Source organism: Canis lupus, chromosome 5, assembly GCF_003254725.2.
Source record: "Canis lupus dingo isolate Sandy chromosome 5, ASM325472v2, whole genome shotgun sequence".
NCBI lineage: Eukaryota > Metazoa > Chordata > Mammalia > Carnivora > Canidae > Canis > Canis lupus.
Window position 1 is genome coordinate 68187526 of NC_064247.1, and position 261806 is coordinate 68449331.

The 261806-nt window shown below is 50.5% G+C and overlaps 8 protein-coding genes and 3 long non-coding RNA genes across 29 annotated transcripts; 6 read left to right on the forward strand and 5 right to left on the reverse strand.

Moving 5' to 3' along the window:
• The first annotated feature begins 14036 nt into the window (after positions 1-14036).
• Positions 14037-16096, forward strand: LOC112646750 (uncharacterized). The gene is made up of 3 exons (XR_003127853.3): positions 14037-14486; positions 15006-15068; positions 15605-16096. It is a non-coding gene; the product is annotated as an uncharacterized LOC112646750 (long non-coding RNA).
• A 3351-nt stretch (positions 16097-19447) lies between these two features.
• Positions 19448-47423, reverse strand: WFDC1 (WAP four-disulfide core domain 1). 8 transcript variants are annotated; one of them, XR_004815714.2, is made up of 10 exons: positions 47200-47345; positions 46602-46791; positions 32559-32742; positions 28115-28198; positions 27027-27167; positions 25486-25611; positions 24049-24170; positions 22607-22648; positions 21340-21411; positions 19448-19854 (listed from the first exon to the last, which is right to left on the reverse strand). XR_004815714.2 is itself a non-coding variant. In XM_049110626.1 (9 exons), exons 1-8 carry the CDS (start codon positions 46972-46974, stop codon positions 21353-21355), a joined length of 858 nt encoding a protein of 285 aa, XP_048966583.1. In that variant the 5' UTR covers positions 46975-47140; the 3' UTR covers positions 19448-19854; positions 21340-21352. The 8 variants fall into 8 exon arrangements, 3 of the variants coding, with proteins under 3 accessions (XP_048966583.1, XP_048966585.1, XP_048966582.1); XR_004815716.2 differs by lacking the exon at positions 47200-47345 and adding an exon at positions 46943-47155; XR_007410938.1 differs by lacking the exon at positions 47200-47345 and adding an exon at positions 46972-47151.
• Positions 47424-87454: 40031 nt separating this feature from the next.
• On the forward strand, positions 87455-108174 carry KCNG4 (potassium voltage-gated channel modifier subfamily G member 4). The gene is made up of 4 exons (XM_049110629.1): positions 87455-88121; positions 88575-88781; positions 89762-90524; positions 101171-108174. The coding sequence occupies exons 3-4, from the start codon at positions 89775-89777 to the stop codon at positions 101939-101941; spliced, it is 1521 nt and encodes a 506-aa protein (XP_048966586.1). The 5' UTR covers positions 87455-88121; positions 88575-88781; positions 89762-89774; the 3' UTR covers positions 101942-108174.
• A 6435-nt stretch (positions 108175-114609) lies between these two features.
• On the reverse strand, positions 114610-121230 carry ADAD2 (adenosine deaminase domain containing 2). 3 transcript variants are annotated; one of them, XM_049110631.1, is made up of 11 exons: positions 121005-121230; positions 120753-120896; positions 117127-117273; positions 116771-116878; positions 116557-116682; positions 116299-116449; positions 116034-116201; positions 115681-115910; positions 115333-115576; positions 114965-115106; positions 114610-114857 (listed from the first exon to the last, which is right to left on the reverse strand). In XM_049110631.1, exons 1-11 carry the CDS (start codon positions 121213-121215, stop codon positions 114753-114755), a joined length of 1776 nt encoding a protein of 591 aa, XP_048966588.1. In that variant the 5' UTR covers positions 121216-121230; the 3' UTR covers positions 114610-114752. The 3 variants fall into 3 exon arrangements, with proteins under 3 accessions (XP_048966588.1, XP_048966587.1, XP_048966589.1); XM_049110630.1 differs by having other exon boundaries at positions 114617-114857; positions 116771-116881; XM_049110632.1 differs by having other exon boundaries at positions 114623-114857; positions 114965-115085; positions 116771-116881.
• Positions 121231-126532: 5302 nt separating this feature from the next.
• TAF1C (TATA-box binding protein associated factor, RNA polymerase I subunit C) lies at positions 126533-135485 on the forward strand. Of its 3 annotated transcripts, XM_025427001.3 has the most exons (15): positions 126533-126654; positions 128656-128782; positions 130087-130168; positions 130351-130448; positions 130521-130610; positions 130704-130777; positions 131371-131609; positions 131753-131869; positions 131957-132074; positions 132157-132228; positions 132407-132542; positions 132675-132818; positions 133561-133735; positions 133808-133945; positions 134042-135485. In XM_025427001.3, the coding sequence occupies exons 2-15, from the start codon at positions 128657-128659 to the stop codon at positions 135001-135003; spliced, it is 2571 nt and encodes an 856-aa protein (XP_025282786.1). In that variant the 5' UTR covers positions 126533-126654; position 128656; the 3' UTR covers positions 135004-135485. The 3 variants fall into 3 exon arrangements, with proteins under 3 accessions (XP_025282786.1, XP_048966590.1, XP_035572105.1); XM_049110633.1 differs by lacking the exons at positions 126533-126654; positions 128656-128782; positions 130087-130168; positions 130704-130777 and having other exon boundaries at positions 130399-130448; XM_035716212.2 differs by lacking the exons at positions 126533-126654; positions 128656-128782; positions 130087-130168; positions 130351-130448; positions 130521-130610 and having other exon boundaries at positions 130716-130788.
• A 264-nt stretch (positions 135486-135749) lies between these two features.
• Positions 135750-156864, reverse strand: DNAAF1 (dynein axonemal assembly factor 1). Of its 3 annotated transcripts, none has more exons than XM_049110636.1 (12): positions 156742-156864; positions 154291-154426; positions 153465-153556; positions 150835-151056; positions 150555-150721; positions 147586-147707; positions 144539-144705; positions 142942-143208; positions 139655-139749; positions 137977-138033; positions 136739-137105; positions 135750-136106 (listed from the first exon to the last, which is right to left on the reverse strand). In XM_049110636.1, exons 3-12 carry the CDS (start codon positions 153553-153555, stop codon positions 136009-136011), a joined length of 1653 nt encoding a protein of 550 aa, XP_048966593.1. In that variant the 5' UTR covers position 153556; positions 154291-154426; positions 156742-156864; the 3' UTR covers positions 135750-136008. The 3 variants fall into 3 exon arrangements, with proteins under 3 accessions (XP_048966593.1, XP_048966592.1, XP_048966594.1); XM_049110635.1 differs by lacking the exon at positions 156742-156864 and adding an exon at positions 156595-156735; XM_049110637.1 differs by lacking the exon at positions 156742-156864 and adding an exon at positions 155915-155979.
• A 96-nt stretch (positions 156865-156960) lies between these two features.
• Positions 156961-177726, forward strand: HSDL1 (hydroxysteroid dehydrogenase like 1). 3 transcript variants are annotated; one of them, XM_049110638.1, is made up of 6 exons: positions 156961-157080; positions 164561-164617; positions 168183-168408; positions 169078-169523; positions 169730-169957; positions 177094-177726. In XM_049110638.1, exons 3-6 carry the CDS (start codon positions 168189-168191, stop codon positions 177106-177108), a joined length of 909 nt encoding a protein of 302 aa, XP_048966595.1. In that variant the 5' UTR covers positions 156961-157080; positions 164561-164617; positions 168183-168188; the 3' UTR covers positions 177109-177726. The 3 variants fall into 3 exon arrangements, with proteins under 3 accessions (XP_048966595.1, XP_025282790.1, XP_025282791.1); XM_025427005.3 differs by having other exon boundaries at positions 156963-157080; positions 175517-177726; XM_025427006.3 differs by lacking the exon at positions 156961-157080 and adding an exon at positions 157788-157943 and having other exon boundaries at positions 175517-177726.
• A 1804-nt stretch (positions 177727-179530) lies between these two features.
• Positions 179531-232205, forward strand: MBTPS1 (membrane bound transcription factor peptidase, site 1). Of its 4 annotated transcripts, XM_035716045.2 has the most exons (24): positions 179566-179685; positions 187464-187620; positions 192843-193333; positions 194024-194281; positions 197075-197278; positions 198881-198991; positions 199423-199532; positions 201034-201150; positions 201607-201674; positions 204425-204527; positions 205791-205942; positions 208440-208601; positions 212931-213075; positions 216689-216871; positions 217380-217552; positions 218851-218966; positions 219537-219693; positions 220387-220511; positions 221161-221238; positions 223848-223988; positions 225797-225928; positions 226973-227099; positions 229908-230038; positions 231346-232205. In XM_035716045.2, the coding sequence occupies exons 3-24, from the start codon at positions 193171-193173 to the stop codon at positions 231540-231542; spliced, it is 3153 nt and encodes a 1050-aa protein (XP_035571938.2). In that variant the 5' UTR covers positions 179566-179685; positions 187464-187620; positions 192843-193170; the 3' UTR covers positions 231543-232205. The 4 variants fall into 4 exon arrangements, with proteins under 4 accessions (XP_025282782.3, XP_048966597.1, XP_025282783.3 ...); XM_025426997.3 differs by lacking the exon at positions 187464-187620 and having other exon boundaries at positions 179531-179685; XM_025426998.3 differs by lacking the exon at positions 187464-187620 and having other exon boundaries at positions 179540-179685; positions 192902-193333.
• LOC112646742 (uncharacterized) lies at positions 219234-232505 on the reverse strand. The gene is made up of 5 exons (XR_007410941.1): positions 232453-232505; positions 231559-232280; positions 228750-228811; positions 221491-221565; positions 219234-219956 (listed from the first exon to the last, which is right to left on the reverse strand). It is a non-coding gene; the product is annotated as an uncharacterized LOC112646742 (long non-coding RNA).
• On the reverse strand, positions 224518-226977 carry LOC125755161 (uncharacterized). The gene is made up of 2 exons (XR_007410942.1): positions 226155-226977; positions 224518-226022 (listed from the first exon to the last, which is right to left on the reverse strand). It is a non-coding gene; the product is annotated as an uncharacterized LOC125755161 (long non-coding RNA).
• Positions 232506-240885: 8380 nt separating the features above from the next.
• On the forward strand, positions 240886-260553 carry SLC38A8 (solute carrier family 38 member 8). The gene is made up of 11 exons (XM_049110641.1): positions 240886-241119; positions 241414-241604; positions 245172-245370; positions 248608-248749; positions 249616-249717; positions 251808-251865; positions 254483-254597; positions 256051-256198; positions 256569-256777; positions 257954-258005; positions 259381-260553. The coding sequence occupies exons 1-11, from the start codon at positions 241080-241082 to the stop codon at positions 259472-259474; spliced, it is 1350 nt and encodes a 449-aa protein (XP_048966598.1). The 5' UTR covers positions 240886-241079; the 3' UTR covers positions 259475-260553.
• Positions 260554-261806: the final 1253 nt, after the last annotated feature.

Here is a 261806-nt window from a genome sequence, read left to right on the forward strand (position 1 = left end):
TTGAAACTCTGTGTCTTGTTTGTATGCAATTTTTGTAAATATTTCAGTGGCACTAGTAAAGTTGGTGTATTCTTTCTAAGGGTATTGGTAAGCTGCACTCTTCTTTTCAAATCAGTTCCGTATCTATTCACTCTGTTTAGTGATGTTGTTCCTGTTCTTACTTTTGACTACTTGATCTGACATAAAAAAATAATGAAGAGTTTAAAATCTCCCAGTGTAATTGCTTTCCTGCCCATTTGTTTCCTTGTATGTCTCAATTTCTGCTTTTTGTATCATGCTTCCCTGTTAGTGCATATTTTTTACCTGTTCATGTTTACTTGTAATTGTTTAATGCCTCTTGTATCTCATTAAAACATATCCCTTAAATCCCACTTTGGAGTTAGTTACCACTGTTTCTTCTCTGTGGTTTAAGTCTGCATGATATAAACTTGCTATCTTATTTTTAGTTGTCTTGTTTCATTTCTCTCTAGAATCTAAACTTTGTGAAAGCAGGGAACTATTACATCTTCATCATTGTGTGTCTGCTCAGTGTCTGCCACGGTAGATAATGGTCTTGCAACACGGCAAATGCCCCTCAAATATTTAGTTGGCATGTGTCTCTCTCATAAACTGTACCTCATTGAAATTTATTCTTAATCTGAGATTATTTGCTTTATAATGGGGAATTGTATTATGTCTACACTGTTATAGTTGTTACCATTAGACTGACTTCCATCATCTTCATTCATGTTTTAATTCCATGCCTTCTGAGGCAAATTCTCTGCTATTTGCTGTCATCTTCTACTTTGATTTCAGAATAAACAACCTACTGAAAATTCTATCAGGAATCTGAAAGCATATCAGAAATAGAGACCTATTTATACCATTTCTCTCTCTCTTTTTACAATGTAAAGGAGTTCTTTCATTTTCACTTTTCTCTTTCTAATCTTTGCTTTTGTCCCATAATCTTAGCAATTTAATCTGGTTATATAAACGTTATTTTTTTTTAGTCTTTTTGTTGTTGTTTTATGTTCTCCACTTTCCCCCAGAATCACACCTGCTGTTTATATTTGTTTTTAAACATCCTTTCTGGGATCCCTGGGTGGCGCAGCGGTTTGGCGCCTGCCTTTGGCCCAGGGCGTGATCCTGGAGATGCGGGATCGAATCCCACGTCGGGCTACCGGTGCATGGAGCCTGCTTCTCCCTCTGCCTGTGTCTCTGCCTCTCTCTCTCTCACTGTGTGCCTATCATAAATAAATAAAAATTAAAAAAAAAAAAAAAAAAATAAACATCCTTTCTTAGCTCTGTCACTTTGTTTGGATTCCAAGATCATCACCACTGACTTCAAGATTGTTTCCTTCAAGAGTTTTCTTTTGCCTTCAGCTGGCCAAATTCTGGAGTCCACTCAATCAAGTCAGGCAAGATGGTTTGCTGGGGACTTACTGAGTTTGTAGCTCTGACAGTGATGCCCATGCTTTGGCTGGTATTGAGAGTCAAGGGCGGGACTCAGCCAAAAGCATCCAGCCTTTCCTGAAATATCTGCTCTGGGCACCTTGAACAATGAGGTCACACTCTTCAACTCTCATTGACTATATGAAAGTAGTGTCATTTCATTTCCATAAATTATCTCCCAACAATACATCCTACTAGAAAGATGTGATGTAATCCCAAGGTACCTGACACTTATTTGGTAATAAACCTCACTCACAAATTATAAGGTTGGCATTTTGAAGCCATCTTTTTTCAAAAGGGTATGCTATACAAAGGGTGTTGTATGGCACATGTGTGTGCATTTAATTTTAAGAATTAGTTTGAAGGGGCAGCCCCAGTGGCGCAGTGGTTTAGCGCCGCCTGCAGCCCAGGGTGTGATCCTGGAGACCTGGGATTGAGTCCCACGTCGGGCTCCCTGCATGGAGCCTGCTTCTCCCTCTGCCTGTGTCTCTGCCTCTCTCTCTGTGTCTCTCATGAATAAATAAATAAAATCTTAAAAAAAAAAAAAGAATTAGTTTGAAGTTATGGCTCTTTATGTAAACCCTCAATTCTTTTTGTGTTTTTAATGGCCATGCACACAGACAATGATATAATCAGTTTTTAGATGAAGAAACTGGAATTAGGGAGGGAAAGTTACTTTCATTCATTTAGCAGATAGTTTTAAGCATCTGTTATGTGACACTGGACCCCTGAACACAAGACTATTCCCGCACTTTTGTATTTTCTTTCCTAGTAGATATGATAGGCTGCAAATAAATCCATGTGTAATGTAGTGTAAGGTAACGAATATACTGGGTTGAGTAATGGCTACCCCAAAGCATATGTCACATCCTAACCCACAGAAACTATGCATGTAGCCTTATATGGAAAAACAATCTTTGAAGACATCATTAAGTTAAAGATCTCAAGATTATTGGGTGTGCTGTAAGTCCAATGACTGTCCTTCCTTATAAGAGACAGAGGAGGAGGGGGTGCCTGGGTGGCTCAGTTGGTAGACAGTATACCTCTTGATCTCAGGGTCATGAGATTGAGCCCCCCTTTAGGTATAGAGATTACTTAAAAATAATTTTTAAAAAATCTTTTAAAAAGAGAGAGAGAGAGAAGAGGAAGGACACAGATACAGGGAGGCCACATGGAGCTGGGGACAGAGATGGGAGGCTTGGTCATTTGTTGTAGTCAGGGTAGGGCTGGAGAGTGAGTGGGGCTCTCGTTGCCAGAGCAGTCAGGAGAGATGATGCTTGATCAGAGGCCTGAATATGGTGAGAAGTGAATATGGGGGACAGTATTCTATGCAGAGAGAAGGCAAAGAGCCAAGGCCTGGGGTGAAAATGTGCTCCACTGTGTTACCACAATCAGACTTGCTTATGTGAAACAAGTTTGCACCGAAACTGTGGTCACACACACATACATACACACACCACACAGCCCATTTCTGGGCACTGTTCATGTCATACTCTCCTTGTTACTTTTTCCATAGTCTTTGGCCATAATGAGGGAGAACACTGGCTGAGCACATCCTACAGCTGCGGGCATTTACGGGCTTCCAAGGGACTTCATTCCAGCAGGAGAGAGCAGGCACAGCCCCATGGAACAGGACACCAGGTGCTAAATGAATGTGCCCTGGGACTTGTTTAATCCCAGGAGGTAAATAAGTAGCACAAATGCCACAGCGCCTCCTCCTACACACCCATGGCAGATGTTGCCACTCATTCATGGGGTGACACCTCCTTATTGGCTGGGACAGGCATGGGAACTCTTGTCCCTATCACTTTCCTCACCTGCAATTGTTCGGACCTAACACATGAATAAAGCTATTTACCAAAAGATTTCCTGAAGAGGAAGGAATGATCTTGGGCAGGGAACTTCTAGAAGGTTCCATATGTGTGGTATGGCTGAAAGAGAAGATTCCTGTGCGTCAAGTCCATAACTTACACTAGGCTTCCCTCTTGGTGGTGTATGTTCTGTGGGTCTTGACAAACATGGAATGTCATGAGTCCACCATCATATCATACAGATGGTTTCACTGCCCTAAATACTCTCCTGTGCTCTACTTTCCCTTACCCCAAACCCCTGTCAACTACTGATCCTTTCACCATCTATTCACCATCTCTATAGTTTTGCTTTTTCAGACTGTCTTATAGTTGGAAATTTGACTCTTTCAAAACCTACTCTCATTTAAAAAATAAAAAGCAGAGCACCTGGGTGGCTTAGTCAGTTAAGCTGTGGACTCTTGATTTCAGCTCAAGTCATGATTTGGAGGTTGTGGGAATGAGTCAGGTGTCTGGCTCTGTGCTTAATGGGGAGTCTGCTTGAGATTCTCTCTCCCTCTCCTTCTGCCCTCCCCCTGATCCCTTTCTCTAAAATAAATCTTTAAAACAAAAATTCAAAAGCACCCAGATCTGTCAGCCAGAGTCAGAGTTTCAGTCCAAGTCAAAATCGCCCAAGGCCTTACATATCTCTGCTCACCACCTTCTGCTCCCCATGGTGATGGAGGGTGATGATAATATTCTGGAATAAAGTAGAAGGGATGGTCACCAGACTTTGTGACTATACTACAACCCACTGATTTTCACACATTAAAATGGCCAAAATGGTGAATCTGATGTTACATGAATTTCATCTCAATAGAGATGTATTTTAAAAGGACACCCTGTGGGATCCCTGGGTGGCTCAGCTGTTGAGCATCCCTGCCTCCAGCTCGAGGTAGTGATCCCAGGGTCCGGGATCAAGTCCCACATCAGGCCCTTGTGGGGAGCCTGCTTCTCCCTCTGCTTGTGCTTCTGCCTCTCTGTCTCTGTGTCTCTCATAAATAAATAAAATCTTTAAAAAATAAAAAATATAAAAAAATAAAAGGACACCCTATATATGTATTTACTGAATGAAAATGGATGAGTTTATATGTAAACTGGGAAACCTAATCAGAAGTTAAATGAACAATTTTTAAGGGATTTTTGATATTAAAAAAAAAAAAGCATTCAAAGTCCCCAGGGACTCCCTGTGAAAACTCCTAGGGGGGCAGCCCCAGTGGCACAGTGGTTTAGTGCTGCCTGCAGCCCAGGGCCTGATCCTGGAGACCCAGGATCGAGTCCCACGTCGGGCTCCCTGCGTGGAGCCTGCTTCTCCTTCTGCCTGTGTCTCTGCCTCTCTCTCTCTCTCTCTCTGTGTCTCTCATGAATAAATAAATAAAATCTTAAAAAAAAAAAAAAAAGAAAACTCCTAGGGCCCTGGGTTCCCAAGTGAGGTTGTGCCTGAAGGGGGAGTTTTTCAGTGAAGTGGCTGCAGGAATGGGATGGAACCTTCCTTTCCCTGGTTTGGTGCAATCTGGCCTGGTGCAGCCTAGCTTGGGCTCATTCCCTGAGAGAACTTCAGGAGGAGCGCAGAATCCCTCGAGCCAGGGAACAGAAAGGTGTGGCTTTCCTACCCCCATTCTGACTTCCTCTGCACTCAGTTCTTTGTGCAACAGTCTGAGTGACCCTGCAAAAACCAACCAACCAACCAACCAACCAACAACCAACCAACCAACCAACCAATGTCAGAGTGTGCCTCTCCCCTACTCCAAGCCCTCCCAGCTCCAACATAGCAGAGCAGGTGCTGTGGGCACTTACTTCTGAGTAAAGGGTTGGATTTTGGCACCCTGGGCCAGAAATATGGTGTTCATGCCCGGGGCTGCATAGAACCCTGAGGATTATTCTGGGGTTTCCCAGGACCCTCCCAAAGGATCAGCTGCTTACAGAGGTGCATAAACCAATTACACACCCTTTGTCTGCTTTCCCTGCCTCTTCTTCCCAGTCCCCTACTTCTGTTTCCTAGGGGGTGACCTCCAGAAACCTTGAGACTTCACCTTAGGGCCCTGGGAGCCCTCACAAGAACATCAGACTTCTCATACTGGCTTCTGCCTGCAGCCCCCCAGCCCCACCCTGCCTCCTGGATCTTGGGGTCCCTCCCCAGACCCGCTCTCCCTCCAGCTACCCACAGGGACTCCTGTTTCTTCCATTGGGGCTCTGGCTTGAGCCCCTCCCCAGGAAGCCTGCCCCTTGTCCCCAGCACCTCATTAAAGTGTTCCTCACGCTGCCCTGCTGCCTGTTCACTTTGTAATCGTTCATTGAGCACTTTGTGTACTTTTCTGTAGGTAAATTTTGCTTCAATAAAAATTCTGTTAAAATTTAAACAAAAGCAGATGAAGGCTTAATGAGAAACACGATATTTACACAGTCTTACAGTATGTCTTCACAGATGCTTATGAATTACAGAGGGGAAAACAGCCTCATTATAGTGGAAGAAGCTGCCAGACCACAGCTTTACTGAGGGATCAGTATTACCAGGACCAGTGACAGGACAGATGACACAGCGTGACCCTGGGTATGATGCACCAAGGAAAGTGCACCTTGCTTCTGGGTATTCCTGCTGAAATGCTTCATGTGAATCCTATCATGAGGAAATATCATACCCAGAGTGACGAGGATCTGAGGAAATCGCTGACTTGTAGTCTTCAAAAATGTCAATGTCGGAAAAAGATAAAAGAAAGGCCATGGAACATTCCAGATCAAGGGACACCAAGGACATTTGATTTTACACCAATCAAATGCCACTATGATTCTGGATCAGATCCTGGCCTAGGAAAAAGAAAGTTTTTATCTCTTGGTCTAACGGACATTAGCTGGAACAATCATTTGAAGCAGGTCTGTAGATAATGGTATTATAATGATGTGAATTTCCTGGTGTTGCACTCTAGTTATGCAAGAGAATGGCCCTTTTTGGAAGTGTGCCCTGAAGTTGTTAGAGGCGAAGGAAGAAGGGAGGCAGAGAGAGGTGAGTGGGAGAGCACAGGTACAGACCCAGAGAGTCTGGTGACGAATACATGCAAATCTGAAAAAAAAATGACAGGTTATACAATTCGGCTTCTAGAACATTTTGGACAGCACGGTGTCACAGAGATGGAGAGCCGCTGAGTGGTGGCAGGAAGAGGACAGAGTGACTGTGAGGGTAGGACAAGGAGTCTCTTTGGGGGAGGAACAGGTCTGTATCTTGACGGAGGTGGTGCTCGCAGGAATCTAGGCATGGGATCAAATGGCTAAAACCTCCTACCCACAGCCAGTTTCCTGGCTCTGATGTGATGCCAAAGTTACCAGCTACCTAAGATGTCACCACATGAGATGCAGCCGCTGAGGGATCCTAAGTTAGAGGTACACACAAGGCTTCTCTGGACAATCCTATGAATCTGTAATCATTTCAAAATAAAACACTCAAAGCGTAAAAGAAATGGTGCCCCACCTTTGTCACCGGCATTGCCTGTCCTGGTTTGTCCTCCCACAGCTTCTATTCACTGGCTTCACTGCTTCGGTCCCATGCCCCCCTGGTGGACGGTCAGCTCTGTGAGGGCAAGCAGGGAACGCAGATCATCCCTGCTTTATTCCTAACTTCTACTGTAGTGCCTGACACAAAGGTGCCCACAATTTGGCTGAACTGATAAACGAGAAAGCTGGAGACACAGGCCCCAGAGGGCCTCGGTCATGGTGACACGGAGGGGAGGCCAGGCCCAGGGACAATGGCCGTGTCCCTCTGGAAGACAGGATGCTCCCAGGAGTGGGACAGATGCTGTGGAGACACCCACAACACCCGTTTGTACCTGCCAACCCGGCCACAGAGACTTCTGAGAACCAGCCCGAGGAAGAAGGGGCAGGCGTTGGGTACCTGGTTAACCAGGAGGAAAGCCGGTTTGTTCATCAGACAAATAGTGAGGGTCTGCCGAGGAGGAGAGAGGCCACCCACAGTGGGGTAGCAGCAACACCAGCCAGCAGTTCCGCCCATTTGTCCTGGGTCCACACTCACTCAGGTTTCTGCCCTCAGGCAATCCTCATAACCACGTACCTTCTCCCGCACCCTCATGCCATGGAAGAGGGAACTCTAGCTGATGATGTGGCCCTCCACCCAGATCCCTTTGGGATCCGTTTGGGGCTCTGTCCCTCAGTATTGGTGGCTTCCCCTCCCAAAATTCATTACCTTCAGATATTTGTCAGCTGGAGGGCACAGAGTGGTTGAGTCATCTGACCATAGCCACACAGCTATGAGAAGATGGAAAGACAGAATCTGTGTCCCCATGTAAGCATCATGCTACCCTCCCTCCGCGCAGAGACTCCACTCACAGCTGTGTTCCGTCTGGCCCCTGCTGCTGGGCATGAAGCCAAGGATGGCACACAGGATGCTCAGAAGCTTCCTCCACAGAACCCTGCAGCCTATTTAGGAAGGCAGACATCCTCATCCATTTGATCAGTCACTGATTCAACAATCCCACACTGAGGACCTACTATGTGCCTGCACCATGCTAGATGTTGGGAGGGACATGGGTTACACAGAGTGCTTGCCTTCCAGAAGCTCCGGATTTGGTGGAGGAGCAAACCACATGGCACGTGCCACACTGTTCCCACATGCAGGACCCCATGGGAACACCAAGGGGCACGGGACAGTCTAGCGGGGAGCTCAGGGAAGACTCCCAAGGAGGTAGTGCAGAGAAGTTTGACTGGGGGGAGGGTGACAGATGCATAGTTCAGGAGAAGGGCAGTTGCACAACAGTCAGGGCTCCCGGCTGACACATAATCACAGCAATCATGCTCTTGGCCTGGCCCAGGAGGAAACGCCTCCAGAGGTGATCCTCCACTGTTTGTGGGCAGGGTCTTGCGTCATACCATCCTGTAGGAAGCCTGTAGCATGGCACGAACACCCAGGCCCCAGTCTGATGGCTTCTCTACTTCTTTGGGGCCTTGGGCCTTGTATCTTATCCTCTGAGCCTTGGCCTCTCTCATCTTTAAAAGCAAGAAAATTATACACACCTTGTAGGTGGTCATGAAGAATGACCAGATTACATGAGAGTTACCTGGCTCTGAGTATGCCCGGGATGGAACCCAGCAAGGCTGCCAGGTAGGCTCAGGCAGGCTGCAGAGGCTAGGGGGCACCAGTCACACCATTATAGATTTGTAGATGCTCCTGGCAGAGGATGGGACCTGCACCTGTCTGTCTACCAAAAAGCTATACACAGCAGAGGTTGTGTGGGGAGCTGGGAATGGGGTGGTACCAGTCTGGGGCAGAAGCTGACAGGTAAACAGCCACAGGCACTGTCTATACCCGGGTGTTTGCGATTACCCGTCTCCTCCTACCTCATTGGATCTTCTCTTAGTGACTTGCTGTGGGTTTCCCCAGAAGCAAACCTTGGGACAAGGGTTTGAGGGCAAGTGGTCTTTCTGGGAGGTGACTCCCTGGAAACCCCAGGAGAAGGAGCAAGGAAATGAAGCAGGGGAGGGAAGGACCCAAGAAAGGAGGCCTAACCCCATGCTGGGCACCTGGAGCATGGTCTCACCAGGGAACCTGCAGAGAGAGCACAGGACAGCTCTCCCTACCACAGGGAGTGGGCACTGAGTCTTCCAGGTCTGCACGCAGACCATTTTCATAACTGGGTTCCACTCGTTGGCAAGTCTGCTCTGCCCCACTCCTGGGCATGATGTGAGTCCAAGCTCTGCAGATCTGTTTTCCTTTTCTCTCTGTACCATTGCTGTGCTGCAGGCAAAAGAAACCTCAGCAAGATCGGGGAGGGAGGATACCCATCTTCTGTGGCTGCAGATGAAGTCTGATGCTACACCACAAAGCCATCTTCACAAATATTATTATGGTTACCTTGTTAAATATAAAATGAAAGTCTTAAGAAACCACGTGAAACAAAGGTGTGGCTTAATGAATGATTATCAGGTGAGCCCCTTGAAGCCACCAGCCAGCTGGGACAGAGCGTGGGACACAAACACCCTCCCCAGGAGCTCATCCATGAGCCCTCCTCTGATAACAGCAGCCCCTTGCCCCACAGACATGCCCGTTCTCCTGACTTTCATGTTCATGTGTTCATGGCTTCCTTACATGCCACTCTAGTTCAGTCTCATGCATTTTGCTAACCTGCTGTGGCCTTTGAATTTCTTTCACTGACAGGTTTCCCATCTGCATTCATTTCTCATCACCATGGTAAAAAGACGATGACAAGCTTAGTGGCCTAATTGATTCCTCACAGTTGTGGAGGTCAGGTGTCTGAAATAGTTCCACTGGACTGAAATCCCAGTGTTGGTGGGGCAGCATTCCTTCCAGAAGCTCAGGGGACGATACATTCTCTTATCTCTTCCAGCTTTTAGAAGCCACTGCATTCCTCTGCTCATGAGGCCTCCCTCCATCCTCAAAACCAGAAATGGCTGGTTGAGTCTTGCGCATGCTGCTTCACCTCCCTTTTGACTCTCCTGCCTCCATTTTATGAGGATCTTTCGATTGTCCTTGACCCTTTGGACTATCTCCCTCTCTCAAGATCCTTAACTTACACACACCTGCAAAATCCCTTTTGCCATATGAGGCCATATGTTCATAAGTTCTGGGGATTAGGACATGGACATTTTTAGGGGCCATTTTTCTGCCTGCCACTCCATCTACCTCCCCCACCCCTTATAATTTACCTGCTGAGGAACCCAGGCCATGTGGGTTGGGTTTCCCACTGTCTGCATTTGGCAGATTGCACACTCCAAGAGCAGTGCTGCACGTTCCTCTGTCCTCTGAACTTCCTGCAAACTGGCAATGTGATTGTGATCCGGAGGCTGGATTGGCTCAGGCACCATACCTCTGGCTCCTAATGTTTGGTTGTCTCTTTTTGTGATGTTGGCACGCATTGGCTCTCAACGTCTAGATTCACTAATTCATTAGGCAAAACTAATTTTCTAATCCCATCATTTCCTTCAAAGTGTCAATTGTAATACTTTCCTAAAGAGATGCTTTCCTTTGACTCCACTGGGGTTACTCATTTAGAACAGGAAAGACAGAGCCACTGCTTGATCCCTTCCCTTTACCAGTTTTCAAGATAACATGTTGATTCCTCATCATCCTCTGAAGGAGATCCACTAGATTTTAAAACATATTTTTGTGAACTCATGAATTTTAACATAGATTTCAATGGATAGGTTCATAGATTTTTTATAGCAAATATAAATGTATTTTTTTCAAAGAAATAAAAATAAACAAGTGGGAGTAAATCAAACTAAAAAGTTTTTACACAGTGAAAGAAACCATCAACAAAACAAAAAGGCAGCCTACTGAATGGCAGGAAATAGTTGCGTATTGCATGAGGGGTTAGTATCCAAATATATAAAGAACTCCTGTAACGCTACCAAAAAACAATCTGATTTTTAAAACAGGCAGAGGACCTGAATAGACATTTCTCCAAAGAAGATACCCAGATGACAGACACATGAGAAGATGTTCCACATCACTGATCATCAGGGAAGTGCAAATCAAAACCACACGGAGATATCACCCCACACCTGTCAGGATGGCTGGTATCAAAAAGACAAGAAGTGTTGGCGAGGTTGTGGAGAAAAGGCGAACTGTTGGTGGAAATGCAAACTGGTGCAGCCACTGTGAAAAACTGTATGGAGGTTGTCCCAAAAACTAAAACATGAATTTGAAAAGATACACGCACCTCTGTTTATTAGAGCATTGTCTGCTGAAGTCATGATATGGGAGCAACTGTGTCCATTGGTAGATGAATGGATAAAGAGCACGTGGTGCACATAGAGAATGGAATCTTACACAGCTGTAAGAAGGACATCCTGCCATTGGCAACAGCATGGATGGGTCTCCAGGACTTATGTCAGAGAAAGACAAATACCATATGATTTCACTCATATGTAGAACCAAAATATCCAAACAAACCCCAAACAAGCAAACAACAAAAAGAAACTCATAAGCATAAAGAACAAACTAGCAGCCTCCAGAGGGCAGGGGAGCAGAGGATCAGCAAAACAGGTGAACGGTTAATAATGAAATCCCTGGTGAGCTCACACTGTGAACCTCGGTTTACTGTGAACCTCGGTTTTCTTACCTCAAAGCTTGTCCTGATTGTACCACTGGATTGGCATCTCCCTCCTCTTAGAGATTAAATCCCGTGACTCTTCTCTCACATGCACAGACAGGGAAACGAGATTTCTAGCACTCTGTTAAATTTCTCATTTAAATGAAGGGTCTGAGAGTCTGCCCTATTTAAATTACCAATACGTAACTCCTGTTTCCAAGCCTCGGGGACAACCATACCCATGGCGACTGTCCTCGGTGTTTGCTCTGAACCCAGCACAGGCCTCCTGGCCCCCAGCCTTCGTGGAGTCCAGGCTCCCCCTTGCTCCTTGATTGTTTCTCTGTTTCCCAGCTGGGCCCTGGAAGATCGGAGAACCTTCCTGGGGCTCCCAGGGGCAGCTCTTACAGCTGAGCGGGCCCCTCCGGTACCCTCTCTGGGACTTTGGGAAGCCCATCACCCTGGGCAACCGTGAGCTCTTCCCTCTCCATCTCTTGCCACGTCACTGCCTTGCAGGCTCCCTGCCCCGGGGGGGGGTCCTAGCTTTTCCCAGCAGCCCCCCAGCCTCCTTCACACCTCCCCAGAGGCCCACCCGCACCCTGCCTCTGAAAATCAGGCTCCTCCTCATACTACCCCAGCCTTGATGCCCACGTTTGGTAAGAACAGCTGGTCCTTTCATAACACTTGCTATGCACTGGGAATCATTCTAACTGTTTCCTGTACTTTACCTATCGTCCTTCTTACAGCCAGCCCAGGACACACATGCTGTTAGGTGCACATTTTATGGATGAGGAGGCTTTGGCTCAGGGTCACCCAGGATGTGAGGGGAGGAGCCAGATCTCACCCACTAATCACCAGTCTCCAGAGTTGCCAATTCAAACTGGAAGACAATATCACTTATGACCAGCCCCTCAGCATCCTTTGGAGAAGGAGTTAGAACCAGCAAAAATAATAAACCGACTAAATGCAAGTACGGAATCAACTCCATGGGCTGTCTGTCTTTCTCCAGAGCAGAAATTCTTGAGCTTGAGCTGCCATCAGAATCCTGGGGGGATGTGTTAAAACAGATTGCTTGGCCCAGCTTCAGAGTTTCTGACTGAGTCATTCTGGGATGGGCCTGAGAATCTGCATTTCTAGGGACTTCTCTAGTGATGCTGCTGCTGTAGTGATCTTGCCCACCTTGGAAGAACAGGACTTGCCTGGGACTGTCTGCCTCCTCCCAGGACACATGGAATGATGGTTCCAATGTGAACTTTCCCAACCAGTGGTCTTGTGACAATGAGCATATGGTTATGTGCAAAAAAAAAAAAAAAAAAAAAAAAAAAAAGAAATTCCTCATCTGTTAGAGATGCATTTTGGAACCTTCATAGGTGATGTACAGGCTTTCCAGAATTTACTTTAAAATACTCCAGTGCCTCTGCCCTTGCAAAAAAGTTTAAGGTATAGATGAAACAATGAATGGCAGTTGGCTGGTGAGTCCAAAGAGGTTCCTTATACCACTTTCCTACGCCTTGTTTCTATTTCAAAGTGTTAATGATAAACCTTGCTGATTTCATATTAGAGAAAAAAAAAAAAGCTCTGGCTCCCACATGTAGTCACTGGATAACCTTGAGCAAGAAGCTAGCAATATCTGAGCTTCAATTTGTTCTGCTATCAGCGTGGATGGCATCCTTCCAACCTGGTGGCTGAGGAGGTGACGGATGTGAGGCATTCATCTTGGCATGTAACTTGGGAAATTATGACAGTCCCAACGTACTCCCCTCTCACACATTCTCCAGCCTAGGCCTGGTCGGGAGTCTCCCACCTTAAGGCACCTGTTAAACAAGTTCCTGGGCTGAATGTGGAACTTGCCAGAAGCCTGCCCATCTGAAGCAGGAGGTGTGGGTGTGGGTGTGGGCGTGGAATGTGGGGCAGCAGATCACATGCCCGCTCCTTGGGAGGTGAGGTCTCGGCGGGTCAAGGCAGGATGGCCTCCCAGGAGCCTCGGCAGCTGCCCCCTCAGTACCGCTTGGGCTGGTTTCTTGACATAGTAACCAAGTCTGGGGCAGGAATTTCCTGGCGTCCAGTTCGAAGGCCGTTTCAGTGGATTCCAAGGGGGCTTCAAGTTGCCAAAATGTCCCAGTCAAGGTGTTTGCTGTTCTGGCTGTTTTGTTTGGGTTTGGTTTTGATGGCAAATATCAGAGACTCATCTATGCTAGCCTAGGCCAGGCTCGGAGCGGCCAGGGCAGGGCGTCTTTCCAGGGACCTCTGTACAGGGAGGGCAGCCAAGTCTCTTATCAGTTGGACTCAAGTCCTGGAACGCTGTCAAGGGCCTGTGGTCTCTCTCTCCCTGTCTGGCTCCTTCTCCGTCTTCCTCTCCTCCTCACACGCGAGGCAGCAGTGGCCTCCGCACAGCCCGAGTCCCGTCCCCCTTTGTTCATGGCGCCCGTCTGGCCAGGGTTTCCCGCGTGCCAGGCCTCGGGCAAAACGCTTCACCACCGGGCTTTCACGTTATCCCACTGGAGCCACGGAAGAAAGTGCTATTTTCATTTCTCTCACTTCCAGAGAAGGAAACTGGCGCGAAGAGAGGCTCAAGAAGCTTCATGAGGACGCAGAGCCGGGAACGGGGGGAACCTATGGCGGCTGAGCCAGGCGCCTCGTCACCCCTCCCGCGTCGGGAAGACTCAGGCGCACAGAGGGATGGGAGATTCTGATTGGCCCCTCCTGAGTCAGGTGGTCCAGGCTGGACCAATCAGCTGTGGCCAGGGCGGGGTCTCAGCCTACCAACATGGCGCCCCCCCCAGGCCCAGCGTCGGAAAACCACTCTCAGTGAGGGCGGTGGGCAAATGGCATCAGCTCTTTGAGCCACAGTGTTTTCAGCTGTAAATGAGGATCAGCTTACTGGCCTCTCAGAGATGCGGGGACAGTCAAGTGACATAATAACCCAGGCCCACCCTTCTGTGGCTTCCCGTTGCTGTCGTGGCCAAGTTCGAGCTCTGGCTGTGAGCTGGCCGGCACCTGCCCGACGACATACCCCCCGTCCTCCCCCTCCCAGAGACCCCCTTTTGAGAACCATGCCCAACTGCTTGCAGTTCCTTGAACTTCTCTGGTCCGTGCCTTTGCACGTACTGCTCCCCTCTGCCTGAGCTGCCTTTCCTCTACTTCCCCAATCGAGGTTAGCTAACTTGGGCCCTAGAGTTGATCTAATCGTGCCCCCCTCCTCCCATCCAACCAGAGGTATCCACTGCACCCCCTAATCCCTGGAACTCTGGAACCTGCGTATGTGGCCTTAGTTGGAAATAGGGCAAATGTACTTAAAGTATGGATGTTGAGACGAGGTCATCGTTGATTCCGAGTGGGCCCCAAATCCACTGAAAGGTGTCCTCATAGGAAAGGAGAGGGGAACTTGGGACACAGAGGGACAATGCCGTGTGAAGACAGAGCAGAGAGGGGCGCCCGGGGGGTTCAGCCCATGAAGCGTCTGCCTTCGGCTCAGGTCATGATCCCACATCCAGCTCCCTGGTTGGCCGGGAAGTCTGCTTCTTCCTCTCCCCTCTGCTCCTCCTCCTGCTTGTGATGTCTCTCTGTCATAAACAGCAGAGATCACATTATAATGGTGGGATTTTAGGCAACTGACTACAAGGGGTCGTAGGAAATCTGTTTTGATCTGGGTACCTCTCACCTTTTCATCCAGGGGCCTACTCACCTCTTCTCAGGTGAAACCATGAGGACACCTTTCCTGGGATTCTAAGAAAGGGTATGTCCTATACTGCCTTCACCCTAAGGGCCCCAGTTTCCTTCTTTGTAGACAACCCCGATGATCTCCATGTGAATGTTCTTCTAGAAAAAGACTTGGGGTGGGGGGAGTTAGGTAATCCTGGCCGCTCAGACGGAATATGGACCCAGGAAAGACTATGGGTAAATTGACTAACCTAAGGAGAAAGGGGATTATTGAACGATATTTGTTCTTATGGAAGAGCCTTCTCAGTGGATGAGGTCCCTGGCCAGCCCTGCCCTCAGCCAGGTGCCCCCCACTGGGTCTAGCCACTTTTCAGGGGTCTTGTAGGAGGCTCTTTGTCTCCATCAGGCAGGGCTGGAACAGTGCCTGGGCTTGCTCACTGTTTCCCAGCTCCCTGGTGCCCTACCTCTAGCCCCTGCTGCGAGGCCCTGTTGGCTGTCAGGAGGGACTCAGCCCTCTCAGAGACTAGGCCACCCCTACCCATCCCTTCATGGCTGTGGACTGGACCCCAGACAGCCACCAAGGTGGCCTCTATTGCCTCTTCAATATGGCAGGAGAGAAAAACCTCAGACTGGATTCGGAGAAATGGAGCTGGCCTCCTGCAGTTCTGGAAGAAGGAAAATGAGAGGTGGGGTTCCTGATCAGCCAGTTCGAAGCTGAGAGGCCTTGGGCGAATTGGCTTCACCCTATGGGACTGGAGCAGAGCCCAGAAGCCCTGCGGAGGCTCCAGTGCCAGCTTCCTGGTGGCACTGGTGTGCTGCTTATGCAAGCTGTCACCACAGGCCAGATGGATTCCCTGTATGTCTCTTTGCATGTCCTGTATATGTACCATTATTTCAAAGAAAACATGTTTAAAAATCATTTTTAAAAAAGAAAAACAGGTAGACAACCTTAGCATAAAGTGTAATCTGACTTTGACAATTAACCGTGGGGGTGGAGAGACCGAATGTGTTCTTTCCTTTCTACAATCTTTTCCAGAAAGGCTTCCTGTAATTCATGCTTCCTAGGAGAACAATAATAAATGTGTAATATCTTTCTGCTTTGAATGACTGTAGGTAGGGGAATGTCATAATCAAGTCAAATATTTTATTCAAAACTCAGTACCTATGTGTGTTCATGAAACTACACAAATTACAGGCTTATTCTCTTCGATAAAGAAAAAAAAAATCCCTACCTCCCAAAGACTAGAATCAGATTACTTAAGCCGGAATCCTTACCCTGCCATTCACTAGCTGTGTGACACTTGCTAAATGACTTTATTTCTGTGTGCCTCAGTTTCCCTAATCTGTAAAATGGGTGTTCATAGTGTCTTCCTCATGCTTGGGATAGTTCAAGTGAGTTGCTTGTTTCTATAGAGGGCTCCCAGAGTTACCTACAACGTAGTAAGTGCTCAGAAGGAGCTGGCTACTGTGCTAAGGTTTGCCATGAAGAGTAATGTAATAATGTAGGGCAAGGGTTAGGAACAGAAGGAGTTTCTCATGAGGCTCAATTGCCCACCTATCACTGTCTGGCTGTGTCTGACCTTGGGGAAGTCATGAAACATTCTGGGGTCTGCTGTCCTCCTTTGTAAAATGAGGAGTGGACATTGGGGAGATTGTCTGCCCGCCCCTGACGTGTGCATTTTCCTGGGACTCCCTCCTAGTGCACCACTACCCTCATTGCCACTGCTGATGGGAGACCTGCCAGTTCTTTCTTTAGCCTTCCCTTGACCTCGGTTGATGGGCCCAGAAATGGGTGCCTTCCCCAGGGTGCTGGAGGGGCAGCAGGCCGGGGGGCAGGTGGGCGAGATGGAGTCTGGAGTTGCCGAAGCCACATCTCACATCATGAGGAAAATGGTCACTCTACCCAGAGAAGACAGAACTGAATCCCCCATCCCTGGTTCCTGCCACCCCTGAAGCCCAAGTGAGGCCCTGTATTCCCAAGTGGGGAACATCAGATCTTCCTTAGAAGCAATCATAGTAACAATAATAGCAGGGAGCACTTACGCATACATGCTATGAGCCAGGCACTGTTCTGAGAGCTGCATATGTACTAACACTTTTATTCCTCCTGACAGTATCAAGAGGTATCTTTACCCCCTTTTATAGATGGGAAAACTGAGACACAATGAATGACCTGTGCCAGGTCACACAGCCAGCAAGTGTCAGGGCTGTCATGTACCATTCTTAAGCACACCTCATAAAGGAAATGTAAGTGAAATGGACGGAATAAGGTATTTCCTAGAAGGTCATTGCGTATGGATCCAGCTCTTTCAAATTGCTTTTCCACTCTGGTTTGCCTGTGTCCAAGTCTTTCTGCCAAAATGGTCCTCTGCATCCCCAAGAGCTCTGATGATGCAGAATTTCCCAGAAGGCTGTTCCTCTGTTGTTCCTGGAAGTTTCCACCAAGCTTGCTTATGCCCAATCTGCATGTTTCAACAAAATGATATGTGGGCAATGATGCGTGCCACCTGGTGGCCATGACTCTGACACATCCCAACTTCAGGGGAAGTGTGTCTTGGATTCACCAAGTGAGTGTGCTTAGTGCTTGGTAAATATTTCTTGCCAGAATGGATGTGTGAATGAGTGAATGAATGAGGAACAAGCAAGTGGGGAAGTTGGTGGATTGCCCTGCACCCGAGGGGCAGCGCACCAGTGGAATTTACAGAGGGAGGAAGTGACACAAATTAGACTCCAATTATGTGGGCCATACCAGAGTCCACAGTGGGGCTGGGGGTGGGGAGCAGCTGTGCCTCCCAGGGACCACGGTGCCAGGCTGATAATAAGGACTTACAGCCAGACCCACCGACACTTGCTGTACATCATCTCCCATATGCCTCCCCAGAGAGTCTGATAGACAGCACTCTTACCATGCCCACCCCACGGAGGAAGAAACGGAGGCCCAGACAAGGTAAGTGCCTCGCAGGTCTCTGCTGGTTGTACCCATTTGCTTCCACCATGTGTGGCCAGCATGGAATGGACAATCCCTCAGCCCTGTGCCCTCAACCCTGATCCGTCTGGCTGTTCAGGGTACCCTACCCCCACCCCCAGAAGCTTTAGCCAACCTCAGGCCCAGGTCCAGTGAGATCAACCCTCCAGGTCAGGGGGGCAAGTGCGGATTTCATTGGTGACCCAAGCTACGACCCTTGAAATCATGTGCATCAGTTTCACAAAGTGGCTTATGCCTGAAACAGACAGACATGAATCTCACTTCCCAAAATGGAAACCGGATCTGTCTCTTGTCAGACTTGCCATTCTTAGGAAAAAAAAAAAAAATCTTTCTATTCTATCAATGTGAAGGTCAAAACCTACACCCACTCCCTTCTTCACAGTGTGACAAAGGCATGCTTCATACAGCTTGTATATGAATTTCTTGACTGTTTGTCTTTCATGTTCCACACACAAAACCAAAACAATACCCCCCAAAAAACCCAAAAATAGTTATTTAGCAATGTGGATATACTGAGGCCCGCCAGGCACCTGTCTTCGCTTTAAAGCGGGCTTGGAATGTTTTCTAAGAGTGTGGATTTTATGGGAGAAAGCGTGCTTGGTCAGGGAGGTGCAGAGGGCCAGGGTTGGAGGGTGGGCAGGGAGGAGAGCTGCTTGTTTTTAAAATATGGGAATTTGGGTGTTGTCTTCACACAAGCCTATTTTAGAATTCCAAAGGTCGAGCCCTCCAAGGGACTGATTAGTACCGATCACCTTGGGGCTGTTTTTGAAAGAGATGAGTTGTTGGTAAGTGGACCCATTTCTCTCCACAAGCCTACACATGTGTGTGGCCCTATCGTGCAGCCACTGTTGAAATGTGTTTAACAGATGCTCCCAGGGCTCTGCCCACAGCGCCTGGAAGTGGCCACCCCTCCCCTAGGGGCAGCCCTTAACCTTGTCACTGAAGGCGCCAGGAGCCTTATACAGATTTGGCTCCCATGCTTCCCAGTGGGGCCACTTCCACACCTACACTATTTGCAAAATTAGCACATGACACCCCCCCTCACACTCCCCCCTTCAACAATTGTTAAGAATTTAATTCAGGCAAATATGGGCCCCTCTGAGCAACTGCCCCCGGAGCTCACCTTGAGGGATCTCACCGAAGTCACCCTTTGTGGGACCCTGATACTTCACCTGACTTCCTCCTCCTCCCTCCCCGCCCCACTTCCCTCCCCTCCCCCCAGGAAAGTTAGGAACTTTCCTAAGAAAGTACTTTCAACAAAGCCTCCTTCCAGGGTCTGCCTCAGAGGGATCGACCCAGAGCAGTGAGCATGTAGCCAGGTGTTCCAGCGTTCCAGAAGCAGACCTGAGCGGATACCCCATCCCAGCATCCCCCACCCCGGCCCACCCCCAGGGTTCTAGGGCTTCAGCACCTGTAATTTTAAAATCATGGGGATTAAAAGTATGAATTAGCCACCTGAGTAGAGTAGGTAAGTTCATTTCCATTTTGTAAGGAGAGATTTATTTTGAGAACATTTGGGATAGGTACGTGCCTTCCAGAGTCAAATCTGGAAGAAATGTGATGCTGAACTCTGTCTTAGAATGGGGCTTCATACAGCTCCCAAAGACGGTGACCTCTTCCCGAGGCCTGTGGGATCGCCAGGTCAGACGTGCTGGATCTTCAGGATAATAAAACAGGGATCCGGTGCTGGCAAGGGGCTCCCACAAAGTCACCCAGCCAGGCGGGTCATGCTGACATTGGGAGCCACGTGTCTTGTCTCTAAGTATCTCTGGGGTCATGCTCTGTGGAGCTGAGCATGACCTCTGGGGGTCAGATCATGTTTTATCCAACTGTTTCCAAGACTTAGCAGAAAGTGGAGAAATGTTCTTGCAATTGGCTGGAAGAGAAACAGAGAAGAGAGCAACATGAGCCGCCGCTGGGGCAGAACACGAGGTCACAGTCCGCGTCATCTACTTCCTTGCACCCCTCCCCCCCACATACACCAGTAAGATGCCTGTTTCCTTAAGACTGAATTCTTAACTTCCTTCAACTTTCAATCTCTCTAGGTATCGTCTTGTTTAGTTCCTAACACATCCCTCCCCATCATTCCCATTCTATAGATAAGGAAACTGGGACATGCAGAGTTGAAGGCATTTGCCTGAAGTCATATGTGGTGGGTCAAGAATTTAAGCCCAGTTGGGGCCACCTGGCTGCTCCCAGAAGCCACTGCAAACGGCCCCCAGCGCTTCTCTGTGGAAGGTCACTGTCCTCAGGGGATCAGGCCCACTCCAAGGACCATTCCTGTCATCAGCAGGTAATAGACATGTTGGCACCAATCCCCAAGGGCTCAAGAATTTCCTGGGGGATTTGCACTAGAATATTCTGGAATCTGAAACCCAATGTTTGCCTTTCAAGGACATTCTGGGGAAATAGGCTGCTTTCAAGGGCTTTTGCTTACCGTGTGTGGATATTCAGCTTTTACAAGGGTGAGGTGGGCATTTGGGTCTTACTAGCAGAGATGCTCCCAGTCTTTGGCATCCACAGGCATGCATCTCACCTTGGAGAGTGTCTGAGAGCAGGGCCTGTGACTTCCTTAGGAGCCCTCTCTGGTGCCATCCTCACCGCTATCATTCTCTTCCTACCCCACTGGCCTCCCTGTGGCTCCTTGAAACCAAGATCTCTCCTGCCTGGGGACTTATGCTCTTCCAGCAACTTCTGCCCATGGACACCTGTTCCCCAGGTCTTCCCAAGGCAGCTGCTTCTCCTCAAAGATCTTGGCTCAGATATGACCTTCTCACAGCCCCTCTCAACCTGGCTACTCTGCCTCATGACCCTGTTCATTGTCTTCACAACACTTATTGCAGGCTGATTTCTCTGTTGATTTATCTAGTGTCCCCTTGGGTGCGGGAACCCTGGTCCTTCACTGCAACAGCCCCAGTGCAATGCCAGACACCATGCAGATAGCCACCCATGGCTGCTGGGGAACTGAGTGCTGCGCATGTGCCTGTAGAGGAGTTGGCACTTGAGGCTATCATGTGACAGAGGGAGGGAGAGGCAGAAGGATAGACTTCAGGGAACAACAGAGGACTCATCTGCTGTTCATGGAGGCATTAAGACAAGGAATGGAAAGGAAAGTTGCAACCTAGTCTAGTGTTCGGATTTAGGTCCAGATGGTATAGAAACTTCCACCTCTGGCTACATACCAAGTTCTCGTATGTTTACTTTGATATTGAGAATTTTAAAGTTCTACCCCCAGGTAAAGCCCCACTCTCCCCTCCCACTGGTCAGTTTGGTGATTCAAGCTCCCAGGACACCTGGTTGCACAAAACTTTCCCCCCTCCCCCCCCCCCCCCCGCCATTGGCCACCATCCCCCCCACTTACCAGCACTGCTGCCTTATTGAAAGTGCCTCTGGGGTCCTTTCCCAGGCTCCGCCACATTTTTGGAGTCACCTTCTGCAAAAAGACTAGGGCTCTGTCAGGGCAGTGTCCTGTGTGCTGTGGTCCTGCCTGCATTTCTGGCCCAATCTACTGCCATTCCCTCTTTGCTCACTGTACACCAGCTGCAGTGATGGCCAACTTGTTTCCAAACTCAGGATTCACACTGGCTCTTTTTCTGTGCACTATTTCTTATTCTCTAAGCTGAGCTTAAATGTCCCCTCCTCAGTAAGCCTTCCTTGACATCTGTCTAATATCTTGTCATACTGTCCTGTATGTGACCTCAATCACCCTAATCACTATTATTATTAAATAACTACTTGGGGCTATTAATGTTTGTATTTCCTGCTTGATATTAACTGCATGATGGCAGAGATTGAGTCTACCATGATCACAAATGTAGTCCCAACTTCTGGCACAGAATAGAGTGGTGCTTGAAAAATATGTGCTATGACTTCTTAATAAAGATATGATGAATGGAAGGAAGGATGGATGGATGGATGAAGTATGGATGGATGAATGGAAGATGGAAAGATGGATGGAAGAATGGAATATTGGAAGGATGGATGGAAGGAAGGAAGAATTGGTGGATAGATGGATGGAAGGAAAGATGGATGAAAGAATGGATAGATGGAAGATTAGGAGACTGGATGGAAGGATCAATGAATGACTAGATAGAAAAATAGCATCCGCGTATTTTCAGTCCCCTAAATGATAGTAGGAAGGACTCAAGCATATCTAGTCCCGAGTTCTAACATTTAACACGAAGCCACTTTTCTTCTATGAATGCCTCTTTAGCTTTCACCTCCTCTGCATACCATCATCTACTTTATTTTCCAATCCTAGTTCTCATTTTGTCCCCAGTGAGACATCCCTAAGCTGATGCCTCAGTCCCAGGCTGCACCCTAGAATGGCTCCTGCTCATGTCAGATGCTACCTGGAAGGCTGCTCAGGATGGAGGAGAGATTTTCACACCAGAAGCATCTTGGTGTGAAATGCCAAGATTTCCAATGTTGGCACCACCACATTACCTCCAAAGGGCCATCTAATGGCAGAAAGGCAACTGGGAAAAGTATGGGCATTTCTCTTCACAGCAGCTTCAGACTACAGTTCTTAAAACAACCAATGGAATCCTATTTTTTCTTTTTCACTCAAGAAATTCTCATCGCTCCTTTAAGTTTCCTATGCTAAGGAAGAGTGTTTCTTTTCTTACCTGGGTATTCTTTGTAAAATTTGTGTCGGAGGAATCGCCCATCTGGAAAACAGCAAGAGGATTAAACTCCTTCCAGTGAGTTCATAAGGCCAAAACTACTTCATAAGAACACCAAGGAATTATTTGTGTTTTCACTACCATCCCCTCCTCCCAAGTGCACATGGAGTTTCTAGAAGCTGCACGATGGCGACGTCACAACCAATAGAATGCAGAAGCAGACGTGAGAATCTAATTCTCTTCACACACATATTAGAAAGAACTGCAAAAATGTAAACCAATACCAGTCTTCTGTTTTTGTGTGTGTTGGGAAGCATAGTTACTTGTAAAGAAATGTTATTTCTGTTTAATGCATGAGTTTATCATTGTCATTCTTAAAGGAATTAACACATAAATATTTTTAATGCCTTGGCTTTAGTTTAGTCAAGTAATTACCCACAGCCCCACAAAGGAGATCTCTATGGGATTCTCAATGTTTTTCGTGTGTGAGGGGATCCCGAGGCCATAAAGCTTAGGAACCGCTGTCTGAACAGATGAACCAGAAACAGAATTTCAACATTTATTCAGCAAGTGTGATTACAAGCTATATAATTCACATGGGGAACACATGGTACTTTGAGTCTAAGTTCTTACTGCATGTGGCAAAGTAATGAGTTTCACTAATCCTCTCTGGGCCTCAGTTTACTCACCTGAAATGGGCATAAAAATTAGCACTTTCTGGGGCACCTGGGTGGCTCAGTTGGTTAAGGGTCTGACTCTTGGTTTCAGCTCAGGTCAGAGTCTCAGGGTCCTGGGATCAAGCCCTGTGTTGTCCAGCTCTGTGCTCAGTGGGGAGTCTGCTTGAGATTCTTTCTCCCTCTCCCTCTGCCCCTCCCCCCACTCATGTTCTCGCTCTCTCTTAAATAAATAGATAAACAAATAAATAAATGAATATTTAAAAACTAGCACCTCATTATTGTGAGGATGAAAGTAAATAATTTCATTTATATCATCAATATGCAAATCATAGGAGAAACCACACGAAACTGCCATTTTTGTACATGAAAAGTGGTCAATTTTTGGGAACGTCATACACCTGTAATTACTAAGGATTCTCGCTGTCAGTTGTCATCGACCCCACTACCCTCCTGCCCCCAGCCTATCACGGCAGTGAAACATTTCTGCCTGAGAAGTCTGGCCAGGTCACGCAGAAGTTTCTCTGAACAACACTGCCAGGAATGAGCTCACCCCTCCATCTCGGCACATCAGCTTTGTCAACAAAGCCCGTTTATGCTAATATAATGTTATGTGTCAATGATGTCTCAGTTTTAAAGATCACATTTATACAATAGCTAGACATTTTGTTTCCTTTTGTTTTGTGGCCATCCTAAAAAGCATCAGGGTGCTTAGAGCCCCACTGACATTTATAGTACAAGGTGACAGAAGCCAGCAGAGCGGATCCATACCCTCAGGCTGATAACTTATCAGCAATGAGGGCCACAGCTATTTTCTGAAGCAAATGGCTGGGTTTGTCCAGGCTGGCGGCGATGAAGCATTCCTGGGCCTTCCTTCTCCTTGGGGATGAACACTGGGGAAGGAGACAGAGGGATATGTGGAGCTGGACATCCTCTTCACACATATATCTTTACCAAACATGATTACATGTCATTTTTACGAAATAGATTTCCCCTGCTCAAGGCTGAGTGATCCTCTGTTCTGCTCATTCGGCATTAGCAATATTGCTCTGTCAGGGGCAAGCCTAGGAGACACAAGACCCTCAGCTTCTGAGTGACCTCAAACCCATTTGGAGACATGCACTGACTCCCTGGACCCTGCTCTCCCAAGAGTCAGATTTATTGCCTGTGTCAACATTTGTTTTCCTCTTGAGAAAGACATGAACCCTTCCAATATTGGGTTCCAAGCTGATGGGCTGTAAAACCTGAAAAATCACTGGATAGGAGCTGGCTCTCAGAGGGGACTTGTATCTTAGGTGTGGGCATGAGATCTGAAACTTATTCTCAAATAGTTCCCAAAATAAATATGCAGATTTATATGGCGAGACAGTGGGGACTGGGGAGAGGAAGAGAGAATGGTAAAGACCATATTTTAACAACTGACAGATCATCGGGGTGGAGGGTTCAAGGTACGATTCTTGCAACTTTTCCGAAGCCTGAAATTATTTCTTTGAAAAAAATTTTTTTAAAGACTATTTATTTATTTGACAGAGAGAGAGAGAGAGAGAGAGAGAGGGAGAGAGGGAGAGAGAGCAAGTGCACAAGCAGAAGAAGAGGCAGAGAGAGGGGGAGAAGCAGGCTCCCCACTCATGGGGAGCCTGACACAGGGCTTGACCCCAAGACCCTGAGATCATGATTTGAGCTGAAGGCAGATGCTTAACCAACTGAGCCACCCAGACACCCTGAAGTCTGAAATTATTTCAAATATGTAGTTAAAAAAGATAAAACTTAAATAAAAGGCTTCTTTTTGGTTAACCTGGGATGAGTGCCCCTGTTCCTCCCCGAGGCTGTTGTCCTGAGGGAAGTTGTTGGACATCAAGGCATTTCCAAACTCCCATATAATTACCAACAATTGTTGCTCACTGGCAGCCTCTGGGAACAAGGCTAGGAGGAATTTCACTTACATTTCCAGCTGGAAGGCTCCCATCGTTCCTGAGGGAGGGGAGAACACACACACACACACACACACACACACACACACACTCACACACCCCATGGGCTCTGCGGCCCATAGATTGGCTCAGAACTCCCCCTCTGCTCCTCGTTAGCTGTGTATACTGTAGGCAAGTTCCTCTTCCATAAGACAGAGGATGGCGTGAAGTAGATGAACTATTATTAGCCCATTTTACAGATAAGGAAAATGAAGGCCAAGAAGGTTAGGCTACTTACCATACGCAGCAGTGAGGAGCCAAGTGGCCACTGGAGCCCAGGCCGTTTGGTGGGAGAACGTGCTCATAACCCCAAACAGCAGGCGGAATGTAGGAGAAACCACAAAGATGCCTACTATGGGCAATTCTTTTTTGAGAGAGAGAGAGAGAAAGCTCAAGTGGGGAAGGGGCAGAGGGAGAGGGAGAGAGAGAGAGAGAGAGAGAGAATCGACGTGGGGCTCGATCTCCCCACCCAGAGATCATGACCTGAGCTGAAATCAAGAGTTGGATGCTTACCCACTGTGCCACCCAGATGGCCCCTTTTATGGGCAACTTTTTCAAAGCTCGAGACAGTTCTAAGGTCTCACAATCAGGCTATTTGCAGTGATGATGATGCTAACTGCATAGCACTAAATGTGTCCTTCTTGAAACACTTCAGGAAAATACGTCGTCAAATCAAGAAAAGAAGTGCTTTGGCAGATCACGTACCCTGCCGTGTTCTTCCGGCCTCGGTGTTGACCGAGGGTGCCATCCACAGCTCTTAGGGCTGAGAGATGCAGAAGTGGGGACTGGGCCCTGAGTCTGGGCTCTCAGAGTCCCAGGGAGCTCATCTGTGACAAGACCAACCTGCATCTCCCTGAAATTCCAGATTCTTCGCTTGCCACGCATTTCTTCCAAGTCCTGTGGACCTTACGCCTCGTGTGAGGCTCCAGGTATCACCGGCGGCACCTGCTCTGCGGTCCTGGCTCTCCTTGGGAAAATCGTGCAAACTGAAGCAATGCTATTCGTGCCCTTTCCCGGTTGATTTATTATTTACTATTCACCTCCAGGGAAAAAAAGGAGTTAAGTCATACTGAATGCTCTTAGCAGACACCCTGGGAAGTCAAGGGTTCTCAGACAATTTTAAAAAAAGATAGAAAGAGGCCAGCCTGGGTGGCTCAGCAGTTTAGTGCCAGCTTCAGTCCAGGGCCTGATCCTGGAGTCCCGGGATCGAGTTCCACATCAGGCTCCCTGCATGGAGCCTGCTTCTCCCTCTGCCTGTGTTTCTGCCTCTGTGTGTGTGTGTGTGTGTGTGTGTGTGTGTGTGTGTGTCATGAATAAATAAATAAAAATCTTTAAAAAAAAATAAAGATGGATATAAAATATCTGATGTTTACTGAGCACCTATTATTCCTTGGCTCTGCTCTGAGGCTTTACACATATGATTTAAATGAATTTCCAAAAAACAAACAAACAAACAAACAAAAAATAAAATAAATGAATTTCCAGAACACCATACAGTGGCCCCATTTCACAGATGAGAAAATGCAGGCTCAGAGGCTTGAAGCAACTGATCCCAGCTAGGAGGTGGCAGGGCTCAAAGACCTGGGTCCTATGCAGGTGAGGCAGGGAAAGGGTGGAAGACTCAAAGTGGGAGGCACAGAAGTAGGAGGACAGGAGGAGCTCTCGGCCAGGTTTGGGGAGTGCTGGCAGTTTTCTCTGGGACTGGTGTCCCTCTGGGGTGTTCTAGGGAAAGTGGGGCAGGGGCAGGGGCCAGGAGCATGGCACGGGGCCCACACTCACCTGCCTGCCGGCGCTGCTTGACACACTGCCCGCGGTTGGGGATGCCCTCGGCCACATCACCAGGGCTCAGGATGTGGCACTCATAGCCTGAGGGGCAGAGGAGAGGCTCCGCCCCGTCCTCCGTGGTGCTGCAGGCCTCGGCTGTGGGAGGGACACATGCCCGGGGCTTGGGTGGGAGCAGGGAACCAGAGGGTCTGCCTCCCACTGCACCCCATGTTCCAGGCTGTGCCTTGGCTCTCGCTCACAGTGGCGTGTTCATGCACATGCACATATGCATACACTTACCAACACACAGGGACAGTCCAAAGTCATATGATCCCAAACACCCTCATGCACATAGTGACATATACACACACGTGCACCTACACACATGCTCACACTTATAGTCATGTGTGTTCATGCACAAAAGCCTGATGCATACACAGATATGTGCATGTTCACACATACAAATCCTGTGCCTGTATCCACGAATCCTGACACACACGCATGCACTCACATCTACAGCCACAGGCGTACACACACATTCATACACAAATCCTGACACAAACACATTTTTGCCACCGTGGCTCTTAATACACACACACACCTACAATCACACACATTTGCCTGCACACAAATGCACAAACATTCACACAGCATAAGAACAGCTGCACACACTCACAGATGCAGGTGTGCACACAGATGTGTGCAGAGTCATGGGCAGAGTCACATATGCACAAGTGCACACACCCGTACCCTCCAGTTCTCTAGATCCCAGGGCTGCTGCCTGCTGTCCACCCACCTAGAGAAGGCCTCACTCTCAGGAAGTAGTGAACCCTTTATTATGATTTTAGGAGTTTGAAAGCCAACTCCAGCCCCCCCCCCTCAGGTCTCCCTCCCACCCCCCACCCCTGGCAGAGGGAACGTCAAGCCCTATACTGTTCTGGGGATTCTGAGAGCCTGGCCAAGCCCCAGCCACCACCCTTTACATCGGGTGGGGAGTACTGAGTATCTGAGCACGTGACAGCTGACAGCCTGCTGGAGCAGAGGCAGCCTGAGATGGAGGGACCCTAGCTCAGATGTCAGGTTGGGCTTCATCCTGTAGGCACCTTGCAACACCTCCTCAGGGCCATCCAGAAGCCAGCCGTTGCCACCGAGCCATCGAGGTTTCGGCTGCACTAGCCAGTCTAAAACTGACAAAACAATGAATGGTTAAATTAAGCCCCCTCAACCACCCCCCCCCCCCACCGCTCCTCAGGCAGCTGAGAAACGCCCCAGCCTCTGGGAGTGTGGGAGCCTACACTTCATGAGAAACAGAGAGGCTCCCTGCCGTACATTGCCCCAGACTTTCAGTAGCAGAACTTTGAGTTTCCTCTACTGGGTGGCCAAGTGGGAGACTACATTTCCCAGCCTTCCTTGCTGGTATGGCCTCATGACTGAGTTCTAGCAAATGGAATGCAAGCAGAAGTGATAACATGACTTCCTGCCTTGTCCCTGCACTGATGCCTCTTTGCTCTCCACCCTCTGGCTTTCCCTCTTCCTGCAGCTGGGAACACTTTGATCATGTAGAGCAACAACATGGAAGGAACCTGGGTACCTGGATGACTGGAGTGGGGCCACCTACCTGCCATGGGCCACGGGCTACTCTGGCCTATTAAGCAACAGAGGATTAAATGCCTAATAGGTTGGGACTCCTGGCTTTATGGGTCTTTTTGTTATAGCAGCATAGCTGGCTCTGTGGACACTACGTTTTTATTTTTATTTTTTTAAAAGATTTTATTTACTCATGAGAGAGAGAGAGAGAGAGAGAGAGAGAGAGGCAGAGACACAGGCAGAGGGAGGAGCAGGCTCCATGCAGGGAGCTTGATGTGGGACTCGATCCCTGGAGGCCAGGATCATGCCCTAGTCTGAAGGCAGGCGCTAAACCACTGAGCCACCCAGGCATCCTGCCACTACGTTTTTAACAAGATCAATCCACATGGTAGACTGTAAAGTGTTCAAAATCCCAGAGCAGGGGTGGAGAGCCCAAATGCTTGCAGAGAGCAGGTAGGTGACATGAATAAGAAAATCCATGGTGAACTGGAGGCAGTCCCGGCCTCAGTGGGTCAGCTGCTGGTCAGCGCTGGCCAGCGATTCCCCATGTTCCTAGGGCCTGTGAGTCTGTTTTTTTTTTAAACCTTGTAGATATTATTTAAAATATAAACTCCTGGTTTTTAAATGTTGGCAATTAATTTTTTTTTTTAATTTAGGCACTTAGGGATGCCTGGGTGGCTCAGTTGGTTAAGTGTCTGATTCTTAATTTTGGCTCAGGTCATGATCTCAGGGTGGTGAGATCAAGCCCCATGTCGAGCTCCATGCTGAGTATGGAGCCTGTTTGGGATGCTCTCTTTCACTGTCCCTCTGTCCCTCCCCACACCCCGGGCACCCCCTACTCTCTCTCTCTTAAAAAAAATTTTTATGTATTATGGAGAGCAAATAAAACTGGTCTGGGATCACATTTATTTATGACCTCTGTTTTTGTTGGACTCCAAAATGTGACAAAGAGGTTGATGTGCTGTCTAGTGCCTTTTAAGGTACCTAGTTGGATATTGGTAAAAATGCTGCTTAGTCTTTTCTTGAAAGGAACACAAGATGATCGTTAGTTGCTCACAGGGTGCAGACTGGAACAGAAGAGCAAACCAGTGGTTTGCAACTTCCTACTGGAGAGATGACATGAGGAGGTTCTGCAGGCATGATTTCCAGTCTTCTGCTTCTCCCCTCCTCCATCCTACCACCTCGGACCACATGATAGAAAATGTTTTCAATGCTAGTTTTTACCAAATAGGAGAAAGTATTACTATTTCCTATTTGTATGTTTTGCCTTGGTCAAAGGCTTCTGAGTAGTGGGAAATGTACATACACAGTTTGCTGCATTTTTTGAAACTGAAACTTGGTCAAGGTCTCCCATTAACTTGCAGACCCTTAAAGGCCTGGGGGCACAGGGTGTCCCCTCTCTGTGCTTCAGTAAAACTTCTTGGGACCACTTGCTAAGTGAATTTCCTGCACCCAAGTCCTTATCTCCAGGTCTGCTTCGGAGGGAACCTACCCAAAGATTGCTACGAAGTGTGTAAGATGCTTAGAACAGGGCCTGGTGCATTTCAGGTCATCTGCTCATGTTAGATCAGTGGTTCTCAAAGTGGAGTGATTTTGTCCTCATGGGACATACAGTAAAGTTTAGAGATGCTTTGTGTTGAAACAATGTGGGGTGGGGGTACTACTGGCATCTCATGGTGGAGGTCCAGAGATGCTATTCCACATGTGCCCAGGTCAGCCCCCCACCCCACCCCAAACTAGAATTATCCAACCCCATATGTCCAGGGTGCCAAGGGTGAGAAACTCTGTGTTAGATGTTGTTTTTTAAAGATTTATTTTTTATTTATTTATGATAGACATGGAGAGAGAGAGAGAGAGAGAGAGTCAGAGACACAGGCAGAGGGAGAAGCAGGCTCCACGCTGGGAGCCCGACGCGGGACTCGATCCCGGGACTCCAGGATTGCGCCCTGGGCTAAAGGCAGGCGCCAAACCGCTGCGCCACCCAGGGATCCCCAAGATGTTGTTATTATAATTATTACTATGACTAATAAACAGCTGGACTGCTCTGCCTGGCCAGCGGAAAACTAGTCATTCACCGATTCGCTAGTTCATTCAATATTCACTGAGTACTTTTCAGGTGCCCAGAGATGAGTTCAAATGGTGGGCATTCAGCTGTGAATTAAACAGACCAAACTCTGCAGTCTGGGACTGACCATCCAATGGGGGAGAACAGTCAATGCACAAATAAAACACAAAGTTCTAGATTGTGCTATAAAGAAAAATTAAGCAGGGAAAGGTGGGTAAGAAATGGCTACAGGAGGGTTTGCCATTTAGAGAGGGAAATCTTCCCCAAAAAGTGATCATCACTTCAGGACAAAGATCTGAAAAGGGTAAGGAAGTGAGCAATGTGGGTGTCTGGGAGAAGGATGTATCAGGCACTGAGGGATCCCCACATATGGGTCCCGATCCTGGAGTAGGAGTCCCGCGTCCCTGCAGTCAGGGCCTAAAGCAGTGGATGCTTCTTCAGAGTCGGAAGACTGGATTGAAACACCAGCTTTGCCTGTTGTGTGATCTTGGGCAAGCAACTCAGCTTCTGTGAGCTTCTGTGTCTTCAGCTGTAAAATAGGGATGGTAACGGTCTCTCCACACCATAGGGCTGTGTGAGCATTAAATGAGATGATGTATGGAAAGGCTATTGGGAAAGTCATGAACAGTTGTATAGTTTGTGCACTGCTCAAAAGCTCCTGGCGTAGGCGGCAAGTGGGGCTAGAATCCCTGTGCGCTGTCACACTCCCAAGGAAAGGAAACCTTTTTTGACTTAACCACTCAGAGGAAAGGATCTTTCTGTGCTTCTTCCACCAGCAGGGGGTGCCATGTTGTCTTTTTAAATAAAGGAGCCCTCCCAGCCTGCCTAGTCCCTTGACAAGAGGCTGTGCTCAAATGCAGGGTAGACTGTAATTATGAGCATTATTGAGGGTGCTGAGTACCTTGTCACTGCTGTGACCTCACCCCAAAGAAAACAAAGAGGGGCCATTCTTGCTTTGGCCTTGGGAGGAGGGGGTGGGCCTGCCTTCTCAAGCCACCTCCATCAATTTAGGCCCAGGGCACCTAGAGGCCTCTCCCTGACAGGTGCAGTCCAAGCAGGCTATTGTCATGTAAAGGCTCAGCTCCAAGCAGAACTGAGAGGGGAGGACACTTTACTTCCCCTTTCCTATCCACTCAGGGGCATCTTTTCTCCGCCCTGGTTGACACACTGCCCACCTTCCCCCAGTATCCCCACAGGCTCCCTTCCAGCCCCTCCCAAGCCTCTCCAGAAGGGGTCTAAAATCTTCCCTTCAAAGATGAATGATTCCCTGAGGGCTGTTTCTCCCAAAGAAATTGTCATTAAGATTCAACAAACATCTTGATTATCTGCTCCCTGCCGGCATAGCCATAGCGCATGTTCAGAGTCCTCCAGGAGCTGCACTTACTTCAGTCCTGTTGTGCAGCTGGGGGCATCTCAAGGGGTGACCAGCTAACCGGTGGACTTGAAGCCAGGAGCCTGCATCCCCCCTGCCTCTCCCAGGTACACCCCACCTGGCCAGGGGAGGTCCGACTCCGTCTCAAATACACCCAGGGCCAGAATGGTGTGGGAAGTGGGCCTTGTGGGGTGGGGTCTGGGGTGGGGTGGGGGGACTGGAGGACCCGCTGCCATCTAGGGGCCCCTGGGGTCCCGGCGGATGGTGGCACAGAGAATGTGGTCCAGGATTTCTAAGAAAAGCTGGAGATCTGGATTTTTTAAAAATGAGAAATCTCCCCATCTTCTAAGGAGGGGGCATCTTCCCGGAATGGGCCTCTCCCCGGGGCCATGCGCGCCCCCAGGACGGTGGCGGACCGGCAGGTGGCTGGATGCCTGCTCCGCGGGCCCCGCTGGCACACGGCACCTCCCCCCCAGGTCCCCTGGGCGCCCCCCGCCCCCCACCCCGGGGCCCGGGGGCCTACCTGGAGGGGGCGGCACGGCCTCCAGGCAGGCGTAGGCACAGCCGTTGTAGCAGCAGCGCCGGTGCCGCGGGCACTCGGAGTCCGCCTGGCATCGCGCAGCCTGGCAGGCGCCGGGGGGCAGCGAACGCGGCGGCGGGGGGCAGCGGTCGGCGCGGGGTTGCCGGGGACCCGCCGCCTCCTCGGCCTGAGGGGACAGCGCGTCAGCGGCAGGGACCCGGTCCCGGGGTGGGGGGGGGTGCTGCCCCGGGCCGCTTGCACCTGTTGCGCCCGTCCGCCCCGCGTCCCTCTTGCTGCAGAGGGCACGCTCGGGTATGCGTGTGCGCAGCGCTGCGTGCACACACACACACACACACACACACTCCTCTGTGTATCTCTTACAGTCCGTATGTTTGTGCAGAGCTTTGAGAATTTCCAAATCACACAGAGGATGGATAAATTCACACAACTTGGGTAAATCTCACAGAATACTCAGCGAGAGAAAAAAGAAAGGCCAGCTCGAAAGAGAACACACTGCGCCATTCCACTTAGACTTAGTTCAGACACAGGCAAAGGTGCTGTCTGTTGTGAGAAGTCAGAGGGGTGAGTCACCCGGTGGATGGCACAGGACCAGGAGGGGGCACGGGGGTCCCTGGGGGCCGGCCCCGTTCTGCTTCCTGACCTGGGTGTCGGTTACACGGTGTTGGGGGCAGCTAGACATGTGATTTTCCCACTTTTTGGTATTAGGTTTCAATAAAAAGTTAAAAATAAGATACAGTATTTAACATACAGGAATTATGGGCACATGAGCAATAAAATAAGCATTTTATTTTTAAAGATTTTATTTATTTATTCATGAGAGACACGGGGTGGGGGGAGAGAGGCAGAGACACAGGCAGAGGGAGAAACAGAGGGAGAAGCAGGTTCCATGCAGGGAGCCTGATGTGGAACTCGATCCGGGGACTCCAGGGTCATACCCTGCGCTGAAGGCAGCACTAAATCACTGCACCACTGGGGCTGCCCATAAAATAAGCATTTTAGAGGTGAGTTTGGGGAACTCTGTCAAACCAGGCAACCCATACTGGGTCCCTCTTCTACGAGGCCCCATACTTGCTGGGGACATTGTTCTGTTTCTGGATTTGAAAACCGGCTGTGTGGAGGGCAGGCCTTCCACATCCCTACACACACGCGCGTGCACACACACACATACACACAGATAGAATAGGTTCATTAGGAGAAAAACACCCTGGCCTGCCCCGCCTCCCGGCCTGTGCCTAACCTGCTCCTGTCACCTAAACCCCTATCTACCCCCTGCCCCTGCCCCCCTGCAAATGTTTCCATATTTCAAAATCCTGCCCTCCTGTACAAGTAAATGATGCTTCTCTGCAGACTGGAATACTGTGCAGCCATACAAACCTGCTCTTGGCCCGCTTATGAAAGATTACCAGGATACAGTGATGGGTTAGGAATATTAAGGTGCAGAACAGCTTGTATGCTATGCACCTAACGATGTTTTAAAACGAGCATATGCACACTCACGTAATATATATAGGGTTTGCCTAGAACATTTTTGGAAGGATGCACTAGAATACACAAGAAACTGTTATCACAGATTGCCCTTAGAGAGGAGCATTCAGTTCTGAAGCCAAGGGGCATTTCTCTTCACTGTGTATTCATTTGCCCCACTTCAATATTATGTTTGCCCTGCACAGGTGGCTCAGCGGTTGAGCACCTGCCTTCTGCCCAGGGCATGATCCTGGAGCCCCGGGATCGAGTTCCATGTTGGGCTCCCTGCATGGAGCCTGCTTCTCCCTCTACCTGTGTCTGTGTGTCTCTCTCTCTCTGTCTGTCTCTCATGAATAAAAAAATAAAATCTTTAAAAAAAAAAAGAATAATTAACACGCCCTGCACATACTATTTTTTTTCAATTTAAAGAAGGCAATCAAAAAGAGAAGTATTAGGAAGAATTTTTAATGACAAGAAAAATACTTGTGTTAGTTTAAAAAAAAAAAAAGAGCAAGGAACACAATGGCATATGCCCTCTGACCTCAGTGGAGTAAAAAGAAGGAAGGTCAAAGATGTGTCTACATCCTCCCCCAGCTCTAACGTGGCTGCAAAGTCCATGCACTGCCCGCAGTGCCCTGCAGGGGGCGTCGAGTCTCCGAGGACGGGTACCGACCAGGTGCCTCTTGGAACTGGTGCAAGTCCAAGGGCCCCCGGTTTTCAAACTACCTTGCAGGGAGGGAGGGCAAGAGAAGGAAGAACCAGTGACCTAGTGGGGCAGGGGCAGCCTGGGGAGGATGGCGCTCATGGCCCCACTCCAGCTTCACTCAGAAAATGCATCTTTTTTTCCCACTGATATGTGTCATTTCATTTGTGAAATGTAAAAATGAACACAAAGCCAACCTTTGGCATAAAAGGAAACGAAGGGTTCAGGAGATTCGTGCTTCTACCCCCAAACAAAGGGGAGACCAGAGCATGGATTTTCAAACTGGCTCAGCCTTTTCACCACCCCCTGCTCAGGTCGGTCCCCATAATTCCTGTATCATTGTGAATAATTCTCAAGCTGCAAGCAGAGGACATAATCCCACACCATTAGCTCTTAGTTCATTTTCTTCGGAATTAACAAAATTGGACCCATGTTGGGGCCCGGCCATTGTAATCTTAATCGAACCTGACAGCTGCCCCGGCCTCCTTGGGAGGGTACATGGTCAGGAGGCTGTTCGTATGCGAGGCCTCATTTACAGAACTGCCTGGAACCTGCAGATCAGAGGTCAAACACAGTCACTCCCCTCTCCCCGCACTTCCCCCTCCAGCCTCCCAGTCCAGCTTCCCAGTTCCGGGGACACTAGGAGGTCCCACCAGGGGGTGTGTGGAGAGATCAATTTTAGATGTGCCATGCTCTCCTCTCAGAGGAGAATTCAAATGTCGTCTCCCAGAATTTGGAGAGAACAAAAGAGATAAGCGTCTTAGAAGTCAAATCTCCTGAGTTATTTACGGTGCAGCCCAAACAACAGATGGTCATGGGTGATAAAGGACTGATTTCACGGAGGGGCCCAGATTAAAGGATTAAATGTTTTGGAAAATATTTCATGTCATGCAAGGTGACGCTCAAAGAGGGTCCTAAAAACATTGTTTCCCCGGAGTTCTGAGAAAGAACTGGCTTTTATCAGAGAGATAAATAGATTGCCCCCCGACCACCTGGCCCCGGCCCAGTCCCCCAGGGTGTCCCAGCCCCTGGAGGACAAAGAGTTAAAGGTCAGATGAAGCTGGCTGGTCCCCCTGCCCTCAGCCCCTGCACTCACCCTCTCCCTTGCTCATTCCTGTTCAGCACTCTTGGCCTCTCTGAGGTCCCTGGAACGGTGCCACCCTGGGCCTTTGCACAGGCTGTGTCTCCTGCCTGAGATAGCAGCCTGGCTCCGCCCTCACTTCCCCTGGGGTTTCTACTAACACACGCCCTCCCCGTGCTTTACCTAGCTTTGTATCTCTGCCCGTGTGGGAACACTGCGGACCCACCCACTCATCGGAGTTGGTTTCCCCATTCTCCACTGTGCTCTCCTTACGCACTGGGTTTGGTTCCCACCTGTGTCCGGGGCCCCCACAGCAGTGCCTGGTGTGGAGCAGGTGCTCAGCACACATTTGCCGTGGGTGAAAGCTGCCATGGTGATGTTGCCAAAGTCGAGCCGACACTTGCTGGCAGTTCGCCAGTCATCTCCCTAAGGGCTTCTGTCTTGGGACTGTGTGGTTGGCACTGCTGTCCAGGAGGCCTTCACTGATGGCTGCTGTCCCTTTGTATCCGATCCATGGCGCACCTCTTGCCGAGCATCGGCACCCTCCTCTGGTGGGTGGCCAGCAGGGGAAGTCCTATTACTACCCACACTACAGATGAGGCCCCTGAGGCCTGGAGAATGAAAGGCTTGCCCAAGGCCACAGGTGGGGAAGGGTCATGAGCCCAAGTACTCCATCCCTCTCTCCCCAAGCCCAAGGAATGAATCCCAACTATACATCTAGAATCAGGCCTCAATTTCTGAAGGTTTGCTCAGACTCCTTACTCCTCCTGGCCTTGAGGCCTTCCACGCACTATGCCCTCCGCTTAACTCTCCCCGGCTGCCTCCCCTTCCTTTGGGGCAAGAACTTAGGAGCTGCATCTGACCTGCGAGTCTACCAAGATGGATGGGGCTAAGGTCTGCGGCCTCATCAACACTACAGCTGAGTTCAGCAGGGATCTAACTCAGGCTTAGGAACTAGACAAGTCTGGGCTTATTTGGGATTTTTTTGTTTTTTAAATTTTTTATTTAAATTCAATTTAGTTAACATATAGTGTATTATTAGTTTCAGAGGCAGAATTCAGTGACTCATCAGTTGCATGTAACACCCCAGTGTCTTTCCATCACAGGTCCTCCTGAATGCCCATCCCCCAGTTACCCCTCCCCCTCCTCCTCCCCTCCAGCAACTCTCCGTTTGTTTCCTACAGTTAAGAGTCTCTTATGGTTTGTCTCCCTCTCTGCCTCGGTCTTATTTGATTTTTCCTTCCCTTCCCCTCTGTTTTGTTTCTTAAATTCCACATATGAGTGAGATCATATGGTAGTTGTCTCTCTCTGATGGACTTAGCATAATACCCTCGAGCTCCACCCGCATCATTACAAATGGTGAGATTTCATTCTTTTTGAAGGCTGAGTAATATCCCATTGTGTATATACCACTGCTTCTTCATCCATTTATCTGTCGATGGATGTCTGGGCTCTTTCTGTAGTTTGGGCTCTTTCTTGTGGATATGGCTGCTATAAACATCGAGGGGCAGGTGCCCCTTTAAATCACTATGTTTGTATCCTTTGAATAAATACCCAGTAGTGCAATTGCTGGGTGGTAGGGTAGCTCTATTTTTAACTTCTTGAGGAACGTCCACACCGTTTTCCACAGCAGCTGCACCAGCTTGCATTGCCACCAACGGTACACGAGGGTTCCCCTTTCTCCAAGTCCTCATGAACACCCGTTGTTTCCTGTGTTGTTAGTTTTAGCCATTCTGACCGGTGTGAGGTGGTCTCTCATACAAGTCTGGGTTTGAACTCCGTAGCTCCGTGATCATACAGGAAGACCACTGATTATCTGAGCCTCTGTTTTCCTCATCTGCAAAATGGGCACAAGAGCTGTCCCTGCTGCCGGTGATTGTGGTGGGAGCCGATGAGCTCGCAACTGAGCCACGGGCAACACCAATTGTTGGAATTATGCTTACTTTTCTTATTGTCGACTTGGCAGCCTTCGAAGCCTCTTGTCTCACAGCCAGGAGTTTGTCAGTTCAGGGTAGCTTCTCCAGGTCTTCGCCTCTCCAGGTCTTCCTTTCTTCCTGCCCCCTTCCTGCCCTCTATCACTCACAGGACGGTTTGGGGTTGAGGCTGCGGCAGGTGCTTAAGAAACCTGAGAGCTTGTCCCTGCCCCCAAGGAGGCTGGATCTAGCTGGGGACGGAAGACGCACCCACAAGGAGACGCTCAAGCAACAGTGCCATGTGGCACTTGGCAGCCTCACTATGTCTAGTCAGACGAGGCAAACAACTGTCAGAATTCCTAAAAGGAAGGGAGCACCTGGAAACAGCCATGCCCAGCCCAAAGGATGCCCTGAAGTAGCATCTACCCCACCTTGTGGTCACCATTGCTGCCCCCATCATACAAGTGGGGGGACCGAGGCACATAGTCACTGCCCTGGGAGGTCTCATCCATAATAACAGCAGGGCAGGCAGCATTTATGAAGCTCCTACTGTGTGCCAGCGCTGAGCTAGGTCCTCACATACTGAGTCTCACTGAATCCTCTCACATAAGCCTCTGGGGCTGCTGCTGTTGACAGATGAAGAAATGGAGGCACAGAAAACATGAGGGGCCCTTGCCCAAGGCCAAGCGGCTGGTGAGCAGCAGAGGCAGGAGTCGCCCCTGGGTCTGTCTGAATCTGGCGCTTTCTTGTGCTGGGAGTCTGGATCCAAGGAGCGGCTTCCCCTCCCTTGCCTGTGAGTTTCCCTGCTGCTTGGTCAGCTCCAGGAGGTGGGGGGGGGGGTCCTCACATGCCCCTGCCACCTGCCTGCCCGTGGGTCAGCCCCAGCTCAGGACACAGTCCTAGAACCACCTGCCCCAGGGACACATTCTACGAAGAATACACCTGGCCCCCATCCTCTGCAAGCCCATCAACCCTGCCCTACGTGACCACTCAGGCAAAACTCGTCCCTCAGACAAATGAGGGGACCCACACCAGACTGACAACATCCTTCACAAAAATCCCAGGGCAACCTGTGATTTCCATCTCTTGTTTTCATTCCTGCTCAGGGAGTGTATCACAAGTCCATGTCCGAACAGCTGCCGAACACACATTGATGGTACAGTGTAGACAGTTCTGCATGCCTTCCTCCCATAAAGACGACCCCCTTGAGGCTCCCCACCCCGCCTCCGGTGGCTCTGTTTTTTCACTCCTCAGGGAGCTGGTTCTGGAGACCTCAGTGGATCTGCAGAGCCATTGTGCTGCCAATACCCTCAGAGAGCAGGTCAAGGGAACGCCAGGTCTGGACTCTTTCGGTGGAAAGTCCAATTCTAAGGGTTCAAGTCTGGCTCCTACACAACCAAGCAGCCTGGTATCCAACCAAAGGAGGCTGGATACAGAAATAATTGCCCATCTGTACTGGGGGACACCATAGAAGCCTTTGAAAAGAGGACACAGAGCTACTGTATCAACATTTTCACCATATACTGTTCAATGAAAAACGCAAGGTAGGAAATCATGTGAAGAAGCCAGACACAAACTCCACGAAGCATAGGATTGCATTGACACGAACTCTCCAGAACAGGCAAATCCGTAGAGATGAAGAGACACGTGGGGACGGAGAAGGGGGAGCCACTGTTAGCAGAGTTGGGGCTTCCTTTGGGGAGTGCTTTGGCACTAGGTAGAGGTGGTGGTTGTGCAACATTGTCAATGAGCTCAGTGTCACAGAATTGTATGCTTTAAAATGGTTAATTTTACGTTATGTGAATTTCAGCTTCTTAATAAAAAAATTGGGGGGGACGCCTGGGTGGCTCAGTAATTGAGTGTCTCTGCCTTTGGCTCAGGTCATGATTCCAGGGTCCTGGATTGAATCCTGCATCAGGCTCCCCGCAGGGACCCTGCTTCTCCCTCTGCCTCTCTCTGTGTCTCTCATGAATAAATAAATAAATTTTTCTTTAAAAAATAAAAAAAATTAAACAATAGAAATAAATGAAAACAATATGTATGAGTGTAGCCATTTCACGGAATAGTTTAGGCACACACACACACACAAACCCCAAAATGTCAACAGTGCTTATGTCTTAGAGGAAGAATTTAGATCTTTTTTACATTAGTTATAACTTTCTGGATTGTCTGACTTTCTTTTACGGTAAACGTTATTTTTCTAACCAGGAAACATTTTTGAGTCATTTCCATTTAAGGAGAAAGAATCCAATCTCCAAAACTGCCCTAGTATACCGGTTTCCCTTCCTCTGTGCTCTCCACCCCCTTCATCCTGCGTGTAAGAGCTTTACCCTTCTTTGGAATGTTCCAGCGACTTAACGGCCAGACCAATAAAAGTGCACCCCAGGACTGATTTGTTTGGTGCCGGAAGAAAGCCAATTTTCTTCTAAGCATTACTTGCTCTTCCTCTGGAATTTGTACGTCAAAGATCTAAAAATATGCCTCTCTTTGGAACAGAGTCTTCGTGTTCAGTGGGCCTTGATGAATGCCATTTCCTGACGCCCTGGGACCTCCGCACTGGGCTTTGGGAGTGGAACTGGGTGCACGGCTAGGGGACTTCCTCAGACAGGTACTCAAAAACCCGGATCTCGCCCCAGGCACAACCCCATCTCAGTGCATGACGACAGCACGCTGGCATCCACGAGCACTGCTTTGCACAGGAAGTCTTCTGGAACATTCCATCCTCTTTTATCCTGTTCTAGAAGGCTTAAACGTAATCTATTCATTCATTTAATGGCACATTCATAGTTCGCAGGCTGACTACATGCCAGGCACTGGAATGACTCCGAGGAAGCTGAGCTTAACCAGAAGATATCCCTGTCTTTACGTGGCTCAGTTCCAGGACAAGTGACAAACCTCAAACCAGACTTCACACAGATAAAACAAATGAATTGCTTTATTTATTTATTTTTTGTCATCCGCAAAAGTAATTAATGAAAAACTAAAGCCACAATAAAAAACATTATCCTGCAGATAATAGTCATGGAGCTAAATGCATTGAAGAGGTCGGGATGATATGAAAATGTTTAAGGGAACAGTCTTCTGAGGAGACCAACTACGATATAAGTGTGTCTGAAGCAAGCACTGGGCATGCCTCCCTGGGGTGCTGGGGACAGAGGGGGCCACCGTCCAGTGTCCTGGTCACATGGATCCCATGGACCTTCAGAATCCCTAAGATGTACCTTAGGTTTCCACTGTCACCCTTTTGAAAAAATTAATGCGGTAAAATATACATAATATAAAATTTGCCACTTTAACCATGTTTAAAGTATATGATTCAGTGGCATTAAATTCACAATATTGTGCCACTGGAGTGTCTATTTCTGAAATGTTTACATCACACGCACAGAAATTCTGTTCTCATCAAGCAGTTCCTCCTCATTCCCTCCCCCGGCACCTCTATTCTGCTGTCTCTATGGATTTGCCCCTTCTGGACATTTCGTACAGATAGATCATATGGTACGTGGCCTTTAGTGACTGGCTTCTTTGATGTAGTATATGTTTTCAGGGCTCATCTGTCCTGTAGCAGGTGTTAATTCTCATTTTTATGGCTGAATAATATTCCACCGCATGGAGAGGTCATATTTCTGTTTTTCATTTTGAGCTTCTGGACCTTTGGGCTGTTTCCAGCTTTGGCTACCTCAACTAGTGCTGCTTGGATGCACTAATGATGCACTAATCATGCACTTCCTCTCTGCTTGCCTGCCCGCCCCCCCCCACCACATGCACGCCCCAGATTAGAGCCCCACGGGGTCCCGGATGCTCTTCCCTTGCTCATTTCTACCTGGAATTAATTTCAGGACTGGAACCTCAGATGGGGAAGCCGGGTCCAGAGAGGAGAAAGTGATTTGCCCAAGGTCACCCCCCAAATCAAGCTACCCATTTACTTTTCCTTCCTTCCTTGATCTATCCAACCATCCAGCCAGCTCAATCCGACCCCATTCTTAAAATGTTTCTGCATGCTCGTGATGTACCAGGCTCTGAGCTGGACACAAGTCTATGGCCAAGCCTACAGAAGGGTTGTCTCACCTCAGCATGCCACTTCCTCTCCTCCTCCCCCTTGGGGAGCCACGAACACCTCAAGGGCCAGGAGCTGCCCCTGCTCCTCTAGAGGGAGGCATCTTAGAGGTCCTGATGATGGGATCCTGCAGGGGTGTGAGCTCATATCTTTCATCAAGGATGCTGGTTGCCGGCTCCAGAAGCTGACTCTGTTGGTTCCCAGAAGCAGACCGTATCCCAGGGCTGCTCTAACAAAATACCATGAGCTGGGGGCTTGAAGCAATAGCAATGTGCACTCGCACAGCTCTGGAAGCCAGAAGTCAGAAATCAAGGTGTTGACAAGGTTGGTCTCTTCCGGAAGCTCTGTGGGAGAATCTGTGTCTGCTAGCTTCTGGTGGCTCCTGGCCATCTGACATCCCTTGGCCTGTGGAGACATGCCTCCAGTCTCTGCCTCTGTCTTCCCCTGGCCTTCCCCCTGTGTGTCTGCTTCTGTTATCTCTTCTTGTCTCTTCTCACCAGCCATATCGGATTAAGGGAGGGCCCACCTTACCCCCAGATGTCCTCATCTTAATTAATTACATCTACAACAACCCTATTTCCAAAGAAGTTCCGATTTACAGGTACCAGGGGTTAGGATTTGAGCCTTTTTTTTAAAGATTTTATTTCTTTATTCATGAGAGATGCACAGAGAGGCAGAGACACAGGCAGAGGGAGAAGCAGGCTCCCTGCAGGGAGCCCATTGAGGGACTCCATCCCAGGATCCTGGGATCACGCCCTGAGCCTGAGGCAGACACTCAACCACCGAGCCACCCAGGTGCCCCTAAGTCTTTTTTGAGGGACACAGTTAAACCCACCAACACAGACCTGAGACCAGGATTCTAGTGCAGGGCACATGTTTGGGAGGGGTCCCAGGAAGCTCCAGCAGGCATCCATGGAGCCCATCCAGGGAGTGTTAATGCACAGGAGACTGGAGCTCAGACCCAAAGGGGACCTCTGAGAAACTGTACAGACCACTCTTCAGAGGTGGTCATCCCGCCCAGGGATGAGGAGCCGGGGCCTGGCCTTTGGTTCCATTTGTTCCCATGGTGTAAACGCCCCAGCACCTTGGCCTGTCCTGGGTGCCAGCTGGGCATGCCCCCCACCAGAGAGATCCAGGCTTCCAGTGATGAGAGCAGATGGGAGGTCTGCACAGCTCCAGACCTCTGCCTCTCCCCCTCTTGCTAACTTGGCAAAAGAATAAGAGATGCAATAGAAGGCTCTGGAGCTCGCAGAAATCACAAGGGGAAGGAAAACCAACTTGGGGAGACTGAGGAAGCTAGGTCACAGGGCCGGGGCTTGTTGCCAGCTTCTACAGGGCCAAGAGCCATCCGCACGAAAGCGGGGCAGCATGTATCAAGGAGGGGCACCCCTGCCCTCACGGCTGCAGCCCCTCACTGCCCACCCTGTTAGGCAGGCACCCCCGGGCACGGTGCAAACTGCCCAACCATCTCTAGCTGCCTTGGGCAGGCACTTGGGGGACGAAACAGATGGCCATAGCGACATGCGGAGACCATTGGGAAACCCAGCCCCTGGGCCGACATGACACGGTGGCTGCAATGGGCCCCACGTGGTAAAGTTTGTTGAGAGGCTTCTAGGAGTTAATGTGTAGTGAACGCTTGTCCCGACACACAGCAAGTGCTCAGTGAAGAACTGTTTCACTAAGTGCCAGGAAAGAAAAGTTCCCCGCAAAAGGCCACTGGGCTATTCCCAAACATTCTGTTCTCTTTTATCCGGCCTGGCAGATATTTGGTTCTGTGCGTTTGTCTGCTCTGGTTTTATTTTCAATAGTGCACACATAGAGGGGGGTGCTCTGTGCCAGGCACGGGGCACACAACTCCCCGAGGTCTCTTCCCTGGGGGACCGCAGCCAGGCTGCCTTTCCCACGCTGCAGACCAGGAGGCCGAGGCTCAGAGACAGGAGCCCCCTTTCTCATGACAAGTGTCCCCCGATGGCCTCCTTGGGGACAGAGGAATTGCCTCCCTCTCTGGCGTGTCTCTAAGTCCTCAGGCAGTAAAAGGGACACAGTGTTTGGGAAGAGCCCTGGACCCACTCTGCCCACAGCCACCACCCCTGCCCCCGCCTGCAGAAAGGGGGAAGGGGCACCCGGTGCCAGGTGGGCTGGATGACCAGCCTTGCCATCTCGCCGTGGTGAGTAGGCCCCCCATGATTGTGGGCGCTAGGCCAGGAGCTGGACAGGGTCGAGTGGCAGCCCCTCCACGCATGGTGTCTCCCCACCCAGACACCACTAATAACCACAAGAGCAGAGAGAATTAATTGTAAGATGGAGTGAAATCATTAGCAAGTGACACAGTTCTTATAGGGAGCATCTACTTCCTTTTTAACATAAATTATATAATTACAGGCTTATAGGATTCAATTTTAATAAGGGCACTGTTTAACTCTCCAGAGTGAGTACGAGCTGGCTGCGGCACACTTCCCGACACCCGCCCCACAGCGCTCCAGGGGCCGGGGCTGCAGACCTGACTCAGTCTGGGGCGGGGGTGGTAGGTGCCCCGTGAGGGGAAGTCATGCTTCTGAGCGTGTGGGAGCTGTTGCTATATTCCTAATTTCCCTGTTGGGCGTTTGCAAGGGCCCTGGAGGCCATCTGGGCCTCGGCCTTCATTTCCCAGGTAATGACCAGAGGGGTAGTGAGTGGCCCGAGGCTACGCAGCTCACTGGAGGTGCCACTGAGGTGAATCCCTGGGCCTGGTGCCCACAAGTCAACAGTCTGTACCCTTCCCCAGCTGCTTTCTCTGAGGCCGGTTCTTGGCATGAACCTCTCCAGTGTCCAAGCACTGGGGAGGGATGATGATGCCTGCTGATAACCAGGGAGAACTCCAATCCCGGGGCGCAAACTCAAAGCACTTGCCTTCTGGCAGATGGAGGCTAAAAGCAATCTGGTTTCTGAAGCTCACCTGCCCAGGCCCCATGCACATCGTCCCCAACCACCCCGCCTCTCCATTCCTCCTACTGAGATGCCACGGCACTTGCTCCTATGACACTCTGGGACAGAGTGGGGATCAGACCAGATCACGCATTGGAAATCTCTTTGTTATCCTAGAACCAAAGTGCTAACTACTTTGGAGGACTGAATCGTCCTGTTGGGCCAGCAAAGAGCATGGAGGTGTCAAACCTCCCTCCTTGCACCAACCAACCCTCTCCCTTAGTGAGGGCTGCCCCCTCAGATGCACCATTTTTGCCTCAGTATACCTCTGCCCATATTGAATCTTCTTCCAGGAATATCCTTCCTCTTCCTAATTCTTAATAGTTCTTCAAGATCTGGCCAGGGTCTCACCTCCTCCAGGAAGACTTCTACGAATACATTGTCTCATATGAGCTCTCCTTTCTCTAAACATCTACCATCATTTCACTTGCTACGATTCTGTTCCACTCCTAGCGGCCTCCTGCTTGACCTGAAGAATGTGAGCCCATGAGGCTAGGATTAGCCTCAATATAGTTTCATGCATCTCATCATGGCAAGAGTCATTAAACATTCCCCTTTCCCACTTATTTATCTGACAAACTCCTATTCATCTTTCAAAGCCCAATGGTGAATGTCCCCAGCCCTGGAAAACCCTCCCTGACCCTTCCAGGGTAGAGCTGAACACATTCTTCATTCTTCTGTGCTTCCAATGCATTTGCTCATAAATTACCCATAAGAATGTACCGAGTGCCAAGTTAATGGCAGGCGCCTGGCGTGGCACAGGAACACTGTACTGAATGAGACAACATCAGGTCTCACGCTGAGGAGCTGCATACCCCCCAGGGAGGCAAGCACCAACCAATTTCACAGTAATTTAATGAAGTCACCAAGATGCACTGAGCACTTGCTTTGTGTTAACCACTGCATGCATAGCAACCGTTTCACCCCGAGAGAGCTTTGAACCTACCCTGCCTTATGCTCCTCATGTGGGAAGGAAGGGCACTAAAATGACACCCTTCCACCCCCCACTCTGTCTCCTAGTCCCCTCCCAGCTTTATTTCTCTCCTTGCCACTTGTCACCAAACACACTATGTTTTCCTTATTTCTTACTTACTCTCTGCCTCTCTCACAAAACTGTGAATTCCCCGAAACAGGGATCTGATGTCTGTATGCCCACAGCCCAGGACAGTGCCAGGTCAACAGTGGTGATCAAACACATTTGTCAAAAGGAATGCATCACTCTTTCTTTTTCTGATGAGCTCACTGGCGCTCAGAGATGTCAAATAAATTGCCCAAAGTCACACAGCTGGTGAGCCGCAGAAGCTGGATTCCAACCCAGACACCTGGCTCTAAGGCGCATGCCTCCTGCCGTTTGCAAGGTTGTACCACCCCTTTGTAGTGCCGCCACATGTCACCGGACTGCCTTCCCTACTCAACTATGTCCCCCTCGAGGGTGGGAGCTGCTGTCTCCATCCTGCAGCCACAGGACCGCACACAGTGCCTGGCCCTGAGCAGCTTCCACGGACTGTTTACTGAATGAGTAAATAGCTGCATGAATGTCTAATTATATTTTATAAACATCTGGCTATTGATTGTTGAGACAAAACACTCAGTTTTAAGTCCCTGGAGTCTTCAATCGGGTGCTGCCTGTCAGGAGAAAGTATACCGTGGTAGCCAAAGGCATGTCACAATCCCCCTGCACATTTTTGGGGTGTCCCTCTGCTGCTTTCCCGACAGACAAGGAGCCTTGTGAGGGCGGTGAGTTCATCTGCCCACCTCCCGACCCTGGCACACTCAGATAAAGATGCTGCCCTGCCCGAGTTTGGGGGGATCGCCTCCCAGCCTCCCTCTCCCCGGCACTTACGCGGGGCTTCTCGGCCAGCCTGGGGTGCAATGCCCGTTTCCAGAGATTCTTGGCAGAACCGGCTTCCAGGAGAAGCAGCAGGAAGCACAGAGCCCAGATGACCTTCCTTCTGCCGCTGCCCATCCTGCGGCTGGAAAAAGGCATTTCCTCCCACATGTTCAGAGTCGAGGGGCCCTCTGGCTGGGGGGGCCTACAAGTAGGGAGCAGAAGTGTGCACGGTCTGCCGGCCTCTTAGCTCGGCTCAGCCGGGTCCCTCGGATCATGTGTCCGCGCCCAGCACGTGCCCCCACCCCTACCCCACCCCCAATGGTGGCCAGCCCGCCCGGTTATTTTTAGCTTGCCCTATAACATCTGGCCCCAGAGGCTCCACCATAGATGTCTGCAGCCCAGGCAGTTCAGATGGTGGAGGCAGGAGGAGGGGGCACCGGGCTTGCTTGGAGACGTGGCCGGGAGTGGCCCTGTCCCACTGGGATAATGAGCACTTCCTTGCGGGCTGGGGCAGTCTCTCCTCCCAGAGGAGCTGTGCTGGCTCCCGGGCTGGGGGGCGGGCACACAGGGGACCAGCCCGGCACGGTGGGTGGCGGTTCACAGCGGCTACCTCATCCAAGTTTTGAGCTGAGCTGACAAACGGCGGCGTGTAGGAGCTTCTTTGGAGGATGGTGCGGATGGGGACCGGCTGAGCACGTGGCCGTGGGAAGAGGACTCACCCTCCTCAAACCCTGGTGTCCTCCTCCTCAGTGTGGGCTTGCCAGCACTTACGTCGTGCGTTCCTTGGGAAGGCTCAGTGACCTCTTGACTGTGACCCATGCCACGCGGGTCCTGGGCCGTGTCAGCCTGTGTGTGTTCTGTACAGGCGCATAAAGTGCTGTGCTCAGTATCTGACAAACATTGTGCCGCCTGCTTGCAGCAACCCCTACCGTGATGGCTGTTTCTCAGACGGGGAAACAGAGGTACAAATACTACACATACTTGCCTGAGCTCAGGCAGCAGGCAGCAGAGCTGGGGCTCGGCCCCAGGCCCGTCTGACCACTGTGACCCACCGCCAGGAAAGGGACCCCGGCCCCAGATACAGACGGGCTGCATCGCAGCTCAGCCATGTCTGTGGGGTGCTGGGAAAGCCTCCCCTGCTGCTCCTAGTTCTTTCATCTGTGATGCTAAGTTTGCGGTCCTAGCGACAGCGACAGTAGGAGCTTGGACACCCCCGAGTGCGTTATCAGCTCTGCAAGGCCAAGTATCTCTTACTGTCTGTGCAGGGCCTAGCTTGCATCTGCCCTCAGCAAGTCCAGGCTCGGGGCTTGGAATAAGTTGAGCCATCACGACGGCTCTACGGCAAAGTATGTCTAGTCCACAGACGAGAGATAGTGGGTAAAAGTTGGGCATGTTTCTTGAAGTCCCAGGACATGGCACAGGCTGGCACACAGTAGGTGCTCAATACATGTTCTTCAGCTGAGCAATCAGCTCTGCAGCAGTATTCAGATCACAGGGACCCAGGGCACCAACGTGGGACCTGTCAGTTAATTTCTTGCAAGGACTAACTTATAAAAACGACCCTCTGAAGTCTTTAAGACGGGGACGAGGGCTGTGTGTGTGTGTGTGTGTGTGTGTGTGTGTGTGTGTGACAATCCAGGGACCCGGGCATTACAGGTTTTCTGTGGAAGGAGAAAGGCTTTAGGAGAGAAGTAAACATGGAACAAATCTGCCTGGGAAACCAGCCGCTCTCCTTTGATCAGATTCGAGGCGGGATCCTGGCCTGACAGCCAGGCTGGACATCCCGGCAGGCGCCGACGACGCCGGCCAGGGCCTGGGGCCTGCCGTGACTGCCCGGCCGCCAGCTCCTCCACGGCGCCTGCCAGGCCTCAGAACTTAATGTTCCAAGCGGCGGAGATCTTTCTAGTTTGTCTGAGCTCTGGAGACCTGGATATGATCCCAAGTTCGTGGGCTGTCCTCCCAGGACTCATCGACCCATGAGAATGACTTCCTACAGATCCGGGGGCGGGGAGGTTTCCTCTGGGAAAGCCTCCGGGCTGGCGAGGCCTTTTATCAAGCCGGTTATCAAGTCTGCTCTGAGTGAGGGGCCCACTGGGGCCTGACGGTGGCGGCTGCCTGCCAAGGGCTTCTCACCCTCTGAAAAAAGAGGAAACTGTCTCCTTTTAGAGGTACAGAGAGCACAAGTGCTTAGCGGCCTCCCTCTCCGGAGCAGAGGATGGGGCTCACAGTTACGGGGTCTAGGGAGAAGTCCTGTCCCTCCACCCCTGCTAAATTCCCCCACCTGATCACTGAGGCTTTACAAGCCTTCCCTGGAAGGCAGGACATGTTTTCCATGGTGATCAGATCAAGCAAATTAAGTGCTCGAGGAAAGGGGCCAAGAGGGCATTCATCCATATGTCATACTAAAGTGTGAATGACTTGCTGCAGAAAGAAACATACTGGCACAGGAAAGAGGACCAGGGACATTCATTCATCTGTTCAAACATTTGAGTACCTACCATGCACCTGGCCTGGGGGTACCAGGGACAGTAAAACCAAATGTTCACTTTCAGAGCCTGTTTCAAAATCACTGCATCACGTGCTCATGGGGGATCCCAGTGGCACATGGGGTGAAGGGGGTGCTAGACAAAGGAGACCTCACAGGGCTCCCTGGGGACGTGCTCCCAGGGCACACACCTGAGCGCTGGCTGGACACACAGGCTCAGTGAGAGCACACTACCAAGGGGCCCGCAGCGATTTTGCCTTCCCAGGCCTGTCCTATCTGCAATCAATCAATCAATCAATCAATCACAAAAATCTATTACAACAGCAATGATGAAAAGACAAATATAACCCAAGTTGGAACGTACTCTTTTTGTTCTGATTTTAAGAGAAATTTAAGACACTTTCCTGAGTACCTAAGATTCTTGGGGGCCCTAGACAGTGTGCCTGAAGATGGCTCTGGGCCCAAGCAGTGCTGTGTGACCGGGAGCAGGCCTCTGCACATACTGAGCCAGGAGCTGGGAGGATCAAGTGGATCATGTAGACGAGCCCACAGGGCGCTCAGAAGGTGCCCAGTTCTTGCCGGTACCCCCTCACCATGTCCTCTGCAAGAACAGGGTGAACTCGAGTGGAAGTGGCCCTCAAGCTGGCAGCTGGCTTTAAGAACTGCCCCGCCCAGCTCTGCTCCAGGCTGTGAATGTCCCCTGGGCCGCTTGTTCTTGGACAGCCAGACCCTGACCTCAGCTCACCCCACTGCCCTGTTACTGACCTCCACTCATGTCTGTCTCCCCCTTAACTCACAGCGGATGCCCTCCCCGTTAGGGAACTCCCAGCTTCTGTCCCCACCCCTGCAAGTCTCCTCGCCTACTCCCCTTGCCCCTGAGTGGCCTCTGCCTCAGGGCCAGACCTCCCAGGAACTGACCCCTTGGCTCTGGCCGATGGGACCTCCTGCTTCCTTCCCATTCAGCATTGCTGCAGAAAAGCGTCCCCTTTCAGGCAGTAGGAAGCCCTGAAGCCAATTCACGCCAGTCAAAAGGTCAGGTTGGAAGGCTGGCCTGGCTCTCTGCACCCTTGTCTTCCAGCTGATGCACTGGTCCTATCAGTGCCTCTCTAGCTGCTGGGCCAGGCTTTTCCCAGGCTTTTCTTGCTTCTTTTCCATGTGACTGAGTCACTTGTTTTTGTTTCTCCCTCAAACACAAATCTGACTGTGAAACCCCTCCATGCCGCATCTCCTAGACCCAAAACCTGCCATGGCCCTATTAGGACAAGGATAAAATGTGCAACCCCACAGGCCTTGCAGGTCTAACCTGGGCTCTCTCAACCTGGCTGCATGTTAGTATCTCCTGTCAGAGGGGGTTTCAACCAGCCCGACACCCAGGTCAAGCTCAGACCATAGAAGTCAGAACTCAGATCAGGGAGATCGGAACCTCTCATTTCCAGAGGTCCCTGGCCCGTTCTAGTGAGCAGCCAGGGCCAGGAGGCCTGATGCATCTGGCCTCTCCGGATGGGTCCCCAGCCTCAACCTTATGCTCCTTCCTCCCCCCCTCATCCCCTCACCCTCCGCTGCGGCAGCCTGGCCTCCTCCACGGATACGCACTTGCCCCTTTGCTCTAGGGCCTCTGCATACGCTGCTCCCTCTCCCTGACACCATTCCCTGGTTTCTTTGCTGAGGAAACTAATTCTGGCTTCCCCATATCTCCACTCTTAGCAAAACACTGGGCTGCTTCCTCCCAGAAACACTCCCCGATCTCCAGGCCAGCTGGGTTCCCCGAGAACAGGCTTTCATGGACCGTGTGGGCAGGATGCAGGCGACAAGACAGTGGAAGTGATGGTTCTTGTGACAATGCCCGTCTCTCCCAATAGATGGTAAATACTCTAAGGGTAAGGATCATCTCTTCATGGTTTGGGGTATTTTTCTTTCTCACCTGTAGCACATAGTAGGAGTTTAGGGAACATTCACTGAGTGGCTAAATGGATGCTCCCACGCCCCACCCAGGACTCCTGCCCAGATGCCTTTGCTGGGACTTCCTAACGGCAGTCAGGGACCCTAGAGCCCCCAAAGCCTGGCACCAAAGTCCCCTGACCTGATTGGACGGACGTGAACACTTCCAGCCACACCTGCCCCCAAGGTGGCATCATTCCACAGCCACAACTTGCGCTCGACAGTGTCCTAGAAGCCGGGAACACACCTGCCCCTGTCTGCCAGCTGTGCCACAAGGCTTATCAGCATCCTCTGTCAGGGGACTGCCCTGTGCAGTGGAGGACACTTGTCCTTTACCCACTAGATGCCAGTAGTAGTCTCCCACCATCCCCCACCAGTTGTGACAACCAAAAATGTCTCCAGATGCTACCAAACACCCCCTGGCCTGGGGATACAATCCACTCCTAGCTGAGAATGCCTGCATTGCTGGAGCTGACCACAGTTAAACAGAGTGTAGTCAGGACGTCAGCGTATAGTTACTGCCAAACTGTGTATGTATGTATGTATAATTCACACACACACACACACTCATGCTCACACTCACAATTAAGAGAAAAAACAAAAAGCAGCACCCAGTAGTAATAAACTCTGCCAGAAGCATGGGCGGAGGTTACGGGCTCTGAAGTCTGCCTGAGGTCCTGCTCCTGCTGTGCCCGGTGACCACAGCAAGACACTGTCTTCCCCAGGCCTCTGCTCCTTGTCCACAGTGGAGACCACTGCCGCCCCCTTGTCCCTGGGTTACTGGGCTCACAGTGGGGTGCAAGTATGACTTAGCACTACTGCCACCAGCATTCCTCCAACATCCAGTTCTGAATGTGTACTAGTTATGGAGACGTGTGCCATTCAAGCAGAGCAGATGACAACACAAATGGGGCTAGATGAAGGCAGTTGGTGGATTTGGGTGAAGGGTGTGGAGACGTTTCCTGTAGTATTTTCAAACTATACTTCTTGGTTTGAGTGACGTCAAGATAAAGAGGTCTCAAAAATTAAAAGGGAAGAATATATAAAGAGTTCTTGCAACTCAACAAGAAGATAATTTAAGCCCAATTTTTAAAAATGGCCAAAGGACTTGAACAGATGTGTCTCCCAAGAACATGCACAGATGGTAATAGGCATAATAAAAGATGCTCGGTATCCTTAGTCACCAGAGGAGTACAAATCAAAGCCACAGGGAGACATCCCCTCTCACCTACTGGAACTACATATGTGCTACATATGCACACACATGCATGCACGCACATGCATGCATGCACACATGCAGAAAATAGCAAGTCTTGGGTGAGGACATGGAAAAACAGAACCTGTGTATATTGCTGGTACATGGAACATCCTCTGTGCAGACATCTGGCTGTTCTTCAAAAAGGTAAACACAGAATTACCATATGACTCCCAAATTCCACTCCTAGGTAAACACCCAAAACAACTGAAAACAGGTGTTCAAATAAGAATGTGTAAGCAAATATTCCTAGCAGCACTATTTGCAATGGCCAAAAAGTAGAAGTTCAGCTATAAAAAAAAAAAAAAAAAAAAAATGAAGTACTGATTCACGCCACAGCAGGGATGAGCCTTGAGAACATGATGCCAAGTGAAAGAAGCCAGACCTGTATGGAATATCCAGGATGGACAAATTTACAGAAAGAGAGCAGATTGGTTGTTCCCGGGGGGTGGAGGGAGGAGCATGGGGAGGGACTGCTAGTGGGGATGGGGTCCCCTTTGGGGTGAGGAAAATGTTTAGGAAGTACATGGAGATGCTGGTTGCATAATGATGTGAATGTGCTAAATGCCACTGAATCAAACAATTTAAAATGGTTAAAAAAATTTTTTTTGAGAGAGAGAGAGAGAGAGAGAGCATGAGTGGGGGGGAAGGGCAGAGAGAGAGGGAGAGAGAGAATCTTAAGCAGACTTTATGCTCAGTGTGGAGCCTGAATGGGGCTCGATCTCACAACCCTGAGATCATGACCAGAACTGAAATCAAGAGTCAGACACTTAACTGACTGAGCCACCCAGGAGCCCCTAAAATGGTTAATTCTTAAATGTAAATTTTACCACAATAAAAGTAAAGTGGAAACAAAACTAAAAATGACCAGATGAGCAGAAACGGATTGGAGCTCTCCATGCCCAGTACCCTGCATCAGGGCAGGGGAGCCCAATGGCCAACATGCCCGTGTATGGCTGTTTCTTCTGGCTGGCCACTCGACCCTGTGCTTAGGGGCCCACCCCTCACCCCCAGGGTCTAGGTGGTCTAGGTGGGGGCTCAAGGTCAACTTGATGGATGGGGTCAAGGTCAGACAACCCCCAGGAAATGCTGATGTTGGCTCCACCAAAACTGGGCCAGGCTAAGCCATCCAAGATGGCTTATTTCCTAAGGATGTCCTTAAACAAACAAACAAACAAACAAAAAAACAAAAAAACCACAAAAGCATAAAAACCTCTGCCTTCAGACCAGTTGGGTGTCAGAACATCCCCCCTCCACTGATAGGATACGTGGCCTAGAGGTGAGCTAGAGATTTCGCAGCCCTTCTGCAGAGGAAACTCTTAAACTTCCAGGGAACTAAACATTCCCCCGTTCCTGCACAGCAGCCTCATCTTGTGTTTTCCAGAGATACTCTGGAACACGAGCCCCCTGGTGATGGTGGGACCTGGATAAGACATGAGACACATCCCCTCCGTTAGCAAGGAGATGATCCAGGGAGAAGACACAGAATGAGAAAAAAGACAAATTGTGCTAAATGCTCTAAGGACTCAGAAGCCTGAGAGAGACACAGTAGGTGCCGTGCCAGGTGGGGAACCGCCTTTAGAGAGGGCGGAAAGGAGGAGCATGCTAAGGGTGACATCTAAACCCAGAGAATGAGCCCAACAAGTTGAGGGGGAGAGTGTGGTGGGAAGAATCTTCCAGGAAGCGGCCACCGGCCTCTGGTCCCAAGTCTGCCACACTGTAAACTCATGGGGGTGTGAGGGGAAGAGGAGGCTCTCACTGTATCCAGGGATTAGCAGAGGAAGTGGACAAAGGGGTGCTGGGAGCAGGATTGCAAGGGGAAGTCATCTAGAGGTGAGGGTGCAAGTCCCCCATGGGCGTGAGCCAATCACATATCCCACCCACCCACTTCCTGGTGGTCAGTTCAGGAGTGGGTCGGCCCTCTGGTCTGGACCAATGAAGTGCAAGGGGATGTCAGGTGCGATACTTCTGGGAAGGTGGTCCTCACACGTGATGGACATGCAGGAAAGTGAGGCTTCCTCTGTGCATCCGGACTTGACCCAGCTGGGATGCGATGCCAGGATCTTCAGCAGCCACTTTGCCGCCACAAGGAGACAAGAGGGAGGCCAACCCTAAAATGACAGTGTGGGGAATCATCAAGTCCTTGCTGACTTTGCTGAACTGCTGAGTTTGGCCAACCCCAGAACCATCCTACCTGGGCTTCATGCTACATGGGACAAACTCATCTGGCCTAGGGTTAAGCTGACTGAGTTGGAACTTTTTGTTACTGGCTGCCAAATACATCCTGACTGATACCAAGTTCACATCCAGCCTGGTGGGTAAGCATCCATGAAAACAGAAGCTACAGGAGAAAAGGTAGAGGAATGTGGTATTTCTTGAGCACCTACTATGTGCCACACTTTGTACCAGGCACATTACATAGGTCTCTCCTTAATCTTCAGACCGGCCCCTTGAGGCAGCTACCACCAAATTATCCCTACTTACCAGAAAAGGGAATAGGCTGAAAGGTGAAGACACTTGCCTGACTCCAAGAGGCAGGACGAGGACATAAACCAGGTCTGCCTCGGCACATGGCCAACCTCTCTCCAGATGTGTGACAGCGCTGCCCCAGCAGGGGAGGGGCCTCAGCTTGAGCTAAACACCATTTCTGCCAACATCGCTCATCACCTAGGAGGATGCTGGTCTGCCCAACGGCCAGCAGCCCCCAGAGCCAGGAGCCCACCAAGAGAGACGGGGAACTTGACTGGGTCCCATCGGACTATGGAGGCACCATTGTCACAACCCACGTAATTCCACACAAAGCTTTCCTTCTTCCTTCTTCCTCCCTGGGGTCAACGAGTCAGGCCACTTGGCCAGGAGTGGTCAATGGGGCAGCAGGACACTCTGAGCTGCTTCTTCTTAAAAATTAATTAATTAAGGGATGCCTGGGTGGCTCAGCAGTCGAGGGTCTGTCTTCGGCCCCGGGCGTGATCCTGGGGCTCTGGGATCGAGTCCCACATCAGGCTCCCTGCATGGAGCCTGCTTCTCCCTCTGCGTGTATCTCCACCTCTCTCTGTGTCTCTCATGAATAAATAAATAAAATATTTTAAAAATTTAATTAATTAATTTGGGAGAGAGAGAGAGCTCACATGTGTGTGAATGAATCAAGGAAGGAGCAGAGGGCAAGAATCTCGAGCAGACTCCCCACTGAGCAGAGAGCCCAAGGCAGGGCTCGATCTCACAACCCTGAGATTGTGACCTGAGCCAAAATCAAGAGTCAGACACTTCACAAACTGAGCCACCCAGGCACCCCAGGACACCCTGAGCTTCTTGCTGCCCCTCCTGGCAGGGACTGTGGAGAACGCTTTAGTTTGGCAGGAGTTTGGGAAAAGAAGAGAAAGCAAGAATCTTTGACTCTTATTACTCAGTGTCTGGTGCAAATAAATCTATCATTTGGCAAAAACAAGCTGTCCTGCCATAAGTCACTGTGTGACAGCCACATAAATTCAGAAGGTGATTTCCACCTGGCTGAGCATGCAGGGCCCCAGGCCTGGCAGGCGGGTGGGAGAGGTGACAGCCCGCCGCCACCCGGGCCCACTGTCCTACCCTCCTCTCCATCTATTCCTTGAGAATCAGCTGCCAACTGCTTTCCTAACTTTTTTTCTCTCATCTGTCATGGTTCAAAGGTGCAGGGGAAAAGTGGAAACAACAGTGGGTCTTTAAAACAGAGGGATTTGCACAGGAATCTGTAACTTTGTTGCAGAGTACAGAAGGCCGCTCAATAACAAGATGCCACTGTCCCCAACCCCAGGGTGGGGAGGAGGGGGAGGGTGTTTCTCCCGCCCACGACCTGGGGTCACCCCAAAGAAGCTGAAGCGCAGGACTGGCTGCCTGGTGATGCTGGAGCCACAGAGGAGACACAGCCACTGCCCAAGGCCCATCTAATGCCCAGGGAGAGGACAGAAACAGCCTGGCTTCCCCCTTCCTTCTGCCCTCTGGCCTCCCATCCGGACCTCCCACCGGCTTAGCCCAGGGATGCAAGAGCAGGGGACATGCTGCCTGAGGAGCCAGTCCCCTGGAAACGGCCCCTAAAGTGGGAGAGGAGGGTGGATCCAGGGGCAAAGAGGCCCAGGCCTGGCACAAGTGGTCACAGTAAAACAGCCCCCTGCCCTGCCACCCAGCCACACACACAGGGGATTGCATTTTCTCCCTTCCCTTCCCTCCTCTTTTCCTTCCTCTCACGAGATCAAAAGCTGAAAGAACCCACAGGGATGGCGGAAACCAGTCAACTTGTTAAACAGTTATTCACCGAGCATCTACTAGGTGCTAGATGTTCTTCGAGGCCGTGGGATCTGGAGAGCTTGCATTCTAATTGGGGGAGTGGAGAGTGACATACTACAAACAAGAAGCCAGTGAAAGAACAAGATAATCTCAGAGCTGTGAGCCCAGTAAAGAAACTAACACGGTGATAAGCAGGGAGAATGAGCGGGCTAGGGTGAGCAGGAGACATCCCTGAGCCGGTGGCATCCTGGTCAAGACCGGAGTGATGAGAAATCACCTGTACAGAGAAAAGGCCAAGGCATATTCCAGGTAGGGGGGTACAGCAGGTGCAAAGGCCCTGAGGCGAACACTAGATTGGCTCGTTGCAAGACTCATAATGTAATCCACAGTGTGGGAGGGTCTGAACTTAATGGTGCATAAACAAGAAACAGCTTCTCAATGGTGTCATGTGGACTCTCCTTGCTCCACATGGTCCAATATCAAGACACTTTGATATAAAATCCTACCCAGGCCTGTGCAAACTCCACATTCACATCTAGCTCAGGGGTCTCCTGGAGAGGAGGCTGGGTTTGAGCCTCGAGGGAGACCACACACCAGGCTCGTTCCTCCAAGCGCTCAGGCCCTTTGTCCTCTGGGGGCAGTTCTTCCTTCCAGAGACTCTTGTCTCTCTTCTTTCAACCAAAATAGCAAAGCCTTCTCAATGACATTAACAAATGCAAATGGATAATGGGGGGGGGGGGGGTTGAGAGTTGTGGTGTTAGGGAGCACCCAGCTTCAGCGACCAGAACCACCTGTGACACATCAAGTGGGCAGGAAGCAGGCCCAAGCCAGGGTTCACAGTGGATATCATTGGTACCCTTGGATCTCCCATCAGACATGTTCACGGTGACCTTTTCTGGATGGTAGAACTGAGGGGAATTGAATCTTATCTAGAGTTTCTCACTTGTCTACAATGGACCACATATTACTAAGAAAATGCATGGCCATGGGTTCAAATCCCAGCTCTGCCCACTTTCCAGAAATGTCCCCTGAGCTCTGAGCTCATCTCCCGCTCCAGCAAATGGCACAAGGATGGCACCTGCCCCATAAGGCTGCTATGCGAAATAAAACCGAAAACCCATGCAAGTCCTCTACGTAGGACACGGCACATGGTACTTTTGTTGGTAAACCATGGTAATCTCATCACAGGAAGCTCTAAAGTGAGTCTACGTAACTGACTTTCATGCTGCTGCTTGTGATTTGGGGGCGCACAGTGACTCATTGAGGACGCTGGAAAGACAAAAGGCTGAGGAGTGATCTCATGCCTGCACATCAGTCACGAGGAACAGGCATCAGGTGGGGGTGAGTGACAAACACGTCTGGGGCAAAGGGATGTGTGTGTCAACATTAGAGGTAGCAGCCAGCAACGCTGAAAGCTTTGACACCGACAACTGAGCAGAGAGTGCCTGACCCTCACCCCTACAAGGAGGGCAGGTGGCAGGTGGGGCTCCAGGGGCCACCGGGCTGATAGAAAAAGTGAGAAGTCCCCACCTACCTCTTGTTCCTCTAAAGGGAGGTTGTGAATTCTGTGTCTATGGGGCCTGGGGCCAGGGCAGAGGAGGTGGAGGATTATAATAATAATTAATTCTAGTCATAAAAATAATAACACACTTAGTCTTTTTCTAAGCCGAGAACTTCCCACACTCACTTAATCCACAGGAAAACTCTTAAGAGGCAGGCACTGCTATTATCCACATTTCACTGATGGAGAAACTGAGGCTCAGAGGTGTCTTGCCCAAGGTCATTCATTTGCTTAAAGACTGAGCTGGCTCCGTTATCACCAGAATCCCTCTGTCACCTGGGGGTTCTCGCTGTCATTTGCTGCCCTCACATCTCACCTTGGAGAGAGCCTCAAGTCACCTGATGGCCCAAGATCACCTGGGCCCCAGACTCCCTGAAACAAGGACTCCATTCCAACACAACTGCCCAAGCCCCGTACCCTTTCAATCTCTCGGAGGCTGGCAGAAGGGCCCACATCCCGCTCTGCTCTCCGAGGATGGCAGGGGAGCCTCCCCAAGCATCTTCATGGTGAAGTCTCAGTGTGTGCCACGAGTCTGGTACCCACATGGCCCGGCACACTCCCGGCATCTTGCTTTTGCTGGTGCCCTTCCCTAGTCCCTAAATGCCTTTCCCTGTTCCTCACTCAATCCTACTCCCCATTGTCAGGGCCCAGACACTCTTAGGGGTGGGGAAATGATGTGTCCGCTCCTGGAGGACAAGCAGGTGAGGCTCTCAGCCCCACCATGAACCGTGAACCCCCTTTCCAGAGCAGCTCTGCAATCACCTGCCGCCAGTGTCACCTGCTCACTAAGCAAGGACCCTGCCCAGCAAGCACTGAGCCACCTGCACCCAGCACTGCCCCTTTACACGTCCTCTCTAGGTTCCTTCTTCCCACACCTGGAGAAAATTTGGGGGTTCTCATAACTTTGGGGGGACAGAATTAGTAATTAAGAAACAGCCTCATGGATTTTTAAATAGTACTTCCACATGTGAGCCACTGTTCGAGGCATTTACATGTATTAGCTTATTTAGTTCACCATGTATGTGTTTCAAAGTCCCCCAGCGATCAAGGAGCAACATATCTGATTCCTGATAAATGTGTCTAACAGAAGCCTGGGAAAATTGGTCCAAGATGGGTAGAGTAAGTGAGCACAGTTGAATTTGCAGAAGGAATAAGAGAAAGAAAAAAAAAAAGAAGGGAGGAAGGGAGGAGGGACATTTATCTGAACTGGAGTTGCCAATAGATACCGAGAAAGTTAATCGCCCCAGGTCATACCCAGTGGGGACTGGAACCGACCATTAATTATGAAGCTGGTGGCAGGTGTCAAGGCCTGATGCGGGGTTGGCTCACGACACCACCTGCTGGAAGCCACAAGCCACTGCTGCAGAAAGCAGTGAGTATTCACAGTAACGGCCGGTTAACGCTGGTTCCCAGCTACAGGGCCTGGTTACCTAATTTCTACCTTGTTAAAATGAAATTTGTCGTAACTTGGCTAGAGCTGGTCTGCCTTTTACCTGTCACCTCCATGTGATCTGTGAAGCAAAATAACAACAGAGACAACCACAGGGAAAGATGACGTGCTCAAGGACGCTCACCACTGCACAGTATATAACAGTGAGATGGGGGGTGGGGGGCAGGAAGGACAAATGTCCTAGTGTAAGAGAATTGCTTAAGGGAATTAGATGTATTAAGGCAGTGGAGTTCCATGCCTCTACCAAGGTGGTGCATACCTCCATGGAGTTGGGAAAATGTTCATAATATATTGCTAAGAGATTTAAAAGGAATTCTACAACACGATATATAGCACATTTCAGCTTTTGCCAAAAAAGTGTATTTTTATGCATGTGTGCATAGACAAATGTGGAAGATGTCTCTGAACAGGTAACATCATAGTCAAGATGGGAGTGATGAAAAAGAATCACCTGTGCAGAGAGAAGGTCAAGGCATGTTCCAGGCCAGATGCAAGTGCAAAGGCCGTGAGGTGAACACCAGTTTGGCTTACTGTAATTGACGTGTCAAAGGGTCCTCAGCCTTGGCTCCACCCTCCTCCAGTCCATCATCTTCCCAGCCTCACTGGCCTTATCCCTCCAACAACCAAATGCATTTCTGGACCAATCGCTTTCACTTACCATTCCCTTCACCCAGAATGTTCTTCCTCCCCTACCAAAAAAAGTGTTTGCCTCTTTGACCCCTTATTATTTAAGCTTCGGTTCAAATGTCACCCCTACAGAGAGAGAGGAGTTCCTGCTTACCCTAGTGAAAACAGCCACCCAGTCACTTTCACTGCCATATTTTAATTCTCCTGCCACATCTATCACTCACACATTTTCTTGCTTATTTTATGTGTTGCATGTCTCCTGCTCAAGAAGGCTAGCTGCATGAGAGAAGACTTTGTCTATCTAGCACATTGATAGCTAGAAAAGAACTTAGAATACAGTAGGCATCCCTATATTGATGGCTGGAGAGATGGATGGATGGATGGATGGATGGATGGATGGATGGAAGGAAGGAAGGAAGGATGGATAGATGGGGAGATGGATGGATGGAAGAATGGAGAGATGTAAGCATGGGTAGATAGTTGAATTGAAGGATAGGTAGGTGGATGATGGATGGATGAATGGATGGATGGATGGATGGATGAGATCTGGGTAGAAGGATGGATGGGCAGAAAACTAGTGGATGGAAGGAAAGATGAAAGAGTGGATAGGTCATTTGACGGGTAAATGGAGAATGGGTAAATGGATGGAAGGAGGGGAGATGTAAAATCCCCTAAAAGGGAGCTACCAGACTGAGCTGATTTTGTTGATGCTAAACACCTTCCATCTCTTTTGAAGGGGCCTGGCTGCTCGATACCTTTCTGATGAGGACTTTTGTTGTCAAATGACAGAAGCTAACAGGCTGTTTGTACCCCTAATCCTCTGAATCAGACTCCATAATCATCTTAACTCATCAGCAAATATCTAAATTTAATGAGCTCCCCACCTGATGCCTGGCTCCCCACACCCAGCTATTGATTTTAGCTACTTTATCACAGGGCTTGATAATCCCAGTTCAAAGCATTAGCATTTTCCCACTACCAGCAGGGTCCCTCTGAGCTCTGGCCTTCTTCCAAAACAAAAACAAAAATCCTGCTCACATCACTTCTCTGCTTGTAACCCTAAGGAACATCTGGGGCTCACAGAACGGGTGCAAATTCCAGGGCACTTGAAATCCTTCACATCCTGGCCCTCGCCTGCCTCCCCAGCCTCATTTCTCAGTTGCCACCATATGAGATTCCTCTCTTTTGAGAACAGACCCTGCTGCCTCAGGCCTCCAAGCACCTATACAGAGTGTTCTCTCAAGCTAGCACACTATTATCCCTTTTCTTCAGCTTGGCAATGGCCCTCATTCTTGACACTCAAGTGTCATGGCATGGCAGCTCCAATGGTCTCTCAAAGACAGTATCTTCACAACAGGAGCCACTGTCACCCCCTGCCCAAACCTAGTCCTTCTGTACTGCCCACGTCCTGGAAGGATCCACCCCCAAACCAGAGACCCAGGAGGAATCCACACCAGCCTTTCCTTCATCTTCCTTATCCCATCTAATGCCAAGGGTCAGCTGCCCCTGCACCACTGGAGCCCTCACAGGCTCCCACCTCTCTGACACCACCAGGTCCCTTCTCTCTGACACAGATGAGGCAAAGGCCCCCACACAAACTGCCGCATCCCCATCCTGGCCCTGTCCACTCCGCCCTACGGCAGCCAGCCAGCCAGAACTCAGCAAAACCTACACCTGGTCCCAGCAGCCCACTGCTACCCTTAGGACCAAATCCCTAAACCTTCCCTTGCCTTGCAAGGGCTTTCTGGCCTACCCTCTTCCGGCCCCTCCAGCATGTGACCACCATCCCCCTGAAACTCTGCCTGTTGCTACATCGGCTTCATTTTCATTTCTTCTAGGCTTCAGGTTCTCCCCACTCCTGGGTTTAGCAGAGGCTATTCCCTCCCCTCAGAACACTCTTTCCTACCCATCTTAGCTTGGATAATCCTTCTCCACATCATCATCGTCATGTTAACAACAAAATAGTGATGGCAGCAACACTTGAGAACTTCTCTGCACCAGACACAGTGCTAAATGCTCTACAGGCATATCCTGCTGGGTCCTTAGAGCAACTCTGTGAAGCAGGGATGATTGTTCTCCCCATTTTACAGTGAGGAAACTGAGGCAGAGAGTTCAAGTGACTGGCTTGAGCTCTTGGCAACAGAAATTGGGATTGGAACCCAACAAAGAGTCTGAGCCCAGAGCCCCCCTACCCTTAGCTCTTTGACTCTAGAACCACCCCAGAGGAGGCCCTACCTCCTCAGGAAATCCCTCGCTACCTACCCGAGTTTATTGCCTCCGTGGCTGAGCCCCCATACAGCTGGTATTCATTCTGAACACAGCCTCTAACATCTGCATCGTAAATCCCATGTGGAAGAGTCCCTCCAAATGTGGCCAGCCACGGTTCTTCCCAACCCTACATGCACACACCTTTCCTGGCACCATGTATTTCCTCTCCCCTTGGGTTGGTTTGTGACTTGGTTTGACAAATAGCATGCAGTGAGAAGTAGAAGATCGGAAGGTCTCATCTCCTCTCTCGGAGCCCGGCTGCCAAGCCGTGAGGACATCATCCAGGCTGGACCACCTGATGAGGAGGGGCCCAGTGGAGAGATGCCCTGAAGAACAGCCACCTTGGATATTCCAGCCCCTGCTGAGCTCTGGACCAAGCTCCCATCTGCAGCAAGACCAGCAGAACCATCCAGCTCAACCCCAGCTGACCCCTCAAATTGTGGGAAAATCATGATTTTCTCCAAGACTGAGGCTGAGGCTGACCTCAGCTTCCCTATCTGGGAAATGGGGATACTGATAGCTACTTCTGGGGTGTGCTATGAGGATTAAATGAAAGTCCCTCACAAATGAAGATGGTCCGTTGTTGCTTGCCAGCTTTTAGTTTTGGATCAGCCAAGAGAACAACTTTCCTTCTAACCCAAGTCCTGGCTACTCTTATGTCCCCAAATTGTCCGATGCACAACTTTCTGCTCCCTTCCCTGCCTCGTCTTTCTGCGTCCTGCCTGGTGCTGGGCTGCCCCGGCCAGGCACATTGAGAAGAGGACAGACATCTTCCACTCATCCAGAGCAGCGGGCCCTGGGGGCTCAGTGAAGGAGTCCAGAGAAATGACTCCATCCAGATGCTTATCCACTGTCCAGGGAAAGCCACAGCTGGGGTGCAGGGGACTGATCCACTTCAGCATCTAGCTCTGAAATGTATCCCCACTGGACTAAATTAAAAGGATGATTTGACCCAGACCTGCTCCCACGCAGGAGAAATGAGAAACAAGGGATATTCCTACTAGAAAACACTCTCAAGATCATCTATTCCCAAAGTCACGGTTTGGAATGCCTACAGGGCCAGGCGGGTGATTGATCATACATCACGGCCAAGTGCATGACACAGAGGCTAGGGGTGTAGTGCAATGCCTGCCACTTGCCCTATGGTTATTTCAGTACCTTGTACATTTAAATTTACCCTACATACACGCATCAGAAGTATATATAACTCACACAGTAGATTAGTGATCACCCGGGGGGGGGGGCCGGGGGGGGGGGTAAACGGGGAGTGACTACTAGCAGGTACCTGTGTTCTTTCTGGGATGATGAAAATGTTCCCGAACTGGATGTGGTGATGGTTGCCCAACCCTGCGAATACATTCAAACCCACTGAGTCTTACACTTTAAGTGGGTAGATTTTATAGCATGTGAGTTACATCTCAATAAAGCTGTTTGAAAAATGAAAGTGATAGAGAAGAAAAAGGACAGAGCTCGATGAATTTTCACACAGTAAGTGCATCCTGTACTCACCACTCAGATTATAGCAGAACCCTGCCAGGTCCCAAGTCATCCCCTGATGCCCCAGCTCATTTTTTGCACTCTCCCCCTATTCTTAAAAGGAAATCCCAATCCTGACCTTGAACAGTATACCAGTTTTGCCTGTTCCAGTCCTTCCTACAAATGAGATCCTTCAGTGTGTGCTCTGTCCTGTCCGGCTTCTTTCACTCCGTGTTGGTGAGGTTCACCCGCGCTGGTATCTGGCTGCAGAGAATTCCATTGTATGAACACACACCAGTCCATTGATCCGCGTTGATGGGCATTTGGGCACTTCTGTGTTTGAGCCACTCCCAGTAGAGCTGCCATTGACATTCTTCTGGGACGTGTCTTTGGTGAGAGTGTCCACTCTGTTGAGTAAGGAGGTGGGAGTGGAATCACAGAGTCACAGGGTGGGCGTACGCTCTGCTTGGTAGATGCTGCCAAATAGGTGTTCAAGATGGTCATTCCAAATCCCACTTTATTCACATTGCATTTTAATAACAACGTGAGGGCCAACCCAAAACACTCCTGCAGGCCATCCTCCAGCTGGGCGCTGCCAGGGACCGCGTCTGACTACAACTACACCTTCATAGCCAAGGGGGAAGTCCAGCAAGGAGCTATGCCAGGTCACAGAGCAACAGACTAGCAAACTATCTGTTCACCAGCACATTGTTGGACCCTCCAAACCTCAATGTACCCATCTGTAAGATATGGCAATAATAACTCCTCTCACACTGAGCTGTTGGAGGATCCAGTGGAATGCTGTCTGGTAAGCACCTGCCACAGTGCGTGGCTCCAGAGCACTCCCTAGATGGGATCTGCCATTGCCGCTGCTGCCAGTCAGGACTTCTTACCCTGAATCCGTCCCCTTTCATCTAAACCCATGCACGCTGGTAAACGAAGAGTGCTAAAGATGAACACTGATGAGCACTGCCAGCTTCTCACTGAAGAGCTCACAGAGCTAAGTCACAATATAAACCCATGGAAGGTCAGGCACCACCATGTCCTTCCGAACCCCAAGAAAGTGCATGTAAATGGCTGTGTTCTGGGAGAGCACATCAGATACACAACAGTGACATGAATAATGTGTTCTGTCTTGAAACTGTCTGAATCACACGTGTGTTGTTTCAACTTGTCATTTTCCAATTTTACTAAAGTCAAACCAATAACAAAAGTTTAAAAGCTTGGGATTTATGCTAAAAGCAAAAAAAAAAAAAAGTATAAGTCTTTAACTTTATTAAAGCCAGGTTTACATTAAAAGACAAAAACAGAAAGACAACAAAGGCATTCCCCCTGGAGCTTCAGAAACCTGCAAAGCCCCGAGTCCTCCCCATAGTGTCCTTCTGCAGAAGGTTAACATGGGAAATGTCTCTCTAGTTATGTTTTGAGATGGTTTCATGCGCCATTAACCACTTTGTAGAGGCATGAATTTTCCCAGGGCACCATTTTTGCCACAGGGACTGATGGCCTGCGAAGGGAGATGGGAGGCTGGAGGCTGCGACGTCCCATAAAACACCGGTTTCATGAACACGGAGAAGATTAAGTTCCCATGTGCCTCATTGTTCATCTCAAGTGGGCTCCGGGGATTGCCTTTTAATCTCCAGGTGAAAGCTGCTGATTCGAAGTAAGCAATCCTGCTCCAAATGGTCTAGAAAGGAAACCCAGCCTGTCCCGATGGCTTGTCCTTTTTTTTTTTTTTTTTTAATTCTCTCTTATTGGAGGCATCTGATGAGGACTTAGTATAATTAAAGTGGTGGCAAGGGCCGGAAGATAAAACAGCTATTGGAGGGAATTTGTCCAGCTGAGCTTAAAGGATCAATTAAATCCCTGGGCTGAGATATCAAATCATTAGCACCTTCCTAATCCAAAGGTGGCTCAACCCTGCCAGGGAGCATGGAGAAGGGGCATGAAGACCGTAGGGCTGGTGCTACCCAGGGAGCCAAGTCTGGGAGTACAAATGGGGCAGGTTGACCCCTAGGGTCAAGGTCCTGATGTACCTATTTCTGCCCTAGTGAATTCTCAGTGCCGGATCCACTGAACACGCTTACTGAGCCAAATGCTCTGAGACCATTGATCCTTTCCCCATTTTTCCTGAGTGACAAGCGTCACCTGACTGCACAAATCTCAGATGGTCTCAGACCCCAAATCCTATCCCACTGCTTTCTGACAGGGTGGTTGCATAAATGCCTGAGTTCACTTACCAGCTCCGAAATCCTGAGAGTGGTACCAATCCCCTTGGTCGCTGCTTCCTCATCTGTAAAATGAAAGCAAATAATAAATCCCCATCCCAGGACAGCTATGGGAACTGAGTGAGTGCCCTAGCAAAGCACCTGGCCTGGTCTAAGATGGAGCTCATCAGGCTTCATCACCCCCTCTTCATCTTTCATCTGAATGGTGGCTGTATTTTATTTCTTTAAACCCACAGCAGGGGGAAGGCTCAGAGGTCAAAGGAGACTGGCTCTGCAGACTCAATCTTCCAAACCTTCCCAACCTGAGCAATGTCTACTCTCTCTACTCAAGCTGACATGTGGCCCATGCATACCAGAATGACCGTACAGGTGATGAGAGTTTTGAAATCTTTCCATATCAATTAGCAAACAGCCCATCTCCCTCCATCCCTGAGTGCTCCCCACTCCGGCCTCCAAGATCCCACTCCTCGGGTTCCCCATGGAAACAGAAAGGCTCACCCTGGACACAAGGAGCCCCTGGCACCCTGTGGCCCACCAGATCCACTCTGATTGGTGGGCTCACCAATACTCCCAACAGGGATGTGGGCTTGACCATCTCTCATTCATAGAGTGGAAGTAACTGGGGTGCCCAGAGGGGAGGTAACCAGCTCAAAGTCAATCTTCCAGTGGGCAGCAGAGCCAGGACCTGAATACAGGAGATGCTTGACTCCTGGACATGAAGTGGGAATGTGCAGGGTGTTTGGGGAACATGTTGCATGCATCTCTTCCCTTGCTCATGATGCACACCAACCTTCACCAGGTTTGAATCTTGACTCTGCCATTTACAAACTATGTCACCAAAGGCAAGTGACTTCAGCCCTTTGGCTTTAATTTCCTTATATGTAACAAAACAAAAACCAGTACTACTGGCATTAATTCTTATGGTATAAGCTGTGCTGTGCATCCTAGGACATTTAGCAGCTCCTTGGCCTCCACCCACTAGAAATCAATAGCACACACCTCACCCCACAGTCAGGACCATAGAAACTGACTCCAGACATTGCCTAATGTTCCCTTGGCAGCAAAATCATCCCCAGTTGACAATCCTTACTTTATTAAGATTATTCTGAGTGTTGATGGTTTATAGAGAGGGCCCGATATATAGTAAGCTCTGTCCCTACCTTGTTCATCAGTGAGGACTGGATTTGCCTGCAGATAACAGTGGGTTGAACCAGACAGCAGCTTGGTTTTCTTGTTCATAAAGGACCAAATGTTAGCAATTCAGGGTTGTGTGGTGGCTCTGCTCTACTTCTCCATCCTTAACCTTTGACCTTGTCTTCAGGGACCAAGGTGACAGCTGCAGACAACAGTACTGGGAAAGGGCTAACAGAGAAAGGGAGAGGCAAAGGACAGTAGCCTGCAGCCATCCCTTAAAATAGATCCCCAGGGGGATCCCTGGGTGGCGCAGCGGTTTAGCGCCTGTCTTTGGCCCAGGGCGCGATCCTGGAGACCCGGGATCGAATCCCACATCGGGCTCCCGGTGCATGGAGCCTGTTTCTCCCTCTGCCTATGTCTCTGCCTCTCTCTCTCTCTCTCTGTGTGACTATCATAAATAAATAAATAAATAATCCCCAGGTGCCCCTCTACAGACAACCCATTGGCCAAAACTTGGTCACATGGACACATGTAGCAGCAGGGGAGGCTGGGAAAAGTAGTCTTTTTTTAAAAAAGGATTTTATTTACCTCTTCATGAGAGACATAGAGAGAGGCAGAGACACAGGCAGAGGGAGAAGCAGGCTCCCCGCAGAGAGCCTGGTGGGGGACTCGATCCCAGGACTCCAGGATCATGACCCGAGCCAAAGGCAGCTGCTCAACCACTGAGCCATCCAGGTGCCCCAGAAATGTAGTCTTTATTCTGCATGGCCATGTGCCCAGTGGACATCAGGGAACTGCCTAAGAAGAGAGAATGGGCTGCATGAGGTCATGAAATCTCGTGGGCCTGCGGCAGTCAGGAAGCTGATTAAAGCCAAAGGCTGTCAGAGCCACCAGGCCATGAGGGCTATATAATCCTTGGAACATCTGGTCCATTACATTTAATAAACCGCCAGACAAGAAATATTAGCACAGCACTCAGGAAATCAACACACAGGCTACTCATCTTTAGAAAGAGATCTTGAGGAATGCCTTGGAGCCTGTCCCCTTTGTAACCTGCTTCCTCCCCTCACCACCTCCACTTCCTGTGCAAGCTTGTGGTGAAAGGGAGGGAACATGGCACACTGGCCCTGGGAATCTGGGGACTCTACTGTCTATTCTGCTACTCAGAGGTGGCATGACTGACATCAATCTCCAAGCCATCCGGGCCTCAGTTTGCTCACCTATAAACAGGGCCAATACTGGAGTTTCAAGCATCAAAATGAGATATTTGCATGTATGCATTTTGTAAATTTCATAGCAGCACTGTCCAACAAAACCTTCTGTGATGATGGAATGTTCTAGATCTGCACTGTCCAATATGGCAGCCACCAGCTCCCCCCATTACCATGTGGCCACTGAGCACTTGAAATGTGTTGGTATCATCGAGGAACTGGATTTTTAGTGGCATTTATTGGACAGCACAGCTCTGCAGCACTTGCTGCATATGACCAAGTGGTTTATGCTGCTTCCTCTCAGGGGCTTCTTCACGGAAGGCTCTCCAAGGTCCTTCATGTTTTCTCCCTCTTCCCCTTATTTTGAGCCTTAAAAAAAGGTACCCCATTACACTCATTAGTTTTTACAAAAATGAAAAACGGAAACAAAGAAGTGCTGGTGAGCATGCGGAGAAATCGGCATCCTGTGCATCGTGGGAAATAATGTCAAACGGGGCAGCTGCTATGGAAAACAGTAGGGAAGTTCCTCAAAAAATTAAGAATAGAACTACTCTATGATTCAGGAATCTCTCTTCTAGGTTTTTCTCCAAAAGACCTGAAAGCAGGAGCATGCACAAATGTTTGCACACCCATGTTCATAGCCACATTACTTACAACAGCCAAAAGGTTGAAGCAACCCAAAGTGTCTAGCGATAGAAGAATGGTTAAATAGAATGTGGTCTATACATACAGTGAGATATTATTCAGCCTAGAAAAGGCAGAAAATTCTGACACCAGCTACAACATAGATAAACCTTGAGGACATGATGCCAAGTGAAATAAGCCAGTCACAAAAAGACAGATACTGTATACTTCCACTCATAGAGGTCCCTAGAATCATCATATTTATAAAGACAGTTGGTGGCTGCCAGGAGCTAGGGGAAGGGGAGGTGGGAAGTATTCAATGGGGACAGAGTTTCAGTTTTGCAAGTGAAAAAGTCAGGAGATGGGTGGGGGTGATGGTTGCACAATAGTGTGAATGTTCTTAATGCCAAAGAACCATACACTTAAAAATGGTTAAAATTGTAAATTTTATGTTATGCATATTTTAACTATATAGTTTGTAAATACTTATTGATAAATATATTTATACATATATATATTTTTAATTAATTTATTTTTTATTGGTGCTCAATTTACCAACATACAGAATAACACCCAGTGCTCATCCCGTCAAGTGACCCCTCAGTGCCCGTCACCCATTCACCCTCACCCCCCGCCCTCCTCCCCTTCCACCACCCCTAGTTCATTTCCCAGAGTTAGGAGTCTTCATGTTCTGTCTCCCTTTCTGATATTTCCCACACATTTCTTCTCCCTTCCCTTATATTCCCTTTCACTATTATTTATATTCCCCAAAAATGAGAACATATAATGTTTGTCCTTCTCCGATTGACTTATTTCACTCAGCATAATACCCTCCAGTTCCATCCACGTCAAAGCAAATGGTGGGTATTTGTCGTTTCTAATGGCTGAGGAATATTCCATTGTATACAGAGACCACATCTTTTTTATCCATTCATCGTTCGATGGACACCGAGGCTCCTTCCACAGTTTGGCTATTGTGGACATTGCTGCTATAAACATTGGGGTGCAGGTGTCCCGGCGTTTCATTGCATCTGAATCTTTGGGGTTAATCCCCAGCAGTGCAATTGCTGGGTCTTAGGGCAGGTCTATTTTTAACTCTTTGAGGACCCTCCACACAGTTTTCCAGAGCGGCTGCACCAGTTCACATTCCCAACAGTGTAAGAGGGTTCCCTTTTCTCCGCATCCTCTCCAACATTTGTGGTTTCCTGCCTTGTTAATTTTCCCCGTTCTCACTGGTGTGAGGTGGTATCTCATTGTGGTTTTGATTTGTATTTCCCTGATGGCAAGTGATGCAGAGCATTTTCTCATACATATATATTTTTAAAGCACCCCCAAAGGACTCTGAAACTCATCACTAAAGCAAAATGTCTGGAAGGTAACAGACTGAGGCAGGAGACCCTGCCTGGATCCAGGAGGTTGGAGGCTCCAGCACAAACAGTGAAAATCAGGTATTTGGGAAGATTTAGGGGCACCAGGACCTTTCAGCTTCCCTCAAACACTTTGCGTAGAAGAGCAGCCCTGCAGGATGATGTCATCAACCATGCTGAGCCCAGGAGCTAAAAACAGATGAACCGTTTCTAGAGCAGGGACCTTTTTTGTCTCCCCCTTGGTGCTAGTAAGGCTACAATGTGAGTCCTAATGTTAAAGTAAAACAGTGGTGGAATAAAAGATCTTCCAGTCCTCAGGGTGATCTTGCCAGGACATGATGCTGGCCTGGAGATGTGGGTGCTTCAGAGGCTACAGATTCAGGCTGATTCCAAATTGGATGTGCAGACACTTTTGTTTGGGAAGGCAGGCCTTTAAATCTGCTTTTGAATTAGCTGCCAGCATTTTAAAATGCACAATTTTACATAAAAATCTGTATTTCCAGTTCTCTTGAATGCACAAGAAACTCTGTAGAGCCTGCTGTTCCATGTGGCAGCACCAGCTACTCTTGAGTAGTGGTGACCTGTTCAAATGGGATTTGCCCTCCTCAGTTGACCATAATCCCCACCCCTCCCTATTGTCTCCCTGTCTTCCCACAGAGCCCATCTGTGTTTGTGACCAGCTCCTTCCCCACTGGTGAGCTTTTGCCAACTCTATGACATGGAACGAGAATGACAGATTCTTTTTTTTTTTTTGAGAATGACAGATTCTAAGAACGTCTTACATAGACAGGAAACTTACCAAGAATCTCAATTAAATCCATTTTACAGATGGGGAAATTGGCACCCAAAGAAGGTAAACGAGGTGCCCAGGATTTCAGAGTCATTGATGAGCTGCACTGAAATGCAAATCAGGTCTCTGGGATCCCATTCCTTATCTCTAGCTGTTTTCATGGCCTTAAAACACACACGTGTCACGCATGTGTGCACGCAACTCAGTGCCCTTGGCAACAGTAGCAGTGGTTGAGTGTTTACTAATCACTTGCTATGAACCCAGGAGGTCCCATCAGCTCCCCGTCTACAACACTACTACTATCCCGAGGCGAGGCCCGGGTGATGGAGGCTTAGCCCAGAAGTGAAACATCCTGCCTGAAGCCACACTTCCCAGAGGAGGCTCCGCTGAGGTTTCTGTGTGGGTCTATCCAATTATCCAGTGCTTAACCACACTTGCAAATTCTACCCCATTAAGAGACATTTACCATCTCACCCTCTAAAAATTACATCAACCCCAGGCGTTTAATAGCTTCGAGGCTAGAAGACAATTGGGCTTGATGATTCTGAGTCAGATGGAAATCTGGCTTCTCCACGTGCCCAGGATCAGAATTGGGCTGTGGGAAACCATTCAGTCATCTCCTTATGGTGCTGTTATCATCAGTTGACTCCATGGCTGATAACCCACATTCTGCCCAAAGCAATAGTAAGTGTTCCGTGCACATCCTGATAGCTTAAGTGTCCCCATTGACATCATGGGATTTATTTTTCTTTCTAAATACATTTGCAAGTGGTTGTTTCCCAATCACAAATCATTATATCATGAATGGGAAAAGCCAGAGTCACAGAGACCCTCACGGAACGCTGTCTGCAGTAATGAATGTATTCTTGTATTGAATTGGCCTCAGAGGAACAGTGGACCTTTGAACTTGGGTTCCGATTTTTCTAATCTGGACTTTTGAAGCTGTGTGACCCAGGGGGAGGTACTCAACCTCTCTGGGCCTGGGCATCCTTGGCTGTCAGATTGGAGGGCTACAACCGTATCAGAGACCTTCCAAATCAAATAAGACTGAAACACATCGTCCAAGTTTGTAAATTAGAACACGTTATGCGGATGTCTGCTGCTACTCATCTTTTGTCAAGCATGAAGAGCACGCTGCCAGTGTTTGACAATGTGGACCTCCTGGTTTTTAAGCTAGGTTTATTCTGTCTCCCTTTGCAGTGCTTTTCCTTAAATAATTAATTTCCCTTCATACTTTAATCTTCAAAGCCCTCAGCACCTGCCGTCGGAGTAAGGCGGTGCAATTTAACACAATCCCACCCTCACAGCTTGGGAAATAGCATCTGAAGGTATCAGAATGATTACTGACCCTCTGGAAGGGAGCTCCATCCAAATGCCCGAGAGGACGGGCTGACCTGGGGCTCAAAACTTAAGGAAAGCGACTCCTCTGCCGTTTAACCTCCTCTGCCTGTGCGCCCAGGTGAGCCAGCGCCCTGCAGCACCTGGGCCGGCTGAGGGCAGGGCCCGGACATTCCTCCTGAGCCCAGGCAGCAAGGGGCTGAGCCAGAAGCTTCTATTCCTTCTTCCCTGCTAGCCTGCTTGACCACCGGAGAGGGCCCACTCAAGGGCACTCTGTGACCTCATGTGCCTTTTGGTTGGAGGGGCTGCAGAGTACATACTAGGAGCAAAGGGGGGCCTGGAGAGAGTTACTCTGACATGTGAGTCAGAGGTGACAAAGGACAGCCTGTGTGCCAGGGACACAGCAGGGTGTCGTAGAGGTGGCCAACCTGGTCTTCCCAGCCCCAAAGACCCACCAGTATGTTTATTTCTGTGCTTTCTGTGTTTTCCACAGTGATCATAAAAGTCTTGTTCCAGAGTGTTCTAGAAGGCCCCTCTGGGCAGGTTGTCTCACCACTGCCATTTTCAGCCACAAGAAAAGAAGTCATCAAGTCCTCTGCATCTATCAGCTGGCTCTAATCGTCACCTTTACTTGCAAATACTAAACAGAAGGAAGCAAATGAACAAATTCAACTTTTAAAACAGCAAAAAGGGGTGCCGCATAGGGTGGCCCAGTGGTTAAGCATCTGCTTTTGACTCCGGTCTTGATCCCAGGGTCCTGGGATTGAGTTCCACATCGGGCTCCCCTCATGGAGCCTGCTTCTCCCTCTGCTTATGTTTCTGCCTCTCTCTGTGTCTCTCATGAATAAGTAAATAAAACCTTTAAAAAAAAACAGGAAAAAATATATTTGCAAATTAATTTTGCTGTATTATGTTTACAAGGATGGAGCAGTACAGCAGGATATTTAAGGGCAAGGACTTAGGTGTCAGACCCACCACCAACACCACTGTGTGACTTCAAACAGGTTGCTTAACCTCTCTGAGCTTGTTTCCTCATGAGTCAGAAGATCATACCTTGCAGTTGTTAGGAGGGCTGAGGGCATGAAGAAAGGCATGCAGCAAGCCCTCAAGGCTTTACTACGAAGGAAGTGTGTCCACACAGGTCTGGAGATATGCATGACAAAATGGGAAAGGATTCTTTTTTGAGAAGAATATGCATTTGAATTTTTTTACATAGACACATTTTCGCAAATATATGAAAACAACATCTGCTCATTTTAGAAAATTCTGAAAGTGTGGAAAATTATTTGGAAGAAAATAAATGTTATTTCTTGTAACCCCCACCACCATCTTTCCAAGAGATGGTGGGTCATTATAAATATCCTTATCGTTAGCTAGGGAAACCCTACATAGGATGCAGAAAAATGAACAGAAGGTGTCCTCTCTTTTGGGTCCTGGTCCTAGCATCTAAGCACGATCCCCTGGAGATGGAGGTCAAGAAAGTTTCCCCACACTCCACTTAATTCCTCTGCATATCCATCCATATCCATTCAGGGCTTACTGAATCCCATCCCATGTCAGCCCCATGCCGAGGCCATAACGGGCAGACTTCCAGCTCTGGCCCAACTGGACACTCTGCAACAGAGCTTGGTTTGAGGCAGCCTCCTAAGACCCAGGCCAGCCCGGGGCTCCCTGACCCAGGGCTGCCAGGTTCTCCGTCTTCCCTCTTCCTGGCTGAGGGGACCATCGCCCTACTTCTGCACCACTGTTTGCTTGTCCAGACTTGCGCTAAATAAGCAACTGATCATGCTGTCTGTCCCTCCTATTTATTTAGCCATGAAGGGTGTTGAATGCAAGAGCCAAAATTTCTGCTGACAGCAAAGCAAGTCAAAGAAACGTCTCCTTTTAGGGTAACAAATGTTTCTGTGTTCCAGCAGAGAACAAAGCTTTTGCACTTTAAAAAAAAAATCAGGTCAATTATTCTATTGCTTTTAGCTTCTCAATCTTGTCTGATTGAGTACTTACTCTAGAATACTGAGGATTCGTAGGACAACTCGCTTTCCTGGTGACCTTCTCCCTCCCTTCTAAGGAAAATCACTGCCCTAGATTTTTCAAAATCTTCATGAAAGCAGAATGTCTGGAGCAAACAACCCTTAAAAGATGTGAAAGCAAATTATGAGATTTTTCCAGCAATAAGATGGGGTTTATGCTTCTGATAAAACACATTTAGACAAAATGCTGTTGTCAGGACATTAGAAACAAGTAAGCCTCTGTTCTCTTTCTACTTTTAAAGGATTCTGGGTAATTCTATGGTTTGTTTGCCTTTACTTTTCTTGTATAACCTTTGAGACGCCTGGGTGGCTCAGTTGGTTAAGCGTCTGCCTTCGGCTCAGTTCGTGATCTCAGGGTCGTGGAATCGAGTTCCGCATCAGGCTCTCTGCTCAGCTGGGAGTCTGCTTCTCCCTCTCCCCCTGCTCGTGCACTCTCTCTCTCTCTCTTGCTTGCTCACTGTCTCTCTCAAATAAATAAATAAATCTTTTTAAAAAATTGTACAACCTGGGGATCCCTGGGTGGCTCAGCGGTTTAGTGCCTGCCTTTGGCCCAGGGTGCGATCCTGGAGTCCCGGGATCGAGTCCCGCGTCGGGCTCCCGGCATGGAGCCTGCTTCTCCCTCCTCCTGTGTCTCTGCCTCTCTCTCTCTCTATGTCTATCATAAATAAATAAATAAATAAATCTTAAAAAAATTGTACAACCTTTGATCAGTTATCTCTTTAAAAAGTTATTAGTAGTAATAGCACAAGAATAATCCCTAACCCTGGCTGCTCCCTTTCTGCTGGACACTGTTAAGTGCTCTACATGCATGGTCTCACATAGTCCTTACAGTAATCCTCACTTTGAGGTAGGTACTGTTGGTCTATCATTTTACAGCCCCATTTAACAGATGAGGAAACTGAGTTTCAGAGAGTCAAAGTAACTCTCCCAAGGTTACAAAGTTATGAATGGAAAGAACTGATCCGTGAGCCCTAGCACTCAGGCCCTAGAGCCCCAAACTTAATCCCCATGTGGTACTTGAGCTCTGCATAAAAAAGGAAGAATTATATATGTAGCAGCAAAACAGAATTCGTGTCTAAAGCTTCCATTCAGAGATAACCATTTGGCACGTCAATATTCTTCCATTTTAGTTTTCCTTAGTTTTCTTCACTTACCAAATGCAGCATGAGCTTTCTCTCACGTCAATAGGCATGTTGGCTGCTGCGTGTTGAGTTCCACGGGCAGACGTTACTGGAAGCTCCACACCCCCACCCCCAATATTGGAGGAGACAAGAAAAAAAGGGTAACGTGATTATATAAAAACCCCAAGGACAACAGTCGGAACTGGAAGCAAAGATTGGATGTGGAGGTCTGCTCTTCCCTTGGCTTCTGTGGGTGGTTAGAACTCATCGGAAATGACCAAAGAGGAAGGAAATCGTAAAGGAGCCATAGCAGCTTTGACAGGACCACAAATTCTTTGACACTCCTCCCACGGCCGGGGGGGCTGTGGCCCCTCCCTTGGTGTGCAGACAGGCTTCTGGCTACGTTGACAAGAGAGTACAGCAGACGGGACACCCTGTGACTTCTGCGGTTGGGTCATAAAAGACTTTGGAGCTCCCGGTTGGCTCACAGGACCACTGAGGCTACCATGCTGGAGAGACCAGCTGGAGGTGCTCTGGCCAACTGCCCGAGCTGAGCCCAGCCTTCCGCCAACCCCACCATCTTGGAAGTGGCTCCTCCAGCCCCAGATGTTGGAGTCACCCCAGCCTTCCGGTCTTCCAGCAGAGGCCCTAGACATCATGGAGCGGACCAAGCCCTTCTTGCACCCTGCCCAAATATCTGTCCCACGGAATCCATGATTCTTTTTTCCATCCATAATGAGTGCTCATTATTTTATGCCATTAGGCTCAGGATAGTTTGTTTAACCGCAATCCATTCCTGGACCAGAATTTGGTACCTGGAAATGAGGACTGACCTGAGCGAACTCTGAGCTGCATTCAGGGATTGCTCTGCTTGACTCTTGAGGCATCACAAACATCAGGAGGCCAACCCCCCCTAAAAATACCAACAGCTCCATTGACCTTCCCTAACTGGGTCTTCAGGAGCAGGTTTGGCTAGGAAAGGATATCAAAATGTAATTTTTTTAAAGTTTCTTTTTGTTTTTGTTTGTTTAGTCTTTCATGGGGCACCTGGATGGCTCAACTGGTTAGGCACCCGCCTTTGGCTCAGGTCATGGCCCTGGGGTCCTGGGATGGAACCCCACATCAGGATCCCTGCTTGGTGGCGAGCCTGCTTCTCCCTCTCCTTCTGCTAATAAACATATAAAATCTTTTTAAAAAATAATAAAAATGTTAAAAGTCTCTCACACCAGTATGGAATAAACACGTGCCCAAAACCTCCTGTGCTCATCACTTTGGAAGCAGGCATGGTGGGAGCTGGTCAAGCAGCACCTGAGGCCCCCCTGCCTGCGGGCACCCAGGAATGGTGGAGAAGGGGCTGAGAAAGATAGACCTGGCGAGGGTCCTGCAGGGCAGCAGAAGCACAGCCTCTGGTTTTCTTTGCTAACGGACAGAAGTCATGGTCACCTGTGCCAGACACAAGTTTGCAAGTGAACGTGTTCACTTTGGAATCAGGGACCCTAATGAATAGTAAGAGGAGCCGAACAAAGGCACGATTCCTTAGAGGATGAAATATAAATAACTCCCCGCCGGCCTGCTCGTGGGGCTAGTGTCACATTGAAAGGACGAGCCGGCATCCATTCGCCTGATTTTCAAGTTTCTCCTCACTTTCCTGTTGAGGATCCTGGCAGCAGAGCCCTGGCCACCTTGTCCGCACACTGCCAGTTGGACCCGGACCTAACACATCCCGATCTTGGGCGGGCGCCCCTGCCTCCTCGCTGCGACCCTGGGCCCAGAGATGCGGGCTCTCAGCCCCTCCTGGGTCCCTGGGACCCCCCGTTCGCCCCTGCCTCTCCTCCCTGCATTTGGGCCCCTTTAGGCCCCTTTAGGCCCCAGGACCCTCACGCTTCTCAGAGGCCTAGGGAAAGATGGATGATTCTGGAGACAAAGCATCCAAATCAGGAGGAAATAGCCAACTGCTATTAATAGGGTTAACATATCCATTTGCTCCTTGGCCAATTCCACAGCCAAAATATTTCATTACATTTAAAAACACTGTGTCGCTTTATCATCTCATTTTGAAGAGGCCTGTCCGGAGCAGGTACAGAGTGTGGGGAGGAGGAGCCTCACCAATCATAAATTAAATGAGCTCCTTGCAGCGAATGATTTCAAAAGCACAATAACAGGCACGTCGCCGCATCTTTGCAAAGCAAAGCAGTTGGCTGTGGGGTGAGGGTGTGTGCAAGAGGCTGGGTGTCCCGTAAGAGGAGGCCTCCAAAGGCAAGACCGCCTGGCGATGGGGCGTCTCTCCCTCCCCGTGCCCACCCTGGAGCCTCCCAATGCCAAGAACGCAGGCTTCAGGCCTCCACAGTCCCATTTCCCACCATGTGACATTTTCACGTCCTGCCACCTTCACCCCGGGACAGACCCTGCTCCTGCAGAACAGCACTGGGAAATCCACCTGCCACCATGCCACTGCTCTGCTGATATTCCAGTCATTCCCCTGTGCAGGGCTCGGGTGCTGCCCAGTGATCCTTCCAGGGACCCAGTGAAGTCCAGCATGTCCCAGGCATCTGCCTCCACCACCACCCTCCACCCCAGTGACAGAGATCAGAGAGGGGCCTGTCCCAGAGGGGGCATCCAGGAAGCAGGAAAGGAGTACCAATGAACAGGCTGTGGCCAACCGGCCGACCTTGGTCTAGAAGAGGTATTTGGCACATCAGCTTGTTTGTGGGGCTGAGCAGGTCCCCCAGGGAGACTGTACTTGACCCACTTACCCTGAACGGACCTGGAATCATACTCTTGTCTTTAGAGGCCTTGTGCCCAGGGTCATCAGACCACAGGCCACTGAGGACAGCTGTGTGAGCACAAATGGTTCCTGGGCTGGGGGAATGGGAAATGAAGGGGGTGTGGAGGAAGGAACCCTCTAAGACCCCTTTCACCCTTTACAGGAAATAATTCATGATCTGAAAGGTGCCGTAACTCTGCAGGGGTTTCATTTGTTGGTCCACAGACTTTCAGCCAGGCTGCTCTTGAGAGTCCCTGGGAAACCCTACTAGGGCCACAGGGTTCTCTTCATGGCAGAGGACCCCGCCTGGCCCGCCCCCCCATGACTCAGAATGAGTTCTGCACCATCCCATGGGGGACACTCCGAGATCAGCCCACTTCCACGCCCTTCAGGCCCAAACCCGGCTCACCTCTGCTTCTCAGCCTCTCCCTCAAATGCCCTCCAGGCCCCCAGCACATAGAGGAGCGCTGGCCTCCTTCCCCACGGGACCCCAGGACCCCAAGGGAAGTCTATGCTTTCCACACAATCTGCTTCTGGGTCACCCACTTGCCCCCACTCTGCAGACACAGCTCTTGGGGTGACGCCCCCTCCCTGGAAGGGTACTGAGGACACTCCTGTTTGTACTTCCAGCCCAAGCTCTTCTCTGGGCTCTGGATTCAAATTCCCAAACATCTGCAGCAGGGTGCTCTTAACCTGATAAGTTCAAGGCTTTCCCCCAGACATCCCCTCCTTCATTGCTTCCCTTCTGCTTCACTGAGCAGACTGGAAATCTTGGGGTCACTGTCACCTCCTCCCACTCCCTCACACCCTGCACCCCACCCTCCACCCAGTTTGCACATGCGCCCCCTTCAGCAATGCTCCTGAGAACCATGCCCACTTTCCTCCCACTGCCTCTCTCCTGCCCATCCTTACCTCCCCCCTCACACACTCCTTCCCTGGTCTCCCAGACTCTCATCCCACCCACCATGTACCTGTCCTAGGGTACATCACACCTGAGCAAATTCTTCCAGAGTTCTTTGGATGACTCTGTAATGTCTTCAGAATAAGATCCAGTGGCCAAACCATCATTCAAACCCACTGATCCCGATTTCTTGTTCTAACCTAATCTCTGGCTGTCCTTCCTGGCTGAGCACATACCCCACTGCCTGGACATGTCTCCCCTGTACACTTCAGCCCTCGATCCAGCACTCCCCTCAGCCCCCAGAGGGTCAGGGTCAGTGTCATTGCTCAAACTCCTACTCATACTTCCACATCCAGCTCCAATGCCCCTGTGGTGCAAAAGTCTTCCTTGGATTCTCTCAATTAGAATCAACCTCAAATTTCCTTGTACTCTCAAAACTCCACAGCTACACCTCATTAAAATTTCTCTATATTTGTCTTTGTTATAGTAAATCGTGTCCGTCTCCCTGACATGCAGTCCTTAAGGCCACAGCTATGCCTTTTTCTGTCCACCTCCCATCCCCAAGCCCCCACCCCTCGCATCCCTCAGCTTCCACCTGGGGCAGAACTCAACAGGGCGTGGACCTCCGCCAGGATCTGAGCACCTGAACAAGATGTGTGAGGGCATCTCTCCAACAGGCCCGGTGCACTAACCACCTGTCCTGACCACGAAATCATTCATGAGACCATCACTTCCTTATAGTCACCAATATTGGTTGTTTCGGGTCACGATTATCATAGGGAGGTTTCCAGATGATACACGAAGATTGGAAATGGGTTGAGTGAACAGTAAAATGCAGGATCTGATAACCTTACAGTTACCAGACACAGGTTAACGTTCACCTGGTCTCACCTCACGTTTCTTTCTCAACCTTGAGCCCCTCTCCTGGCCTCTGCCTTTCTGTGGCCGGGGCGTAGCCCCAGAAAGCTAGTCGTGGTGAAGCTTGAAATGAAGGTGAGGTGGAGCAGAGCAGTTTACAGCAGGCACGGCAGGTGAGGCGTCCTGGATGCTGAGGGCAGGTGCCGTAACTTCCAGCCTCAGTTTTTCCATCTCTGAACTAGGAGAATAACTGGATCCACCTCTGATCCCTGGGCTGTTGGAAGGGTGAGAATGTGTATTTGGTTCAGGGTGGGGGACACAGAAAGAGTTCAGGGATGTGTGTGCCGGCCATTCTCTGTGCCCCCAGCCTGGCCCCGGAAGGAGAAACCACTAGATGTGCTGTCTCTTGGCTGTGAAAATTGTGTCTGCGAGTGTGAGTGTGAGCACTCATCTGGGGGAGTGAGCAGCAGGGCCCCTCACCGGTCCTCCCATACCATTCCTCTGAGTTCCCGGATCCTCTCTGCCACGGGACCAAAGAATAAAGTGTTTAGATCCAAACATCACCCCCAAATACTGGCTGATCACAGAAGGAAAGTGTTCCTTTACAACGGACAACATCTGCTGCGGCCACCCTAACCCTGGGCGTCACTTCGGCATTAACCACAGAGGACAGCCAAGGTCCTGGGCTCTCAACGACCCCACCTAGGAAGCATTCTTTTTTTGTTTTGTTTTGTTTTTTGTTTTTTTGTTTTTGTTTTTCCTAGGAAGCATTCTGGCTCAAACTATGTAACCTGAGTGTGATCAATACATTGGATCTAATTTCCAGAAATAGAAGGGAAAGGTTGCCTCTTGGGAACAGTCTATAGGACAACCTGGCCTGATCTTTTTCAAAAGTCGGTGTCACGGGGGCAGGGGTGGAAGGTGGCGGAGAAAGTTCTGGGCGGGGGGGCACCAGAGGACTGTTGGAGATTAAAGAGTAAAGGAACACAAATGTCTTATGTCACCATTCATTGGATCTTGGTCCTTGGAAAACTAGTAGACTGTAAAAGACATTTTAGAAACACAGAAAGTTGATTATGGGCAGGTTATCAGATGATACAATTAGGAAATTGTTAATTATTATTAATCACACTTGATGTGATAAAATAATGGTTTTGTGGTTACACAGGACATTATCTTTTTTTTTCTGGATGTCTAAGTGGAAGAATTCAGGGTGAAATGCCACAGTGTCTAGTTTACTTCGAAATGCTTCAGAAAAAGAAAAAGCAGACATTCATATGTAAAGCCAACATGACAAAATGCAATTCTGAGCATTTTGACTAGTACTAGGCAGTACTAGTCTTATAATTTTTCCACCTGTTTGAAGAACGTCATAACGAAAAGCTACAAGCACCTTGGCGGGAATGGAGGGCTGAGGCCCCAGCACGGGTTCTGCTCTGGAGACTTAAAATCAGAATATGCTGGGGATCCCTGGGTGCCTCAGCAGTTTGGCGCCAGCCTTCGGCCCAGGGCGTGATCCTGGAGACCCGGAATCCAGGTCCACGTCGGGCTCCCTGCATGGAGCCTGCTTCTCCCTCTGCCTGTGTCTCTGCCTCTCTCTCTGTGTTTCTCATAAATAAATAAATAAAATCTTAAAAAAAAATAATCAGAATATACTAATGTTCTGTCTCCTGGGGTGAGTGTGGGGAGGACCTCTCCTCCAGCAGGAAGACCTCAACTGCCAGAGCTCAGCTGCCCGGAATGCAAGTCCCTCTGTAGCAACAGTCTACAACTTCCACAAACTGCCCGAGGTCTTGCATCTTTCACTGGGGACAATTACATCTTGAGCAATATATTTTTTTAAAGATTTATTTATTTATTTATTCATGAGAGACACAGAGAGAGGCAGAGACACAGGCAGAGGGAGAAGCAGGCTCCCTGCAGGTGACCTGATGCGGGACTCGATCCCAGCATCCCTTCCACAAAAGGGAGAAGGAGGTGGAAGGTGGTAGAGGGGACCTTCACCCACTGACTTTTTTCTATGCTCAGGATCTCAGGATCCAGGACGGAGGGAGGGAGGGAGGAAGGGAGGGAGGGAGGGACAACGGGCGGGACAGTCCAGGTAAAGACACAGAGCTGGGGGTACCTGCAGCCTTCAGTGGCTCTAGGGCTGCAGCCCAGCCACTTCAATCTGTGACAACCTGGTGCTAACAGGGAGCCCCAGGCTGAATCTAGCCTGTCCATAAGTCTTACTGGGCCCTCCAGAGCTGTGGGTGCTCAAAACAAAAATTAAACCACTTTTTCCATTTAAACACAACGCACCTACTAAAGTTCACACATCTCTTGCACAAATGCAACACAATGTGTACTCAGCCCCCGAGGGAAACCGATCGTGTGACCTGACCGGCCCTCAGAACCCGCTATGCACCCCCAACTGTAATTGCGCTGACCTTAATGGCCATAGATTAGTTCTGCCCATTTTTAAATTTTCCGTCAATGGAGCCATGCTGTATCTGCTCTTTCTGTGTCTTTCACTCAACATGAGGACTTTGAGATTCTTCAAGTTGTTGCAAAGGATTGTAGTGTGTGCATTCTTGTGCTCTGGTATTTTCTCCCTGGGGTGGGCATTCCAACCTGGGCCTGCTGCAGCAGTGCCGTGACCAGCCTGCCAACCTGCTATGCCTTTTGGTGAGCAGGCGCGCAGTTTCCTCGTGGGTATCCACCTAGGATTGGAATTGCTGGATCATCAGCCAGGCACATGTTCAGCTGCGTGGCACTTTATCAGCTTCTGAGTCAGCTGGCAACATTTGGAATTTGAGAGATTTAGCATAAAAAATCAGGGTTACAGCTCTTCTTTCAAAAGGTAAAGATTCTCAGCACTGGACCCACATTCCACCTTCATGAGCTGGACGTTTGTGCGTCGCCACAGCACCCAGCCAGCCCATCTTGTGTCATCCACACGGCTCCCAGGGGCACCTTCACTCCTCGGCTACAAAAAAATCTGACTGTGCTTTTACTTCAAGTCCATAATGAATATATTGAGCTACCTTGGTTTCCCCAGCGAGGTGATGCTGAATGACCTTAGTGGCCTGGAGACAGTGATCAGGCCATTCCGGGGGGGTCCGTGGCCTTGGTCGCTAACCAAATCTCCTTGGTGGGTTATGGCTGAGGCTGAGACAGCTGCCAGCAGGGTAGGGCCCACCACAGGCCATCCATCCAGCACCTTCTGTGTGGCTTCTCCTGTCTATTCCCACTACTCTCCTGGCCTCCCACTTCTCCAGCCCCATAGCCACTGCCTCATTCATGCCCCTATCTCCTCCTGCCAGGTCTGATAGATGATCTCCTCCTGGCTGGCTCCTCTCTCCTACTGGTACCAGGATGCCTTTTAATTTAAGTTAAAAAAAATGGGGGGCACTTAGGTGGCTCAGTGGTTGAGCATCTGCCTTTGGCTCAGGGCATGATCCTGGGGTCTTGGGATCAAGTACCTCATTAGGCTCCCTGTGGGGACCCTGCTTCTCCCTCTGCCTGTGTCTCTGCCTCTCTCTCTGTGTGTGTGTCTCTCATGAATAAATAAATAAAATCTTAAAAAATTTTTTTTAAATCAACACATTATGGATTTTAAAAATTCAACAATACAAAATGATACAGAGAGAAAAGGAAATCCTCCCTCCTTCTCACTTTTTCTCCAAATCTCTCAGTTGCCTCTTCAGAGGCAACCCCAGTTTCCAGTTTTTTTACCTGTTTGTGAGAAATACATATTCTACGCACACACACACTCCTCTTGTCTATTTTTATACAAACTAGGGCCTTCGGTATGATGATCTGTTCTGCACCTTGCACTTTATGCATCTTGCTGGTCCTTCCACGTCGGTTCATGTAGACTCCCCTGGTTCTTTGTAACATCTGCAGAGCTCTCCCTTGCCTTCACGATCACCATCTGTTTAACCAGTCTTTAACGAGGGAATTTCAGTCATTTCCAATCCATTACTACCACAAGCAATGCTGTAACGAATACCTTTATACGTCTATCTTTGCGCGTGCCTATCTGCCTAATAAATCTTAACTGGTTGCAGGTCAAAGGGCACCTGTATTTCTTATTTAGATCAATATCCAAGCTACCCTTGACAAGGCTCCTTCCGATTTGCATGACCTCGAGCAATGCCTGAGAGATAAAGTGAGCCCAGGTAAAGACACACCTGATCACATTACTCCAGACTTCAGGCACCCAATCCCACCCCCAGCTGCATGTTAGAATCACCACAGGGAGATTTCAAAGCAATCTTACAGGTGGGGCCCCAAACCCTGAAGTTCTGGTTTCACTGATCTGGATGTGGGCCAAGCGCTGGAGTTCAAGATGTGTGCAAATGCATTCTGGATGTGGCAAAAGGAACTGGGCACATTCGATTAAGTTAAGGATCTTAAAATCCAGGGATTATCCTGGCTTATCCAGAGGGCTCAGTGTAATCACAAGGGTCCCTATCAGAGATCAGAGAGAGGTGGAAGGGTCAGAGAGGAGATGTGAGGACAGGCGTAGAGGTCTGAGTGATGCCGCCACCAGCCGAGGAATGTGGGCAGCCCCCTGGGGCTGGGGACAGTCTGTCCTCTGTCGCCCCCAGCAGTCCTGACGACATTGATCATAGCCCCTTAAGACCCACATTGGATTCCTGGCTTTCAGAACTACAAGATAATACGTTTGTGTTGTTCTAAGCCACAGTGCAGGATCCCTGGGTGGTGCAGCAGTTTAGCGCCTGCCTTTGGCTCAGGGCGTGATCCTGGAGACCCAGGATCGAGTCCCACGTCGGGCTCCCTGCATGGAGCCTGCTTCTCCCTCTGCCTGTGTCTCTGCCTCTCTCTCTGTGTATGTGTGACTATCATAAATAAATAAATAATTAAAAAAAAATTTTAAGCCACAGTGCTTGTCGGTTCTATCACAGCAGTCCTGGGAGACTCACTCGTACGTGGTGACCATGGCCCATCCCTTATCAGAAAAAATTTGGCAGTTCGCAGCCCCTCAGAAGAGACAGAGCATGAGCTGCCAGAGGCTGTCCTATAACCAAGACCTGCTGGAGAGGCCGAGCCAGGCCACCTTCCCTGGTCACATGAAACGGAGGGATCCGGGAACAGGAAGGCAGTAGCATTACCTTAAAAGATGTTTGGAACTTTCCAAGCCACGTGGAGGAACTCTGCAAGTGGTCTGGGCAGGGCCTGGTAGGCTTGAATACCAGGCTCCAATCAAAGGTCCTCTAGCCTGGGCAAAGTGATAGCACTGGGGCTAAGGAAAGAGCACTGGACCATGAGTCCTAACTCAGCCTGGCTCTGCCACTGACTGGCCATGAGAGCTCTGAAAATGATCCCCTCGTCCCCTCTCTGAGATATGAGGGGCTTGTACTAGAGCAATCCCTTTCTGTCTCTCTTTTTTAAAAACTTCTTAACAGCGTTTAAAACTTTGTAAACTCTTGTAACTCTTGTAAAACTTGTAAACTCTTTCTTGTGCGACTTGGGCAGAAGTTAAGATAATACTCAGAATAACAGCAAAAATTTAAATGGGACTTCCTTCACACCGGGTGCTCTTATAAGAGCCTTACAAGTGAAAATTCACTTGTTCGGTCCTCACAACAAATCAATAGGTGGGGGCTATCGTTTTCATTTCATAGATGAGGAAATTGAAGCACAGAGAGGTAAAAAACTTACTCAAGTTCACCCAGCAGGGAAGTGTTAAATTCTTGATTTAGGGGCACTTGGGTGGCCCCATCAGTTAAGCATCTGACTCTTGATTTTGGCTCAGGTCGTGATCTCAGGGTCATGAAATCAAGCCCCATGTCAGGCTGTGCACTGGGTATGAAGACAGATTCAGATTCTCTCTCTCCCTGTCCCTCTGCCTCTTCTCTCTTTTTCTCCTCTCTCCCCCTCTCCTTCACTAAAAATTAATTAATTAATTAATTAATTAATTAAATTATTGATTTGGGACGCCTGGCTCAGAGGTTGAACTGTGCCTTTGCCTCAGGTCGTGATCCCGGGGTCCTGGGATCAAGTTCTGCATCGGGTTCCCTGTGGGGAGCCTGCTTCTCCCTCTGCCTATGTCTCTGCCTTTCTCTCTGTGTCTTTCATGAAAGAATAAATAAATCTTTAAAACAAATTAATGAATAAATTCTTGATTTGAACCCACGCACTCCAGATGCAAAGAGGACTGACTGAGAGGCTGGGACAATTAGCCAGAGGTTAAGGTGGGATCAATAATAAACAGGGAAGGTAGGGAGACAGGGAGAGAGAGAGAGAAGGGGGAAAATCCAGCGTGAGCTGGAAAGATCATTTTGGAGTCTGGTTTATGAGAAGTGTTGGAGGAGCCCTGGAGTCTGAGAGAACTGGGGAGTCAGGGGAAGGGTGTAGAGCACGTCCATCACTAACAGGTGCCCTGCGGTCTCCCTCAGTGTTCGGAGGGTGAAGCCTGGGCCATGTGGGGTCCTGGTATTTTTGGAGTCACACTCAAACACTCACTACAGGAGACCAGTCAGAGAGGAGCTGCCACATTGAGGCAGGGAGTCCCACCCCCAGGTCGAACTCAGTCTCTGTGTGTGCAGATTCCAACTGGCAAGGTGACCTTGAGCAAATCTCTCGCCTGGACCTCCCGGCCTCATCTGCAAAATGGAACTGATAATAACTCACCTTCGGAAGCCAAGAGACTGGGCCCCAGAACCTCTTAAGAAAATTAAGAAGAGCCAATGTACATCGAGCACCTACAGGGGAAGATGGCTCTGCAGTCTGCACCATCACGGCTTCGACTGTCCTCATCTGACCACTGAGAAAACTAAGGCCCAGAGAGGTGAAGGGAATGACCAAGGACACACAGCATGGTGGTGCAGAGCTGAGGCTAGGACCCAGGTCCTGGAATTGGGCCTCCTCCTCCGGGAAGCCAAACCAGGAAGCCAAACCCACAGCAGAAGCCTCTTCCGTGGCTTCTGATGTGACCTCTCTGAACCATTTCCATAGGTTTTACAAACAAGGAAACTGAGGCTCAGAGGCACTAAGTCACCGGCCCAAGATCACCTGGCTATTCACCAGGGAGCAGGGGACCTGGGCGTGTGTGACTCCACACTCACCCCTCCTCCTAGTCCAGCACACAGCCTCTGGAGCTCCCACCCGGCACTCGGATGCCGGGCTTCTCTGGCTGAACCTGTCCCTGGGCTGGTGAGAAGCAGGAGAGTCCCCCCGGCAGCCTTTACCCGAGCACCTCCGCATCATCAGCAACCCCCAGAGCCTCCAGGGTGCGGGGACAGGTAGCTGCAGATGCCCCGGCGCTCTGCTCCAAGTCGCCCTCTGCTTCTCCCGAGTTATGCTCCTCCTTGGAGGGGAGGGAAGGACAGCTCTCCTTGCCTCCCAGGCAGTTGGCAGAGCCGCGGCGGCTGCTGCTGCTCCCGGCAGCCTGGTGATGGAGAGATTATTTCTAAGCCATCCCCCCCCCGCCCCCGCTTCTCTTGCAGGACCACACTGGCTGTCCCTGTGGGGCTCGGAGCGCAGAGCCCACTGCTGAAGCAGGACAGCTGGCTGGCGCCTTCCCAGCATGAACCCCTTGGACTCTCACCTCTCACGGGGGAACGGGCTTCGGGGTCCTTGTAAAAACCCCAGCCCACTGCCCGGGGGCCGTGCTGTGGCTGCTGGAGAGAGATGCAGAATGAATGTACCTCTGCTTTCGGGAAGAGGCAAGGCAAGAGAGGTTGGAAACTAACTCTGCCAGAAACTGCCGTGTTCAGAATTTTTCTTTTCTTCTCCTTCATCTCCACCACGAACCTGTCTCTTCTCTGGCCACTGAGACACGGGCTCCCCTCGCCCGGCAGAGAAACAGCTGGAAAAGGTTCCCTGAGACGAGAAGGTGAGTTAAACTTCAGGGGAGGAAGTTAGTGTTTGCTGCAGGGCTGGGGGTTTGCAGGACACTGTTACCATCCTTGTCCAAAGCTCTGTTTTGAATGAATCCCTTTCCTGGGCTCTGGACGGAGTTGTGTGCACCTGCTGTTTCGGGGGGCCGTGGATGGCAAAGTTGGGTCTGCGCAGTGAATGCAGACAGGGCAGGTTTTTTCTTTTCTTCTTCTTCTTCTTTTATCTTTTCTTTTCTTTTTTTTTTTTTTTTTTTTTTTGGTAGTGGTGGTGGGGGCAGTGTTCTAGAAAGAGCCCCAGGCTGGGAGACAGAGTCCAGGGTTGGATTTGGATTCACTGCGTGACCTTGGACAAGTCACTTCAGCTCCCTGAGTCTGGGGCTTTGCACTGGGAAAATGAGAATGCTCGGGAGGGACTCCTCAGATTTCAAAACAGTCTTTTCTCTCTGCAGGCTGCTCATCTTCCTCTGGCCATACGTTGTAAAGGAAGTAATGCATGCAGAGTAACAGAACGCTGCGTGGTGAGCGAGTGTGAAATGCTCGGGCTGTGATTCAACTCTTCGCTGCCTGCCGGAATCCAACTGGCTCTGAAATTGAGAGGAACTTTTATTTCCATTCAGCTGTCGAGTTCTTCTCTTGATTGGAGTGCATATTGGAATGTAAGGTTATAGATGCTCTGGAAACAGCTCTGGCCAGAATGAATAGTGTAGGAAATGGTTGCAGGGTGCCGAGGATGACAGAGGTTTTGGAGATTTTTTTTTTTTTTTAAATGCACGGGCTACATCTAAAACCCTTATTCTAGTCAAGTGCCTCAAATAAGTCTGAAATGGAGAGAGCATTAGAGGCCCCTTCACCTTGCAGATAACAAGACCGAGGTCCAGAGAGGGGGAGTCACTGGTTTAGGGATTCATGGCAAGGGGGGCTACGGCCAGCGCTCCGAGAACGTGGAGCACAGCTGTCATTGATAGCAAAGTCCGAGGAAGCAAATAAGGTCATTGTGGAGCTGCTCCTACGGGGCAGACACTCTGCCAAGCACTGTCACATTCCTTATTACTTTACCTTTCGGTGCCTCAGTTTCCTCATCTGTGAAATGAGCATACTAATGTTTATGTCGTGTTGTGGTGGTGGTGAGTTAATATAGAGGAAGCAGGTAGATTGGTGCCTGGCATCTGAGAAGTGTTCTAGAAGTGTTCCGAAGTAACGCCTCATGTATATTATTGCACATAACCCTCCCCGTGCCCAGGGAGATGGGTCCTCAAACTACCCCAGCCTGTAGGGATGACTCACGGAGGCTGAGTAATCCGCCCGGGCCGGCAGTCCCTAAGGGATCAGAACCCAGCGGTGAAGTCAAGAAACACTCTTAAGCTCTATTTTACCAACTGTGCCTTGTAAGTTTGGTACCAGACTTGTCATTGGCATGAATGAAGCTGAGATCAGAGAGGTTAAGCCACATGCCCAAGACTGCAGAGCCTGGAAGTGGCACAGCTCTGACCCGGGAAGGGATGCCATCGTCTCCTTTTGTTCACAGGTAGATCCCAGGTGCGTAAGAGGTGCCCAATAAACCCGTGAAGCAGCGGCAGCAAAGGGAACAGGAGGCAGTGTCCTGGCCCGAGACTGATTTCTCCCCATTGTCTTGCAGAACATCTCCAGCGATGCCCATGCCCTTCAGAGCCAGGGGGCTGCCTCCCGGCCATGGCCACCGGGCCTCCTGCAGCCCCCTGAGTCCGCTCCTGCCTGGCCCCCTGCAGCCGCCCCCCGCCAAGGGCCTTTACTACCGCAGGGCCCGCCAGGTGGGCGCCCTGGACGCCTCCCCGGCCGCGGACCTGAAGAAGGAGATCCTGGTCAACGTCGGGGGCAGGCGGTACGTCCTCCCCTGGAGCACCCTGGACGACTTTCCGCTGAGCCGCCTGAGCAAACTCAGGTTGTGCCGCAACCACGAGGAGATCTCACAGCTCTGCGATGATTACGACGAGGACAACCAGGAGTTCTTCTTCGACCGGAGCCCCAGTGCGTTCGGCATGATCGTGAGCTTCCTGGCGGCCGGCCGGCTGGCCCTGCTGCGGGGGACGTGCGTGCTGTCCTTCCGGGAAGAGCTGGCCTACTGGGGCATCGAGGAGGCCCACCTGGAGAAATGCTGCCTGCGCGAGCTGCTCAGGAAGCTGGAGGAGCTGGCCGAGCTGCGCCAGCAGGAGACGCTGCACCTGCGGCAGGAGGCCAGGCGCCCCTCGGGGGACCCCTCTCGCTGGGGGGTCTTCATGCACTGGCTGCGGGAGACCGTGGAAAACCCGCACTCCGGGCTCCCCGGCAAGGTCTTTGCTTGTCTGTCCATCCTCTTCGTGGCCACCACAGCGGTCAGCCTGTGTGTCAGCACCATGCCCGACCTGAGGGCCGAGGAAGACAAGGTGAGTGGCCCCTGACCACCGGGCATTGGGCCCAGTGCCCACGGGACTTAGGGGCCCATGAAAATGTCTAAGTATCTTTAAAAACAACAGAAAAAGAGATTATCATCTAGTGTGGATTGGATGCATTTTTAGACCAATGCAGTTGTGAAAGATCATTTTTAATGTTAATTAATTTATTATTATTATTATTATTATTATTATTATATTGGAGGAAAAGGCTCATGGAGGGCCAAGGGCCCACAAAAGTCATGAGGTGGCTTTGCCCCATAGTGGGCACGGTATTCACAAGCCCCCCCATGGTGTTCGCGGGCCAGGCAGGCCCGGCTTGCCTCTCCCGGCTCTGCGGACCACAGGCAAATTGCTTCAACCCCCTGAACCTTGGTTGCATCCTCCGCAAAACGGAGAACCATCGCTGTGAGGGTTCACACACTCCACACACTTACCACGTGTTTGCTGAGCGGCTACTCTGTGCCACGTACTGTCCCTGGCCCAATCCCTGCCTCCTTGAGCCAATGTGGTGGGTATCCCAGCTCCACATTCAGGTGGAGAAAGGGAGGCACCGGGCCTTTAGCTTTTTCCTTGGAGTTACAGAACCAAGATTCTTGGCTCTCAGTTTTCCTGCTTGTTACGTGGGTCCTGAGCCTCCCAGTCAGTCTCACTGGATGGGGGGAACTCAAGGATGAGTTAACTTCTAAGTTACTGTGCCCCAGGAAGCAACAGCAAAATAGGTTATCCTGCCCACTCTTGCTCTCTTTTTCCAGGAACTTGTAGGAGATTCCCCAGGGGCCAAGTAGTCTGAGAAATGACATATGATCTTAACATTTCATTGGGAAGTTTATTAGAGAGCTTGAAACTCAGAACTGGATTTGTTTCCTAATTGAAAATGTTGCTCCTGTCCTGCTCTACATTCCTCCATGGTTCCCCCTCACCCTAATCACGGAACTTACATTATAGCAGATGGAGGGAACTGATAAATAGAACACATATATATGATGAATGAACCCTGTGGATGGCCCATAATTGTCAGTTGACAATTTAAGGGAAGTTCCCTTCCCTTGAAGATATATCCCAGGGCAATATAGTAGAATCTGGAGAACTTTCCAGAAAGAAAGGACTTAAATGGAGAACCAGACCCTGGCTGGCACAGGGTAGGCTCTCAATAAATATGTGTGGGAATAACATGTATCTTGTGCAACCTATAAATGTTTTGTCCTACAGCAAACCAACCAAAATGTTTGACTTTCAAACAGCTTCCCCCCAACCCCCCCCCCACCCGGGGGGAGGACCATAGCTCCAAACACAGACATTGTTTTATTCTTTAGCACCAAATCATGTGATTTAAGAGCCTGCTCGTTCGCAGAAATATTTACACTTGGACACTGCAGTAAAAAATTAGGACAAAATAAGTGGCCTCTGTCCCCCGTCCCCAGAAGGACGCCCTTGATCTCAGCTGCTGAGGAAGGACCCCTAGATTTCCATCAACCTGTTCCTCAGGGATTTCCCAGAAGCCAGGATTTAGAACGTGCAGAGGGACAAGGTCTTTTCAAAGCCTAATACTCTGAAAATTACCCAAGGTTTGAACCTAGGCTTTGTTGACTGGGGACTCTGGAGATCAAATCAGAGGTCACTGGGAAGCCCGCAGGCCCAGCAGGCCCCAGTCTGGGCTCAGGAGCTCCTGGGATAAAAGGAGGTGATGCCCATGGCCCGGGTCCCCATCTGCGCTTTCACCTTGTGGAAACCACCTCTGTGTGTGCTTGCTCCCCGGAGAGAGAGGCTGGGAGGTGCTATCCTCAAAAAAAGTGTGTTTCCCTGTTTAGATGGTAATTTAAAGAACCAGGAGGCTGGCGAGGCGGTCTTTTTTTTTTTTTTTTTTTCCCAAGACTGCTTTACATTTACATAAAAAGACAATGTTCTCTCTAGCACCAAGCTTGTCCGATATTTCGTATTTGCCCTCAGGGATGTTCAGCTGGCCAGCTGCTTCTGGGGGCAGGCCCTGCCAGGAGGCCTGGGGGCCACATCGTCCTGGGGGCCTAGCAGCATCCATCTGTTCAGATGAATTAACACCACAGGGGTCGACAGACACGCCAGGACTGGGACCCACAGACCTCCTCCATCAGACACGGTGTCGTGCTGGGTGGCAGAGGCAGCTTTCCTTTTGCTTTTCCTTCTGCCTTTTTCCAGTGACCTCCCATGGAGTAAACTTGGCAGTTGGGTCTACACTCAAGGTTGGTAAATTACAAAAGAAGAGGGAGGAGGCCCTGTAGACAACAAGGACCATGCCACGTGCCTAAGCACCTCCCAAGTGCATCCAGCTTTTCCCACTTTCCTTGGAAGAGCTCAACCCGAAAGGGAGAAAGCACCGTGCTTATTTATGTGCCCTCCATGAGGCTGGCATTGGATCAATGGACTTAATCTTTGAACAACATTTCAAGAAATAGGTCTTACTACCACCTCCATTTTACAGATGAGTAAATTGAGGCTTGGGCAACATTTATCCTTTTCTTTTTTCTTTTTCTTTTTTTTTTTTTTCATTTATCCTTTTCTAAAGCTCAGTTAGTTATGTGAGCCAGGATTGAGCTCATCTACCAGCTGGTTCTGAAATCTGACTCCTTAGGTCACACAACACCGACTTTCACGGCTTGGCTGCTCTACCTCTGGTCTGGATGCTCAGCTCCGCAGCATTCGGCATCTCTGAGGCCGCTGGGGTTTGAGAAGCACAGCCCTGTCCAGCAGGATGGTTCAGAGTGCAGGTCCTCTGGGTTTGAATCGTGGCCTCACAACTCATGAACTCAGTGATCTCGGGGGAGTCCCTTAGCCTCCATGAGCCTGTTTGGTCATCTGTAAAATGGGGATGCTCCCGGCCCTCCCCCCATGGGATTATAATGAGGATTCAGAGTGATTTGCACACAGCAGTGGGAACAATGCTGATGCGTGAGAGGCATTTAATAAACATCAGTCCCATTAGTATTCACTCGTTAGGTCCTGGTCGACAGGATATCACAACGTCCCCCCTTCCCTTCATTCAGCAAGCTATTGAGTGCCTACAAATGATGCTCTTCTAGGCGCTGGAGACAGTAAGATACATTTCCTACCTTCCTGGAGCACTTATGCTGGCCATCCCGGTCCCTGGTTTTTAATCGAGGTGAAAATCACATAAGGTAATATTAACCACCCAAAGCTAGACGGCCCGGTAGCATTCGGTACATTTACAATATTGTACAGCCTCCACCTCTATCAAATTCCAAAACATTTCCGCTACTCCAAAATAAAACCCCGTGCCCATTAGCACTCACTCCCCAATCCCTCCCCACCCACCCAGCAACCAGCGCTGGGCCTTCCGCCTCCGTGAATTTCTCTATTCCAGACATTGTACGCAAACGGAATCACACCCCTGTGGCCTTCTGTGACCCCCTCTGTCACTCAGCGTGGTGTTTTCAGAGCCCATCCGCGCCGTAGACTGTACCAGGCTGGGCCAGCACAGGATGAAGATCCTTCTGAGGGCCCAGTAATATTCCACTGTCGCTGCAGGCCACAGTTGGCTTATCCCATCATTCAGGGACGAGTGCCACCGTCTCCGAGGCTCCACGCTTCCCTCTGCCTGTGTCCTCGGTCATGACCATCAAGCTGGTCATTCATCCCCAGCCCCCTTGCCATGTGGCCACGGCCCTGGCCGGACAGCTGGGCTGGTCAGGGCACTTCCCTCCCTCTGGATGGAGCACCTGCTCCGCCTCTCCTGACCGGTGCCTTCCTCCCTGCTGCTACCCGGATCCAGCAGCTAGGCAGTAGCCAGCGCGCCAGGGAGAGGAGCCAGGATCTCTAGCTCCTCGCGGCAGAGTTCAGATCCCAGCATTGCCGCGCCCTGGCTCCGCCCTGAGACCAGTCACCGTCCTGTCCTGTGCCTCTGTTTCCTCACCTACTCAGAAGCCGGTGCTGAGGACCGAACGGTCCTAGCCGTCACGCACCCACCAGCAGGGAGCCACCCCTGGCTGCGTTGACACCCCCTTAGGGACTCAGCTCACACCCCTCTGGCTCCTCCACCTGCCCGTCCGCTTGGCCCATCAGCCTCTCCCAGCCACGGTGAGCAGCGGGTGGCTCAGACGTCTTCTCTGTTTCATTCTCCATTCAGTCCTGCGTTCAGCAGACCTTTCCCGAGGGCCTCCTCTGTGCCCGAGACCCAGTGGTGACAAGTACGGGCACAAACCTCTCTCTAGTCCCAGCTCAGCCTTCGCTCGTTTCTCCTCCACTTTAGATTCTAGTCCTGCCCTGGAGGTTTGCTGGGGGCGTTCAGGGACCTTGCTGTGGGAGATGCGCGCTGATCCCAGCGGCGCAAAGCGCTCTCCCTCCTGCCTGTGCTTCCAACATCTTGCTAAGGGCCGGGGAAAGGAGGACGCAGACAGATTTTTTTAAACACCAGGTGGAACTATAGGGGCCCCTCGCTGGAACGATGCCCTTTCTTGGGTGGGTCACCGAAGTCACCCCGTGGGGTGCCATTTCCACCGCCTTCCCTTTCACGGAAAGCCTCATGCTGGAGCCAGCTCACCCTCCCCTGCCACTTTCTCAGATCATGAATCAGCTCCATAAAGAACTGCCTCGCTCTCAGTAGCTTCCCCGTGTTTGGTGACATTTGGTGATTGCTCCAGGGGATTCTTCTTAATCTGGCTTTTCGGTTTTGGGTTTTCTTCTTCCCCCTCCAGCTTCGTCTCCCTATATCATCTGCCCTATATGGGCAGCGTTCCCCACTCCCTGGACAGGACCTACTCCTCCTGCTTCACTGTGGCTCACCTGCTCTTCCTGCTTCATCACACGCCCCTGGCTCCATGCCTGACCCCGACCCCCATCTGCCCTCTGGCCCATGCTCCCAGAGCCCCTGTATTCTAGAGCTGGGGTGCAGGAAAGAGAGGGGCAGAAAGGAGCATGACCCCGGGGGGAGAGAGGATAGAGAGAACTGGCTCCCAGGGAAGGGGTGAGCCGGGCCGAGGAATGAGTCAGCAGGGCGAGGAAGCCACTCTGGACCACAGGCCGGGGCATGGATAGAGGAATTTGCAGGCAGAAAGGAGAAGACCTGAGCTGCTAAGCAGATAGGGACAAGCGCTGAGCTACCAGGGGGTGGCAAGTGGCTGATTCGGGCCTACTTCCATGGCCCCAGGGTGTGAGGAAAGCTCCAAGGTCAAGACTCTGGCCCCGAGTCCCTCCCAGATGGTGTTTCTGGAACTGGCCCTTCCTGCACCTGCATCATCTGCGGGGCAGACTGTCCATATGGGCCCCCAGCGACAGTGGTCTGCCCTTGCAGAGCCCTGCCTGTCCTCTGACCCCAGGGCTGTTCCTAAGCCTAAAGGCTCAGGGCAAAGTCGTGGGGCCCCTCAGTGCCTCACCCACCGACCTGCCTAGCTCAGGCTCGGGCCCTGGCTTCTTTTTTATTAAGACATAATCCGTATCCTACTAGGTCCCCTTGTAGAGTGCACACATCAGGGGTTTTTAGGGTATACTTAGGGGATCATCTCTTCTGTCCCAGAACATTTTCATCCTCCCACAAAGAAACCCTGCGCCCCTGTCCCAGTGTTCCCCATTCTCCCGAGCCCCCTTGGCCCCCGGCAATCATCAGCATACTTCTGCCTTTTCTGGACATTTTCTGTAAACGTGGTTTTCTTTTGCATGTGGCTCTCTTCACTGAGCCAAGGGCTATTCATCCACGCTGTAGCAGGTATCAGAGCTTCCTTTTTAGGGCTGAATAATATTCCACTGTGTGGATACAGCACAGGTTGGTTATCCATTCATTAGCTGATGGGTATTTGTGTTTGATTCTGCTTTTGGCTGCTGTGGATAAAGCAGCTGTGGACACGTGTGGACAAGTTTTTGGGTAGAAGGATGTTTTCAATTCCTTCTGGTGTTGAAGAAATATCCAAGTGTAGAATTGCCAAGTCATACAGCAAACGTGTTTATCGTTTTTTTTTTTTTCTTTAAACATGTATTTATTTTTGAGAGAGAGAGCAGGAGAGGAGCAGAGGGAGAGGGAGAGTCATAGCAGACTGTGCTGAGATCATGACCTGAGCTGAAACCAAAGGTCTGGAGCTTAATGGACGTGTGTTCAATTTCTGAGGAGCCACCACCCCCTGTCCCGCAGCTGCTGCACCATTTAGATTCTCACCCGAATGCTTGGCATTCCAGCTTCTGCACAGACTCACCCACACTTAATACTTGGTCCTTATGCTCCCAGCCTTCCTAGTGAGTGTGGTGGCATCTGATTGAGGTTTTGATTTCTTTTTTTTTAAGATTTTATTTATTTATTCATGAGAGACACACAGAGAGAGGCAAAGACATAGGCAGAGGGAGAAGAAGCCACCCTGCAGGGAGCCCAACGTGGGACTTGATCCCGGGACCCCGGGATCATGTCCTGAGCTGAAGGCAGATGCTCAACCAGAGCCACCCAGGTGTCTCTCGGTTTTGATTTCTGACCTTGATTGGTTTTCTAACTTTTCATGGTCAAAAATGAGACACATTTATGAAGTAAACAGAATGATGTTGAACCCCCAAGGATCCATGACTCAGTTTCCACCATGAGTCACTCTTGTTCTTTCCTGCTCCACTCCCTCCCCCACCCCAATCACTTATTATTACTGCCATTCACTTCAGTTTTATTTGTAAAATGTACACTCAGTGAAAGGGATAGATCTTAGCTGTACAACTGAACAACTGCGTATGCCCGCATCACCCGCACCTTCTGTTTAACATAGGAAATTCCTGTTCGCCTGGAAAGCTCTCTCGTGTTCCCTCAGAGCCCATCCCTACCCCACACAGAGGTGGCCGCTGTTTGGGTGATTTTGTCCACTGTCTTGAATGTCACATAGATGGAAGAGTGCATCCTCCTCTGCATGTGAGAGCACCCACGGCGTGGCATCGCTCACCCTCTGGTCTTCATAGACCTGACTCGCACTCTTGGCTGCATGGAGCAATCAGAGCAGACCTCTATCCACCGGTGGCGAGGCCCCTCAGGGAGGTGACATCCATCTTGGTTTGCCCAGGACCATGGGGCTCTGGTGACCTGGCACTTTCTGTGCTCAGAGCAGGAAAGATGTGGACAAATCAGGACTAGTTGTTCACCCTACTTACAAAATACAACCAAAAGCTTCCTCAGAGAAAAAGAAAGTTTTTGATTTCCCTCCTATTTTTCTCCAAACGTGGCTGGCCTAGGAATCATTTTCTTGGCTCAGACCCCATAAATCCCCACCTCAAAGGGGACATTTCTCAGAGGACTGGTGCTGGGAGGGTGGTTTCAGGATTTGAGCAGAGTAGCAGCACAGGGTGGTGATGCAGCAGAGGGCTTGCTGCAGTGCAGGGAGGTGGCCGGCAGGCCAGGCCAGAGGGAGGTGGGTAGTGCATGCCTTGAATAGCCAAATGCCCACACAGAGGCAGAGGAGCACCCGCAGAGCCTGTGCACCTCTCAGGAGTCACCTTCTTGAGCTATTGAGTCAATGGTCTGGAAAGGTTCTTCCCAGGCTACCAGAAGTCCTGAAGCCAAGGAGAAAACTTCCAGAATGTTACAACAGTGGCCTTGTAGGGGCAATCTGGCCCAGAGTCTGAAAAACTCCCAGATGCCATTGAGTCAACTGCAGGGCTTGCCAAAATGCAGATTCATGGGCCCCACTCCAGGGTTTGATTTTGTGGTGAGAGCCCAAGAATCTGCATATGTAACAAGCACTCTGGGTGATTCTGATGCAGGGTGTGCTAAATCCACTTTGAGAAATACTGTTCCAACCTCTTCACTGGAAACTGAAGCACAGAGAGAGGCAGGGACCACTACAAGGTCACACAGCAAGTCTGCAGCAAGACTAGGGAGTCAGGGCCCAAAACTTGTGGCACTCCAGGATTCTTTTTTTTTTTTATTGTATTTATTTATTCATGAGAGATATTATAGAGAGAGAGGCAGAGACACTGGCAGAGGGAGAAGCAGGCTCCTCGCAGGGAGCTCAATGTGGGACTCGATCCCCAGACCTCGGGATCATGCCCTGAGCTGAAGGCAGAAGCTCAACCGCTGAGCCATCCAGACATCCCACACTCCCAAATTCTGAAGCAAACCCTAGATGGTCAGGGCAAAGACCTCTTGTATGTTTGAGAAGTTCTTCCCCTTCCTGTAAAATCCAGGGAAAGGAGAAGGGTACTGTTGCCCTTGTACTGACCAGGCCGGCTGTGCCCATAACCAGTGGATCATCTCACAAGGATGGCTACCGTGGTAGATACAGTGAGAGATACAGTGCATCATCTGTAACCTGTGCATCATCTCGCACACATAGCCACAGTATATCGTGTGCCTGCAGGTGCAACAGCCTGCTCACTTCTGTGTGCCCATTTCCATTCACCACACTTCTCCCAGTGTAGAGAACCACAAGTCCAGAGAAGACAATGGATCTGCAGTCAGTGGAAGTGTGGGATTTGAACCTGAGTCACAGACACAGACAGGCACATTGAGATGGAGACAGACCACCCCATTTTCTCTCTTCCTCCAGCCTCTAGACATAAAAAGAGCATTTCGTTTCAATTCCGTATTCCTGTGGGCGCAGGCAGTGGAACTAAATTCTTTTTCCACTTCAGAGGTTTTTAATCCAAAGAAAACTGAAGTTGTCAACATCTTACTTTCCACTCAGGCAACTAGCTTTGGTCATTCATTCACTCATCCATCATATATATATATATATATATATATATATATATATATATATATGTGTGTGTGTGTGTGTATATATATATATACACACATATATATACATATACATATATATATATATACACACACATATATTACTTCTGGAAAGTTCTACGGCGCAGATTCAAACCTCAATCAACTAAATTAAGATTCTGAGGTCCTAACCAGGACATCAAGGGGTTTCAAAGCCCCCAGATGATTCTAATGTACAGCCAAGGCTCAGAACCACTGTGCCAGACCAGAGCTCCTTGAACTTCGATGTGCGCATGAATCACTTGAGAGATTGTTAAGATGCAGGTTTTGATTCCTTAGGGCTGGGGTGAGGCCCACGATTCTGTGTTTCTTACAAGCTCTCCAGGGAAGCTGATGCTTTTGGTCCGAGGGCCATGCTTTAAGTGGCACAGGGGCCAATGGAACTCTCTATTGGGAGCCAGGAGCCAGGCAGGGAGCATGAATGATGCAACAGTGAATCCACAGTAGCCCCCACCTAGCTGCAATCTCCAGAGGGCAACAGACCCTGTGTGAATAGTTGCAATCATCCATCACAGGGCTGTACCGGGGACACAGGAGCTCTCTCTGCCCCACCAGGCTCCAATCTCCCAGAATTGACATCTGCTTCTCTACTACTTTACCCCCGGAGCCTCGGAGCCTAGTACAGATGAGCCCTCCATGCATTTTTGTTGGATGAATGAATGAAGAATGGTAGGTAAGGAAGTTACAAAATACCATGCAGTGGCTGAGAGATCATCTACTATGTACGTGAGCTCAGGCAAGTCATTTCACTGCTTGGAACCATATCCTCGGCATAAAATGGGGTCACATTGCCTGCTCATGACATCACATGTAGCAGAAGTGACAACACTAGAACAATGCATGGAACACAAAAGGGGCTTAGATTAGTGAAGGTGAAGGTTGGTTGCTATAACAAAGAGGCCCCAAGATAGAATGGCTTTAAACAAAATAGATATTGGGTGGTGGGCACCTGGATGGCTCAGTAGTTAAGCATCTGCCTTTGGCTCAGGTCGTGATCCTGGGGTCCTGGGATTGAGTTCTGCATCGGGCTCCATGCAGGGAGCCTGCTTCTCCCTCTACCTATGTCTCTTACTGCCTCTCTCTCTGTGTCTGTTGTAAATAAATAAATAAAATCTTTAAAAAAATGACAAGAAAACAAAATAGATATTGGGGCCCCAACTCTTGATTTCGGCTCAGATCACGACCTCAGGGTTATGAGACGGAGCCCCGTATCTGGCTCTGCACTCGGTGTGGAGTCAGCTTGAGATTCTCTCTCCTACTCCGTCTGCCCCTCCCCTCCCGAAAATAAAATTAAAAAAAAAAAAGATACTGATTTCTCTTGCAAAGAGGGATGAGGTGAGTGAGCAGCTCTCAGTTGGAGACTCAAGATTGTTTCCACTCCATCCCACTTCCCACTCCATCCTCTCCTGGGGCATTGGTCCAATCTGTAGGTTCTAGGCTGGGTTGCAGGGCCATGTGGGTTGCCCCAGCTGACAATGAAAAAGTATGTAGGAACTCACACCAACATCCTAAGTCCTGGGATGGGAGGTGGCACACATCACTTCTGTTCACATTTCATGAGTGGGTTCTTTGTTATTTGGCCACACTTTGCTGCAAGGGAGGCTGGAAAGGGTGGTCCCCGATCTAGCTGACTGGCCACGTGCCCGGCCACAACTCGAGAGCTATCTAAAAAGGGGATTTTGAGAGTCTACAGCACACGGAGCTCAATTGAGATCGAGAGATGATAGGTAATATACAAACAGAGAAAAACTATATGGTATAAATAGAATCTATATAGAACCTATAGATATATATGGTATTGATACTGATGTCGATGTCACTACAGATACAAGGAGTCACTTCTCGGCATGGTTTCTTCCTCCCTTCCCAGCGCTGCCGCCCACCACTCTCATCCTGCATTTTATCGCCTCCCCAGGGTGAGTGCTCTCAGAAGTGCTACTATATTTTCATCGTGGAGACGGTCTGCGTGGCCTGGTTTTCCCTGGAGTTCTGTCTGCGGTTTGTCCAGGCCCAGAACAAGTGTGAGTTTTTCCAAGGCCCCCTGAACATCATCGACATCCTGGCCATCTCCCCGTACTACGTGTCCCTGGCGGTGTCAGGCGAGCCCCGGGAGGATGGCGAGAGGCCGGGCGGGGGCTCGTACCTGGAGAAGGTGGGGCTGGCGCTGCGGGTGCTGCGGGCGCTGCGCATCCTCTACGTGATGCGCCTGGCCCGCCACTCGCTGGGGCTGCAGAGCCTGGGCCTCACCGTGCGCCGCTGCACGCGCGAGTTTGGCCTGCTCCTCCTCTTCCTCTGCGTGGCCGTCACCCTCTTCTCCCCTCTGGTCTACGTGGCCGAGAACGAGTCCGGGCGGGTCCTGGAGTTCACCAGCATCCCGGCCTCCTACTGGTGGGCCGTCATCTCCATGACCACGGTGGGCTACGGAGACATGGTCCCGCGCAGCGTGCCGGGCCAGATGGTGGCCCTCAGCAGCATCCTGAGTGGGATCCTCATCATGGCCTTCCCAGCCACATCCATCTTCCACACCTTCTCGCACTCCTACCTGGAGCTCAAGAAGGAGCAGGAGCAGCTCCAGGCGCGCCTTCGCCACCTGCAGCACGCCGCCACGGCCAGTGAACACGAACTCCTGGGTGACGTCGACGACCTGGTCCCAGAGGGCCCCTCCTTGCCCACTAACTACATTTAACTCAAAACCCTCCATGAAAAGGGCAGGACTGCAACTCAGCGCCCTCAGCTGACCCAGCTAGAGAACACCAGGTGTAGACCGTCTGGTAGGATGTTTCTAGAGCTCCAGGGTCTCTCCCAAAGCTGGGAGGGGCTCAAGGCCACAGCTGTTTGCTTGTTGTGATTCTTGACCCCACCGGCCATGGCAATTCTGGCTATCATTATGGATGCTCCCTGCCTTTTCCCCCCTCTCTGCACCTTGCTGAGCACATTGGCTCTTTCTGTTAGGTCAGCCATCCTCCACTCCTCTTCCTCCCCTGCAGTCTTCCATGCCCCAGGCTGGGTTCTGGATGCACAGAACTGACCCTACAGAACTCCATTCCTCCCCCTGAGGCTCTCTTTCCAGGCTCACCCTACCAACAGGAACCAGAGGGGTCAGTTACTGCAAACCCCTCTGATCAGATATCGCCACCCAGCCCTATCGCAGGTTCCAGCAGAGATCAATATGTCCTCTCCCCACTCACCATCGCCAGTGGCATTTCCCGAATGCTGCTGCCTCCTCCCCGGCTCTGGAAGCTTTTAGCCAAGAAGGCAGAACTGGCCTCAGTGCTAAACCCCATATTGGGAGCTGGTGGCCTGCCATTCCTCCTGATGTGCCTGGAACCTGGGCAGGCATGCCACTTGCCAGCACAGCAGGCCCTCCTTGGCCAACTGGACTCTTATTGGGACATTCTCCAATTATCCAGCTCTTGGCCCTGACAGAGGCTAACTCTTGCAGGGCACTGCATTGTCCCTGGAGAGAACCATTCCTGCTGCTGGTTCCTCCAGCCCTGAAGAGACCTCGGCTTTCCACCCTCAGCTCAGCCAGCCACCGCAGATGCAGTATAGCTTCAGTGCAGAAATGTGAGCAGCCTTAGAATCTGCCCCTTGCCGCCATGCACGACCAGTGTAAATTCCTCCGCTTTTATTTAAGTATGTTTGTCAATTTAGGTATTCATTCACGAACAGATTCAGCCCTTTGCATCCAGTGGAGGAAGCAGAGGCAGGATCAAGTTGTTCAAGCTAAAAGCAGTGTGTGCTGAGGCCAGAACCATGAATCCTGAGCCACCAGCTCACAGAGGGCTTCACCCAGACCCAGGAGGGGTTGAATGAGGAGGAATGTTCTGGGAGCTAAAGTTGGGAGGGGGTGGGAATGGGAAGGTGGTAGGCTGTGAGGGCTGAGCAGAGGATCTGGGCTTTCTGGTAGATGCTGGAGGAAGCAGTGATGTGGCTACACAGCAGGTGTGGATGAAGACGGTTAGGCAGCGTGCAGGGAGACCTTCGTGGGGCAGAGAATGACCAAGTGGCTCAGACAGGTTCTGAGGACCTCCTTCCTCTAATTATTAGTTGTATGAGGAGTGCCAAGTCCTGGTGTCACTTATTTTCTGGGGGAGGCCTCGATGGCACCTTCCTTGAATGACACAGCTGTGCACATTACAGTTGGCTGGAAACCCACTGCAGAAGGCGCACTGGGACATGCACCACATGGAATGGTGGTGGTGAGGTTGTCAGGGATGGGTGGATCCAATGTCATCTGTGTGTAAGCACGCCAGTGTTTCATCATCGGAGACAGCTTGCCTGCTCTTCATTCATTCTGCTGGCATTTAGTGCAGGCCCACCATGTGCCAGTCACCTGCCTTCCTCTGACTGCAACACCAGGCACCACACCAGCTCTGGCCCAGGGCAGCATCCTGTACAAGCATCTGGCTGCAAGCTAGCCTCATCTCGAGGGTAGCCCTCATTCCCTTCTGGGAACCCTCCCAGCTGAGAGGGTAGATGCCTCCATCCCTCCAGACCCTCCAAATCTACAGGTCGACCCCAGTCCTTCCCACACTGACATTTCACCAAGGAAGTTCTTTGCAGAGTGGCACGGTGGTCACACACAAGGAAAGCCCCTCTGTAAAATCCCTACCCCATGCCATCTGCCCCAGGAAGTGAATAGCATAGTCTCATGAGCTTTGGGTGCTTGTGACCTGAATGCTCACTCAGGCCCTGATTTTCACTCTCTGTGACTGTAACTCCTTTCCCTCTGCCATATGTGGGGCTTTGGCCAGATCTGTGATTTTTCTGACAGGGGCTCTGGCAAGACCCTCGGGGTTGCTTTGTGCACAGAGAGCTCTGCATCCCAAGGTAAAACATTTGAAAAGAATGATTTTGAAAAGGATGAAGAATTTCTAGACACCCTCCCACCTCTAGCCAGGTCCCCTTGAATTGAGGTGGGGAGCTCACCTCCAGAACCAAGGAAGAATCCTCGACAGCCCGTAGAAGGCCTGGGAGCCACATCGGACCCCACACCCGGCCCTCCCTCTTCTCCTGGGAGGCCTTTTTTTCTGTGCTGCATGTGTGCCTGGTGCAATAATTCCTCACTGCAGTTCTGCCCATCCTGTGATGGCTTCCACCTAGGCAGCTCCATTCTTTTCTGGTTCATATTCCAGCCATCTGAGCAAAAGGGTGCCAGGACTAAAAGAAACCTAGGTAAGCCCATCCCCAACCTTACAAGATCCTACAGCATCTTAATACATGCCCGGTGGAAATTCTACCAAATTAGAAGTGGAAAATTAGAATTGATTGCTCACATGTGGGGTTTAATTAAACGCTCTATTTTTTTCTCCCCAGTAATAGCCCCAGGGACTGGTCTAAGTAGAATTTGTCTAGCCAGCTTCCCTTCATGCTGATTGGATGGGATAGAGATGACAAGTGAGTTGCTAGGTGGTCTCTTCCTCCCCACTGGCTGAAAGGAGTCTTGCCAGTCCCTTAAGGGCTTGTTTTCTCTGAGGTCAATGGGCATGAGTGCGGCCAAAGGTTGAAATTTTCCAGCCAAAGGCAAAGGGTAGCTGGCCCTTTACTTCAAGCAATTTTATGTTGTGTCATAGACGTAGCTCCCACAGATCATTTTATTATTATTATTATTGTTATTATTATTATTTTCATTGAAGTGCAGTTGACACACAATGTTACATTAGTTGCAGGTGTACAACACAGTGATTGAACAAGTCTATACATTATGCTGTGCGCACCCCAAGTGTGGCTACCATCGGGATAACTTTAAAATGTTGGTCTCTAACCAGAGTCGAGCCCAAGAAGTGACTTGGGGATGGATAGGTTAATTCTTCAACCTGGTGCCAGTGGGGGCTCCACCCACTGACTCTATTTTGAAGGCTTATAGGACTTGAGAAATTGGTAACTGGACAGCTCATCAGAATACTATGTAAGCAGGGAGCTTCCATGAGGGGGTCTGTGAACCTCTGGAGATTATGTGAATCTCAAAGTGCATAGTTTCAGAAACCAGTCCAACAATTTTTATCAGATCCTCAAAGGAATCCATGGCCCCTATGAAAGGATAAGAAATTACTAAGTAAATCAAGTCTCATATTTTAAGGTGAAGGGACCAAGGCTCAGAGAGGGAGAGCCACCTGCCCAAGGCCACACAGCCAGTTTACTTCATTAAATCCAAGCATCCTGGTTTCCAGCAGAATACTCTTTCTCGTGTACCATGCTTTAGCACTTAGGCTCTTCTGAAGGGGGCCCAAGCCCTCAAAGAAAATATTCAAGACAAGAGTACAACAAGAATATAATTTTGCCGTGCTACCCTGAGTAGAGTAAGCAGGGTTGTGTTGGGGTACCTCCGGCACAAGCTGTCACCCTTCCTTTGTCATATCACAGTGGATATGGTGACTGATTCCACTGGCCCTTCCTTTTCTCACTGATCCCATGGAGAGGTTGGACCAGGTGGTTAGGAAAGTCCCTCCAGGCTTGGACAGAATGTGATTCTGGGTAGCAACTTTCACTGCAACAATCTATGCCACGGAGGGCCAGGTAAGATGCCAGGAGAAAGGTAAAATAAACAAACCATAGTCCCTGACTGTCCACAGAACTACTCCCTTAGCAAAAATCATCAAGTAGTTCAAGTTTGAATAGAAAGTCACTGAGATCTCTGTCCACCAGCTGCCCACCTCGTTCCTACCCACCCACCTGGGCTCCTGGCCCCCAACCTGAGGCCTGCAGGTGCCTGGCTAAGCAGCTGTGCCTGCCAGCGCCTGCCTCTCACCAGGGGCACTGGACGCTGATAACTCTTCCTCATACTGATACGTGAATAATGGGCTGCACTTCCTGAGTGATTACTAGTCACTAGGCAACTGATTCTTTAACATTTTATTTGGGAAACATCAAACAAAAAATTTGCAAGAACAAAATCAGTACGTACATGCAATACCTGAATACACCTCTTTTTTTAAAGCATGTTTTGCCATTTGCTTTGCTTTATCATTTACTATCGTTTTATTATATATAAATAGTAAATTTTTTTGACCATTTGAGAGCAAGTTGACTACATCACAGCCCTTTTAGAACTTTGCTTTTAGAACTTTAGATTGTAGGGGCACCTGGATGGCTCAGTCCGTTAAGCATCCTACAGTTGGCTTTGGCTCAGGTTGTGATCTCAGGGTCCTGGGATGGAGCCACCCCACACACTTGGGGCTCCACATTCTGCAGGGAGTCTGCTTCAGGTTTCTCTGTCTCCCCCTCTCCCTGCTTGTGCTCGCTCGCTCTTGCTCTCTCTCTCCCTCTCAAATAAATAAATAAATAAGTCTTTAAAAAAAAAAAAAAACAACTTAAGAATGTAGCACTAGAAGGTCTGTCAGAAAACCATCAGTCCAAGAATTCTTAGCAGAGAGTTTCCAAGACGGCCAGTGAGCCTCTGGAGGTGACAAGCCACAAAGCATGTACGTACATGCATTTCAGAGTGTGAAATGTGAAGTGATTTCTTGGATTCTCAAAGGAATCCATGATTCACCCAAAAAATAAAGGGGGGGGAAGCCCGAAAGTAAATCACCTCTTTCATTTTAAGGTGGAGAGCCAAAGAGACCTGGAATATTCGGGAGCGGGGGGGGGGGGGTCTCCCTCTTAAGAACAAGGATATTCTCAGTTACCAACATCAGGACATTTAACCTTGGCACAATATTTTAATCTAACCTATTGTCTGTTCCAATTTTGTCAGTTGACAAAATAATATCCTTTACAGCTTTTCCCTCAGCAGGACAGGTCCAGCATTGACTGGAGAAGGCATTTATGCGGTCTATCTCTTTAGCTTCCTGTAATCTGGACTGTTCCCACAGCCTTCTGTGGAATTTCTGATGCCGAAGTCTGGGATGAATATAGCCCTTCCTTTCTAATAGAATGTGCCTCATTTTGTGTCTGTCCCGTATCTCTGCATGCCCAGACTGAGGCTCTGCACCCCCAGCCAGCCTCGGCATCCATGTGCTGGTGTCCCTCTCAGGGTGTCACATCCAAGGGCACCGTGCCCCTCATTGAGGATGTGCAAACCCTTTGTCTGGGAGGTGACCCCAGGAAGTGCTGGCATGGGGTGGAAAGTAAGAAAGGGAAAGGGAGCCAGGGAGAGCTGGCTGGGCCCAAAGGCATTCAAAGAAAAACAGAATTAATTGACTGTGATCATGCAGGCCAGGTAGGATGTGCCAGAAGGCCAGGTGTGCATAGGCCACGCCTGGGAGGAGGAGAGAGTGTCCTCCCTGCAGATGAACTAGTCCCTGAGGCTCAGAGCAGGACTTCTCTCTTCACCTGTGACCAGGAGGGGACCCGGTGGTGCCCTTCCCTGACCTGCCAGTTGGGGAGCAGCCGGGCCCACAGATTCTTAGAGCGAAAGAATCTGCCCATTTTACACGTGTGGATGTGAGGGCTGAGGGAGGGGATGTAATGGGGCAAACCACACAGCCCGAATTGGCAAAGCCGGGCCTGCCAGGCTGGTGCCCTCGGCTCTGATCCTCGGCCGGCACCTGCTCTATCCGGCATTTGATGTCTAACCGAAGGGGCACCTCCAGGAACATGATGTTGGTTAAAAATAGAACAAAGGGCTGTCCCCGAGAGCCCTGTGGCTCCCTGGTCATCCAAGGGGCCCTGGCTGAGGCTGTGCTCACAGCCCTGCTCCAAACAACACGTGAAAAACGTGGCGTGACTTTCATAACTCACCTTTGCTCTAAGCGGGACAAAACCAAGGGCGACTGGGAACGGGATGAATTTGGGCGCCCCGTGCTAAAATTAGCCAATCTCGCAGTTCAAAGGCTTCCATGTACTTGGCCAATGACCAGCTTAAACTAAGATCCCCTGAGGAGCTCAGCAGTGTCACCTGGCGCCTTCCTAAGCTTCAGGGCTCCCGCGCACCCTGCGACTCCGAGAGAAACATTAAACAATGTTAAAAAGTGACGCTGTGGCTTCTCTGCTGTATTGGGGCAGGTCTAGTCATGGGGCCACCAGGTGAGGGGTGGTCGGGGTCAGGGGGTCACCACCCCTGGGCCGCAGCAAGACCATTCAGGGAGGGACGATCGTCGGGTTCTGGAGCAGTATCTCCAATGTGTCTGCCATGTGCCAGATGTTGTTCTAGCACAACGGAGATGGTAGTTAGCACAACAGATGCTGCTGTGGTCCTGAGTGGAGGGGAGGTGGGGAGGTAGGAAGTCAGGCCACAGGTAAGTCCAGAAGGACATAAACAGGACAAGCATGGCTTGTGGTAAGTCCTAGGAAGGAAGAGGGCGGTGTGATGACACCAGTGACGTGGGGGCAGGTGGGCGCCTAATGCAGACAGGCTTCTGGGGAGGTCTATCTTCGTTCTTTCAGATCTCTGGGCTCCCCCAGAAGCAAACTCTGATTCAAGGATTTACACGCAGGTGGTTTATTTGGGACATGATCCTGACAAGCACTGGCTGGAGAGAGAGAACTGAGCTGGAGAAGGGAAGGCAGCCCATCCAGGGTGTAGGTCAAGCCCACAGGCAATTGGAGTTGAAGGCTGTATGTACTCCAGTTCTCTGGGAGAGAGTGTACCCAGGAAAATGCCAAGGGTTTTGGTATGAAGGTAAATTTCCCTCTCATCAAGACTCCTGTCCCAGCGTCCAAACAGGCACAGCTGGACACTTTCTAGGATATGCCCATAAATATCAGTTTGGAGGGGCTTCTGGGTGGCTCAGTTGGTTAAGCATCCGATTCTTGATTTCGGCTCAGGTCATGATCTCAGCATCATGAGATCGAGCCCCTTGTTGGGCTCCATGCTGGGCGTAGAGCCTACTTGGGATTCTTTCTTTCACTCTCCCTCTGCCCCTCCCCAACTCCCACTCATTCTCATGCTCTCTCTCTTAAAAAACAAAAATAAATCAGTTAGGAATGTTTCATTTCCAAATACAGGAAACCCTGCCCAGACTTTGCAAAACAAGCAAACAAAAGGAGACGTACTGGCTCTTAGAAGTGAAAATCCAGATGGAGTCAGGTATGGTTTGTTCTAGGAGTTTGACCAATGTCATCAGCATCAAACCAACTCAGAGTCTCTGCATCCCCCCTCTGTCTCCCTGGGTGTGTCAGCTTCACCCCTGAGGCTCCCCTCATGGCCACAAGATGGCTATCCAAGCTGCAAGTCTCACACCCTCACTTCCCCAAGACCATGGAAGAGAAAAGCCTTTTGTTCCCCAGAATCCCTAGCATGTGTGTCCATTGAGTCTTAAGGCAGAGCAGCTTATGGCCATGCCCCTGAAACAACCACGGTGACCACGCTGATTGGCTTAGGAGAGTTGTGGCTCACCCTGGAGAAGACAGGCTCAATCTCACCGAAACTACATGACTGAGAATGAAGAGGGTGAGTTCCCAGAGGAAAACCACGGCACCCTTCCAAGAGAGACAGAAGGAGGTGCTGGGCAGCCATGGCATCATTTGGAATAATCACAGTGTCTGTGGGATGTCAGCTGTGTGATGTCGGCACTTCCCACCCCATCACCTCACACCCACACCTGGATTCCCCCAGCTCTCTCTGAGGAGGGTGCTATTATCCCCATTTTATAGACAAAGCAACGGAGGCACAGACAAGTCAGGTGACCGTTCCAAGTCACCCAGCCATCAGCGAAGGGCTCAGGATTCAAACCCAGCCTGTGTGGCCCCAAACTCCGTGCTTCAAACCTCTCCTTCTACTGCCTTCCTGGAGCCTCTGGACGATACCCATGTGTCCCCAATGGGCTTTCTCTCACTACAGAAAAGACACTGAGATCCAATAACCCCCTGTAAGATGGTATTCCAGAATGAGATGTTTTTTCAAAGAGTTTATTTATTTATTCATGAGTGACAGAGAGAGGCAGAGACACAGGCAGAGGGAGAAGTAGGCTTCTTGTGGGGAGCCTGATGTGGGACTCGATCCCAGGACCCCAGGATCATGCCCTGAGCCAAAGGCAGATGCTCAACCATGGAGCCACCCAGGTGCCCCTAAATATTTGGTTTCTGAAAGAAGCAGGCTTCCTGGCACAGAGGAGGGACCTGGCCAAACAAGAACCGTTGGTTCTGCTCTGGGGCTCACACCTTCATCAGCTCAGCTCATTGGTGGGTTTCAAACACCTGTCCCAAAGCCCCCAGTCTCCAAGGGACTCCCCGGTGTGAGGCCCTAGGGCAGAACTTTCTGCGCCTTATTTCATCCACAAAGTGATGGTATAGATGGTATAGAGGAGGCCCTGTAGGCTTCCCACTGATCAATGAGCAAACAGACACTGAATGGTCCCACAGGGCAGACCCAACTCAGGGTCTGCAGTTCCTGGGCCTGTCTTTGCGTTACCAACCACATGAACACACACCTTGAGGCTGTCCAGTGCCTTCCCGGTGGGCCCCGGGGCAGAGGGTGGCCATGGGCTTGCCGACATCTGGTTCTTCTTCCCTGTTTCCAGCTTCCCTGCAGGTAGGTTCTGCTCAGTGGAATGTGGTGGAAGGGGTGTGTGCCACTGGGGCTCGGGCCAGCATAAGCCTTTTACTTTCCCTCCTGCCCCTCACTCCACAGGCCCTGCAGATTCTGAGGAATATCCAAAGGCCTAAGACAGGGGTCAGGAAACTATATCTGTCCCCCACCTTGTTTTTGTAAATAAAGTTTTATCAAAACACAGCCTGGCCCACTCCTTGTCTGCAGCGCTTTGAGGCTATACCAGCAGTCAAGCAGCGGCAACGGAGACTGTATGGCCCACAAGGTGGAAATCTTTATCTTCTGGCTCTTTGTAGAGGATTTGCTGGCCCTGCCCTAAGTGGTGGGGCCTCAAGATGGAAGCAGCTGATCTCCTGCATCAGTGGATTATACCAGCAAGAGAGGAGCCTCTCCTGAGTAAGCCACTGAAACCGTGGGGCTGTTTGTCACCGCATTTGGTCTACCCTGCTCCCTGTATCCTATAGAAGCTTCTAAAGATGTCCTCAGGCAAGATATCCACACCAAACCCTGGCCATCGGCCCTGGTAGGGGTAAGGAGCTCGTGTCTGCAGCCACGCTGGCTGGCTCTGGTGATCTGCCACTCTGGGAACAAGAATCTGCATCAGCAAATCCGATGGGGGGAAACACAGGCCAGCTCGGTCACCCAGAGCAGCGCTGACATCTACATGGAAAGTAGAAGGTTCTACTTCTATTCCACACACTCTCTTCTCAACCAGTATCAACACCAGGCAATAAAATATCACTTCTCGATGACCCAGAACAGTTGTTCAGTCCTAGACATGTACCTTACAGCCACCCGCCTCTGCCCCTGGCTCATTTCTACCTTCCGGGACCACCTGCCACACAGCGGGTGGCAGCAAGCGCAGGTGCCCCCTCCTTCCCAGAGCATGATGCCTTCCCCTCCCCTTTCCAAGTGCCCCCTGTGTGCCAGCCTCTGAGCTGGCCCCAGGGACCAGGAGGGCGGGGCCCACTCACACTCCCGCTAGATTCCTGTCCCTAGCCATCCCTGCAGCGTGGGGAGTCACTGTATTTAGACCGAAGAACCTGCAGGCAGAAGTAATGTGGGGAAGCCCAGCTCATGTCCTAAGAGGGGAGGCTGCCTTCCCCTGAAGCCAGGATGGGGGGACAGCCATCGGGGGACCTGTCACCTCCATCTGCTGAGAGGAAAGAGCTCTGCTGAAAGCCCAAGGGTGTGGCAGTCTTTGTCACAGCATTTTGTGGTATACCGGATGTTTTTACCTGCCATCAAACCGCTGTGCCATGGAGTGGGGTATCTCCCCCCACCCCCTGGGCTCTCACTAACCTTTCTCTAGCTCTTATTCACTTTCCCATTCAAAGCTCGTTTGTCAAGAATCTTCTACATGGGAGACCCCACCCAAGGAGACAGGGAGGAGCAGACAAGGGGCCACCTCCCAGAGCTGGGAGCAGACAGGCCTGCAGAGGGACAGCCGCCACCTAAGGACTGCCAAGAGAAAGGAACGCTGCTCGGCCCCCTTCCCCATTCAGCCACTGCGACCCCATAGGTGACGCTTTTGTGGCTGACTCATTTGCCAGATGGGGACACTGAGGCTTGGAGAGGTGGTTGGCCCCTTGGCATCCAGGTGGGCAAGGTGGTGAAGTGGTGTGTCTTGGTCTTCATGGTCATGGTCCGCATGTCTGAGTGTTGAAGACCATGCAGAGGGAGCGGAGGGGCAGTGCGGCGTATGGGGTGCTGGGGGCCCAGGAAGGGTTCCCAGAGCTCCAAGCAGCAGGAAGGCAGAGGGGAGTGATCGCATGGGCATCCTGGAGGAGGAGGCAGGGTGACTCGTGCCCAGCTAGATGACATCACCTGCCAATTTAAATATGCCATTGCTGGCGAAACTACAGCCATAGGGATTAGGCCAAGAAGACATTAACAGGCTCGCCATTTCAAAAGCAGCCTTCATCATTGTCCTTCAACATAAATACAGCTGAGTCAAAGGAACGGAGCGAGTTCCGTGTAATGAGGACTGTCTTGGGAGGACAGGACGGGACAGGCAGATTTATGGAAGGTGGGGACAAATATTCCTTACTTGGCAGAACACAGCAGAGTTAATGTCACTTTGAATAACTTGTTTACCCAGTGATTATGTGATGAATGAATATCAGAAGGCTCACTGCCTACGGCTGCGGCGGGGCCGGGTGTTGTGGTCGCCACTGCAGTACGAAGAGTAAATCAATTGAACTTATCTCCCAGGGACAACCACCATGCAACAAATGGGCTAATTAATAGGCTTGGGTGTTTTAAAAAATCCTCTTGTCCCTGGAAAAAATAGCCAAGAGAAATCAACATTTCAAAGTTGGCCTGAGAAGTTTCTTTTAGAGAAACTGTACCTACTGATCTCCTGCAGCTGTTTGCTCAGATCAAAACCCTCAGTGCTTACCTGGCTCTGGAGACCCTCCTGGCAGGTGCAAACTCCCTGCCCTAATCCTCCGCCCGCTGGCCCTGCACAAGCAAATTCCTGAGCACAGGCTCCATGTGTGGTAGCCCCTCCTCTTGACTCCCCCTTCCCTCCCTCCTTTCTCCCCATTCCCTCCCCCTTCCCATTCCCTCCCTCTTCTTACCCGTTTGCTCCCCCTAACCCTCCCCCTTCTGCTGCCATAACAAAGTACTACACAGTAGGTGCCCTTAAAACAGACATTTATTTAGCTCCCAGCTCTGAAGGCCAGAAGTTTGAAGTCAGGATGCTGGCAGGGCTGATTACCCCCAGAGGCTCTCAGGAGGAAAGCATTCCATGCCTCCCTCCCAGCGTCTGGTGGTGGCTGCCATCCTTGGCATTCCTTGGCTTGTGGCAGCATCACTGCCCTCTCTGTGTTCACATGGGCCCCTCCCTGTATACATCTGTCTCTTCTTACAAGGGCCCCAGGCACTGGATTAGGGCCCACCCAATTCCCCTATGACCTCATTTTAACTTGATTATGTGTGCAAAGACTGCTTCCAGGTAAAGTCACTTTGAGAGACTCTGGGGGGACATGAATTGGGGGTGAATGTTTAGCCCCATATATCTTCAAGCCCGGTGAGAGGGACTCTGGGCCCCGCCCACTCACAAAAATCCAAAGGACCTGACTGACAGGGACTAGGGCAGCTGTCTGCCTCCTCTCCCAAATGGGACCATGATGCCTGAGCCCTCTGGCACCTTCAACACAGGGCTGATGAGCCCCGTGGAGCTCGCTGTGCAGGCCGGCACAGCTGAGGCCTCTGGCCAGCCCACGTGGGACCCAAGAGCAGGAGCCACCCTCCACTACCGCTCCTTCCAGGTCTGAGCTCTGGGAAAGAAAGGGACACCAAAGCCCCATCACACCCGAGAGGGGGATGCCCCCACGCTGCTGCCACAGCCCAGCCCCAGGAGACAACACGGCCGCCCCCTGAGCACACGCAGGCAGGGAGGCAGGCCCAAGCCATGGCTGGTGGCACGATAAAGTAATTCTGTGTTTTAAAAAAATCACAGTCCCTAAATGGTGTCACTTAGGCTGAGTTCCCAAATCAGGGTTTAATACATAATCTAACGCAGTTTCAACCTCCCCAAAAAGGTAGTCCTAACTGGTCAGTCAGGGAGTTTTCAGTCAGAGCCAATGAGTCTGCTACCTGGGTCCTCTCCACCCACAGCCCCCCAAAGACAGATACGGTATCTCCATGAAAAGACACTTTGCTTTTCCCCCAGAAAGCTTCAAACCTAGGTGTTTTTTTTTGTTTGTTTGTTTTGTTTTTGCCAATAACTCTTACCCCCACCCTCCTAGAAAAACTTCCCATCTTGTTCCACTCCTCTGAACACCTCTCTGCTGGAGTGGAGTGGCCCAACCCACGAATCCTTAAACAAAATGGCTGCAGGCAACCCCCTCCTCCCAAAAGAGCCAAGGACGCCTAGAAGCACCAAAACCATTCTTTATTTGAGTCCACATGTGCAGCAGCCCCACCACCACCATATAGGCCCCTCCCTGCAACTCCCACTTTGCCCTGTGCCATCTCCCACTCCCATGAGCCTCCCCGCCTCTCCCCAAAAATGGCCCTCCCCCCGCAGGATCCAGCTCAGCTCAGGAGGTGGGCTTCAGCCTCTGAATTTGCCCACCAGTGGTTTCGAGGACCAAGCCCCCAGGCCCTGCTGGTCCAGGAGGAGAGACAGCTGCCTGCGGGCGTCCTGGTAGGGTCCAGCCTAAGACAGGACAGGAGGAGGGTGGAGAGCGTGAGAGCTTGCTGGTCTGGTGGGGCTCAGGATGAAGCAGGCCTGGTGGGGGGGCGGGGGGGGGGCAAGGTGCTGACCTTGGCTGCCTCATAGGTCTTCAAGGCTAGGAGGCAGGACTTCCCCAGAACTCCGGCAACCTGGCGGAAGGCCCTGAGAAAGGCTGCCTTGCAGAGGCGGGAGGGGGGCCCGAGGCCAGCACTGAAGATGGAAACAGAAGGCCTAAAGACTAAGCTAACAGCCCACACCCTGCCACTCACACCACCTTTCTCACCACAGCAATCCTGGGGCGGGGGGGGGGGGGGGGGGTTCAGAAGTGTTACAGGGTGGGTGATGGAAGCACCAGCCATGGTCACAGAGCTAGGATTAGGACTGGATGTACCCACCTACCCCATGGGCAGGGAGCCAGGGACCCCTCACCAGCAGCCCTCCCATGAGCCTTTCTTACTCGGCCTTCACACGCCCTGTGGCCACATCCACGACCTCGACATCGGTGTCCCCCAGACTCCAGTTAAGGCTCAGGCTATGGCAGGTGTTGGGGATAGGATCCAAGGGGGCCACAGGGGGCCCCGCAAACAGGTGCAGCGTGGTACGGGCATAGGGGGGCGGCAGGCACGGCCCCAGGACCCTGTCTAGGCTGGGCCGGGTGTGGATGGCCCTGCTCAGAGTTGGGGGGTCATGGCAGGGGTCGGCTGTGGGGACAGAGGCACCAGACAAGGTCTAAGTCACCGCCACCCTCTCCCACACACCACCCAGACCCCCCTTCCATCCTCACCTCAGCCCCCAGGGCCCTCACCCAGGACAAGGCTGGTGGCATAGAGGGGAGGCAGAAAGTGGGCAAGCAGCCCGCCACCCAGTCCCAGCACAGCCCAGCGGGCCAGCTTGTCACTGGTGGAGAGGCAGCCCACATGGGTGTCACGGAGCGAAGGCGCCACATAGCACACGGGCTTCAGCTCCCCACGGACATGGGCCTGAAGGCGGGAGGGCGGGCTATGTAGGAGGCTGCCCTCAGTGGACGGAGGGAGGCTGCAGAGGCAGGCAGGGGAGCAAAGGCAGAGGACACAAGCATTAGCACTACCCATCTGCCCCCCGCATACCACCCTTCCCGATCCAGCCAGACTGAGGGACCCACCAGGGCTCCCCACGTACTAGATATCGTGGGCGGCTCCCGTGGGGGTATTGCTGACGTAGAGATGCAGGAAGATCCGGGGCTTGAGGGCAAAGGGGGGCCCAGGCCCAGGCTGGGGGGCCAGTACTGACCGTTCCTTGCCCTTGGCACCACCCTGTGTCACCAACAGGAGCTGGCGGAACAAGAACCTGGGGGAGGCAGGTGGAGGAGAGTCTGGGCCATAGGGTCCCATTCCCTGAGCCCTGCCGGGGCTGCAGCCGAGTGCCCGCCCCGCCCGCCCCTCACCTGAGCAGGGCCCTGCGGGCCACCACCAGCCCATGGCAGTCGTGGAGCTGCCGCCCGGAGAACTCTAGCCAGCCCGCACAGCTGCTGCTGCCCGTGCCCAGAGCCACCAGCTCATAGATCTCCTTGGCGTGGCCCTTGGCACCTGGGACCTCTGTAAGGGAAGGGGGCAGAGATGTGCCCACAAGGCACAGGGACCCACGGTATGTGTGTGTGTGTGTGGGGGGGGGGTTCCTGAATTAAGGGCTGGGCAAGCCCTACCTCTCTCCAGGATGACCGCTGCCACAGTCCCTTTACAGGCCCGGTATGGTGAGGTCTTGTCCACCAGACGGTCAAAGCCGGCGCTGACCACAGCCGCACAGCGCTGCTCATGGGTTAGGATGTTCTCTGCAGATTGGGGAGAGGGTGGAGGAGGGGACCCCACAGACAGTACCCCTCCTCACCACAGGGCTGGATGTAACAAGGGTGCACCTACCTACACTCAGAGGGGCAAGTGGAGGCTTGCTGGGGGTCTCTGAGGACTCTGGAAGGGAGATGGGGTGGGTTGCCATGGATACCAGGGCCTGTCCTCCTGTCCTTTGTCCTTCTGGAAGCCAAGAAGTTCCATTAGTGGGAGTGTGGGGGATCATCTTCCAGAAACCCCAAATTCCTGGGCTGCACCTCTAGCGGTCCCTGAATCCCCAGGGTGGGCATGCTTCAAAGGAATTAGGGCAGAGGTCAGCTCACATATCCCCTCCCCAGTTCCCTGAGGGTGAGGCCCTGATGTCCAGATGGGCTCTGCGACAAGCCAGCCCCATGTGTGCATCTAGCTGGGTCACTGGTCCCCCTTACCCGGGCTCCCCAGCTGACTTCGGATGTAGTGGAGGGTAGAGACTGCTGCCACTGCCTGCTGTCTGGCCTCTGGCTTGCTGCTGGCATTGCCCGTGGGGCAGAGCAGCCCATCCAGTTCAGCACACATGGAGAAGGGGAAGCAGGGGTCTGTAGGAGGAGAGGCCCTGAAGAAGCCTCGTCATGGGCCCACCAGAGCCACAGCCCCTCTCAGCCCACCTCCCCCTGACCCCACCCCTACTTTGAACCCAAAACTATTGGCTGTAGGGCAATTTTGCTATAAAAGAAAATCAGGAAAAATAAAAAGAGGGGCATTCATTAGAAAGGACATAATAACACATGAAAAACGAATAACAAAATTAAAAAGACTACCACAAAATATAAAATGTTTGAATGCATTCAAAATGTGTAGTATGGATTTGTGTCAGTACCGCACAAAGAATGGGTTTCATTTTGTGGGCAGGACCCAAGGTCTTGTCTTCAAAGCCTCTCATTCAACATAGTCGTACATGTTCTTATTTCCTTGATTTGTCTACTTGCTTGGCAACACACTTTTTCTTTTCTCCCTAGAATTTCTTTCTTCATTAAGAGAGGAATCAGTTTCCTAATACGGGGCTGTGTATTTGTAACGGAGCTCCAGATGGTGTGTGGAAGCGTCCACACTGTTGTTCGCTTGGGTGTATTGTCACCCGTATGTGGACAGTCCAGAGTTCTCCGGGTAACGGGGATTCAAACTCTGTATGGATCTCTATGAGGGCCGAGATTTGTAGAATATTAAAATGGGAGTTCTGGGTCAGCGGAGAAATGAAACCAATCCATCAACCAATTTGATGAAACCAAACTGTCAACTAGTTTTTTATCTTTCACAGCAAAATTGCCTTATGGCCAATTAGTTACGAGATGAAAATGCTCATGGCAAAGATGAAAGAGGAAAGATGCTTATGGCCACAGTCCCTAGAACACCAGGCAGCAAGGAAGATCAGACTGACAGGAAGACGAGGCTGCAAACTCCTGCCCACCCCGGGCACAGGGGGCTGGGCTTGTCGCCCAGAGAATCCTGACAAGCTGCTCCCCGATAGCCTGTATGACCCCATGTGATAGCGGGCACAGACCAAGGGCAGGGAGTGTGGCCAGCGGTGCCGGGACCCATGTCCAGGGCTGCCCACTGTACCCCTCAGCCTGCCCCCAGGCACACTGCTCTGTTTCTTCTCTAGTTTGAAAGGTTCATCTACTAAATGCTATCATTTCAGGTGTGACTATGAGACCAGAGGCAGAAGAAGCCCCTGGAGCTGAGTTCACCTGGTGAAAGGACATAAGTCTATCTCGGTTTCATGGTTCTTGCTGGTACTCGCTGCTCAATTATTTCCCAAAAGGAGTGCCCTTTGAGAAGGGAGGCTGCATCTCAGTACTCCTCGCTAGCGCTGAGATTTACTCCCTTTCAAAGGGCATCAAGAATGCCAACTAGCAGATGCAGGAAGAACACCGGCATCAGAGAGGTCCCTGGTGCCAGATTCACCACAGAGAGGACAGTGAAGACCCTGGGGGTGCCCTTCACCCCAAGTGAGCCCCTCCCGGCTAACACTGCCAGTGGTAGGACAGACAGATCGCGGGCCTCCTGGAGGACATGCAGCCAAGGACACCACGTGCACTCCCACCCTTGATTGTAACCTGAACCCAGTCTGGAATAAACAAACCCAGGTGGAGGGACTTTCTGGGGAAAAAAAAAAAAAAAAAAAAAAAAAAACAGCCCTTACTCTCCAAAACCATCAACGTCCTGCACACAAAGGTGGGCTGAGCAACTGTTTCATATGACAGGAGATTAAAGAGATGCACAGCTACAGAACAGCTCATACCCGGCAGGAGAATGGCTATTATTGGGACAACTGGCAAAACCCAGATGCAAATGGTATTTAGCTAAAGCATGACATCAGTGTTAACTTTCCAGAATTTGAGCATTTACTGTGGTTGTATAAAATAACATCCCTGTTCTTAGGAAATACACTGTGGCGTTTAAGGGATAAATCAACTTCGTTTAGAAAAAGAAATGTATTTATATATTAATAAACAGGAGAGAGAAAGACATATACACCAAGCAGAGGCAACAAATGCTAACTGGATCTGAGTGAAGAGCCTATAGGAGTTAATACTACTCTTTAAACTGTTAACAAATAGGGACGCCTGGGTGGCTCCGTGGTTGAGCAGGCTCAGGGCACAATACCAGGGTCCTGGGATAGAGTCCCACATCAGGCTCCCTGCATGGAGCCTGCTTCTCCCTCTGCCTGTGTCTCTGTGCCTCTCTCTGTGTCTCTCATGAATAAATATTTTTTAAAAATGTTATCAAATACAAACTTAACTAAAAACCCACGTAACAGCAGGCAGGGGTGTCCTAAGCAGAGGGAGGAACAGAATGACCCAGTGGCTCACACTGTGCAATGCGGCTGCCGCCTCTCTGGCCTCAGTCTTCCTATCTGTAAAGTGGTGGGGATGATGCCTCCCTAGGAAACAGTTGTGAAAACTCAGTGAAGTAATGTGCCTAAAGCCCTTCAAACAGTTGCCTGGCCCATTGTCCACAACTCAAGAATGTTAGCTATTATCATCTGTACTGAGTCCGTCTTCCTATCTTCTGCACCCTTGGGGCTCCTGTGTTTGGGGGCTTTGATCCTGGAAAGGCTGCCTCTCCCAGGGCGAGCTAACTCCTAGAGTTAGCCAACAATGTCCCTGCGGACGCGTTTGCTATAAAAACCAACCAATCCAGAGCTCATACTCCGACCATCAACCCCTAAGTCACCCCAGGGCCAGGTACTGGGCAACTGGGGACACCCTCATAACCCCAAAACCTACTTAGTGCCTTGCCTTACACAATCCTAAGCTCACCCAGCACACTGACCCTACCTCAACCATTCCTTCCTGAGAAAACCCCAACAAAGGCTCTGTGGGTTTCTCTCCCGGCTCTTCTGCCTCCTGAGGAACCCTGGTCCTATCCCTTGTGGGCCCTGCCTGGCGAGCTGTGCCTCACACTCCTAGGGATCCGTAGTTCATTCTCCCGTCATGACAATCATCTCCAGGCCTTACTATCCCTGATGAAAGCAAGTCCCAAGTACATTTTTAATACGGTCCCTTTTTTGAGCTGTTCATGTAGGATTCTCGTGGGCAGTTGCACAAATGCTCCCAACGGCTGGACAGAGTCTCTTACCATCTCCTTAGAAACTGGGAATGCTCCTGCCTTGAGGTTGGGAACGTGAATTCAGGACCCGAGGTGGTCCTGGGTGAGGGAGTCAGAGTTCGGGGGCTTACACGGGGCGGGGGGGGGAACCGAGTCCCCCGCGCCTCCCCTTGCAGCGTCGGGGTCACTGAGCTGCGCTTCCTCCGGCCAGGGGCGGGCCCGGCTGGGGAGCTCCGATGTTGGCAGGGCAGCTGCAGGTCCATGTCATTGGCCCCAACAGTACACCCGGGCCGAGGGGCCGGCAGCTGACGGCTCCAGGCTTCAGGCGGCCGAGAGCTCGTCCTTACCGGGGGGCCGGGGCCGGGGCTCCCGCACCCTGGGGCTCGCAGCGGGTGGCCTGGCTCGCACTCAGGCCCGGGGCACGCGCCCTCCGACCCCAGGTCCGGGGGGGGGGGGGGGGGCTCACCTGCCGTCTGGTCCTCCCGGAACATGAGCGACACGCCCAGACTGGCGGCGTACTGCGCGAGCATGGCCACGGCCTGGCCCCGCCGCGGGTCCCGGAGCTGCAGGCCCAGCTGCCCGGCCGCCGCCGGGACGTCCCCCGCAGGCCCTGCGGGCGGGACAGAGACCCTCGGCGACCTCCCCAGCCGCGCCCCCGGGTCCTCCCGTGCCCCGGCTGCCCCCAGCTCCCCGGCCCCGGCCCCTGCCGCGGGCCCACCGTCCCCCGCCGCCGAGGCCTGGGGCTGCCCGCCCCCCTTGTCGTTCTCCGCGCCGGCGGCCACCGCAGGCTCCCAGGGGTCCTGGCCCAGGCTGCCCGACGGCCGCCACGGGCCGCCACGCCTGGGGTTGATTTGCAACGACGCCGCCAGACGGGGCCTCCTGCGCCCACTGTCGTCGGCGCCGGGGCCGGGGGCGGCGGGAGAGGCCATGGCCGGAGGCGCGGACCGCGGAGGACGGAGGACGGAGGACGGCGCGCCGGATCTCACGCCGCCTGTGCGCTTTTACACGCGTCCGGCGGGCGCCACCCGAGGACCACGTGGCCCGGCCTCGAGGGCAAGGCAAGCCCCGCCCCCGCCTCAGTGCCGGCCAATGGGAGCCCGCAGAGCTACGTCGGACGCTATGCCCAGCCAATTGGAAGGCCAGTCTCCGAGTTGCCTCCGCCTGGATGCGGAGCACGGGTTGAGCGGTCTCCTGGGTTGAGCGGTCTCCTGGCTAATCGCGCGTTCCCCGGTGGGCTTTCAGGCCAGGGAGCGGGGAGGCGAGGAATGTGGGTGCTCCTGCGACACTGTGTTCTCCAGCCTGAGGTGGTCCTGCAAGGGGAAACCTGGGAAGGGGTCTAGGGGTGCAGGTCTAGAGCCTCCCCCTTGCTCCCGCCCCTGGATGCCCTGAACGGCACCCATCACACCAGACCACCCCCAACCGCTAAGCTTGGGGGTGGGTGTCAATGTCTTTCTTTAGCGGATAAATGTAGATGTTCTCAGTTGAGGCAGCCCCACAGCATCGTTAGGATCTACATTTAAAAACTGTACTGGGACGCCTCGGTGGCTCAGCGGTTGAGCGTCTGCCTTTGGCTCAGGGCGCGATCCTGGGCCCCAGATGGAGTCCCACATGGGGCACCCTGCCGGGAGCCTGCTTCTCCTTCTGCCTGTGTCTCGAATGAATGAATGAATGAATGAATGAATACATCTTTTATTAAAAAAAATTTTTAAAAATACAAACTGTGTACTGCAGGCCTTTCTGAAGCTTCTAGCAAAAATTAACCATTTGGCACCACCCCCGCCCCTGTCCCCTGTTGTTTTCAGAAGGGATTTTAAGCTGTCTTATAAAAATACCACAAGACAGGGACACCTGGATGGCTCAGTTGGTGAAGCATTTGCCTTCAGCTCAGGTCATGATCCTGGGGTGCTGGGATGGAGCCCCATGTTGGGCTCCCTGCCTAGCGGGAAGTCTGCTTCTCCCTCTCCCTTTGCCCTTTCCCCCGCTCATTTTCTCTCTCTCTCTCTCTCTCCTTCCCTCCCTCAAATGAATCTTTTTAAAAATTACCATAAGACAGCAGTTCTTTAAGATGAGGGACTAGGAATGAAGGAAAAATATCAAAAGCAAGATTAAGTCAGGTGCAATACACAATTGTTTTAAGAGGCCACACCTTTAACTGAGTCCTACAGGAGTCAAGAAACAGGAAGATATGATCAGTTTCTTAGTACACAGTCTGTAAGATTTGTCACTATGGTTGCTGCTGCTAGTGATAGTCACCTTTGGATCTGATGATGCTAACCAGGTAGTGTGGATGCTGGGGCACATGGGGACCAATCAGTGGAACCAGCAATCTGGTTTGACCTGGGAAGAGCAGGGCAGGGTAGATTCACCCTCTCAAATGTTTTAAGGGATGATATCAGGAAGTAGAATTCTGGTTTTGGGGTATAGTTCAGAGAGTGGAAGTAGGCATAGTGGATAGAAGGGTCATCACAGCAGACGCTCAGAAATGAAATGATGGCTACAGACAACCACAAAAACATGAATAGGGTTTCAGGCTCAGAAACATCCCCCATGGGATCCCTGGGTGGCGCGGCGGGCCTTTGGCCCAGGGCGCGATCCTGGAGACCCGGGATCGAATCCCACGTTGGGCTCCCGGTGCATGGAGCCTGCTTCTCCTCTGCCTGTGTCTCTGCCTCTCTCTCTGTGTGACTATCATAAATAAATAAAAATTTAAAAAGAAACATCCCGGGATCCCTGGGTGGCGCAACGGTTCGGCGCCTGCCTTTGGCCCAGGGGTGATCCTGGAGACCCGGGATCGAATCCCACGTCGGGCTCCCGGTGCATGGAGCCTGCTTGCCTGCTTCTCCCTCTGCCTATGTCTCTGCCTCTCTCTCTCTCTCTTTTTCTGTGTGTGTGACTATCATAAATAAATAAAATTTAAAAAAAAAGAAACATCCCCCATAAGGAATTGCATGGACAAATGGGGAACTATTCAACAATGAACTATAACTCAGTAATAAGAAACTACTGTCACATGCATGAAATGAGTGAGTCTCCTAGGCATGTCTAGTGAAAGGAGCCAGACTAAAGTGATCACATTCAACATGAGTGTATTGATATAAATCTGTTGGATTGGCAAAATTAATCTATAGTGATAAAAGTCAAAGTCATGATTACTTCTTGAAGGGGATATTGACTGGGAAGTAGCACTGGGGAATTCTCTTGAGTGCCAGAAGCATTCTTTATCTTGATCTGGGTGCTGGTTATGGGGGTATTGCACATGTAAAGATTTGGTGAGCTGCACTGGTGCCTTTTCGTTTTTTAAAAGATTTTATTTATTCATGACAGAGAGAGAGAGAGAGAGAGAGGCACAGACACAGGCAGAGGGAGAAGCAGGCTCCATGCAGGGAGCCCGTGAGACTCGATCCTGGGTCTTCAGGGCCACACCCTGGGCCGAAGGCGGTGCTAAACCGCTGCCCTCTTTTTTTTTTTTTTTTTTTTTAAGGGAGCTAGTGTTAGGGTAATCGATCACCAGGGTCCTTAAATAGGGAATAGGGAGACAGAGGCAGAATCAGAATGTTGGCATCACCGTTGCTGGCTGTAAAGATGGAAGGGGGCCATGAGCCAAGGAACACAGGCAGCTTCCAGAAGACAGAAAAGGCAAGAACCCCGATTCTCCCCTAGAGCCTCCAGAAAGGAATACAGCTCTGCTAAAACCCTGGTTTTTGCTCAGTGAGACCCATTTCAGACTTCTGATCTCTAAACCTGTACAGTGTTCTGTTGTCTTTTTTTTTTTTTAAGATTTATCTATTTATTTTAGAGGGAGGGGTGGGCAGAGGGAGAGGGAGAGAATCTCAAGCCGGCTCCCCACTGTGTGGAGCCTAACATAGTGCTCCATCCCAGGACCTTGAGACCATGACCTGAGCTGAAACCAAGACTCTGATATCCAACTGACTGAGCCACCCAAACACCCCCAATATTATGCTATCTTAAGCCACTAAGTTTGTGGCAATCTGTTACGGCAGTAATGGGAAACTCATATAATGGTCTTCATAATTTTTTTGCATATATATACCCTTAGAACAATTTTGAAAAACTATACATCTTCGATTTTTTGATCGCAAGTTTAAATATTTACAAAAGCAGCAATTTCTTATTGTATATTATAATCATCTTTCCAATGTTTCCACCAAAATCATGGAGATGCAACCTTCACCTATTCCACTTATGAAATACACCTCCAAATAATCTTATTGGCAAAGCCTACCCTCCTAATCAAACCTATCAGCTAAAACAGAATCACTACCTGTCCGAAACAGTCTGACTTTATTTTTTTTCAGTTTTAGTAAACGTGTTGACATTTTCTCAGAAGGACATCTCATTTCATGTCCCCTTCCATTGATTCAAGTACTCACCAAGCATCCACTCCCAGGTGTTTCGGGTGCAGGAGTGACCAACCAGGAAGAATTCCTGCCCTCGGGGGATTCCTGGGTGGCTCAGCGGTTTGGTGCCTGCCTTTGGCCCAGGGCGCAATCCTGGAGACCCGGAATCGAGTCCCATGTCAGGCTCCCGGTGCATGGAGCCTGCTTCTCCCTCTGCCTGTGTCTCTGCCTCCCTCTCTCTGTGTGTGACTATCATAAATAAATAAAAATTAAAAAAAAAAAAGAATTCCTGCCCTCATAAAGTGCCATCTGCATTTTTTTAAAAGATTTTATTTATTATGAGATATACAAAGAGAGACAGAGACACAGGCAGAGGGAGAAGCAGGCGCCATACAGGGATCCCGACTTGGGACTCGATCCCGGGTCTCCAGGATCACGCCCTGGGCTGAAGGCGGTCCTAAACTGCTGAGCCCCCTGGGATGCCCATGCATTCTGTTTCTAAGACAGCTGAGAAGTCATGCAGCCTAACCTAGAGTTGAAATTTCAAAGTGATAAAGCATCACATTTTCTTTTTTAAAAAAATGCTGCTTTAATGCTGTACACCATAGGTACAGAAAATTGCACAGATCATTTGATGAATTTTCACACTCTGAACGCATCCATGTAACTAGCACTGACATGAACATAGTATGGTCAGTTCCCAAAAGTCCTCCTTTTGTGTCCTTCCATCACTATTTCTTACTGAACCCACTTTTCTTAGTCTAATGGGAACTCTCTTCTGTGGGAACTCTGCTTTTTGTTCAGCACACAATTCTGGCAATACTCCACAGTGTGGAAGAAAGAAAATGTGGAAGGACAACTGTCTTATCTCAAGCACCTCCCAGATAAAACTGTATAGATGGAAGCTGAGAATTTGGAAATGGATTTTTAAAAAACAATTGCCTCAAAGCATGGTGCCTGGACCAGCAAGTAGCATCAGTATCACCTGGGAACTCATTGGAAATGCCAAATTCTTGAGTCACATCCCAGACCTCCTGAACTGGAAACTCTGGGAGTGAGGCCCAGCAAACTGGTGTAACAAGCCCTCCAGATTCTGTTGTACGCTCAACTTTGAGAGGTATTGGGTTAAGATAATGGTAAGATTTATGATTGCACAGTGGTTCTTAAAGTGTGCGCCCCAGGAGGCACAATCAGTATCACCTGGGAATTTAGATCAAATTATCAGGTCCCACCGCACCTAAAACCTATGTTACACCCTGTTCAGGTGATGCGATGCAAGCTAGAATTTGAGAAGCAATGCCTAGAGCTGTACTTGCTTGACCACTGGGAGGGCCTCATGCACTCTACGGATGCTGGTAACCCTAGTTGTAAAGACTGGTTCATAGGGTATGAGGACAATTAACTGGATTTCTACTCACTAATACAGTGTCTGGCTCATATTGGTGCTCAGTGCGTGTTTGTGGAATAAATTCAGTTAATACTTTTGTTACAAGGGATGCTTGGGTGGCTCCGTGGTTGAGCGTCTGCCTTGGGCTCAGGTCCTCGTCCTGGGGGGTCCTGGGATGGAGTCCCGCATCGGCCTCCCCGCAGGGAGCCTGCTTCCCCCTCTGCCTATGTCTCTGCCTCTCTGTGTGTGTCTCTCATGAGAAAATAGATTAAAAAAAAATTTTTTTAAGCGCTCAATAAGAAGCCTGTGATCTAGGAAGTTAGACAGAGATGGGATTCGAACCCGCGTCAAACTGGCCTTCACTATGGGCCCTTGAGACTGTATACTTCACCGACCAGGGCGCCGCCTCCACGCCCATTCCCCCTCCACCCGGGCGGTGGCGCTCTAGGGAGCCCGAGGAGGCCGGGCTGGGAGGCGGGACTTCCTGCCTTGGAGGGAGCACTTCCGGCACGGCCCGGAAGACCGTTAATTGCGGCGGAGGCGCCGTCCCATCGCGGGCTCCTTGGCGGCTCGCGGGCGCGGCGAGGTGCAGGTCCCCGAGGAGCGCAGCGGGCCCGGGCCACGTAAGAGCGCGCGCCGCCGGGACGGCGGGGGGGTCTCCGGGCTGGGCCTGCGCGCGCGTCCGCGGCCCCCACGCTGTGCGACTGGGTGGTCGGCTCCCCTGCCCCGGGGCGGGGCCGCGCAGGGGCGGAGCGTGGCGGCAGCGGTCGGCGCGGAGGCCAAGCCCGGAGACCCCCCCCGCCCCCGCCCCGCCGCCGTCCGTGGTCCGTGGTCCCGGGTCCCGGGTCCCGGGTCCCGGGGGCGCTCGCTGCTGCGCCTGTTCCCTCGCTGTCTGCGGGCCGCGGGAGCACAGAGCGAGGCCCCGCGGCGGCCCCGGAGCAGGTCCCAGCACGAGGGTGTCGGCCTCGCCGGCCCTGGCACACGTGGCAGCGCGGGCCCTGGGCGAGGGTGCGGGTGCTGGGCCGAGGCTTGCTGCCCGCCGAGCGGGGGGAGGGCGCTGGCTTCCTCGAGGCGGGGAGCGCAGCCGGGGGGCGGGAGGGACGCGGCCTCCGCCGCGAGGGTGGCGCTCGGCCCTGACCACCGGCCCGGCGTCTTGCCCGAGGCTCCTCCGAGCGCTCCCCTGATGCGTGCTGCCGCCCTCTGCTGCTCTGCCGGAGCACGGCGCGTGAGGGCGGGAGCGCGGCACCACCAACTCCGAAAGCCGTCGGCTGCGACCGTGCCCCGGGAGGAGAGCCCCGAGTCTGCGAGCAGAGCGGAGGGCAGGCCCGCCCGCCAGGCCAGGCCAGGCCGAGACCGCGCGACGGGGAGGCTGCCGCGCCGGGCCGCGCGCGCTTGCTCGTGCGTTTGGGGAGGGTTCAGCAGCCCTGACGGCGTGGCGGGCGCTCTGGACCAGCGAAGAGCGCGGGGGAAGATTTTTGTGGACCGAGACGAAAGCTCGTGTCTGCTGTGGATGCGGGAGGGCAGACGGGTTCAGCACTTGGACCGGGAATGGCACGGGGGCTCACGCTTGGTGGCCCTGGGGTGCTTGCTGTCTTGGCTGAGCCTCAGTCTCCTGAACCCCAAGATGGGGCACCAGGAGAATGGACATGTAGCCCGAGCCTGGCAGGTGCCTGTGTTCAGTAAAGCGAACTGTTATTCTTGTGGTTAATAAAACAAAAGGGAGGGCAGCCCGGGTGGCTCAGCGGTTTAGCGTCGCCTTCGGCCCAGGGCGTGACCCTGGAGACCCGGGACCAAGTCCCACGTCGGGCTCCCTGCGTGGGGCCTGCTTCTCCCTCTGCCTGTGTCTCTGCCTCCCTCTCTCTCTCTCTCTCTCTCTGTCTTTCATGAATAAATAAATCTTTAAAAAAAATAAAAGGGATGGTATGGCTGCTTATTTTTCTAGAGCAATTGGCGTTTGGCAAAACCCTTTGACATAAATTTATTTTTAAATTTTTTTCCCCTTTGACATAAACTTATTATTATTCAGCGCAAGGTCAATTGTATTTTCTGCAAAGTACCGTACTTGACAGTGGGAAGACCTATGAATAAGATTCTGTCCTGGCTTTGGGGGAACTTGAGTTGGTCTTGGGAATGCAGCCTGGGGTGTAGGGTGCATAGTCTACAATGTGTGATTGTAGCACAGGAGAGCTAGGAAGCTGCCCCATTGCTGCCTGGCTGACTTCTTCCCCTCCCATTCTCCACCTTGTTCATTCTGTGGCCTCCTAGCTGTTTTTCACATACTTTCCTGCCCCAGGATTTTTGCACTTGCCATTCACTCTTCCAGGAACCCACCTCTCAGTCATCTCCATGGTTCTGTTCCTCATTGGGTTCAGGCTTCAAATGCTCCCTAATGAGCAAGGCTTTCCCTGGCTGCCATTGCCCATCACCATCCCGTGCCTCATGGACATTAATATAGCACTTGTTCATATCTGGCAGTAAGCTGCATATTTATTTGTTGCTTATTATCTACCTCCTGAAATGAAATATGCTCTTGTTAGGGTATTTGTCATTCTCCCAGTAACCCTGGAGGGCATGATCAGATTCTTGTCTCTACGAAGGCATGACGTGTGCTTCTTGTTTTCCAGGATGGATTTCCCTAGCTCTCTCCACCCCACACTGTTTATGACTGGTCCCCTTGGTCTGAGTAATGTCCCTGACATGTCCTTCATGTGTAGCTGGAGAGACGCACTGACCCTGCCCGAGAACTCTCAGGTGAGGACGGCACAGAGAGCCTTGGCAGGGCCCCTTCACCGGCCCTCCTCTCCAGCACTCACACCCATTATCAGGAGCCAGGGTGGGGTGACATAGGCACTATGCCAAGACATAGGTTGAGCCACTTGCATTTGCAGGGGATACCCTGCTCTCCGCAGAAAGTTTCCTGAGCACAGGAGCACCTCTCCTTCAGTCTTCCTTTCCTGCCTTTGCTCAGCAGATGCTCACTGATCAGCCCCTACAGTGTACAGGGGGCCTTTTTAGGCCTGGGAATCCAGGGTGACTATGTCGGAGGCATCCCCTGCACTGTGGAACTTAGGGTTAGGTCCCATGAGACAAGTGACCAAAGGATAAAATCCTCACCCTGTGTGATAAGAGCTCTGCGTGAAACCCAGAGGATGCTCAAATAGCGCAATAGGCATGAAGCCGGGAGAGAAGGCAGGGTATGGGAGGGGAGGAGAGGCCTCCTGGGACAGGAAGGACAAGGTGCTTTCCCTGGAAGCCTAAACCATCTGGCTCCCACTTGGAGACAGGCTTGGGATTATTCCAGGGGTGAGGTGGGGTCCCCCGACAAGGAAGGGCTTAATGTCCAATTGGTCCCCTCTGGGAGCCCAGCTTGCCAGTGATTGCAAGTTTTGAGGCTGAGTTATCTTAGGCCAGCCCCGCACTGGGGAGTGGAGTGGCCTTTGGGTGCCCTGAGTAAGTCAGGTCTCCTGAGTAGAAGGGAGAATCAGGCGGCACTTGGGGCAGCCGGTGATGGCATGGGGCGGGGCCTGCAGGTTGGAAGCCGGGACTAGTACCAGGCTCCCAGCCCTCTTCTTAACCAGCTGTTTCCTGGGGTGAGCCTCCCCTTGCCTCTAGTGCTTCAAAGTGGCATGACTTGTACCAATGAGTTGATAAGATACATTCTTACAGATTAAAAGTAAATGTGAGATACCTGGCTGGCTCAGTGGTATTAGCATATAACTCTTGATCTCAGGGTCATGAGTTTAAGCCCCACATTATATGTGGAGCCTACTTAAGATAAAAATTTAAAAATAAAGGGTAGCCTGGGTGGCTCAGCAGTCTAGTGCCACCTTCAGCCCAGGGTGTGATCCTGGAGACCCGGGATCAAGTCCCGTGTCAGGCTCCCTGCATGGAGCATGTTTATCCCTCTCCCTGTGTCTCTGCCTCTCTCTGTGTGTCTCTTATGATTGAATGAATGTAAACAAAAATCTTTAAGAAATAAATAATTTTAAAAAGACACATGCCTGCGCCTGGCCTAGGACTGTATGTTCACTATGTTTCTGTCTGTGTTTCTTCAGAACGGGGTGCCGCGCTTGGCCACGGGCCTACTCTGGGAGCCAGAGACCCCGGGGCCTCTTCCTTTGCTGCCTCCTGGTCCTGGTAAGCATCTTGGTCCCTGGGGCTCCCTTCCAAGCTGTTCCCCATGTCACTCTGTCCCCCACCTCTCACCCAAAGTCCTTCTTCCCTGCTGGTGACCTCCTGTCATCTGGGACATCTGGCCCCACTTCTGGGCCCTTTCCACTCAAGTCAGACCCCTTTCCTGGCCTCAACTTTTCCCTCAGATCCCTGGGACCCTGGGGTGACTGCCCAGGACCTGCTTTTCCGGGGAGGCTTCTCATTCCGAAGGAAGCCCCAGGCAGTGCTGGATGTTACCGAACAGGTGAGTAGACACATAGTGGGTGGTGTTGTGCAGCTGGGGCCCTCCCAAGTGACCTGGCCTCCTCCCTTGCAGCTCAGTCGGTTCCTGTGGGACCATGGGGACATAGCCTTTGCACCCCTGGGGAAGCTGATGCTGGAGAATTTCAAACTGGAGGGAGCAGGGGTGAGTGACACCTGTCCAGCCCGGAGAGGGGGTTCCCTACTTCTTGTCGGGGTAACCTTGGGTGTGCGAGCTTGACAAGGCCTTTCCACACAGAGTCGTTCTAAGAAGAAGACAGTGGTCAGTGTGAAGAGGCTACTCCAGGACCTCGGTGGACACCAGCCCTGGGGGCAAGTGGCTAGTGAGAAAGGACGGTCTGGGCAGGCCTAGCTGGGGTGATGTGGAAGCAGCTGGGGCACCAATCCAGGCTCCCCTCACAGTTGTTTCCCCTCCCCCATGTGGTCAGGAGCCATGGTTCCTTATACCAAACTCCAGCTCTAAGTGGAAGAGGGAATTGATGAACTGCCGGCGTGACTGCATCTAGCTGTTCAAATATTGTTAATAGGGTGTATCTCTTTATTTTCTAATTTGCTTGGCTTAATTCCTGGGCAGATTGTTTCTAAGTGGCAGGAAGCTGGTTTACGATTTCAAGGAAAAAGCCAGTGTTTTTCCTGACGCAGCAGCAGAAGTCCTGGGAAGGGTGTGGTTGGCTTGGCCTGGGTATTTGGCTCCTCCATGAGCCAATCACTGTGGCCAGAGGTGACATGGGAGTGCCATTGCAGCTGGGGAGTAGGGAAGAATTATTTCCCAATGGAAGACACTCTAAGTTGATTAAAAAAAAAAAAAAAAAAAATGCATCTACTGGTTGGGTCTCTCCTGGGATGGGACCTTGTTCTCTCTCTCACCACCACAGCCTGATCTCCTGCTATTCTCTCATTCCCAGCTGTCCCTGGGCTTTCCTCAGCTTCCGACAGCGCCGATTCTCCATCCTTGGGGGCCCTGTCCTGGGCAAGTCAGTGGCCAGCCTTCTGGGAGAGCTGCTGCATGAGGAGCTGGCTATGCGGTGGGAGCAGCTGCTTCTGGATGATGCGTTCACGGGGGGCGCTCTGGCCTGGGTGCCCGGCAAGACGCCCCAGGTTGGACAGTTGGTCTACCCGGCGGGAGGTGCTCTAGACAAGCTCTGTATCCTTTCTCAGGGGCAGGAGGGGGTGGAGGAGGCTCTCTGGTGGAAGAGGTGCTCTCGGCGTGGTCCAGGAGAATGGCATGATGTCGGGGGACTTGGGAGTGACCAGAGCTCATATGCTTATCCTTAGCCAGAGGGCCAGATTTCCAAGAGGTCAATCTGACCCCAGATGGTGACCCTCAGGCTCTTGGGGACCCTGGCCACATCCAGCTTCGAGGACCTGTCCGGCAGGTGGTGACCTGCACTGTGCAAGGGGAATGTGAGTCCCTTGGATACTTCCCTCCCCTCTGCCTCCGTCCCTGACTGGTCTGCCGCCTAACTGGCCCTGCCTCTCTCTATCCCTCAGCCCTGCTGGCTGTCCGCTCTGACTACCACTGTGCCCTGTGGAAGGTCAGTAAGCAGGGACACCCCGCCCCTCTCCAGGTGCTGCAGGTCGGGAAGGGGGCCTCAGGGATCAGCCTCAGGTGAGGGGCTCAGTCGGGCTGGTCTGCACGGAGATGGGTGTGGGTAAGGGGCAGGTCAGCTGACCCTGCTTGTGCCCTGCAGCCCTCACCTGCCTGGGGAGCTGGCTGTCTGCAGCCGTTCTGGAGCCGTCTGTCTGTGGACTCCCCAGGATGGGTAATGTCCCTTACCTGTGAAAATCCTCCACCGCTGTAAACAGCTACCCTAGAACCACAGCCCGTGCTCCCTGTACAGCATGTCCTGCATGCTGGGTCAGGTCATCCTTGTGTCCCCCACGGCCTCCCCCACCAACATCAGCCCATCTCCTCACCCATGACTGGCCTGTCTCCCCAAGGCTGCAGCAAGTCTACAAGGACCCCGAGACCCTTGTGTTCTGGGACCCCTCTCCCTGGCGTTGGGCAGACTTCACTGCTCATCCCCGGGTGCTGACCGTGGGTGACCGCACGGGAGTGAAAATGATTGACACTAAGGTGAGCAGAGGGGACCATTACAGGCCTAGCAGTGGGACAGAGCAGATGCATGGGGGAGGGCCTGGTCGGGGGAGGCAGGGATCCTGCCATAGCTCCAGGCTGTGGGAGGGCTGACCTAGGTTTCTCCCCCAGGGCCCACCCGGATGTGGCCTGCTGCTATTCCGTGGGGGAGCGGAAGCATCATGCCAGAAAGGGGAACGTGTCCTGCTGACCCAGTACCTGGGGAAGTGCGGCCCTGAGCCTCTGCTTCCCACGGTCCATCTCATCTGTACCCAGGTGAGTGGTGCCTTCTCCCTCCTTTCCCTGTGCGCTGCGTCAGATGGGACAGCTGAGACATGGGGTGTCAGGGGAGCATGTGTGCAAAGTGGGGCAGTTTCCCTGTGTGTTCAGGAAAAGAAGAGGTCTGAGGGTCTGCCTCCCATCCCCCTGAGCCCTGGGGTGTTAGCCTGTGTGTGTCAAGCACAGGTTCCGGGGTTGGGCGGGTTTGGGGAAGGCCAGGTGGTCTCTGTATGACAAGACTGCTCTGCGCCTCTCCTGAGGGCCGCTCCCAGCAATGCACCAGGGCAGTGGCTCCTGTGGGGTGCCTACACAGGACAGAACAGATGTGAGGGTGGTTGCGGTGCTGGGACAGCTCTGGGACTTGAACTCCTCTTGGGAGCCACACAGGGCCCTGTAAAGGCCACGCAGAGCAGCTTGTCCCATCAGACACTTTCCTTGTGCCTTGGTCACGCCCCCTTCCATCACCATCTCCCCCCACCTCCCACCTCGGTCACAGCCCCCCTGGGTCATAGCCTACCCCTACGAAACCCCACTCACCCCCACTGTAGCCCTTCATCTAGCCTTGCCCCCCCACATCTCTATCACATTCTCCTCACCATCCCATCCCCCCACTTCCCCATCACATCCCCCCCACCCATCCTGTCCCCCTACCTCTCCCATTACATCCCTCCCCTCCTCGGTCATGGCCCCCCTGGGTCACACCCCCCCGCCCCATGTCTTGTCTCCTATGGGTCTCCAGTTCTCGCTCTACCTGGTGGACGAGCGCCTCCCCCTGGTGCCCATGCTGAAGTGGGACCACGGCCTCCCCTCTGCTCCTCTGTGGGCCCAGCTGCAGCCGCCACCGCGCCCCGGGCACCCACAGCCACTGCTCCTGGGGGGCCAGGGCGGGCACCTGCAGCTGCTGCACCTTGCAGGTAAGGCTCGGGGCACAGGTGGCAAGTGTGTGGGAGGGTGGGCAGGGCCTCAGCCATGTGTCCTTCCTCCAGGAGAGGGGGCGTCTGTACCCCGGCTGGCGGGGCCCCCCCAGTCTCTCCCTTCCAGTAGCGACTCCCTCTCCGCATTCCCCCTGCTGGAGCCCAGGAGTCAGTGGCGGCTGCAGGAGCGTCTGAAAGCACCAACCATAGGTGCGCCGGGGTGGGGAACGGGTCCAGGGGGGGCTTCGCCCTAGGGGGGGCTTCACCCGCCCCAGGCCCTGGCGTCACTGTCCCTCCTGTCTCCAGGCCTGGCCGCCACCATCCCGTCCTCGGCTTCTGAGCCAGTCCTGTCACTCTTCCAACTCTCTGCGGCTGGGGATGTTTTCTACCAGCGCCTCCGTCTCCAGGCAGAACCCAGGCATCACTCCCGTGCACCCACAGCTTCCTGGACTCCCCAAGCCACTGCCTGCTGCAGCCGGTGGCTAAAGACCCTGCTGGAGGTACCCCCGACTCCGCCTGTGTGGGCAGCACCCACTTTTTCCAACCGCTGTCTGCTCACCCAGGTGGAACCAAGCAAGGTGGAGCAGAAAGTGCCAGAGGGTCTCCGAGCAGCCATGGCTGAAGGACGGTTGCTACAGCAGAGGGACCTGGGCTCACTCCCCTCTGCGGAGCCGCCCCCCGCCCCTGAGCCAGGCCCTGAGAATGAGCTTAGTGCACGTTTGGAGGCAGCCTGGGAAGGCCAGGTGGCTGCCTGGTGGGAGAAGCAGCAGGGCAGGAGCTCCGGGCCCAGAAAACCACCTAAGCGGCACAAGCGCCGGACTCAGCTGTCCAATACTTTCTCCTCACTCAGTGGCCGCCTGGACCTCTCAGATGCCACCAGCCCCCCTCACAGCCCAGACCGGACGTCATCTGAGGCCAGGCCACAACCCCTGGTGACCCCACCCTCCCAGGAGTTGACTCAGGAGCTGTGGGCTCAGGGTGTCCCCTCAGAGCGGCAGCAGACCCTCCGGGACTATATGGCCAAGCTGCCAGTCCAAGGGGATGCCCCAGGAGAGGTCTCCTCATCCCTCTCCCAGACTGCCACGCCCTCCTGGCAGCAGACCCTGCAGGGTGGTGCGACCCAGCTGCCACCACGAAGGAACCCCCCTAGAGGTGCGGCTCTCCCGTCTTCCCAGACCTCCAGCTTCCAGGCCACCCCCTCCAGGCAACAGACACCTGTCCTCTCCGGCTCTCAACGACACCGGAAGAAGCCCCGCATGGGCTTCTGAGAGCCCAGGAGAGCTGCTCCCCCACCTTCGGAGAGCCCTTCATCCTGGACCAGTGGTGCCTTGCACAGCTAGAAGCTGGGAGGTGCAGAGAACATGCTGCAGGCCTTTCTGCTTCTGGAGTCGGGGGGACAACAGAATGGTGGTTTCTCCTGTTTATGCTTTTGCTAGAAAATCATTCCAAAAGGCATGTTGAAAGGCCCTGGTGACCCTGTCCTGAAAGTCAGTGTCTTTGGGATTCCCTCCAAGAGGCAGTGTTATGCTTCAAAGCAGGGGCACCAGTCAAGCCGCTGCAGGGGAGCGGGGGCCTCCTGAGTCCCCCGTTGGTGTTGGGGTGACGGCGCCACCTCCTCACCTGGAGTCTGCAGCTGCTGCTGCTGCTTAGTTTTTGTTCAGCAGTTTCTACCAGGATCTGATGTTTTGTAGAGGGAAGCACTCTGGACCCACATTTAGGGATTGAATAAAGCTGGCAGCTGAGCATGGTTTAGAGTGATCCAGTTTCTGAGACCAGCAGTGTCCCCTCACATGGCCTGGGATGTGTACCGCCTACATTCACGTCCTCGGAAGCCTTTCACTCAGTGGAAGATTTTGCTCCCCTGGGGGCAAAACAGCCCCTCAGAATATCACAGGACACCAGGATTTGATCTAGATTTCTAATCACACATGTAGAGTGGATCTTTTCTCAGGATACTTGGTGCAAGGAAGCACAGGACTCACACAGATAGTAAATAATCCAATAACACTTTGACTCACGTGGATGCTAAAATGTCTGTAATGCTCAGTTACACAGCTTATGCCACAGAACCGGGGGAGGTCAGTCGTGTCCTGCTTTGAGAACAGGAACACGGCTGTCGCACACTTGCAGAGGCACCAGTGGAGGGGCAGCGGAGGCCCCGAGCACTCTCAGGAAGGAAGGGGAGCCCAGTCAAGGGGGTGACCTGAGCCCATGGAGGGCCCTAGCCACCAACTGTCCCCATTAGTGTGGGGGCGGAAGGGCCACTTGAGGGTTCAGTCCAAGCCAAATTCAATGTCCTCTCGGTCTCCTTCCGCCTCACGCTCCACAAGCTCGGGCTCAGACAGTGCCTCATTCTCTTTGGTGATGTTTTCTAAGGAGTTAGGAAAGAAGGTCGTGTGCATGGGAACTGTGGGCAGCCCCTCGTGTGTTCCTGCCTGCAGGCCTCGGGTCAGCCCAGCGTCGGGTGAGAACAGGAATGGCCTGAGCTCAGCGGAGGCCCAGCAACAGTTGCTGAACTAGCCACCCTACCCCGCCCCATTGGCTCGTTCCAGTGAACACAACCCCGCTTTCCCCGCTTCCCCAACACGGGCCTCTCCTTGGCCATGTGCATGGGCCCCGAGTGCCAGGCCAGGCTGACCAGTCAACGTGTGATTTGTCCTGCCCAGCCAGGTGTACTCTAGCTGGCCACCCCCTGCCTGGTGAGCCTCCCCTCCCTGCCAGCACCACCCCTCTCAGCATTCACCAGATCCTCTACCCTCAGGCCAGCAGTCACTCATTTTTCCCACACTCCCAGTCCTCACGTCACCAGAGCCCGCCTGCCCTCAGAAGCCTGAGTCTGGAGAGGCTGGGGGTGAATACAGGTTTCCAGGACATCTCCATGGCCTGTTGAGAGCGGCCTCTCCAACCCATCAGCTGCCCTCTGCTTGGGGTTGGGTTATTGGCAATTCCTTTCCCCCCATCCGAGCTTGGGCCTCTGTGGTCTTGAAAGTAGGGTGGTCTTACCTGGGGAAGAGGCTGGAAGCAGGTCACCGTCCCCGTCCTCACTGGAAGGGGGTGGTAGGGGTGGTGTGGTATCCCTTTGGCAGGTTGGCGACCTTGGTGACTGGTCTGAAGCTTCCTCGCCGTGGAGCTCCTGGATCAGCGGGCGTGGGGACTTGGTGTCTCTACTTGGGGTTTCCGAGTTCCTCTTAGCTGCTTTAAATATGTCCGTAAAGGGTGTCTCAGCCTTCCTGGAGGTGTCCCTGGGGATTGCGAATATGTTTGAAAGCGCATCTGGGGTGTCTTCCAGGACTGGGAGTGAGGAGTAATCCAGTTCGGGTTCACTGTCATCACTCAAGCTCGAGATGGCTGTCACCTTTGGAAAGCACATCTGTTAAGATAAAAACGTGTGTGACCCTTTCTGCTTTCCCGATAGTCACCTATAAAATGCCCAGTGCTGATTCTGCCTTTTTTTTTTTAATCATAAAATACTCTGTTTCCACGTATAAGACAGGCCTGAGGGAGCCTAACACTCTGCCCTTGGGAAGAGAGGCCTCAGCACCGATGCCCTTGGCCAGCCGTTCCCGAGCCCCGAGGTGGTGGCGAGGTGTGCAGCGGGGCTCCGCTCCAGCCCTCCGCCAGGCGTCCAGCCACACTCCCCCCACCAGTGCTGTGCCTGCTACACCAACACCACCCCCCAGGGCTCCGAATCGGCTGGCAGATGCTCCTCCGGGACCTAGCTCACTTGGAGATGAGGGGAGCTGTGGGGTGGGTTGTGTGTGTGTGTGTGTGTGTGTGTGTGTGTGTGCGCGCGCGCGCGTTTCCTAGCTCACAATGTGCTCCTGCACAGAGACGGTGCCTTACGCTGTCCTCTCCCTCGGGCCCCAGTCTGGCACCCAGGCCCCAGCAATGCCGGTCCACGTGGGAGAGCCCCCATCCTGCCTCCTGTACTCCTCCTTCCCTTCCCCATCTGTGTGTCACTACAGGACAGACATCCTGAAAGTGCACACCAACTACCTCTGAAGGACAGAATTGTCCTCAGGGAATTATCTGCTAGGAGCAGTGAAGGTCAGTGACAAAACGTGTGTCCAGGAAGACACACGGGAGTCATCATAAGACCTGATGGAAGTGAGCGGCTGCACTTGCTCTGGAGAGGGGGCTCAGGGGGCCCGGGTGCATTAGGGAGGGAGCCGTGCTTTGTGGGTCACAGGGCCCAAGTGACCGTGACATCACGCTGACAGTGGGAAAGCAGGGCTGATGACCTCATCTTGGCCGTCCAGAGCCTCGCCCACATCAGCGTCCTCCAAGTCCGGCAGGTCCTGGAAGAGCAAGCAAGTCCGTGAGCCTGGGTCCCGTGCAAGCAAAGCGTGCAGAGACATAAGGACCGCAAGCACTCTGGGCAACCGTACACACGCTGCCATCTGAGGATCCCGACCTCAGCAGTGAAAGGGGTTCCCAGGAATACCTATTCCTCATTCCACTTTGCTTTGTCATCAGAGACGGGGCCAGATCACCTGGGAGAGATGTGGGGCCCAAACCACGTGCACTGCCAATGTCCAGATTCATCCTGGGACTCAAAGTGCTATAAAATGAGTGTGGTTTGGGCCTCCCTGCAACTAGGGGGCTTTTGTGTTGTGGGTTTGTTGTCTCTTCCTCTAGAGCCACCAGCCCAGCACGTGAGCCAGGCAGCGATGGATGTGGTTGGATGTGTGACCTTGAGCCAGACTGCCAAGCTTGGTATTCCTGCTCTGTCCCTGCTTGGCTGTGGAGCCCTGGGCAAATTGCTTAACCTCTGTTTCTCAATCTCCTCGTCTGTGAAATGGGGATGAGAATGGTACCTACTGGCAGGGTCAGTCAACCAATATATGGTATCTTTAGAACAGTGCCAGGCACAATTAGAACCGTGAGTATTGGGGCACCTGGGTGACTCAGTCGGTGAAGCGTCTGCCTTCGGCTCAGATCATCACCCCAGGGTCCTGGGATCAAGTCCCATGTGGGGCTCCCTGCTCAGCGGGGAGTCTGTTTCTCCCTCTCCCTTTGCCCCTCCCCTTGCTCATGCTCGCTCTCTCACTTTCTCTCTCTCTCAAATAAATCTTAAAAAAAAATAAGCATTAGCTCTTAGCCATCCTATATACAGCTGGTTCTCTCTCCCCAGCTCTGTTTTTTACTCTACATAGGCTCTGAAAACTAGAAGCCTGCTCTGAACACTGACTGCTCCGTGTAAGTCCTGCTGAGCCACAGGAAATGGAGGAGGCTGCCTGGGAAGCCGGCAGGAGCTCACTCGTGCCCCGGGAAGCTGGCCATCCCACCCAGTGACCCAAGTGAGCACCGGCAGCCTGCAGGCCGTGAGGCTGAAGTGGGGAGAAATGCCTCCGCAATCTTGGTCCCCACTCCCAGCACGCTTCCCTGGCCAGGTGGGAAATGTGTGAACCCCATGGTACCCACCCCCATGGGCCAGGGCATTTATTGTGTCACCAACGTGGGCAAAGCCAGGACAGGGATTCTCGAGGCCACATGCCCACCATCAAGAAGCAACAAGCCTGGATGTGGCACATGCTGCTCACTGGATGGCGTCAGCAGAGGACTGGAGGCTCCAGTGAAAAATGCCACATTCTCAAGGATTCTGTATTAGGCTCGCCAGAGAACTGCTCTGCAGTGTCACTTTGGAGAAAACAAATCGAGAGTTCTGTCAAGGGAGATGGGGAACCGTCTGGCCTGGCACCTCTCAATCTTGAACACACACACGTATGAACACCTGGGGAGACCATGTTAACAGGCAGGTCTGGCCCGAGCATCCGGAATGAATTCTGAGCAGCTTGTGGATGGCAAGCCCGTTGGCCACAGAGCACACGTTGGTTCGTGAGGATTTGGAGGGTCTCCGTGTGATCCGATACCAACCATAAAGCAGACCCTTCTCTCCAGGGGCAGCTGTTTACTTACATCGATGAAGAGCTTCTCCTTCACCTCCAAATCTTCATCTCCAGCCACAGTCTCAGGGCTCGCGGTGTTGGGGGCCACAGTGTCGGGGGCCGGTTCTAAGAATGACACAGAGTTAGTCACCTCGGGGCTGGTTGTATGCTCGGTGCACAGGCTGACAAGCCCGAGGGCAGAGGGAGGCCAGCCCCAGAGACCGAAGCTGCGAGAATCACCAGATTAGGACCGGGTTCTGTCTAAAGAGAAAGGAGAAGGAGACGAGAGAGCCACCCTCTGGCTGGAACTGGGCAGTGACTCAGACAAGGTGAAAGTACTAGCCGGGTGGCAGTTTGGCCGGGTGGCTGGCAGGGGATAAAGGCCTTTGGGAGGTGGATGGGAGGCAGGCTGGAGGTTCCAGGGTGACGGCCCTGCCCAAGACGGGCAGAGTCCACCACCCGTGGGGCCTGCCCGTCCCTGGTGGCAGCGCCAGCATCCAGGAGGCTCACTAAGTAACACAGGGCTGCCTGGGAATGTGAAGCTGGGACGGGTCCCTCCTCCTACTCCAGTCTCCCACTCCTGGACGTCCCCAGGCCCTATCCTTGGGTCCTGTTCTCTGCTTGCTCTTCAGCCTCATGGCTTCCATCATGAGAGATCCAAGGCTCAACCTTCCTAGCCACACACAGGTCCACTGTGTCCAGTTTGGCTCAGAGAACCCCAGTGGGCCTGATGTCCCATGAAACAAGAAGGTGGGCAGAGGGCTTCTGTGGTCGCTGTTGTGGTTGGCTTTCCCTCGCTGGGTCCAGCGGTCACAGTCTCCACATCATCGTCCCTGTGGCTTCTGCAATTCAGTGCTGGTGATAACTACCATGGTCTGCTTCCCTTCCGGCCAGCCACCAGAAGCTTCTCAAGGCAGCAGCTGGGTCCCTTTGTTGCCTAAAAACAATCTGCCTAGGCTTTGTTTTGGGAAAAGGTAAGGCAGGGAAGAGATGAACAATTATTGGGAGTGTAGCTTACGTACCTCGTTCAATCCATGGCAGAGAGACTGTTTTCATTTCACAGTGGCTGAAACAGGCTCCCAGAGGTTTTGGGGTTTGCCTGCAGTCACTCAGCTGATTGAGGGGTTGGATGTGGCTTTGACCTCAGGATATCTATCTAGAAACTTCCCTGCCCCACCTGTACACAGTTTTAGTGAAACACTTGTGTTGTCCTCAGACCGTGCTGGGGACCACCAGGAAGCAGCTGAAGCCCTTCTGGGGAGGGTGGAAGGAGAGGCGGGAGGTGCTGCGATTTCCACGATGGTGCAGGTGCTCCCCCTGCCCTGAGATGCAGACTTCCCATGGGCTTGGGAGGTGACTCGGGCACCCAATCCCGGCCCTGCTCCTCAGGGAGCCAGCACGGACTCCTGATCACAGGAGGTGGTCCAGACTTCGCACGGAGAATGGAGCACAGCTGCTCACGCCGGCCACCTCCTCACTCCTCCCATCCTCCACATATGAGGAAAGACGGTCCAATGCAGGAAAGGGGGATGGAAAGTAGTTGTTTAAAAAGAAAGTTTTTATGTTGAGATTGGCCCTTCTTGTGGCAGAGTCATTTGAATCAAAGTGGAAGGAGGATCTCTTTGCTCTGCCAGCCCAGTTCACCTCTCGGGACGTGGACACCCAGAGGGGTTAGCCCAGGGGGAGCAGAGAGCAGGGACCGGGGCAGTGCTGGCTTTGATCCCTGTGTCCACCATGCACTTGCTCCCCTCCTGGAGCAAGTTACTTCACTGCTCTGAGCCTCTGTTTCCACTTCCGTCAAATGGGGCCACACAAGACCTGGGAAGCCCTGGCCATCTCAGGGGGCAATGCATGTTGGATAACAGAGCTGGCTGTGTCTCGTGCTCCAGACCATGGCCACTGCAGTGAACAAGCTTCTTTTCAAATGTGCCTTCTGTCCATTGAGGAAGGCAAAGGCTGGCATCCCTCAGGGGCCACTCTGCTGCCACACCAGGTGCAGCACCAGAGAGCACTGTTCTCTTTCTGTGGCAGTGGCCGCTCGGGGACAGAACTCTTCCCTCCTGTAGCGCTCGGGGGCAGGGCCTGGAGGGCTTGCACACTTGTCCCTCCTGCTCCTTCTTCCTTTCTGCCCACTGCCTCTCGCTCCCCTGGGATCCCTGGGGAATTCCTGAGTCTCGGCCCTGGCAGAAACAGGGTTTCTGAGTCCCTGGGGGCGGGGGGTCTATCCCCGCCTATATATGCCTCCTGCCTAATGTGCATCTTCATCTCCCACACGCAGCCTGTGAAAGGAGTTGGGTTTTTCACATATCACTGAAGAAAGGCTGTGGCTCTAAGTCCCCATGGATGGATAGTGGGGCACTGTTCGGGGGTGGGGTCAGTTGAGTTCATCACTGAGGATGGTCTGCTCTGTCCAAATCCTTTCACTGGAAAGAGAATTCACCCCTACCTGGCATGCTGGGGTGTGGCCCTTGTCCCTCTGGCTGGTGGTCTCGGCGGTCTGGGCACAGGGTTACTTCTAGGTCTCTCTGACAGTGGGCACCTTCCTGCTGGGCACCTGTGTTCTGGGTCAGACCAGCTGAACTCCCCAAACAGACCCCAGATGCTGCTCAGGGGGACCACGTGCTCCCCGTCTCTCAAGGCCCTGCAGGTAGGGCATGGCCCAGGCCTGGCTCATCTTCACCAATGCTACAGCAATAGGACAGCATCTCAGGGAAGTCCTGGGTTTTTCCACTAGTTAGCAGGACCCAAGGAATGTGGCTGAACCCACCAGGGGGCCCGCTTTGCCTAGACCTGCATCGTCCACCGCAGTAGCCGTAGCTGCACAAGGTTGGCTACTGAGCACTGGAAATGTGACCAGTACTCCTGAGGATCTGAAGTTCTTAATTTGTTTTGATTTTTGATTCATTTAAATTCGACACCTGAAGCAGTATAAAACAGCCTCCCTCCTTTTAGGAGGATTACATCTCCCTTGAACCAGGGAAAAGGTAGCATCCACATTGAGACGTGCTGGGTCAAATGTATACTGGGCTTTGACATTGTGCCAATAAAAGTATCATGTGAAGAATTTTATATTGATTAAAAGGATTATCTTTTAGATAGGCTGGGTTTGGTTAAAATATAATATTAATGTTTCACCCATTTCTTTTTACTCTGTTTACTAGAAAATATACTTCGGCCTCATTGTATTTCCATGGGCAGTGCTGCTCTGGCAAATGAGACACCACTGTGTCCTAATGGCACAGCAATGGGAAACGCCCCACAGGGTGGCTCAGAGGCTGTGGTCCCCCGGGGGGCCTCATGCAGCCCCCAGCTCCTTACCTTTGCAGGTGGCTCTGGGGGCGGCCGGCTTCAGGGCCTCCCCCAGGAGCAGCACCCCCGGCTCCTGGTCTTCAGTCTGCCTGCTGACCTCCACAGGCAGCTCCTCTATAAGACTCAGCTTTTCCGGGCATAGCTCATCCTTGGCCTCGAAGCTTTCCCTGACAAACAGCTCCATTTTCTGCTGCCTCTCCTGCTCCTCATGAGACTTGTCCTTCCCCTGCATGCTGGCATCCACGTTCTGGTTCTCCTCTGGCACTGGCTCCTCCCCTAAACGAGAGATGACCAAAGGTGGGCCGGGAGGACCTGGGGTGGGAGGGCAGTCTGGACATGTCTCGGGGACATGCAGCAAACTGCTGGGAGCGAGCTCGGGGCACCGTTGGGGATGCAGCGATGTCCATCCAAGTGTGCGCTGAGCACTGAAGCCACGGAGCTGTGTCCACGGAGGTGGGGGTGCACTCAACACAATCTAGGTGGACAATACAGCTGTTTTATTATTCCTTAGGCTTTTCCAAAAAGCTCACCTCCCCAGGGAAACTCCAAGGAGCAAGGACCTAGTGCTCTCCCTGTCAGGATCTGTGACAATGTCTGTGAGCCAGTTCCTTGTGTGAGGAAGAACATGTGCCTGCATTTGTGTGCAAAAGCTTATTTATTTATACCCATCCCCACTACGTGGGCAGAGAGAACTTCCTGCGTGCAAATGGTGGATTTAAAGGAGCAAGAGTAGTAATGGAAAACCTTAATAACCATGTGGCTGAGATACGGGATGAAGACACAGACTAAGCCCCCGGTCTAGATGCTGGCAGATTTATTGCTGTCAATGGCACTATGTGGGGTGAGCATGAAATCAGTACAATAGCACAGTGCTTTGATATGAACTCACGATATTCAGAATAATGGCCCCACAAAGGTGTCTGCATCCTAACCCTAGAACCTGTCAGAATGTGACCTCACAGAGTAAAAGGGACTTGGCAGAGGAGATTAAGGACCCTGAGATGGGGCGATGATCCTAGAGTATCCAGGTGGGCTCAGCGTCACCACATAGATCCTAAAGAGAGGGCGGCAGGGGGTCAGAGCAGGAGAGATTTGAAGGTCCTGCAGAGGAAGGTGGAAGAGGGGCCACAGGTCCAGGGATGGCAGCACTGAGGGGATCTCAACAAGCTGGAAAAGATGAAAAAACAGATTCTCCCCAGGAGCTTCCAGAAGGAATGCAGCCTTGGCCACACCTTGATTTTAGCTCCGTGAGACTCACAGACTCACGTTCAACTTCTGACCTATAAAATTGTGTTGTTTTAAAGCCCCTAAATTTATGGTAATTTGTCATGACAGTCATAAAAAACGAATAGATCATTTATTTTGGAAGACTGAGGCTATTTTAACACAACTGCACTTTTATCACTGAAAGTGGCTTGAAACTGCCCATTAATGCTGGGGCTCTTCCTAACCCTTGGCAGGTGGGTGAGGCCACATGCACAGGCATCCGCAGGTGTGTGAAAGCTAAAGGTCAAAGCTAAATCCCAGAGATGAAAGGCCAAGTTCCCCAGCCCAGATCTCTAGTCTACACAGAGCCCTGGGTGCTACTGCTACCCAGAGCGCGTACCTCCCTCCTGGCTGGCTTTCTGCCGCTTTCTCTCTTCTGCCTGCTGCTTGATCATTGCTAGGGCTTCAATGCTGTCCTCAATCTTCTTCCGGTCTCTGCTCTCCCACTTCTCTCTCTCCTCCTTCTCCGCTGCAAGCCCTCCCCTGGCCCAGGCCTCTGCACAAGCTCTGTTGAAGAGGACAAACAAAAAACAGAAATTGGAGAGTTCCTAATTTTCAACAAGGTAAAAGTAATTCAAAATATACTGTCTCACCAAACTCGCTCATTTTCTCCAAATCAAACTGAAGGCACATGGGACGTGTGGCCACAGAATATCGGTTAACATATGCACACTCCCCTCCTTAATGGCTTGCAAAGGCTTCTCAATGCAATGCCAAAAGCACCAGCAATAAAAAGGAAAAATAGAGAAACCAGACTCCATCAAAATTAAAAATGTTTGTAACACAAAGAATACCACAAAGTAAAAAAACACCCCACAGAATGTGGGAAGATATCTGCAAGTCATACACCTACTAGGGGATGAGTATATAGAATAAAGAACTCCTATGACTCATGAATACAAAAACAACACAATTTAAAAGTAGAAGAAAAATTTAAAAGAATGAAATGAGAAGCCATGAATTGGGAGAAAATATTTACAAGAAAGAGAACTGATACATGGCTTATGTTCAAAACAGACAACTATGAGACCTCAAAAAAAACAAACAACCCACAATTAAAAAAAAAAAAAGCGGGAAACGATCTAGACACCTCACCAAAGAAGACAGGCAGATGGCAAAGCAGCTCAGTGTCCTCTGACATCAGGGAATTGCGGGTTACAACGAGGAGATGCCACATCACGCCTATTAGGACAATTGATATCCCAAACACTGACACCAGATGCTGGGAAGAAGGTGGAGCCCACTCATCCTGGTGGGAACACAGGCTGGTGCGGCCCCCTAGAGGAGAGCCTGGCAGCTACAGAGCTACGAGTAATCTTCCCTACAAGCTGGCATCGTGCTCCTAAGTATCTGCTCAACAGTTGAAAACCAATGTCCACACAAAACCCAGCACACAAACACTTGTAGCGGCACCTGTCACAAGAGCCCCAGAGTGGAAACAACTGCAAAGTTCACCAATTCCTGGCTGAATAAAACATGGTGTCTCCAAATGGAATATTCTTTTGTGACATTATTTTGGAATGAGTTACTGATCTACACTGCAGTGTGTGTGAACCTTGAAACTATTGTGGAAGTGAAAGAAGCCAATCACACAAGGCCACATATTGTACTATTCCATTGATAGGAAACATCCAGCATAGGGAAAAAAAAAAAAAAACATGGAGATGGGGCTGGAAGAGAGAGGGGATGAGGAATATCAGCTAATGAGTAAGGGTTAGTCTTTTGGGGCAATACAAATATTTTAGAATTGACGTGGTGGTGGCTGTACAACTCTGTGAATATACCAGAAACCATCGAGTTGTACACTTTAAGTGGGCAAACTGTTCTAGTGGCTGGGGATACAGCAGGTTACAAGAGATGACAATACTTGCTCTATTAGAGCTGCCTTTTAATGGGGAAAGATGGATACTCAAAAGGAAACAAGTATGTCAAAGGCTGATGTGTCCAAAGAAAAGAGAGCCGGTTAGAGAGACACCAGGTGGAAAAGGTGCTCGTGAGATGGAGAGCTGCCTGAGGGGACAGGTGATCAGACACCTGCAAACACCTGTGAGGAACCTCCTTGGCAGGGAGAACAGCAAGTGGCTGATATGGGACAGCAAGGGGATGGGAGGAACTAGGGCTCAAACCCCAGTGAGTCCGACCCCTGAACCAGAGTGGCAATATGCAAAGAGGCTGGCTCCTATCCCTGCTCCCACTTTCCTGTGGCTCAGCACCACCCATGGTTGAGGCTCAGAATCCTTAGCTGCTGCTCCCATGGGTTTACTCCTTCTGAGCCCAGCACTTCTCAAATCCCACCTGTGGTCATATTGTCCCCACCTTCCTGATGAGGAATGTGAAGCTGGGGGAGCCCACCCAAGGGAACAGACCTCAGGGCTGCAGGCCTGTGTTTCAAAGTCACTGCCTAGGCTCTGCTCTGTGGCCCCTGTGGCCCCTGGGTGCCGTGGAGCTGGGTACGCCTTCCCCCGACTTCCCAGGAGCAGGTGGTCTTGTTTTCTTCACCTGGAGGCTCTCACTTCTACTTGAAATATTTGTTAGTTTGATTTAACTTTGTGAATTCAAAAACATACTACCAGCTACACTGCTTCTTAAATGCTGTGTACCAAAAAAAAAAAAAAAAATGCTGTGTACCTTAAAGTTTAGATTGCATTTCACTTCAAGCAGCCCATGGTACAGAGATTTTATTCTAAGTGAGAATCAATGGTGACTTAAATTAAAAACATAGATACAAGAGTCGTGACCATACACATGGCAGTCCCAGGTTCAATATTCTTAATCTAAAAAAGACCTCCTATGAAAAAAAGAAAAAAGAAAAAAAAGACCTCCTATGAACCAATAACAAAAGGACCTCCAAAAGGAAACTGGGAGGAGGTTATAAATGGGGTGCTCACAGAGCAAGAGATCCACCTGCCTGACAAACACATAAGAGTGCCCAACCTCATCAGTTACCCCACAGTAAGATGAGATACAGTCTTCACTCATTGAGTCGCCTGATGAAGATTTCATTTATATGGCTATGTCTGATGAAGTCATGAATCATCACAAATTTTCTAGAAAATGATTAGGAAATATTTGCAAGCACCTCTACAAAGTCTCAAACTGCAGTCTTTAACCCAATAATACAACTACTCAAATTCCACCCTAACAAAATCAGCAATGAGGTCAGAGACTTATGTGTAAGGATAGTTATAAGAGGATTATGAAAAAAAAATCAATGAGTAAGTGCTCAAGAATAGGTAATTTCTTATTATAAACAATTATGTAGCCATTAAACTTGTTTCCTAAGAATATTGCAAATGCTCGCAATTTAGCAATGTGTACAAGTTTATTATTAAGCGTGTTCAACCATTACGTACTAACATGCGACCCAAAGGCTTCTCTCCTCCTTACCTGTCCTTTGGGAAAACTGGCCTGTCATCCAGGTATGTTAAGTGTTTCAGCCGAACGGTGACAGTCTTTCGATAATTAGCGATGTGCCTGATAACGGGGTTTCCCATCAAATTCAGTACGCGCTGGAAGCATACAGGCAGAGCCAGACTGATTACTAACAAACATGGGTGTGATTCAAGTAGTCTACACGTGCTGTGCTCTGACAGTACATAAATAAGACGCCTGTGCCCCCCACCACCCCCAGATGACTTTATCAGGGAAGCTAGAAGGTTTTCCTTGCTTTTTGGCCATCATAACTGTCCTAGTAATGGAGCAGCCCATTCTTGTACTTCAACCACAGACCTGAAATCTCACTGTCCTTCCAGAACAACCTTGGAAAACACGTCTGGAGGCCTGTCCAACTCAGTGAGGATGTTATTTTGCTCACCCAAGCTCTTTGGCTGACATTAGCTTCAGTCTAATTGGCTGTTTTCTCACCTTCCCAGCCAGGACTCATTTTAAGAAAGCATACACAGCAGCCAGGCAGATGGGAAGCTCGGATAGGGAAAGGATGGAATGTGCCAGCTCGCCAGGCTCACGCATCTGCTGGATGTCACGTGGCATCCCCTGTCTTTAAACCCTGTCTCCTCCTTTCCTGCTCGTGACACTTGGAGAAGTGGGCAGCTAAAGCAACATGCAGCAGAAGATCCACTTAAAACTAGTTTGCCTGAACTCATGAGTTTTTTTTTTAAGATTTTATTTATTTATTAATGAGAGACACACAGAAAGAGAAAGAGAGAGAGAGAGAGAGAGAGACACAGACAGACAGAGACACAGGCAGCGGGAGAAGCAGGCTCCATGCAGGGAGCCCGACGTGGGACTCGATCCCAGGACTCCAGGATCACGACCTGAGCCAAAGGCAGACGCTCAACTGCTGAGCCACCCAGGCGTCCCACTCATGAGTTTTCTTATTGAAAGTGGTCTGTGTTATTGGAAAAAACAAATATACTGCAACCTAGTAAGGTTAACATTCCCCAAACTTCATTCTGGTGGGTATTTACTCTGTGGGGCTGGGGGAATAGGGGTGTGTATGTGTGTGCAATATACACCCCAGAGCAGGCATGAGGGGGCTGCATGGTGGGTGGAGATTTATTTATTTTTAAAGATTTTATATGGGTGGAGAATTTAATAGCAGACACGAAACAGGGTGCCTAGGTGGCTCAGTTGATTAAGTACCCAACTCAGGGTAATGGGATCGAGCCCCACATTGGGCTCCATGCTCAGTAGGGAGTCTGCTTGAGATTCCCATTCTCCCCTTCCCCTTGCTTGCTCACTCTCTCTCTCTCTCTCACACATACACATACATACATACATAAAAATTTTTAAAAACCAATCACAAAACAATTGTAAAGCAGACTGCTTTTGTCATGGACTGAACTGTGTTCCCCATCCCCAAATTCATATGTTCAATTTCTAACCCAGCACCCCAGAATGTGGCTGTATTTGGAGAGAGGGCCTTTAAAGAGGTGATTCAGATTACAGGCCCTGGTCCCACCCGACTGCTGTCCTTAGAAGAGGGGATTGGAACACTGACATGTAGAGGAGACGATGCGAGGACACCGGACACAGGGAGAAGCCCCCTCACCTACCCCTGGCACCACAATTCTGGACTATTCCTACCCTCTTGGAATCATGAGAAGATAAATTTCTGCTGTTTAAGCCACCTAGTGTGTGATAATTTGTTATAGCAGTTAAGCAAAAAGAAAATAAAGTGTTATATGACACAGCTGTATATGATCGCTGTGTGCTGGCAGTTCTAAACGAGTCCTCCCTGACAATCTACTCAGAACACTATTCCTGACCTATGAGTTGCTCACTATTTCTCTTTAAATCATCTCACTTTTTCCTTACATATCCACACCCTAGGCAGTACATGGTGAACTCAGGGTTTTGGGGTGCTATCTTTAATGTTTTACCTAGAGCACAAGACAACATGCACACACAAGAAAGCAAGGAAGCTGTCAAGGGCTACTGGAGTTGAGTCACAAGGACACAGGAAGCAGCTGCCTGGAGGGGTCCCCACAGGCCGGAAGAAGGGACTATCTGAATATCCAAAACTAAAATGACAGCAAGGATGAAATCAGATCAAGTACTATATACATAAACCATGGTTCATAATGACACAAGGGAAGGAAAAACCATTCCTTGTCACTGTTCGTGGTTGCTAGGTACTTGCTCCCTTTCTCTGAAAATCCATGAATAAAAAGAACCAAACCTCCATCCTGGACCCTTCTGTGAGAACTCTATATTAGGGAACCCTTAGGTGATGAGGGAGGTGCTCGTCAGAGAACGCTCCAGCTAATAAATGAGGCAGGGATGGGAGGGCTGGACAATGGCCACTGCGTGGCTCCAGAAGCCATGACTCATGAGGCAGAGTCGGTGTCCACCAGCAGCTGCTATACAACTGGGGACAGAGGGATGAGGGCTTTTTCCTGGCTGCGGCAGGCTGACCACGCGGGTCCCCATCAGGCTGTCTTTGAGTTACAACAGAGGCAACCAGACATGAGAAGGCCCTGTGACACGACGCAGCCACACACCTCCAAGGGAAACCCTGAACCTGGACTGGACAGAGCCTCCGGCTCCATCAGCATTCCACAGGAAATACGGGACCAGCAGAACATGTTACATGACACCCTGGGGACGCAATCAACCAAATCCAGATGTGGCAGTCCTGAAAACGGGACTGGTGTCTTCGGAGATTGATGGGAGGGGACAGCAGAGACTAAGAGTGACACCCCCCCTGAGGAGATTCACACTGAAGTGTTTGTGGACAAAATGACACAGTACCTGGCATTCAAGTGCTCCAGCTAAAGACATCAAGAGGACAGGCTGGGTAAAGAAGGTCGGAGGAAAGGAGGGGTGGGAGGAGGCAAGGGGGGAAGAGATTCAGTATCTAAAGAAGGCAAGTTTTGTGTGCATGCACATTTTACCAAGTCAGGCATGCTCTCCAGGACACTCAGGATTTCTGGATCACTCAGCTTGTTGTGAGAAAGGTCAAGGACGCAAAGTTTCAAACACTCCTTCAGATGCTGAATGTCTTCCACGGTCTCTAAGTGGTTGTGGGCCATCTGGAGCGTGTTCAGGACTGGCAGACAGGCTGGAAGGTGAGGTCAGCAGAAGTGAGCAACAAAAGTATAAAGTACCTTTAGGACCTCCCCCAAGGGAAAGCGGTGGACCTAGTGGCATAAGGACCCTCGTGGGGCAGCTCACAGAGGTTTTCAATGGTCTTGATGTAATTGTTGCTCAGGTTAAGAGCATCCAGTTTCTGTAGAGATTCTAAGTTCTCGATTTTATGAAGCAGGTTCACTTGCAAGAAGAGGCAGCGCAATTCGGTCTGGGCTTCCAGATTCTCGATTTTCTGTATTCCATTGCACTCCAGCCAGAGACAACGTAGCCCTGTGTACTCTTCCAAGTTCTCGATCCGATTGAAACCTAGTGAGAAGGAAGGGGGGTGCTGGCTAAGCTCCTCCATGCATGCAAGACACAGGGTCACCCTTGTTTTTGACTACCCGTCTACCATCCACATGTCCTTCCCCTAGTGACACCATGGGAGCATTCCTCTGCTGATACTGCCCCGTGGCTCCCCGGGCAGCCAATCAGAGGCACGGCCATTTGCTCTGGGCTGGTCACACTTAGCCAAGCAGGGCCAACTTTGATGGACCCTGGGAGGTTTTGCTGGCTCCACTGGAGAGAATGGGGAATTGCCAGCCCCGTGGGGTGAAGCCTAGCGCTGCAGCAGCTGCCTTCCCTTCTTGGCTGGCAGTGGGTGGAGGCGAGGGATCACCTGCCCCCAGTGAACCAGAGGAGCAGGGCCAACCAAGCGAAGGAAACAGGCATTGCGGTGAAGCCATGCCGTGAGCACAGGGATCCAGCTGAGCCCGAGGCCAGTGCAAACTGTGGGTCCTGTTCTATTTTTCAGTTTTAGGAGCCAAATTTAAGGTAAGGAGAACAAACACTTTGTTTACATTGGTAACTCATTATCAGTTTGTAACTGGGGGTTCATCTGTTATCACCAAAGCCCTTGAAAGTTATTCTGTTGCCTAAAAAAGTTTTGATTAAAGTTATAGTATCCCTGGTGAGCCAGAATGAGCCAGCTAAGCTATTCCCCCGGTTCTGGCCCTCGAAATAGCAGCAGATAGTGAATTCAGTTGCTAGGTTTGTGTGGTCTAGGGGAGCAGGAGCGAATACGGGCACATCTCCGTCTTGGCTCTTCCACCTTCTAACTCTGCACTAAGTCTGACCTGTTGGATCCTCTTCTCCCCACCTCTTCAAATTGGTCCCCTGGGCTCTCCCCTAAGTCATCTTATTCACTGTGACACCTACATGTTGGGTGCCAGATTTTGGAGATGGCAACGTGGAGGTGTGGAGATCAGTTAGGAGTCCTTGCATTTCCTTAAGGGGTGTGTGCTGCTGGCACCCTTCCTGGGTCTCCCTGGCATGGCATGCCTCGCGGTGGCTGCCCCAACCCCCAGATGCCAGGCTGCACGTGCCTCTGCATCGCCAGCAGAGTACAGAAGAGTTCCTACTAAAGGAACACACAGAGAGGGTCTATGAAGTGAGTTGACCACCCGAATTCAGAGGAAGCTGAAGCTGTCCCTCCTCTTCATCACTGCTGGGACTAGTGAGGTCTACGGACCCTCGCTGAGGTTTACATGGGATCCTGCACACTAGGCCTGGGGCCCCTGGGGTGCCACTGTTCATGCTTCTCTGACCTGGGAGGCACTAATCACCCTCCTCTTTCGAGATGTGTCCCACCCAAGCCCAGCATTCACTACTGGATTGCTGGTTTGAGAAATTTTTAAGTCCTTCAGAAAATATAAGTAAAGGATGTCACATGCTTCCCTGGTATCTATATACTCAGTGGCCCCTTTTATCAGCTCCAGTCAGTGAAGACTTGTCAAGGAAATATTATTGCTTTTCTACAGATCTTCACTGAACTCTGAAATTTTTCCTTTCCTTTCCTTTCCTTTCCTTTTTTCTTCTTTCTTTCTTTCTTTCTTTCTTTCTTTCTTTCTTTCTTTCTTTCTTTCTTTCTTTCTTTCTTTCTTTCTTTCTTTCTTTCTTTCTTTCTTTCTTTCTTCTTTCTTTTCTGATTTTACCCATTTCTTTCTTTCTTTCTTTCTTTCTTTCTTTCTTTCTTTCTTCTTTCTTTCTTTCTTTCTTTCTTTCTCTTTCTTCTTTCTTTTCTGATTTTACCCATTTATTCATGAGAGACAGAGAGACAGAGGGAGAAGCAGGCTCCCTGTGGGGAGCCCAATGTGGGACTCCATCCTAGGACCACAGGATCACAACCTGAGTCAAAGGCAGATGCTCAACCACTAAGCCACCCATGTGCCCCCCCCCCCCTTTTTAAAGATTTTTTTTATTTATTCATGAGAAAGAGAGAGAGAGAGGCAGAGACACAGGCAGAGGGAGAAGCAGGCCCTATGCAGGGAGCCCAACATGGGACTCGATCCCAGGTTTCCAGGATCATGCCCTGGGCTGAAGGCGGTGCTAAACCACTGAGCCACCCAGGCTGCCCCTTCTTTTTTTATTTTAAAGATTTTATTTATTTGAGAGAGAGAGAGAGAGAGAGAGAGAGAGAGAACAGCAAGGGCAGTGAGAGGAAGAAGCAGGTTCCCCACTGAGGAGGGAGCCTGACTCACAGCTCCATTCCAGGATCCTAGGAACATGACCTGAGCTGAAGGCAGACGCTTAAATGGCTGAGCCAGCCAGGTACCCCAAAACTCTGAAATTTCTACTCATATATACTTTGAGAACTCCAGAGGATCCCAGCAAGAAATTTTTTTATACCACTAGAGCCTTCTGCCTGACAGCAGACCCCTCTACCAGGTCCTTACCTTTAAAGTGTAAATACAGTGTATCATTCAATGCTGGGGTAATATAAAGCTTGTGTTGCTTGCAGAGTTTTTGCAGGAAACTTTTAGTCATTCTGTTAAGTGAGAAACATGAATAAGAAATTTATTTCAATTTGTCAGCTGTGAAACATTCCAAAAATTCTTTAGCACACCCATTTCTTCTCCAAATTCCAAAATAACCTAAGTGGCTGATAACTTTTCTTTTTTTCTCTTTCTTTCTTTCTTTCTTTCTTTCTTCTTTCTTTCTTTCTTTCTTTCTTTTCTTTCTGCCTAATAAACTATTTTAAGTTCTTTTTTTGTATACCTTTCAGGGCCTCCTCCAATATCATTACTTTCAGCATTCCTAAAAATTGCAATGTATGTTCTAATAAAAATACTTTTAATAGTGTCATCAAGAACTACTGATGTTTCTCTCTCCAGGCCTGGCATTAAAGTTTAATACACTGTGGTTAGTTGTGCTATAAATGCAGCGCCATTCTGACTCTGGTACTAATTCTTAGACACTGGGCCAACTATTTAATTTCCGTGAGCCTCAATTTCCTTATCTGTTCAAAGGGGTGATTACAGCAGGACACCTGGGTGGCTCAGTGGTTGAGCGTCTGCCTTTGGCTCAGGGTGTGATCCTGGTGTCATGGGATCGAGCCCTGCATTGGGCTCCCTATGGGGGGCTTCTCCCTCTGCCTATGTCTCTGCCTCTCTGTGTCTCTCATGATTACATAAATATAATCTTTAAAAAAAGGGGGGGGTGATTATACCATATACTTTCCTCAGTAAATGTGCTGTAATTGGCAGCAGCATGCTCACATACCTGGGGCTGTGATTTTCCTGGTCATCTCTCTCATTTGCTAAGCAACTGCCCGACCTGCTGTCACCACTCTGTTTCTGCTTGCTTGGGTAAGATGTGTCAGAAGGACTCACACATGTTTCCTTCGGGTCATTAATTTCTATAAAATAAGGGAATAGAGATCAAGAGATGTATAAAATGCCCAATTTCAACTTGATTAGTAAATGTTGGCTTTTAATATGGAACATGAGGGCTCTTTAAATGTATGACGATTTGTAAAGCATTGGTAAAGACTACGGCAAGTTCACTTCTAGGGAGGTCCTCCATGAGAGCTTTTGTACAGGTGCACAAGGATGCATGTACAAAGGTATTCATTACTGCATTACTTTTAATAGCAGAAGACAGTCAACAATGCAAATAACCACCCGTGGTGGCTAGTTACGTAAAACAACGGATTAGTATCTGCCTTGGGGAAGAATGCACTACATCAATCAATACGGATAATTCTCAGAAACAGGTAGGAGAAAATAAAGTTTCATGATAAGCACATATATATACCATTTATATAAGTTAAAAACATACAAACCAATGTTATGAGGTGTTTATGGACAAATAATATATATACATAGAGAGAGAGGAGGGGAGAAAGCATGTGTGGAAGGGAGGGTGGGAGGGAAGAAGGGAGAGACAGAAAGAGAGAGAGAGAGAGACAGATGTGATTGAAAGAATCCACACAAAAATTCTGGACAAGGGAAGGGGAGGAGGGTATAGGAATGAGAATTGGGGGGAGAAGGGCAAAAGGAGCATCAACTTTATTTGAAATGTCTTAATTAAAAAAACTTGAAGTAAAAATGATAAAACTTTAATCATTTTCAATTCTTAGTGATGATACATGGCTATTTGTTACAATGTTCTCCCTTCTAATTATTTTTATTTTATTTTATTTATTCATGATAGTCACACAGAGAGAGAAAGAGAGGCAGAGACACAGGCAGAGGGAGAAGCAGGCTCCATGCACCGGGAGCCCGATGTGGGATTCGATCCCGGGTCTCCAGGATCACGCCCCGGGCCAAAGGCAGGCGCCAAACCGCTGCGCCACCCAGGGATCCCAATGTTCTCCCTTCTTTTTAAAAAGTGCCCCAAAGAAAAACCACAGGAAAAGAAACAAAAGTGTCGAAAACATCTTTGGTAAAAAGAGAAGGAGCACGTTCAAAGGCACTTAATTTTTTTTAAAGGTCAATCAAAATTGGCCAGTTCAAATGCACTTAAATCTTTAAGAGTTGTTGGCTGCTGTGCTCTATGCTCCTGTGGTCTATCGAACCAGACTAACCACTCTGTGTGTGGGACAGAGTCTTACACTCTTCCATTTCCCACTGCATGCAATGTCCAGCCACAGGAGGTGCCAGATAAGTGTTTGGGGGAATAAATACACAAGAGGTGTTCAGCATACATAATAATTGATTATCTGAATAATAAGAGCTAGTGTTGATTAATGGCCCACTGTAGCCCAGAAACCTAATATAATTACCCCTACCTACAGACCAGTACACTGCCCCCCCCCCCCCCCCGCAAAGAGAGGCTAATCTCTGGGCTGACAGCCATAAAACTGGCAAGTTGCAGAGCTGCAATCTGTACCCAGTGTGAATACCTCCAAAGCCTGTCTGTTTCCAGTGAGCCACACAGCTTCCCTGCAGCTCTTCATACAGGGCTTGCCTGGACGGCTAATGCTCCAGACACGCTTGTTGAGTGAGTTCAAAAAACGAAATACAAATCAAGTAGCTTATGCAGCCATTGAAAGATTTCCCTTGGGGCCCCAAGCAAAGTGAGAGCAGAGGCTGAAAGCTGTCTGAGAAGCTGGTGAGGAGTCACCCACTGACCTCAGAACCACCAGCTCCCCATTCACTCTCTACCATGGGTCAGGCACTGGACTGGACCCTGCTAATTCAGTCAGGACGTCCTGCCCCCCGAGCCTTTGATCTTTGATCTTGCAATAAAGGGGAACATTCCAAATAGGTAATAGGTGGGCGCTGGGGAGGCGGGTGTGCTGGGTAAGGGCTTGCGCTGCGAAGTCCGACTGTCCAGCGGGAGTCTGTGCTGTCAAGGACCTCACGAGGGTAATGTCTCTGGAGCAAGTTCGTAACCTCTCTAAGTCTCAGTTTCTCCAATTGCATGAAACGGGGAGGAGTGCCCATCGCTGGGGGCGGGAGCACCCTTTACAAGGCGTGCGGCGCGCGCGTCATTATTACTAAGGCTCCCGCGGGCCGGCCGGGTCAGGGGTGGTGCCGGCCGCAGCCCCCCGCCCCTCGGCTCCCGGGCAGCGGTGTGCACCTTCCTTGCGGCCCGCCGGGCCTGCGTCCCCGTGGTCGCCCGCCGACTGCTCCACGCCCGGCTCCTGTGCGCGGCCCTGCCCCGCCCGCCCGTCCACCGCGGGCCCCGAGGCCTCGGGGTGCATGCTTATCCGGGAGCCCCGCACACCCTGCTCCGCGGGGTCGCCGAAGCCGCCCGCCGGGTCAGCGACGCGCTGCTTTCCTTCCCCGCCCGCCCGCCGCCCGCGTCGGAGTCGTTGGCCGCCCAACGCTTGCCGGGTCGCCACGGCAACCGCCGCGCACGCGCACTCGGGGGGCTCCGGCGCGTGGGGACGCCGGGGGAAGGGCCCCGCAACGGCTCCGCCCCCTGCGCGTGCGCGGGTCACGTGGGGCGCGGCCGGCGGCAACGGCGGCGGCGGCGGCGGCGGTGACGGGGTTGCCGGTGGCGACGGGGGCGGCGGCCGCGCGGCTCTGGCGGGACCGGCTCGGGACTGCGCCGCCTCTGCAGGTACCGCGCCCCGCGCCCCCCGCCCCCGCCCCGCCCCGGCCCCGCCTGCTCCGCCTCGGCCGCCCTGCCCGGTGCGCCCCGCCACGCCCCCGGGACCGTGCCCCTCCGCGCCCTGCGCACCGGGGACCCCCGACCCCGTCGGCCCCCGCCCCGCGGCGCCCCTGCCGGACTGCACCGGGCGTTGCGCCCCCGGGACCCCGTGCTCCGGGTCGGCCCCCCCCCCCCCCCGGGACCCGGCGGCCCTGGGCCCCACCCCCGACCCCGACCCCGGCCCGGGCTCCCGGGAGGCCCCGAGCCGCCCCTTTGTCTGCGCCGCTCGGCTCTCCTTTCTAAAGCGCTGGGTCGGGGTGGGATGTGTCGTCTTTGTTCCGAACGAGGGAGCGCTGCGGGAAGGGCGCCCCGGCCCCCGAAGCCCCGCGGCGTGCTGCGGCGGGGGCAGGGGCTCGGCAGCCCGGAGCAGCGCGCAGCCCGCCGCCCCAGCCCGCCCCAGCCCGCCCCAGCCCCGCAGCCCCGCCGCCCCAGCCCTGCAGCCCTGGAGCCCCGCAGCCCCGCAGCCCTGCTGGTGCTGGAGCCCGGATCCCTCCCCGGGGCGGGGGGCTCCATGGGCGGTAGCCCGGGCTCTGGACTCGGTGGACCTTGGTCCTGGGTACTGCTCGTCTCTGTCGGCCTCAGTTTCCCCCTCTGCGAACGGGATGGCTGTAACTGCCTCCTAAGGTGGGTGGGAGGACTGGAGGGCGTCGGGAGGAAGCGCTCGGGGGTCTGTGGCCGAGCTCTCACCCTGACCGCCGCACAGAAGCCGGCGGGAGCGGCTAGTGGAGCTCCGAGGTCTCCGTGCTGCTGTGTAGGGCTTCGTTTGATTTTAGGTAAGCACAGAGGTGAAGGGACTTCACCTTCACCCAAAACACAGCTCTTAGGTGGGAAGCCTGGATCAGACTCCAGGAAGTCTATTTTCAGAGTCTGTGGTTTAGTCACTACAGTAATATTCCAGGGGCATGGAGTCCAACAAATCATTTAAGTAGATTTTAAGAATTGATGTAAAATTTTTAAAAAACATAAAATTCACCATCTTATCTATTTAGAAGTGTGCCCTTCATAGCAGCATATTCGCCATGTGCAGTGGTTCCCATCATCCCAGAAAAAACTCCTACCCCGTTAGCATATTCATTATGTGCGAGGATGATTTCCCATCCTCCCAGAAAAAAAAAACAAAAAAAAAAACTACCCCATTAGCAGGCACTCCCCATGCCCGCTGTACCTGTGCTCCGGCACCCCCAGTCTCCTTTCTGGCTCTGGATTTGCCTTATCTGGGCAGTTCATGTAGATTGGATCATACAGTACATAGCCTTTTGTGTTTGGCTTCTTTTGCTGAGTGTGGTGGTTTCCAGGTCCATCTGTAGCAGTGTGCATCCTGCTTAATTCTTTTTATTGCTGACTGATACTCCATTACGTGGACAGATTGCGTTTTGTTTACCATTTGTCTGTTGACATTTTGTTCCCGTGTTTTAGCTCTTGTGAATAGTGCTGCTGGGGATATGGCTGTATAAGTTTTTGTGTGGGTATAAGTTGTCTTGGGTGTATACCTAGGAGTGGATGCCGTTGTTATTTCAATTCCTACTGTACAAATGGAGACCTGAAACGCAGGCCTGTTGGATCTCAGGTGGAGAACTCCCATGTTTTGCTCTTTCCGCTGAGCTCCCCGTCAATTCAGGTTAGCCGTATCCCAAAAATTGGCAAAGGAGGGAAAGGAAATTCCAGAATGTCACGATACACCAATAATAACTTCATCAAAGTGCTGACACAAAGTTTGAGGAGCTCCTTAAATTTTTTCTCAAGAGTGAAATTTGAGCTTTGAACACAAAGCAGTATTTGCTTCTATTTACTAAACAGATATTATATATGCAGTCTTGTACCAGCTGCTGAGGAGGAATATTAAGGTGGGTGTGATCCTAGCCTCACACCATTGCAGAGCCACAGGAAGATTAAAGACTTAAATCTGAAGAGCAAAATTGTGAAAAGTTTGAGAAAATAATATAGGAAGATACCTTTATGTCCTGGGGCTAGGAGGGGATTTCTGAAGTGGAGCATAACAAAGCACAAAGCATATGGGGGAAAGACTAATACACTTGGCTGCATTAAAATCAAGAGTTCAACTCATCAGAAGCACTATAAAGAGACCAAACATAGAGAACCAGTATCTAGAGCATAGACTGAAAAGGAAGATAACACAGCAGAAGTAAGGGCAAAAGCTAGAAACAGATATTTCACAGACAAGGAGCCACAAACACAGAAGCATCACAAGGATGTAGTCACCCTTATCAGTAATCAGAAAATGTAAGTTAAAACCACAGTCAGCCCCTGGTTCAAGACACCCTGTGGGCAGGTGAACTGACAGAGCCAGCCACACAGGGAAGGGGTACTGTGAACTCACACTGGCTGATGGTGGGCGTGGGGATTGGCCTAGCAGCTTGGGCAGGGCCTGCTTGAACACATGGACACCCTGTGGCACAGCAATCAGCCTCAGGCATACCCCTTCAATGGACTCTGGCACTAGGGTGCAGGTGATGTGTGCAAGAGTGCACATGGCAGCTCTGTTCATAATTGTAAACTAAAAGCCAAAATACTCCCAACCCAAATGCGTATTGGCAATAGAATGGATGCACGAATCGTGGCATGTTTGTATGGTGACAGAGGGTGCAGCAGTAAAAGTATATGACCCACAGCCTCCAGGAGCCGTGGATGAGTCTCGAAAACAATATTGAGTTAAAGAAACAAGTTATCAAAGAACAAACGTGCTGGGATTCTTTTATATAAGGTCCCAAGCCAGCAAAACTGAACACTTTCTTTCAGAATCTCTGCTGAGGTAATTGTACAACAGTTTTTTTAAAAAGGGCAAGGGGATGATGTCAGAATTGAGGAGAGTGGTAGCCTCCAGGGCGGCAAAAGGCGATGATATGGTCAGGGAAGAAGCTATGGGGCTTCTAAATGGGTGTTGTTTTGTTATTCTTTGAACTACGCATAATAGCTTGTATGACTTCCGTGTGTCTTTTTCAGTTCTTTTCAAGTTACAGTAAAACTAGTTTTAGATACATCTCCTGCCCTTTAGAGGCTTGTGCTCTAGTTGGGGAACCAAGAGACAAAGGAAACAGCTAAGCAGAACACAGCAGTGCAGCAAGAGTCGCATGGGTCAGACAGACAGACACACACTCAGGGAGAGGGGAGGGGCTCGGGGTAGTAGCCTAGGAAGGAGTGGGAAGAGATGCAGGGCTCCCATTCATCCCAGGCCTGGCGTGTCGCTGGCACTGATCAGTAAGCCCTGACATTGAATTGAGAGTCAAGCTGGTCTTGGGAGGACAGACAGGATTTGAGTGCTAAGAGCAAGACAGATGCAGACCCTGTGAAAAAAAGTAAGATCCCTATGAAAACATATTAACGAGAATGAAGTCCACAGGCCTGGAGCCTTACTGAAAGGCTGCACAGTGCTGGCTATGGCTGAGGATGGGGAGGACCACCTCAGGCCTGCCCCATTCCATGGAAGGTCAGAGGACTCTCTCAGGCTGTTTGTGGCTCCTGAGAACACTAGAATGTTTTGGCTTAAGGGATGTGCAGGATTTGCAACTTGTCTCTGTACTGTCCTAAAAACTAGACTGATAGTCTCTCTGTCTTTCAGTCCATCCATCCATCTGTCCATTCATCTATCTTATTTTCCTATTGTTGCTGTAACAAATTACCACAAACTTAGTGGTTTAAAACTGCAGATTTATTCTCTTACAGTTCTGGAGGTCAGAAATCTGAGATCAGCCTGGTTAGCTAAAGTCAGGGTGTCAGCAAGGCTGTGTCACTCCTGGATGCTCTGGGGAATCTGTTTCCTGCCTTTGCCAGATGCTAGAGGTGCCTGCATTCTAGAGGGTAAACCCTCTCCCCATCCTCAAATCCAGCAGCCTGGCATCTTTAAATTCCACTCTCTGTCTCGTTGGCCTCCACTTCTTGATCACATTTCCTCTGACTCTGACCTCCTGCCCCCCTCCTCCAAGGACACGTGTGATCACAGCAGCCCACCTGGATCATCCAGGATCATCTTCTCATTTCAAGGTCCTTAGCTTAATCACATCTGCAAAGTCCTCTGCTACATAAGGTGGGGCATTTGTGAAGTGTGAGGATTAGGATGTGGACATCTCCCTGGGCTATTATTCAGCCCATTGTGCTGCCTTCACTTAGTGCTGCTTTCACTGTCTTTTCCCATCATGCTTGCTTCGTTTTCCTTGAAAACATTGTGGCCAGTCTGTCTGATATTCTTTTACTGTCAGGCCTCATTCGTTTAGATAACATGATGATGTCAGTGTTTGAGCCAAGATTTCTCCTGCCGAACTCTTGATTCATGAAGGCTTTGTATGAGATTTGCTGCCCTTTTCACTGCTGAGTTGAGCAAGCTAAACTCTGGTTTGAGAGAATGTTACAGGCCACAGGAGTGCTTTGTTTTAAAGTTTATTTATTTTATTATCTTTACACCTAACGTGGGGCTCGAACTCATGACCCTGAGATCAAGAGTCGCTCTACCAACTGAGCCAACCAGGCACCCCCATGGCAGTGCTCTGAAGAGGTGACTTTGCTCCTTGCAGTTTTGACCAAAATTTTCCACTGATACTTCTATACTTGAAATATTTCCTTTAGGGTTTGTTTGTTGTTTTTTACAGGCTTTGTTTTAGAACTGTTCGGGAGCAGGGTTAGGTTTACAGTGAAATTGAGAGAAAGGCACAGAGCTTGCCCGTATCCCCCCCCCTGCTCCCACACATCCCCTGTTGTCAACATCACTTACCAGAATGGTACCTTTTTTTGTTTTCTTTTGTTTTTTTTATCAAGGATGAACCTACGACACATCATCATCACGCGAAGTTCATAGTTTGCCTGGGGGACCTTTACGTGTTTGATGCATTAGCCCTGATGAATGTTTCCCTGTAGATGTAGAAGATGCCTAACAGACGATAGGGGACTGCTCTTTTCCTATTTTGGGCACAGTTCTGACTCTTTTCCTCCACCTGTTTTTCTTCTATTTTGTTCATTGATGATTTAGTTTTCTGTAGAGGCCAGAAAACAAAGCTTTATGATAACTTTTATGAGCAGATTGGGTAGGGACCAGAATTTTACTGTGGTTCAGTGTTGCTTTCTAAATAATGAATTTTTCTAAGTTTTAGGCTAATACCTATCTGCAGAAAAATTAACTAGTCAAACTGTCATCGCAAGTTAAACGCAGCTCAATATCTGTTCATATCTTGGTGGGCTTCTGCACCTAAGTGTATAATAAACTCCATTAAGCCTGGGTTCCGTGAGATTTCCTGGATGTTAGTGGCTTTGGGAGAAGTCTTGATTTCTTCTTTCATTAGGAAGACATTATTTTCCATCACATATTTAAGGGTGGGGAGAGGATGAAGAGGATGTGAGGAATGTCTAATGTCCTGTTGTTTTCCACTTATGGTCCATCAGGGTAGGAACAAATGTGTGAAAACGTCTGGTGTGTCTGAGAAGCAGGACAGAGGACATCACAAAACCACAGGCTCTCCATTCAGCCTTGACTTGTCTCCATCAGGAAGGACCAGGATCTCCAACCCCTCACTTCCTTGCCTGCTCCAGCACAGCCGCCCCCCTCTGCCGCTGGCCCTCTGCCACCAGCCTCCGCCTTTTACAACAGACCCCGCTCGGCTCCCTCTTTTGGCGGAAGGGATTTACACAGAGTCAGTCCACACACTTCTGTTTGGCATAAAGACCTTTCACAATCTGGCCTTCTCTCCCAACCCCCTTGCCACCCCTGGGTGCTCTTCCTGTGCCGTTATGCCTGTTGAATTGGTCAGCATTTCCCGGCAGGCCGGACCTTTTCAGTGCTGTGCCCTTGCCTCCTTTCTCCTCAGGAGTGCTTACACCTTTCCACAGTGCTCTTGTCACTTTGCACTGAATTGCTATTTCTCTTGATGAATTCTGTGTACAGAGCGATGCAGGGACTCCTGGCTTACTCGGGAAGAGTCCTCAGCATCTGACACTTGGTCATTCATTGCTTAGTTGTTCATCACTGTTTTAGTAGTTTGGTTTCCTGGGTGGACTTGCCTATAGACCAGCGACCATGCGTGTTTATACTTCTTGACAGTGTTGTATATTATTCATAAATAAGTTGATGTTTGAATTTGTCAGTCTTCTGTGAGTTGGTGGCTGTGAGTCAGGTCTCTCCATCTTGAGCTGTATCTGAAGAATGATGAGATGGCATTGTTCTTCCTCAAGGCTGTAGACCAGGCCTAGAATACTCTCAGCTCTCTGATTCTCTGTGATTTAAAAAAAAAAAAAATGTAGCCATGTCAGTATACGTTTAAGGTGTTTGCCTGTGGTGGAACTGTGATGTTAAATATCGTCATGGTACCCCTGTGCCAGGACGGTAGAGGAGAGTGTGTGGGGCAGAGCCAGGAAGCCAGGCCACTCCATGTCCAAGGCCCTTGAAACTGCTGTTCTCAGCGAGTGTCTGAAGTTGCTATGTCTTTCTGCTGAACCTGAGCAGGAGGTCCCTGGTGGGTTTTACCCATGGAGTTTCCTTCTGTAGAGGATCAGAGATTTTGGTGGTCCCCTGGCAAGTAGGGGAATGAGAAAAGCGTGCAGCTGAGAGCTGAGCTAGAGAGATTAGGTAGTGTGGCTAATGTAGCAGCTGCCTGCTTATTAGCTCCTGCTATGGGCCTGCAGGCTGTGGAAGGGACTAGAAGAACAAAGAGGCATAAAGTTTGGCCTCAGCCCTGGAGCAACTCAGTCCACTGGGGTTCTTCAAAAACAGAGTGGTGTAAGACAGTGTCTAGGGTGGAAAGAAGGGGAGAGGTGTGCCAGAGGTTCCTTTCCTCTGTGCAACCTGAAAGCACCTGCCCCACCCACAGGCTAGAAGAGGCTGCTCCAAATACCACAGGACACTTCTCCCCACCACCTCTGCCAGTGGGTTAGGTGACTGCTAGATGCCTGGGCTCAGGAATAGAGGTGCCAGGGCTGCAGTAGTGTGGAAGTTCAGGTGCTCTGCAGGTGGAGCAGAAGAAGGTGGCTTGCAGAGAGAGAGAGCAGTGAGGCCCTGGGAAAGCCTGGGTGGACATGAGGGCACAAAGATGGCCTGGTCTGCTCCCCCTCCTGGACCCAGCTGCTCCTGAGCTCCCAGTGTCTGTGCAGAGCACCATCTCTCTTCCAGCTCTCAGAACTGGTTTTGTTCCGTTTGATGAAATGTCCCTTAAGAAAGAAGGTACAGGAAAAGTGGGCACATTCCAGCTGAGCCTCTCAGCAGAAGCTGTTGGTGCCTTCCTTTTTCTGAGATGAGGAAATGCTTCCCTGCCTGTACCAGGGATTCAGGGCTTCAGAATTTGTGTTTTCTTAATTTTTAAAAACTTTGGTCTTAATGTTTATATAAAGGTTTCCCAGCTGAGCTGTGAGGGGGAAAGAAGGGAATTTGTTTCATGTTGGTTTTTGTTCACAGGTTGGCCTTAAAGACAGAGCAGTGTTTTCCTGAAAACCCAGGACCGGCAGAGAGAAGGTAAGAGAAAACCAAGGTAGCTAAGGACGACAGCAGAAAAATCAGAAATCTTGTGTGTGGTCAGGCACCTCTTGCTAGAGTTTTTCCTTCACAAACGTTCAGATTCTTGGAAAAAATTGTGTTTGAAGAGGAAGAAGTTCCCTTTACACCAGTTCTCATTAGTACAAGGCCATTTCACGAGCCATGTCTGACCTGCTCCTTCTGAGTAGAACCTTGGTGCAGACTCTGGGCATAGTTAATTTTCCCACAAGTAGTGCTTTGATGACAATCCAGTAGATAGCGATACATAGGATATAAATTTGCACCAAAACAGTGTTTCAGTATCTTAGATATACACCCACCTGATTGGGAGGATAGATTTAATATTCTAAGAATTTAGATTTTTTGTTGTTGTAGTTTTGTTATTCCTAATTTTATTACACTGTGTTGGAAAACTACTAGTATATACTAGTACTAGTAATATAAAAATAGTATATTTTGAAAAAAAAATAGTATATTTTGCATTTACTTTTCTTGTGGCTTCATATTGGATTCGTTATGACAGAAGGCACTTGTACACTTTTAAATCAGGAACTCCCCAAAGTGAAGGTTTATTTATTTTTTTAAAGATTTTATTTATTTATTCATGAGACACACACAGAGAGAGAGAGAGAGAGGCAGAGAGGCAGAGACACAGGCAGAGGGAGAAGCAGGCTCCATGCAGGGAGCCTAATGTGGGACTCGACTCGATCCTGGGACTCCAGGATCATGCCCAGGCCAAAGGCTGGCACTAAACCCCTGAGCCATCCAGGGATTCCCACAAAGTGAAGGTTTAACATGGAATTGCATTATTTTGTCCTTTCTTTCCTTTCTTTTCTTTCTTTTCTTTTCTTTTCTTTTCTTTTCTTTTCTTTTCTTTCTTTTCTTTTCTTTTCTTTCTTTCCGGTTTTATTTATTTATTCATGAGAGACGCGGAGAGAGAGGCAGAGACACAGGCAGAGGGAGAGGCAGGCTCCCTGTGGGGAGCCTGATGTGGGACTCAATCCCAGGACGCTGGGATCACTCTCTAGCCAAAGGCAGATGCTTAACCCCTGAGCCACCCAGGTGCCCTCTTATATTCTTTCTTATAAGAAATTCCTGTTTTGGTTGTTTCTTTGGGAATCTTACAGTTACAATGCTTGAGGGACTGCAGCCATTGCGCAGCTCAGGGGCCTGCCCAGTCAGCCACCTGCCACCACGGGGACTCGGCTATGTACTGAGATGCAGAGCAAGAGCCCTTGAGAGGGGTGATGTGACACTCCTTGTTCTCTAGCATTGGGGGCCTGGAGGGGCATTCATGTACAGCAGGAAGAGAATGGAGATATTCGAGACAGATGATCCTAACTGTGAATATATTTCTAAGGATCTGGGAGCAACTTTCCCAGTGCTGTTACCTCCTGTTTGGTAGATTGATGAGGACAAGAAGGGCCTCTTTGGTCCAAACTCCATTGATCTTGATACTTCAGATTTCAGAGAATCTCAGTTGATGTGGTCCCTGAAGAGAAATTACCCCAAAGGAGCATATAATTGTTCTTATGTTATTAAGTATTTGGCTTGTGGAGTTAATAAAGTTTACAGTGTTTTCTTTTCAGAATCAGTTTTGGCGTTCCTGTCCTAGGAGGAGCGTCTCCATGAATAGAACCTCAGGATATAGCGTTTACCAGCAGGAAATGAGATGGCCCAACTTCCGTTGTTTTCTGTGCCATTTGGGGAAAACATTTCTTGAACTGAATGCCATATCAACTTACTTGGTAGTACGGTGGCTGTATATGACTTCCTATGTGAGCAATCGTGTCCTTGTTGCAGGACATTTGGGATCCTACTGCCTGTACCTCTCTTTAGTTTTCTGTCCCATTTCCTTGTGTGCTTTGCTGATTTGTAATTGGGATTACACATTCATATATGTATCAGTATCAATATATATTCACATATCTATTTTTCTCTATATTCATCAGGTTTTCCATTATTTTATGTGCCTTTTATCACAGGATGCTGTCACTCTTAGAATGTGTTCCATTTCAATGGCTAATTGGTTTTCTCCTACTTTGCTCATTTTCACTCCACAGAACTTGATTGGGCTCAGATTACACTGCAGTGGAGTGAGAGGGCGTTCAATCATTCTTCCTTCAGCTTATACCTATTTTTGCTATCATTGGAAATTTTCTTAGTTTCACAAATTTTTTTTTTCTCTTCTAATGGGATTTCTAAAGAGGGGCCATTCCCAGAAGTGTTATATATAGATTCTGGATGCAAGTCAATTTTCTTTTATGTAATAAATGCTACGTCCTTGTGTTTGTGCCTCTCAGAGCTCACTATAATTTAATTGCAGCCTCTTGTGATCCTTTCGATATCTTGTCCCTCACAGACAGCACACAGTTGGATTGGCCTCTGCGGTTCCCAGGTCTAGTCCAGGACCAAGTTCATTAGCATCAGTGGTGCCTGGCCTTTGCTTCTGCAGGGTCGTCTCTTGCACCACAGGCACACCTAGTGCGGTTCCGACAGCATTTAAAATAGTTTTGTTAGGGGTGCCTGGGTGGCTCAGTGATTGAGCTTCTGCCTTTGGCTCAGGGGATGATTCTGGGGCCCTGGGATCGAGTCCCATATCGGGCTTCCTGCATGGAGTCTGCTTCTCCCTCTGCCTATGTCTCTGCCTCTCTCTGTCTCTCATGAATAAATAATAGAATCTTTAAAAAAATAAAATAAAATAGTTTTGTTAAATGTCCTTCTCTTCCTAGGTCCAATTGTTAAACTCATCTTTGAACCCTTAGCATCTGTCACGGTGCATGGAACGTACTAGGTGCTTCATAAATGCTTGCTGTGTGGACACTTAGTTGCATTGGACTCTTTGCTCACAGTAAGGGCCAGGGCAAAGTTAGGGGTGCCCCCGGCCCCAGTAAGACGGAGGAGCGCTCACTGTGTTGTCGTTTAAGAAAACCAGTTCCTCAAGTTTGGGGAGCATCTCTTTGTGAATAAATGGTTATGTATATTATTTATACAGAATATAATTTATGTGAAAGTTTATTACAGCTGAGTTTTGCCTCAAATGTATTGTAAGCTCTTTTTGGCCAAGGCGGTATCTTAATACTGCTGCCGTTTCTTCTACTTTTTGTCTGTGTGGGTGGTAGGCCCTCTGTACTGGCTGATTATGAAGAAAGCAGAGAAGTAAACACACCTCTCAGCTGTTACATGAATTAAAAGTCTGTGTCTGTCACTGTGCCGGGTGAGGAGCTTTTTTAGGCCGCAGAGCATATTGTGTTTATCTCTGTATCCACAACATGCAGCACAGTGCCTGAATTTTAGTAGGAATTTGATAGCTCTTGGTAGTTAGGTTGACTAATCTCCTTGGAAGAAAAGGACTTCATAAGCTGCATATGTTAATGAGATTATAAATTGAGTGGATCCGTGGGTTACATGCATTTGAAACGTCACTGTTATTTAAGTGCATAATTGTTAAGCTCTGATGTCCTTAGGTGTCTTCATTTAGACTATGCATGTTCCTTTAACTTAATTAAGTAAAGAACTCCTATCTCCTTCCCCTTCCCTACAGGCTGCCATGGCTGCTGTTGACAGCTTCTACCTCTTGTATAGGGAGATCGCCAGGTCCTGCAATTGCTACATGGAAGCTCTGGCCTTGGTCGGAGCTTGGTATACGGCCAGAAAAAGCATCACTGTCATCTGTGACTTTTACAGCCTGATCAGACTGCATTTCATCCCACGCCTGGTGAGCAGAGCAGATCTGATCAAGCAGTATGGAAGATGGGCAGTCGTGAGTGGTAAGAAATGAGATTTCAATTGTTGCATATTTTAAAAACAGAATAATCTCTTCTGTTTTAAGCTGTGTTTTAAATTAGATGCCTTATTTGAGGAGTCACTGAATTCAATGTGATGTTTTCATGGGAACATAGTTCTGTTGTTATTATGTTGATGTTTTTGTACTGCCCTCCTCTGAAGGATCATCCTGTGACGTTTTGTCCTTCTTATTCTGCCCTCCTGTTCCCGGTCCTGCCTCAGCCCACCTTCCCACCTCTCATTTTTCGTTTTGCTTTGTTTTGAAATTGTCCTTAGAAACTGTCACCACTGTCAGCAGTGCTTCCCTTATTTTAGATTTCATTTTGATTTATCGTTGTTTCCCAGGAAAGTACCTCCTGGCACTTGTTCAAGCCAGATAGGAGTTTGGAAACCGTCTCCTGCCATGTCTCACCAGCAGCTTGGTGAACGGGAGACTACCTTTCCTCTACTTGTCAGGGTGTCTGAAGGAGGGTTGGATTATCATGTGTTGTGCATATTTGGATTTGACATTGTACTCGACCTAGTGATCAGGATTAGGACTGGGCTTATTTCTAGAGTGAAACTTTTCGGCGTAAACCCAGGGGAATTTAAGGTTCACTCCGAAGGTCGTGCCACTAAATGAGCATGGTTGCTCTCCCTGGCTCATATCGTAGGTGCGACCGATGGGATCGGAAGAGCCTATGCAGAAGAGCTAGCGAGCCGTGGTCTCAGTATCATCCTCATTAGTCGCAATCAAGACAAGTTGCAGATGGTTGCTAAAGACATAGCTGACACCTACAAAGTGGAAACCGAAGTTATTGTTGCAGACTTCAGCAATGGCCGCGAGATCTACGACCCGATTCGAGAAGCCTTGAAAGACAAAGACATTGGCATCTTGGTGAATAATGTCGGCGTGTTTTACCCCTACCCCCAATATTTTACTCAGGTCTCCGAGGACAAACTCTGGGACATCATAAATGTAAACATTGCTGCAGCTAGTTTGATGGTCCATATAGTGTTACCAGGGATGGTGGAGAGAAAGAAGGGCGCCGTTGTCACCATCTCTTCTGGTTCTTGCTGCAAACCAACTCCCCAGCTGGCTGCATATTCTGCTTCTAAGGTAATGTGTTCCTGATTGGAAAGTGAAGTCATAAAGCAATAGGACACTTATGTGGTTTGGTCCAGTTTGTCAAGCTCTCTGTCTCCAACTCATGTTTACTTATACTGTATTTTTTCCTGAAGTGGTAATAAGCCTTTTTTCTCCTGAATTTTCTTCCAAGTTCCTGCCCCCTAAATTAAATCTTTACTCCTGCTCTGTTTTAACAGGCTTATTTAGACCACTTCAGCAGAGCACTGCAGTATGAATATGCTTCCAAAGGAATCTTTGTACAGAGTCTAATCCCATTCTATGTGGCTACCAACATGACCTCTCCCGGCAGCTTTCTGCACAAGTGCCCATGGTTGGTGCCTTCGCCAAAAGTATATGCACATCATGCTGTTTCTACCCTTGGCATTTCAAAAAGGACCACAGGATACTGGTCCCATTCTATCCAGGTAACAGTACGCGCTCAACTCTTGTAATTAGGTTAATGCATGCTAAACCTTTCTAAATGATACATGGCAATCTGATTGAAGCCTACTGCTGAAATATGAGAATTACACATTCTGATTCTTAAACCTGACACTCGTAGTGGTTCTGGTTAAGTCCTTAAATTTTCTTCTGTGAAACTATTACTGGTATTTTAATCTGTGTGGCACCTAAGAGATGAAATATGGTGCTTATATGGTGTAAATGGCAGTAGTATAAAATACTCAGTATTCATGTGGGAATTTCAAAGTGACAAAGATTCAGAGGGTACCTGTGAATCAGCAGCCTACTTCGCAAACATAAAACCACAGACTTGGTCTGGATCTCACATAACTGTCAGGCCAGTTAATATCTCAGCATAGTCCTGGACTCATTTGTTCAAGAAGCGTAGACTTTATTGACAAGTTTACATTTCAGGTATGACAAAGATTTAGGGCTTTAGTATTTTAAAGAGTAACTTAAGTATCTGGCAATTTGATTCCGAGTATGAGGTTGTGAGCTCCTGGTTTGTTGTAACGGGCTTGTGGCAGTGTGAGTGGACGTGCAGTAGTTGAGAATTGTTGTTCGCAAGTATGCAGTCATCTCCATCACCAAGCAGATATTTTGGGGACTCTTTGCATGAAGATGATTAAATTTGCCATCACCACATAATAAATAAGAAAATCAACAATTAATTTTTACTTTTATCATAAGATTTGGCTGAAAGTTTTTCTAATAAAAGGAGCTTTATTTAAGTGGCTATTTCCAGATCCTTCATTACTAGGGAAAAGCAGAGAGACCAAAGAAGTAACTTTAGAAGCCACTGAGCATAAAGTTCCTGGAGAAGTGACGAGTGGAGGTGGCGAGGGTGGGGCTTAGAGACGGCGGATGTTTGCATTGCATTTGTAAAACACCAGCATTTTACTTTTTAATTTTTTGGTTTAAAAAGATTTATTAATTTATTTGAGAGAGAGAGAGAGCGTGCATGCATGTAGATGCAGGCGAAATCATGACCTGAGCTGAAACCAAGAGTCAGATGTTCAGCTAACTGCTAAGCCACCCAGGCACCCCAGCACCAACATTTTAAATTATAGTTCATTCACACTGATGAACTCTTCTTGAGAATGTGTATTTTTTTCTACCCAGAAAAGTCTGTTAATTTAATTCCCAGAGTAGTTTTCTGTATAAAGCTGTTAAAACTTTTCATTTTCCCTGTTTTCATTTTTATTTTCCTCAAAATATTTTCAGCATTATCACTTTTTTTTTTCTTTCAATTTTACAGCAGTTATTTGGCCATCAATCACTGTTTTGCCTATAGCCAGATTCTCTGGCGGCTTTTCACACTGAGGCTTTCCATTTGTGATCACCATATCTTCTGAATGGAGTTTTGTCAGGTCACAAAGATCTAAATTTTGTCAGGATTTCATTGTCTGTCGATTTTTAGCATATAAGGATTTTCCTGGAGGGAGTTTGATGTGCCAAACACACTGTATAAAGCGTTATCTGTGCTTAACCCCCGTTACTCTTCCACATTACAGCCTAAGTAAGAGTGATAGCCTGTGTTACGTGTAGGATCATGGAAACACTCAATGCCTTGGATGAAGGCAGTTTGGGGAGCTTTTTAGGGAGAGATGGGTTGCAATGAGCAGGTGAGGGAGTGGACACTGCATTCTCCATAAATAAGGCTGTGTAGGTGTGGCGGCAGGTAGATTGGGTAAGAGGAGGGAGTTGGGTTTGTTAATCCATTTATGGCAGCAGAGACATGGCTGTGAGTGAGTGCTGGCAGGGAGGGGTGTGTGGAGAAGAACAGCCTAAAGATGGGAGAGAGAAAGCATGGTTCCCAGCAATGGGGGCAGGACCCAGAGCACAGTGGAGGGGCCATGGGGGAAGTCACAGAGGCCAGCAGGGGCCACTGTCTGCTGACTCCTGTGCAGTGGGGGCTTGCAGAGTGAGGAGGTTTGAAGTGAGAGTTGTCTGGGGTGGAGAGCAGCCTGCTGTACCTGTGTGAGTGACTCTTGTGGGAGCCACTGCCGGGCTGGCCTATACAGTGATTTCACAGTCTTATTGATCTACTGATCACTGCTAGGTCTGTATAAAAGGCTCTTTTTGATGAGCTTGCACAGAGGTTAGGGAGGAGGTATCTTCACTCCTTGCCTGGGCCCCAGCCCTTACAGATGTCTGCAAAAACATTGTTTCTACACAGGAGCAGTTGGAGAACTGGCCTTTTCTGCTTTCTTGGCATACATTTAATTAGATGATTAATCATCTTTGTGTTATGCTAGTTGTCTTAATGATTTGCAAGCAGGAAGTAGAAAAAAAAAGATTTGGATTTAAAACAACTATAAAAGGGTCAAATGTCTCAGCTTTAGTTGTCACCTAGTTATCAGTGTTGATTTGGAAGCCTTTCTTCTCTTTCTCAGAAGTGCAGTAGCCAGTATTGTCAGCTTCGGAACACAAAGTAAGGCTGGCAGAAAAGCTCGTAGCCTTCTGTTTGGGTTACTTGATGTGAACCAGAAACACATGGCTTTGTGTTGGGTTGAAAAAGCCATTAACTTGACAGCTTGACCAGTAAGTGTCTTGCTTATAACTCTGGGGGCTGTCCTCCTAGTGGTGGGATGATAGAGAAAGCCCCAGGAATTGGCAAGCAGGTTAGGTGTCCCTGAGCTCTCTGGATTGGCCTGCATTCTGCTCTGAATTTCTACCCACCTTAGGTGTATTTGTTCCCATAGAGTATGCGTGTGTTGCTATTGGAAAAGAGGATGTGGCACTTAGAGGAGAGGCAAACTGGTTGGCATTGTGAAGGCCCTGGGGCTACATATTGAGATGTGGCTGAGGGTCCAAGGGAGGCAGGCCAGCAGCTGTGTCAGAGGTCATGGCCCTCCTGTCCAGGCCGAGTTCCCATGCCCGTTGCCAGCCAGGATAGGAACTGTGAACCATACACCCTCACTGCAGCTTTGCTTCTACCTTTGGAATAACTCTGGCCTAAGGATCCAGCCGCAGTTTTTCCTCTCTGTCCCCATTTCTTACCTAGGCCTACCCATCCCAGTCTCTGGGAAATATACGGCATTGGCGTTTTTATTGCCAAGGCAGATCTCCAATCAGCTGAATGTGTACGTTTGCCCACTGACTTCCTCTGGCTCTGGGCCCCAAGTCTTACTGAACAGCAATCTGCACAGGGGCTGTGCCACATCAGGAGCAGAGACTGTTGGCTTTTGTTGCAGGGGAGGACAGCTCCTTTCCTAGGCCTAGATAGCTGGGTCAGGGTCTCTGAACATGCACAGAGCCTTCCAGAGCCCAAACCCAGCCCTCCCTTCCCTCCGCCCCCTCACTCACTCACTCTGCCTTTAAACAAGTAGATGAGTCACCCCTTAGTTTCTAATCTACCAGTACACAGAGGATGAAGTTCTCTCCTCTTCCATTAGCTCTTTCTACCTAGCTCTTTCCATCCTGCTCCCCAGAGTGCTGAGACTCCATTAGGATAAGCCAGAAATGCTGTGCCAGTGATGTCTCCACACGTAGCGCTGTAGGAGGCTGGCAAGATACATGCTGATGCTGGTCCCCATGCAATAGACAATGGTCGTGAATGGAAATTAAAAACCAACAGATTTCTAGGTGTTGATCCCTTCTCCGCTAAATAAATCCTGAAAAAAATGCATAACAGTCTTCCCCGTATCAACAGGGATATGTTCCCAGACACCCAGGGGATGCCAGAAGCCATACCTAGTACCGAACCCGTATAGACTATGTTTTTTTCTGTATGTACCTGTGATAAAGTTTAATTTATAAGTTAGGCACAGTAAGAGGTTAACAATGACTAATAATAAAATAGAAGAATTATAACAATGTCCTATAATAAAAGCCATGTGAATATGGTCTCTCCGAAAACACCTGTACAGTATGAAGCCGCCTTCTGGTTGTGATGACATGAGATGATAAAATGCCTGTGTGAGGAGAGGGAGTGAGGATATAACACGTTAGGCTGCTGTTGACAGGGCGGTAAATCAGGAGGATCATCTGCTTCTGGACCATGGTTGACCTTGACATGGGTACCTGAAGCTGTGGAAAGCAAACCAGGAGAGTGGGAGCACTATTGTACTTGGAAGAGGACTTCTGTAGTCTGTCCCAGGTGCCTACGTGTTTGAGTGCATCCCTACTTCCAGGGTCCTCCTAAGAGACCCTAAGCTGACTTCTTTTGTCTCTTTGCATTTAGAATCTTGTGCTTTAAAACAGAGCTCCAAGGAAGAGTATCCCAGGATATTTTCCACAAAATCCTGGCTCTTTAAAGAGGCCCAAAGTGACCTTTGTTGTGTCCCCAGAAAGTTTCCTGTGGCTCTGGACCAAATACTGAGCTCCTGTCTCTGAGGTGATGAGCCGGAGCTTCTCTGGACCCTGCAATGGAGAGCTGTGGCTGTCTATGATACTGGGACTCCCTCCTGTTCAGTGTGGCTTCCCTGGGTCTGGGTAACCTGTTGTTTTATTTCTGTTCAAGGCTAGAATTGTAGCACTTGCAGTGGCCTGTTCATCTCTCTCCCTTCCTCCCTCCCTCCCTTTATTTATTTTTTTATTAAAGGAAGCTTTATGCCCATTATGGGGCTCAAACTCACAACCCTGAGATCAGAGTTGTATGGTCTACTGACTTAGCTAGCCAGTCATCCCATTCACCTCCCTTCCTAACCATACGAGTAGAACTTGTGTTCAGCTCAGTCTTAGACAAACCTGTCAGCATAGTGCAGGGTTTCCTGCATCAGCAGTGTTGGCATTTGGTGTTGGATAATCCTTGTTGGGAGGCTGTCCTGGGCATCATAGAATGTTCAGCAGCACCCCAGGCGTGACAACCAGGGATGTTTCAGGACATCACTATATATCCCCCTGGGATGCCCAGGCTGTCTCCTCACATCTCAGGTCTGGGGCCTCAGGGTCCCAGGGTTTTTTTTTTTTTTTTTTTTTTTAAGATTTTATTTATGTATATCAGAGAGAGAAAGAGAGGCAGAGACACAGGCAGAGGGAGAAGCAAACTCCATGCTGGGAGCCTGATGTGGGACCCGATCCCGGGACTCCAGGATCACGCCCTGGGCCAAAGGCAGGTGCCAAACCACTGAGACACCCAAGGATCCCCATGGGTCCCAGGGTTTTTGACCTAGTTCTCTTGTTTCATTTCACCCCATCCCACCCCTCAAGCTCTAGTTTTCTCTCATGGTAGTAATCGGGGATGCACTTATCCATTTCTGCTGCTCTTTATTCCTGGAGTGGTTTTGTCCTTCTTGACCAAATGAATCTGCTATTGATCAGGTTAGATAAGGATGGAATCATATGACTGTGTGTGAGTCTGCCCAGCCTCATTAGAGAGAGGGGGTGGGCAGGGGGTGGCATGTTTGTTGTAGTCCTGTGGAGTCTGGCATAGGTGCTTGGTACAAGAGCACCTAAGGACTTTTTCTTTTTTTAATTTAATTTGATTGATGATATTTGTTGCAGTAAGTCATATACTGAAACTTACACATCTGTGCTTTGGGTTCTAACCTTATAATCTTTTTCTCTTTCATTTTTAGTTTCTTTTTGCACAGTATATGCCTGAATGGCTCTGGGTGTGGGGAGCAAATGTTCTCAATCGTTCTTTACGTAAGGAGGCCTTATCCTGCAAAGCATGAAACTGCATGATGGTCTGGGAAGTTTTGCCACCTCGTGGGAACCTGCAGTATTCTGACGTTTGGAAGAACACATTTAATTTATCTTCTGCATTTTCTTCTACTCCTGCGTATTTAGCATACTGTTGACTCCTCACTTGGAAAGCATACATAATACTTGTAGAGAATGCTGTGGAAAAACCACAAGGGCCGCATCACATGGAGGGCACAGAGCACACACCCGGGTGTGGCTAGGGCACAACACTTGATCAAGGGAACCTAAATTGTGATGCTTTTTCTCCTGTAAGCTGTCTAAAAGCCGTGTGATTTATGTTGTTCTTGGAGCTACAGCAATGACCTGTAGCATGACCTGTCAGCATTTGTAGTTTCACATGTAGTTTCTTAAGGGAAGTGATCTATTTCAGTAGATGAATTATAGTATTGGTTTTCAAATGTTCATCAGGAAAGACCATTTGAAAGTGTTATTTTATGAGTAAGATCGCTGGTGTAATTAGCAGTAGAAATCTGTGTATATCGCATTGTATAGCTCTGTTTGACTCTGTGTATGAAAATGCTGCTCTTCAAGCGATATCTCACCAGAAAGCCGTGTGTGTATGTATGTTGTGTACATCTGGGCAACTTTATTTATGGGTAAGTCATTTTTAAAAAGGTGTCTTGTTAAGGTGGCTTAACGTGGAACCTTATGGGGTCTTAAAATTCTAGCTTATTCCTTTTCGTATTATACAAGCCTACCCAATTTTGTGCTATAGGTTTGCCATGTATAATATACATTCTGTTGGTTGTTGTTGTTGGGTTTTTTTTTTGGTCTGCTGTGGAATTAATTCATTCCTAGATTTGAACCTATAATGGTTGATCCTCAGTCATCTCTTGTTTTATAATTATTGTGGATAAATAGTGATTTCTCAGTCTATGACCCATTTTATAACTGAAATTTAGCCCTTTAGAGCTTGTTATATCTGGTTTTCATACACTTTTCTATGTAATATTCTCTTATAGCAGCATTAATGGAGTAAACATCAATTACTTATGGAATAGTGGTTAAAATATGGACAAATTATGTGTGTGATATGATGTATGTGTTAAAATAAGTTAGAAGCTCATTCTTGGTCAGTGTAACAAATTTATGCATCACAGCGAACACTTTTGTTGGTGTGAAGATCGTTATGCGCAATCCCCTATGATAGGGGGTTGGCATTGACGCCTACTGTGAAATAAATGTTTTTGGTTCAGATCTTCTAAAGCCACACATTTTTGAGGACCACTCTCTAGTGCTTCAGCAACTGTAAATCACTGTATGAATATGACAATATGTGCAAGTTAAGAGTTTGGGGTTTATTACTGTTACACTGATGCAGAAACTAGTAAATTGGCTGAAATCAGGACTTCTATGGAATTTTCTTCTGAGATGGTATTCTATTATGAGTTAGGCCTGAGCATACTTTTATGTCATACCCACAATTTTGTCAGTGCTGTTGCCTCAGTCTTTCCAGATCTGACTTGGACTTAGAAGATCAGTGGTTGAATTCAGAAGCTCTTCCACGTATAGACCAGGCCTTCATTACACAAAAGACCTTCCGATGTGAAAACCTGCTAGCGGTGTTACACAGCACGTGAAGCTGTTGATGAAATGAGCTTGGAGGCCTTCATTTTGTTACATGAGGCAATTTTCCCTAACCCAACAATTAACGTATGGTCATTAAGACTAGAAAAAATTTGACTTCCTGCCACAGCGACCTGAATTGTAATTGAAATGTAGTAAGAAGCAGCAACTTTGTGTAAATGCACCATATTTATATCTAAGGTGTTATGTGGCTTAGCAGTGTTGTATTTATAGGTTACATATTGAGTCACTGTTACTAAATCGCAACAGTGATGTTTTCAAATTCTTTACTTGGCAGGACGTGTAAATAAGCTGCTGGGTGCAAAGCTAGTGAAAGATCAAAACCAAAACTCTTCTTAGGTTTCCTCTGATAAAATACTTCTTCCCAGAGCTTGAGAATCATCATTGGGCCACTGTAGATGGGGTTTCTTATTAGGTATGGGGGAGATTAATAACCTTTGAAACAATCTGTGAACTGAAAACTGAATAAAAGCTGTTGCTTCTGCTTCCCGTGGAGGAGATTTTGCTCCATATATTTGTGAGAGAGATTTTTCCCCCATAGAAACAATTGCTTTAAAATTACCAAAACATTAATCCATGAACAGTTACGGTAGTAATTCATTAAAAGCTGGTAATTCAGCAAGAAGATTGCACATAACCATGTGTCTATTAATTCTCTTGAAACGACTAAGTTGATTTCTTGTTCTCATTGTCCTGATAGGTTAAGGAGATGAAAGTAGATTTCCGTCCTTAACTGGCAACTTGGAGGTTGCTGCTGGTTTTGCCATGGGCCATTTTGTCTCCTGGTGGGGAGGAAAGGTCAATTGTAATGGGTTTGACACAGTGGAGAGAAAAAGGGAGATAGCAAGGGGAGAGCTTTTTTGAGAAATTTTGTTCTGTTTTAATCTCAGTTACTCAAAATCTTGTGACATTTGGGAACCAGGGGGTTAGATGGTGTGTCCCATCTTGACATCGTGTGCCCTCCTAAACCAAGTCCAGTCTGTCCGTGTCTCTCAGTACTGGCTGGGCTGTTTACTCTTTAAAATAGTATTTAGTTTGAATATAAACTTATCTTCCCATGGAATTTGCAAAAACTTTATTATATATATAAAGCATAGTGTTGTTTCAGAACCGGGAGCGGTGGCAAGCCAATAGATGAGAATCCTCTGGTTCTTATTCTTTCTCGGTAGATTTCCAAAACACCCCTCTCCTACCCTGCCCCACTTCATTTCATAAGGTTCTCCGAGCTGGAGCAGTGCCCTGTTCCCTGCTTTGGAGCTTCACCATCATATGGCAGGGGTGTCGGCAGTTCACTAGCCTAAGTTCCTAACAGTTGGGTCATGTGTTCAGGGGTACAGTGACTTCAAGGTGGGTTAAAAGAACCCTGGTCTAGGCCAGTTTACTCCACATTAAGACACCACAGTTAAGTTGAAGATCAAGCGCAATGCGTGGTGGCAGCAGGGACTGCTTAACTTTGAGGATTTACCAATGGGAAAAAGTCAAGAATTCTCTGGCAGTTCCTAACATTGATGCGCTCTCAGAATGGGAAGGGTCTAGCCATAAGCACCATTGTTTATTGGCGTCTCATTTAACCTTCACTTCGTCAGGTGGGTATAATGCCCCTTTAGGGTCAGGAAGGGGAGGTGCGAATAGCGCGGGTACAACTAGATCAGAGCCCCGGGTCAGGATCAGAGCGAGATGGTGGTGTGTGGCCGGGTGTGGCGAGTCAGTCTGGCCGAAGAATGGAGGGAGTGCGGGTGCGGGGGAAGGTTCAAACAAGGTACAAACAGGTCTCACTGCGCTGCACATCATTTTTCAAAAGTATCGCCAAAAACATGCTTTCTGCCCCGGCTAGGGACCCAGCGCCCGGTGTGGGCCCGTTCACCGGGGGGCAGAGCGCAGCCCGCCATCCTAGTGTCCACGCCCCGCGGGCGCTTTGCGGGAGGCCGGCGTCCCTGCGCTGAGGGCACCGGGCCGCCTCCCGGCCGCCTCCCGGCCGCCCCGCCGCGGGCGTTCACGGGGCCTGCTGGCCGTTCCGCCAGGATCGCCCTCCCTGGGCCCCGAGGCCCAGCGTCCCAGGTGCCGCCGCCCTAGCAGGTCCAGCGCCCCCGGGGGTAGCCCCGCCCCGCCAGGTTGGCCACGCCCCCTCCCGCCCCGCCCCGCCCCGGGCCGCAAGTGTCGCGAGATCTCCGTCCGCCCTCCCGGCCCCGGCCCCGGCTCCCGGCCCCGGCCCCGGCCCCCGCCCGCAGGCCCCCGCCCGGCGTCCGGAGCGCACGCAGGTCCGCGCGGGGCACGCAGGGGACGCACAGCGGCGGGTGGGGGCGGGGCGCTCGCGGCCGTCGGTCTCCCCGCCCCGGTCGCGTAGTCTCGCGAGAGTTGGGAGTAAACAGCCCCGAATGGAGACGCGAGGCGTGTTGGCCGCGGAGGCGCCGTTATCCCCGGGCCGCCGGCCCCGAGCCTGAGGCGGTCGCGGGTAGGTAAGGCGGCGGCTCGCTGCCCCGCGCGCCGCCTCCCCCCGACCTGTGCGGCCGGCCCCGCCAGGCTCCGAGGGCGGGGTGTGCGGCGGCGGGGCCGGGCCCGGGGCCTCCGCGCGCCTGGAGCCCGGGAGCCCCGCAGCCCCGCAGCCCCGCAGCCCGCAGCCCCGCAGCCCCGCGCCAGCCTCGCCGCCCCCCGCCCCCCGCCCCCCGCGCGCCAGGGGTCCGGGGCGGCCGCCGCGGGCCGGGGGTCCCCGCGCGGCCGGGCTCTAAGCGGCCGTGGGCAGCTGCGCCGTCCCGTCCTGTGCCCGGCCGGGTCTGGGCCTGCTGTGCCGGCGGCGGCCAGGGCCGTGCGTGCCGAGGTGCCCGGTCCGGCGGGAGCCCGGGAGGGCCGTGGGCGGCCGGGGGGGGGGGGGGGCCGTGGGCGGCCGTGGGCGGCCGTGGGCGGCCGTGGGCGCGCGCTCCGTGCTCCGTGCTCGGTGCTCGAGGTCCCGAGGTCCCGAGCGGCGTGCGGAGCCGATGCCCCTGCAGGGTCTCCCTGCGTTTGTGCACGAGCGGGCACCTCGGAGCGCCGATTCTCGCCGACTTTTCTTTTTTTTTAATCTGCAGAACACATTGTTTATATAAATTTTTATGTCGGAGCTTTGTTGACCTAAAATTTACATAGCATAAAATTCAGTCACTTTAAGTGTACTTCCTCCGGGGTGTGTGTGTGTTTGGCCGCCATGTGCGTTAGCCAGGCAGAGTTGTGCAGTCATCACCACAACCCACTTGTAGGACATGTCTGACACCCCAAAAAGGTCCCTGCCCCTGCCCAGGCGCAGTCACTCCCCATTTTCCACCCCAGCCCCAGGCAACCACTAACCTGCTCTCTGACTCCCTAGACTTGTGTCTTTTGAATACTTCATTGAGGTGGGTTTGTACGCGGTGTCCGAGAGCAGCCTTATGGGACTCCAGCCCGTTAGGTCGCCCCGTTGCACTCCCTGTGTGTGTCTCATATTCAAGGGTTGGTCGCATCCGTGAAAAAAGAGAAATTGTAAGTTAGTGGTGGCAGAGCCGTTGAAGTACCTGGGGCCCCATGGGACCAAGTTGGAGCTCCTCTAGCTAAGAACTTTTTAGCCTTGCCTTCAAATTCTTGTTGTTTGATCCCATCTTCCATCATCCTGGTGGGTGGTTACCGCTCTGCCCTGCCCACCGCCTCTTTTGTGTGGCAGGTAAGTGTCACAAACAGTAACAAAACCTAGGAAGTGTGAACACAGGTAAACTGCCCCAGGTTTTCATCAGTGTCTTATGTGGGGCTTTCAGGGGGAGATTTACACCTGCCTTTTTTTTTTTTTAATTAATTTATTTATGATAGTCACACACAGAGAGAGGCAGAGACATAGGCAGAAAGAGAAGCAGGCTCCATGCACCGGGAGCCCGACATGGGACTTGATCCCGGGTCTCCAGGATTGCGCCCTGGGCCTACGGCAGGCGCTAAACCGCTGCGCCACCCAGGGGTCCACTGCACCTGCCTTTTTGCACCAGGAGAGAGTTGAGATGTTGTTTGTGTTTTATTGGAAACATTTGACACCTCCCACCCTTGATGACCTGAACTATTAATCAGGGATGGGAGGTAGGGGCACCTGGGTGGCTCAGAGATTGAGCATCTGCCTTTGGCTCGGGTGGTGATGCTGGTGTCCGGGGATGGAGTCCAAACTGAGGCTCCCCCACAGGGGTCTGCTTCTCCCTCTCCCTATGTCTGTGCCTCTCTCTGTGTCTCTCATGAACAAATAAAATCTCAAAAAACAAAACAGAAAAGGATGGGAGGTTAGACCTTCCGTTTGGTATTTGGGTGGGGACCTTGGTCTCCATCAGCCTCTTGCCTGTGTCTAGACAGGCCAAGGAGCTGGTACAAACAGCCGTGTCGATGTTCCCTTCCCTGTGGCCTCATCAGTTTTGATGTACTGCAGAGATCTCTTACCTAGATATATTAATCTGATGTCTTTGCCTAAGGAAATGAGTTTCAGTAAAATGAGGCAAGTGCGGAGTGTGAGGTGCCTACCTGGTGCGGCTAGCCAGTACTGGACGGCTGAAGGATCAGGAGAGTAAGGAGACGGGCAGAGCACCTGCGAAAGGACAGTGTAACCCAGTACCTCCTCACTCTGACACTGTTGACTCTTTGGGCTGAATTATTTGTTTTGTCCCCTTACAAAACCTACTAATGGACAGAATGTGCCAGAAGGAATGGTTTAGTCAGGCGGAAGAATACACCTTTATATTTCAAGATAGTGCAGTCTGGCATTGGTTAAATGTTAGCGGATTAGACAATGGTAGTACAGCCAAGTATGCGATTAGTTACAAAAGTGGTACTTTTACAGACAATGTTTAATTGAAGTGAATGCTACCCTTCCATGACCTAAACACAATTCAGTTTTCTCTGGAGCTATTTCAGTAAAGGTTCATTTAAAAAAGCTGGCGTGTCTGCATAATTAGGTGACTATTGGTGATACAAGTAATTTTCTCTCCCCTGAAAAGTGTTCTTATTTGTAGAGAAAGGATTTCGGATATATCTTAGCTATGCCCAGAATTCGAATCTAAGTGATATGCTTTTATAATGCAAAGTAGAAAAACCTCAGAGCTGCAAGGAATGTTAGTCGTCAGACCAGTTGTTTGCCCAGGTTACACATTTCCTCTACTTGCTCTCCTTTTTACACATAGCTCAAAAAAATCTTCTTCCTGGTGTATATTGTTTGAACTGTTTATTTTCCATTTTGGATTTGATGTCAAATATTTTTTGGTTTTATTATACCTGTGTTAGAGGCATACAGAAAATCCATAATTGTACAAATACCATCTTTTAAGATGTACCTTTGTATGGAAAGATCACCAGGTCTTCTACATAAAAAAAATTATAAAAATTAAGTCCAGTAAACAGTGGATCTAGTAACAGCCCTGACTGGGCCCTGTAAGTAGATGATATGGTGCATGATAAGCCTGTTCAGACTGAATGAGCAAAAAACTTGCCCTGGAGCTCTAAGGTAGACACAGATTTTTTAACACAATTCCTAGGAAATAGATCCCTTTTAAGCTCTACTATATGTACAGATAAAAGCAAATCTTTGGGGTCCCTTGCTGTCTCCGTTGGTGCAGTGTGTGATTTGATCTCAGGGTCATGAGTTCGAACCCCGTTTTAGGCATCTTAGAGATTACTTAAAAATAAGATTGTTTTTTAAAAAACAAAATCTTTAATACTTTGAATCTTTGTGTCACTATCTTACCAGAAAATTTGTTTTTCTATAAGATTTATTTTTTTGAAGATTCTATTTATTCATGAGAGACACAGAGAGAGGCAGAGACATAGACTGACGGAGAAGCAGGCTTCTCACAGGGAAACCTATGTGGGACTCCATCCCTAGACCTGGGATCACGCCCTGAGCCACAGGCAGATGCTCAATCTCTGAGCCACCCAGGCGTCCCTATAAGATTTATTTTAAGGATATTTTATCTAATTATATTTCATCTAATTATGAAAGTGTAACATAGGCTTTTTGTAAAAATGTAAATGGCTAGAACTAAGAAAATAACTCCTTGTACCGATAGCATTGAGAGGTAGGACCACTGTTACCTTGAGGCAGAGATCTTTTCCTGTTCTTTTTCCTCTGTGCAAATAGATGCATGATTTAAAAATCGAAACTTGGATCCATGAACTGTTTTACTTAATATTGCACTAATATTTCCCCATATTCTTTGGGAAATATGTTCAAGACCTATGGCTGCTCTAACAAATTTCTACAAACTTCGTGGTTTAAAACAGTACCAATTTATTACCTTTCAGTTCTAGAGGTCAGTAGTCCAAAATCAATCTCACTGGGCTGACGTCAAGGTGTCGGCAGGACTTCATTCCTTATGAAGGCTACAGGAGAGATTGTTTCCTTCTCTTTTTCGGTTTCTAGGGGCACCTGTGTACTTAGGCTCCTGGCCTCTTTCTCTGATTACCTCAGTTTCTGGCTTCCATCATCTCCTCTCCTGCTGCCAGTGGAGTAGCTCCGTGGGCCTGCCTCCCTCTTGTAAAGACTTGTAATTACATTGGTCCCATCGGAATAGTCCAGACTACCCTCCCCATCTCAAGATCCTTAGTTTAATCATACCTGCAAAATTTCTTTGGCCATATAAAGTAACATTTACAGGTTTTGGGGATAAGGATGTGGATATCTTTGGGGGACCATTATTCAAGCTCCCAGAGGACATAATTTGAAATTGCTACATAGCATTCTTCCATAGTATGGGTTAATTAGTTAATTAGCCAGTCTCCTGTTGTACATTTAGATGGTCTCTAATTTTTCCCAGTTATAATTTTGGGTGCAAATCATTGTATGCTTTCAGATTCACACTTTTATGGAATGAATTTCAAGGGAAGATTTTTTTTTTTTTTAAAGATTTATTTTAAAGCATGCATGTACTTGTGAGCTGGGGGGAGGGGCAGAGGGAGATGGGGCGAGAGAGTCTCAAGCCGACTCCAGGCTGAGTGTGGAGCCTGACTGGGGGCTCAGTCCCATGACCCTGAGAATATGACCTGAGCCAAAACCGAGAGTCAGATGCTTAAAAGACTGATCCACCCAGGTTCCTCTCTAGGAGAGATTTTAGAAAAGCAGGGTAACTTACCTCTTAAGAGTGTGGTCTCCATGCCAGACTGCTCAAGTTCCCAGTCCAGCTTTCTCACTCACTGCCACATGGCCCCACATGGCATGGTGATGGGTACCCCCCCCCCACCGACCCTCAATCCTGGGCGCCTTCGTGTTTTCATCTGAAAGTGGGGTTTAGTCACAGATTGTGAAGATTCAGTGAGTTAATACGTGCAAATTGCTTGGAATAGTGTCTGTCACGGATAAATGCTCCGTGTGCTAGTTTTTGTTATTGCTGGATTTATTAGGAAAGGGTTTTACTTCCATTTTTAAGGCTTTTATAATGCATGTTGGTAAATGACCCTTCTAAAAGGTAACAGGAGGGCAGCCCGAGTGGCTCAGCGGTTTGGCGCCACTGTCAGCCCAGGGCCTGATCCTGGGGACCTGGGATCAAGTCCCATGTCGGGTTCCCTGCATGGAGCCTGCTTGTGTCTCTGCCTCTTTCTGTGTGTGTGTGTGTGTGTGTGTGTGTCTCATGAATAAATAAATAAAATCTTAAAAATAAAAGGTAACGTGAGTTGTTTTTTTTTTTTTTTTTTAACAATCATTAGCAACATGAGATTCCTCGGTTTATTGGATTGGATTCTTTTTTTTTTTTCAACTTTTTTTTTTTAATTTTTATTTATTTATGATAGTCGCAGAGAGAGAAAGAGAGAGAGGCAGAGACACAGGCAGAGGGAGAAGCAGGCTCCATGCGCCGGGAGCCCGATGTGGGATTCGATCCCGGGTCTTCAGGATTGCGCCCTGGGCCAAAGGCAGGCGCCAAACCGCTGCGCCACCCAGGGATCCCGGATTGGATTCTTAAACATAATTTGTGTTTCATGTTGGTGTCTCCATGTATGTCTCTCACACTATTACTTGATTTTGACTAACAAATAGAAGCAGTTGGATATAAGAAACTACTGATTGCCAGCGTGGGGAGGGGTTGAGGAGCAGGAGAAATAGCTGAAGGGGATTAAGGGGTCCAGACATCCAGTTATACGGAAGTCAGGGGGAGTCAGGCTCAGCCTGCACTGTAATAACGTCATCGTATAGTGATAGCTGGTAACCAGACTAGGGGGACCATTCCCAACCCATGACCGTATCAAAGCAGTATGATGTATGCCTGAAGCTAATAGGGTATTCTGTGTCAATTATACTTCAGTTTTCAAGAAGTTCCTTGATTGTTCTTATGTAAATTGTGGAAACACTTCAGCTTTTTTTTTTTTTTTAACACTTCAATTTTAATAGAAATTTACTTTACCATGAATCTCCTCAGGGGTCCTGTCAATTCATTAGAATGAGTTTGAATTTCACTGTGAGCAGCTCAGTCCCGTCAGTTGGGCTGTTGGGATGTCATTCTGTGTAACCGTTGACGTGTGTGTGTGAGTCTGTCTGACATGGTATTTAGTCTGGTCGTGCACACAGGGGGCCGCTCAGACTGATTATCAGGAAAGAGGCTAAAATTGTCCTCCCCACCAATTTTCAAAATTTAATTCTCCCCTCCTTCTCATTCATTCCCAGCCGCTGAGACTAAATACAAAACTTTTTTATTTTGTGCATATTTTGGAAATGATTTCAACCCACCAGAAAGGTTCCAAGAACAGCACAAAGCCTTTTTTCGTCCTCTGAACTTTTTGAAAGTACCTTGAAGACCTGATATCCATTATCCCTCAATACTTCACTGGGCATTTCCTGCAAGCAAAGTCCTCCTTACATAATCAGAGCACAGCCTTCAGATCAGGAAATTAGTCTTGATACACCCTTGCTCTCTCCTCCCAGGCAGTCCCCATTCAGGTTTGCCAGTGTTCCAGCAATGTCTTCACAGCAAAGGGATCTAGTGGAGAACCTCGAGTTCAGTTACCGGTCACGTCTCCTGCGTCTCCTTCCGTCTGGAGCTGTGTCTCAGCCATTCCTTGGCTTTCGTTACCTTGGTAATTTTGAAAATTCCAGACCAGTTTATTTTGAAGAATGTCCCTTGATTGGGTTCTGATGTTTCCTCATGATGTGATTACAGTTGTACATCTTTGGCAGGAACCCGACAACTGACACTGGCTGCTTCTTCAAACTTTCAGTTTATTTATTTGTAAATGTTATTGTGGATTCTTGTTTTATATTTTCTTTGGTGGGTTAACATGTTACTTTCGTTATTTATGTTGGTGCTCAGTTTGTTCCACGCTGGCCTCTGTGTTCCTCAGACACACTCCCATTATTCTTTGAGTGCTTTCTCACTTTCTGGCACAAGATGCTCCAGACTTACCTGCCCACTCACCTGGAGCTAGCCGTGTCTCCAAGGAGCCTGATTTCTTGCAGTGAAGAATGGCATTTAGAAAATTAGTTCTGAGGAGGTTCCTGGGTGGTGCAGTCAGTTAAAGCCTTGGACTCTTGGTTTCAGCTCAAGTCTGACCTTTGGCTCGTCAAGCCCCACATTGGGTTCTGCACTCAGCACGGTGTCTGCTTGAGTTTTTCTCTCCCGCTCATGTGAGCCTGTCTCTCTCTCTCTCTCTCTCTCAAATGAATAAGTAAATCTTTAAAAAAACAATTTTAAAATCTTTAAAATCTTTAAAAATCTTTAAAGTAAATCTTTAAAAAAAAAAAAAAAAAGATGGGCAGCCCTGGTGGCACAGCGGTTTAGCACCGCCTGCAGCCCAGGGCCTGATCCTGGAGACCCTGGGATCGAGTCCCACGTCGGGCTTTCTGCATGGTGCCTGCTTCTCCCTCTGCCTGTGTCTCTGCCTCTCTCTGTGTGTGTCTCTATGAATAAATAAATAAAATCTTAAAAAAAAAAAACAACAAAGTTCTGGAAACAAGATGGGCTCCCTCCTGTTGGGCTGTCACTACTCCTGTGTCCTTGCAGTAGGCAGAGCTAGGAAATGTACGTGTGTTTGTGTGTGTATGTATGTACACATGCTTCCATTTGTTCGTTTTTACCTGTCTGTCCCATATATTGAGAACCTGGAGTTCACACCAGTATTTCCAAGTTCAGTCTGATCCTGCATAGATCTTTAAGGTTTTTTTTCCTTTTTCATACCTGTGACTTCCTTTTCTGGCAGTGAGAAAGCTGCAGCCTGTTATCTAGAAATATTTGATTGATCAAATCAATTTCCTGTTTTCACTGCCGTCACCCCACTTAGGCTCCAACACTGTCACCGGGTACCTCTGCTCTGCACACCTTCCTCACCCTCTCAGGATGCCATCACCCCACCCCAGGCCACTGTGGGTCTCCACCAGCACCCAACCTTCTTGCCCTCAGCAGCTGAATTGTTCAGAAAGGGAGGAAGAAAAGGAAAGGTAGAGCTCTTGTTAAAAAGTGTTTCTTTTCCTGTTGGTATATGTCTGTGTCTGTATTTACCTGCTCTGTACTCATTGCTGCCTCCATGCTTCTCACTAGATGGTGAAGCTGTTTTGGGGGGAAATGCTCAGCAGGTTTGCCTTGTGTAGTGGGAGATGGGGCCGGAAGAAGGATATCCATTGTTGACATAGGTGAGTGGATGTTTTAGGCAAGGGTAGTTCCGTCACTTTAAAGCCCCCGGGCAGGGGCAGGGGTGGGGGGGAAGGGGGGGCAGCCCGGGTGGCTCAGTGGTTTAGCGCCGCCTTCAGTCCAGGGTGGTTCTGGAGACCTGGGATCAAGTCCTGTGTGGGGCTCCCTGCATGGAGCCTGCTTCTCCCTCTACCTGTGTCTCTGCCTCTCTCTCTCTCTCTCTCTCTCTCTCAATAAATAAATAAATGAATAAATAAAATAAAATAAAGCCCCAGGGGGAGTAGTCAGTGGGGCCTGGCTGTCTTTAAAATAGGCCAGTGGTATAGTGGTTGATCTGATCCCAGTGCCCATGGCATCATTCACCAGCCTTTGCACCCCTGGTGGCATTTTTGTTTTCTCCAAAGCAAATTTGTATTTTGAAGCCCTCTTATTCTGGGATTGGGAGAGCATAGAAACTTCAGTATCTTGTCAGAATTTTTTAGCAGCCTTGGGTCTTTAGGAGCCTGTCTTCTTAGAACCTAGATTTTAGTTCACCTTCAAAGAATGTGAGTAGGTCACCTGTATCCAAATAAAACTGAGAGGTATCTCCTTGTCCCATTATTTCCAACCTGACAGTTATCCCCATAGGATAACTATGGGGATTTTTCTACTTGGAAGTGCCTTCCAGCCACTGGTGGATTTGAAGGCTGGGGCAGGCTGCTATTTGCTCTTTTGTCTGAACCTTTTAATTACTAAACCAGCAATCTCTTTCAACTGACCTGTTTATTATGGAAATTATTTCTCCCCAGATTTTGGGGTCTTTTGACCTTACTATTCCTTTCTGCCCTGAACCATGCATTCCCAGCACTAATGCTTGCTCTAGTTTTCACATGGTCAGAGCACGGTACCTGCTGGTGTTCCCCAAACCAGCTCTTCCTGCACCTTCTCCATCTCAGATGGGCAGATGCCATCTGTGTTGAGGTGAAAGGCCTTGATGTCCTTGGCTCCTCACATATGCACCTCCCAAATCTGGCTGTCAGCAGATTGTCTCGCCACCCCCATCATCCCTCCTGCCTCAGCCTGGCTTGAGCCCCCATCATCACAGGGGCCTTCCAGTCGGTCTCCTGCATTGGCTGTACCCCCCCCCCCCTTCCACCCAGAAGCCGGAGCAAGCTAGTTACTGTGGCCTGACCCCCTGGTTTGGGTCACCCCTCTGCTCAGATCCTGCTTTTCCTCCCATTTGGAGTAAAAGCTGAGGGTCCTTCCTCTGACCTGCCAGGCCCTCCCTGGCCTGTCTCCCCATCTGTCACTTCTCCCATTTGGCTTCTGATTTCTGCATCCTTCACCCTGCTCCAGCCTCACAGGCTTCTCTCCTTCCCTTACACGAAGCAGGGGCTCAGCTGCCCCAGTGCCCGCAGTACTCTGCCTGGTGGGCCTGGCTGGGGTGGGTTTGGTTTGCTGCTGTGTTTGTGCTGCCTGTCCAGTACCTGGCTCTCCGGCCTTGCACTGTAAAGGAGTCGGGCCAGTGAGTAGAGCTGCTCAGCAGCCCCACCCGGCTGTTTTATCTGCATACCCCATTCCCATTGCTTCCTGCATGGTCCGTGCAGTTTGCACCTGCTTGAGGAGCCTGCTTCCCACCATCTCTCCACCTCCAGATTGGTGTCCCGTGGCCTCCCTCCTCATGAGGATGGCTGGCAGATCCTTTACATACATCCTGGTTTTTTCTGGTCTCTGATGTAGCTTTGTTTAGGCTGCTCCACTTCTTCCTTATTTCCCTACTTCCGGTCCTACCAGCTCAGGGTCTGCCAGAGCTGGCTGCCATCCCTGTCATCAGCAGAAGCCTCCTGTTTGACCCAGAACAGCTCTCAGTGTAATGTCCTGGCCCTGCATGTGTGCCCCGCCTTTGGTGTTTTCCTGCACTTTGGTTAGCTGTTTGTGTTTATTGTCAGCTTCTTTGCTGGATCACATCTTAGAGACTTGGTAAATGTAATATAAAATGGTGTGATTTAATACATAAATTAAGAGAGACTGTCTTAGTGCTATTGCAGTGTCCTGTTTTCAAAAACCTAAAAAATTACATTTTTCTGTTTGGGAGAGAACTCCCAAAATTTTATTATCTTGACTATCTTAGGCATCTTTAAAGTTTAAAAACCCCCTAACCTTTTCTTCCTATTTCTCTGTCTTACGAAGTCTGTCTCCTGGCCCAGTTGTAGGACAATGTCATCCATCTCTTCTGCACAGGCCACAGTATGAGGTCGCTGTCTGTACCTGTGTGCGAATTATTTTGGAGCAAGTTTAATAAAATTGATCTGACACAGTAAGGTCTAAGATTTGCTTACTAGTATCACTTGCTAATATTTGTTACATGTAATGCAAATATGTAGTAGATTATTTAGCTCCAGGCAGAAGAACTTAAGAGATTTCTTCCATTTATTATTATTATTTTTTAACTTGCCTTGAGGGCAGCCTGGGTGGCTCAGCGGTTTAGCGCCGACTTCAGCCCAGAGCGTGATCCTGGAGACCCGGGATCAAGTCCCACATCAGGCTCCCTGCATGGAGCCTGCTTATCACTCTGCCTGTGTCTCTGCACCTCTCTCTCTCTCTCTCTCTCTCTCTCATGAATAAATAAATTAAAAAAAAAAAAACAACTTGCCTTGACTGAGAGACCTGTTTAAATCTTTTTTAGAGGGATGCCTTGCTGGCTCAGCAGTTTAGTACCTGCCTTCTGCCCAGGGCATGATCCTGAGTCCCGGGATCAAGTCCCACGTCGGGCTTCCTGCATGGAGCCTGCTTCTCCCTCTGCCTGTGTCTGCCTCTCTCTCTGTGTCTCTTATGAATAAATAAAATCTTTAAATATAAATAAATATTTTTTAGATTTAAGTTCATTTAATATAACAGATCTCATCAGTGATGAGCTTTATCTCCTATGACCACTCATACTATAATTAAGGAAGGTATGTGCTTCATGTGATTGTATTCTGGGATACCCCATTCCTGCAAGTATCAAATATAAACAGAAAAAATTGGGACTCCCAAGTGGGTTGCTGTGAAATATGTTGGAGTGTCTTTTTCAGTGTACCCTGTTGTTGCTGTTCTTTGATCTTTCTGTTCCAATTTTTGGTTTTAATTTGTTTTCATGGTTAGTATTTTCAGTGTTGTTCTTTACGTTGGCATGGAAATAACTTTTAAAATTTCATTTCCATCCGACAAGCTCCATTCATCCAATCTTAGTCTCCAGTGCCAGAGAAGCCGTGCTTTTCAGAATTGTGTGTTATTACACATTTTTATAAAGATTTTATTTATTAAAAAAAAAAAGATTTTATTTATTTATTTATGAGAGACACACAGAGAGAGGCAGAGACACAGGCAGAGGGAGAAGCAGACTCCATGCAGGGAGCCTGATGTGGGACTTGATCCTGGGACTCCAGGATCATGCCCCTCAACCACCTAGCCATCCAGGCATCCCCGATTGTGTGTTGTTATAGCAGTGAAGTCCTAAAAACTAACCTTTCAAACCTTTTTAGGTACTCTAACTTTATGGGTGTTTTCCTGTGTATAGACACACATATCAATAGTTACAGAAACCACAAAGTTTTTGTTACTCTAAAGCACCAGCTTCTGCCAGAAGAAAGGGTTTTGATAATTTGTTACCTCACGGACTCCTGGTCCTAAGTGTTTTCTTTTTATTTTTTTCTTTTTATTTTTTTAAGTGTTTTCTTTTTAGAAACAAGTTAGCAGTGTAAGGCCATCTTGTTTCATTTATTTGTGTTTCCCTTGCTGGATTATTTATGTTTCTGGTGGGATCAGTGCAACAGATTTTTCTGGACACTCTACAGTCAGCGTCTTTTTTTTTTTTTTTTTTTTTTTAACTGCTCCTTTTTTCATTCCTTTTTTCATTGTGAAGAATGATCAGTTTTCATGCCATTCAGGTGCTTGAAAGGTATCTGTGCCCATGTGTAATTTAACACTCAGATAACACTTTTCTTTGGCAGCAGTGTATCTCGCAAACTGTTCTCTTATATTGCTTCCAGTAAAGAAGTAATCTGGTTTTATAACCTATTTAGTGGGTGAGATTTCTTTAAGGTGAGGCTTCATGTAAAATAAATTTGATGACCCTTCTATGTTCTCTTCGCAGGAACTATTTCAAAATCTGAAAGGTGTAGTTTGAATAGTTTTAAAGTATAGTTTCTCTAAAAGAAAGTGGCAAGGATTTGACCTGTATGGAAATTAGTTTGTTCTTAGGTATTATTTTATGGTAGAAAGTGAGGATGTTTACCAAGCTTTTGCCTGAAGATTTGGTAAAATTTATGGCGAATTACACTGCTGTTGGAGGGATGCTTGGGTGGCTCAGTCGGTTAAGCTGTCCCGACTCTTGGTCTCAGCTCAGATCTTGATCTCAGGGTCATGGGTTAAAGATCTCAGGGCTGGAATGCTTGGGTGGCTCCGTGGTTGAGTGTCTGCCTTCAGCTCAGCACGTGATCCCAGTGTGGGGATCGAGTCCCGCATCAGGTTTCCTGCGAGGAGCCTGCTTCTCTCTCTGCCTGTGTCTCTGCCTCTCTTTCTGTGTGTCTCATGAATAAATACATAAAATCTAAAAAAAAGAAAAAGAAAAAGATCTCAGGGCTATGGGTTAAAGCCCCACGATGGGCTTCACGCTGGGTATGGTGCCTACTTAAAAAATAATTAAAGTGCTATTGGAGAAGAGCCCTGGAGACAACGGTTTACAAATGATGAGAATAGAGAATCTGAGGTAGAAGCAGAGGAGGGGAAGTGCAGGACCAGGATCCCTCCTTCTCTCTGGCTGCTCGGGGGCTCAGTATTCCTGGCATCGTTGGTTATGCTCAGCTTTTCTATTTATTGTATCCTTTCTTATTTTTGAAGCTGTCTTAAAATGCTTTCTCCCCGGAGAGAAGTGAGGAGTAACGAGATAGAGAAATAATAAGGTGTTTCATGCCTGAGCTGCAGCAGTCTGTCTCATCGTCTAAATGGGCATCTTTGTGGCCCTCTGGCCTATGGTAGCACTGACTCCTGCCTGGCTCGCTTTGTTTTGTAGACCACTCACAGCTCCCAGAGTGACTGCTCGCCCCGCTGCACTGTGTTTCTGTGCTGCAGATGGAGTGTAGGACTCAGTTGTCTGAGCCAGAGTGAGAGGAGCCCGAGGCCCAAGATGGAGAAGAAACGAAGAAAGAAATGAAAGCCTCTTTCCAGGCCAAACCACAAAAGGCCATGAAATTTAACTTTTATTTACGTTGGACAAGACTGTAAAATGGCTAATCAATGATGTTTCAGCTTTTTGCTGAAACAAAAATTAACTTATAATCAAGGAAGAAAAAAGTGTGATTTGAATTTATGCGATTTTATGACCATATTTACTTACGACCATGAAGCTTGTCAACATCTGGCTGCTCCTGCTAGTAGTTTTGCTCTGTGGGAAGAAACATCTGGGTGACAGATTGGAGAAGACATCTTTCGAAAAGGCCCCGTGCCCTGGCTGTTCCCACCTGACATTGAAGGTGGAATTCTCCTCAACGGTTGTGGAATATGGTAATGATATTATTTTAGTCCCCCTCCCCATTTTTTTTTTTTAAACTTTAGTAGCTTTTGCCAAAAAAGAGATTTCCCTCTTTTCTACATAAATTTCAAATGAGGCAAGCACACAGCGCTTAGGATGTTTACTCTGCTGAAGTTTGCTCTCCTGGTATAGGTAGCTTCTGTGAGGCAAGGACATCGGCATTCTGAATTACTTCCTAAAACCTGATTCTATGGAACAGGTGCCATTGTAGTTGCTGAGAGTGAGGAGTGGGGAGGTGCTGAAGCTGAGGTGACCAGATATGAATAAACCCATAGTCTTCTCTGATCCACTCTAAATTTTCTTACTATTTCAGTAAAATAAAACTAAGCCTTCTGAATCTCTCTTTTCTGTTTGAAAAAGTTACATGCATTTATTTGCCATATATTCAGCATTCTATTAATCTTTGCTTTTTGAAAAATAACACAGGTATCTGATTTTAAGTTGTGTCCTGTGATCAGGCATTCATACAGATCATTTTAACTCAGAGCTCCAGAAACTGCTGTGTAGGACATTTAAACCAGTCTTTTGGTGTACTGCTCCTTCTGCTATAGACTTTAAGATCTGTAAGTTTTCTTTTACCAGGGAAATTTTAGAGTAGATAATTCTTAGGTTACAATACACGGACTTAAATTCTTATTTTTATTTGTGGTCATTGATTTCAGAATACATCGTGGCTTTCAATGGATACTTTACAGCCAAAGCTAGAAATTCTTTTATTTCAAGTGCGCTGAAGAGCAGTGAAATAGACAATTGGAGAATCATTCCTCGAAACAACCCATCCAGTGACTACCCTAGTGATTTTGAGGTGATTCAGATAAAAGAAAAACAGAAAGCGGGGCTGCTGACGCTTGAAGATCATCCCAACATCAAACGGGTGACACCCCAGCGGAAAGTCTTCCGTTCGCTCAAGTACGCGGAGTGTGAGTACTGTGACCTCGGGCTCATCTGTCAGTTTCTGCTTCTGTAGGGTTCAGGGAGAGAATGTGCCCCACCCCCTCCTTGTGAGAAACTTCAAACTGGCAGGCTGGCAGGGAAAGGCTTGGGTAAACCTGAGTCCCTTCATCTAGTTTCACGAATTGTGAACGCTTTCTTGCCAGGAATTTAAAAAACGAAAGACAAAAAATAAACTTCGTGCTCTTGTGGTGTGAACATATCTGCAGATTTGCAGTGGAGAGCAATGGATCTTTGTCTCTCCTGGACGTAGTTTTCACCTGGGCTCCTCTTGGAGCCTGGAGTCCCCAGCACCCCTCACATTCTAAAGAGAAAGGCAGGGTCTTTGTCTCCTGTTTGGTTGCCCTGTGCTTCTGTGAGCATGTGTTCTTATTTTTAAGGCAGCTTGTAAAACATCCTTTCTGTAGGTTTAATTTTGTTTTTCTGAGAGCCTCCCGACCATGCCCAAGCATGCCTTCGCTGGGCCTGACGTGGTCTCAGGCTGTACAGGTGTGAGGAACACCTCTCCTTCTCTGCAACTTGGGCTTGTTAGAGTAGTTAATCCTTAAATAATAAATTGCATATTTAGCACTTAACATTTTCTGAAGTATACTTATTACCAAAGAAAAGGTTTTCTTCTCTTTGTGATAAACTAGGGTAACAAAGTACTAGTTTTATTGTTATTCACTGTCATTTTTTTCACTGGAAGGAGAGAGAAATAAAAGCTTGCTTTTCTCCCTCTGTCCATCAGGAACTAGCCCTGACAGCCTGTAAGGGCATATGGGAAAGCCAGGCTAATTTGGATAGTGTGACAAGCCAGCTCTTGAGGCACCACAAAGGTCAGGTGTCTGGCTTCCTCAGAGCTCTCTTTGTCAGTCCAGATGTTTTGTGATGCTATTTCTCTTTAAAGAGCAATAGCCTCCAAACAATCTAGGAAGATAAAAGCAAACCAAACCTTGTGCACTTAGCCAGATAAATGTCTTGCGCTTTTTTATTTTACTTTGTTTTGTTATCATAAAGAGCCCCAGAACATTTTAAGAAACATGGAAATGCCTAATTTTAGCACAGCAGTCCTGGAATCTCGAGGTTAGGTTCCTTTCTGTACACTCTTCACCATGGTTGTCAGACGTGGTGCTTGACACCCCCTAAGGATGTGGTGCACGGCTGACAGGCCCAGTCTGTCTTGTCGCCATCTGCTACCTCGTGTGGTGAGTGGCTTTCCTGTAAGCTTCCATTTTTCCCATCCAAAAATGGAGATAATGCTACCTACCTCATAGGGTTCTCACAAAGATGAAATAAAATAGTGCAAGTGTAAGAGCTTAGCAGAGTTTTTTGGATGTAAGTAGATGTTAAATATTGCTTATTTCTCTGGCTCTCATGAGAAGGCTCTGCTTTATTTTGGCTGGAACCTGTCCCACTCTGGCTCCCATCCCTGGCTCTGTCCCTGAGCTGGAAGAGAGAGCCAACCTGTTTGCCACGAGACAGTGTGTAAAGATATTTCAAAGATATCCATGGTGTCCCCCTTGCTTGATGGATTCCTCTCCAGATCCTTGGACTGTCCCTCACATGGCCCGGGTTCAAGCCCTCTCACCATAGTTATAGTGCTTTCCTTCCAGGACTCTCTAGTTGTCCGAATTGCTCTTATGGATGAGATCCAGAGCCGAGCTCATTACTTAGGTGTAGTCTGGTCTGCTGCAGGCTGACGGAGCAGACCCGCACGTGCTGTCAACACCATTCTTTGTCAGCACCTCCGGTATTGTCCCACGCTATTGACTTAACAGAGTCAACATGGCAAGTTCAGTACAGAATAAAGCAGTTTGTCTGTGCAAATAATTACTTATGGGAGTTGACCCGACTATATGTTTTTCCAGTTCCCTGTGCTTTCATGGGGGAGCCTGGTTAGCCTGGAATAAAAGTGATAGTCGTTTATGTTAAAGACAGAATGTCAGTAGTAGGAGTATAGGTGTGTTCTTCTGAAAACCGATTTGAGATGCAGTTTTTCTTCATGATAGCATGGTCCTGAAAGGTAAGGACAACTCTTGCGGTGTTTTTTTTGACTATTTTTCTTCCATTTTTCACAAAGCAAGGTGCGTGTAGAGAGCAAAATTCCTGGTTTCCAGGGCAGTTTGGCAGGTGCTGATGTGCATGCAGCCAGCCATCCACCCACAAAATCAAGAGAAGACACAGTTCAGCGCCCTCAGAAACTCCCTGACTGCTTCCTAGTCCTGCTCTTGGAAAGGGGACCCTCTAGTCGGTACATTGAGGGTAGCGAGCAGTGTACAGTTGGGAAGAGGTCCTGCTGATGCTTCACTGGGATGAGCGGGATGGCATAATGTACCTTTTTCTGTCCCAGAGACCCAGCGCTATGAAACTTGACCATCATCCCATGGCCACTCTCTTCCTTGTGGTTTGTTGTTGCTGCTTTTCGTTCAGTGAGGACAAGTTGCCATTGCCCATGAAAAATCAGATGTTTCTCATATCTTCAGTTTTAGTCACGAGTTTATTGAGTTTATTTTTTTAAAAGTGGTCATTTTATCAGTCCGCTGCTTTCCGTAGGTTGTAAAATGTTCAGTAGAGGTCACCTTGGGAGTAATAATGATGGCTGAGTGATACCCATAGATGTAAGTGCACAGAGAAAATCCTTTGGCAGAGGGAGAGAACCCCACCTTCTGTCACATAGAGTCTCGGAGTCATTGTAGCTCTTTTCGGGATGAGTGCTTTCCCTGGCCAGTATTGGGTTGGTGCCACTCCGCTTCTCATATCTCTTCTCTCCTCGGCTCTAGCTGACCCCGTGGTGCCCTGTAACGAAACCCGTTGGAGCCAGAAGTGGCAGTCTTCCCGCCCCCTGCGAAGGGCCAGTCTCTCCCTGGGCTCTGGATTCTGGCACGCCACAGGAAGACATTCAAGCAGACGGTTGCTGAGAGCCATCCCGCGCCAGGTCGCCCAGACCCTGCAGGCAGATGTGCTGTGGCAGATGGGCTATACAGGTGCGTGCCGTTTGCCTGGGAGCAGTGAGGGGCCAGGGGTCCAGCAGCAGCCACAGGCCTGAGGCACCTGCCTTCCCGCCGTGCATGAAGCTGGTCATGTCTGACTGCCTCTCATCTTTGACTTCTGTTGTGCTGGGCATTTGCTTCTGTGCCTTTTTTAAGTTGTTTAATCCTATACACCTTTGGTTCTTTTCTGCATTTCTGAGGTTAGCGGGTAGATTGTGGAGCATTTCTTTCCTGTCAACCTGTAGCTGAACAAAGAGCAGTTTCTCAGGTAATGAGATCAAGTGCAAAGATGGTTATTTGGATGTGATAATGTGAAAATGAGTTCATTCCTTGAGGGTGGAGCTCTCTCTGCAGAACGGCTAAGTTACAGACTATGCACCTGTTGATCATTAGTTTCAGCGCAGGAGACAGAGGTAATGACCATATCCTAGGAAATAAAACAACCAGTGTGGTATTTTTCCTAACTGATTCATCATGGCAGAAAATTGTTGCCATAACTACTGTGAAGGTTTGTACCCCAACTCAAATGGAAGCCAGTTTCTCTACTCCGCCACTCCAACCCCATCCATCTCAGCTGGTCTCAAGGGCCTTATCCGCATCCCCTAGCCTTGGAGATCATAACTTCTCCCTTAATTCCCCCGACCCTCACCCTGCAGAATGTCCAAGGCACTGAAGCTCTTCATGCCTGATTGACTGACCTTTCTTTAAAATAATAATTGTCACCTTGTGGTTTTATCTTTCCGGGGTGAGAACTCTTTACAAAGCAAATTCTCTAAACAGAAAAGCATTTTTTGTCCCCCGCATCCCCGGGCCAAGTGGTTTTTGAGATTGTGTCATTATTTAAATGTAAGCAATATGTTTTGGTAGTTACTTCAGTGTAATTGATTATTTAACATAGTATTGACACATAAACACGACTTTCACACCAGAAAGACACCTACCTTTGTGACACCTGTTAGCTATTAAATAATATGAGTGTCTTAGATATTTCACATGTTTTCTAGAATTTCTTGATCTGGTAACATCAGTCTTAACATTGGTACACGTAGCTTTTGGCCCGTATCTGAAATAGGCTCATTATCTAGCAAGGTGTACACTGGAGTGGTGTTCCTCATGGTGCCGTTATCCCCACAGATTGCCAGCAGCCCCTGGTTGTCAAGGTTACTCATGAGCAGAGGCTACTCATGAACAGCGGCTGAGCTCTGAGCAAAGGGGTGGGAATAGTCTCCCCTCCTGCAAGGGTGTGTTCTTTGTTCATGAGATGAGGGGAGGCAGACCCAGTGGAAGTCCCCAGAAGCGGGGAAGTCACAGTCACTCCTGTGTGGAGGACTGAGCTCAGGTGACAGTTGAAGGGTGTCCCAGGAGATTGCCCCTGTGGCCTCAAGTCTTATTAAATAGCAAGTGATGGCATCTCCCTCGGTCTCCACTTTTCCTCGTCATAGCTCAGCCAGGGCCCCTGAGGTTCCTGACCTAACTCGTATGCGTTGGGCAGGCTTTGGGCCTCCGTGACAGGTCCCAAGGAGGAAAGTATTTTGTAGACAAAATCCAAAAAGATGATTTCTCCAAACATGATTGTTGCTTATTTTTCGGAATAAGGTGCTAACGTAAGGGTTGCTGTTTTTGACACTGGGCTAAGTGAGAAACATCCCCACTTCAAAAACGTGAAGGAGAGAACCAACTGGACCAATGAGCGGACACTGGACGACGGTGAGCGATGATGCTGTGGTGTGATTCTGTCTTTGTACCTTGTTCCTGTCCCCAGTTTTATGGGTTAAGAGTACAATTCTCTGTATGCGAATGATTACATGATCGTGTACAGCTATTATTGAGACAAACCCATGTTGTTCATGTGCCTTTGGGTGGAAGCTTGTCTCACTGTCTTGGGATGTCAGGAAGTAGCGTTTGAGGAGAGAGGGCTGCCTGGTGGAGGAGTGCTGACTTCCCTGTTTGAGAGGGGGTGGGGGTGCCAGGCCCAGAATTGGGGCTGCCATAGTGTGGGTTCTGAGTGGGACACCATGTGGGGGCAGTGCAGCTTCTTTGTCCAGGGAGCGAGTCTGTTGGAATCGGTGGTTTGAAATGTTGCATCTTGGTGCACGTTATCAGCTGTATCTTACAACTTTTCTCCTTGTGGTTGGCAGGGTTGGGCCATGGCACATTTGTGGCAGGTGTGATAGCTAGCATGCGGGAATGCCAAGGGTTTGCTCCAGATGCGGAACTTCATATTTTCAGGGTCTTTACCAATAACCAGGTAGGTGTTTTGAGGACCCCTGAAGCTTAAAGAGTGGACATCAAAATATAAAAAGTAAAACTTGGGAGAACACACACTCCTTGGGACACCTGGGTGGCTCAGAGGTTGAGCCTTCCACTCAGGTCATGATCCTGGGGTCCTGGGATCAAGTCCCACATCAGGCTTCCTGCAGGGAGCCTGTTTCTCTTTCTGCTTGTGTGTCTGCTTCTCTCTGTGTGTTTATCATGAATAAATAAATATAATCTTTGAAAAAAAACACATACTCTTTTAAAAGCAGCACACCTCCTTGATGCAGATGGAGCTGCATCTGGCATCTCACATGTGCCATGTTGTTCCTCTGCTGCCACTTCTTTGTGGCTCTGCCCCTTTGCCATCCATCCCTTTGTCAGCCTCCTTGGACCATGAAGACCTCACTCCTGGGGCACTGCAGCAGTGGACTCATCCGCCTCTCATTCCATCCTGTCCTCTGAGCATGCCCTGGGCTTCTGTGTCCCCGTGCCCCCATGTCACAGGCACATTTCTCATGCTTTCTGTGTGAGAGAAGAATCCAAGTGACTGTGTTTGCCACCCCTATTGACCAGCTCAAGGGCCATCTCTGTACCGTGGTGCCCAGTGGCACATTGGGCAGTGTGGGTTCCCAACCCTATTCCCTTGCTTTTTATAACAATTTATAGAAAGGAGGGGGGTTCCTATTTCTTTTTTTAATTTTTATACAAATAGTGCACAGTTCAAAAATCTCTACAGGCACACAGGGAAGATTCCCCCAATGCTGTCCCCGTCCAGCAGGGATAACCTTACTTCCTCGTGTCCCGTGTGAGGGTTTCTCAGTTTCTTGTACCCGCCCCCCTCCCCCCCGGTATTTTTTTTGCCTATACAAAAAAATGTAAATGGGTCTTATTTGTAAAAGCCTTTAAGAAACATAATTCTGAAATATTGCACTGATTCTACTTCTACTGTAAGTTTAATTGTACATGTATTTTATAAAAAACGTCTGAGTGGTGATACACAAGGCAATTCAGCTCTGTCAGGAGACTGGGGGAATTGAACATCAGAGAAATAATTCAGAAATAATTCAGAGAAATAACTTTTATCGATGCCATTTACCCTTCAATCTGTTTAGGAATGAAGGATATTAGACAAATATGTTAACTCTGTAGAACGCTCAACTGAAAGGGAAGTGTCTTGTGATAAATTCTTTCTGGGAGAGGCAGTGAGTGGTGTGGGGGTCCACCTCACCCTGGAAGGTGTACTTGAGGGTGAGGCCCTGGGGAGAGCAGCCACCCCCAGAGCACAGCTCTCCCTCAAGTCTAGCTTCAGGGACCTAGAATTTCCGAGTGTCTACATTTCGGAGCATTATTTGTTCTTGGTTTTCATTTCTGAAATTTAAGTTAATATGTTGTGCTGCTTAAGAGATTATACTTTACCTTTAGAAACAGAAACTCTGTTGTAGCCCTTTTAGACTTTCACTGAAATCCCTAAAGTCATGTCTGGCATTAACTAGGTATCCTACACCTCCTGGTTCCTGGATGCCTTCAACTATGCCATCTTAAAGAAGATGGATGTGCTGAACCTCAGCATCGGTGGCCCTGACTTCATGGACCATCCCTTTGTTGACAAGGTTGGTCATGTCCCCGCACAAAAGATAGTGGTACTCCTGGTGACAACGTCTGTTCTGAGCATTCATCTCTGGTGCTCTGGTAGCCTGTCATGGACAAGGCCACTGCCTCGTGAGGACGATGGATGATGTCGCGAGCTTTGAGAACTAGCGTTGGGAGCAGGACAATCTGTTGTGTTGGTACCTTTTCCAAACAGCACATTTCTGAACCTGCCCAGAAAGCGGGCTTTGCTTTGTGCACTGCAAGACCCCATATCCTGTTTTTATCAGTGCTACTGAACACACTGGTTGGCAAACATCCATCCCATAAGGGGCTACTGTTACATTTTGAAGGGCACCCTTTTTTTGTACTGTTTTTAGAAGTTGTAGTTATTTTTGGACAGTTGTACATTAATTGTTTGAGAGTGCCATAGTTGCAGAGGCCATAGTTGCAGAAATAAATGTTTGTTAATCCTTTAGGTGTGGGAATTAACAGCTAACAACGTAATCATGGTTTCTGCTATTGGCAATGACGGACCTCTTTATGGGTAAGTATTCCCCATAGGGATGGCTTAGAGGTGTTTTCTCACCTTGAAGTAACTGCAGATCTGTTGTCCATCTGTCTCTGTGTCTACCTGTGCCTGTTTGTATCTGTCAAAAACTTTGTGTCATGGGAATATTCTGCATATAACGAGCCAGACTGTGTAATGAGTCTCACTGGTCAGCTTAGGCTGGTCTTTTTTCTGCTTAATTTTTTATTTATAATTTTTAGTTTTCTGTAAATAGCAGTTTGGAGGCCTACAGCTTTTATTGTACTTTTTTTTTCCTTCCTGAAATCAATCAAGAAAGTAAACCTGTAGAAATAAATGGATTCCGCAGTATTTAGTGATACCCGCTGTGTGCGAGGCCGAGGTGTGAGGAGGTAAATGGGACGAGGTGCCTGTCTTAGGAAGGATGAGGCGCAGACGCAGCAGAGTTGGCAGAGAGGGACAGTACAGGCAGCGTAATAGACCTGGCGACCTCTGTCGGTTGATGAGCAGGGTCAGACGGAATGAAGAGAGAGAATGGTGTCCCAGAAATGCTCTTCTGTGCTGGGTTGTCACGGTGGACTAAAGCAGCGTGAGATGTGAAACGCCATTCACTGTGATACAGGTCTTGAGCTCTCACCTGGTTAGAGATCCCGATCTCCTTTCACCTATGGCTCCAATTTGCATTCTGTAGGTGATGCGTATAAATAGTCTCTTGTGCTGAAATGCTTTTGCAGCAGGATGTGTGTCATCTTCCCATGTTGGCTACCAAGGACTTGAGCGGTTCGGTGCTGTAATGGGGAGGGTGTGAGTTAACCAGAGAGGAGGAGGAGAAAACGCAGGAGAAACGAGCGTGTGCATAAGCTGCTGTGGTGTGCACAGTGGGCACGTGCGCCTAGGCCTTCAGAGTTGCTCATTGCATTGTGCTGTGACACCCCTAGGCATGCATGCCATGGTTTAAGGATTGATGGACTTAAACATGAGGGGCTCAGGGCACAAGATTAGATATACATTGGACAGGTGGTAGGCCCAGGAAGGCCTGTGGCCAGAGGTGGGTAACTGCAGCCCACCGGTGCTGGCTCAGCTGTGTTTCCCGCAGCCCCCCTGCACACTCCACAAACCCAGTCCTCTCCTGGTCCTCCCTGCAGTAAACCCTGTTTATCTCCATCCCATCACTTGTTCTTGCTACTGACCCCCATCGCTTGCCTTTCTGTCTCTTCACACCCCTCTCACCAGCTCTTCCATGTGCTTCTCTGACCGCTCTGCCACACACTGGTCCCTCCTCTGAAATCCTGTGACGTCTGTGGGCCATCACACTCCTTTTCTGTGTTAGAGGAGCACCCTGAGAGGGCCCCATGTCCATCTCTCACATCTGTTTGTGAAACTGCACAGAGCCCTGGCCTCTGCTGGCAACTCCTATCGTGCTGGGAACTGCCCTGTCTTTGAGTCCATCATGGGGTCCTATGTCCTTTGTGTACTTGAACTTCATTTTTAGCATAAGCCAATAAGAAAAAAAATCACTGTAGGTGCCTCTGAACAATTACCTGGTAACATGTTGGTGGCCAGTGAGCTAAGGAGGCAGTGCCAGGATTGACTCAACGCTGGTTTAAAATAGTTGGTTAAAAGCAGGTGCCCTAGAGTCTTTACTAAGGTCATTTAAGTCTCTGGGAATCAGTTGTGGTTATTGAATTGTCAGGGTTCTGAATTTGGTGGTAGAGCTATGGTAGGTAAAGTTCAGAGATGCAATTTCATGAATTGAAGTTGTTTGATATTTTCAGGCCATTTGGTTTTATCTTGACTTAGCTCTTTAGAGTTTAAAACTTTTGTTGTGATTTGTTTCACTGTGATTTCTTTACATATCAGGTACACTCAAAGTATTGAGAATTGTATGGTTTTCCTTTGCATCTGTCTGCCCTTTGAGGAGCTCACAGTGAGGGTGGAGGGATCACTCCTCGGTTCCCTGTGAAGCAGGGGAGCAACCTGCAGGTGATCAGTTGAGAACTTTGACTTCCTGACGGTGGCAGGTGCCAGTTTGTGGCTATCACTGCTTCCCAGAAAAGTGTGGGATCTGGTGGGGACAAGATGCACTCCCTGGGAGTGGAGTGAGAATGATGTGAGAGCATGGGAGTGGGCAGCCATCATGAGCCCATGGATTCTTGGCCGCTCAGAGAGAGGACTCCCTCAGGTCCAGAAGTGCATCTTGGGAAAGTGCATCTTGCTGCACGTACAAGATAGTGGCCTCAGCCCAGTGTGTGAGTAGCAGAGAACGTGGCCTTTGTTCAGCCAGGGAAGCTACACGAGAACCTAAGACCATTTTGGATTTTTCTGGGAATATTAGCTGTTATCTGAATTACTCATTTTTTAATAAAGATTTTATTTATTTATGAGAGACTCAGAGAGAGAGAGAGAGAGAGAGAGAGAGAGGCAGAGACACAGGCAGAGTTCTGGAGAAACAGGCTCCGTGGAGGGAGCCTGATGTATGACTCGATCCCAGGACTCCAGTATTAAAACCCTGGGCCGAAGGCAGGCGCTAAACTGCTGAACAACCCAGGGGTCCCCTGAATTACTCATTTTTTAAAAAAAGATTTTATTTATTTATGAGAGAGAGGGAGCAGGGTGAGGAGCAGAGGGAGAGGGACAAGCTGACTTTATGCTGACCTGAGCCGAAATCCAGTGTCGGATAGTTAAGCGACTGAACCACCCAGGTGCCCCCCCAAAAGTACTCATTTAAAATGACTTCTTTTCCTTTGTGTTTTTGTGCGTCAATCTAGCACCCTGAATAACCCTGCTGACCAGATGGACGTGATCGGAGTAGGTGGCATTGACTTTGAGGACAACATCGCCCGCTTTTCCTCAAGGGGAATGACTACTTGGGTAGGCTTTACTAGTGGGATGTACCACACAGAAGTGTGTGTGTACAACCTGTGGGTGTATTTATAGGTGCACATGTGGAAAAGCAGCTGGGGAGGTAGCCAGGGCTGTGGGTGCTCCCCTGGCCACAACAGTGAGTCATCTGGCCCCTTGGATGTCTGCTGTTTCATGGTGGTGCATTGGGTAGGGGCTGGTTCTGAGTGGTGCTTCCTGCTTCCCACTTTGTAACTGACTTCTGAGCAATGCACCTTTTAGGGCGGTTGGATTTATGCCCGCTTGTTCTGACTGGTTGGAAGGGGAGCAGTCCTTTCTCATTGCTAGGTCAGATGATTTTTCTAGCCTTAGGAAGCTGGAGAGGCCAGTGAGAACAACTTACTATCAGCTCTGCTGCCCTGGAAATAACTCTGTTTAGCTGGGCAAAATTGAAATAATTTTAGCAAGTTAATCAGTTCAGCTCCTTGGGGTTTAATTGTGCCTCTGGGGATCCTCCTTTACTCCCAGAGCAGAGTTGGATGTACAGGTGGCTGCTCCCATGGGCAGGGCTGGGTACTCCTACCTGCCTCTCCTGATGCTGTCACTGGTTGTGTCCTTGGCCTGCACCAAGGCCTTGTGTCATACCAGCATTTTGAGAAATGTTCCTGACTGGTCTGCAGAGCTGCCTCAGAAGGCACCTTCAGTCAGTGCCCCACGTGAATCTGGATCCAACGTCTAGTTATGTTTGAGTGCCAGAAAAGGTTTTGTTCACTTCATGTTGGTGGTTGCTGCACTTTTTTACAGCATATAAGATCTCGTGATTCTCATTTTGCCTCAATTTCCAGGAAATTTAAGAGAGTATTCAGTTAAAATTTTGTTACTCGTGCAGTTATTATCATTTGAGTGCTTTCTTTCCCTTCTAGTAGTTTCATGCTGTCATGTACTCCTTTCGTTTTAAACATGTTTATTTAATTTTTAATTGTAACTTTCTGTTATTTTTAACATATTTCTAATTTTTAGATTAATTTCTATTTCTAGTCTTGCAGAATTTAAAATATTCACTTTCAGTTGCTTTGTGGCATTACTATTATACTAGTAACTATAAAGCACATCTAAAACAATTTCACTTTCTCCATTGCCGATTAAGATTGTGTTGTATCACAGTGAATTTAAGATAAAACCAGTATGTTCCTAAGCTTATATTACATGGAACTAACCATATTCACTCCTAACTGCATGTAGCTGTGTGCCGGTGGTGTGCTGTGGTAGAAACCAAGCTACTTTCATTTGTAGGAACTACCAGGAGGTTATGGCCGTGTGAAACCCGATATCGTCACCTATGGTGCTGGAGTGAGAGGCTCTGGTGTGAAAGGGGGCTGCCGGGCCTTGTCGGGGACCAGTGTGGCTTCTCCTGTGGTTGCTGGCGCTGTCACCTTGTTGGTAAGGTGAGTGCTGCTCAGCAGAGAGGCTGTGGTCCAGCAGACCAGGAGCTGAGTCTGGCTTGTCACCAAGCAGGTTTGTGAGTTTAGGAGCATGCCATGAACATTGCTCCCTCTATCTCTCCGTCTCCATGCTGTTCTGTGTAGGGGATTCATGTGAGGTGATGGCTGCCTGAACACACTGTAAAGTTTGACTTGTAGGGACGCCTGGGTGGCTAAGCAGTTGAGCATCTGCCTTTGGCTCAGGGCGTGATCCTGGGGTCCGGGATCGAGTCCCACATCGAGCTCCTTGCAGGGAGCCTGCTTCTTCCTCTGCCTGTGTCTCTGTCTACGACTCTCTCATGAATAAGTAAATAAAAATTAAAAAAAAAAAAAAAAGTCTGACTGTAAAGCACTGTGTGAGGACACAGTCTGCCCTGTGTTTGTTTTTGTTCTGGTTTGTTTTTATTACTTTTTAAAAAATATATATCTATTTATTTGAGAGAGTTGGGGGAGAGGCAGAGGAAGAGGGAGATTCCTAAGCAGGCTTCACATTCAGGCAGAACCCGATGCAGGGCTCCATCTCACAACCCTGAGATCATGATCTGAGCCAAAATTAAGAGGTAGATGCTTAACCGACTGAGCCACCAAGGCACCTCTTAAAGACTTATCTTTAAGAATGGTTTTAGGTTCATAGTAATACTGAGGAAGGTACAGGGTTCCCCATGGACCCTGTGCCTCCATTTTCTTGTTTTTAACATACCAATTTTGTGCTATAGTTGCACTTGTGATGTCTAAACAAGTGTGTGTATCAAGCAGGGCACAAAAAGTCAGTTATTTCCCTGCCATAGTCTTCATTTCCTTGGAGAGTCACCTTTCAGTGTGCTCTGTTACCTGAGGAGCTATCCAGCTAGGCAGCAGGACTGGCAGTTTCTCTGTATGACTTATTTATTCTCTTTTGTCTCATTGAATCCCTCATAGAGTTGGAACGGAGCTTAGTGATTGGCCCTTAAGTTTATTTTGATTTTAGCTTTGAATGCCTGGGATATATTGTTTTTAATTAGCATTCTTTGATAAAGGTAAATATCTATCTCTGTCCTCCTTTTCCCATCCTCTTAGAGTTCAGAGCAGTTTCTTGAAAATGTTGACACTGGCTAGGGTGATCTCTGGAGACAAACCCTGTCTTTTTTCTTGCACTTGTTTTCCTCACCGCATCTTCCATGCAGAGAGGAGAAGGGGAGGGAAGGCATGTGGATTTACCTGGCTGCATTCAGGCTTTTCACACTGGGTGGAGGAGCGCATTCCACTAGGGGCTCCTGCTGGCCACCTTGTTGTTTATGGGAATAGAGACCCTGACTCATTCACCACCAGCCATGACTGTGGGCAGGGTTGAGGCCTCAGCTGCAATCCTGAGCTGGGCATACCTCTCCGTGTCAGGTGAGTGGGGAGTTGAGGAGGATTTCCTTTCCAGCAGCTGTCCGGGAAACCTTTCACTTTCCTTATCTTCCTGCAGCTGATGAAATGTGCCTATGGCAAGTCATCTCCCTGTAGCCTGGCAGCACTCCTAAGGATGCAGGACCTGGCCTTTGATCTGGCCTGTCCATGCAGCGGTTGGGGCTTGTGGCTGCCACTGAACTTTTATTGGCTCCCACTTTACCCCCTCTTAACTCTCCTTACACCAGATTTCTCATCTAGACCTAGTAGAAATCCCACCCACACTTCCAAGACCAGCCACCATCATAGATATTTGGGAACTGTGGAGAGTCCATTTTTCTTTTTTGCTTTCTGGATTTTGTCCCCTGCATTTGAAGGGTTAAAATTTACTTGTATTTATGATAAGTAGACATACAGAAATGTGCGTGCTAGGGCTGGTGTTCTCGAGCACTGATGGTGCCTGTGTCACTAAGTTCCTGGCCAGATCGAGCGGGCTGTGTGTTTGTCCAGGTGCGTTCTGATGATGCAGTGCTCAGGCTGGCCTCAGGTGCACTCTGTTCTGTCAGGCCATCCCCACCTGGGAGGTCGCACACCCTGGACTCCAGAACAGCAAAGGCAGGCAGAGGTGGGAGTCTTTACTTGGGTGCTGTGGTTCCTGCCGGCCCTCTGGGGAGGTCCTCTGCATGCTTTCTGCCACCAAGTGTTCTCACAGGTCCTCTGCTTCCTGTGGCCATCAGGCTTCCTTTCCCCTCAGGAGTCTGTCACTCTTAACCTGCTCTTGTCTCCTGCAGCCTCGGAGGTCATTTTAGTTGTTTAATTGGAAAAATACATGTTTCTGATAAACCTAGTATAAACAGGCAAAAGCTTCCTGAATCACTTGACACAAGCCAGTGGAAGGTTAAATAGTAGTCCCAAGACAGGGGCAGAAATGCCACATTATTCTCATCCTGCACGGGCTTCACCTGAGAAGCTCCCATTAGTTGCAACACCAGATGGAAGGTCCCAGTTCTGCACGGCCACAGGTTAAGGATGGTCTGATTTTCCTCTTCCTACTGAGAGAGAATGAGCAAATACATGGTTTTCTCTCCAGCACAGTCCAGAAGCGAGAACTGGTGAACCCAGCCAGCATGAAGCAGGCCCTCATTGCATCCGCCCGGAGGCTTCCTGGGGTCAATATGTTTGAGCAAGGCCATGGCAAGCTGGACCTTCTCAGGGCCTATCAGATTCTCAACAGCTACAAACCGCAGGCAAGGTTGGTATGCTTCTTTTGAATTGGCCTTTCTCTGTCCCTGGGCTCTGAGGGTATTCAGCCCTCTGTGCAAAATACTGGCCTCGGGGCAGGAACTGATCACTGATCCACACCACAGCAGACCCTCAGGGAAGGCTTCGTGCTGCTGCTTCGGTGAGGGCAAGGGCACCACCTGGCAGCACTTGAACTGCTTTCTACTTCCTGATGTTCTGTTATTTGTAGTACAAGTAGCTTAAAATACTGATTTGGTTTCTTTGCACTTTTTTTTAAAGGGACGTTTTAATTTTTTCATTTTTGTCTTTATTTATTTTTTGAGGAAGAGAGCATGTGCAGTGCAAGCTGAGAGGGAGGTGCAGAATGGGAGGGAGAGGGACAAGCAGACTCCGTGCTGAGCAGAGAGCCAAGCCCTACATGGGGCTCTGTCCCAGGCCCCTGAGATCATGACCTGAGCTGAAATCTAGAGTCAGTCACTTAACCAGTTGAACCACCCAGGCGCCCCAGAACTTTTTAAATAATCTTAGGTTTGCAGAAGTGGTGTAGCAGTTGTCACATACCCTTTACCCAGCTTACCCTGATGCTGGCACCTTCGCTAACAACGCATCAACTCTTAAAACCAGCAAAGGAGCACTGACGCTGTACTGTGATGAATCCACAGACTTCGCTCACAGGCATCCAGTCCCTGGGATGCTGTGTCCATCCAGCCAGGATCAGGCCTGTGCTCGTTGCTCTCCCTTCCTGGTCCCTCCAGCATTTGGCGGCTCATCTGTCTTTTGCTGTCACTAATAACTCTGACTCCTTTGGGAGTACCGGTTATTAGTAAGTAGACTGTCCATGTGAGTTTATCTGCTGCTTTCTCATGATTAGTTTGAGATTATGTATTTTTGGTTAGAGCTTGTTTGCTTTCTAATCTGAAATTTTTATTGGAAATTACTAGATTTATAGCAAAGTCGTAAATATTATGTAAGGACTGCATCTTAGGTAACGTGGTGCAAGCCTCAAAGCCTGGAAATTAATTAGTTAATTAATTAATCCGTTACCATGGACTAATAATCTCTCAACTATACTCAGATTTCACCCACTGTGTGTCCCATCCTTTTCTGGGGCCAGGATGCAATCAGCATCCTGCGATACTTGGGGTAGGCCTTTCTGCATGGTTTCCTCCCATGGGGACACTCCTTGGTTCCTGTTCCTCTCACTGTTGGTGGTGTCCGTTGGTATTGTGTGATTGAGGTGGTGCGTCAGTCAGCGCTCTCTGGGTGGCAGACACCAAGGTGGGAAGGATGTCCAGGAGATCAGCTGTGAGGAGAGGACCCAGGAAGGAGGATGGGATGGAGATAGGAGGAGTCCAAGGGCTACCACAGCCTAGGTCTGAGAGAGTGTCTGCTCTCGGGGAGCTCTTGAACCAGAGTGGCCTGTTCGAGGAGCCTGTGCCTCCGGGGGTCAGCCTGCCCTGGCTCCCCCCTGCACTCAGTCTTGGCTGGGAGCAGCAGCGGGAAGCCTACCCTGGCAGGAGCAGACACAGCAGAGGGTCCAGTCCATTGGCTGTGCTCCTGCGGCAAATCCGAGCAGCCGCACTCCTGCTTCCATAGGTGGTATTTGCTGTGTCCTCTGCTGTCCCTTGTGATTGCTGAGTGTTTCATGATCGTCTTGGAGATGATCCTGTTGCTCTTCTTTCTTTTCTTTTTCTTTTTTTAGTAAAGGTTTTATTTGAGATAACGAGAGAGAGCAACAGGCGGCAGGGAGGAGCAGAGGGAGAGGGAGGAGCAGGGAGCCTGACACAGGGCTTCATCCCAGGGCCCCAGGATCACAACCTGAGCCTAAAGCAGATGCTTAACTGACTGAGCCACTGAGGCACCCCAAGATGCCTCATAGGTGGGGTGAGGCACCCCAAGATGATCCTGTTTCTGACATCCTTTGCCTCATAGGTTCCAGCATCCATTGTTGGTTCTTGTCCTGAAACGATACTACTGTAGAGACTGCCTTGTGGTGATTTATTAGTTGGAATTCTGCTCCAAGGAAGAGCTATCCCTTTTTTCTCTCCTGTGTTTACTTATCCGTTTGTTTATATCAGTGTGGGCACATGGCTATTTATTTTACTCTGTAAATTGTAGCCCATTGATATCATTGTTGATTTTGTGGCTCAGATTGTCCCAGATTTGGCCCTCAGAGTCTCCTACTGGTTGGCTGCTATGTTATTTGCATCATGCCTCCCTTGTTTTTTTGAGCACTTCCTTGCTGTTTGTTTGGCAGCAGAGGATGATCACACATTTGCAGCCCCAGCCCTGGTCTTCATTCTTTCTCCATGCAGCCCCGGCTCTTCCATGTGTTTGGAACCCAGACTCACGGCGATGTGCTCCCTGCTGCTGTGCCCATGGCTTTGTAGACCCTTTCGGCAGTTGGCTGGGCAGTGTCTGTGTAGGCACGCCGTCTGCACCTGTGTGTGTCTGTTGCTGTGGATGGGAGCGCATGAGTCTATCCCTCTGCTACTCCTTCCCGAGCTGCTGTTCTCTGCCCTGTCTTCCTTCCCTTTACGTGGAATGCACTTCTCCACCATGACATGCACAGAACATTTACCTGTTTGCTCAGTCCACGTCCCCTCGGAAAAAACATGCTGATTGGAGTGTAGGATCTGTGTATAATTCGTATCTTTGGCTTTAGAGCACATGGCCCTGCTGTGCCCCAGCTTTCCTCAGCTTACTCCCTTTCTTCCTTCCTTCTGCCTCCATCTCTTTCATCTCTTTCACTGCTCATTTTTGGTACAGCCAAGTTAGTTTATATTTCTTTGTGGATCCCCCCCAACACATGGTGGTTGATTTCCACTGGCTATGTGTTTGGTATGTGACACATTACCCTGGCTTTGCAGTCAGAAGTGCACAGGGGAGGCCCCCCATCCCTTCTGGCCCTGCTCCCTCTCCCTCAGTTTCTCCACCCCTGGTGGGTATCACAGTTTATCCTTCTTGTATTTCTTTTTGCACAAATGAGCAGATATACATGTATGTTCTTACATCCTTTTTCTTACATTAAGAATAGCATCACTGAAAATATTTTATTGCATTTTGCTCTTTTCACTTAATAGCATCCTGGAAATCACTCCCTATCAGTTCATGCAAATCTCTCTTCCTTCTCTTCATAGCAGCAGAGGGTGGATATGCGTTGTCTGTTCAACTACTTATTTGTATGTAGGCATTTAAATTCCTTACAACATATTGTTAATTATAAACTATTGCAGTGCCAGTGTAATTTAGTTTCTTTGGAGGTGTGTCTTTAGGGGAGGTTCCTAGAGGTGATATTGCTGGGTCAAAATTACCAGCGTGGGAGGCTTTGTTAAGTCCCACCCTGCTCCCTTGCTCCCAGGCAGAAGGGTTGTGCCTGGCAGCGTACCTCAGCCCCACGCAAGTACGAGCCTGCTTCCCAGAGCCCCCGCCACAGGATGGCCTCCATACTTGTGACTGCACTGGCGGCCAGTCCGATGGGGGACACAGGGTATCTCACTGTTGCTTTCATTTGCATTTGTCTTGTTATGAGTAAAGTGGCGACACTTTGTGGTGAAGGGCTGTTTTTATACCTTTCTTGTGAAGCATCTGCTTACTACTTCTCATTTCTCTGTGGGGTTTTGTTCCTCAGTTTTTAAGAATTCTTTACAAATTAGGGTTACTGACCCTTTGTCAGCGACCCATTCTGCGGCTCTTTCTCTCCGTCTGTCAGTTGCCTTTTGGCTTTGTGTAATATGTTCGTTGTTGTTCAGTGTGTTTATTCAGTAGCCACTTTTGTTGGGCTCTTGTCATTGCCAGTCCTGGACTTTGAGTCACAGAAAGCTTTTCTCTGCTGGAAAGTACGGGAACTCACCTGTTTCCTTCTAATATGTGCTTGCTTTCTTTTATATACATGAGCCTCTCTGATCCATATGGAGTTTATTTTGGCCTATAGGTGGAAACATGAAATAACTATCTTTGCCACCAGAATGTGAGCTCCCTTTATAAAATGTTCATCTTTGCCCCAGCAATTTGAGGTGCTGTCTTGTGAGATTCTGGGTCCAGGGTAATTAGTAGGGGGTGGTCATGTACTCATTCTCTACCAGTTGGGGCCTCCAGAGTTTGAGAATCATGGAAGCAAAGAGGCGTTTCATCGTGGCATGTACAAGCAGTCTAGGCAGGCCAGCCCGGTGCCCTCTGGGTGCAGGGAGTGTTGCAAAGCAAGTCCCCGGGTACCAGCCCAGGGTGGCCCTGCAAGCAGCCCTTCCCGGCTTAGGTCCCCTGCTGACGTGCTGCTGCAGCTATAGCACCTCATCCTCCTCTGATGTGCTGTGTTCTGACCCTGTGTTCTTTGTTTCAGTCTGAGTCCCAGCTACATAGATCTGACCGAGTGTCCCTACATGTGGCCATACTGCTCCCAGCCCATCTACTATGGAGGGATGCCGACAATTGTCAACGTCACGATCCTCAACGGCATGGGCGTCACAGGAAGAATTGTAGACAAGGTGACCCTGCTCTCTGGCTTGTGGTGAACATAGACATGGCCCACCCTTTGTGCCTTGTCTCTCTCTCCTGATGTTAGAGCAGGAGAAGTTTTCTCCTCCTGTCTGAGGTGCCAGGGTATTGGAAGCAGTGATTTGTTTTCTGCTGCGTCCTTTATGGATAAGCTCAGGAGAAATTAATGGAACCAATTTGCTACTCTCTGACTTTGACATCTTGAGTTGGGCTCCTAAATGGACTAATTAATTTTGATTTTTCATTTTGTAATTTCTCACCCATAATTAAAGGCTTACATGTAATTATTGTATTCTTGAGTGAGTATGAATGGGCCTTCCAGTTGAAAAGGTATGTTTCTGTTTTGAGGTTTTTAAAAATAATTTTAATTATTATAATTTCATATTTTATTATTATTTTATATTTTTTAAATAATACTTACTGTATAAGCATTATCATGATAGTAAAGGACAGAAAAAGAAAGCAGAAAAATGTATACTAATGCATACTGATGTAGCCACTGTATGTCGAGCCCTTATCTCCAGCCCGTAGTTATCATTAATCCCTTTGTGCTGGGCCCAACATCAGGCTTTGTCTTTCTCGGTTCATGTCATGTTCACTGTTACTCTCTGCACAGTCCCAGTGTACTTGCTGACAACTATGGAATATCACATTGGATTGTTAAATCATAATATGCTTACCTTTTTCTTTTTTTTTTTAACCCCAAACCACTTATTTTAGCCTTCAAGGAACAAAATGTTCTTTTCCAAGATAATTGTGATGAGCTTACAAAAACAGTACAGTTTTATATAACAAAACATTCACAAGTTAAAAGAGATTTCTAGTTTGTTGGCTTCATAAGGCAAAACAGAATCTAGTGCAAGTATAAGAAATCCATTCATAGTCAGGGCCCTATTCTCAGCAGTGTTAGAGTATTTCTGTTGAGCCAACTCTTATCTAATTGAGTGACTCTTCCTTCTGGTATGATTTGAAACAAAGTCATCGATCTCAGAAACTTGACAACAATTTCCTTATCACTCTTCTTCATAGTATGAATTCTGGATGTTCTATCTGTCTGCAGGCACAGAGGCAGCAGCTGTGACCGGTCAGTGTAGTGTGAGCTGCCAGGGCTACATGGGAAGTGGCCCACATCCCCAAGGTTTGACAGCAGGGGTTTCCAACTGTAAACATTTAACTGAGTATCTTTGCATATGTGGTTTCCTTTTCTTCTAAATTAGGTTTTTTTGTTTTTGTTTTTTTAGATTTTATTTATTCATGACAGGCACAAACACACACACACACAGAGAGAGAGAGAGAGAGAGTCAGAGGGAGAAGCAGGCTCCATGCAGGGAGTCCCATGTGGTACTCGATCCTGGGACTCTGGGATCACGCCCTGGGCCAAAGGCGGCGCTAAACCACTGAGCCACCCGGGCTGCCCCTGAATTAGGTTTTTAACAAACTTCCTGGATTGGAATCCCGAGTCAGTGTGCGTGGACATTATTATGGCCTCAGGTACATGCTACTGAATTCTCTCCGAGAGGTAGTCCGCGCAGACTGTTGCTGTAGTTACTGCAAGCAGTATATGAGGGTGCTGGCTCCATTGCCTGCACAGGGTCGGACAGCCCTTTTTTTTTTTTTTTTTTTTAATTCTGTGAAGTTTTTAAAAATTGAAATAAACTTCACATACCATAAAATGCAGCCTTTTAAATCAAGTGATTCAGGGACTCCTGGGTGGCTCAGCAGTTGAGCGTCTGCCTTAAGCTCAGGAAGGGATCCTGGGATCCGAGATTGAGTCCCACATTGGGCTCCTTGCAGGGAGCCTGCTTCTCCCTCTGCCTGTGTCTCTGCCTCTCTCTCTCTGTGTCTCTCATGAATAAATAAAATCTTTAAAATATCAATCAAGTGATTCAGTAGTTCCTACTATATTTATAAGTAGTGATTGTAGCTGTCACTGTTCTATAATTCCAGAATATTCTCCTCACCCCAAAAGGAAATCTTGTTAGCTGCCACACTCCATTCTCCCTCTTCATAGCCCCAGGCAGCTCCTGTCTCTGCATTTGCTTGTTGTGGACAGTCCATATACTTGGAGTCATAGACAGTATGGCCCTTCGAGACTGGCCTGTCATGCAGTGTGTCTTTAGAGTTCATCTGTGTCAGAGCGCATCAGTGCTTAAGTTCTCCTTCAGGCTGAGTAATATTGCATTGTGTGGATGGGCCATGTCTGTGTATTCGTCAGTTGGTGGACATTTTGTTTGTAGGTGGTTCATGTTTTAACCCAAACTTTAGAGGAGATGAAATGCGAGTCTTGCTTCATGAGCACTTCTCCAGTTATTTGGGAGGTGGCGCTCTCTGTCCCCTGATTATATCACCTCTTATGGTAGTAGCTCTTCATTCCTGTGACCCATTCTTCTGGAACTCAGGTTTTTCTCTGTCGACTTGAACATCTTTTTGTCCTAGAGAAGTTGACTGCTGTGTTTATGCAACAGTTTCTCCCAGATTAGTGTCTTTCTCTTTAATACTAGTGGTGGTGTAATTACCTGGTTATTTTTGGTTTTGTATAAGTTCCACACTATCCTCTGGTTGAGTTTTCATCTTTTGTAATTTCTATTTCAAAAACTAGAAACTTTCCTCTCCAGAGATAGGATAAAATCTGGACTTTATTTTCTACTAATGTTTCTTTTATGTTGTAAGATACTTAATTTTCTCATCAGCGTTGAGTTCATTTGACACATGTCATAAGAGATAGATAAAAATTAGCTTTTTTGCTAACTGGTGGTCCCTGGAGCATTGATCACAAATCCCTTTCCTTCCTCACTGTTTATGATGCCATAGCCTACAAATGTTTGTCTTCTTTTTCAGAGTTTTTTTTTTAACATGCTGACTCACTTGGGGAGTAATTTGGTTTGAAATACTGATTCATTTTGTAGGAGCGAGTCTGTGTTTCTCCCAGATGCCTCCTCACATGCTCCCCTCTTCCTCTGGGTGTCTTCCGGAGACCTGCCTGCCTGGCCACTAGCTGCACAGTCTGAGTTTGAACAGTTAATCCGCACCATTTTAGTACTTTTATTCCTTTGCATTACTGTGATTCTTGAAGCATACAAATAAATTTTGTTCTCAAATTGGAGAGTTTTCATTTCTTAATGCTATCAGATGAAAGCTCTTTGCTAAACCATGTGTCTTTTGTTTTTTGTTTTAAAAGGCTTCGGGAAAATTCTCTTTAAAATTGGAGGCTGTCTGGGAGATCCCTGGGTGGCTCAGCAGTTTAGCACCTGCCTTCGGCCTAAGGCGTGATCCTGGAGTCCTGGGATCTAGTCCCACACCGAGCTCCCTGCATGGAGCCTGCTTTTCCCTCTGCTTATGTCTCTGCCTCTCTCTTTCTCTGTCTCATAAATTAAATAAATAAAATCTTGAAAAAAAAATGGAGGCTGTCCGAATTAGTGGTTTCTAGACTATTCTAGTGGATGATGTTCCAGACTTTACCTAGTCTGCTTTGGTTATAGGTTGCTTAGGATCTGAATATAAATTTCATTTTATGCTGTCTAATAGAGGAGTGGTCTAAAACCAAGGCAGGTAAGGTAGCAAGTGAGCCTCTCACCAGAGCCTTTGTTTGTTTTTCTCCTGCAGCCTGACTGGCAGCCCTACTTACCACAGAATGGAGACAACATCGAAGTTGCTTTCTCTTACTCCTCCGTATTATGGCCTTGGTCAGGCTACCTGGCCATCTCCATCTCTGTCACCAAAAAGGCGGCTTCGTGGGAAGGTGTCGCACAGGGACACGTCACTGTCACTGTAGCTTCCCCAGCAGAGGTGGGAGTCAGTGCACACCAAGAAGTGGGGGGGTGGGTGCAGGCTGAGTGCCTGGGGTCTAGGATTTGAAGCCAGTTGATGGGTGTGGTGAGGCTTGCAGGCCTTGGTCAGTGCTTCCCGGGCCTGTGGAGCAGCTGGAGTGTCAGAGCCCACTCATCCCCATTCTGTTGCTGAGCAACAGCAGTTAGACTGTTTTGTGCCAGAGTTCAAGTTCAAAATGATTGCAGCAATATGGATTCTTTACTAGGGACTGTGCAGTTAAACCTGTGTGGCCTAGTAGCTTTTAGGAATAAGATGCCTTAAATTTTACAGCTTGAACAATTAAAGGAAGAACTTTAACAGAATGAATTGTGACATGTGAATATTTCTTCTTACATTTGTTTTAGGAATGCTTGTATTCAAATTATTTGTGTTAAATTGATATAGAAGTGATTTTTTTTAAAACCCAAAAGTCTGAAAGTTTCTTCTGAGCAATAGGGGCAGTTTAGATGTCTTTTATTTATTTCAGTCAAAAAACGGTGCAGAACAGACTTCAACCGTGAAGCTCCCAATTAAGGTGAAGATAATTCCTGCTCCTCCACGGAGCAAGAGAGTTCTCTGGGACCAGTACCACAACCTCCGCTACCCACCTGGTTACTTCCCCAGGGATAACCTGAGAATGAAGAATGACCCTTTGGACTGGTAAGCAGCCATCAGCCACCACGCTTGTCCCGCTGGTCCTCCCACAGCAGAACTGAGTGTCCCTGTCCCCTCAGGGAGCCCTACTTCTGCCACCGCTGAGCTCATCCTTGATTGCTCTCTTTCCTTATTTTTGTTGAGCCAGCAGACTTTTATCAGTCCTACCTTTACAACATGTCCCGAGTCCTGCACCAGTTGGCTGTAGCTGCCCCTGCTCCCTCCCCCTCCCCACGCAGCCCACTGTCCATGCTTGCCTGGATGGTGTCGCAGCCTCCTAGCCAGTCTAGCTGTTTCCCTAGAGTCCATTGTCCATGCAGCAGCCCTGGTAATCTGAAAGGGCAGGAACTTGAGCACACTTGGCCTAAAGCTCTCCAGTGGCTGTCTCTCCAGACTTAGTGACACTGCCAGACTCCCTGGTATGCCCTGCTCCACCCTCCAGACCCTGCCCTATGCCCTCCTGGCTTGCCCTCCAGGGCAGTTGGCTTGGCTTCCTCTTGGCCCGTATGCCTAGCTCATTGCCACCCTCTGTAAGTACTGGGAGTTTGGACTTAAAGTTCAAAGTGGGGGAGAAAGGAGCCTTGAAAGATGCAGGCAGGACACTTAAAGGTGTGATGAGCTTTTCATGAAGATGTCTTTTCATGAAGGCTCAGACCAGTGGCAGGGGGAGAGGAGTGAGAAGAGGGTAGGCTGAGGTAAGGGCCACATCCTGGAGAAATGCCCGGCCTCAGCCCTGTGGAGGAGCTAGCTCTGGAGGGCTGCAGGGAGGGGGTAGGCAGATAAAATGAGCCTTTTGGGCCCCTGGTGCTTCCATGGGGTGGTTGGGAAGGGGTTTATGTAGAGGTTACGTTGGGAAAATGAGTACATGCAGGGGGAAAAGGGATAGAAGGGTGATGCATGTCTGTGATGCATGGTTAATGTATTCACCAGCCAGTGTGGTGCTCCAGCACCTCTGTGTTCCCATGCTGAGTCCTGGTGGTTGTTCTGCTCTGGGTGTATGCCATCACTAACATGACACTTCAGTGCACTCTACAGAGCTGCTCTCTGTCCATCCTCATCGTCCTGTTTCCTTCGAGCCCGTGCCATATGCATCATTTGTGTTATCACCCATTTTACATGTGAGCCCAGAGAATCCTGGTCTGGAAGGGCTGACTTCTGCATGGTGGGCCAGACCCCCCAGGCCTCTTCTGTGGTGAGCCACGCTCCTTTGAGGAAACCGGTTCCAGAAATCAGCTGTGTGTGGCTAGCTAAGCCTTCAACATGAGTAGATTGGTCATCCTAGTGCAAAGCCTACTGTTTTTCAGGAATGGTGACCATATCCACACCAACTTCAGGGACATGTACCAACACTTGAGAAGCATGGGCTACTTTGTTGAAGTCCTCGGCTCCCCCTTCACGTGCTTCGATGCCAGTCAGTATGGTGAGTAGCCACAAGGTGCCTCCCTGCCCGCCCCCCCTGCCCCCTGGTTGTGTGTGTGTGTGTGTGTGTGTCTGTATCTGTGTATGGGGACAGTTTGAAAGATGAATCCCTATGTAAACAAGAGGCAGTGAGGGAGCAGGTGCAAGGCCTCCCAGTCCTTGCAGAGGCTGCAGTGAGGCTCTGAAGCAGAGTGACACATGTTCTTGTCTGGTGGTGATAGTAGTAACCTTCAGGTAAGATGGAACACTGGCAAACTAGGGACAAGGATATTTGTACATTTTTATTTATTTACTTTAAAGAAAAGAAACTAGTGCTGCATTTTGCTTTTTCTCCAGTGAGTGACATCTGTGTACCTGGGTGTCACTCACGAAAGAGGCTGGTGTCATTAGCAGGGGTCTGTGTTTTGGACCCTGGTCCTTTCTTTTTCACCCCCTTCCTGAAGGGTACGGGGGGCCACACAAAACACTAGAAGCTGGAGCTTGAGACATGGATACCAGCGAAATAGTGTTTTTCTGACCTGAGTCCTATGGTTCAGAGGCGCAGACTCACTGCCAGCATTCTGTCCCTCAGGAACTTTGCTCATGGTAGACAGCGAGGAAGAGTACTTCCCTGAGGAGGTCGCCAAGCTGCGGAGGGATGTGCACAATGGCCTTTCACTCATTGTCTTCAGTGATTGGTACAATACGTCTGTCATGAGAAAAGTCAAGTTTTACGATGAAAACACGAGGTACTGATGGGAGCTGGTATTTTATAAGAAATTTGGCTTTTTGGGAATTAAATTCTGTCTAGCAAGTACTTAAGAGGACTAGGGGTCCTTCAGTTGCCAGAAGCCACTTCAGACGCTGGGCTGGTGCAGGCCCCTCTACCCCAGCAGTGATGCGGCTGAGTCGCTTGTAGAGTAAGCCAGGTGCTCCTTGATCCAGGTCCTGTCTTCCCTGTTGATCTTAGATACTTGAGTTTTAAATTTCTCCCATCTCTCTGTTGTTGAGTCTATACAGATTAAATGGATGAAAGGAACTGTTATTTAAAGGAACCTTCTGGTAGGTTGGTTATCAATCAAGAATTCCCAGTGTTTTATGAATATCATTATCATAATATATTTTGAGGTTTTTTTTCTTCAGACTCTGTGATTTCAACTTTAAAGACTTCTCATTTATTTTCACGTACCCTCTCGAGGTCTAAGCTGTGTGTTTATGTACACATGGTGTGTTGTGTGAAGTTAATGGAGCTTTGATTTATTCTGTACGCTGACTGAAGCATGTAGTTGTATTATCACTCAAACCCAAGTAGGTGTTTCAGCTGAAACCTTAGTGTGCACAGGCTGCATTCTGTCAGGAGACATTTAATTTCGTCATGAAGCCTGAGTGTGGGGGTGCTGTTTCAGCCCCTCACAACCCCGCACCCCTTGTTTCTCCCACAGGCAGTGGTGGATGCCGGACACCGGAGGGGCCAACGTCCCTGCCCTGAATGAGCTTCTGTCTGTCTGGAACATGGGGTTCAGCGATGGCCTGTATGAAGGGGATTTTACCTTAGCAAACCATGACAGTAAGGTTTTGTTTGTTCTTTATTAGGGCATGTTATATCAAGAGCAGAAGCTGTGTGTGTTTAAAGTCAGGATTTCAGAGAAATGGGGCCTGTACGCAGAAGCAGTCATGTCTTCAAAAAGCACACCTGTAGTAAAGCTGTTGTTTTATCCAGATTCTTAAAATGAGAATCTTTTCTGCAGGCATTCCTAATCTTCATGCCACCTGTCAGGTTCTTTATGTTCCTCCTCTGTGACCCTACAGAGCAAACCCCTTACGGATCCCTGATTTATAAAATTCTGTTTATGAAATCACTTTGTGTGCCTCATTTAAGATGTTTCCTCACAGATGAGTTTTTGGTAACTCCTCTCTAGGATAATGTCTTGAGCATTATTGTTACCAACTGTGCTCATCCTCACTGGAAACTCTGACTTTGGAAGGCTGTTCAGAAACCTTACGTTAGTAGCACTTGTTAGCTTGAATTCTGAGGTGATTACTTGTTATTCAAGTGTGAACAGGAAGTAACAGCAACCTGTGTCTTAGAATTAAAAACAGTGTTGGAATTAAAAACTATCATGTATAAAAGACTGCATTTTAGGTGAATGAGTAGCTGTTGATAAAGTGCTGAGTGTCTCTGCGTTCTCGTAACTCTAAACAACTACTTTCTCTAGTGTATTATGCATCAGGGTGCAGCATTGCTAAATTTCCAGAAGATGGCATAGTGATAACACAGACTTTTAAAGACCAAGGTAAGGAATGCTATTTTGGTTTCTTTCCTTTTTTTATAAGCATTTCATTTGCATATAATTCACATCTATTTGAAAAAAAAATTGGGGGGGGGGGACTCTTTGACTCTCTTAAGGTGTACAGTTCTATAATCCTTCATGTTCACTGAGTCTTGCAGGCATCACTGTTAACTGCGTTCAGAATATTTTCATCACCCCATGCCCTTTAGCAGCTTTGTTTTTCAAAAACTTACTGTAATATTATTTGTATGGTACCTGATTTAGGCAGAAGTTCTGGATGGTGGATCCGGGGACTGCAGAGATAATTTGAGTATTTGTAGATATTGATCACTGCAAAATAGAATTCTTTCAGGAGAGCAGCTGTTGAATATTTCTAGATCTTTTTTTAAAGATTTTATTTACTTATTGAGAAAGAAAACGAGTAGTGGAAGGGACGGAGGGAGAGAGAGAAGCAGACTTCCTGCTGAGCAGGAATCCCTATTGTAGGACTTGATCCCAGGACCTGGGATCATGACCTGAGCCAAAGGCAGATGCTTAACTGACTGAGTTGCCCAGGTGCCCCCAATATTTGTATAGTTTTGTTTTGTTTTTTTACTACCTTCAACGTTGCTTGAAATTTGTTACTATTTATGAATTGTTCTGCTTCTGTGGTTGCCAGATCACTAAAATCTTAGAAAAATGTTGACCACGTTTTAAAGTTCCTGTGTAAAGAATATTAATTATAGAGTCATCTCTTAAAATTCTCTTAAGAATATGAAGGAAAGTGGGGGTACTTGACTGGCTTAATTGGTAGAGCCATCTGACTCTTGATCTTGGGGTTGTGAGTTCGAGCTCCACATTGGGTGTAGAGATTACTTAAAATCCTTAAAAAAAAGAGAAAGCATTTGAAGGAAAGAAAGGTCCTCCCTTGCAGTTTTGCTTCTAATGAAGATTGCTGTTTTCTGTAATTGGAAGTTAGGGATAGTTTCTTTGGTTAAAAATAACAAAAAGACAGAATTTCTCTCACATCTGTTTGCATTTATAAAGTAGAATTTATTTTATTAAAATGAGTTTTTTCTCTTCATCAAGGCAAGGTCAGTCAATAAATATTCATAAGGTTGTATTGTAACTTCAGGCACATCAGTGATTCAGTGTTCCAGTCACTAGGCACAGTTACCCATGGGCTAGTGATTCTTTCTGGAATCAGTTTGTACCAGGGCATCATGGTTTCTGATGCTTGTGTACACAGTGGGTGAGAGTAGATGTCTCATCATCAGCTTGTCACTGCCTGGTTTTGAGGGGGAGAGGAATCACTGTAGATTTCAGGGTGCCTGTTTTGCTCTTCTGGTGAAAATAAAAAGTAGTTACCTTGAAATCCTTTCTAAGGGGCTTTTTATTTCCAAATAGCCTTTACGTTGAATAATCTTTTGGGTACAAAATAGGAATTTGAAAATCTGGGTTATGCTGGATCAGAAGGGACCCTATTTGTCAGACACAAATCTCTAACAAAGCATGAGGCCACGTGGCAGCACCGTGCGTGCTTGCCCCGTTTCATCTGTTATTGCTCTCTGTCTTTCCCTCCAACAAAGAGAATCTTGTTTCTTTCTTTCTTTTCTTTTCTTTCTTTCTTTTTTTTTTTTTTTTTGAGAATCTTGTTTTCTTTTCCACTTTGTTCCTAGTGGGATTATCCAGAGTGAGCAGGAAAGGCCATGTGTTTATAGCCACGGACATTTTAGATATTTTAGATGTTACCAATACAGTAAACACCATGCTGAAAATGTGCGTCATCTCCAGCATAGAGGATGGCTTTTGCTTCAGGGCTAGACTCTTAGATTATATGGTGATATTATTGGCAGTTGCTGTCCCTGGTATTTATGCATTTTTGACCTCTTGATTCATTTAACATTGTAAACTGTATCCTCCGGGCAGATAAGAACGCTCTGCCACTGGGACATTTGTAATTGTGAGACAAATGTAACAAGTGTTTTAAATCTAAACTTAACGTATGTGGGCATATGTTTTAAAAATTAGTTATATTTTTCCTTTTATTAAATTTTTAAAAAAATATTTTATTTGAGAAAGAAAACAAGTGGTGGGGAGGACAGAGGTAGAGGGAGAAGCAGACTCCCTGCTGAGCAGCATGATCCCCAGAGTCATGACCTGAGCCAAAGGCAGATGCTTATTAACCAACTGGGCCACCTGGGAGTCCCTTGTCCTGGCTTTTAAAACCTAGTATATGTAACGAGCCCACAAAGATACCTGTGTGTACTGAGAGCTGCCTGGCTGGCTGCTCTTTGTGAATGCAGCCCCAAGACCAAAGCCTTTCAGCAGAATCAGAAAGAACATGCATGTGTGTTTTTAGGATTAAAAATACTTTGTGAAAATGTAAAGAGGATGGTATGGGAATGTGTATAGACAGGTGAGTTTTGCTAAAACCCAAATTAATGGCGTTTTCCTATTGTAAAAGTTTGCACTGTTGTGATTGAATATTAGATTTTGCTGTGATTCCCCCCCCCCTCCTCCCCGGTCATGTGGACTAAATGTCAAGTAGCAATTGGAAAATCATTTCATTCCTCAACAAAAAAAGTAACTCATCCTTCGACATTTTTGTTTTTGTTGTGATGTTATTTCAGGATTGGAGGTTTTAAAGCAGGAAACTGCAGTTGTTGAAAACGTGCCCATTTTGGGACTGTATCAGATTCCAGTTGAGGGCGGAGGCCGGATTGTGCTATACGGAGACTCCAATTGTTTGGACGACAGTCACCGACAGAAGGGTGAGGATTGGTGGCGTGGCTGAAAAGCAGCTGGGCTTCCTGACTGCGATGTACAAATCCTTGATCCCCCTTGTCCCTGAAAAGGCACTGGTAAGGTGCTGGATGGTAAAGGCACATGCCAGTGAGCTCCAGGTGCTATCTGGCAAGTGTCAGCTGCTTTGGTCGCACAGCACGATGACTAGGTATGTAAGTCTAGACACACTGAATAAGCCAAACAAAACTGGGCACATAGGCTGTGCTGCCTTCCCTCTGAGCCATCGTCCTCAGGCGGGCAGATGCCAGGACTGTTGCCTTTGGTGGACAGGCTCCCCGCCTGGCTCTGTCCACCTCCGCTTCCCCCTCTGGAGTCTATACATCCCAGGCGCTGCTGTGGTCAAGGGCCCGTCTTCTAGATTGGACCCACTCTTCCTGGAGGACCAGCACCTGGCTTTTCTCCCAGACTTGGGGATTTGGCTGTTGTGAGCCTTCATTAGTGGGGGCGTTTGATATTGTCGGGTGTGGGAGAACTAGCGAAGGTTTGGGGGATTGGTCCTTGGCATTCCTCCACTGTTTTAGTATCTCAGTGTCAGATTCAGGGTTTTGAGCCTGTTTATTTCTCTCATTTTGTGAAGGAGGAAATGGGATGTGGAAGTGTTGCATATTTAGGTCTAGTGAGGTGATGACACAGCCAAGTCTAAAGTTTTGTGGGCTCCCTGGAGGATGGGACTGGGGAGGGGGGGCAGAAGCCTCACGTTAGCCACTGGAGTGTGAGCTGGGAGCTATGTGCCTCTCTCTGAGTGAAGTTGAGCTTGACTGAATTCCTAGTGTTTTGTGTAATATGATTGGTCTTTTTTAAAAGGTTAAAGTCACAGTTGAAAGAAGATTAATGTTTTATTTCCATAGAGATTTTCTTTTAAGACTGGAGATCTCCTGGTAAGAGTCTTTATTAAAATTTTAAATGCCTGAGAGGACTGTCCTGGTTCTGAATTTTCCAGTGGTAGTGATGCACATGCACTTAGCTTTATGCACATAGCTGGAGTGCCCTTGAGAGAGCGAAGTGCTTGCTGCTGTCTTATGTTGGGGGGGCCTCTCCAGTCCCGCTGGTGACAGTGGGGCTGTGGTGGCAGACACAGGCAGATCCCTGCGCGGGCGGTGGGCCCGGATTTACAGACACAGCAGCGTCTCGGTCTCCTGACAAGAGAACCTCCTGTGTGGGTCTGCGATGAGGGCTGTCAGCCATAGCCCAGCGCTTAGGCTCCCTGCCATGTCCCTCAGAATGACTGACCGTTTCCTGTTGCCGTATGTTGTATGGGGGGCCCACTGGCCCAAATTACTAGACTCTGCACTTGTGTGGAACTCGAACTCCCCTCCCAGTGGAGTGCACACTGGGGTCCTGGCTCTGCCCTTGAAGTATAGATCCAGATCCTTCCCCTAGGACAGTCTCTGGGAATTAGCAGAAGCTTTGGTGCCCATTCTCTGAGCGATTCTTTGCTCAGTGGGTGTCATGTGGTCTGGCCACCCCTGAGTGGTCTCTGTTCTGGCCTCCTCGTGAGGGGCCCCAGAGCCAGATGGTGCTCGGGCAGCCCGTCCACCCCAGTGCTCGGTGGCACTGACCCACCTGAGCCCTGGGGCTGGGAGTGAAGCCCCAGTCAGGTCTTGTCGATCAAGCTGGTCTTTGTGGGCTGGGGTTGACCCCAGAGGATGTGTGCTTCTCAAGAATAGGTGATCTTTTCACCTCCCATTTCCCCTCATTGGGGGGCTTTTATTTTCCTATAAGGATTCCTTAAAATCACACTGATCCCTAAACAGCATGCCCATTGAACCCACAGACTGCTTTTGGCTCTTGGATGCACTCCTTCAGTACACGTCATATGGAGTGACCCCTCCCAGCCTCAGTCACTCCGGGAACCGCCAGCGCCCTCCCAGCGGAGCTGGCTCGGCCACTCCAGAGAGGATGGAAGGTGAGTGAGCACGGCAGGTGGGCGGCTGGCTGCTTCAGGAGGCCGTCATGCTTGTTGGTCAAGCTCCAGACTGTTTGCTCACAGGCAGGCTGTCCTGGGGAATAGAGAGGAGGCATACTCTGAGGTCCTCACCCTGCCCTGGGTTAGCATGTATTGTCCTCTCTCACAGATGGAGCCCTGGCCCGTGTGGGTCTGGGAAGAAGGGCCAGTGTTTCTGAGCACTCACCAGGTGCCAAGCACATGGATCACCTCCTCAGGGCCTCTTAGAACTCGGGAACATAGATACTGTTCTTTCCAGTTCACAGGCGAAGAGACAGGAATTGAGAGGTGTAACTGGTCAAGGTCACCGGGTGGTGACCCCTGCGGCCTTGCCCTCAGTGTGTCAGACAGTGTTCAGGTCCTCACCACCAGGCCCACCAGAGGCCTAGTGTGAGCCGTACGTACAATTCTGAATACACAAACAATTCTAAGTTTTCCCGTGGCCACGTTAAAAAAATAAAGTGAAACAGGTAAAATTCATTTTTAGTAAAATTCTTGGGCCCAATACACCAAATTATTGTTTAAAGATGAGACACTCAACCCATTTCAGTCGCTCAGTAGCCAGCCACAATGGCTACAGTACTAGACAGCACCGGTCTGAGAAATTAAAGGAATTTTGAAATTTGAAAATGTACATTTTGTTTTGTTTTGTTTGTTTTGTTTTGGCTGAGAGTAAATATACCAAAAGAGAAAGATTTTCTTTATGAAGCACATCTACAGCTTAGATTCCTTGAGCATAGCCTTGTGTGTGGAAATGTGGTCAGTAAAGGTCACCTGGCCCCTGCCATGTGTATGGCGTGACCACTTTAAAGGCAGTGGCCCTTCTGCTCTGTTCCCTCGCTGTGAGCAGTGAGCACGCATCACCTGGGGCACCGGGGAGCCAGGGTAACAGGGCGCCGGGCTGGCCTCTTGACAGGAAAGCAGACAGGCTAGGGCACCTGGGCTATCTCCTCGCATCTTCCTAACAACCGTGGTTTTGTGTCACCCATGCTGCTGCCGCCCCAGGAAACCACCTGCACCGGTACTCCAAGGTCCTGGAGGCGCGTTTGGGAGGCCCAGAGCCACGGGCTCTGCCAGCCTGTCCGCACCTGTCGTGGGCCAAGCCACAGCCTTTAAACGAGACGGCTCCCAGGTTAGTGCCTTACTGTGCTTTTCCACTCCTTCTGCAGGGCTTGTGATTCATTACTCTTTTTTTTATAAGAGAGAATGGAATTTTACTGACATCATTAGTAAATCCTCAGATCTTTCGGCTTGTCATTTTGTGATGTTATTTAAATTGGTGAGCCCCCATATCGACCTTTAGAATTACGCTCCCTGGCGGTGTCCTGCCTGAAGAAGTGCTTTGGGGAGTGAGCACTTTGTTAGGTTTGGTTGATTCTTGCTTCAGAAGCTGAGATCTCTGACTCCTCTGGTTTGGAGTTCAAGAGTCGAGTGTGCCCTGTTTGTGATGTGGATTTTGAAACGCTGACAGGTTCTTCTGTCAGCCCAGGGGGCTGGGACTGCTCAGAGCAGGTGTGTGTTCCCGCTCGTGGCCTGGCCACACTGGTTCCTGTGTTTCTTTTCCCCCTCATTCCTTCTCCCTGTTTCTGGCAGGAAGAATGGGGGTTGGTCCCGATTTGGGGTCCTGGCATAGTGAGGCAGGGGCCTGTGTCCCGGGCCAGTTTGGGGGCTGCTCCCCGCCTTTCCTTTGGGCGGTGGTGCAGGAAGCTGCGCCGCTCACTGGCAGCACACCTCACACCCTGGCCAGTGGGGCTCCCCACCAGGCTGCCCACTTAGCTTGGGTCCAAGTGTGTCCAGGCACGGGGGTGGCAGGGGACAGAGGGCCACTGTCTGTGCTGTGAGCCACCGAGAGGAGGATGCCTACCTGTCATGGATAGAGCACTCCACACACCACTCCACTCAGACGGTCTGTCCTCTTCAGAACATGCTTGGCAGAAGACAGTGGGATTGTAAAGTCCTCACGTTGTCTTCTCATCAACTGTTTATTCTTGCTACTTTAATTACAGAGTATTTTTCCATTCTAGTTAGCATCCCATCATTTAAAAATTTCTGTTAAGATGCCATTTTTACATCCCATTTATTCGTAACCTGCCATTATCATCACATTAGACCAGCCTCTAGTTCCAGCTGTGGTCAGCAGTTCCTGGTGGGTGGCAGTCAGTGTCGTCCTCTCCCCCCACCCCCCAACCCCCCAGTGCTGTTCGGGACTCAGAAGCAGAGAAGGCCGTCCTTGGTCTGTACTCGAGTCCACATTCATAATCCGACACTAGCCAGCTGTCAGGGACGGCGTGCAACGCCTGAGGTCTGGTGTCTGCCAGCACTCTGGGGGATTGCTTCTTAACATGCCTGCCAGGCTCCCCCTTACCTCACACTGAAAATTACTTTCAGTACCCGGGACCTACACCTGGATCTCGATTCTGCGGCCCCAGACGGCCCCTGTAAGGCCCAGTGTCCCACCGTCCAGTGCTGAGCTCCATTTCTGTCCATCTCTGAAATGATCCTTCTCCATTTTGTTGTTGAGCATCAGGTGACCTTACTTATGACAGTGGCAGGAATGTCACACCCGAGAGGAACCTCAGGGGCAAGGTGACCCCTCTGTCCTTCCACTGGAGCATCATGAACTTCTCAGACTACTGCGCTATGTGCTGTTTGCACGATTGTTCAATTAGAAAGTGCCATCGCCAGATAATTAAATTCTGGAGTATGATCTCCCCGTCAGAGTGAGAGCACAGCCCGCTCCCCCCCCCCGCCCCTCTGCTGAGCTGCAGGGTCATAAGCTTACCTTGGCATTTAGCATCGATTCCATAACATACCCTTGTCAGTTTAATTTTCAGATGATGAAACCTGAAACGTAAAGTTAGACCCTGTGAGGCAGGACCAGTGGTCGTGCTCACCAGCATTTTCCATGTAGCTCCCAAGCTGCAAGAAGGGAGAGTAGTTTCTGTCCTGCATAGGAAGCCCCTTCCCAGACCCTGTGTCGCCCGGTGCCCTTTTCCCCAGGTGCCCAGAGAACAAAGTGTCTTTGCCTTCATTTGGCCGAAGTACAAGACAAGCCAGCTGCTTCCAGAAGAATAAGATGCAGAAAAATGGGGAGTTCATGATCAGCAGACACACTTTATTCCCTTGCCCTGCGTTGGCCAGAGCAGTCTTCAGACTCCTCTTTGTGTTCTGCTCTAATCCAGGTGCCCCCCAGGCTGTCTGCTGCTCTGTGCAGTGTGTCAGCCTCTCTGTCCTTCAGGTGTGATCCTGAAAAGTTGTTCAGATCTCAGAATCAGGAACAAGAGCAGTGCTACTACCATAGGAGTCCAGCATGATTACCCAGCGAGCAGCCAGGTTTCCTTTCTTCTCTCTCTGGCCCGTGGTTTGCTTCTCTCCACAGCTCCACTATTATGTGTCTGCCTCTTGGCCTTTTGTGGTGGTGTCCTTGAGGACAGAGAGGGTGTCTGGTTCCTGGCACACGCAGAGCCTCCTGTGCCACACTGGCCGCCATTCATCAGAGAGCAAGCCCCACCAGCCGTGGTGCCTCATGGCGGAGACGTCCACACACCTTCCCATTAGCCCCAGGTTCCCTGAGCCCTGGCTTCGGCTACTGTCCTCAAGCTCTTTTCAGAGGTTCATGTGTGGTTTCCTCTCCCACAGCTTGGTGGTGTCCAGCTTAAGCAGAAGCAGGACACCTCTTTGGGGCCTGTTAGGAACCCAGCAGAATTGACCCCTACTCAGAATACTAAAATCTCCTGCAAATGGACTTGATTTAACATTTCTGTCTTGGGACCCAGAAGCTGTCACAAGCATTGCTAAGCAGTCGGGCTTAGGTGTGGGTGTCAGTGGGATATCATTTCACCTTTCTCTTTAAATCACATTTTATTTCTTAGGTATTGCCTAAGCATCACAGGCGGTATAATTACTTATTTTTATTTTGTTCTAATCCATTTTCATGAAGTAATCTTTGGAAACACCAGAAGCTGCTCTCCATCGACCTGGACAAAGTGGTATTACCCAATTTCCGATCGAACCGCCCTCAAGTGAGACCGTTGTCTCCCGGAGAGAGCAGTGCCTGGGACATTCCTGGAGGTCAGTTCTTAGGTGCTTCATGGTGCTAGATCCGGCTCTGGTTTGTTTGTACCTCCCCAACCCCCACAGCATGGGCCAGAGGCGCCTATGTCCACCTTCCTGGGAGCATCTGATCCAGGCTTTCTTTGTGGTACAGATCAACCAGGCCAGAAGTGGACCTAAAAGATTAACACACCATGCTCCCTTCAGAACATTCTACCTTGATTTTCAAATTTGAATTTCTGTCATGATAGCTAGGTGTTAAAATTCTTTGAGTAGAGTAATTTGTAACTTGCACACTTCTGTCCTAAGTTCTGCAAGCAAATGTGTATTCATCCTAGGGAACATCTGTCATCTGCGGTTTGGGTCCCAGCCAGTGGTTGAGCTGCCCGGGCCCCTAAACCTTCAGCCCAGAGGTCCCCACTGATTCCTTGTTCTGGCCCACCTGGGATGGGACTTCCCTAGGCTGGGATGTGGGTTTATGCTCCTCCACTGATCTGATTGTGTCCACTCCATGGGCAGTGGCTTTCGGCCTGACTAGACCATTAGCACAGGTTCTCCTGTACCTGGAGTGACTGGTATCCAGGTTAGGTGTTCAACAGGGCATGGGCAGTACTTTCTGGGGATCCTTGTGCTCTTCCAAGAGGTTATAGCCTCCTGGGATTGCTGGTTCCAGGAACTGGTGCCATGGCCCGTGTGCTCCAGCCCTGGGAACTTTTTAACTGTGGTGCCAAACTCCTAAGGGCCTTGCCTGCAGTCATGGGGCATACCGATGATGGTTATTTCTGGAACCCCAGCATGGCTCAATTGCAGAGTCATACTGACAAACCAGGGTCTTCCAGTCATCACTCTTGACTTCTGACCACATGTCCCATTTGCGGAAGGCTTTCCCAGAAGGGGCAGGGGCATGGCCAGCCGTCCTTACTCCCAGCCTGGCCTGCCTCCCTCATCCTCCCACTCAGCTCCTCTGACACCAGCACCTCTTCTCCTTCCCGGTGTCCAGGCTCATCCATGCACCCCCATTGTGGGTTGTCTGTGACAGAAGAAAGGCCAGTCACAGGCTCAGTCCGAGTTGGGTATAGGGAGTAGTAGAAGGAGCAAAAACCTCACCTCCAGACACCCTGCCCATCCCACCCCGGAAGCTGCTAATCTGAGAATCTCTCTTTTGCTAATGGCCTGGGTCACTTCACCTGAAGTTTTGAAATTGTTTGCCCTGTGAGCCCAGCTGAAATTACTTAACATTTTGTTTCTGACAAGTCTGCCTCCGAGGCAGAGGCTGTGGCCCAACAGCTCTGGTGCCACTGACCATTTATGCTGTGCTCTTGCAGGGATCATGCCTGGCCGCTACAACCAGGAGGTGGGCCAGACCATCCCTGTGTTTGCCTTCCTGGGAGCCATGGTGGTCCTGGCCTTCTTTGTGGTACAAATCAACAAGGCCAGAAGCAGGCCGAAGCGCAGGAAGCCCAGGGTGAAGCGCCCCCAGCTCATGCAGCAGATTCACCCACCAAAGACCCCTTCTGTGTGACACCAGACCAGCTGACCTTGAGAGCCAAAGAGAGCCTTCGAGGACCTAAACCAGCAGGCAGCACTTGCGGTTTCCAGGGGCAGCCCGTCAGAAAGCGATCATGGCTCCAGCTGCAGTGTCCTAGCGTCTGTCCGTGGGCGTCCTGGGTGCCACACACAAGGGCATCATCCGGCAGTGGGGGCCTGTGGGAGGGGCTCGCGGGGCAGCCTCCAGGGTCACCTCTGTAGCCACTGCACGCACCAACTAAGGTCTGTGGCAGGCTGGCTGGGGGCTCCCGACCCGAGGGGCGGGTGCTTTACACATGCTGAAGTTCTGACCAAGCTGAACTGTGCTTGTCAAAGGCTATTTTCTATATTTATTGTTGGGAAAAGTCACTTTAAAGACTTGTGCTATTTGGAAGCAAAGCTATTTTTTTTGTCAGTGGAATGCGGTTTTTTACTATGACATCATAAGGAACAACACAGATTCCGTGGTCTCCTTTTTGGTAAAAGGACAGACTGAGATTTGAAGGAAACTTGCACAGATCTGTGAAACATAGACCTTCGCTTTATTTTTATAAGTATCAACTGCCATCATGTTTTGTAATTTGGGGTCTTGATTTCACCATTGTCGGTGAAGAAAATTTTCAATAAATATGCATTACCTGTATGAAGCTGAAAAGAAGGATATAACAGGCTCTTCTTCCACCTGCCCCACTTCTCCCTGAGGACCGCCTGGAACGGGTTCCCAGTCAGCCTGCTGGGGTGAGGGTGCAGGGATAGTTTGAGCTATAATTCACATACTGTGAGATTCTCTGACGTGTCCAATTCACTGATTTTTAGTACATTCACAGGGTTGTGTAGCCATCACCCCTGTGAATCCAGGACATTTCATCACCCCCACAAGAAATTGTTCTCATTAAGAAATCAACCTCTATTTCTTCCGTCCCAGCCACGGCAACCCCTCCTGTGCTGTCTCTCCAGACGTACCTGTCCCGAGCATTCCATGCGTGTGTTATCACATGATACATGGTCCATTGTTTCCCCTTAGCACGTTTCCAAGACGTACTCATGTGCTAGCATGACCAGGATATTGTGCCTTCTCACAGCCCGGGCACCAGTGCAGCGTGCAACTGGGCCCACTAGTGTATCCATTCCTCAGTTGGTGGACATTGGGGATGTTCTATTTTTTGGCTTTTAGGAATGCTGATACTAAGAATATTTGTGTATGAGTTTAGTTTTTGTATGGGTATCCGTTTTCATCTCTGTTGGGTATAAATACCCAGGAGTAAGATCTTACAGTGTCACGTTTAAGTTTCCGAGGAATTGCCAAGCTTTCTTGTCCAAAGCAAGTATGCCATTTTATATTCCCAGCAGCGGTGCATGAGGATACTGGCTCTCCGCGTCCTCATCCAGGCCTGTGATCATCCTTCTAGCACAGCCTGGGTGTCAAGTGGCGTGTTCCTTGTGGTTGGGATTTGCATTTTCTTAAAGACAAATGATATTGAACATCTTGTGTGTTTGTGGGCCGTCTGTACATCTTCTTTGGATAAGTGTTCAGATTCAGTTTGTAATTTGGTTTTCTTTATCATGGAGTTGTAAGAGCTCTTTCTGTATTTTGGGTCCAGGTCCCTTATCAGGTATTGACTTGCAAATGTTTTCTCATTCTGTTGGTTGTCTTCACTTTCCTGAGTGTCTCTTCTGAAGCATGAAAGTGTCTAATTTTGACGAAGGCTATTTTATCTGCCAGGTGCCATTCATAGGAAACTGGCCTAATCCAGGGAGCCCATTGATTTTTAACCCTTGCCCGTCCAGTCTTTCCATATGCCAGCTGGCTGATCTCAGCCTCCTCGTCACAGGTGAGGAACGGACTGACCGGAGGGGTAGAGTCCATATGGGATCGGATGCTGCTGAGGACCTGAGAGGAAAAAGGCCCAGGCCAAGGGATGAGGGAGAAGTCGCCCAGGCCCACCTCTCCCTGTGACAGGCCATCCTTGGAGGTCACATTGGTGACCTTGCAGCTTGTACTGTACTCTGTGGCTGCTATTCCTTCAAGGCTTTGGAGGCATCTCTTGGGTCCCCACAGAGCTCTTTCCATCCCAAGCAGCTCTGAGGATGTAAGCATTTAGCATACAGTAGCCTTGTGGTCCTCAGATGAGCCGTGGATCCAAGGCTAGCTTCAGTGTGTCACATCTAGGGGCCTGTGCACTGTTATGGGGCCTTCTGCGCCTGCTGCCTGGCCTCTGCAGCTGTGAACAGCTCACCACCTGCTCCTTAACACTTAACAGGGGTCACAGCCTGTCCCCCATCCACAGGCCCAGGCAGGTCCTAGAAATAAGACCTCAGCAAAAGAGAGTAGGTCGTCGGAGCTGGGACTGGCTGGAGTACCCAGGCCTTGTCTCAGGGACACCACATCTTTAGATTTTTCCAGAGAAGCCTGAAATTTGTAGTTTGTTGGCAAGTGGTTGAAATAGAGACACTTTTTGTGACTTAGACTGTTTCTCCATAGCGCTATAGTCCACGTGGTTGTGAAGTCAAGTTCCAGACCCGAGTCTCTGTGCTGGCTGAGGACCTTGGGTGCACCTGTCTCTCTGGGGACTTGGCCATCTCCCCCCACCCCCAAAAGGTGGAACTTGGACCTGGGGGTGTCTTTTGTTCTGCCTGCTGGGAGGGTCCCTCGCTTGGCCTTCAAGGTCGGCATCTATGTGTGTCTCTTCCCTTTGGGACTGGCTATCCTGTTCAGACAGGGTGGACTGTGCCAGCCCGGATGGAGCACTCTGACGACAGTCTCAGGACACACACGTGGATGGTTTAGGTTTGGGCATAGGGTCATGTAGTTGTTAGTGTACCAGATTTTTAGGGACCCGTGGTTACTGCAGCTCCACAAAGGGAACCTGCATGGGGGATGATGTTGCAAGGTGAAGGTCAGTAGTGACTGTGTGAAGACTGAATACGGGGTGGCTTCATCGCCATCCTGGAGCCCTGGGCCTAGTTGGGGGTGTGCCTGTGAACTGGCAAGCCTATTCTGTGATATACTTGCCAAAAAGTGCTGTGTTAATAGACATAAAAAAGAAGGTGAATCCTTCCCTGTCTGCAGGCAAGAGGGTTAGTATCAGGAGCTCTGTGCCAGGCTCACCACACTAGGTAGATTATGTGCATTGATTACATCCCGGTACACGGCTGGGGACTTGGCATCGCAGGCCCTACCTCACAGAGGAAGTGGCAGCCCAGAGAGATGGGCTCAGGACCTTGCCCAGAACCACACCTCTGGTGCAGGCAGGATTGGAACTGCGCCTGAGCGCCTCATTCTGGGGACAGTGACACATGAGGAGGGTGACAGGATGCAGAGGTCTTGGACAGAACCATGAGAACATGGGAGGGGACGGAGTGAGTGAGGCTGAGCTGAGAAGGGTCTTCAATGGGGAGTGCTCACCCACAAAGGGGACCAGCTCTCTGGAAAAAACCAGTTCGTGGGGTCCGGGAAACAGATGCCCTCTCCTAGAAGAAAGCCCTTGTCGGATGCTTTCACCAAGTTGCCCAGGGTCTGCCTGAAAGGCATGCTCTGGAGAGAATGTCACCATCTGGGCACAGGTGTTGAACTGCAGCCATGGCTTGAGCCTCAGGCTGCCTGGAGTCCAGTTCCAGCCCAGCCGCGTCCTGCTCGTGGGCCCTCACAGAGCCGTGCTTGGTTATGTCAACTGTTGTCAATGATAGGTTGTTCCACGGTGACAGATGTGTGTGGTGGCCTGGGGCCAGGCTGAGCCAACTCTGCTTTTAGGGGATCCTTTGTTGCCCTGGCGTGAAATCTCATTGTCCCAGAGAAAGCCTACATCTTTAAAAAACAAAAAAGGGCAGTCAACCCAACACAACCACAGATACATCTGGGAGTCTGCAGGGGGTAGGGTGCACATGGAGGCTGGGTCCCAGGGCTCATCCCTAACGGGCGCTGTCTTTCTTGGAAGCCAGGCTGAGGTCCTGTCAGCAGGAGCAGGAACCTTGAAGGTGAGCTGTAGATGTGGACAGCTGGGCCCCCGGACACCACCCTCAACCCCACCTATGTTAGGTGTTTTTGTCCAAGTCCGTATCTGTCCTGTGTTCCCACAGGACGGGGCCCCGAGAGCACCTGTCCCCAGCAACATGCACACGAACGCTTTGGAGTGCTCACCACCCGCCTGGCCTTGGCCCATGTCTTACGTGCATGATGCCACCTGGGCATCGTAGCCACCTGTGATGCTCTCACTGCCATGTCACAGATGAGAAAACCATGGCGAGACCAGCATTCCAGCCCTGGACGCCAGGCTGCTTCCTATTTTCCCACGGCAGGAAAGATGCTCACTTACTGGTAACAATGGCAATGCTACCTAGATTTGGATTTGCTGGACACAAAATGGAGACCAGGATTTTATATATAGATTATATAGAAGTTTCCAGAGAAATAGTAAGAGTCTTGAAATTTTTTTTTTTTTTTTTTTGTAACAGTTGGTACTACCCACATAAGCAGATATTAACACACAGGATGTTGGTTTCAAGCTGGTGACCAGAGGGCACTGCAGATGAGTAGCTTAGAAATACACATTCCTGGGCCTTGCCCCAGACTTACTAAATTATAGGCTCCTTGGGAGGAGCTTAGAAATCTGTTTTAAAAGCTCCCCAAGGTAAACAACTACCATCCAACCCAGTGATCCCACGGCTGGGCGTAGACCCAAAAGAATTGAAAACAGGTGTTTGAGAAAATCTATACGTGACTATTCACAATAGCCAAAAGCTGAAAACAACCCAAATGTGTGCGTCAGCAGATGGTAGAAAGAGACCCGTCCGGACACCAGGTTGTTTTTTAGCCACTAAAGGGTAAAATACTGATCATGAACCTCGAGTTCATGATCACGTTGAATGGAAGAAGCCAGACACAAAAGGCCACAGATTGTGTCACGTGAAATGTCCAGGACAGGTGGCCGTAGGGACAGACAGTGGGCCAGTGTGCTAGTGGGTGGTGGGGGGAGTGTGATGCCCACTGATGGGTACAGGGCTTTCCTTGGGGGGATGCAGAGTTCTGGAACTAGGTGGCGGTGGGCACGGTTGCACAACACTGCGGATGTGCGGTATGTGGGCCTGGACTCTGCTTTTCATGGGTAAAATGGTAGATTTTATATGACTTAGCATCCAGACCTCTAAATCTCCCCTGGGGGGGTTCTTGCAGCAGGCAAGGTAGGAGCCCATGGCTTGGAGGCTGGGAGAGGCTGTGGGCCTAGTGGTCAGGACCTAGATGCCCACAACCCTGCGGTCCTCCTTTGGCTGCGAGGGTGCCTTCCCTTCTCCCACAGCTGGATTCTGGGTCATAACCTGGGGCACCAGCCCTTCCTTGGAGGGAGGGGACAGCAAGACCTGGCATGGCCCATGCCCATGGGGCCATGTGTCACCCAGAGGCCCAGCCTCTGCCCTGCAGAAGAGACCCCTGGTGGTGGGTGGGGGTCAGCAGACCTCCGGCCTCTCTGAGGGGCCCGACCATCAGAACTCAGGGTGCTGGGCAAGTCCCGTCTTCTGTTGCCACCGTAACACGTTTCTGTAAAGTTGTCTGGAGGTTGGAAAGCCAAAGTCAGCCTCGGGCTGAAGTCGGGTGTGGGCAGGGCTGGTTTCCTCTGGAGTCTCCCGGGGAGAATCCGCATCCTGGCCTTTCCATCTTTTAGAGGAGCCTGCCTCCCTGGGCTCCTGGCCCCCCTCCACCTTCAAAGCCCTCCACCCTGCCTTCTCCTTTCCTACCTTTGACCCATGCCAGACACTGGCACCATCTCGAGGTTCCTAACTTCCTGTCCTCTGTAGAGTCCCTTTTGCTGTGTCCATTCACGTACTCGCAGGTCCTGGGATCAGGATGAGGACATCTTCACGGGCCATCACTCAGCCGAGCATGCTGGGACTCCCTGTCCTGGAGCTGCAGTGCATTTGCGCCAGAGGACTCTGGGTCCGTGGTTAGCTGCTGCAGGTGGAGCTGCTCACAGCAGGCCCCGGGCTCCTGTCCTCTGAGGAGCCAAGACTTCACTCCTCCCAGGGGTAGGTTCACCCCAGCTGGATTCTGATGAGCTGCCCCCAGCCCGGGACACATGCTGTGGGATACCGGGGGACCACGGGCCCAGGAGCACAGGACACTGCCTGCCCAGAGCTGTGCTCCTCCATGGCGAGATCCTGATGCCAGCCTCACCCCAGAACGTCATCTGCAGCTCTGAGGGTGAGTCCAGTACCACTTTCACCAGAAGAGTTTCTCCAGGATTCCTAGTGGCCAGGGTTCAGGATGCCATTCCAGAAGCTCAGAATCAGACTGAGGTGAAGACGCATAAATACCGATGATGGAATCTGACATGCACCCTTGGCAGATGACACCTGCTGCTCGCCCCTGTGCCGAAGGCTCGTTCTCATGAGTCTTCCCAGTAGCCTTGTAGGATAGGAACTATCGTGATTCCATTTCACAGACTCTGGCCCCTGGGACCTGTCCTCATCCATCTTCCAGAACTTTCTAACAGGTGAAAGCACAGAGGTCTGGAGAAACAAGAGAGGTGGTTTTCTCTCTGAAGTTCTGAACCTGCCACGTGACCCTTATTCTGTGGAGAAAGAAAGAAGCTCTGGACCCTGGAGAACAACCCTTGATGACCGGTGCTCCCCTGTTGGGATGACGCAGAAGGGAGATGCTCCTACACTGGACCGCGCGGCCACCTGCCTGGTCCGCCAAGGCGCCAGCACGCCCACACGGATGGGGCCCCCAGGGCGCCTCTGCACTGCCCGGAAAGGTCACATAGCCTTTGGGAGGCCTGCAGGGAGTGCATATCAAAGCCTCTCAGAACTAAGAGGTTTTCCTCACTGAGTGGAATTTCACAGCCCAGTGGCCAATTTCTAAGTCATGCACGTTAATGGGCAGCTAATGAGGTGTCCAGGCAGGGACCTGGAGGTGCCCCAGGCTCGCAGAGCCCAGATTAAGGAGTACAAAGCCAGCCGCCGAGGGTTCTTTATCTCCTCTCCCTGCCTCGGGTGGATGTGTGGGACAGGGTCAGAGCTGTGCAGATTTCAGAACATGGGCCTGGGCTTGGTCTGCGCCCTCTACCTTCCTGGGCTGCTGCCCGGCTCCACCTGATGCCCAGGTACCCAGAGCCCTCCTGGGGGGCCAGTGACCTCACTGTGTTCCTGGAAAACCTTCTGGAAGAGGGAGGCGGTTTCAACATGCAGTTGAGCAAGAAAGGCCTTTCCCAGGTGCCTGATCTGAGTCTCTGCCCTAGGGAACCCCCCCCCCATGTGTCCCCTCCTCCCTTCACCAAGGGTACACATTCTTACCTTCCTCCCTGAGCTCCTCCAGATGCCCCTGCTCCTGGAGTCTCACGGTCACTTTGGACCATAGCTACTTGTCTAGCCCCCATCTCCTCCCAGGTCACCCCTTCCTCCGGAGTGGGGAGCTCTTTCCCCTCTGACTTGCTTCCAGTCAGTGTTTGTTGAATGACTGTCCGACAGAATGACCGAGAACATACTCAGATTCCAGGTACGTGGGAACAGGGTACTGAATAGCATGCCCTGGAGCCCATAGAGTGACATTACACAGAGAAGGGGCCTTGGCAGGTGCAGTGAAGGTCAGGAGCTAGAGATGAGGTCATGCTGGGGGGTGGCATGTGAAGATGGAGCCTGGAGCATCCAGGAGCTGCATGAGGCAGGAGGGATGACCTGCCTGGAGCCTTGGAGGGAGGGTGGCCCTGCCGACACCTTGGTGCAGGCTTCCAACGCCCAGAACCATGAGAAAATAAACTTCTGTTTTAAGCCCCCCAAGTTTGTGGCCGTTGGTTACAGCAGCCTCGGGAGACTCCCATGTGGAGGAAGCCACGACCTTTCTCTCTTCTGGAGTCTGTGTCCATCCTGCTATCGTGCGTTCACTCATTTCTTCACTCAGTACCTCCTATCCTGGGCAGACTGCAGGGGGATGCAGGTTTGGGGATGACACACCCAGGCCTGACAGGTGCTCCCCTGTGGAGCACGATGGTGACACCCTCTTGGGATTCGATGTAAGGACTCAGATACACGCCTGGCCCCAGCTGCAGGGCCAGGCTCCCGGCACTGCTCACTTGGTGGGAACGTAAATGCCACCCAAGTCGTGGTCCAGCTGTGTGCTCCTGGGCCACAATCCCAGGTCCCTTTTCCTGTCTGTGCCAATAGGCTGGCCATCTAGCAGGCCTAGCGCTTACTGAGCACGCTCCATGCGAAGCCTGCAAAGGCATAAACAATCCTCTGGTGACACAGGGGATTGAGACCGTTGGAAACCACACGGAGAAAAGGCCCTCAGCGCTGATATGGTGTCTGCCAGATAAGGACTGATGGGGTGAGGCCCTGGCACTGCAGATGTTTAATTAGAGCCTCAGTCCTCAAGAGGAGGTCCCTGGACGAGCTCTGTCGGCATCACCAGGGACCTGGTCAGAAATGCAGATTCTCAGACCCAGGGAGTCAGAAATGCTGCGTTGTGACGCGCCTTCAAGGGGACTCGAAGCTGGGTGCCGGGCATAAGCAGGTTCCCATTTGAATACAAGGTGTGACGTTCACGGACGGGCCTGCATTTTCAGAATGCAGTTTCCTGTACTCCACCATCACAGCCCACAGATCAGGTCGGAGGAAAGTTTGGTCCCAACCAGCAACACCTGCCTCTCCGGAGCTCTAGCTTGTGAGTAACGTGCAATCTGGGCTAAGACTGTACACCCCAAGTACAATGAATTAGAATCTGCCTTTTAGGGACGCCTGGGTGGCTCAGCGGTTTAGCGCTGCCTTCAGCCCAGGGTGTGATCCCGGGGTCCCGGGATGGAGTCCCACATCAGGTTCCCTGCATGGAGCCTGCTTCTCCCTCTGCCTGTGTCTCTGTCTCTCATGAATAAATAGATAAAATCTTACAAAAAAAAAAAAAAAAGAATCTGCCTTTTAACAAGACCCCAGGTGTTTCGTGTATACATTCGTTTCAGAGGCTTCTTGACGCAGCACCTGCCAACTGCCCAGGACTTTGCACAGAGTCTACAGTGGCCCCGCAGCCCACTGCGAGCTGCAGGGTGGGGGCATGGACCCCTTTGCAGATGCGGAACTAGGCTCAGAGAGATCACACACTGTGAGCAAGTGCAGACGCTGAGCTCTAAGCTCTCTTCCTCGACTGGGGGCCTGGAAGGGGACCCCCCGCGCCCAGGCCAGTGGGTGAGATGAGGTGCAGGCCTGCCCCTTGAGCTCTCCCAGCTGGGCTCCCTCTGACCCTCAGGCGGCCAGGCAAGCCCCGCCTCCTGGGAGGGGCCTTCACCAGGGCGGGGGAGGGGAGGGAGTCTTAAGACCCCTCCTCAGGCTGGGAGTCTCAGAAGCTCCAAGTTCTTGGGACGGATGGTTTCAGCCTTTTGTCCTTGTCCCCCTAGGTGTGGGGACGTGACCCCAGCCCATGCTTTCTAAGGCTCTCTTAATTCCTGATTCGTTTCCCACCCGCTGGCAGAGCTAGAATCTTCCTTCTTCCACTGGTGGGACCCAAGAAATGCAGCTGCACCACCTCGAGTGAGCCTGAGCCCTGTCCCTGATGGCTGAGGACAGTCTCACCCTGGAGTCTGGGTTTGGGGGTAAGGGTGATGTGCTGGGATGGGCAGGGGGAGTGGAGGCTGGGAGAGCAGTTGGGGGGGGCAGGGGCGGCCTCAGGCTTTCGTGGGAGGGCCCGAGTGAGGATGACTGGTGGGAGGTTGAGGGCAGAAGGGGTAAGACCCAAGGCGGGGAGGGGGGCCCAGCCCAGGAACAGGTAACCTAAGGGGGCAACGCGAGGTCGACCGTGGCGTAGGGACATTCGGGGAGCAAGACACGTCACAGCCTGGAAGGCAGGGCGAAGACTGCCCCTCTTGCCACCCCGCTGCTGCTTCTAGCCCCGGAGGGACCCGCGCGCGGCCGCCCAGGCCTCCGGGAGAAGCCAGTCCCTGCGGCCGCCAGCCCCACTCTGTCCTCACTGGGCGCCGTCTTCATCCTCCTGAAATCTGCACTGGGGGCTGGCCTCCTCAACTTCCCCTGGGCCTTCTACAAGGCGGGTGGGGTGGTCCCCGCCTTCCTGGTCGAGCTGGTAAGCCCCTGTGGAGTATCTGGGGGGGGGTGTCTCTCGGGGTGGGATCTCTGGCATCGCTTCTGTGGAGCTGCCTGTTGTGGAAACTGACACCTTTGAGACTTGCTTTGGGGCCCCCTCGACTGCTCTGGGGAGAGGATCATCCCGCCGCGGCCCTGGGCAGAGAGCCCCCCCCCAGCTGCTGAGGGCGGGGAGGTCGAGGCTGAGCGGAAGCCCTGTACTCACAGGCACCTGCATCAGGTGAATCTGCCCGTTGGCCGGGAAGGCGCTACCCCGGAGCTGCCCACCTGGCCAGTTGACTTCTTTCACCAGCTGGTTGCAGCCCCATGATGAAAGTCGAACCCTGTGTACAGTCAGATCAGGTGTAAGCCGCTGTGACACCCTCACACCCACACTCAGCAGGCTCAGCCCTCTGGCGCGGCCCCGACGTCCTGCCTGAAGTCCAGGCCTGAGCGCCCGTCAGGGAGACGCAGCTGCATCTTACTTGAAATCCTTTCCCCCAAGCTGATGGCGACTGCTGAGTTTGGTGGTCAGCCCTTCCACAGCCGGCTGCTAAGGGCCATGGGGCCTTCCTGTCCTCCTGGAAACGACTCCCTCCAACCCCGTGTAGTGTCCGGTGTAACCGTGCCACCCGCCCCCAGGGTTGGCCGAGCGCCTGTTCTGATGTTGGGTGGCTACGACCACGCAGCCTCTGTCCTCCAGGAAGTTTGTTCTAATGAGGAAATCAGATAAGATACAAGAAGTCAAATAAGATAGTCTCAGGGAGTGGCGGTGCTGAAAGGGTCATGTCATGGAGGGGTGGGATGTCTCAGCACACGGAGCGGTCAGAGAAGGCTTCCCTGCGGAGGTGGCCTTGAGCTGAGCCCCAGCAGAAATGAAGAACTTGTCCAGGTGCATGTGAAGGGAAAGGTAGCTGTGTTGGCATGTGTGGAGCCAAAAGGCCCCCCCTTCAGAACAACAAGAAAGAAGCCTGATCTCCAGTCACAGTTAATGAGGAAGCAGGTGGTCAGGCACAGGTGTGGCCATTGCCAGGGCAGTGGGGAGGGCTGTGAGGCCGGGACGTGGAGTCCCACCCTTTATGCTACGTGCAGTCTCCTTGGGCACCTTGCTGAAATGTGGTTGTTGATTGAGCAGGTCTGGGTGGGCCTGAGGTCATGCATTTCTGAGGAGCTCCCAGGTGATGGGGCTGCTGCCTGCGTGGCTTGCAGGTTGGTCTAAAGGTTCCTGCCCTGAGCAGATGGAAGGCCAAACATGAATAAACTTACACTGCCAACAAGGAAAGGAATGAGGCTGGGACCGACACCCCATTCCCTGCCCCCCAGACAACAACCTCCCCCACTTCTCTTGGCCAGTGAGCCCACCTAGCCCTTTATTAGCATTTAAACACCACACCGCTGGGAGGTCATGGTGTGAGGTTGTGAGTCTCTCTGATGATCCCACTAGTGCTGGCGCTTTCATGAAATTTCAATGCACTTTGACCCTCTCTGGAGCCTCAGATGCAGGCCTGGGTAGGCCTGGGCTCAGGGTAAGGGCTCTGCTGTCCTGCCGCTCGGGGTCATTCCTGTGGGCTGCCCTGTCCTACATGGATGGATCGTGGCGTTGGCAGACAGGTATTCATGGGCAGAGGCTTTGTCTGACCCCACCACCCCCTCCTTTCGTCCACAATTCCTCCTGAGTGCCTGCCATGTACTGGGCGTCTTCCTGGGGCTAAAAGATAATGCAGGACAGACACCATCCCAGCCCTCATGGAGCTTGGAGTCTGGGGGTAGAGAGGCCTGAGAACCTCATGATACGTAGACACTTGTAAGTACCTGTGTCCTCAGGCCACTGGACCACAGGACCACAAACAGAGCATTTAAAACCACTGAAGTCCCTTCTCAGGGTCCCAGAGACCAGAAGTCTTGACCTGGCATGGGCAGAGCCATGCTCTGTCTGGAGGCTCGAGGGGAGGATCCTTCCTGCCTCTTCCAGCTCCAGGTGGGCCCAGGTGTCCCTTGGCATGTGGTCACATCTCTCCAATCTCTGCCCCACTGTCCTACGACCTTCTCTTCGAAGAGACACTCGGCAGTGGATTTCAGGCCCACTTGGCCTATCCAGAAGGACCTTGTCTCAAGATGCTTAATTACACCTGCAAAGACTCCTTTTTTATTAAATTACATCCACATTATTTTTTTTTAATTTTTTTCTTAATTTTTATTTATTTATGATAGTCACACAGAGAGAGAGAGAGAGAGGCAGAGACACAGGCAGAGGGAGAAGCAGGCTCCATGCACCGGGAACCTGATGCGGGACTCGATCCCAGGTCTCCGGGATCGCGCCCTGGGCCAAAGGCAGGCGCCAAACCGCTGCGCCACCCAGGGATCCCACATCCACATTATTTACATCTGCAGAGACTGTAGCCGCCAAGTCACAACTGGTTATGGACAGAAGTGTGCCCAAGAAAGGCATGGCTCTGTGGGAGCCCGAAGCAGAGGGCTTAGCCCATCTCGGGGGCCGTGCATCAGGAGACCTTGTGGAGCAGGTGTCCTCGGAGAGGAGGGGGTGGGAGTGGCCCAGGTGAGGGGGTGTGCTGGAGGCAGAGAGGGGCCCAGGCACAGGGACAGCCTGGATGAAGATGTTCCTTCTGATTCTGGCACTTCAAGTTCCTCTTGGGGGTAATACTGCTCGTCCAGTGGCATAAACTGTGTCTGAAGACAGACATTCCAGCTTCCTCAGGCCTCTTGGCCGTGTCCCCCAACTCCTGCATGGCTCTGCTTCATGGGAATGTGGAGACGGATTCCAGCTTAGGGACAACATCGCCAGGGGAGGGTGTTGTGGCCCGACCGCTGTGAGAAGCGGCCGGGTGAACTCTTAGAGGTAGACCTGCACCTACTCTGTGATCCAGCAATTCTCCTCCTAGGTGTGTGTCCAGGAGGATGAAACATACATCTTCCGTGTGACTTGTTCTAGAAAGTTCACTTCCTTCCCAAGATGTGTGTCATCAGGGGACTGGATAAACCAAGTGTGGTTCTCTCCAGGTGATGGGCTAGCACTCCGCGAAAATAGGGATAAAATCCTGGTGCCCCCAGTATGGTTGGGCCTCACAAACGTTACTGTGGGTGGAAGCAGCCAGGTGTGAAGATCGGTCAATGGTTTCTTCTGGGGTCAGGACAGGAGCAGAATGATAGTGGGAAGGGGCAGAAAAAGGCTTCAGCATATGGCAGTGTGTGCTGTCTCGATGGGTGTGGGTTGTGCGCACGCATTTGTCGTACCCCTCCCGGTGATATGTATTCTTAACCCGAAACCCATGGGATTTCAGGAGAGGAATTTAGACTCTGGGTTTCTGATGCCTCATTTGCCGAGTGGGGCAGGGTGGTATGAATGAGCCCCAGATGCACAGCCATACAGCCCTAGAGGCCTGGATGGTTGCTTGCTCTGTAGCTCTGGTCTCAGGGCAGAGGAAGGCCTGGTGGCCCATTGGGGAGAGGCCCCTGGGCTGCAGGCAGAAGTGGTATCAAAGGTGTAAGGGGCAGCTGGCGCGGGTGCTGAGTGCGGGGTGTGCCCTGGCCCCACGGTCCCGCTCCCCAGGTCTCCTTGGTCTTCCTCATCAGCGGGCTGGTCATCCTAGGCTACGCCGCCTCCATCAGCGGCCAGGCCACCTACCAGGGTGTGGTTGGAGGGCTGTGTGGCCCCACCGTCGGGAAGCTGTGTGAGGCCTGCTTCATCGTCAACCTGCTGATGATCTCCGTGGCCTTCCTCAGGGTGATTGGCGACCAGCTGGAGAAGCGTACGTACTGGTGCTGGGGTGGGGCTAGGGGAAATAGGGGAAATCCCCAGGGGCTTCTGGTTAACCAGCGGGGTGTGGGTACTGGGCAGGGCCCTGGTGGGGAGCCACCCCAAGCTCCTCATGTTGTGGCAGAGGGAGATCCGGAGTAGTAATTATGGGCACCCCGAGGGTCACAAAGGGAGCAGGGCTGTGCTGGGCGTCTAGTGGCAACGACCCAGTGTACAGGCGGGGAAGCCAAGCCAGCTGCAAAGAAGCCTGATGGAGAGAGAGCCAGTAACAGCTTGAATCTGTGGGCCTCCAGGACTGAGCCCAGGCCCCCCTGGCTTCTTGGCCCACATCGAGCTCCGCGTTAGCTGCATGCCACCCTCCCTCCCGAATACTTTGATACACTCTGTTTTCCTTTTTTATTCCACTCAACATCTGTGCTAATTTTTGCTGCAATTCCTTCCTTGGCTCCTGTGATGTTTGGACTTGTGTGGTTCAGTTTCCAGATCCTTGGGAGTTTTCTGAATCCCCTTTGGTCTCTGCCTTTGTTGTGCCACAGTCAGAGAAGACCCTGCACGTGGTTTCAGACTTGGGCTGGGCCCCAATGTGGTCCGTCCTGGTGGGCGCGCCGTGCACTCTTACGGCACGTGCATTCTGCAGTTGGGTGGTATGTTCGAGAGCTCTGCTCCAGCTCCAGGTGGTCCTCCATAGCCTTGCTGGGGGTTTTTTTGTTGTTGTTGTTTTCAAATCAAGTTATTCAGGGCACGTGGGTGGCTCAGGTTGGATGAGCGTTATGATCCTGGAGTCATGGGATCAAGCCCCACATCCAGCTCCCTCCTCGGTAGGAAGCCTGCTCCTCCCTCTGCTCCTCCCACTTGCTCATGTTCTCTCTCTCTCTCTCTCTAATTGGAATAACTAGATCTGTCTCTATCAGTTCCTGAAAGAGGGGTGTTAAAATCAGCTGTGATTGTAGATTTGTCTATTTGCCCATTTAAAGATTTTATTTATTATTTAGAGGGAGTGTGAGCAGGGGGAGAGGCAGAGAGAGAACGAGAGAGAGAATCTCAAGCTCAGATGCGGGGCTCCATCTCATGATCCTGAGACTGTGACCCGAGCCAAAATCAAGACTCAGACGTTTAACAGACGGAGCCTCCCAGATGACACCCCCTATTAGCCCTTTTAATTCTGTCCATTTTTGCCTCTTAGTGTTTGAAGCTCAGTTATCAGGCTCATGCTCATGAGTTGTCCCTATATCATCATGAAATATCCCTTTTTGTCTCTGGTAGTACTTTGCTGTCAAATCGACCTTCTCAGCTATGAATTCTAGCCACCCCAGCCTCCTTAAGATGAGTATTTTCTGGCTTTTTCTCTCTTCCGGGCTCTTTCGCTGTTCCTGCAAACAGCATGTGATTGGGTCTTGGGTTTGTTTGTTTTTTCTATCATCTTGATGGTTTCTGGTTTTCATTGGAGTGTTTAGATTTTTAATTGGAAAGCAGTTATGTATATGCTTGGATTTCGGTCTCTCCACTTGGCTGTTCTGGTCTGCCACTTGAACCAAAAATGAGAAGGCCCCGGTGCTGGGATGTTGAAACGCAAGGCTTCCATGTCTTGGGCAGTACTCTTCCCCCAGAAAGCACAGAGGTTGGTAAATCTGAACCTCTCAGTGCGTAAATGGGCACAAAAGCACCCTGCCTGCCAGTGGCAAGTAGAGTCACGTCAGATTTTACCTCTGGTCGTCTGGGGTGGTGCTGGGTTGAAAAGGATTCAGAGGCTGCACTCAGGCTCAGGAGTAGGGCAGCTGGACAGATTAGAGCAATGATGAGGATACAAGCCATCCTGGCCCTGCGTAGATGGACTGGGGTGGACAGAGCATTGCTTGTGTGTTGGTGGTTAGGTCTTTGGGACTGTGTCTCTCTGTAGGCAAGCCCAGGCTTCTTGGGAGGAGGGCTGAATAGAGTTTGGGGTTGTCGCTGCATGCACTGAGCACAAATGATGATAAGTGACAGGTGCTGAAAGACCTCGAGGAATGCTCTAGAAAATGAGGGCTCAAGAGGAGCTGCTGGAGCCCAGGTGTCAGAGCTGGGTTCCTGACTGAGGAGTTCCAGATGCATGAGCGGAGCTTACACCCCTTCCCAGGCCATGTGGCTTCTGGGTGCCTGCGTTGCCTGGGCATCTGTGGCCCAGAACGCCTGCTTCGCTGTCCTGCCCGGAACTGGGTGCCTGTTGGAGCGACCTCAAGCTAGGACTCTCCCCTTGCAGTGGTTCAGTAGAAAAAAAGCTGTTCTGAGAAGCCATTCATTTCTTTGCATCTTTGCATGGCTGGCTTTATTGAGCATCTGGTGAAGCTCAAAGAAGGGTTAGAGTCCCCCTGAGCGAGCAGCCCCACGTGGCCTTGAACCACCCCTAGCTCCCAGCCCCAGCAGCAGGGCTATAGGGAGCTCGGTGCCCCACCCAGCGTCAGCCCATTTTGCCATCCACACCCTCCTCCCCCACTACTGCTCTCCCACCCCGCCCCAAACGGCAGGATGAAGAAATGGTCCCAGGTTCGTGGGTATCGCCTCCACTGAGAGGTGGGTGGAAGCCGGGGGTGAGGTGGGGGGAGTCTGTGTCCCCTCCGCCTTGAATCAGGGGGGGCTCCAAGACCCCTCGGCCCAGTAGAGTCTGGCCCATGTGATGCGGTGCCAGGTTCAGGCCTCGCCTTTAAGAGGACACGCAGTTTGTACCGGGATTTTCAGGAGCTTCCCCTGCCACAGCCCAGCCTGCTGGGTGCAGAGTCCCCGAGATTGCAGGGAGGGCACAGTGGATCCCAGGCGGCCCCACCAGGCACCCAGTGTGGAGCCATCGAGGATCCTCCAGCCGAGGCATCTGGTCAGCCAAGTACCCCCAGGTGACCCCTAGCCGACACTTTGCGGAGCAGACCTGGGCAGCTCGTCCCTGCCCTCCTCCTCCGGTCCAGGGCATGTGAACACGTGGTTGCTCAGTGTCCCACCACCGGCACCGAAAGGCCACTCCAGGCCCCCACCCCACACGCCCATCCGGCTCTGGAGCAAACCAGAGGCATCTACGAAAACACCAGGGCCTCTTATTTGTCTTTCATTTGTTGCTGACTTGCCCCCTTGGCTGACTTGGTGCCCACGGCCAACCCCGCACGGGCCCAGAGCAGGGAACCCGGGGCTGAGCCCGAGCGCAGGCGGGGGCGTGCAGGGCCCTCAGCGGGTGCTGCCCTCCCGCCCTCCCGCCCTCCACCGCCAGTGAGTGACTTCCTGCTGCCCAGCGCCCCGCCGGCCCCGCCGCCCTGGTACGCCGACCAGCGCTTCACCCTGACCCTGCTCTCCGCGCTGGTCATCCTGCCCCTGTCGGCCCCGCGGGAGATCGGGGTCCAGAAATACACGAGGTACGTCGGGCTCTGCAGCTGCTCCGGGGCAGGGTGCTGGCTCCGGCCGGGTCCCCCTCGGCCGGTCTTCTCTCCGCCTGGGATCAGGGAAGCTGCCGGCATCGGTCCTCCCACTTGGACAAGAGAAAAAAAGTTGGAAAATGATACAAGTAACATGTAGACGTGATGGAAAACAGATAAACCCTCCCCGTATTGACGTGACCTGCTACTGGCGCTTTGTTCTTTAATTATTACAGGCTTCTTACGCACACTCGGGCACAGACACCAAACACACATGCACTTTTTTTCATTTTACGATCTGAGGCTCCATGTGTACTTTTGAAAAGATAAAGTCTGGGACAAGTATCCGTCAGGGTTTGCCACCTGCCTTTCCTGTTGTGTGTGACCATAGACCTTTCACTTGGGAGCTAGAACAGAGGAGCAGCACGCAGGAGACCCGAGTCCCCTCGGCGTGTCCAGCCCTCGCCCGGCTCCCCTGTCCTATCAGCTGGGTGGGGGCGCTCCCCGCTGGGGCCTGGCCAAGCCCAAGGCATCCTGACTGCGATGCCAAATCTGAGCAGGCTTTTGTTGGCAAAACGGGGGTACCTGGAGCCATCACACCTCACAGGTGTTGGCCTGGTCAGGAATTTGGTTCATCTGACCTCTGGGCCAGAGGAGCGCCCTGCCTGAAGCTGTCTTCCCACTGTCCCCATTGCACAGACATGGAAATTGAGGCTCAGCAGTGAGAATGCTGCCCAACAGCTGGGCACAGCTGGCACTCAGACCCCACTCTGGGTGGCGCCCTGGGCTCTACCTGGCAGGGCTGGTGTCCCCTTGCATTTGTGGCCACACCACGGAGGCCCCTAACGCTGCGCACCATCTGTTAGCATCCTAGGCACCCTGGCCGCCTGCTACCTGGCTCTGGTCATCGTGGTGCAGTACTACCTCGGGCCCCAGGGCCTCGTTCACGAGACCCGACCTGCACTGAGGTGAGTTGGAGGGGGTGGCTTTTCACAGCTCCCAGGGGCGCTGCAGGGGGATCCTTGGAGGAGGGACACTCGCCTCCCCGTGGTTTGCACAGAGTCCGGGCACCTCCCTGTGAAATCCTTCATGTCTCTGATGCCACAGAGCCCCATGGAGTCCCCTGTCCTTCTTCAGGATGGACTCAGCTGTTACTAGTAAGGGCCAGGGACAGACGAGGGACACACAGGCACTAAATGTCACAGCAGTCTGGAGCTCCTAGGCTGTTGCAGACCTGTCCCCGCACAGCATGGAGGCAGCAGAGCCGGCCAGCAAGGCATAGGTGCCTGGGCAGAGGGAGCAGGAATGTGTGGAGGCTGGTGTGGCCTGATCAGCCCAAGCGAGGCCAAGACTGGGGGTGGGTGGGGGTATCCTCTAGGGACGCCGCACATGGTGAGGACTTCGGTTTGGCTGGGAAGCTGCTGCAGGATTTTGAGCAAAGTAGGGCTTGAAATCACATCTGCTCATGGCAGGGCCAGTGCCACAGGCCTGTGACCAGTATGGTCACTGGGGCCTTGTCCCCAGAAGGACCCTGTACTTGGTGTAACGTTCTGCTGCTGCTATCCTGAAGTTCTCCGTTGAATAAGTGAGGGGATTGGGGGTGAAGTATGTCCATTTTGCACCAGGCTCCACAAATTATGTGACCCCTCCTGGCTAACTGATCAGAAGTAGAACATCAGAAAGAGAAGAGACCAGGGTAACTGAGCTTTGGGCTTGAACACTGGGAAGGGTGGCCGTGCTCTTCTTGGGATGAAGACAGGAGCAGGTGGCTGGGGGAGGAAGTCACGTGGGGACGTGGTAGGCTGGAGGCAGCTCCGAGGCCTCTGGTGAAGACGTCAGGTGGCCAGTTGGACCTGTTGTCTGGAGGTCAGAGGGGGCTCCAGACTGGAGAGAGACATGTGGTTGGTGTCAGCCCAGAGGTGGCACCTCAGGCTGCCAGGCTGGGTAAGAACCGCCCCTGAGCCGGTGCCCAGCCCGGCCCCAGGAGGTCAGGGGCAGGGGGGCAGAGCCTGTGGAAGGAGAGCGTGAAGGTGAAGCAGGGGGCTGGGTGTGTCACAACAAATGACCCCAAACTGGGTGGCTGAGAAGAGCAGAAGTTGCTCCCCAGTTGAGTCTGGAAGCCCAGAGACAGGGTGTGGTGGGGCCATGCTCCCTCTAGCTCCTAGGGGAGGCTCCTTCCTGCCGCTTCCAGCTTCTGGTGACCCCACCATCTATGGCGCCCCTTGGCACGTGGGCGCATCCCTCCAGTCTCTGCCTCTGTCCTTATAGAGACTTCTTCCCTTGTCGTTTCTTCTCTCTGTAGGGATACCAGTCGTTGGATTAACACGCACCCCACTCCAGTGTGATCTCACCTTAACCAATTAAATCTACAAAGACTATTTCCAAATAAGCCTTTTTTTTTTAAAGGTTCTATTTATTTGAGAGAGAGAAAGAGAGCCCATGAGTAGTGGCGAGAGGGAGAGGCAGACTTCCCGATGAGCCAAGAGCCCAATGCGGGGTCGATCCCAGGACCCCAGGATCATGACCTAAGCTGAAAGCAGACACTTCACTGACTGAGCCACCCAGGAGCCCCCTCTAAAAGAAGTCTTTGTCCCAAGGTTCCCAGGGGATATAAGTTTGGGGGGATATTATTCAACCCAGGATAGAAGAGGATAGAAGGTAGGAATCAGAAGTCAGTGAACAAAATTTCAAGAAGGCTGGCTGCAGTGATTGCTGCCAAATGCTGCTGCTGGGGTCACGTGGGGCTGAGCCCCAGCCTTAGGTTTAGCTATGGAGGCTGCTGCTGATGTGACAACCTCATCAGGGCAGGACAAGGAGATGAGGGCCCAGGAGGATGGGGCCCAAGGCAGAGGGAGGGAGGAAGGGAAGAGAAGAATGGGCCAGAGCTGACCAGGGATCAAGGCACAGCATTTAACATGTGTCCTCCTCCTGGTAATGAAGAACCGGTCTCGTGGTCGGGCTGTTGCACTTTCCTGGTATTGCTGAAAACTCCTCTTTAAGTTGAGACTGTTTTGAGTTGCACTCGTTGTGATAAACATCCATTCTTGTCTTTTTGCAGACCCTCCTCCTGGACCTCTGTATTTAGTGTCTTCCCCACCATCTGCTTTGGGTTCCAGGTAATCTCAGCAGGGGCCTGTGGAGGAGGAGATGCGGCACGCTGTGGTGGTGATGCCCCGCTCCCTGGGGAGAGTGTGGCCCCCTGTCAGGGAGGAAGCTTAAAGACTTGCCGTAGGACGAAATGGGCCATCTCCTGGGGACGGTGCATGTGGGTTGGCATCTGGGCTTGGTGAGGAGTGAGCTGCCATTGAACCCAGGAACCCAGCACCAACAGCACATTTGTTGGGTGTGGGGTACAGGGTGGGGATCCAGAGTTTGTTCTGTCCTCTGCAAAATTCTCAGAGGACGGTCGCATGACCAGAGACCTAGAACACCTTTATGCAGGTGGGTCCTGCCCCAGGCGCCTTGCGGGGGAGAGATACTGCCTCAGGAGGCCTGCAGGCCAGGAGGGCTGGCAGGCGTCCGGGTGGCTGTGTGGCGGGCCCCACGGGGCACAACATCCAGGGTCTCTGAGCGAGCGTCACGGAGTGAGGATGGGCTGTGTGTGTGGAGTCCAGCGGGGGGCCTTCTGAGGTAGCCCTGCAGGGGGCAGATTCAGAGGTGGCCTTTCCCCAAACACCGATGCCAAAGAAGAACTTTGAGGAGCCTGGGGGAGGTGGGCGGGTGAAGGGGGGGCAGGCAGCTGGCAGGGAGAGGGTCCCGGGCGGAGGGAGAGCGACATGGGGCAAGCCAGGCACCCACATGGTGCAGGAGGGGTGCGGTGGCGGGCTGGGGCCCTGCTCCCTGCCTCTGGTCCTGGTTGGGGTCTTCCAGTCTTTTCGCAGCTGGCAGCTGACTCCATTCATTGTTTATTTTAGGAAAGCTTTGCCTCCCTCCTAAAAACAGCCACCTCCCCAGCACACCACCACCAAAACCATCCCAAAGTAAAATCTAGTTTGCAGGGGCATGTGGTCCAGGCCCGACAGCAGGGCCTCCTGGCCTGACATTTCTCTTCCCTTCTGTGCCAACCAGCTCCTGTTTCTCTTCTTCATCTTGCATTTTCTTTGAGAATCGTGTTTGGAAAAAAAAAGAAAAAAAACATCCTGGAACATTTCCATTTATCTTCCTTATAAATCACTTGATAGATCGCTTCTGGGGCTTAGCAAGCCGCTTACAGGAGTTTCTCACATTTTTTCTAGCACACCCAATATTTTGAAAGATCTGAAGCGATGATTTTGCTGTCAGCGGTTTGTCTGGATGTGCTTTGCCTCCCTCCCTCCCGTGCCCCGGCACCATATGGTGTGGCAGGCTCGCGCTGCGGGGGCGGCTTTCCAGATGCTTACGAGGGGTGCCCCCCTCACCTTTGCCTCGGCTTCCTCAACCGCCTCTCCTAGCAACCGGGGCCTGGGCTGTGGTTTCCAGGGACACGGGAGGCAGCGATGGGAGCTGGGAGAGGATGTGACTTGCAGGCTGGGGGTGCGGGTGGAGATGGGGCTGGGGCCCAGGCAGGGCTGCCAGGATCCGATGCCGGGAGCTTCTGGAACCTGGGGGTGGGGGGTAGGGCAGCTGTAGGTGAGGGTGGTTAGGAGGTAGGTGAGGGGGCGGCGAGGCAGAGGGGCAGGGGGACGGGGGGAGGTCACCTGTTGTCCTCAGGAGCTCTGGCCTGGTCAGATGGCTCCCCTCCCCCTACACTTAGCAGGGCTCCGCGTCCAGCCTGTGCGGGGTCCCGAGGGCCGGGGAGGTGCAAGGTGGGCTGCGGGCCCTGCGCCCAGCCTCCTGGCCACACTCGAGACTCCCCTGCTGCTGTGATTTCTAAACAGCTTGGTTGAGCTGTAACTCACGTAGCAGTTCACTCCTCTGCAGAGTACGCCTCAGAGGTCCTCAGTACGGTCACAGTTGTGTGGCCCTCCCCACAGTCCGTTCTCGGACACTTCCATCGCCCCAGGAGGACCCCTTGCCTGCTCCAGTCCGTCCCCGGGCCCCGGCCACCACACCTGTCTCTCTCCAGATCTGTCTGTCCTGGACATTTCATGTTAATGGAACCCTATAGCGTGCGGTCCCTCGTGACCGGCTTCTGTCCCTTGGCGTGTTTTTGAGGTTCATCCGTGTCGTAGCCTGTAGCCTGCTGTGGCTGCGGAATGCTCCGCTGCATGGATAGAGCACAGCCTGTGTATCCGTTCCTCGGTGGGTGGCTGTGTGGCCACTTTCCACCCAACCCCATCCCAGATGCTGTCCCAGGGGGCAGCCCCGCCCTCGGTAGTGTTCCTGGCATCCAGTGGGTGGACGAGGCCCACTGAATCGTAGGACTCCGCTCGATATCCTACAATAGTACTGGGGCAGGACTGGGGCAGGACTGGGGCAGGACTGCCCCAGACGTCGGTGGTGCTGCCGACGAGATCCCTGGTCCTGGCGCGCTTCGCTTGTAACTTGAACTTCCCGTCCACGGAAGTACGTTTTCTCGTCTTGCCCAGCGTTACAGCTGTGAGGCTCTCCCGTGTGCAGGCATGTGGTCGGGTCCGCCCTTCTTCGGTGCTGTGTAATATTCCACGTGTGACCCTCTGCCGATCTCCTTACACCTTCTACGGTTGGCGGATGTTTGGGTGGTCTTCTGAGCTTTGGGGCGCTGGACGTTTTAGGTTGCTACAGGTATTTCTCGCGCCAGCCCCAGTCCCACTGAGCTCCACCCCTGCCTTCCAGTGTCACGAAGCTGCCGTGTCCATCTACCGCAGCATGCGCAACCAGAGCCTCTCGCACTGGGCCCTGGTCTCCGTGCTGTCCCTGCTGGCCTGCTGCCTCATCTACTCGCTGACAGGTAAGGCCCCGCCGGGGCGCTGCGGAGCTGGGTAGGGAGTGCAGGGGACCCCAACTAACGTGTGCTCATAGGGTGCTTCCCGTGTGCTCAGCGGTGTGGGAGCTCTCACCCACTGAATCCTTACCCTGTAGGGAAGGTCCCCGTTTCCTAGATGAGGTGACTAAGCTCAGAGGGCTTCCACGGCTTCTCCAGGGTCTCCTGACTAGATGTGCAGAGCTGAGACCCAAACCCTGGCCCGGCTGGCCCCGATGGCCCTGCTCTTACACGGTGCCCCCTGTCCCCTGCTGTCAGCAGGGTGATGGTGGTCATCACGGCGTCACATCTGGGTCACTTCACAAAACGGTCTTGTGGATTTGACAAGTTTGGGTGCTTGCAAACCTCTACCAGAGGCAGAAGGGTCTTCAAAGGTGACCGAGCGTGTCTCCGAGACGGCTGTGACGTGCTCAAGATCACACAGCATGCCCCGGTCTCAGGCTGACTCTGGCTGGCCGCTTCCCTCCAGCCCAGGGGCCCTTTCTTCCACCCAGCTTTGGGAGCTGTGACCTGGGAAGCCCTTGGGCTGCCGCCAACGTCTCAGGCTCCTTGGACTCTCGTGATCACCTGAGAAACTAGCTGGATAACCTTTCCCCGGCAGGGGAGGTCAGGTCCATCTGTGGCCTCTGGGCGGGAGGGCCATGACCTGGTGATTGAGAGTCCCCTCCGGGGCCAGCAGGTTCATGGAAAGGGCCTGAAGAGAAACTGAAATGAGGCGCGGCTCTCGGCCAGGGATGAACAGTACCGTGACAGGGCAGGTGCCCAGGGTGCCGAGGGGCTTGGGTTGTGGAGCCAGGGCCTGGTGCCCTGATCCTGCCGTCACTCGCTGTGTGATTCCAGCAACCGTTGACACCCTTGGTCAGGAAAGTGGGTGCCTTGCCAGGTGTGGGGTGGACGGGGCACGGAAGCAGTCGTGATAATTGCCAGAGCGCCGGGTGCTTCCGTGAGCGGGCCTCTCACACCAGCACTGGGAGCAGAAAAAGTGATGAGCCGTGGTTCGGCCAGCAGGCGTTCTGAGTCCAAAGCGCAGAGTATCCGCTGGCCGAGGATAGGAAAGCCTCCGCAACTCGGAGAATCGTTCTAGAACCCCTGTTGGCTCCCAGGAGGGCCTTCAGGGTGCTAGGAGCTGGGTGCGGTCAGTGTGCCGTACCGGAGCAGGTGGGGATGTGACATTAAAAAAAAGAAGTACTTTTTGCACGTGGTGGACACACAATGTTACGTTAGCCTCAGGCGTACGACACAGCGCTGGGGCCCCTGTGCGAGGCAGTGCCCACGGCAGGTGTGGCTGCCGTCCGTGTCCGTGCCGCGCTAGCAGTGTCACTGACCATGTGACCTGTGCCGTGCTCTCCGTCTCGTCTCTGCCACCGGCCTGGCGTCTTCCTAATCCTCTCTCTGGGCTTCCACCCTCTCGGCCCCCCAGGGGTTTATGGCTTCCTGACCTTCGGGACAGAAGTTTCTGCCGACATCCTGATGTCTTACCCAGGCAACGACGTGGTCGTCATCGTGGCCCGGGCTCTCTTCGGGGTCTCCATTGTGACTGTCTACCCCATTGCGCTCTTCCTGGGGAGGTGAGGCCCAGCCCTCTGGGGCTCTGCTTGCCGCCGGGCACAAGGCTCCACTGAGGCTCAGGGCCCGCCAGGCACCTCGCGGGCTCGTGTGTTGGGGGGATCCCCGTAGAGGAGAATGCAGAGGGGGGACTGAGACGGTTTGCCCAGAGCGGCCCAGAGAGTGAGGGTCGGGACCGGAGCCCGGCTCCCCAGCCCTCCCAGAACCGCACCCCGCGTGGCCCTCTCTGTGACGGCCTGCTGCACACCGAGCCACAGGAGGGTTGGTGTGGTCCTTGGGGGACCGGAGCCCTGCTGGGCGTACAGGGCAATCGGAGGGGCTGCGGGGCACCCAAGGCGGGGCTGGAGCTGCCTGCGCTGGTGTGGCCCCCAGGTCGGTGATGCAGGATTTCTGGAGGAGGAGCTGCTGCCGGGCACGTGGGCCCAGGACCCTGGTGGAGCCCTCGGGGCCGTGGGTGCGGGGGCTGCTGACCGTGCTGTGGGTCGCGGTGACGCTGGCCATGGCCCTGTTCCTGCCCGACCTCAGCGAGATCATCGGCATCATCGGGGGCATCAGCTCCTTCTTCATCTTCATCTTCCCAGGTGAGGCACCTGCTCCGCTCTGTGGGGCCCCCCTGTCCTGGAGCTCGGGGGCCTGGAGGCCGTGGGAGCCCCACAGAGGTAGGATGGCTCCCGGTCCCGGCCACTGCGCCAGACCCGGGCTGGGGACCGCACACACCCGAGGTTAAACATCACGCTGGCCGTCCGGGGCCGTCAGGGGCCAAGCCTGCTGGGAGTGCTGTTGTCATCCCCTCCTGCCCGGGAGACGCCGAGGCCCGAGGCCCCGCCGCACGGCACGGCCGAGTCGGCTCCACACGCCCACTCTCGCCTTGCTGCCGCTCACCGTGGGATTTCCTCTTATTTTTTAAAAAAAATGTTGCCAGTTACACGGAGTTCACATGGTTCAAAGGTGCCCCGTGAGCATCTTTTTCTTACCTTGTTTCCTGACCTGGGAGGCAAACGTGGTTTCCACGATGGGTGGTTTCTGACAAACCTTCCCGGTGTGAGTGCAAGTTGAGTCCAGGTGGCCTGAGGGTTATCGCGGCCTGGGAAGCCCGGGAAGGGCCTCCCGGGGAAGCAGAGTGCGTAGCGCCTGCTGGTGCTCAGGGCACGACCGCGGCTCCCTCTGCCCCCGGGAAGCGCGTTCCTATGCGAGGGCCGTGGACACGTGGCCGCCTCCCTTGGCCTCCGGTTGCTCCGGGTCTGCTGGCTTCGGCCCTGCTTATTTGGAGTCCGAGACTCCAGTCGGTGGGCTTCGGTGCCCCTGGCCTGGATGCTACCTTGCAGCCCTAGCTGCTGTCCATGCTGGGAAGGGCCGGCCAGGAAGGGTTCAAGGAGGAAGGTGCCATGGAAGCTTTAGGCGGAACTGTTTGGCTTCAAATCCCAGGAGAATTATTAGCCAGAAAGAAAAAACATCCGCAGCTGCCTGCTGCCGAAGGCATCCCAGGCGTCCAGCCCCAAGTCTGGCCCTTGAGGTGTCATCCCAGAGACCCTGGCATCTGAAGACCGGCTCAGAGGGGCCAAGATATGAGGGGGTTGCCGAGCCAGGACCCCACAGCTGGCTTGCTGTGCCTGGGGGGCCGCTTTGGGCAAAGGCCTGGCTGGCCTCCCGGGTCCCTGGGGATGGCTGGGTGCTGACTGGGTGCTCATGGGGCTCTCTGGAGTGCGTGGTTGCTCTGGTTTTGACCATGAAGAGCTGCCGTGGTGTCTCCTCTGCAGGGCTGTGCCTCATCTGTGCCGTCGGCGTCGAGCCCATAGCACCACGAGTCAAGTGAGTGTCCCCAGGCAAGGGTGGCAGCATGGGTGGGCACTTAACGGGCTCAGGGCACACAGAATGAGCACGTGGCAGGGACCATGGAGACCCCGTTGTCCTGCCGATGAGAAAACTGCTGACCATGGGACACGGCCTCATCCACGCGGTGAGAGGGAGTCCAGCAGGAATGGAACCCCGGCCTGTGACCTGGGGCCTGCGTGCTGTCCGTCTAAGCACGGCTCTCCCTGCTGCTCAGAGGGGAATAGTCCATGCTGGGAGCTGTATGTGGGTTTAGGGTCTTCCTGGGCCCTGGAGGTCCTCGGCCACACATCTTTCCCCATCCTGCACTCAGACCCAGGCAGGATGGGGCGCAGGCTGGTCCTGTTAATGGAACCCTGCGTTCTGGAGGCCACGTGGCCAGTAGGGTCACGCATCCCCTTTGCAAGGCAGCAGGTCCTGGCCAGTCACCTCCTCAGTGGCAGCCTTCACTCCCCTCCCTGCCATACAGGATGGCCATCCTGCAGGTGAGGGGACAGGGAGTTACCCACGGATAGGCTTCATCACCCTCTGGGTGGAGAAGGGCCTTCTGGATGTCTCTGAACCGGACAAGGGCTTTTGCCCACAACAATCTTTGAGGTCCTGCCGCTTCTGTTTTGTGCCTTGATCCAAGCTCACAACAGTTCTTACTGGTGGGCTTTGAAGATATTTTTAATGCTGGTGCCGCTGCAGGGCCTTGTGATCCCTCAGCGCTGCTCCAGGAGCCTGCAGGCCCCAGGCACACGGACCACCCTCTCCCTGCTTCCGACACGGGGGCGTTCACGACTCTGCTTCACTAGACAGTCTGTCCGTGACAGCGGGTCCCGTGGCCTTTGTTAATGGGGCCAGAAATGTCTCTGGCAGCCCTGCCATTTGTGGGAATCTCGTCTCCCATCTGTGCAGTGTGGGCTGGTACGTCATGAGGCTCACAGATGCCCATGTCCTCAGTGGCCGCCAGGGCCGACCGCCTCTGCCTCCCTTACCCCGGAGCCCCAAACACTGTCCCGATCGTGGGTGACTTTGGGTTTTCTCCTCCTTCCTCATTTTCAGCGGGGCTTCATTCCCCTCCCCTTGCTCCCAGAGGGAAAGGAGTGGAAAGGTGTCTCTCCCTGCCATTTCTTTGGCTTTAATGAAATGCTAGGGAGGAACGAAGTCCTCAATTAACAGTTGCAGTGTGAGGTTTTAATTATCCCAGTTGCCTTCGGAACCCATCCCTACAGGTGAGGGAGAATAATATGGGTTTTTCTCCAAATTGGTGACTCTGCTGGCTTCATGGGATACGCCTTCTGCACGTGCTTGGCTTGGCTGCGCAGGAGTCCCGAGAAGAGCGTGTTGATGTGTATATGTTAACTGGCAGGTGCTGCCTGGAGGTGTGGGGAGTGGTTTCCGTGCTCGTGGGCACCTTCATCTTCGGGCAGAGCACGGTGGCCGCGGCCCTGGAACTCTTCTGAGTGGGAGGGGGTCGGCCCGGCCTCCACGCTGTCCTGGTACGGCTGCCTGCGTCCCCCGGTGAGACCTGTGTCCCTTCCATCATAAAGATGCTGCAGAAACAGATACCTTCTGCCTTCTGAGGCTGCTCACTGGGGCATCTGCGGGTTCAGAGGGTTTCGGGTGCAGTGCTCAGGAGGCTATGTTGGCGTCCTGGGGCTGCCCTAACAAAAGGCCACACGCCGTGGGGCGGGGGGTGGTGGTGGCTTCAATCAGCAGAAATTGATCCTCCCACGGTCAGGAGGCCTGGGTCCCAGATTGAGGTGTGGGCAGGGCCTCGCTCCCTCGCTCCCTCTCCCTCGGAAGGCTCTCGGGGAGGGCCCTCCTGCCTCTTCCAGCCACCACTGTTGCTGGTGTTCTTGGCATTTCCTGGCCCCTGGATGCATCCCTCCTGCTTCTGCTTCCCTCCCCACGTGCCTGTGTGCCCTGTGCATCCGTCCAGATTTCCCTCTTCTCCTGAAGACACCAGTCATTGGATTAGGGCCACCTTGGTCCAGTGTGTGACATCCTCTTACCTTAGGGACCACAGAGATCCTGTTTCCTAATGAGTCACAACCACAGATTCTAGGTATTGGGACTTCACCTTAATATTTTCAGGGGATACAATTCATAACAGAAGTAGTGGCTGAGGCCCAGGGAGCCCTGTTTTGGCCCCCACTCTGCTGAGAGTACCCCAAGGAGACACCCCTCCCCCGACTTCCCTTCTGGCTGGACCTGCAGGGCCTGGGAGCCCAGTGGACCGTTGGCTCTGTTGTTCCCTCCTGACTGCACCCTAATCCTGGGGTGAGGAGTCTCACCTGCAGCCCAGGGCGAGGGGACCAGGGATCTGCCCAGGGGCCAGGGCGTAGGGAAAAGGAGCCTGGTGGGAGGAGGTGGGGGAGAGGCGGCCAGGGACCCTGCTGCTCCTGCATCACTGTGCGCATTGGCCACTGACCCTGCACTGGGACATCTCGGATGGTGCTGGATTCGGGCCACTCTTCCTCCGCCGTGGGACGTCTGCGGAAGCCGGTGGTGCCACAGCCAGGAGGGGCCCACGTGGGCGGACATGGTAGGCGGGGGGCCGGGCCCTGTGTTGTTGTGTAATGTGTGCCTGACCACTTGAGGCTAGTGGTGTTACGACTGGGTTTTATTGTTTTTTCCAGCCTGTCCACTTGTACTAATTTTTCTTGAGCTATAATTCACCTACCGTAAAGTTCACCCTTGCAAACTGTGCAGTTCGTGGGTGTTAGTGCACGCACAGAATCATTCCACCGTTGCCAACATCTGACTGCGGTGTGTTTGTCATCCCCAGAGAGGCCCACTCCCATTCACAGTCACTGCCCGGCCCCGGGGACCACGAGTCTGCTGCCTCTATGGATCTGTCCCTTCCAGACGCTCCATGCAAAGCGACTCCTGCAACACACAACCTTCGGGTCTGGCTCCTTTGACTTAGCCTGTTTTCCACTTGGTCCATTTTACAGGTGAGGCATGGAGGCTTGGAGATATCTGGGCTGCCCTTCCTGTGAGGTCCAGCTGGGGTCGGGATCGAGTTGGGCTTAAATTCCATTGTCTGTTTGCTTTCCTTCACATGCTCTGAGTGGCCAAGGGGGTGGGACCCGGTCTGCTGGACCCCAGAGATGGAATGGCCCCTCTGCCCTCCTCCACCCTGGCTGCGGGTGTAGACAACCACCCAGTGAGAGGGACACAGGAGTCTTCAAGTGCCCTCTGGCCAGCTCCACACCCTATGTCCAGGGGTCACAGCATCCCCTGGACGAGGGCCTCAGCGTTGGGATGTGACTGGGGCAGAACTGCCCCCGGGGCAGCAGTGGGAATGGAGTCATTCATCATTGACCCTGTGCACCTCCCGAGAGTGCCACAGCGCTGGCTGGGAAGGTTGGGGCCGTGGTGGGCCCATCCATGGAGTCTTAGGTAAGAACAAAGTGTGGTGGGGTAAGGGTAGGGCCCTCAAAGGGGGCACTGTGTGAACCAACCAGCTTTGGGGTCAGACTACTGCCTTTGAACACTGGCTCTGCCTTTTGCAAGATCTGGGGAGTTTATGAAACCTGTTTCCCCACCAGCAAAATTGTATATGATGCTAGGCAGGGTCACCATGAGAATCAAAGGTGATCACGCATCTACTGCAGCAGTGGTGAGGCCCAAGCAATGGTAGTTTTACTTCCCAAAAACCTGGGTTGAGATTAGGTGAACACCGAGCTTCCTGGTAGCCAAGGGAAAGAGGGAAATTGGATGCTAGGGCCCATCCAAAAGCAGGAAAGCACATCGGGGAGAAAGTGGACCGGGCCTTAGTGATGAGAA

What these genes read in the sequence shown, in the direction of transcription:
- ADAD2 (XM_049110630.1), bottom strand. Translation starts at nt 121,215, where the DNA reads ATGGCCTCTCCCGCCGCCCCCGGCCCCGGCGCCGACGACAGTGGGCGC. An exon ending in GCCCGCAGGGCCCTGCTCAG is followed by an intron (nt 116,202 to 116,298) that starts GTGAGGGGCGGG and finishes TGCCTCCCCCAG; the next exon opens with GTTCTTGTTCCGCCAGCTCC. An exon ending in TGCCACCAGCCTTGTCCTGG is followed by an intron (nt 115,577 to 115,680) that starts GTGAGGGCCCTG and finishes CTGTCCCCACAG; the next exon opens with CCGACCCCTGCCATGACCCC.
- WFDC1 (XM_049110625.1), bottom strand. Translation starts at nt 46,974, where the DNA reads ATGGTGGAGCCTCTGGGGCCAGATGTTATAGG. An exon ending in GGCTGGCCGAGAAGCCCCGC is followed by an intron (nt 32,743 to 46,601) that starts GTAAGTGCCGGG and finishes CTGTCCCCTCAG; the next exon opens with GCCGAGGAGGCGGCGGGTCC. An exon ending in GCTCCTCACTGCTGCGTATG is followed by an intron (nt 24,171 to 25,485) that starts GTAAGTAGCCTA and finishes CTCCTTCCCCAG; the next exon opens with TGTTCATCCCCAAGGAGAAG.
- TAF1C (XM_025427001.3), top strand. Translation starts at nt 128,657, where the DNA reads ATGGATTTCCCTAGCTCTCTCCACCCCACACTGTTTATGACTGGTCCC. An exon ending in CCCTGCCCGAGAACTCTCAG is followed by an intron (nt 128,783 to 130,086) that starts GTGAGGACGGCA and finishes GTGTTTCTTCAG; the next exon opens with AACGGGGTGCCGCGCTTGGC. An exon ending in TGAAAATGATTGACACTAAG is followed by an intron (nt 132,543 to 132,674) that starts GTGAGCAGAGGG and finishes TTTCTCCCCCAG; the next exon opens with GGCCCACCCGGATGTGGCCT.
- HSDL1 (XM_025427005.3), top strand. Translation starts at nt 168,189, where the DNA reads ATGGCTGCTGTTGACAGCTTCTACCTCTTGTATAGGGAGATCGCCAGG. An exon ending in AAGATGGGCAGTCGTGAGTG is followed by an intron (nt 168,409 to 169,077) that starts GTAAGAAATGAG and finishes CTCATATCGTAG; the next exon opens with GTGCGACCGATGGGATCGGA. An exon ending in CTGCATATTCTGCTTCTAAG is followed by an intron (nt 169,524 to 169,729) that starts GTAATGTGTTCC and finishes CTGTTTTAACAG; the next exon opens with GCTTATTTAGACCACTTCAG.
- KCNG4 (XM_049110629.1), top strand. Translation starts at nt 89,775, where the DNA reads ATGCCCATGCCCTTCAGAGCCAGGGGGCTGCCTCCCGGCCATGGCCAC. An exon ending in TGAGGGCCGAGGAAGACAAG is followed by an intron (nt 90,525 to 101,170) that starts GTGAGTGGCCCC and finishes TCGCCTCCCCAG; the next exon opens with GGTGAGTGCTCTCAGAAGTG.
- MBTPS1 (XM_025426997.3), top strand. Translation starts at nt 193,171, where the DNA reads ATGAAGCTTGTCAACATCTGGCTGCTCCTGCTAGTAGTTTTGCTCTGT. An exon ending in AATGACGGACCTCTTTATGG is followed by an intron (nt 201,675 to 204,424) that starts GTAAGTATTCCC and finishes GCGTCAATCTAG; the next exon opens with CACCCTGAATAACCCTGCTG. An exon ending in CAAGGGGAATGACTACTTGG is followed by an intron (nt 204,528 to 205,790) that starts GTAGGCTTTACT and finishes TTTCATTTGTAG; the next exon opens with GAACTACCAGGAGGTTATGG.
- SLC38A8 (XM_049110641.1), top strand. Translation starts at nt 241,080, where the DNA reads ATGGCTGAGGACAGTCTCACCCTGGAGTCTGGGTTTGGGG. An exon ending in CCGCCTTCCTGGTCGAGCTG is followed by an intron (nt 241,605 to 245,171) that starts GTAAGCCCCTGT and finishes CCCGCTCCCCAG; the next exon opens with GTCTCCTTGGTCTTCCTCAT. An exon ending in TGGCGACCAGCTGGAGAAGC is followed by an intron (nt 245,371 to 248,607) that starts GTACGTACTGGT and finishes CTCCACCGCCAG; the next exon opens with TGAGTGACTTCCTGCTGCCC.
- DNAAF1 (XM_049110635.1), bottom strand. Translation starts at nt 156,718, where the DNA reads ATGCACCCCGAGGCCTCGGGGCCCGCGGTGGACGGGCGGGCGGGGCAG. An exon ending in CCAGTTTTCCCAAAGGACAG is followed by an intron (nt 144,706 to 147,585) that starts GTAAGGAGGAGA and finishes CCTCTTCAACAG; the next exon opens with AGCTTGTGCAGAGGCCTGGG. An exon ending in CTCTGGACGGCCAAGATGAG is followed by an intron (nt 137,106 to 137,976) that starts GTCATCAGCCCT and finishes TTATCTTAACAG; the next exon opens with ATGTGCTTTCCAAAGGTGAC.